The sequence below is a fragment of the Arvicanthis niloticus genome, chromosome 11 (genome assembly GCF_011762505.2).
Source record: "Arvicanthis niloticus isolate mArvNil1 chromosome 11, mArvNil1.pat.X, whole genome shotgun sequence".
NCBI classification, from domain to species: domain Eukaryota; kingdom Metazoa; phylum Chordata; class Mammalia; order Rodentia; family Muridae; genus Arvicanthis; species Arvicanthis niloticus.
This window is the reverse complement of record NC_047668.1, coordinates 31,380,901-31,669,258: the sequence shown is the minus strand read 5'-3', so window position 1 is coordinate 31,669,258 and position 288,358 is coordinate 31,380,901. Positions and strand designations below refer to the sequence as shown.

The window sequence follows — 288,358 nt, the reverse complement described above, 5'->3', positions numbered from 1 at the left end:
GACAAAGCCATACTTGTTCCTTTCACTAAAGCAGAAAAAGACAGTAAAACTTCTTATTCTAATAATGACATAATGGCATTTTATAAGAGTCCAATACCTATTTTTTAACAGACAGAAGAAATGCAAGGGTGAAAAATGTGAATTGCTGATGTGGAAGAGAAAGGGTGAGAAGCCCTTCAGAATTACTCATCATTATAGTTTACATTATCATTTAAGGGTACTGTTTAATTAGACCAAATTGAGACCCTTTTTGTAACATTTATTTTTGACAGCGCATGAGTGTAAGTGCATGTGTATGGGTGTGTATATCATAGTAGAGTGCACGTGTGTGGTTGTGCATGCTATGGTAGAGTACATATGTGTGGGTTTGCATACCATTCTATACATGTGGAAGTCAGTGGACAACTTAAAGGAGACAGTTCTCTTCTAATACAATATGGATTTCTGGGGTCAACCTCAAGGTCATCAGACTTGGTGACAATTGTCTTTATCTGCTGAGCCACCTTAATGGACCCCCAAATTAAGACACATCTAATATCTTCTGTATCTCTAAAAATGTTAACAGAAAGTGTAGAAATGGGGACATGATTAAAATATGAGCTTCAGATTCCCCAAGAATCCTATGAATAGCATAGGTTGGGGGACTAGAATTCAGCAGGAATGCTTGCTTGTCTTGTTTGCTTGTTTGTTTGTCTGCTTGCTTGTTTGTCTGCTTGCTTGCTTGCTTGCTTGCTTGCTTGCTTGCTTGCTTGCTTGCTTGCTTGCTTGTCTGCTTTCTTGCCTGCCTGCTTGCTTGGTTGCTTGGTTGCCTGCCTGCCTACCTGCCTGCTTGCCTGCCTGCCTGCCTGCCTGCCTGCCTGCCTGCCTGCCTGCCTGCCTGCCTACCTACCTACTTACTCACTTTACAGCTACCTAAGTTCCAGTAGGAAGTATTGACTGAATTAGGATTTAGGGAAAATGTCACAATGCAGTAAAGGATGAGAATCAACTCCATAAAGAATCAGAGATCTGTGTGTTGAAACTATGATTCCATGAACTCATGTGTAATGCTAGATCCCATGCAATGCTTCATGAATATTACAAGCAATACTTGATATATGTGCTAGACTTCACTTATTACATGATGCATGTACCAGACCCCACACAGTACTTGATGTGTATGCTACAATTCCTTGAATTAGTTAAAATGTGTGCACACAATATTTGATGCATATGCTAAACTCCATGCTAATTGATATGTGTGATAACTCTATGCATTATTTGAGGGGTGCTAGACTCCTCAAACACTTGCCCCCCGGTGTTCTGAACACATCTTACTAAGATATATAGGTATATAGGCAAATGATCCATTAAATAATATCTTGAAACAGGATGAAGACTGTGGTTCTTTCAGGTAGGTAAGAATACACATGCCACTAAAAGGGGGTAAAAAAAATGGAAATAGAAAAAAATGAATTCTATCCCTACCCTATGCTAGAGCTCCATCAGAACACACAAATGCATCAGCAGTTTCTCACATGCTGAACTAAACTGTCTTCTCAGCTACACAAATATCCTCATAAAAATCTGCCCCATTTATTCAGAGCTATTCAGTCTCCTCTGGACTTAGCATTCCTTTCTGAACACCTAAGTTTTGAACTGTTTGCTATGCAGAATTTCTTGCCCAAGCAGCAGCTCAGAGAACAGAGCGGTCTGTGGGCTCTGAGGGGTTTCTAGACTCCGTGCACCTGGGATCAAAGGCAGGATTTTCAGATAAATTTAAACCTTTTCTAAGATGCTCTCAAAATGTTTAAGATTTTTTTTAAATTTATCACCAAACATGGGGGGGTCTTTTTGAATAGATAATTTTTTGCCATCCTGAAAGTGCTTTTTTAGAAACCATAATCACCTCACTCTGAAGTACGGAAACTAGCAAGGGAACAATACAGTTTACTTTTGAAAGGACTCTGCAAAATACTCATTACCGAACAATAGAAGCTGTGCTGCAGCGGGGCCCTCAGTTCAATTTTAAAATGCCTGGAGCCTGGTGTGGCTTCCTTGCTAATCAGGGCACACTCTTCTCACCAGCTGAAGAGGCTTCTTTTCATAGTGGCTAGCAACGTCCAAACAAAACTGCTGTTCACCAAGAAGTTTAGCTTTATGAAGTGATAGAAAGTCAAATTCCAGTGTATCTACTCCATTAAAAAAAAAAATCAGTTGATTTCCCATTCAAAATGTGAGTGAAGTCTACTTCAAATGTTGTACCAAAAGACCTTTGCTTCTAGGTTGGTAGTTTACTACTAAAGAATCTTACAGAATGGACAGTGCATGTGTGTGTGTGTGTGTGTGTGTGTGTGTATTAATACATACACATCTAATTCTCAGTGGCAGAAGCATGTAGATTAAAATATTTTTTACTTGATAATGCATACCAAGAAATAACTCATATAACTATTATCATTAAAAAGATGTCATTATTGTCAAGGCTAAATAAAAATTCTCAAACATCAATTATCTAAACATAGCTACAAATAATTTACCCTATACATTGTTTCAATTTTCTAATTCTGGTTACTTAAGTTAAAATATGAGATGAAATTACATCTGAATTTAGTCCAGGAGCAACAGAAATGTTAAGTTCTGAAGAAACTGTTATAAGTTAGTGGACTCAAGGAGGAAATACATATACATTAATGTATATGATGTTAATTATATAATTTTTTTAAAAAAATACAAGAAAATTCACAACATTTGGTCTCTTCCCTAGGCAATTCTGGATTTCTTTAAAGGATGAAGGCCATGCCACTGATGTTGAGAATCTCTGAGCAGGAGGCTGGTTTCCCATCAAAGATTTTCTCTTCCCAGGTGAAGAGCTTACAGGTTGCATTTGCTGGCTTTTTCTAGGCAATGAGTGTAGCCTGGCTTTGGTGAAAAGAACTTTCACTCTGCCACTGATTCTCTTCAAAGCCTGGGCTGCTTGAGGCCTCAGGTTTCTACATGGGTTGTGCTGTTTTCCAGTGGGAACTATAATCAGTTACCATACATGTGCCCCCTTAAAACAGCCACATTTATGCTTTTACAGATATGGTGGCGAGAGGCCTAGCAGCAGTTGAACTAGGTAACTTTCTAAGAGTTAACAAAGCCATTCTCTCTAGGGAGCCTCAGGAAAACCCATCCTCCTTATAGAGCCCCAGGAAAACCCATCCTCCTTATAGAGCCCCAGGAAAACCCATCCTCCTTATAGAGCCCCAGGAAAACCCATCCATTGCATGACTTTCCTGGATGGACTTGAAGGAATATCTATTCACCACAGATAGGGCACTGACTCCAAAGAAAATATTCTACACATACCCAGCTTGGTCAATCTAAGGCATTAGGGTTTCTTAAAGGAATGTAGGTGACTCAAAGGCAACCACATCACTGGAAGGCCCCACCAGGCATGGGTGATTCATGAGTGCTCCATCACTGACATCTTTACTTGGTTAGTCTTCCACTTCCTGTAGACTCTAGCCCCTGCCCCAAGACCATGTGCAATGGGGCACAGTTATGTGAAACTGGGGGAGAGCATGAAACATGGTGGCTAGAATTTCAAGTGAGGTTCTGGTGATCCACCCCATCTCCTACATGCCACCTCTCCTTGAATGCTGATTCAAGATGGTCATGTGGTGCCTGGAAGTCAGCACTCCACTCTATTGTGTCAGTTTTTAACCCCATGGTCAAATTTGCCTCTTCTCTTCTGTATGTGTCAAATATCTCCTCACCTCTTCATAAGATAGATATGTGTGGTTGTGCTTACCCACTGGAATAATACAGAACAGTCAATCAAGGAACTCACCTGGAGTTGCTTAATTGAATCATATCTGTAAAATCATCTTTGGTCATAAAAAGATAACATTCATGCTTTCAAAGATTGGTATGTGGGTTCACATGAAGTGCCGTTGCTAAGCCCACTGTAGGTGTCTCATACAACTTAACATACCCTAAAACATTAACATAACCTTCCAATTTACTTCTGCTTGCCTCACACAAATAGTTAGATGGTCTGTGTGTGCATTATAAATAAAGCACCATACATCCCAGAGATGGTTTAGTGCTAAGGATAAAATCAATATTTAAAAATCCAGATTATAACAAAAGTGGTAAGAATATCCGGTGAAATAAAATATTTACTGGTTCCAATCAGATTCTCCATTCCCTAAAATGTGCCATTTAAAACAAGGTAACACACTTTGTAGCCACATTTAGAAGTGAACAGGCTAGAAGTCGCTAGTCAACAGGCATTATCCTGACATGTATTGACTGGCATGTTCTATTTCTCGGCCTAGAAATCACTATGCTAGGAGGTCAGCAGTAGATGATGCAGACAGTCAAGAGCTGTGTATTGAGAAACACCAGCCGTGTCCCTGGGTAAAGGGCTTCATGCAAGTATTGCTTTTCTCTTAGCTTTCCTCTCAATGTTTTTCAAAGATATTTTCATTTTTAATCCTGTGTGCATTGGTGTGGACATGTCCACATGAGTACAGATGCCTGAAGAGACCAGAAACTTTATATTGTTACAGGTAGTTGTAAGATATCTGTTGTGTGTACTGGTTAGTTTAGACACAGGCCTAACACAACCTTGAAAAATGACTCTCAGTTGAGGAATTGCCTCGATCAGATTATCCTGTGGGCATGTCTTGGGTGTTTTCTTTGTTGCTAACTGATGCAGAAGAGCCCATACCTCTGTAGGCAGATCAACCTTAAGTGGGTACCCTGAACTGTATCAGAAAAGTAGTTGAATGTGGCCTGGAAACAAGCCAGTACCTACCATTCCTCCATGGTCCCTGTCTAGGTTTCTGCCTCCAGTTTCCTGTTTGACATCCTAGCATGACTCCCTTGGTGATGATGTGTGACCCAGCAGTTGTAAAAGAAAGTTGTTTTGGGTCAGAAACAGGAATAGAAAACAAACTAGATTAATGCAGGTGCTAGGAACTGAACGTGGTTCTTCTGCAAGAGAAGTATGCCCTACTGAGCCAGGTTTTCCCACAATCCCTTACTCTATAATATGAAAACCTTTCCTGAGCATTTCCTGCCTGGCAAGATTCATAAAGAAATAGACTTGATTCCTTAATGCATTGCCTTTTGCCATTTTATCAGAGAGCTAGAACAGCTGCTTGACACAGCTCCAGTGGTGTTGAGCCGACGAATGCTGTTACCACTGTCATTCTGTCTCTTTCTTTTAGGACTTGGACTCTGAGTGTTGCATTCTTGGAGACTTTCTGCATTATGATTCATTTTAGGTCTTTCCCTGGGAAAATTAATCTGAGTCTTTTAGGAAAGTCCTAAACTTACTAGCCCTTCTGCTTTTAGGTAAATAATGTTATCTGGCCTATTTGGAAGTCTTCTTTATACACTGGAAATCTTGATAAGCATTAAACGAGGTCATGCCTCCATAATTCTTCTTGGGGTATCTTCCCCTAAGCAAACTCAAACAATATCATTGGAACAAAGTAAACTTAGAGATAATTGAAGAACTCCAAGTGGCCAGGACAAATGGTACAGATTCAAGGTCTCTTTTACAATACTCTTAGAGCTCTTTGAATATGAAGTATAAAGATAAGGGGTCATACATGGTATGCCATTGGAGGAATAGAACTCAGTAAATAAGATAGATTGGCTAAAATAGCCTATTCCTACTGTGTAGTATAAATGATGAAACATATAGTAAAATAAGTTAGGTATTCATATTTGCTATTCATAAAAAGACCTGTTCAGAAATTTTCTGTTTGTCTGGAGTGCTTTCAAAGGACAAATATTGCTAGCCTGAAAGCAGGCTGTCGTATAATAAATGTGTTTGCTTTGATAGAGACATTCTTTAGAGTCTCTGAGTTGTAATTATAAGATTAATAATGAAAATAAAATCTGTTCTATTTGTGCTTTCCAACTATGACTGAAGTTGTAACCCTGGATAGGTAATAAAAAATCAAATACATGTCCAGAGACAAAGGCTATAATCTGTACTTTTTGAATAATCATTACTCTTTGTCCTGTGAAACATGTATAAGTAAAGAAGCAACTTGATGGCGAGTCAGTCAGAGCTGCAAGATTCCCCTGATCACCATGCCTGACTCACTCCTCCTTTGCCAACTTGTTATCTTCTACGGAGCCACCAAGCAATCCTACCTTGTCTACTGTAAGTTTCTGAAAATGTTGCAGCCTGTCATATTCTCTGCTTGCTAGGCTCTCACTAATATCGTATGTTTGTGCCAAGTACCAAAATTTATGCATGCACACATGCATACACACACGCATACATATAAACTCACACCACACATTCACACAAACATACACAACACATACACACTCGCATCTGAAAGCTCAGGGACATCATTCTATGGGACTCCATTTCTCAGGGGCATCATTCTATGGGACCCATTTCTCAGGGGCATCATTCTATGGGACCCATTTCTCAGGGGCATCATTCTATGGGACCCATTTCTCAGGGGCATCGTTCTATGGGACTCCATTTCTCAGGGGCATCATTCTATGGGACCCATTTCTCAGGGGCATCGTTCTATGGGACCCATTTCTCAGGGGCATCATTCTATGGGACTCCATTTCTCAGGGGCATCATTCTATGGGACCCATTTCTCAGGGGCATCATTCTATGGGACTTCATTTCTCGGGGCATCGTTCTATGGGACCCATTTCTCTCCCTATCATCTCTCCATCAGAGAAAGTGAGGAGCCCTCAACCCTTTCTTACGCTACCTTCTTCATGCCATTCTCACTGTGAAGTCTTGACATCAACAAGAATGGGCCTTTCATTGGAATCAAAGATAGCTTAGCAAAGTATTAGCTCGTGGCATCCCAAGAATCCTCATCAAGAAAGTTTTCAAGGCGATACAAGTTTCTTCTCCCCCCAAAAAAATGATTTCTTATTTTTGTCAAATTGATAAGACTTTTTCTACTTTGTTGCACTTTAAATTCTATTAGTAGCTAGAATAACTTAAAGAAAATATACATGAAATAACAGCACAGATTCTAACATGCATTTTAAACTCAATATATTATCCTATCATTGACATTATTTCTACTACTATTAAGCTTCATGAACTGAAATTAGATCTGTTAAGATGTAAAAATAAAAATCTAGTCAATATTCTTACTCTGACTAAGAAAACTGTTGAAGTCAAAATCACAGTTTGATTCAATACTGTATTCTAAGGGGCTGTCATGCATAGAAACAAATGCCAATGAATTCCACTCTGAAAACAGTTTTGCATAGTTTTATTTTTAGCTTCTCAAAACTGGCCTGATTCTCCTTTCCCTGGATGAAAAGAATTCCCTCTGAAATGTCTAATGTAGCAAACAAAGTTAGAAGAATATTTCTGACTTCAGCAGGTGGTAACAGGCATGGGGTGAGGGTGAGAGCCAGCAGTGCATGGAACTCAGAATCCTGTCAAGGATCTAAGGATGGGATACTGTTTGCTGTGCTGATAACTCACAAGTCATCTTTTTTTCCTTCTGTGCAGTCCTTGTGGCTAATTTTTACCTCTAAAGATTCATACGCACTTTCTATTGCTTCAAATAGGGTGACACATGGGTATCCTATGCTGTGTTCAACCCATGAGTTTTGATAGTGACAGGCATAAGTGTAGTTTAAGTGGGAGTTAAGCCCTAGCTCCAATGATCTTGGTGTATCAGAGCCATAGACATGTTTTTATGGTCACCCAAAGGCTCATTCATTTCCCTAGAAGTCATTTAATAATGCGTTTTAATTAAAATATGCCATGACATTAATGAAAAATGATTTGCTATCCAACTGAATCACACATAAAGTAGGTAATACTCAGCCACCTAGCTGACTAAAATGTCAAGATTCTCAATAAAGAGACTTGGACGTTAGCACAGTCCCATACCATAGACACAAAGACGAATCTGATGCCCAAGAGCGAGCACGTCCACAGGAAATGTCCATGATGCTTATGATGGTCCAATGGTCCAGAATTAGGAAGGTGAACATCAAAATCAAAGCTAAATTTCACTCTGGGGCTCCTCAAGAAGCAGCACTCAAGCATTTAAAAAAGAAGAACTGGATGGAAGTAGCTATGCATATGTGCACCGATACACACATATGTAGATACAGCATCTCTCAAAGAATAACTTCAAGCAAGCAAACAAGAGCGTAAAATGTAATGCCACAAAAATTCAGTGTGCTTCCCATGGCAACTTCCAATAGTCAAATGGCTCTTCCCAGCATGAAAGTGACATGAAAGCATTTACAGAAACATGTTGCTTTCTATTTTCTCTATATAAAAAAAAAAATCATTTTTCCATTTTATGTTTTTGGTTATCTGTCTCAAGTGCCATTTTAAACTCAAAATAACCAACAAAAACTGTATCAGTTAAGTCATTTAACGGGTGTCCACATACTTGGCTAAAATAAAATATTCATATCCACTGAGTGATGTGTCTATCCTAAAAGAAAAAAAAACTAGGGATAATAACAAAACAACAGATACCATACACTTCTAAAAATAGGTTAATTCTGAATCTTCCAGACTTAGTTCCCAAGTGTCCCTCCACTGACAAGAAGTCATGCTGTTTCTCATCTCATAGATGTGTGACAATTCTTCTCGTATGTCACCCAGAATGACAGCAGTGTTTAACTAAGAGCTTAGGATTATTTTCTTATGGGGCTGATGTGAGGAATGGACTGCTCTGAAGTCTTGGCATTTTCAAAGATTATAATAGTTTCTGTCAGTAGTCCTGTTTCTACTCACATTCCCTGCACAATCTTGGGATATATGTTATGGTTTACATCACAGTTCACATCTCTGTGTTTCCCGTCATTAATTTCCAATACACTTTGTGTCAGAAACTAAAGATGGTAAATGAGAAAGATGAGAAGAATAAACCAAAATTTGTTTTCACTGGCAGACAACTGGCACAGCTGTTTCTATGGTGAGCAGTTCCATCTACATTGGAGCCCAGAGGACTCACACGTAAGCCAGTTGGGTTAATTCAGTTATTTTAAAATAGTGTTAATATTTTGTGTTACACACACAGACACTCACACATATACTCACACATACACTCGCATGGACACACACTCATATACTCACACACACACACAGTCTCACACACACAAACCCTCACATGTACACTCACAAACACACACATACATACATATACTCACACACACAAATCAACCAGAAAAACCAAGTCACCTTACTCAGTGGAGGGGAAAAAGGGACCTTGGGATGTTGACATACAGAAACAATCCCATTTGAGAAGGATGTGTCATTCCTCTCTGTCAGCCTTCCCTGGTCCTCAAAAGACCAACTTAGGACAAACGCTTTATTGTACAGATAATAAAACCAAGGCCAAATAAGTCCAAAGAACTTAGCCAACATCGCTTAATGTTTCCCGTTGAGCCTTTGAATGTTTCTTAAAAGAACATGTTGAATTTTTTTTTAAATGATTCATTTCTTCCTCTTAATTGATAGAACAATTCTTTTTCTGATCTCCATAAGGAATGGGCTAAAAACTTCAATCATAATTTTTGAATGTATTCAGAGATGACAAAATATTTTTCCTATTGTTCCTTCATATTGTCCCAATCTTCTGAGCATTTCTAAACACCTGAATGCAGTTCTTTTTTCACTTCTGCACTTAGTAATTTGTAGACCATTGTGGATTCGGAAGCTACTAATTGTCTAAAGAAAAAAAGAAATAACGCGTCAGTGGTACACGTTGGCACACTAAAGGCAAGAAAGAGCGCTTAATTGCTATGACTTGGGAGCAAAGAAAGAGAAGTAAATGAACACGTAATATAGTTTTACAAAGAAGCATATGAAGGTGCTCTTCACATGGAAAGGAATGTGAATGCATTCAACACTGAGTCCCCACGTCTGTAATTACTACCTGGCCCAAAGACCAAGCAGAGAGTCTCCATAACCTATCCACTGCCTTTAGCTAAAAGAGTTCTTCCATGCTTGATGCCAGCCACTTCTTTACATAAAGCAAAATGGAGAACGAGATTTCTTTACATTGTGACTCAAATCATCAACCATTACAACTATGATTTTTAAATGTTTCAACGGTCAGACTGTAGAGACCAAAGGTAAGTAAGCAAGGCCTCCTGGCTCTGACTAGAGAAACCTATCAGAAGTCCTTTTCGGGGTAAGTAATCTCCCTGCCTTGTATGGGCTGTTTGATTTTAGTACATTCCCTGGTTGTGACATTGGGCTGGTTCCTTCTTTGGTCAGAAGCAGGAGGTAATGACATTGGCCAAAGCTTTTACTAGAAATGACACTGAACCCTGAACTTACTTCAGGTTTGACCAAACAGTGCATGTGTGACTCCCACACAGATGATATCCCAAAGCTGTACCACCACTGCATTCTGATTCTTTCAGCCAGCAACCAAGTAGCTTTAATAGCTATCAATTAATCCACCAATACCTATTTGAGGCATGGATTGAGCAAATCATTACAGTTGCTTCATTTTTAAACTGTCCCACCTTCAAAAAAAAAAAAAAAAAAAAGCTTTGGTTTAGGTACTTGTCTTTAGACAAACCACTTCAAACTTCTAAATGCACTTTCTCTGCCTCAGTCAGCTTTTCATCACTATGAAAAGTATGTAAGATAAGCTTCTTTAAAAGAGAAAATGTTTATTTTGGCTCACTTTCAGGGATTTTTGGTCTGTGGTCTCTTAGCCCAGCCACTCTGAGCCAGTGGTAGGGCAAAAGGATCACAGTGGTGAACACACAATCACGGTAATCTGTTTCCTCATGTGGCCAGGAATCAAAGGCAGACACAGGAAGTGGGTGACAGCATATTATCCTCATCTAGGGGAAATCAACAGTCACAATTTCCTTCCTCGAGATTCACCTCTTAAGGCTCCACTACCTCCAAAGGATGCCACAGGCTGGTGGCCAAACTTCAACGTATGGCCTTTGAAAGATACTTAAGATCCAACAATAAACACTTTCCCAGTTGTCTTCTTCTTTGCATAGGCATGGACATTTCATATAAAATGTCTACTCTAGATTACAAAGGTTCCCTGGCCTTTCCTCTCAAAGGCGGAAGCAATTGGATTTCAATAATAAAGTAGATCAAATCACGATCAGTAAAGATTTCCAAACTCTGAACAGTGATAAGTGACAAGAAGGAAACTTTGTTATCTATCAGTTTTACCTCTTCATTTAGCAATTTGGAAACTGCTAGCATTTTGAAGATATGGATGGTATGGGCAAAGTCAGAGAAGTATCATTACTGGGGTAGGCAGGGGAGGGTGCCTCACCTGTGAGCCTGGTTGTGACAGGCCTCCTGGAAGTCAAGCTGTCTCTGGGTGCAGGAGGGTGTCTGGCCCCTGGAATAAACAATTCAATGAAAGAGAGAACAAATCCCTCATTTCAGTGACTGGAGCAAAGACTAAGAAGGAAATGAACATTATATGGCTCCATGTGTACAGAATGACAAAAACAGAACTTACTGTGCCAGAGAAAACTATAAACCCTGTACCCAGAAAGTGGAAACAAGAGGCCCAGCAAGCTGTCTAAGGCCAGCCTTAGCTACAGAGCAAGTTGAAACCACCCTGGGTACTTGAGACCCTGTCTTAAGAAAAATTAAATGTCATAACAGATCACTCTAAAAAAAAAGAATAGTTGAAAGATGTGAATGTTCAAATACCAAAATGTTCTTAGGTTGACTATGTTTACAGTGGCAGTTACACAACTCTGAGCATATACTATAGAAATGGTGGAGCTTAAATGGGTGAACTATATGATATGTGAATTATATCTCAGTAAGGCTATAGCAAAAGAACACAGACACATTTTGGTAAATAGAACAGCAAGAAAAGCATATGCAAGGGGTAATTTAGTAAAGTTTGTGAAGAATCACACACACACAAACACACTATTGTCCTTTATGCCTGTTCTTATAGCTCTGAGACATGGCCTTTCCCACCTTAGAGACTTGCTGTTCACCAAGTAATAAGGCCAATTGTTTTATTCATTCTGAAGAGATTGCTCAGCTTAATTCTACTTCCTCCAAGAGTTTAAACACATCAAGCTTACAGGGGGGCAACAAGTGGTTCCTCCTCTAGACTCTGATTTCCTCCTCCCAAACAGTTACATCAATGTTCAACTATATATTCAACTGTGTTTACTTTTTTAATTGCCTTCTCCTCCAGTGACTACATGTCTCATGATAGTAAGAGCAATACCTGTTTTACAACCTAGGAAAGTTCACAGAAACTGTATGGAGAAAGTGTCCACTGCATAAGTAAGAAGATTGATAATGCTCAACTAGTCAACACAAGGAGTTCACAGCATGGCTTCCAAGTTAGACATAACTTAATGTGCAAAATGGATAGGTGGGAGGTAAAACATTCTAGTCAACATTATAATGAAATCAAATGTCCAATTTTCTTCATGCTTAAGATTTCATTAAAACCAGACAGAATGTTAAGTCAAATTCAATCTGGTTGAATTTAAGTATACATGCTTTCAGGTATATTAGTATAATTAAAACCCACTAAAAGGCTACTCACTAATAGGACTATTAGTTGGTAATTTTTAAAAAGGACAAATTAAAAAGTTTCTTTTGGCACTGAACTTAGTATCTAGCATGAGATTAAAAGTCAGGCTATAGCAATGCTTAAACACTTGCTTAAAAAATAAACAAAAGAAAATCTAACGAGGCATGTGAAAAATGCTTCATGGAGTATATATGGGTTTAAAGTATTTCCAATGAAAAGTTCAGTGTTCAAAAAGAAAACCTAGGAGTTCAATCAAGCTTAAGCAGTATGGACTTTAGCTACAAAGTCTTCTGCAATTATCACACAAATAACAGACAGGAAGAAATCACAGGACTCAAATTCCCATTTTATCACAGGATAAATTTGTTCACCATGTATCAAAGACTGGGGACCTGATTTTTGTTGTTGTTGTTGTTGTTTTGTTAAAATGAAATTCAGAGAGAGGAATATAAACACATCATCTTTGGAAGATGATCTCCCTAGAATCTTGGTCCACCCTGGTAGATAGGTAAAGGGAAGAAGAGAAGGCAGGAAAGAAAAATGAAATGGCGCTTTAAGATGAAGAGGTGGGTACTGTAAGGGAAAGAGAAAGAGGAAGAATCAATTCTCCAATACATTAATTATAAAGAATAAGAAACAAGGCACTACCCCTTCCATCCCTCACTTGGTCCTTGTGGCTGGGGCAGACACCCAGCTGGTCTGGGTGAAGACACAATATCCTGAGACATCCTAGAGGAGCCACTGCACTCAGAGCAGCTGGAGATCAGGATCACAGGATCACAGAGACATCTGGACCCTGAGGAGTTCTGACTCAAGCAAGATAAATGGAAAGACAGACTCCAGTCAAAGACAGTGAGTGCAGGTAGCACTAGAGTTAACCAGATGGCAAAAGGCAATCGTAAGAACATAAGCAACAGAAACCAAAGTTACTTGGTATCATCAGAACCCAGTTCTCCCATCATAGCAAGCCCTGGACACCCCATCACACTGGAAAAGAAGGATTCAGAATTAAAAATCACTTCTCATGATGATGATAGAGGACTTTAGGAAGGACATAAATAACTCCCTTTAAGAAATACAGGAGAACACAAGTAAACAGATAGAAGCCCTTAAAGGGAAAACACAAAAATCCCTTAAAGAATTGCAAGAAATACAACCAAAAAGATGAAAAAATTAAACAAAACCATCCAGAATCTATAAACGGAAGTAGAAAAAATAAATAAATCTCATAGGGAGACTGCCCTGGATATAGAAAACCTAGGAAGGAGATCAAAAGTCATAGACACAAGCATCACCAACAGAATACAAGAGATAGAAGAGAGAATCCCATGTGCAGAAGATACCATGGAAAACATTGACACAACTGTCAAGGAAAATGCAAAATGCAAAAGCTCCTAACCCAAAACATCCAGGATATCCAAGACATAATGAGAAGGCCAAACCTAAGGATAATAGGTATAGATGAAGGTGAAGACTCCCAACTTAAAGGGCCAGTAAATATCTTCAACAAAATTATACAGGAAAACTTCCCTAATCTAAAGAAAGAGATGTCCATGAATATACAAGAAGTCTACAGAACTCCAAATAGACTAGACCAGAAAAAAAAATATTTCCTGTCACATAATAATCAAAACATCAAATGTACAAAACAAAACAAAAAAAATACTAAAAGCAGTAAGTGAAAAAGGTAAAGTAAAATATAAAGGCAGACCTATAAGAATTACACCAGACTTCTCACCAGAGACTATAAAAGCCAGAAGATCCTGGACTGACAACATACAGACCCTAAGAGAACACAAATGCCAGCCCAGACTACTATACCCAGCAAAACTATCAATCACTATTGATGGAAAAATCAAGATATTCCATGACAAAATGAAATTTACACAATATCTTCCCACCAATCCAGCACTTCAAAGGATAATAGATGGAAAACTCCAACATAAGGAGGGAAACTACAACCTAGAAAAGCAAGGAAGTAATCTTCCAACAACGCCAAAAGAAGAGAGTTACACAAACATAATTCCATCTCTAATAACAAAAATAACAATAAGCAACAATCATTTTTCCTTAGTATCTCTTAATATGAATGGACTTAATTCTCCAATAAAAAGACGTAGCCTATCAGACTGGATACATAAACAGAACCCAGAATTTTGCTGCATACAGGAAACACACACCTCAGTGAAAAAGACAGACACTACATCAGAGTAAAAGGATGGGAAACAAGCTTCCAAGCAAATGGTCCCAAGAAACAAGCTGGAGTAGCAATTCTAATATCAAATAGAATCGATTTTCAACCAAAAGTAATCAAAAAAAGATAAGAAAGGACACTTCATATTCATCAAAGGAAAAATGTACCAAGATGAACTCTCAATTCTGAACATCTATGCCCCAAATGCAAGGGCACCCACATATATAAAAGAAACTCTACTAAAGCTCAAAGCATACATTGCAGCTCACACAATAATACTGGGGGATTTCAACACCCCACTCTCAGCAATGGACAGATCATGAAAACAGAAACTAAACAAAGACACAATGAAACTAATAGAAGTTATGAACCAAATGGATTTAACTGGTATCTAGAACATTTCATCCTAAAACAAAAAAAAAATATACCTTTGTCTCAGCACCTCGTGGTACCTTCTTCAAAATAGATCATATAACTGGTCACAAAACAGGCCTCAACAGATACAAAAAGATTGAAATAATCCCTTGTACCTTATCAGACCACCATGGACTAAGACTCGTCTTTAACATGGACAAAAACAATGGAAAGCCCACATACACATGGAAACTGAACAACGCTCTGCTCAATGATGACTTGGTCAATAAAGAAACTAAAAACGTTTTAGAATCCAACGAAAATGAGGGCACATCATACCAAAACTTGTGGGACTCCTTGAAAGCAGTACTAAGAGGAAAACTCATAGCTCTAAGTGCCTACAAAAAGAAACTGGAGAGAGCATACACTAACAACTTGACAGCACACCTGAAAGCTTTAGAACAAAAAGAAGCAAGTACACACAAGAGGAGTAGACGGCAGGAAAAAATCAAACTCAGGGCTGAAATCAACCAAATAGAAACAATAAAAACTATACAAAGTATCAATGAAACCAGGAGCTGGTTCTTTGAGAAAATCAACAAGAGATAAACCCTTAGTCAGACTAACCAGGGAGCCCAGAGACAGTATCCAAATTAATAAAATTAGAACTGAAAAGGGAGACATAACAACAGAAACTGAGGAAATTCAAAAAATCATCAGATCCTACTACAAAAGACTCAACAAAACTAGAAAATCTGGATGAAATGACAACTTTCTAGACAGATACCAGGTACCAAAGTTAAATCAGGAGCATATAAACCATCTAAACACTCCCATAACCCTTATACAAATAGCAGCAGTCATTAAAAGTCTCCCCACCAAAAAAGCCCAGGACCAGATGGTTTTAGTGCAGAATTCTATCAGACCTTCAAGGAAAAACCTAATACCAATTCTCTTCAAATTATTCCACGAAATAGAAATAGAAGAAACACTACCCAATTCATTCTATGAAGCCACAATCACACTCATACCTAAACCCCACAAAGACCCAACAAAGAAAGATCACTTCAGACCGATCTCCCTTATGAATATTGATGCAAAAATATTCAATAAAATTCTGGCAAACCGAATCCAAGAACACATCAAAACAATCATCCATCATGACCAAGTAGGCTTTATCCCAGGAATGCAGAGATGGTTCAATATTCGGAAATCTATCAACATAATCCACTATGTAAACAAAATCAAAGAAAAAAACCACATGATCATCTCACTAGATGCTGAGAAACCATTTGACAAAATTCAACACCCCTTCATGATACAAGTCTTGGAAAAATTAGGAATTCTACGTCCATACCTAAACATAGTAAAAGCAATATACAGCAAGCCAGTAGCCAACATCAAACTAAATGGAGAGAACCTTGAAGCAATCCCACTAAAATCAGGGACTAGACAAGGCTGCCCACTCTCTCCCTACCTATTCAATATAGTACTGGAAGTCCTAGCCAGAGCAATTAGACAACAAAAGGAAGTCAAAGGGATACAAATAGGAAAGGAAGAAGTCAAATTTTCACTATTTGCAGATGATATGATAGTACACTTAAGTGACCCTAAAACTTCCACCACAGAACTCCTCAACCTGATAAACAACTTCAGTAAAGTGGCTGGATATAAAAACAACTCAAACAAATCAGTAGCCTCCCTCTACTAGAAGGATAAACAGGCTGAGAAAGAAATTAGGGAAATGACACCCTTCACAATAGTCACAAATAATATAAAATATCTTGGTGTGAATCTAACCAAGCAAATGAAAGATCTGTATGACAAGAACTTCAAGTCTCTGAAGAAAGAAATCGAAGAAGATCTCAGAAGATGGAACGATCTCCCATGCTCGTGGATTGGCAGGATTAATATAGTAAAAATGGCCATCTTGCCAAAATCAATCTACAGATTCAATACAATCTTCATCAACATTCCAAATCAATTCTTCATAGAGATAGAAAGAGCAATTTGCAAATTCATTTGAACTAACAAAAAACTCAGGATAACAAGAACTATTCTCAACAATAAAAGAATTTCTGGGAGAAATCACCATCCCTGACCTCAAGCTGTACTACAGAGCAATAGTGATGAAAATTGCATGGTGTTGATACAGAGACAGGCAGGAAGATTAATGGAATAGAATTGAAGACCCATAAATAAATACACACACCTATGGTCACTTGGTCTTTGACAAAGGAGCTAAAAAGGAAAAAGGACAGCATTTTCAACAAATGGTGCTGGCTCAACTGGAGGTCAGCATTTAGAAGAATGCAAATGGATCCATTCTTATCTCCTTGTACAAAGCTCAAGTCCAAGTGGATAAAGGACCTTCACATAAAACTAGGTACACTGAAACTAATAGAAGAGAAGGTGGGGAGGACCCTTGAATACCTAGGCACAGGAGAAAAGTTCCTGAACAGAACACCAATGGCTTATGCTCTAAGAGCAAGACTTGACAAATGGGACCTCATAAAATTGCAAAGCTTCTGTAAGGCAAAGGACACTGTCAATAGGACAAAACAGCAACCAACAGATTGGAAAAAGATCATTACCAATCCTACATCTGATAGAGGGCTAATATCCAATATATACAAAGAACTCAAGAAATTAGACTCCAGACAACCAAATAACCCTATTTAAAAATGGGGTACAGAACAAAACAAAGAATTCTTAATTGAGGAAACTTAAATGGCCGAGAAGCACCTTAAGAAATGCTCCACATCCTTAGTCATCAGGGAAATGCAAATCAAAACAACTCTGAGATACCACCTCACACCAGTCAGAATGGCTAAGATCAAAAACTCAGGTAGATGCTGGTGAGGATGTGGAGAAAGAGGAACACTACTCCATTGTTGGTGGGATTGCAAGCTGGTACAACCACTCTGGAAATCAGCCTGGTGGTTCCTCAGAAAATTGGACATAACATTACCTGAGGATCCAGCTATACCACTCCTGAGCATATACCCAGAAGATGCTCCAACATATGACAAGAACATATGGCCCACTATGTTCATAGCAGCCTTACTTATAATAGCCAGAAGCTGGAAAGAACCCAGATGTCCTTCAACAGAGGAATGGATACAGAAAATGTGGTAATTTACACAATGGAGTATTACTCAGCTATTAAAAATAATGAATTCGAGAAATTCTTAGGTAAATGGATGCAACTAGAAAATATCATCCTGTGTGAGGTAACCCAATCACAAAAGAACACGCATGGTATTTACTCTCTGATAAGTGGATATTAGCCCAAAAGTTTGAAATAGCCAAGATTCAACTCACAGACCACATGAAGCTCATGAAGAAAAAGACCAAGTGTGAGTGCCTTGGTCCTACTTAGGAGTAACAGAATACTCAAGGGAGCAAATATGAAGACAAAGTGTAGGACAGAAACTGAAGGAGGGGCTGTCTGGAGATCATTCCACCTGGGTATCCATCCCATGTGTAGTCACCAAACGTAGAAGCTGATGTGGATATCAGGAAGTGCGTGCTGACAAGAGCCTGATATAGCTGTCTCCTTAGAGGTCTGCCAGAGTCTGACATATTCAGAGGCGGATGCTCACAGCTAACCATTGATCTGATCAAGGGGTTCCCAATGGAGGAGTTAAAGAGAAGACTGAAGAAGCTGAAAGGTTTTGTGGCCCCATGAGGAGAACAACAATACCAACCAACCAGAGCTCCCCACGGTCTAAACCACCAGCCTGGGAGCACATAGGGAGGGTCCTATGACTCCAGCTGTATATGTAGGGGAGGATGGCCTTGTAGGGCATAGGTAGGAGAGGAGATCCTTGGTCCCATGAAGGCTGGACACCGAGGGGGGGAATTCGTGGGTGGGGAGGTGGGAGTCAGGGGGTGGGTGGGGGCAGGAGGAGAGGGATGGGAAAGAGGGTTCCTAGGGGGCAGGGAATGAGGTAATGGGATAAAATCTGAAATGTAAATATAATATCCAATTTTTAAAAAAGGAAAAAGAAAATAAATAAAGAAACAAGGCACTAATAGGTAGATCTCACACATAAACCTGTAATTTAGTTAAAATGTGATATCAAATCCTTTACTCCTGCTATGTATATTATGGAGTCTCAGAACACTGCAGACACCTTACAGACAGCCTTCCTGGACCTACTGTTTCTCTGTCAAGGGTCTGTCTAGGACTGACATGCTTCTAACAATCACTCACACATGCTATGGTCCTAAGGAAAAATTCTGAACAGAACAACCTACAGCTGAGTCTTCCCATTGCCACTGTAAGCTCAGAGACCATTCATTCTGGCTCTGTCTTGCTTCACACCTGGGAAAGCTGGGGTCCATAGTGTTTACATGTGCTGCATCCATAGCATCATGGGTAGCACACTGTTTCTGCTCGTTGGTCCAAAAAGTTTGGAACACCGATTAAATTCCATAGAGTAATCAATAATTGTCCTTATATTATTGCTAGTGTTTTCACCGCACAGGGTCCAAGATATTTGGGGTAAGGAATTATGTTTCCTACAGTTTGCCTCAGTAAGGTTATCACAGGGTCTGGATCCACCAATGATGGAGGCTCTGACACAGACAACTCTGATATCTGCAGCTGTATTCAGAATGTAGAAGGTATGACAAAATTAATGTAGAACATTTACACTTTGCTAAAACTGAAAACATAGCTCAAGAGTGACTGGATCTCAATTGTGCACTGGAGTTTTATGGATATTCTGAAAATTTGTGTTGTAAAATGCACAAAACTTGCCTGCAAAGCTTATATACAGGAATCAAAGAAAAAATAATAATAACAATCAAGTTTCAGGTGGAGTTTAAAATACAGTTAATTCACAAAATGGTTTCTTCAGAAAAAAGCACACTATCAAAATAAAAAAAAACTAAAAGAATGGCTGGAAAACATTTATTTACATGGGGTTTTAAATTGTGACTTTTGATACTTCTCTGAATTGAAGTATTAATTCCAGTAGTTCATTTTACATAAATATATAACTGGCAAAACTTAGTGCATAAAGCTATTAGCATTAACAAACAGGCTAATCCTAGTTATTGCACTATTAAATTAAACACTGGATGTTTTGAACATCAGAGGGATTAAGGTTCTCACTTACCAATCTTGAGCAACTAAATTTAAAATTCCAAAAGCAAAACCCGTGATTAGCCTAAAGCAAGAGGGAATCCCTGGACAGCCAATCGATTTAAGGTCTGTAAGTAGGGATACCAGATTCTGCAAGGAAACCTAATAATACAGGATGCTCACTATTGGCTTTGGTTTTGGTAGTGGTGGTGGTGGTGGTGGTGGTGGTGCTGGTGCTGGTGTGTTTTGTTTTGTTTTGCTTTGCTTTGCTTTGCTTTGCTTTGCTTTGCTTTGCTTTGCTTTGCTTTGCTTTGCTTTGCTTTGCTTTGCTTTGTTTTGTTGTTTGATACGATACGGGGTCTTTTCATATAGCTCTGGTTGTCTTGGAACTCACAAGTAGTAGACCAGATGGTCCTGAGATTCACAGAGTCTCTGCCTCTGGACAAAAGCAGTAACGGTATGCCCTACCACTCCCAGCAGGATTCTCACTTCATTTTTAATTTCTGAAGAAGAACAATAATAATTTTGTTGTTATAAATATCACATGGGACATAGTTCTACTTCACGATTACTTGTTCTTAGTATGGAACTTAAGTTTAACTAAGTTTCCTGAAACTCATCTGCCAACCAAGACAGAGGTAGGCAGTACCACCAAGTCATAAGTCACAAGTCACAGACTCTGATTCAAAGATCCATCAAGGATTTTTTATATGGTCTTCAAATGCTGAGTCAGCTGGAATCCAAAAGCCTTGCTACAAGACCAAAATTAGACAGTGTGCACTTGTAGATATTCACTTTATCTTGTTGTTATTTAATAATTCTATCTGGGTTCACTTGAACTGGGGAGTCACTTTTACAGTGAGATTGTTTATTTTAATCCCAATTGCTCTTCCCTGAACCCAGGAGATATAAACAGTACTTTAAAAAATCTTATATTTTTGGTTGTGAGCCTAGCCTTTAACGGCTGAGCCATCTTACATTATTAACCCAGACAGAAAACTCAGATTCACTTGGAGTAAATGTCTCCAGCTAACTGATGGCCATCACCAGTACACTCCTCACCCTCAGAAATCGGTGGTTTCCACAGAACGATGGGGTTTTCTGTGGCCAATAAACAAAATTGAAAAATCTTCAGCCAATTGTAATAAACACAGAATTGAAAGCTAATAAAACACCACGAGGCATTTCAAGGTAACTCAGCAGGAGAAAGCTCACCAGTATAGATGTGTTTACAGATGGTGACTAAAGATATAATAATAATTAATCTGCTTTTGAACTAATGAACAAATCACATGCTTCCTTAAAATACAAAGCGCAAAGCTCTTAGCTGCTAATTAAGTTCAGGAGTGGAATAAACACCTGACTAGAAGTAAAGAATAAGGGTCATAAACAATAATATACAGCTGTCTGCATCCTACCAGCCTGACTCAAAAGAAACAAGTGCCTTATTCAGAATACAAGAGCTGACCCAAAACTCCCATTCACCTGTGGCTTCTGCATCTTAACCAGACCCATGGCCATTTACTGCTGGATACATTTTACCTCCTTAACGAATTTTTGTAACGCAATTACCCTAAATTTGACACAAGAGTGCTAAATGTAGCATTTTAAAAATAATGATAATATTTAAAGCATGTTCACTTCAACGTAGAAAACAAAAGGGTAAATCCTCCGCAGTCTGGTAAAACAGCTATACTGCCTCCTTTGTAAGTTTTAGAGTTGGCTACATGAATAACCATTCCTTGTGCAGAACTGAACAGAAGCAGGTTGATTCTTGTTCGTAGATAACAGAAGGAAAGAAGGAAGATAGGCAGGTAGACAAAAAGATGAAAGACAGGCCAGCAATTGATATACTTCAGTACAGCCTACACCAACAAATTTCCTTGCTCTTTTTAATTTTTACAGGGAAAACTCAAAACATAAAGACTTTATGATGCAAGGAAACTAAGACACTAAATAAACTCTAAGGAAACTGTCCGTAGCCGAAGCCCTGTTAGAACGCAGCTGTGCTTCGCTTCACTGATGGCTAACCCTGTTTTCCTGCTCCAAGACCAAAGCCCTTGTAACCCAGAGCCCAAGTCATGGAAAATCTAAAATATTTACTATCTTGCTCAAAGAGAACGATGTGAGAATGAGGATTTCTAAGATGGATAAGAAAACAGATGCCACTTAATACAGCCTACTACAGTCTGCACGCCTCAAAGGGCTTCCAATGAATAACAACAAAAATCTCCATAGATTTGCTGACTATTTTTTTTTAAAAAATGAAGAAACAGTCTATGCCCTGAGCCTTTCCTCATCTTATTGCTTCACTTGGCTTCAATATATTCGTTCTCTTGAAAAAAATAGGCATTCAAAAGACTCCAAAACCTCGGCTTACTTCCCCTAAGCGGTGTAAGCTTCCTGTGCCAGCACCCCCTCCCAATTCCATCCTTCCTTGTGTCCTTGCAAACCTGTAGCATCACCTTCACAGGCCCATTTTCTCTAGTCCTTGGAGATCAGACAGAGTAGGAATATATTCCCAAGGGCAGGAATCGATATGGTGAAGACAGAAGATGGAAAATGAGCAGTGACTTCTTATCAGTATGCCTTGGCTATCCTAGTCTCCTCTAGTGCTTTTCCCTTCCTCCTCCATCTGACTGTATGCAGATATTCCTTCTGCATATTAGATGAAGATGCACTGCCTTTATGCACTGGTACCTTCCTCTACAAGTCTAAGAAATAACATGGAGAGTGGAAACCTCCTTCCAACCATCATCACCATCAATTCCCTTTGCTTCTAGTAATATATTTCAGCTAGGACTACTTAGTGATCTACCTCAAAAAAAACATACACCCTATTTTAAAAAGATAAGAAAACAGATTATCTGGGATTTTTTTTGAGAGGAACAGAAGTATTGAAGGAAAATGTTATGACACTGTCGGTTGTTCTAGAATAAGCAATGAAAATACAGAAATCTTGTGAGAAATAACAGTTGGGGGCAAGACAAAGAGAAACAGATCAAACTCTTTGATTCTCAAAGCTAAAATATATATATATAAAGAAAAATACCCACAAATGCTCCTAGAGTCACACTATCAGAAGATTTGACCATGTACACTATCCCTGCCTCCCTCATAGCTTCACCACGCCCACAATAGCTGGCAAGTCAGCTGAAAGGCCACTGTAACATCCTCTGTTCCTAAAATATGGCACTGCTTGTAATAAGGTAAGGCTTCATATAACTTCCAAATATTTCTCATCATTTTATAGGCTAGATTTCTGAAATGAAAAAAATATTTGAGATTGTCAAGACCATAGACCTGCAGAAAAGCTAAGGTAAAAGTAGATAGTATGACCATGTCTCAGTCCCAGGCCGTCACTGTCTGGTGACAAGAAAGTGAAAGACTTAGATAACATTCAGCAGACAGCATACCTTCTGCTTAGTCAATAGAATTGTAATTTCTTCTACCCACAATCAAGAAAGGTGGTCATCATCTCACAGAAGATAAACTATGCCTCTCGTAAAACTCATCCTCAAAACACCACCACCCTCGGACTGTCGGCCCTTCCCAAAATCTGACTCTGTGCCCAGTGATTTACTCTAGGCACGCTGTGAATGAGTTATTTCCAACATACACAAATGGAAATCTCCATTTGGAGAAATAGTTCCTAATGAACCCCACACACTCCATAATCTTTTAAAAATTCTTATATAAGGCTGTATTTGTGACTGTATTTATAACTCTTATAACAATAATATCATAAAGATTTCAAAGAGTCCAACAGAACACAAAGCCAAGGTCACTGAATCAAGTTGAGCCACCTCTTCTAGACATCTTAGATGAGAGAATAAACTCCTTACCAGGGTTTGTAGCCTTTTGCTTGCATGGTAACTCTGATGTCTACACTTGGAGAAACCCTACACACTGTCAGAGCCTTCGTCCTATTGCCATTTTCACCCAGATCCTGTGACTCCCACAGAGCATCTTGGAAGTAAAATATTGTCATCCTCACTTCGAAATAGGACGATGATCTCAAAGTGTCAGTTCAACTTACAGTCAAATTCCTTTCTGTTCGAAGGTAAAGTCTAGAAGCATTTTCCCAATAGAATTATCAAGATATATGTTGTGTGGGGCCCCATGATGATTTTAGAGCAGCAATTATACAATATGGCTTAAATAGGCTTTTGTGAGTTGGCCTGGAAACCTAACACTGTTACTATGGAAAATATTCAAACTCCACAAACAACTCTGTTCCCAGTGAACTTTTGAATGCAACCTATTTTAAATTGGGGGGTTGCATATTTACTTAGACTTAAAATATACAGAAATGAAGTTATTAGGTAGAAAATATGGTATTAGGATTCTAGACTTATATTGATAAATGTCTCTCTGCCATCTTGGATACGATAGATTTAAATGGAAGAGGTTGCATCCTCTTGCAGTAGCAAGCAATGATGCAAAATAAAGATGAAATATCTACCAAATTAAATTCATATTGAACTTTGGAATCACCTTACAAAGTAATTAGATATTAGGCTATGTATTGGAACATAAGTCACTGTACCAAAATCCTCCACTGTCATATCTTCAGGGTCATTGGGAAATGTCCAAAGCAGTGGTAATAGTGGGTATGGAGGAACCTCAACTAGCTAGCAAAAAATATTTGTAAAGTTGATGTAAAGTTGAATACAAATCTTTAAAATTTTGTGTTTAAAATCAACAAACATCTATACTGGTCTCATTCCTCCCCAACACAAAGGTCAATTTCTTCTTCTCCCTCCTGTTTCTCTTCCTGGTTGTTGTTGTTGTTGTTGTTGTTGTATTTTCAAAACAGAGTTTTTCTGGGCTGCTAAGACTCATTCAAGGGAATTTTAGCCCCCAGAACAGCTGAAATTGCAGGGTCTATAAAATCCAAGGCAGCTAGTGAACTTCTTGAGCCAATAGTAGCCATTTATTAGAATATATTAACAGAAAACTGGCTAGCTGATAGGGCAGAGGCTAGTGAAGTTTTGTTATGTGGTGATGGTGGTGGTGGTGGTGGTAGTAGTTTTTTCTTTATTATTCAAAATGTAAACAGTATCATCTAAGGGCCCATATATATTGCAACATTGTTATTGATTGTTTTTCTTTATTATTCAATGTAAAAAAGTATCATCTAAGGATCAAAACATATTGCAGCATCTTCTATCTTAGCATCAGCAAGAGCTGAGCCTGGAACCCAGGAAGTATCCAGAGTCAGTTCTTTTGCATTCCATCCTGTTCTCTACCACAAGCACACTGCCTTCACAGGGATCCATGTGGCAATTCTCACCAAGCTAGTCACCTGACAGCCAGAGTCTATTCTGATGACAAATGTATGTACCATCTCTAAAGAGTCAATTCTAGAATAATCTTTCAACTGCAAGTGAAAATGAATTAACTTATCTCTACCTTAAATAAAATATTATGATTGAATGCTGTGGGGGCTTTTCACTACTGTAATTACTATAACATATTTAAATTCTGATGAAATCATAGACCTTGAAGTTGGCTTCTGGGGAACTGGCATGTTGAAGAAACAGAAAAATAGCTTCACTTCATAAAAGGGTAAGAAAAAATAGCAATTCTCAATTGAAATCAGAGGCTAATATAGAAAATCTATTTTTGTTAAGATCTTTTCTTTGTGAACTGTTGGTTTTGAAAGTATCCTACAATTCTTTCCATAGTGCAATTTTTACCTTTGACATAGATTACAAAGGTCAGTAGATACCTATAAAAATAACATAAAATATAAACAGTTACAACATAAAACAGTAAGGCTTAGACCTAGGTGTTCATCATGCTTTGAAAACTATCGGTGAGATGCTGGTGCTTGTTCGACTGGTTAACTTGACTGCCCCTCTGAGCACATCTCTGTGTACTGCTCCCTGGAAATGCTGTCTCCCCTTGCTAATTAAAGAATGTTTTTAACTCCTCATAGATCAATGTTATACATGCACATCTTCATAATCACTTTTATTGTCTTAGTTATATCCACTGTCACCCTGTCCTTTCTCTCTTCATTAAGTCTATGAAGGGATAGAGGTGAATTATGGAAGAAGCCGTCACTACTTTCGGTGCTTGTCATTAGGCAAAACTGAAGCTGCAGTCTCAAAACTCCAGAAAGCACAGTTCTGCACAGGTGAGATCTGGGAAAACCAAAAGCCTGTACAGGGCAGCTCATTCATCTTTCTCAGTATATGGGTTCCAAAATACATGACTTTAAAAGGTGGCTTCGATGAAAAAAGCATTAACATTATAGAGGAAAGAGACTTGTCAATGTCCCTGAAGTATACTTTTCATTCACAAAATTTTCAAATGAAAAGTTTTCAAATGAAAGCATGTAAATAACCTTCCCCCCCCCCCAGCACCAGCGCTCCATTAAACACAGTTCTCTGTCAAGCCTTATTCCAATGTTGAGAGAAATCAGTGGCCAGAGATGTAAATGAAGCAGGTTCTCTATGAGGCTCTCCATGCCTTTCTCCCCGAAGTGCAATTTGGCCTTCTTCAATAACATCTCCATCTTCTGTTATACTTCAGATTCAAAATTCTCCAATCCCACCTCACTGCCAGCGGAAAAGCAAACTCACTTCCTCATGGACCCACGAGAAGCCTCCAATTTCTCAACAAGCAGAAAGCTCTACAAATTACTGCCATGCCCAAGAGAAGAGCAAATCAAATTGCTTCTGAAAGCTACAAAGAGAAGCAAAACCTAAAAGCTCTCATTCTTAATCTAAAAACAATGCATATGTATGAGCGACACTAAAGTCTAAATATATACTTTGTATTTCACCCACACTGCTTATGACTACAGATTTTTGCCAAAAATATTACATTTAAGCATAATACCTCAACTTTTTGAAAATCTCCAAATCCCTCATTTCCTCCCCACTGCCTACCCCCACCCAAATACACTACTACAAACTTCTGGTAAAAAGATAGGAAATCTTATCTGAACAATGAAGAAACTAATGTAACCTGACAGAAGAAGTCTGGGCTTGGGGACTGTCCCTTAGCTTATGAGGAAGAGGTTTATAGAGCCCCTGCCCCTAATGAAATCATAACAATGAAGAATTTATTTAATATCTGTGAAGCTCAGCTACATAATGAGAGAACCTATGAAGCTGGTACTCTCAAGTCCAGTACTATTGGCATTTGAGACCACATAATTCTTTTCTAGAGGTGTGTTCTGTGCATAGCTGGATATTTAACATACTGAATGCTAGCAGCACCTCCCTCCTGTTAGGATAAACCCTAAGTCTCTAGTCTTGGTCCCAAATGTTCTAAGATGAAATTTTGCATTTTGTAGCTTGTGAACATTTCTAATAGAAATGTTTAATAAATAGTAAGCACTATTATCATTGTCATTATCACTACACATATCCACTAGACACTGGTTATGAGTTAAAAAAATTGTGATATAACCCACATTTCAAAGTTTCTATATACTATCTTTGAAAATATCCAGTACTGACAGACATGATGTCCTAAGTTTCTTTTGGTTGCTGTGATAAAACAAGGACCAAAGCCAACCTGGGGAAGAAAGGGAATGTTGTTGTTGTTGTTGTTGTTGTTATTGTTGTTTATACTTCTATTTTGTAGTCCATCATCAATGAACTCCAGGATAGGAACTCAAGCAGAGACCAGGAGGATGGAAATGAAGTAGAGACTATAGAGGGACACTGCTTACATGCTCATCCTTTCTTCTACAGCATAGTCCTACCTGCCCAGCAATCACACTGCCCACAGAGCACTGGGCCCTCCCACATCAATTAGAAATCAAGAACATGCCCCCAAAGACATGCCCACAAGCCCATATGATAAAGACAATTCCACAGTTGAGGCCCCTACTCCTCAATGCATTGACAACCAAGATTAGCCATCAGCAAGGGCAGGAATGATTGCTGTACTGACTGGTTTTGTGTCAACTTGACACAAGCTGGAGTTATCACAGAGAAAGGACCCTCCCTTGAGGAAATGCCTCCATGAGATCCAGCTGTAAGGCATTTTCTCAATTAGTGATCAAGGGTAGGAGGGCCCATTGTGGGTGGTGCCATCCCTGGGCTGGTAGTCTTGGGTTCTATAAGAAAGCAAGCTGACTAAACCCAGGGAAGCAAGCCAATAAGTAACATCCCTCCATGGCCTCTGCATCAGCTCCTGCTTCCTACCTGCTTGAGTTCCAGTCCTGAGTTCCTTTGGTGATGAACAGCAATGTGGAAGTGTAAGCTGAATAAACCCTTTCCTCCCTAACTTGCTTCTTGGTCTTGATGTTTGTGCAGGAATAGAAACCCTGACTAAGACAATTGCTGACACTTGAATGAGATTCAATGTGATACCTATGATCTTACGAGCAAAAAGGGAATTTGAAAGAAACAAGAAGGAATGTAAAAGCCCACATGTTTGACAGGTGAAGAAAGGATGGCCACAAAAAGCACCACTTTCCAGTCATGTTAATTTGAAGCAGGGCTGTGACAGAAATACTGACACACTCCCAGTTAGGCTAATATTTCACTTCACCATGACAGGTATATTGGGAAATTCCATATTACACTGTCAGACTTTCCAGCGTCTACCTACTGTCCAGTGTGTTTTCACACTAAGTCCCTCTGGTTCTGGCTAAGCTCCTAAGGCTCTATTCCTGTTTCCATCAACCTTCTGCCCAGGTCTTCAGAAGACTGACAGTTCTCTGGTTAGACTACAGAAGACAAATTTAACAGAGGCAAGGTCTGGTAGCAAGAAACCAGCATCCTGTCTGTTTACTGTGCCATGACAAACATTTTCATGGCAGCCATCATCCACTGAGGTAAAACAGTCAGCCTTTCATAACCCCACTTAATCAACAGACATTGCTTGGCCAGATTGATTTCGTCTCTAGATTCCACACTAATACTACTTACTGCCTGTTGAATTTTCTAAGAATGGTTGATGTTAAAATGGTGTGACATAGTGACTACCTGTTTTGTAAACAGCATGGAATGGATTTATCAGCATTGTAATTAGAAACACATCATCTTTCCTCTTATAAATTTGTAACTTAGCATTTACTAAAAGGTCCATGGTAAAGATACAGTGTCAAGTGTGTTGCTATGTTCTTGAAATTAGAGAATAATCAACCAAAAAGTTAAACAAAATAAAAATAAAACCCTTGATTTTTGTCTAGTCACTAAGTACAGTGATTAAGGACACGAAGGTCATCTTTACATTTCCATGATCACGGCTGGGATCCTCATCTGACCTGTCTCTGTCACTGTTCTCTTTGAAGCATCAACCCAGATGCTTCAAGTTGATCAATTTACGTGACAAATGAATCCATATTGCTATAGTACAGGAATATACAAAAATTGCCTCATGAAGAAAAAAATGGTGGGGTGAAGGAGCTTGAAGGCTAGTAAATCTGACCTCCTCATTTTATCAAGCTTTGGTCATCAAGAGAGCAAATCATAATTTCACCCATTTCAATTCACTTTAAATAATGCTGGGACTGTTGCATAGTGAACACCAATAATGACAGCTAAAGCATCAGACTTCTCTATTACATTGTTTCAAAATGAGAAGCTCCCAAAACAAAGTTGTCAGGCAAGCTATTAAATACAGTTCACTTACATTGCGTTTTACGATGAACAGGTTGAAGTATAATTGAAACGAGATTTCAAATATTTTTAAATTTGTGTTTATGCATGCAGACCTGTGTGAGTTTATGTTCACTGCATGCATATAGGTACCCACAGGGGCCTGAAGAGGACACCCTGTGACTAGAATCACAAATGGTTGTAAAGCAACCTTTATGGTGCTGGACAAACAGTGAGTAATTTTAACTGCTAGGCCATCTCTCCAGCCCCATGAAGATAATTCTTAATGAAAACATGGACTGTCTTAAAAATAAAGAAACAGTGGCATCACCATCTATGTCAGCCTAACATGAACCATCCTACCCATATAAGTTAGGAACCTGTGACCTTCCCTTCTTAGAAGCATAAAGACTAATAGTGTTCCTGACCTATTTGTCAGCCTCAAAGTCTTGAAAGCACTAAAGCAAAGAAAAACTAAAAAGTCACAGAGGATTCCCTTATTTGGTGTTTCTTATTTGTGAAACTGGGATAATTAGACATCCCTCGAAGGCTTCTTATGAGCAGTAAACAGAAGAGCAAATGTGAAACCCAGAAGTTCAGTCCCAGAGCCTCCCTTCGCAGCCATGCTAAGCAAGTAAGGAAGAACCAGAGAGACTATCTTGTTGCCACATTAAATGATGAAGAACACAGTCCAGTTCCCAGAAGACAAAAATGTAAAAACATAGAGTAAATCCCTTCAGCTTTTCAGATGGGGTGGCAGCTATTGGTCACTGCCCATGCTTACTCCAGAATTCACTGCCTGGGGCTGCCATAGGGAAGGACCACACACCAGGTGGCTTAATTCTGCAGCCTTTATTTTCTCCAAACTCTAGGAGCTAGAAGTCTGGCATGAAGGTGCCCACAAGGCTGTGCTTCCTTTGAGATCATGGGTAGAATCCTCCCTTACTTCTCCCAGCCCTTGATGGTGGCTGTAAACATCAGCATCCCTGACCAAGCAGAAGCACAGCTCTGACCTCACTGCTTATGTGGCTCCCTCCCCTTGCATGTCAGTCTCTGTCCCTTCTTATATTTCAAGGATACCAAACATACTGAATCAACAGCATGTCCTACTTCAATGGGACCCCATTTTACTCTGATTATATCTGCAAACATCCTTTCTTATTTTAAATGAGGTCATAATACCTGGGATTAGAGCTGGTACACATTTCTTTGGGGGGTCTAAGGGGTAAGCCATTCGCCTACATCCCTCTAACCAGAAAACAGTTTATTTTACTGTGGTTTGGTTTGGCTTTTTTTTTTTTTTTTTTTTTTTTTTTTTTTTTTTTTTGGTCAATCTTGAATCTACAAAACGTGAAGTTCTTGAAATGTTATTCATGCTAACTGGTCAATTCAGAAGGATTGTAACAAAAAAGCAACTATGCCTACTTAACTATGTTTACTTCCCAAGCTCATTAGTGGTGCCATGTGGTGAGAAAAAATTTCCCACTCACTGTATCAAATTTAGCACATTTATTTAGTCTGAGTCAATGCCTGAAATATCCTTTCATACATTTAAGCCAATTTTCCCCAAGGTCATGTAGCAAGAGAGAAGTCACAGATCTTGCTCATGTGAGTCAATCACTATGAAATATAGAGCTGAATTTTATGAAAGGGAGTTGGGCTTTGAAACGTGCCCAGAATTGGGGAGAGCTCATTTTTTTTTTTTTATGTAATTCTTTATTATTCCATTTAATTCACATTTGAACTAAAATCCAACTAGGGCTGATGTGGAGTGGATTAAAACTTTGAAAGAATGTTGCTATAACAAGGTAGCATACATTCCAAGACAACAATCACAATCTCTCTCCAGCCACAGTTCAAGGTACAAACCGGGTGCATGGTTAACTTCAGTGATAGTTGAAGAATAACATTTCTCAGTTTACCCTTATCAGAAATATAAAACATGACTCTCTAGTTTCTGTGTAAGAGTTTCCCATCTGGGAATTTTTCTAGTAGATGTTTATTGAAGGAGATGAAAACTTAGCTCAGTCTGTGAACACTTGTTTGGCATGCATGAAGCCCTGGGTTGAATCCCCAACCCTGCCTAACACCAGGCATAATGGTGCATGCCTGGAACCCAAATACTGGCAAAGTGGAGGCACATGGATTCAAAGCCACCCTCTGTGACGTAGCATGTTTAAGGCCAGCCTAGGCAAGAGACTGTCTCAAAAAGGAAAATGGGTGAAATTTTAGTTAATTTTAATAAAGTAAGACTAAGAGCTAACCCAGTCTGTGGTAACAAAGCAATCTGTATCAAATGTTTATTAATATACTTTGGAAAAGTCACTATCAAGTTGAATCCAGTGAAGGAAACGTCTTTTTACAGCATGAAACTATTGAGCCATACACACAAGACTTTTGCAGAATTTCACAATTTGGATGGCATTTTCTTGTGAGAAATAAACCACATTTTATAGAAGTCTGTATGGAACCTTCTAGGTGATAAACTAAGTTAAAATTACAAGTAACTACATTTAGGCAGTATGAGACTGCCTGTGTTTGCTGCCACACATACATCCCAGAAATTACATGAACTTGGGACAGCCTAGAACAGCTCTCAGGTGCACAGCAGTAATGATGGTTGAACCAATGTTGAGGGCATTAGTGACAAGGTAAAATGACCATAATGTTCACACCTGGCAGGTACAGCAAGCTGCCTGGCCTCAGAGTAAGCTCTTATGAAATACTGCCCAGACAAATGATATATTTGAATCATCAGTGATAACATCATCAAGATGCATCTCTCCATATCTCTCTCTGTATCTCTCTCTCGCTGTATCTATCTATCTATGTATCCCTCTCTCTCTCACTCTCCCTCCCTCCTTCCCTCCCTGTCTCTCCCTCTCCTCCTTCTCCCTCCCTCCCTCCCTCCCTCCCTCCCTCTCTGTCTCTGTCTGTCTCTGACTCTGTCTCTCACTCTGTCTCTGTCTCTCTGTCTCTCTCTGTCTCTCTCTGTCTCTCTCTCTCTCTCTCTCTCTCACACACACACACACACACACACACTTAGATTTAATTTTTCTGTCGTTTGGTCCTTTAAAAGCCATTCCCATAAGCCTCTAGCAGTGCATGAACAGCAGAACTTCACTCCTTCCTAATATCTTTAACTACATAAAAGGCAAATAATATATTTAAAGCAAGAACCTTGATGAATGGTCCCACATATGTCAGAAAACTACTCAGCAATGTAGATAGTTAAATTTAAATTTTTATTTTAAATTTTTACTTAAAATTTTAGACACAGAGAAGAGAGTGTGCAGACATGGCTGGGTGTGCGCACATCATGATACATGTATGGAAAGTCTATGGAAAACCATTTTCTCCTTCCACCCTGTGGATTCTGGACATCAAATCCAGGGTCATCAGGCTTCTTGACAGGAGCCTTTACTCAGTAAACCATCTCACTGAGTCAGTTCCCCTGCCTTAAATCACTCAGATATAAATACCATCATCAAGCACAGTGAGGCTGCTTTCTTTACTGCTGATAATTTCTATAGGAGCTTTTGAATACTGCCCATGCTTCATAAGGAGACACAGATAATGTTGGTTCCTGTTCAGATCTTGGATTTTGTCTTTTCTGGACTGATCTATCTAGATTGACTCTAAAGAATGAAGTCCTTTGTCCAAAAAAAAAAAAAAAAAAAAAAATGTGTCAAGTCTTTTCTTACCAACCAAAAACGAAGTCTAGACAGACGTCAACAGAACCTGGAGATGCTTTCTAGTGAAGAGAGCTTTAAGTTGATCATAGAAATGCAAAGGTTAGGACTAGGGAGACTTTGAGATCATCATCTTTCAACTGGATGGTTCCCTACTAACTTCTTTGCTGTCTCTGATGGTAAAAGAAAAAGGTGGTTAGGTTGTACCAGACACTGTGTGTCCTGTGTAATACCAAATGCAAATTTGCTAGAAAACTTTTTCTTCAGCAGACTTCTGCTTATATCTCACTAATCACTATAATGACAAGAATCTTTGGGAAAATTAAAAAAATAAACCCTGACCCCCCCCCCCCATTTCCATCCTTAAACATGGCTTACACCAGCAGTGGCATCTTGAAGCCAAGAGTCAACCAACAACAACAACAGAAATGAATAGCTCCCTGAGTGGGGCACAAAATATTCTCATTATAAAATTATGTCTACAGAGAGAAAGATCATGATTCCAAAGTCTTCAGATCTTCAGCCAAAAATCTGAAACTCCATGAGACTGCTAGGGTGATGTCAGAAGGCCAAATAACCCCAACATAAGTCCCAAAAGTGATAGTTACAGAGACTGGGCTTCAAGGTAGCTCAGTCAGTACATGTCACACAAGCCTGAAGACCTGAGTTCACTCCATAGCATTCATGTGAAGAAGAAAAAAGAAATGGGTGTGTCACTCGAGAGGTGTATAGAAACTGAATCTCAGGGGGCTTTGTGGCCTGCACTCTATGTAATCAGTAAGCTTAATATTTACTCCCAGATTCTGTCCCAAAATGTAGGAGGAAGACTGACTGAGGAGGACACTGTTGTCAACTCCTAATCTCAACATACATGTGCCACACACACACAATGATAGCTACAATGACACACAAAAGGGAGGTTCCATATGCACATTCGATTATCAGTATTCATATTTGTCATCATCATGACAAGTATCGTTTTGTTTTCTTGGCTGTTTGAGACAAGGTATTAATGTATAGCCCATTCTGGCCTGAGATTGTGATCCCCCTGTCTCAGAATTTCAAAGGGTGGAATTACTGCTGTCCACCACAATGTCCAGTCTAATATGAATGTCTCTGAATACTGAGAGTGAATGTTTGATAGATATTTAGAGAAAATAGGTCTGAAAAGATGAGAAATGTCAGAGTGGTGTGCAAATTAAAAACAGCTTTATATCTTATAGTTTTCAGCCAAGCGAAAACAAAGACTGTAAATTCTAATAATGGAAAATAAACAGAATGTAACAGCATGAGCAAATCTTAATGTATTTTTCTCTGTGTGTGTTTCAGTGTGTGTATGAGTGTGTGTGTGTGTGTGTGTGTGTGTTAGAAGCAAGAGCCCAAGTGAAAAAGTCATAAATTATAATGCTGAAAAAAAAATTCATGTTCCAAAATAAGACTTGTTTTCTTCAGCAGTCTGGATAACATTTTACCTTGTGTTCAAACTATCCATGCATGCAACGAATGCAGCTTAGTCAACCTCAAATTATACCCCACTTCTGATCATCTTGTGGAACCTCAATCCGTGTCCATGGAAATGTAGCATCGTGCTGTAAACCTAAGTGAAAGAAATAATACTTGGCATTTAAATTCAGGAGGCACCTTTAAATTGTCTCTCATTTTTAGTTAAATATCTCAGCCTACAAAACAGGCTAAAAATATAATATTTCAGAGATTTCAATCAGCACGAAAACTGGCCCTGGTCATCACAGTGCTCACCTCTATTCTATGATTTATTCATAAATGACTGGTTTTTCCATCTGCCTGTTTCATAAATCACAACTCACTGAAGTAACTTCAGCCATTGTGCATGAAGGAATGGGGACTGATCACAGCTGAAGCTCATCATCCCTTATCCTTTAGCAAAGGCGTGGGGTGGGGGGGTCTTACTCCTTTGCAAGGTTATTTCCCGATGAGCATCTTCTAAATCTTTCCTCCCATCTCTTTTGCTACCACTCCCAACATTCACTGCACCACCTCCTCTAGTCTTCACTTAGCACTTGCTCCTCACTGGAGGACTATAAATCCATTGTATACAAACATAACAAATGATGCTCTTACATCAAAAATGTCTTCTAAATACAGGTATAGTATCTAAGGCTCAGACTCACCCCACCCCTCCACCCATACACATAGCTTTCTGATGGTAAATGTTTACCTCTGGCTTTGATAGAAAAATTGTGTGTGTGTGTGTGTGTGTGTGTGTGTGTGTGTGTGTTTGTAAAATACATATATTTGTATATATGTCTGTTATAAATTGTGCTTATATAAGAGACATGTGGCTCCCGACTCACAAATAATAAAATTGTCTCACTCATCATTAACAGGAACACTTCTTTCTCGAGTTTGGTAACAATTTACAAATACTAGAAGAACATTTCCACCATGGCATCCAAGGTCCTCTCTATCTGACACAACTTAATGGTACCCTACCATCTTAACTTTGTTACTTTTTTTCGTCTAGAACATAAGCAAAACAAAAGCTGTAATTTAGAGTAGGCATTTGTCAAGTGTTGTTGACATTTCTGCTGTGACCAACTGCAAGAGTCCAATGTAGCATCAGTGAACAGAGGTTAGGGAAGAAGCACACCCTGCCCTCAGACAGACCCAAAACATAGAAATCATAGCAAACTAGGGAGGGTGGGCTTTTAATGTTTAATTTAGTGCATTTAATCATAAGAGCACAGTTTTGTTTTTTTTTTTTTTTTTTTTTTTTGTTCATGTACATGATTTCTATAAGTTTAAGCAGTCTGGCTCCCACAAGCCTGCAAAATCCAGAGCCATCACAGACTGTCAGATAAGTCATTTGTACCCACCGGCTTCACTGTGCCTGCTCTTGCTGGTGCTGCCCACATAGATCTGCAGTTCTAAAGCAAGGGAGCATAAGATATCCTTTTTGTGACTACCTTGAAATATTCCAAGCCCTTTCCTGTTCCCTCTCTAACACTCTACCATTGTTTCCTAGTGTCCCATACTCACCCATCATCCTCCTGAAAGGCTTGTGTTATGTTCAGCCCCCTTCCCTGGTCATTTTGCAAACCCAGCCAGTAAGCAAGTACACTCCAGTAACCTCCAAATTTCTCTCACTCAGCAGGACACTCTGGTGTGCTGAGCTCCATAACGGATTGCAAGTTAGCTCCCCTTCTTATTTTCTTACTAATTAAGTAATTAGTTGGGTCATCATTTATTTATACCTATCTCTCCCATTAGGCTGTTTCACAGACACATGGGACATACTGATTCTTTCTCCCATATTCTCAGAACCCAGCACATTATCTGACAGAATAGATGTTCTGGGAACAGATGAAGTCACAATCAATAATTAGTAAGTCTTTCAAACACAGAAGTCCTAGAACACAAGTAAATGCTCACCAGGGTGTTTTTCTCCTAAGTCTTACAGTCCTGAAAGGCACCCGGATCCAAACCTCATCAATGGGAGAGAATCCCAGGCTCGCTTCCCTATACCACCTGTGACCAGTCACTTGGTACTACCTACCTCCTTATTTTCTAAGTATCCTTAAAATCTACCTCCTTGTTGCTATCACTGTACCTGCTACCTTAGCTCATACTCACATTTGGCTGGGCCATACACCAGCTTCCTGAGCCCCTCAGCTCCCGTCGCTCCTCACTACAAATCAACTGCACACTGCTACCAAAGCAAAGTTAGCAAGAACTATGTTTAATAATCTATTAAACCTTCTATTTAATAATCTACTAAGGCTGTTCCACCAATTATATAAATGCTGAAGTCTTCACTCCAGAATTTGCAAAGCCTTTGTAGTCAAGACCCATCCGGTTTCTCAGCCTTAAACGGTCTTTACTTGCCCACGAGAAGTCCGCACTCCCCGTGGTCACCTAGTCTCATTCACAGCTCAGGGACCCTGCCCATTCACTCTGCCATGCCTTGACTACTTTCCTCCATTCACATTGTTATCACAGTGCATTCTATAGCTTTGTGCTGTGGAGTGTATTTCTGAACCTGAAGCATGTCTGCCTCTGCATTCTCATATCACTTTGATCAATCCATCACTCTTCTTATTCCCTGCAAGGGTTGCTCCTTTGAACCTATGTCTTCCCCCACAGGATCATAAACTTCTGCCAAGCAGAGACAATGCATAGGAAGAAGCTGGAGCTCCTTTTACGGCTATGAAATGACAAACCATTTGTTCTGCAAAGAAAGCAAGCATCCAAGTAGCTGCTCTCCCTTTTAAAGCCACTCACCTTGAAAGTTATCCACTTATTTTAATGATGATGGCGTGAATCCAAGGAGAAAAATAAATTGAAACAAACTTTCTGAATTATCTGGGGGGAATGTTTTCATATGATCTCAAGTAATACATTTAAAAAAGAAAAACTTCTAAAGAGGTCTGAGATCTAAGAGGAAAAGATACAAAGGGTAACATAATTCTATGTAGAAAATGAAATGCATAAAAGATTGCACAATGGTGGACATGAAGATTCCTACTAAACTGTCTCACATGAGCGTCTAAAGGGAGACTCTAAAGTATAAAGAAAGTATTGTTTCAAAGGGAAGTGCTGCAATTTCAAGCATGGCACCAGCCCTTCTGAGATTAAGTGGCAATGCTGTTTCGTTTTGGTTTTTAGAACTAAAGATGGAAGCCAGGCCTTACACGTAGTAAGCAAGCATTCTGCCATTTAGCTACAACCTCAGCCCAATGGTACTACTTTTTAAAGACATTTACAATACTTCAAAAGGACTGCTGTGGTAGACCATCTTAAGGTTGACATATAATTATTAGTAAATCGTTTGGTCCACTAGAAAGAAGAATTCTTGAAAAGTAGTATGAATAGGTATTCTCTTAAAGAAGAAAGAGACTAGGAAATGAAACTACTGCAGAATATTAAACAAAGTAAATATTTATTGAGCACCTTCTCAGAGTGGCTGATATCTCATTGTAACTCTCCATGAAGTTGGTCTACAATACTAAGGTTCCTAAAATTCTTGTAATAACATAGTCCTTTTTTCTGGCTGACACTGGGAGACTAATATCCCATAAACCTTGGGAAAGCTTACTCGGGGCTAAAAGATTCTCAGGGAACCCTGACTTACAATCCCAATTAACAGCCGAAGGTGAGACCTTGACCTATTCTGATTCTTTCGTGAATGCTATGATTTAGATGTCGGTGTCACCCAGAGGCTTGGTCTTCAGTGAAATGAACTTGAGACATGGTGAATCTTTAAGGCACGGAGGTAGCAGAAGACACCTGAGTGATAAAGGCAATGTCTTGTGTAGGGAATTAATGAAGGAATGCATTAGTTCTTACCCACATGTGCTGACTGCTTGATAAGTAATTGGCCCTGTCTTTGAAGTACCATCCAGGCAGTAAGATTCACCCTGAAGGCTCACACCAGCACATATTATTTGGACTTTGCAATCGCAAGAACAGTCAACCCAATACTCTTTCCTCTATAAATCACAGTCTCAGGGATTTTGTTACAGCATTCCAAATGGAGTGAGACAGTGACTTACCTGAGTTATTCTTATACCATGTCCTTAAGACAACCTTACAGTATAAACAGAACTAGTAACTATGGACAGATCCGCAGCGTCTCCTCCAGACCCCCCATCAGTCCAAACACTTCACCTGAGAAGCATGGGTTCACATCACAGAGTGGTCTGCCACCAAGACTCTGCTCAGGCTCTCCCAGAATGCACTGTTTCTTCATAAGTCCTCCATTTCTACAAGGCTAATGCCTGCCTGTTACTTTAAGGTCCATTTCATCCACTTTCCCTGGGTTGTCTTCACTGCCGACTGGCTAAAAATAACCATCCCCGTGGTACCTTTCTTGCTTACATGGAACTTAGAAATTCACTGTTACATTACACAGAGACCAGATTCACATTGCCCAAAGCAGGAGTGGGCTTTGCAGAGGTTAATATCCCTGACAGAATAGTCTGGCTGATAGGTTTCTACATAGCAGTTTCAATGTATGTAAATTTGGGTAGCTATCTTAATAAGTTTGAAATAATTTTTTAAATCTTTGAAGTATTTTCAAAAGGGTATCTAATTTGACTCTCGCCTTCGAAAGAAATGAATTAAGTATCTATCTAAAAGAACCTGAACTCCACAAAGTCAAGTGCCTCTACAACGTAATTAGAGTGTCCTGCTGCTTAAAACAGCACTTTACACAGTAGGAGCTTATCTGGGCATAAATCATCATCGTCGTCATCATCATCATCATCATCATCATCATCATCATCATCATCATCCTGAGAAAAGCTAACTTTAATTTTGGTCTTTTTCATAATCTAGCCCTCTTCCTACAGGGATCACTACCTGTATTTACAGTGGATTCTGTTAATGCCACCCACACCCCATTACTGCTTGAACATATGCCCACAGGCTTCCAACTGCCAACACATTCATTTCTTTGCCCAAAGACTTTCTCTAGACCTGTACTGCAGAATAGAAGCTCAGGGGATTTGTGTCCTCTGGAAGCAGCTCTCATCTAAAGAATAACTGGTTTTATGGGGAAAAAAAAAAAAAACCTAGGTTGGTTACTTCTGAAGGAGACAGCTCCAAATTGTGGTTTCCATAGCATCCCTGGAATTCTTTTTCTCTTGTTCAGAACCATAGCTGAGCTGATTTAATGCAACCTCTTCTTGTCTTGTCCACTTTGACTACTACAATGTTACATTGCCTTTTGCCTCTAAGCAAATGACCTGTGCTCAAATCTTTGCCACAAACTCTAATGACTGGACCCCAAAAGAAATACCATATGATAGAAATGAAATGCCTCCCTTTAAGGAATATCAAAAGCAAAAACAGAAGGAATCCTTTCAAAGTAAGGATAATTGCATCTTTCCAAGAGAAAACGTCAGTTGCCCATTATTTACCAATGTACAGAAAACAAATACAAAGTAGAACTAGTGTTAACATAAGAATTTTGGTGTAATGATTGCTTGCTATAAGAAAAAAACATTGTTTGGGACAACAAAACACATATTTAAGAAATTGTTTGGGAGAGTGCTGTTTCAACATCCACTTTATGCCTTGAATCTAACCTTTCTCGGGTCCTTACATCATCGATTCTAACAGGGCCAAAGCAAAGTCTGTCCTACATGGCTGCATGGAGCATCATTGCAAAATCAACCAAGTGCTTTCCTCTGAGAAGTCACTGAGAAGTGAAAAAGAAGGGGGAGGAGAGGAAAGGCTATCTAGAAGAAGTCTCAGACTAGATGGCAATAGGAAGATACATAGTTACTATTTACCATCATGTCCTAGTTAGGGTTACCATTGCCATGATGAAGCACCATTACCCAAGAAACTTGGGGAGGAAAGGGTTTATTTGGCTTACACTTTCAAGCAGTCCATCACCATGGGAAGTCTGGGCAAGAACTCAAGTAGGGCAGAAACCTGGAGGCAAGAGCAGAATTAGGGGCCGCGGAGGGCTGCTGCTTACTGGCTTGCTCGGCCTGCTCTCTTACAGAGCCCAGGGCCACCATTCCAGGGGTGACACCACAGGCAATGCGCTGGGCCCTCCCCCATCAATCACTAAGTAAGAAAATACTCTACTTCGGGGTCTTGTGGAGGCATTTTCTTAATTGAGATTCCCTCCTTTAACTGACTCTAGTTTGTGTCAAGTCGACATAAAACTAGCAACAGAGGCAAGGGGTAGCCTCCTAACCAAGATGGGAGTGGGGAGAAGCCCTGAAGTTTCCCACAGAGTCACCTGGTTACCTAAGCTGAGCCAGCCAGCCATATTTTAATTATAACTTTAAAACTATGAGACATGGCATACACATAGATTCAAGTTAGAGGAGCTGCTTTCCAGATTCTCTAGCTGCAAGTTCTGAGCTAACACAGCTTAGCTAATCTCTTCACTTACAGGCTGTTTAGTTTGCTTTCTCTCTATTACCTAGTTTCTATTACCTAGTTTCTATTACCTAGTTTCTTCATCAGATATGGTTTACATGTTTAGAAATTTAGCTTTTAACCTATATAACCCAATGGTTAATAATGATCACAAAGCTAATGCCACCGTAAGTCCTATGTAATTTCATAGCCTTCCTATTGCTCACCAAAGAAATCGCATACCCATGTAACCCCAGCCTACTTCCCCACAGGGCCAGTCACACACATGGAATCATACAATATGTGCTCTGGGAAGCCTAGTCTATCTCACATGGTATAATGTTTGTTCAGGAGGCCCATTCAACCTCAGCACTTCATTTCTATCCATTATGTACAATAATATCTTAATATGTAGGTATACCACCTCTTAAGAAATCTTTACAAAGGTAGTAGATATTTGGATTATATCTACTGTTTACTATAACACATATCTACAAACATTCATACATACATTTCTATCTGAAAACCTATTCTCAATTCCTTCCTCCCTCCTCCTTCCTCTCCCCCTTCCGCCTCTCCTTACCTTTCTCTTTTCTCTCTTTCCCATCTCTCCTTCCTCACTCTCTCTCCCTCACTCATTTACTCCCTCACTCTCTCACTCTTGCTCTCGCTCTCCTAACCCTGGGAGTAGTTCAGAAGTTCAGAGAGGTCTACTGACTTTTAATACTGTTTCTCACAGGATTATGATAAACATTTTTTATATATATTAGACAAGTCTCTCTGTAAGTAGTATGAAAGTGGATTAAATAAGTCAGTTAGGACAAGGGGCATGGAGGTCAGAATTCTACCACAAGTCAGAAAGGTAACACAGAAGGTAACACAGAAGCAGACACAGGAAAGCAGAGCAGGAACTGAAATAAGGCAGGAACTGGAAGTGCCCTCAAAAGATGAGGGAGGGGGGAAAGTGATTGCTGGAGAAGATGAATGTGACAGACTTCAATTACATAAAATATAGGCAATTAGGAAAAACTAAAATATGCAAGATGTAAGATTGAGGCAAAGAACTAGAAACTAAAGGATGCAGCTGTAAGCACCGCCACCATAATGCACTGAGAAACGCAGGAATAGTGTTGTCAGATCTTCTCCCAGGTCACAGAAATAAGTCTTTACTCACCGTCTCCTGTTAATCAGTATTACCAATTTATTCAACATCCCTTTACATTTGAGCACAACCCTCAAAACACATGATAGATTCACACAAAGTAGATGAGAGAAGAGAGGCAGCAGAGGAAACTGCTGGCCTCTGGGCTATCTGAGTGACTGCAATGGCCGTCTTCAGAGAGGAGTGTCACTGACAGAGTGAAACAGCACATAGAAGCATTTAACACTGAAACTAAAAGAAGATTTTGCTATTTAACAGCTAAGAAATATGGAACACCAAAAATGGGGGAAATATTTAGTGTCTGTAAGAAAATAGAACGCTGGAATTAATAGCTTTGCCTTTCTTCCCAAACATACATACACACATGTGTGTGCGTGCGTGCGTGTGTGTGTGTGTGTGTGTGTGTGTGTGTGGTTTACATCTCTATGGTACATGGTAGTTTTAAATTTAGTTTAAAAAAATCAACTACTGGCATGGATTTTTAAATACAAAAAATGATAAAACAAGACATATAACTTTGTCTCCAAACGACAGAAAACCACAGTAACAATTTAGATAAGACTCCAATCTATTCTGGCAATTCTCCTTAAAGCAAAAAGTCATTATCCTAGGCCCAGACCTTTGTAAAAATCCCTGTTTTCCCACCATGCATTGGTCACTGGTCTCCACAGCATGGACTAAGTGTATATCCACCCTCTAGTAACAAATAAAGAAGAGGAGATGGCTTTGCATATCTCAGTCCTTTCAAGGCGGACCTGGAAATCCCGCATCATAACCACTTACTTCCTATGTACAGAATTCTGCCACGTGCTGAGATTCCTATCTACAAGGGAGGCTAAAAAGTATCATCCTTAGCCTATAGGAGGTGCTCTTTGCTGACCTAAGAGGCTCTGCATCTGAAGACAATAAAGAAAAAAACACTGAGAGACCTGTGGTCTCCCACCAGTGAGGTATTTTCCCATTTGAGAGTCTATGTTTAAAATTCTATAAATTATTTATATATTGCTTCAGTTTTACAGTAGTATATAAGTCTAACCTTTATGATCAAATATTGGAAGCAGCACTATAACATCGCCACAAGTTTTGGCATCGTGGTGCTGATATTTATTTCAGTGCTGAAGAAAGTTAAAGTTAATTTTAATTTCTTCTCACAAAATTATTTGCCTTAGCATTCTAAAGCAACTCTGGTCTTCTTGCCATGCCTAACAACTAGTTTTCAAACGACTACATTAAAAACTCGAACTACAGAATTAAAAAATCATTGACATATTCTCACAGCATATGGAACTATACCACCTCAAAGGGATTCTTTTACATTCTCCCAGTCAATTGTGCCCTTACTGCCAGAAAACTCTCAAAGTAGCAAGATGTGCTCGCCATGGCAAGACGTGCTCCCGAATTTTGTTACTTTGCTCTCGTATTAGTTCACAGTGCTATATTTTATCACTCAAACATGCAAGTAGGTTTAAAAATAATGTAATTCACTAGCACAGAGTTCATTACTGCTGAATGCATGAGCATTCTAGAGGCCGCTGCATGAACTGTAGAAGCCCCTAAACAAGATCCATAAAAGATGATCTGATTTAAAATACAGTGATGTATAAGCTGTTTTATTCTCATTCACATATATTCAAAGCGACTTGGCTTCCGTCATTTTTTAAATGACTTTTTTTTTTCTACACTACTATCTTTTCTTCATAATGGTGCTTTATTTTTTTATTCATTGCAGGGGTCATGTGTCATGGCATACAAGTGGCAGACAGAAGACAACATGTGGGAAACAGTTCTTGCTTCCTACCACATAGATCCTGGGGCCAAACTAAGGTGATTAGGCTTGGAGGCAAGACCATCACTGCAGAACTATCTCACCAGCCCCTAGAGTGGCATCTCATAAGTACTTGAAAATATATAAATTATTACTCTCAACAAACTTAATTTCCTAATCTCTGACTAGCTTAGGAATAATACCTTACTGACTACTGTGCATGGTACTGAAGGTACTCTGCTCACTATCAGAAGAAAAAGGTAGCCACCAACCCAACAATAAATCTAAAAGCGATGGACCAGTGTGACATGCATTAGTGGCACAAATGTTATGGATGTAACCACTGGTTCTCTGATTGTATTTAAAGCTCATTCTATAAGATGGAACCCATGCCCCGCCTGCTTGGGTAGCCAAAACCCTGAGACAAGATAGGCCATAGGCCTAGAGGAAAACCAAATTCTACCATTCTGCTAAAGGAACATAACAAGAGAACATGACTTCCAAGGACATGCCACTATACCCAGAGGTCAGTGCCTTCCTTACCTTTCATCAGATGTGCTTCCTCTTGTATTAGATGGAAACTAGAACAGAAACCCACAACTGGACAATGTGCAAAGGGTGAGAGACTTCTGGAACACTCAGTCATAAAGAAGATTTCATCATTAAAGCCCTCCCCTCAGAGCTCAGAGAACTATGCTGAAGAGAGACAGAAATATAGCAAGAACGAGAGGGGAGCGATGACATCAAGGACACAGTACTTGAAAAACTCTAACACAACGGGATTAATGTACATATGATCTCACAGAGACTGTGGCAGCATGCACAGGGCCTGCACAAATTCAAACTAGATAGTGACCTCAGTGCTGCGAGGGAGGACTAAGACATGAGCCTCTACTCATATTCCGAGACTATCTCCAATGACACCTGCTTGCAAAGAAAAAAATGGTTTTCTCTAATGACGCTTCACTGGGTATTTTAACCACACATAGGGGTTTGATCCATGCCCAGCAGAAGATTGCCAACACAATACTGACTCAGTTGTATTTCTGTAGATGTTCTGTCTCATGTTGGTTTGTTTGGGCTTTTATTTTTCATATTGGTCTTTTGCTTGCATTGCATTTATGACTTCCAATTGTGTGTGTGTGTGTGTGTGTGTGTGTGTGTGTGTGTGTGTGTTTCTTTGTGTTTTGTTTTTAATTCTTGTTTGTTTGGGTTACTTTTGCAGGGACAGTGCCTGTTTTCTAAAGAGAATGATAAAGAACAGGCATGGAGGTGGGTTAGTGGGGACATAAGGAAGATCTCGGAGAGGGGAACCACGATCAGATTGTGTCATATGAAACAAAGTAGTTTTTCAGTAAAATTAGAATTATTTTTTTGATTTCTGTTTGCTTGCCTTTTTATTGTTTGTTTGTTTGCTTGCCTTTTTATTGTTTGTTTGTTTGCTTGCTTGTTTGGAATTTGGGGGAGATTGTTGTGGAGTCTTTTGAGATTAGGTTCTTGTGATATATACCAGGCTGGCTCTGCACTCATGGTTCTCTCCCACCCCATTCTCCTCAGAAGTTAGGATTGCTACTTCTCATTTTTGGGGGTTCTTTTCCCATCTTCGTATAATTAATATCTCTCCCTCTTCTTCCTGCATTGGAGGGTATTGAACCCAGGACTCATGCATCTGAGGGAAGCACTGCGCTCTGAGTGACCTGAAGCTCCAGCCTTGTCTAGTAATGGTTCATGGATATCAGGCATTATGGCATTTGCTTTGTTTGTATTTTTATGCCTTCTAGATTTTCTTCAGCACTTGGGGGGGTGGGGGGAGGAAATGCATCTACCAACATTGTCCAGTTATTAAGAATAGTCTTGAATGGAAAAAACTGTGATAAAACCATCAAGCATGATATATGTTTATGCTTATAATCCAAAATATTCATTAAAGAAAACTTGGAAATAGCTAAAAATAGAAAATAGCACAAGCTGGGTGTGGTGGTGCACACCTTTAGTTACAGCACTTGGGAGGCAGAGGCAGGCAGATTTCTGAGTTCAAGGCCAGCCAGGGCTACAAAGTGAGTTCCAGGACAGCCAAAGCTATACAGAGAAACTCTGTCATGGAAAAAAAAAGAAAAGAAAAGAAAAGCACAACAAACTATGTTAAATTCAATATTAAACAAATATATTTTTGCAAGAGAGACTGGATCTGCCTTCTTGTTTGAGAAAAAATTAAGTTTTGGACAAATTACATAAAACATTGAATACCATAAAATAATCCTTCAAAATTACAAATATATGAGATAAACCCTAAGAAGGGGGAAATGGAGTATAGGAGAACCGTGACTTTGCCATCTTATGAATTCTAAACAACAAAAGGGAAATCTAGACTTTGCCTTCACCTGTCATGAGAGACAGGGTCTGGGAATCTAGGGAAACCAGAGAACCTGACATTCAACAAAAAGTATAATAGAAGAAAGAAAGCTGAGCAGAGAACTATGGAGAATTTCAGACAATCCTCACTAGATATTCAACACAGAGGTGATCAGGAAACACCCCTACCCCCAAAGACCAGGTAAAGACCCAGAGCAAAGAGTACAGGGCATGCAATATGCCAGGGAACTGTGCCTCTCCATACCAGACACACAGTGAGAAAAAATATCTCATAATTCATGCAGTGTTGGGGACAATGCTTAGAGATGAATCTTAAAACAAGACTGAAAAGGATCAGACTTTTTTTTCTAATCACTAATTGCACACACACACACACACACACACTGAAAAGTGCTGAAGAAAATCTAGAAGGGCATAAAAATACCAACAAAGCAAGTGCCATAATGCCTGATATCCATGAACCATTACTAGACAAGGCTGGAGCTTCAGGTCACTCAGAGCGCAGTGCTTCCCTCAGATGCATGAGTCCTGGGTTCAATACCCTCCATTGCAGGAAGAAGAGGGAGAGATACAAATTATACAAAGAGGGAAAAAGAACCCAAAAAAATTAGAAGTCAATCAAACAACATTGACCAAGAATTTAAAAAGATATTAGAACTTGCACTCACGCTCATCAAAGCAGTTATTATAAATCCATTAAATATGTTCATATGGTTTAACAGAGTGGTGAAGATTTTTAAAGTGTCCAAATAAAACTTTAACAGATGAAAATCTACAGTGCTGAAGAAAAGCAAAGTGCATATGATTACTGGAAGAAAACTTGAATACACCGCTATAGAAACTATCAAAATAAACCAGAGGAAATGAGAAGAAAAATAAACACAGTGCCAAGCTTGATGCAACTATAGTCCATGGAGACTCAGCAAACAAACCATGTCAAACTGGAAGAAGGAATGACATAAGGGTTTTTTTCCCCAAAATTTGACAGCAATTACAAACCCACATATCTAAGTGCAATCAACAAACATTTTTAAAAAATGAAAAGCAGCTATGATACAGCAAATAATTCACTCAAAGCCAGTTATTAAAAAAAAGTCTACAGGACACTTAAATATACTCACTGAAACCACATGTATTACATTTGTCATATGTACATACATACATAATGCATGCAAACATACACACATATATACATACATATGGTATATAAGTATGCATATAGACATGCATATGAACAAAGATAACTTCCAGTAAATACTATGCAAATGAGAAAACAGTGAAGTAGCATTTTTAAAAGGCTATTAGAAATTCTATATCAAACAAAATCAATGCAAAAAGAAGCAAGATATAGATGTTTCCAGACAAACTCTTCAAGTCTTCCTCACCATCAGACGTGTGCAACAATACATGTTTAAAAATAAGACTTTGAGGCAAAAATGGCAGAGTGAGGGAGTTAGGATACGCACTCCGTGAAGAACACTGCAAATCCAGTACCTGGGGAAGCGCAGAAGGTATTTTTACCATGGAAATGTCTTTAGAATAGTATGTATGCACTCTTTAAAGTAAGAAGGTAGGTTTTTAAATATTTACAGTTGAATCAATTGTGTATGTATGAGGTGCCTGTGTGGAGGGAACATTCCTGTATGCACACGCACATGGCTGTAGAGGTCAAAGGTTGACATTGAGTTTCTTTCCTTACTCACTTTACATCCAGATTGTCCCCTCCCCCTAGCATAGCCCCTCCCCCATCCCACTCTCCCTTTCTTTAAACCCCAGCATAACAAGGCACATTGTCTCACACGGAGGCCAGACAAGGCAGCTTAGTTAGGGGAACTAGATCTCCAGTTGTTGGAGAACCCACATAAAGACCAAGCTGCACACCTGCTACATATATCAAGGGAGGGGTTGATAGCTCTTCCTCCATATACTGAACAGGGTCTCATGTTTGAACCCAGAGCTTACCTGTTCTGATGGACTAGCTAACCTGCTTGTTCTGTCTCATCAGTGCTGAGATTACAGAAGCTACCATGTCTGCGTGGGATTTACGTGATGCTGGGGATCTGAACTATGTTCCTCATCCTTGTGAAACAAGTGTTTCACCCTCTGAGGCCATCTCTCTGGCCCCTGGGGATACGAACAGACTTTCATGGCCTTTCAGTCACTACTTCAATATTTTAGATCTGACAATTTATAAGAATTAAGACTGTGGCTCTTATTCCAAACTGCTATCATATTCGACTTTATTCTTTTGAGAATATAATAAAAGCTCGGTTTATTGCATTTGTTTCCATAGACAAAAAGTAGTAACTTCCAAGGAATATTATAGGTAACAGGCGAGTCAGCACAGGAGTTCAGGATGTGGCTTTTTCTGAACTTTGTAAATAGCAAACACTACTATTCTGTATAATACTAAACTCAAACATTTGTATTCGTGTGGGTAAATGTTAAAAATTAGGTCAGACAAGCAGACAAGAAATTTTTAAATACATTTATAGCAAGCCCTTCAATTCCTGACCACTGTAAATGAGCATAGGCCCAGAAGCATAGTGTCAGGGCTTTCAAGGGGAATTGTTTATCAGGGAGGTTTGGGAAAACGGTAACAAAGCAGGGCAAGATTTTCCATCTTCTGAGGCTGGTGAAAGAAACAACAGCATCAAATCTTGACTGTGGATGCAGGAGTCTAAAATTCTATAGACGGCCTCTGAGGTTTTCACTGGGTACATGAAACCTATTCCGAAGTACATCTGCAAGTTCTCTCAGTGAGCAGTGGTGCTGTAATGGGAAAGAAAATACAGAGGAATTGCATCTTTTGGGGATGAGGGAAAGGCGGATTTCAAGATGAAAATCCAGTACACACAAGACTGACTTGGGAGAGGGAGTGATTCATCCACGAAGCACGGTGTAGATAGAGGCTTTTGTGTGGATCATCATGAATAGAAATGCCGAGGGCCGATAAAGCCAGAGGGTGACTAAGTTGGGCTGAACAAAAAAGAAGTCTCTGTGCAGAAATCTGTACATTCACGCTTTTCCATGTAGGACGAGTATGAAAATGCCAACAGGAAATCAAAAGTAATAGAAATTTCTAATATGTCGCTACATGTCATCAGAATTTGCTTCAGTTAATCTGCATAGTTGGCCTCTATAACAGGTTCAGCCTATGTGTGGAATTAGATGAGACAGAATATCTGCATATTCAATACCAAGGCTAACATGTGCATGAAAGATGATAACCTAAATCTTGTTCTCACAGACCCACAAGTTGTATGAAAGATGCTGGTCATTTGAAAAAAGAAACCTCTTCCCTTCTCAACAAAACAGCCTATGGTACTGATTTCATGTTCATGGGAATATCTGTGAAGGTTATGATGGTGGAATTATTTATGTAGCAACTGAATTCTGATATGTTTAAATTCATTTACTGCTCCTCATTTTCCCCATTTAACAGAGAAAGGTCAAAGGGCACGATGGACAAAGAAATCAATGCTAGAGAAGGACTATCCAAAGATGGCGTTTTTAAATAACCGATTGTAAATGTGTTCAGAATAGCAGCAAACACAGTAGGTAATCTCAAATATGGGCTACCACAGCAGCAACAATGATGCAGGAGGTACGGACGGTGGTGGAAGTAGTGGTGTTGATGAAAGTAATGTAGACAATCCAAGTTTAATGGCTTATTAGGAAAGAAAAAGATTAAAATGTAGAGGCTAGCAAATATAAGAGAACCCAGCTCACTAGGGAGAGGGGTCACAGAGGGAGAGAGAGGGACAAAGAAAGGGGGAGAGAAGAGGGGGAGAGGAAAAGAAAAAGGGAGAGGCAGAGATGAGAGAGGAGAGGGAGAGAGGAAGGGAGGGAAAGGCAGAGAGACAGAGGGAGGAGACAGGAAAAGAAGAGGGGGGAGGAAGAAGTAGAGGGAGAGACAGAGAGGAGAGACAGACGGAGGGAGAAAGGGAGAGAAGTGCAGAGAAAGGGAGAAACAGACAGAGAGACAGAAGGGCAGACAGACAGACAGACAGACACAGGGACAAAGAGAGGCAGACAGGCAGACAGAGAAGGGAGTGATAAAGCCTGGTTTTGGTAAAGTGGTGAGGCTGGGCATCCATATTCATAAGGACATGATGAAAATCAGACAGGGCTGATAGAAAAGGTAACATGCAATATCGCTAGTCATTTGAGAAAGGATGAAAGCCACCTGAAGAAATATGTTGCAGTTTTCAAAGTAATATAGCAGAATGCATCCATCCAGTAACGACATACTCAAATAACAACAGCTGACCACTGCCAAAGAATAAGTCATAATATTGAATAATGAACAAATGATTCTGAGACAAGGCATTATCAAGACAAGGTATGACTGTCCACCAAAAACATGAGAGTAATAATTACATCAAATGAAGTAGACTCAAGTCTTTGTCCCCTAGTGGGTATATCGCTGCTTCTCAGACACATGTGGACACTAGCTGTGGTCTTGGGAAGCATGCACATCTTGATACGTACGTAAAGTCCTACAGAAGAGCATTGATGCCCATCCATCCCTGTTAGCAGGAGCATGCCGAGAGTGAAGAGATCTAAATAGCATGCACTAAGCCAGTTAGAATATTTACTAACAACATTTAATTGGTGAGTCAGTATAATAACCATTAAGATTAAACTGGGCCCTACCTCTGGAGGTATTGTAGGTGTGGTTGCTGTGTCACATGTGTGTCCTTAGGTGGCAGAGAGGGGAGAGGCTGTGTCTCTGCTCAGCGTTCTGATTTATGGACATCTGAATGATTCGTAGCCTAGCATTCCATGGAAAAGGGGAACTTGAGATGACCACTTGTCCAGGGTGCCTGGACAGTGAATTAACCTGATGACCACTAGTGTGGTGCCACACAGGCCCAGACAGGCTTCCAGCCAGAGACTAGAAGAACCAGAAGACTAGAAGTGAGCCTGAAACAAACAACCCTTGCATGGTGCCCCTCAGGCGAGCCTGGTGAGGAACAATCCAGGAATGTCCACCAGACTGGTGCCATGGGACCTGGACAGTGGGCTAGCCCACTAGTCCTGCGCCTGGAAGCTCTAGGTGGAGCAGATTATGTCTGAGATGACCTCTTCCCAGTGTCATAATATGCAAGGGGGACATAGCACTTCAGAAACCACTTCTGAGATGACCCCAGACACTTAGAGACGCCACATGCCACTGAAAAGAGCAAGACAAGTGGAAGAGGAAGAGAAACAGAAAGATGTGGGCACAATGAAGAGAGGCAGAACTGGAGACTCGAGGACAGGGAGGAACAGCCTTATGTGAGGAGCCGGTGAGGCCACCTGGGACAATAGTAAGATGCTGCCCTATGCTGCCATTGGGGGACCACCTCTGGGTCCATGGCCATGAAGCAGCAGGGGCCTATTACCATCAAAGGCCAAGTGGTCTGGGCTGCCTTCCAGGACATGTTGATGGCTAAGGGCTGTACAAAACTGGCCCCACCCTTCACCTAGGCATCATGGGAGAGCTGACCCCAGGGACCTGAGAGCAGGAGAGCTGACTCCCACCCCTAGCCAGCTACAGTACTCAGGAATAGCAGGCCCAGCACATTTCAGGAGTTGCAGGTGAACCGACCCCAAGGATATAAGCTTGGGAGCGGGCCCTACCATTCATCTCCTGTGAAGTGGCATAAACAGAGAGTGATACCTCCTTACCCCTCACCCTTCACCACCTGGGGCAGACAAGAGACCCAGTCCTGAGGTCATGGGAGCAGGAAAGCTGCCCTTAACCCTCACTAGCTGCAGCATTCACAAAAATGGGCCCTGCACCTTGCCTGGGCAGCACAGTAGAGCTGAGCCTGGTGGCAGGGGCCCACCCTCTTGGCAGAAATCAAAGAGAGCAGGGCTCACCTCTTGTGTGCTGGGTGGTGGTTCAGGTGAGGAAGAGATGCCTTCCTCCCCTAGGTAACCCCTCACCATCAATAGTAGGACAGGAAAGCCAGTTCCAAGGACATGGGAGCAGGAGAGCTGGCCCAAACCCTCATCAGCTGCAACCCTTGGGAGAACAGCTCTGCATCTCCCCTGGGCAGCAAGGTTACGTGGGGCAGGGGGTTGCTGATGAGCCAGCCCCAAAGGCTTGAGAGCAGAAAGCCACTGGTCTGACCAACTCAGATATCTCTCAGGCCCTGGGCTTTTAATTGATCCACCACAACATCTACTCCATCTATGAACTACTGGAGTCCATGAAGGGGCCAGTCCTGCTGATCCAAAGCTGCAGGATCTCCATGACACAGGGCAACCACAGGATACCTGAGAGGAGTCCCAGTGAGGATCCAGTATTGATGGAGTCATTGCCATGAACATTTGCAAACCAAGAAGTATAGACAAAAGAGTGTGGGACGCACTGTGACACACTACAGCTTCCACAGTGAGATTTTTTTTTCTCTGTTGTGGGAGGGAGGGTGGAAGGGTGGAGGGCTGGTAACAGGGAATGGGGAGAAGGAGATGAGTGCGACTGGGGTTCATGATGTCAAATTTACAAAGAACCAGCAAAAAGTCACACACACTAAAAATGTACTACGCCAAGCAGTGGTGGCACAGGCCTTTAATTCCAGCACTTCGGAGGCACAGGAGTGGATCTGTGTAAGTTCAAGGTTAGCCTGGTCTGTAGATCAAGTTCTAGGACAGCCAGGGCTACACAGAGAAACCCTGTCAAAAATAAAATAAAATAAAATCCTACCCTCATGGACTCACAGAGCAATAAAAAATAAAAACATATAAACAGCCGGTAGATCAAACAACATTATTTAGGCATCAACTGTAAGAAATACACTTCACGCTGTGAAAAGCAGTAAAGCTGGGCACTCTTTGGCCTAAAAAGTTTCAATCCAGTTGATGCCCACAAGAGAAAGAACATGATGTAAAATGTGTTCATCAGCAAATTAAGTGCAAATCCATGAGTCAAATATGGAATTCTTTCTCCATTGAGGGTTTTTATTGAGATGATAATCTACAGAGATACTGTAAATCTGCCTTCGCTGATTTCTGAATAAGTACTTAAAAGAAAGCAGTGCTGCAGAGCAGACATTCCACGTTTTCTATTTCTGTTTCAGTCATACCAGACAAAGGTCAAATAATAACTGGGGTGGCTCACAACTGAAATCTAAGCACAGAGGAGAATGGCTACAAGTTCATCACAGGCCACTTAGTGAGTCCCAGGTCAACCAGGGCGAGGTTGACCTGTATCAAACAAAACACAACACAAATGCCTGATCAGAGGAAAGATGAAGAAGAATTCCTCACCAAAGAGCGGGCGTGAATGTCAGCATCCAGCACACTGGTGACACATCATATTTCCGTGTACTTTATTCTCCAGCCATCTCTGAATACAGTTTGAATACAGTTTGCTCATTGACACAGAAGCCAGAATCTCCACAGAGATAATCACTTTAAAAAAAAAAAAAAAAAAAAGAACAACAAAAAAAAAGAACAAGAAAAACTACAGCATGTTCAGCGGATTGCTTACTGATGGAATTTTGGTCTCAGATGTGTATGGAGTCTGATTACCTTGTACCAGGGCCTTGAAGTTAATATTGCTTATTTGTTTTAAAACTGCTGCTCCAGGGGTATTCTCTGCACTTACACTGATATGAAAAGAGATGCAGAATCTGAGGCTCCATCCTGCACCCCAAACCCAACGCTGACCAGGTTGTTTCAACTGCCACATCACTCGGTCCCATTTCCTCTCATTCCATCCGTTCTGTTGTTCACATTTAGTGTTTCTTCACTGGGTTTGGGTTTTTTATAGCTAATAAAATCTATACGCAAAAAGCATTTACATGTTATACCACCACCTACTTAACAAAAAATACTTAATAGAGATAACAAGTTCACAGTGTACAGATTAGAAGCCTAAGCAAAATCAGCTCATTCTTCCTGTGGCATTTTGCTGGGAAAGCAAGTTCAACCTCTGTCCTTTCCATCAACGTGTGGTCAGGGAGGGGTCATAGAATGAGCAGTAAAAATGTACAGAGGCTACAAGGATGTGGGTAAATTGCCCAGTACATCAAATGCATCACTACATTTCAAAAGTGTGAAAATGCTGCACTTTGTTCAAAAAAAGACAAAAGGAGAGAGAAGAGAGGGAGGGAGGGAGGGAGGGAGGGAGGGAGGGAGGGAGGGAGGGAGGGACAAAAAGGGAGAGGGAGAGGGAAAGAGAGAAAGGGAGAGTTTCTTCATGCAGTAACTTCTACCATGGGCTTTAAACATCAACACAACTCAATTCCTAAGCCTTCAAGGACCTCAGCTATTATCACGGAGTACTACTAAGGATCTCTGGAGAAAAGATTGAAGTTTTCGGTGAGGAGAACCTACAGTGATCAGGGGCAGGCAGGGGAGATGGCACCTGCATGGAGCCCCCAGGGAAAGCAAACAGGAGCTCAGATTTCTAAGGGGCTCAGTGTCCCAACAAAGCAGCGGAGGAGCAAAAGTCTAACATGGCTACAAACCAAGAACTTGATCTCTCTGTGAATGCACTGTGAATGGAAGCAAAAAAAAAAAAAAAAAAAAAAATGAAAGTCCTCTCATTGCAAAGGGCGGAAACTCAGCTCATGGTGGTGTGCTGCTTGCATAACGTAATCCCAGGAAACTAAGTGGTAGCACTGGCCTTGGAAATGCCCGGCTCAGGAAACAAGACAGTTGGGTTTTTACAAGTTGATAACTCCCTCCGTCTGGCTGCTCCCAACTACCTAAAACACAAACGCCTTGCTAACAGCAACAGTCTAACATGCAAAGGCATTAGGTCTGGTCTGTGAACAAAACCGTGTCATGCAGGGTGCTTCAGCCTTTCACAGCTGTGTCTCTAAATGAAAATACTAAAACTTACATACAGAAACAAGTTCATTTCAAGGTTTTCTGAGTCCTATTTGGAGTAGGATATCGCTGTCCTCTCCAGATGAGCTGAGGGTAGCTCACAGCTCCTCTTTGTAAACTGCAATGCTTGAGAAGGATAGACGCCTGGACCTGGGTGAGACAGTCACCATGTTCCAAACAACCTGTCCTCCACAGAATAGTCCACTGGTATTCACCTGACCTAACACAGTCCAACTTGGGATATTCAGTTTTAAATGTTTGCAGATTGACTAAAGTATCCAGGAAAATCTGAAAGGCTTCTTGTTTGTATTGGGGTATATAGTACAACTCTGTAAAATTAATAGAAATTAGATGTGATTTCCAGGGACCTACACCAAGCTTGTATCTCATAGGAAAGCAGGAAAGGGATCTGGGCCAATGATTCTGATCAAGGGGACAAGAGCCATTTAAAGAAGAGATTTAAGTACATAAAATAGAAGAAAGGTGCAGAATGTCTATGAATAGAATTCGGAGGCACCACAGAGTAGAAAGGACGGCCGAGTAATAGAAGAACAAAGGAAGAGTATCTCAATAGACTTTTCAAGTAGATCAAAACAGTGGCATCTGAAAAAGCTATAGAAAGAACCCTATGGCCAGAGAGGCAGTGAGAATTCATAATGTCCCCCGATTTAACTTCATAGTAGAAATCTGCATACAGGAGGTGGGGGAATGGACTCGGTGCTTTTGATTTTAACTAAAATGGAAAGTTCAAATAAAAAAAATGAACAGCCTCCACCTATTCTTACTTTTAGATCTAAGAGAGACCTATAATCTGTGCTGCCTGCTGGGAAAATAAAAGAAAGCATGATGCAGCGCCTGCTCTCACTTGTATCTTTAACCAGCATCTTCCAGTGTGCAGTTCTCTCAAGGTGAATGGTGGACCCCAAGAGCAGTTACAGCAGAGGCACACTTCAATGTGTGCACGAACAGCTTCCCCCGGAGACTTCACTTACTGCTGTGAGTACAGAATGTGAGCTCAGACTACGGGCTCTGAAATCAGACCTGCATTCAATTTCTGATGCCACCCGTAGTTGAATGACCCTGGGCAAGGTAGTTAACCTTTCAAACTCTCCCCTTACCTGGAGGTGGGAAAGAAAGCAGAAGAAGAAAATGTGGGAGCAGGCTGCCAGAGCAGAGGTCTAGATTGGATAAAAATTGACCCAGAAAAGTGAATAGGCTGTGTTCCATAGGCCTGAAACTCCTACATAGCAAATGTATCCCCATTGTCTTTGGGCCACAGACAGTACAGTGAGTCCAAGTGGCTTTGGGATCTGTTTTCTCTAGAAAGAATTTAGAAGGCAATGCTGTAAGCTCCAAATCCCAGTGCTAGATCCTTGAAGACATTAGTGGACTCAATCCCTTAAAAGCCGTCTGCATCTGAAATAACACTCAGACTGAATAAAATCAGTTCCTAGGCTAACACATAATAGTGATTTATCTGTAAGAAGATTTTCATTCTCTTCTCACCACTATCATTCCATTGTGAGGCTCCACCACCATCACCATCCTAAGCCCCAGAAGAGTACTTCTTCAAGGGACAAGCAAAACTCCAGTCACATGGCCCAAGCCAGTCAAATTTAAATATACTATTAAACAACTGTTCTCTGGGATCTTCTTCTCCCTCCCCCTCCTCCTCCTCCTCATCCTCTTCTTCCTCCTTCCCTTCCTCCACCTCTTCTTTCCTTCAGCAGTGAACATGTCATTCTTTCTGGTCATGATAACCTCATTCTTCTGTATACACAGAGAATCCTGTCTTAAAAACATAACTTCCCATATAAAAGGTATGGGTGGTGACAGCAAAAAATCTCATAGGATCTGTTCTGAGAAGGTATTTCAAGTTTTGCTCCTGAGACAGCAGCTTGTCGGGCAGGTCCACTTATTATACTAGAGATTTTATGAGCCAGACAATGTAGTAGTCACATCTTAAGGTGACCTCCAATGAGTCATGCCTTTGTTCAATGGCCTCCTTTAAATACAAGTAGAACCAACAGAGTGTTGCAAAGTGATGATGTCACTCTGCTGACTGCATTATATTAGTATAGTGTGTGTGTGTGTGTGTGTGTGTGTGTGAGAGAGAGAGAGAGAGAGAGAGAGAGAGAGAGAGAGAGAGAGAGAAAGAGAGGGAGGGAGGGAGGGAGAGAGAGAGAGAGAGAGAGAGAGAGAGAGAGAGAGAGAGAGAGAGAGAGAGAAGTTAATAACAAGCTGTTTTTCTAGAGGACCCAGCTTCAGTCTCCAGTCAGAATTCATATAGCATGCTGACAACTGTCTGTAAGTCTGTAACTCTAGTTTCAGGGGATCCAAAACCTTCACACATGTAAGTGTGAAGCAAAAAAACAATGCACACATAATAAAAATATTACATATATATAGAGAGAGACGGGGGGGCAAAGTAGTTATGTCACTATATCATACCATACTATATCCCTTTTTTACCCAAGTAGAGAAATGGAGATTGTAAGGAAGTAAGCCGCCATGTTGTAAGGGTTCCTGTAAGGGGGTTCCCTGGCAAAGGAGGACTAGCAGTTTTCAAGAGCTAATTTAGCCTGGGGCTTACAGCCAAAAAGAAAATGGAAACCTCAGTCCTACAGTTATAGGACGATAATAATGCTAATAGAATAAGGAGAGTCAGAGGCTTATCATTCTCCATTTGAGCCCCTGATGAAACTGCAACCCTGACCAAGTCCTGGAAGGGGGCGGGGCTGGATAGGGCCTAGTTGAACTGTGTGGAATTCGGGTTATTTTAAGCTGATAAAATCACTGCAGCAGCAGCAAATGAAAACAATCAATATTCTCTAATAAATGTATTTAGTACTTAACTGACATGAGTCTTCATGACTTGCTACTAAATACCTTGGTATATAACCTATCCAAATCTTAACCTGTCTTGAAAATGCTGCCTATCACTAGTCTCTGGAGTCGGCATACTCACCTCCTTGCTATAACCGTGTTTGTACAAACTGGAAGCATCACATCGGCAGTATCAGCACCCATCAGTTTAGAACATCTGATATCCTCTGCCTGATGCATCATACAACAGGTAAGAGAATGTCTCTTTAAGGCTGTAAACCAAATCCATTTCAGTCAACAATACGTCATCAAATGTTGCCCTGTGCTTCATATTGGAAATCATTTAGATGAGTGTCTGTGAAGCATGCAATTAGGAGAAGGAGTAGTAAAAATATATTAACTTAATAGAAAGTGTCTGGCGCTGTCTTCTTAGATTTTTTAAAAAAGAAAAAAACTAGAATTGTTTTCAACAGATATGTGTGCGCTTACATGAGACTTCATTTTCTATGAAACTGTAATGCTTTCTTCTGTATCCTGGATAATACATTTCATTTCTGAATCTAACGGCACAACAGCACAAGTCTATCGCCTTGGCTGCTGCAAATCGTGTGCACAATTATGTTGAAAATTCTGCTGAGATTTGATAGAGGGAACACAGAATGAGGTAAAAGATGAACAAGTTGCTGTGTGTTTTCATTTAGTAACATCTATTTATTAAGGTTCAAAGTCTATACAGAATAAAAATGGTGAGATTTTTTTTCCCATTAAACATCTTGTTCACAGCCATCAGACTGTGAGTTATACCAAAGCATCAAACCTACAGACAGAGGGAGGAAGGGAGGAAGAGAGGGAGGGAGGGACGATGGGAAGAGGGAGAGAAGAAGGGAGAGAGGGAGGGAGGGAGGGAGAAAGAGAGGGGGAGGGAGGAAGAAAGAGAGGGGGAGAGAGGGAGGGAGGGAGGGAGGGAGGGAGGGAGGGAGGGAGGGAGGGAGAAAGAGAGGGGGAGGGAGGAAGAAAGAGAGGGGAGAGAGGGAGGGAGGGAGGGAAGGAGGGAGGGAGGGAGGGAGGGAGGAAAGAAGGAAGGGAGGGAGGGAGGGAGGGAGGAAGAAAACACAGGCCCTTGATACATATTGCATGATCCCTGACCAACATCTGGCTCTGGAGTAGGTGTTCCATTCCTGATTTCTGGAATATTCTTTCTTCTCAAAAACAACATCAAGAGTGTCCTCACTGCTGATTTTCCAGTTGGCAAGTGAACTGATAAACCCAAGGGTGCTTTGATCAAGAGAGGTTGAGGTTATGAGGTTGAGAAAGAAGGCAAATGAAGTCAGGGCAAGATGTAAGCTATAACAAGCCTGCAAGAACACACACCACTTAGAGAATACTGTGATGGCTTAGCTGTGTTCAAATTAGGAGCCAGAGTTAGACTTCTCGGACAGCAAGACCCTATCCATAGCAGCTGTAACAAATGACTCAAAATATGTTCTATACACCTGTAGAGATGAGGCTTGAAAATCTAGGGACATCAATGATATTGTCATAGTAGCTTGCTCTTTTAATTAAGAAGTGATAAATACATATCATTATCCTTAATGTCACAAATTCTCTAGTGTATCATCTTGGGTCTATTCATTTACCTGTCGTCCTCTTTCTACAATCTCTCTCTCTCTCTCTCTCTCTCTCTCTCTCTCTCTCTCTGTATGTGTGTGTGTGTGTGTCTGTGTGTCTGTGTGTCTGTGTGTCTGTGTGTCTGTGTGTCTGTGTGTGGGGTATAGAATTATCAAGAAATCTAAGAATAACAAGCCTGGAAACAACTACACATATCTATAAATGCTTATAATAAAATTAAGTATGCTATCCTTACTAGGAGAAAGGGATTTCAAGCAGTACAAATCCCTACCAACTTAAACATAAATATAAATTACATTTTAAAACAAAATAAATCAATTGAAGTAAAAATAAAAGAAGCCACATTCGGATATAGTCACAGAAAACATGTGCACAGCCTCACTATTCACTAATGAGAGGGTACAGATGCTGCATAGGGGAGGATTTTATCATGTCCATATGTTTCTCGGATGACTCTCCTTGTTAGCTATTTTTCCATATCTCTATTTAAGAATAACATACACATTCCCCTCTGAGAGGGTGTAAAGCATAATATGTTGTAATGCTTAAACAATTCAATAAAATCACCCTAATAAAAATGAAGATCATATAAACTTAATATACCCATAGATTAAAAATATTAACATACTATGAATTATGGGTCTCATTAATGTAGTTAACTTTTTATCTTGTAGTTAGCCTTATGATTTAAAGATTTAAAGATTAACCTTTAAAATTCCTTAAACCCTCAAAGAGAAGCTAATCTACAGCATGTGTGTGTGTGCACGTGTGTGTATGTGTGTATATGTGTGCATGTGTTTGTGTGTGTGCATGTGCACGAGCGTGTGTGTGCAGTAATTATGGACAGTTAGATGAACTTCATGAAGTCTAAATAAAATAGTCACAAGCAATCATAACCATATAAAAATGACCTTTCAGTTTTAGGAGCACTATCATTATGATAGTTTAGTACGACAATCCCAGGGCATGTTGAGTCTGACCTTCCAATAAAGGCAGCTCAATAGGCTGCACTTCAGAGGGACAGGAACAGGAAGACTGAAGTAAAAAAAAAAATCCGCCTCATTTCAAACTCTTAACTTCCTCCTGCATACCTTCTCTCCACCTATAATGTCCACCTATGATGTCCACCTATGATGTCCACCTATAATGTCCACCTATGATGTCCACCTATAATGTCCACCTATGATGTCCACCTATGATGTCCACCTATAATGTCCACCTATGATGTCCACCTATAATGTTCACCTATGATGTCCACCTGTAATGTCCACCTGTAATGTCCACCTGTAATGTCCACCTGTAATGCCCATCTGCAATGTCCACCTGTAATGTCCACTCTGCAGTAGAGATCATTAACTAAGGAGCAAACCAGGATGATAACTCTCTTCCTCTAGCTAGTAAGCCATCAAAGGTCAGGCTCAGGATCTCCACTGCAGATGCCTCTGTTTGTTAGGTGAAACATATCTAAAGGCCGGTGGCTTTTCCCCCCATGTGACATGTTAGCAGTAAATTCCTCTCCTCTTGAGATTTACTCCATTCAGCCAACATAAATGAGGGGAAATGGCAAACTGCACAACTAACTCACTTGTTCTTTCTGGAATACAATATTGTTTGTAAGCATTTTCAACATGAATAGTTTCCAGAAGGCACATTAATGACTTGATATCTGTGTAATTAAATTGGTCCAAACTGGAACAGTGGTTTAAAAAGATAAGAGAGACCATTTATTCTTAGTAAACAACAAATATATAAAACAACAAATTTTCAGCCACATTAATTTCATAATAAAACCCAAAGTACCAAAGAGTAGTTCAAAATGTATCTTTTTCCACACACAATTTTTAAATTGCCCTCATTTATTAACTGCAACTTCTGTGCTGTTACTAATTACAGAATTAAAAAGATTTCTGGGGCATCAGAAAATAACATCTAGACCTTTTCAAATGTCAAAAGACTCAGGTTGTTTTTTTTCTGTAACATGGATTCATGTGAACTTACTCGGTTTTCCTAGATTTCAGTAATTCCTACAAGGTTTGGAAACACGAACCTGGAACATGCTCCAAGGAGTCGGAGTTCCTAATCTCTACTCTCTAAACTGTTTCAGCCCACCGAGAATATTCAGTTGCATAAGCAGTAAACCATTGGGGGAGGTGTTTAGCTCTTCACTTCTTTTCTGGTATGAGTTAAACTTTTTAAGCCCGTTGTATCTCGTTTCCATAATAATACATGTAGTCGTGAGATACATATGTACATGTATCTATACTGTATTTCTCACAGATTTCAAAATGCTGCGGGGTTAATCTGAAAGTTCCTCTTAGAGGAAAACACACACCTTCCCGACGGAAAACAAACGTGACAGAATTTTCTGAAATGGGAGCCTAGGAAACTCACTCAGGAGAGACGTCTTCAAGACCACATCACATGAACTGCAAAGCCAGGGTGCCTTGTTTCTGCAGGGCGGCTCGGTCCCACTGTCTTCCACAGATACACAGGCCTCTGACACCAGCGCCTCTCACTGCCGACAAGTGGGTGATGTCCTCAGAGCCAAGCTACCAGCTAAGCAATCAGGGATCAGGGAACGCCCCCTTGTCCTCGCTGCATTCCATCCCCACTGCGACACCCCCAATTTACCTTAGTGAGCCTAAGATTCATCCACTGGGCACTGCACTGCTTCATCTCCCATCCTCCAACCTCCTGAACTTTTCTGAAAACCCAGTACTCTGCTGTACTGACTTGGAACTGAAGCGCCCCTCCAAACATCAAAGGTACCCCACTTAGTATTTCTCCCCTCAAGCAACACGTTGGCAGTACAAACTTTTCATTCATAGCTTGGTTCCGACAGAAATAGGGTGTGTGTTTGGGTAAGGGGGGGCGTAGGAGGACGAGGTAAAAATCTGGCCAGCGACCCTCGCCTCGGTTTGCCTAGCCAAAAGCCAAGGTCTTCACCAAAACCACCACCCAGCACCCAACTTCTGACAATGGTACCCACCAAGCTCCGGGCTGCAAGATGCAAAGCAAGTGGCGTGGAAGTCCCGGCAGAGATGCTGCCAACCCGGAGAGCCCGACAGGGAATGCCGCGGCGCGCCCGGAGCACGCGTGGCCCCCAATTCCCAGGGCTTTCCCGGGCAGCGCCAGCCCAGGCTGCGGTGCCACTCACCTCCGCCCGCTCCCGCCGAGGCTGCGCGCCCTCCTCCGCCCCGCGCCGGCGAGCCCCTAACTTCGCCCCTTTCTCCAAACAGCCATCTTCCGCAGCGCAGGAGGGAATGGCGAGGCAGGAGGCCGAGCGGGGAGGGAAAGTTGCCGGCGGGGCGCGGCGGGGCGCGGGCGGCGGGGGCGCGCGAGGCTGGGGCGCTGCGCGCCGTGCGGGAGGCGGGCGGCGGCGAGCTGCGCCGAGCGGGCGGCGCGCGGAGGACGGGCTAAAAATAGCGCGCGCTGGGGAGGGGCGCGAGGGGGGACGGGGGTGGGAGGGAGACCGCGGGGCCGGGCTCGAGCCCCGGAGCGGCGGAGCGGGGCGGGGCGGGGCAGGGCGGCCGGGGAGGTGGCGGGGCCGGGCTGCAGGGACACCTGGGGGCGCGGCGGGCGGGCGCGGAAAGGACGCGTGCAGGCAGAGGGGCAGGGGCCTGGGGGAAGATGGGGAGAGCCGGGACCGCCTGGTAAAGCTCGGGGACCTGGAAGACAGAGTGAGGCGGAAGGCGCCAGGTGACAGGGAGGGGGACCCGGCCGGTGCGGAGGAGGAGCGCGGCCCCGGCCTCGCCCTGCGCGCCCTCCAGTCCTGGCCGCTCAGGTGCGCGCCTGGCCGCGCAGACGGTAGGGAGCCGATCACCCGAGAACCGTGGGGCAGGACCTAGAGCATCCCTACACCAGCGTGGAGCTTCATCATCATCATCGGAGGGATTTTAAAGAAAATGCTGCTGCGTTTGGGTGTTGTTGTTGTTGTTGTTGTTGTTGTTGTTGTTGTTGTTGTTGTTGTTCCTAATGGGAAATGTGAAGAAACATGGTGATGGAAGTATGAGGTAGGTTTGCCGCGTTTGAAGGCTGCACAGAGGAGAGCAGCATTGCTCTGGAACCCGCCCTGGCAGAAAGGAGGCACTAGTGGGTTCTGGAATTGCCTAGAGGGCGTCTTCGGTGCTTAGTATTTTACCTTGGGGACTGGAAAAGAAATTACAGCTATAACTTGTCTATACTAACATTGCTAATGTCTGTAAATCGCTTTGTAAAGTAGGCGACGCTAAATATTTAATAAGAAAAAAAAGGCTAATCCTGAATATATTTTTCTAATGCTAAACAGCTGCTCACTCAAAGAAAGGCTAATAATAATTATAATTTAAATAAAACAACAGTGATCTGAAGACCAATAAAAGCAAGTGTCTACATGTGTATTTATGGTTTCCCTCTGTGCTGGCTAAAACACAACCAGCTCACAGATTACACACACCGAAAGAACCAGAGAGCCCTAACCCAGTACCCACATTTTCAGCTCAGGGACCCAAGACTATGAGATCAACATGATTTGTGCAAGGTCTGGTGGTGGCAATGTTCATCTCTAGAACGGAATTTCATAAGCCTGGGACAACTTGAGGGCTATACATTCTGTGTCATTTAAGATGATTCAGCATTTGTAGCAGATATAACTACCATAGCTATATGTACCCCCCCCCCCCCGCAGTTTACCCCACTCATAAATTTGTACCCCAGGAGTGGGAGTGGTCCGTTGGCTTTATATTTGTAAAAGAAAAGAAATCGGGATGAGCTCAGGAGCCTGTAGGGGATCCAGACTTGGGAAGAAGATAAAAGTCACTCTCTTAATGATGTCTTCAAGTAGTCCAGCAGCTTGGCTTCATGTCCACAGAAGAAAAGCTGTTAATGAATCTTGAGAGCGAACCCTCAATGGTGAAACTACTGGTGTTGGCTGAACCACTTTCAGATATGCTTTTCAGATTATTCAGATTTATTTATTCAGATAAATACCTAGTAACCTGCCACATCTTGCCTTTGAAAATGGAGTCTTTTGTCAAGTGTCCAGGGCTTCTACCTTTTCTTTCCGTTTCTGTTTGCCTACCACCAACTCCAAGAGAAACAATTCGCTCCATCATTTCTCAAAAAGGACTTTCTAGAAAAGTGTGACTGAAATTCATGGAAATATAAATTTCTAGGAGCTCAGTGGTCATATGAAATAGACACGCGTGTAACAGTGTGGACAGAATAACTTGAAATGGAGTTTGCTCTTATATTTTGGGAAGGCTGTTTTTAATTTACCATTATTTACCTCTACCACATAATGCATAGTTTATAGCAGACAACATTCTTCTTCATCATTCTAGTACACACTTCAGGATCAACGCAGTGAAAGAACTTGCTGGTTGCTACTGCTGATTCACATATTTTAAGTTATAATTTAACAAAAGTATTATAATTCCTTCTAACAATTCACACTCTCTGTTCAAGCCTATATTATACTCTTTATGATTCTGTATTATTATATTTTTTACTTCATTTTCTTCTCAACTGAGCTCTAGAAAGACTGGGTAATTCTTTTTTATTATCAGTGTATTTATTAGGCATTTTTTAAAAGAAAAGTTTTAGCTTTGAAGAGAAATAAAGATTACATTAAGTATTAGGTGTCCCTAATTTCCGAATCTGACATATCCCCAAGTCTCAATAGTTTTTAGCTGTCTCACCTGACCTCATATAACTAACTGGTTGTTGTGAAAACCCAGATAACCTAAAAATGTGGAGTGAAATTACCTTAGGCTACATGTCTGGAAATATGAGAAAAACGCATTTCATATTTAGACTCAGTCTCTTCCACCAAGAAATGTAATTATGTGAATATTTCAACATCTAAAAAAATATAAATAAAAAACTAAGCCAGTTCTGGTCAGGTCCATTTTGGATAAAGAATACTTAACCTGCATGTAGAATTCTAGTGTGGCCAATCACATGTAATAATACTATCATGATCTGCTCCCATTAGCTTAGTATGTTGCCTATAGTTAGCAAATGGTTAATCAGACAGAATGAACCTAAAGCCATGGCTTGCCATATTTCATCACTTTTTACATAAATTCCCTTTTCTATTTAGGATCCCAACTAGGATTCCAAGGTATACTTGTCATGTCTCTTTATGCTATTCTTGGACATGAGTGTGGGGAGCCGACAGAAGGCGGCTATCATCCTTGTAGCCATCTTGAGCCACATATCCTCACAAGAGACTTGTTTACAACAGCCTACAACAGCTGAGCACACTCTGATAACATCTTGTTTTAGATACCCAGGGTCTTCCCTTGGGTGTGTGAGACTTAAAGGTGTGAGACTTAAAGGCGTGACTTAGAAGTGAGACATATAAAAGGCGAGAGGCAGACAGAAGAAAGCAACTAGGAACTAGACACTTGGACTAGAGAGCTTGGAATAGAACTTGGAACTGGGAAAGAGACTAGCAACTTAGAACTAGGATTAGGACTTGAGACTTATTACAGCAGGAACTAGAATTAGAACTTGAGACTTCGTACTACTAGGATCTAGGGACCTGAGACTTGGTACTAGGAACTAGGGACTTGGAGAGAAGAAGAGAGACTGAAGAATAAACAGGATTGAATCACACTCTGTCTGGTCTCTATTCTTCACGTCTATTCTCAATCTCTCTCTTGCTGAACCCCAACCTGTGACCGGAGCAGCTTGGGGCAGTGAGGGCTCTAACAATTTAGTCCCCAAGGCTTTTGGTAGTGCGGGTTCCAACATTGATAGAGCAGTCCCCGACATTTTGGCCCCCAAGTGTGGGGCAGAGCAGCCCGCAACACATGAGTTTCTCAGATTTTTCTTATTTTGAAAACCAACTTTAAGAAGCATTGGCCAGCTATTTTATAGGTTATCTCTCTATTGAACTATACCTGTTTTTCTAACAAATCCTGAGTTGTAACTCCTAAAGTTCCATCCCTTGATATTAAGTAGCCAAGAGACGATAAGAGTGTCATAATGTATCTCTGCAGTGTTGACACTAATGTCTATCTATAATAGTATTTGTTCCTGTCTACATTGTAAACTTGCTCTCTTCCTCTTTATGTTCAGTGGTCCTCTACAGAAAGCCATACTGTACAGCTCATACTTCAGGAGTATGTAGAATGCAAAAATAGGATTACACTGATATTTTTCCTTTTAAAAAAGCTAATTGTATTCAGGCAAAAGAAAGATGACAGAAGAGGAATAGTTGATGCTTGTCCCCTATAGAAACATGAATGTGCCTAGCACTCAGTGAATCCCTAGACCAGCCTCTTACACACAAGTTCATAACAAGGCCTAAAGGCTCCAAAAGAAGGAAAGGGAATAAAACCATCTATGGGATTTATGCAATAGCATCGAAAGAGCAAATGCTTGATGTGTAGGAAAGAAGAAAGGAAGCAGAGAATGGGCCAGAAAGATTATTTAAAGAAACAACAGCAGAAAACTTGGCACACTTGAGGAAAGGTGTAAATATGAACATTCTGGAAGATGAAAATTCTCTAGTCAGATTCTATCAAAACAAGCCTATGCAATGATGCACTACAATCAAGCAGTAGAAAAGTAAAGGCTTTTTAGTTGGTTATTTTTTGAGTCAGGGTTTCACTCTGTAGCCATGGCTAGCCTTGAACTTTCTATGTAGATCAGATTGGTCTTGAACTCTTAGATCTGTGAGTCTCCTGAGTGCTGAGATTAAAAGCATGCTTATATGTGTTTGGCTTATATGTGTTCTTAAAGGTGAAGTGAGTCTTTCATAGGGCATATAGTTGGGCCCATCTATTCAATAACTAGAATTTTTATTAGATTATTTAACCAAGTTATAGTCAAATAAATTGACCACTTGTTTTGTCGTTCCTATGTTTGTCATCTTCTTTAGTGATTAGATTACTTCCTTTACTGGTGTGCTTTTATCATTTCTTATGCATTTTATGTATCTTCTATATAGTTTTTTCCCCTTGTGGCTATAATGACACTTGCCTAAATCACTCTATGTTCATGAAAGGATATTTTAAGCTGCTAACAACTTGTTGGTAATAAACAACACATTGACTTTACCCTTGCCACTTAGCACTTTGGTGTCACAGTTAAACATCATTTGATAAAGTGCTATGGTACATTTACTGGTTCCTCTTTGACATTCACATTAAAAATAAGTGACTTGTGACTTGTGTCCATTATTACAGTGGTACTTGTACCAGTGAGTTTCATAATTCCTTATGATATTCTGCTACTAACTGGAGTATAAATAAATAAATATTGTGTGTGCATGTGATTCAGTGATGCGTATTCTCATGTGAGGGGGTCTCATCTATGGAGAGACAAAAGAAGACATAATAACTAAAGAAGACATGAATGGCTGCATGCATGACATTCTACACTCCTGAGCTAGAGGAGTTACTCGATCACTTGGGGTTGTGCTATCTGAAGTAACCAACAGATACAGATTCAATGCCATCTCTACCAAAATTGAAAATTCTTCATATCAATCAAAGCAACATAAAACTTGTTTGGAACTGCAAATCCCCCAAATAACTAGAGTAATCCTACACAAAAAGAACAAATCCAGAGTGTCACAATTCCTGAACTGAAAATACATTATAAAGATTTTTTTGATCAAAACAGCATACTATTCTCTTACAAACATTGACGTTGAAAAGAGGATAAGAAGCATTAAATTAAACACAGTACTTACATTACTTTCTTTTTGACAAGACTCCCAAGAATGCATAACAGGAAAAAGACAGTTTTTCTAACCATCAATTGTATTTTAAAAACAAAACAAAACTGTATGCCTACTTACAGAAGAATTAAATCGTGGGGTTTTCTTTGTTTTGTTTTGTTTTGTTTTGTTTTTTGCACATCATACATAAAAATCATTACAGACTTCAACATTAGAACCTTCCCCCCGCCCCAAAAAAAGTCCCTACTAGAAATACAAGAGGGACTGAGGGAAAAGCTCATTTGCTAAGGTGCCCACCTTGCAAGCATGAGGCCCTGAATTTAGTCCCCAGAACCCATGTAGGAAAAGCCTGGAAGAGTGGTGCTTGATTGTAATCTCAATGCTGGAAAGGTCCAGAGAGGCAGATTTCTGGAGTCAATAACCTTGCCTATTGAGGAGTTCTAGGCCAGTGGGAGACTCTGTCTCAAGAAAGGCTGAATGACATCTGAGGAATGACATCCGAGGTTGTCCTCTGGCCTCTCCATCCATGAACACATCTATAGAAACATATGCACACATGTACACCCATGTAAAAAAAAAAAAAAAAAAAAAAAAAAAAGGAGAGCAAGCTCTGTGACCTTAGCCTAGATGATGGTTTCTTTGATGGAATCAAGAAATACAGAGTATTAAACACAGAGATAAATGGAATAATGCTAAGCTAAAATTCTCCAGCAAAGCCAGAGAAACCAACTAACAGAGTGAAGTTAGAGATCCATGTGTTGGGAGAAAATATTTTCAAAAGGTACATCCCATCTGTAGGCTCACATCCAAACGTATAAGGAACTCAAACAATCCAACAGCAAGAAACCAGCTCTGTCAAAATAGACAATGGCTGAAGCAGACATTTCTCCAAAGAAGACATGCAAACTCCCAGCAGAAGTATAAAGACATATTTAACCTCTCAAATTACCAGAGAAATAAGAATTTTAAAACAAAACAACGGATCACCTCCCATAAGTCAAAAGAATGCCTATTGAAGCAAAAATGGCAGTAGGTGTTTATGGTGGTGGTGGCTGGGGTAGTTGTTTTGTAGTTGTCTTTAGAGGAACAGTTCTGTAAACTGTATTTTGTGAAATATTGTGGCATGCCTAAGGGGCCATGTCTTATCAGCCTTGCTGTGGCTCACTGTTGCTCTGGGCTCTTTCCCACTCCGTCAGCAAGCAATCCTCCAGATGAGGACACACTCTTCTTCTTCTAGGGAAAGACACATCAAGAAGAGAAAGGTGAGCAAAAAGCACAACTGTGTGATTTTAGGGTTGTTAGCTATATCACAAAGCTGGAGTCTGGTGTTCTATGCCTTTATTTTTGGGGGTACAGCCTTACAGAGCCTGTTTGTGATTGTTTAGGATGCATGTGTTTCTTTTTAAAAAAAAAAACACTCTTATTTATTGAATGAAATAAATCTTTTGATTATGATGTCAACAAAATTAATTGTACACCCACTATGTGCTGAATAATATGACAGATACTCTAAATCACTTTTCAGATATTGAATTTGCATTGTGCCATGGAAAAGGTAGAGGCACTTTATTTAGGCGAAATAGAGTATGAAATTTAGCCAGAATATATTTCTAAAGATGGATGGCGGCTCTCCCTCCTCCTCTGCTCCAGTCCACCCACCACTTAGCCTTAACTGGCCAATCCTCCAGTCTCCGTCTCCTGAGTAGTAGGAATACAAGCATTGATCACTATCTTGAGCTCTCAGGAGTGGATTTTACTATGAATCTATTGTGACTTTGGCTTTGGGGACCCTCATTTTACAGCGTCTACTACAGCCATGGAATACTTTAGGATCATTTTGCTTACAATGACCCCAAGTATGAATGAGCATCAGTATTCCCCAAAACTGGCTTTTTCTCTAGGTATTACAATATATGAAAGGGTGAAAGTGGTGAGCCATAAGGACCCAAAATAAAGTACAGCACTCCCACAGAGCAAGAACAGAGAGAGCAGGTGCATCTGAATGCCTAGGGTGCTTTCTAAGGCAGCCCTCAACTTTGGGTTTCCTCAGTAGCTGGGAAACTGAGTCAGACCATACATCTATGACTCTTTGGAGAACACCCTGAGCAAAAAGGGCAGAGTTTCCTCAGCCAAGAGACAACCTGGCAAGCAAATTAGAGGATTCCAAAACCTCTTTTGGAACATTTCCCCATAGCTGCGCTTTCTTTTGTTATCCAGAAAAACATTTGGACACACTCATGGTCCATTTCATGAAAGTTCCAGTTCTCACAGAGCACATTTTATTTTTGTTGTTTGTTTGTTTGTTGTTTGTTGTTTTTTCTAGAACTCACCTCATTTTAAAAATAATTTTTTTTTCTCAAAGTTGCCACTAATACTTTCTCTGGGGAATTAATAGACACTTTCCCTCAATTTAATCTGCTCATGGGTCTGCAACAATGGGTTCCTACAGCTCAGGAATTTCCCACTGCAGGGAAAGTGCTGAGCGGTAATAGACACGGTAATGGAACCCATTAAGGATTTCATTCCTTTGGTAAACGTTCAATAAAAACTGGAAGATACACTGTCTCTATTCTAAACAACCTCTTTCTTTTAAAATTACATAATTACATTTACTTATCTATCTACCTTTTTAATTAAAAATTATTTAGAAAAGGGGGTACTTGCACCATGATACATATGTGGAAGCCACAAGAAAACTCAAGAGAGTTGGTTTTCCTCTTTCAGCAGTGAGTCCCTGGAATCAATCTCAGGTAACTATCTAGCTCACCCAGTAATCCCTTATGCAAAAGTATGTGGAACATGGTAATGTTTAGTCACAAGCCATTGCTCAGTTATGAAATACTCTGAACCCCATTAGGTCACATGACAAATGACATGCTGTAACTATGCTCATGTTAGCAGGCCATCAAACAAGATATTGATTCATGAAACAAGAGAAGAAAAGCCTTCACATATGTGCAGATATTTCAGGGTGCGTTTCAGTTAACTGAACAGCTTTAATATTCATTTTTATTAATATTTTATGTTACGATGATTTACATACCTTATATGTAATCTGCTAATATTACAAGATAATATTCTAAAATAAATATATGTTTAAATTTACTTACATGTTCTAAGTAGGTAAATTACAGTTTCTGACACAGCATATGTAAGTTTTATGACAATTAAATCAAAGGAAAAGCAGTGAAGCAATAAATATTATTTCTAAATTTTCACTTTGTTCTATATAATTGTGATAGTTTGTATATGCCAGGGAATTGCACTATTAGGAAGTAAAGCCTTGTTGGAGTGGGGGTGTCACTGTGGATGTGAGCTTTAAGACCCTCATCCTAGCTGCCTGGAAGCCAGTATTCTGCTAGCAGCCTTCAGATGAAGACGTAGAACTCTCAGCTCCTCCTGCACCATGCCTGCCTGGATGCTGCCATGCTCGTGCCTTTATTATTAGGGACTGAACCTCTGAACCTGCAAGGTAGCCTCAATTGAATGTTGTTCTTATAAGAGTTGCCTTGGTCATGGTATCTATTCACAGCAGTAAAACCCTAAGTAACTAAGATAATAATACTGAATTTTCTTTGATGTTTAAGTTGAACTCAGTGTTCATTTTTCTAACTTGAGATGTCTGAATTTGAAGTGCCTTTTCAAGGAAAACTATTTTCAGTACCTCTAAAATTTAATATTTACTAAGCTGTAAACAAAAAAATAAATAACAATAAACAGTAACTTGGCAAAATCATTTTTTTCTAGTTTAATCTTAGGTCTGGAGACTTTGGTATTGGTTTGGTGGCTCAACAGGTTTTTTGCGGAGCTTTTTTCTGTAGTAAAATGGCTGTTGCTCCAGCCCTTAAATCTACTTTCTAGACCAACAAAACAAACAAACAAAAATAAAGCAAAACAAAAAATCCTAGAAGTCAAGGACATATAAGATGGGCAGCACATGCATTCAGAAAGCCATTATGTCTTTAAAATATTAAATAGGCTTAAGCCTCGTCTAGCTAAACACTGAGGTAGGATGCTACCAGAGAAGACTGATCCTTTTTTGCAAGGAAAACTGAAACACTTGTTGCATTGTATCTATTATTTCTTATAGTGCTAAAAATTTGAACCTGAGACCTTCCTTGTAAGTTTTCTACCTCTGAGCACAGCAAATATTTTCAATTCATTATTTATTTTCCCAGCCTCTGTACCAGAGATAGACATGGGAAAGAGACTTGTAATGGATCAGAGAACCATCCTACAATACCTTCCATCATTCCTAAAGGTCAATTTTCCCAAAAGTGATGAATGTATTAGCAAGATTTTGTTACCAAATGCTTTTTTGGGAGTGTGTTTTGGCCTGAGGAGAGAGCTCACTTGGCAGAGTTCATGCCTGGCAGAAATGAAACCTGGTTTATGCCCCCCCTGGTTACTCACACCCCCCTCTATGAAGGCAGGAAAGGAAAAACCAAAGCCAGGCATAACTGCACACATTTGTCATTACTGTAATAGGGATACGGAGACAAGCAGGTCCATGGGACTCCCTGGCCAGCCAGTGACCATAGTCAGCAAGCCCCAAGCCAGAAGACACTTCCTCCAAGAACAAGGTAAATGACACCTGAGGAGTGACATTTGAGGTTGACTTCTGGCCTACACATACAGAGAGATAGGGGTATGAAGGACAGATGCAAGACAGAACATATTTTGTTACATATTTTGTTGTTTCACAGTGATTATTAATACAAAGTTGTTTTGCAACAGCTTTGATCATTAAGATTTTTAGACATGTATCTCTACATATCATTAAAAACACTATTTTTTTAAAAATTTTATGAAGAAATATTTGTAAAAATGTTAGTGTCCAGAGTTTACATAACATGAGTTCTGGTATTGTAGGATGGTTCTCTGATCCATTATAAGATTTTTAGACATGTATTTTTATATATCATTGAAAACATTATATTTTTTAAATTTTATGAAGAAATATTTGTAAAAATGTTAGTTTCCAGAGTTTACATATCGTGAGTTCTGGTTCTTTATTTATATTTGCATATAATTGCAAAATATTTTCAAAACACCAAGTGGCTTTATTTCTGTTATATCATTGTCTTTTTATGGTAAGTCATGATAACACTGGTTTATATTTAAAATATAAAAACATTGTTTCATCTAACCTGAATAATAGCAATAAAAAGCTTTTATATCGCTCATGACTGGCAAAACATTTTTAACAGGTAAAATGCCAGTCACTGCTGGTTAAATTTATACCGGCTTCAGGGATGTTCCAAATGAGGGCTCAAGGAACATGGAAATGGAAGAAGAACACAGTGTACAGTGTGTGGACATGTCATAAGAACAGCATTTCTCTAAAATCCATACTCAAAACGGTCAGGCGATAAATTTTACTAGCCTTGCTTTCCTAATATTTTTTTTGTAAATCTTTCTCTTTGTAAAAAAATAATGTATAATGCAAGGTTTGCAAATATCAGGACAATCAGTACTGGCAATAGACAAGCAAGTATCATAAAATCTGTACTCACTTTCTTTGTTATGCACAATTGCAGACACCCTTCCTCCTCTGAAAGGTTTCTTCTTCCCCAGTAAACTGGCCCTTAACAGCTGAAGCACCAGTCTATTTCATGGTGTCTTGCTTCCTGAACTCATAAGCACAGCTGTTCTGAAATATCTCTGGATAGATGCTCTGACTATAAAAGGTTGCCCTTCAAAGTCACATATATCACCCCCACACACACCCCCCAAACACACACTTATTTCATTAATAAGAGCAGGTCACTTTGCCATGCCTCTCTGGAAAGAAGGATAGAGAAGGAAGTGTGTTCTTCCCGTAGGAAGGAGGAACAAGTAATAACAATCCAATAGTCACTTTATTTATTTCTGTAAATGTAAATATGATAAGAAGTGGCCTTCCGGTCTGGGCCAGAACACTGAGCAGATCTTGGGTGGCAGCTCTGCCCCCAACCTCCAAGAACCCAGAGGAAGCAGGGATCCCAAGTGCTCGAACTCAGGCAGTATCCTAGGTAAGCAGACAGCAGGACCCGCCCTAAACAGGGAGTAACTGGGAACCAAAAGGACCCAGGAAGTTACTCCTGGCCCGGAACACTGGTTCCTTCCGGTCTGGGCCAGAGCACTGAGCAGATCTTGGGTGGCAGCTCTGTCCCCAACCTCCAAGAACCCAGAGGAAGCAGGGATCCCAGGCGCTCTAACTTGGACAGTGTCTTAGAAACTAGTTCTCAGATCTGAGGCCTAGATCAGACCTCTGCCAGGTCTGCTGTTGTGTGGACCCTGGATTCCACCTGAGACATACTGGAAGGCCCACTCAATCCAGATCCACAGAGGAACAAATGAACTCAGAGCTTCAGACAACATATCCTGAGATATTCTAGAGGAGACACTGCACCCAGAACAGCAGACACCTAGCTGGACTACTACCTTGGAGGCACCATATCCTGAGGCATCCTAGAGGTACCACTGTAATCAGTGCAGCTGGAAAAGATCACAGAGACATCTGGACCCCTAGGAGATCAGACACAAGCTAGATAACTAGAAAGACAGGCTTCAGTCAGAGACAGCAAGTACAGGCAGCACTAGAGTTAACCAGATGGCAAAAGGCAAGAGCAACAACTTGAGCAACAGAAACCAAAGTCACATGGCATCATCAGAACCCAGCTCCCCCATCAGAGCAAGCCCTGAACACCCCATCACACCAGAAAAGCAGGAATCAGAATTAAAATCACTTCTCATGATGATGATAGAGGGCTTTAAAAAAGACATAAATAATACTCTCAAAGAACTTAAGGAGAGCACTGGTAGACAGATAGAAACCCTTAAAGAGGAAACACAAAAATCCCTTAAGGAATTTCAAGAAAATGCAACCAAACGGGAAAAGGAATTAAACAGAACCATGCAGGATCTAAAAATGGAAGTAGAAACAATAAAGAAATCACAAAGGGACAATACCCTGGAGATAGAAAACCTAAAAAAAAGATCAGGAGTCATAGACACAAGTATCACCAACAGAATACAAGAGATGGAAGAGAGAATCTCATGTGCAGAAGATACCATGGAAAACATTGACACAACTGTCAAAGAAAATGCAAAATACAAAAAGCTACTAACCCAAAATATACAAGAAATCCAAGACACAATGAGAAGGCCAAACCTAAGGATAATAGGTATAGATGAGGGGGAAGACTCCCAACTAAAAGGACCAGTAAATAGCCTCAACAAAATTATAGAGGAAAACTTCCCTAACCTAAAGAAAGAGATGTCCATAAATATACAAGAAGCTTACAGAACTCCAAATAGTTTAGACCAGAAAAGAAATACTTCCCGCCATATAATAGTCAAAACATCAAATGTACAAAACAAAGAAAAAATACTAAAAGCAGTAAGGGAAAAAGGCAAAGTAACGTATAAAGGCAGACCTATAAGAATTACAACAGACTTCTCACCAGAGACCATAAAAGCCAGAAGATCCTGGACCGATATCATACAGACCCTAAGAGAACACAAATTCCAGCCCAGACTACTATACCCAGCAAAACTGTCAATCATTATTGATGGAGAAACCAAAATATTCCATGACAAATCCAAATTTACACAGTATCTCAACACAAATCCAGCACTTCAAAGAATAATTGGTGGAAAACTCCAACACAAGGAGGGAAACTACAACCTAGAAAAAGCAAGAAAGTAATCTTCCAAAAACCCCAAAAGAAGATAGTTACACAAACATATCTCCACGGATGTTAGCCCAAAAGCTTGGATTAGCGAAGACACAACCCACAGACCACATGAAACTCATGAAGAAGGAAGACCAAGAGGGGATGCCTCAGTTCTACTTAGAACGAGAAACAAAAATGCTCAAGGGAGCAAATAGGGAAACAAAACATGGAACAGAAACTGAAGGAGGGGCCAGCAGGAGACCATTCCACCTGGGTATTCACCCCATGTACAGCCACCTAATCTAAACACTGTTGTGGATGGCTGGAAGTGCATAATGTGAGGAACATGATATAGCTGTCTCCTTAGAGGTCAGCCAAAGACTAAAACACTCAGAGGACAATGTTCACAATTAACAACTGATATGATCAGGGGTTTCCCAACGGAGAACTTAGTGAGAGGACTGAAGGAGCAGAAAGGGTTATTGACCCCAGGTGGAAAGCAACAATACCAAACAACCAGAGCCCCCCAGGGTCTAAACCACCAGCCTGGGAACACATAGGGAGGGACCCAAGACTCCAGAGGTATATGTAGGGGAGGATGGCCCTGTCAGACATAGGTGGGAGAGGAGTTTCTTGGTCCCATAAAAAAATGAATGAAAAATGAATGAATGAACACACAGTGGGGGGGGGATGTGAGGGCGGGGAGGGGATAGTGAGGGGGGTAGGTATGGTCACTGCCTCATAGAAGCATGAGGAGGGGGATGGGATAGGTTTCTGGGTGGTGGGAGGAAGTAGGCTAAGGGGATAAAATCTGAAACATAAATACTACAACCAATTTTAAGAAGGGGGGGGGGAGTCCTCAGAACCAACATCTTTAAAAAAAAATGTCAGCCCCCTGGGGGTGGGAATTTTTTTTTCTTGATACTAAAACTTGTTCTGAGAATTGTATATTGCAGAATACACAGCCTTGGTGTATCTACTCATCAAGCATACTGAGCAGACCTGCCCAAACCTCTGATGTCCTGGAATTCCTTCCATCTGGATTCAGTGAAGACACAGCATCAGAGGCTTATCAACTTACTCTCCCCCCCCCCACCCCTCTTCTAAAATCTCAACGCCCTTAATCAGCTTGAAGAAGTTAAAGAAGAGTCAGCGCCCCTATTCCCTGAGCTTGGGGACTAATGTGGTTAATAATGGTCTGTCTTTCTAGGGACAAGTAGTGGTTTTGTTGGAACAGGGGGGATTAGCTAGGACTTACTGCATAGCCATAACCTACTGGTAGAAATCTGTATAATTATTATCAAGATGAAGTTATAAATTCTTAAATGGTACAAAATTTACTTTGATCTCAAATTTAAGGTTTTCATTGGTACGAGCCTCTTATTAATATAAAAATGAGATGAATATTGATACACTCATGGGCATTGTGCCTGTATAACACATTTAGGAATACAATGCCTAGACCCAGCCCTTTTTTAACTTTTTTAACTGATTTGGGACGGTTAACCTATGAGTTAAGGGACTATAGCAAATTCATATTTTTGAGTTTATTGTTAGGGTGCTTTCCATATTTTACTTAGAAATAGCTGAGAGGAGTTAACAGAAAACAGTCCAGGTTACCTTACATGGATAGTTGGTTTTCAAAACATCAGAAGTCCATAGAACTGACGCTACAAATATTTATATATTAATGTTCATATTGATTAGAGACCTGTCTGCTCCTGACAGCTTCCTGTCGTGGATTCTAAGAAGAAATTGAGCATCCTTGGAGTTACTCCAGTTGTGTTGTAACAGCCACTAGGCAAGAATTGCCTCTCTCCAACTACAGACAAATTACTGTCCAGAAAAGGACACACATGCAGAATAGTCGACTGATTATATCTGCCTAGACAGAGTAATCAGTCCTTAATAATCCTGCATCACTAAGGGCTGTCAGATGATTCTGGGCCAGAAGGCTGAAGATTTGATGCTCCAACGTTCGGTAGTATAGGGGCTTTTCAGGTGTTCAGAGGTCTCTATAAATTGGCTAAGTTTTAGAAGCTATGCTTTGTGCTTCCCACAATTATAGTTAACTCAGTCATTCTGGATTTCTGACGGGGTTGAAAACTTATAGCTATTTACCGTAAGAGAAAAGATTTGAGTGGATGGTCGTCAGCTGACATTCATCCTAAAGCCGGGTTCAGAAGTAAATGTTTTAGTTAGGATAGATGACAGAGGTGCTGGTTAGTCAACAAAATGATGGACTGGGTATTAGGACTATCTTGTACCTCACTGGTATAAATTGGCATAATTATGCTCTAATTGTATTTTGAGAGAAAAGTTTCATTTTAACAGGAAGGGTGATGTGTAGGAGGAGTACTGAGAGGAAGAAAAGGAGTAAGAAGAGGAGGAGAAGAAGGAGAGGAGAAGCTAGGTGATGAAAGAGAGAAAGAGGGGGGAGACAGGGAGGCAGATATTCATGTATCTCCACCAGTCAAAGATAGTTGTTATATCTAGGTCGGTCAGTGGGTTACACCTCTGATTGAACAATTCCAAACTTATAACGCTTATGATTAACATTATTTAAAAAAATGTATAAATGCAAAAAGGAAAAGGGGGCATGGGATGGGGTTTTCTAAGGGGGGGGAATGGGGAAAGGGGATGGCATCTGAAGTGTAAATAAAATATCTAATAAAAAAAGAAAAAAAAAGAAAAAAAAAAAAGTGGCTTAAGGCACAAAAAGTTTCTCTTGGCCTGTATGCTGTGAGTCCAGTCCATCACAGAGTGGTCAGCATGGCATGAGAAGCTGGGGCAGTTGTTCACATAGCAATTTTGGTCAGGAAGCAGAAAGACGTTAGCGCTGGTGTTCTGCTTAGACAATAGAATGGTACCACGCACATTCAGGACAAGTCTTCTCTCTTCAGTTCAACTTTCTGGAAATGCCCTTATAGACATACCTAGAGGAATACCTAGAGACATACCTTGTTTGCAATTTCGTCATTGACAAAAACAAAGGCATTCCACTATTTAAAAGTTTTGCTTTGGCTTCATAATGCAAAATACACTTGGTTCATCTCTGAAAAGTACCCATAGTCCTTAACAGTCCCACACTACTCAAAACTCTGAAATACAAGGCAATCAGCTAAAAATTTTAAAACAGCTAAAAATTTTAAAAACCAAATTACATACTTCTAATATATGATAACAACTCATATGTGCACGCATACACACACACACACACACACACACACACACACACACACACACACACCAGGGAAAAATAGGCCACAGAAAGAAAAGCTTTATCTATAGGAAGACCCATCCATACTCAGCAGGGCAAACTGTGGCTCCATATCCAGTATGTGTGGAGTTCTTGAGAGATTATTTTTGGCTCCAATGGCCTTGGCAGCCCCACCCCTTCAGGTCTGCTGCCTACAAAGCAAGAGACTTCTCTTCTAGGCTGGCTCCATTATGCCCCTTCAACTATCTTTGGCAGATGTCTGTCAGTCCTGCCTGCATCACCAAAACTGTACAGTCAACTGCAGCTTGAGCTTCATGGATCCAGCCTCGGGACTGGCCCTTAATGGCTTCCTCGCATCGAGTCTAACCCTGCAATGCATTGGCTAGCCACAAGCTGTTTTCTAGAAACTCATGGAAAACTTCCATGACCTCTTACTCTAGAATCTTTTATGCCTGCAAAACCAATACCACAAAGAACTACAAACAACTAAGGAACAGTCACATTGAGAGAAATAATCTTCACCAAGGGGGAACATAACAAATGTTTATTTAGCGGCCCAAATGATCAGCCCTGAAACATATACAAGCAAGATTATACAGTCTGAGCAGGTTATATGTAGAAGCATATATGTATATGTGTTTGTATATGTGTATAATATATAGTGCATGTAACAATGATCAATGGAAAAACGAGGCCGTAAATTTGAAAGAGAGCAAGAAGGGGTATATGGGAAGATTTGGAGAGAAGGCAGGGAAGAGGGTAATGATATGATTATATTATAATCTCAAAAAAGAAAAGGCGATAAAAGATACATTTTTTAAAATTAAAAAAAAATAAAAACAACACGTGAGTTACACCCACCATGTTCTGCTGCCAAGTTCGGATGCAGCCTGGTCCCTTGGAACACAGACTCAGAGGCCTTTGCATGACGGCCCTGAGAGAAGTCCCTGAGTGAGCAGATCTCTGAGTGGGGAGCCTCACTAGTAACATCCCCTGCTGAAGTTCTTTCCTTTCAGATGAAGATTCATTTTCCCAGGATGGCCTTTCACGGAGATTTTATCCTTGGAGAAAGTTTCCTACTGCCCCAGAAGAGTGTAAGGTTCTCTAATGTCTGAACTCTTCTCTTCCAAAACTTCACACTTGCCTACATCCATCTACCTGCCAAACTTCACATTGTCACTTAGTTCTGCTTTTTTTTTTTAAACTAGAGAGTTGTGTAAGTTCAGACAGTAATGGCAATAATAGTTCCAGCATGCTATGCTGTCTTGAAATTTTCTCCACTCAGAGAAATCAGACCACTACCTTTTAAGTCAGCCTCACTCAAAGTTTCAGGATACAGGAAGAAGGCATCCAGATTATCTGGATACAGGCAGAATGAGTCCAGATTCTTAGGATACAGGCAGAATGCATCCAGAGTCTCTGGATATAGGCAGAATGCATCCAGAGTCTCTGCCAGAATGTAACACAGATGCTCTCTAGCTTAGTTTTTGAAAGAGTTGTAAGTCAGCTCTCCACTGTTCACCTTTTTCCTGACAGTCTGGTCTTCTAAGTCCCCATAATCCATTTGGTTATGCTTACAGCTTCGAAGAGTTTCTTTAGTGTACAGGACTGGAATCTTCCACATGTCTAACATAAACTCATTCCAAAGGCCTGTGAACCACACATTCAGGTTCAAGTTGTCACAGCAACAGTCCCACCCCTTAGCACCAAGTGTCTATATTAGTTACTTAGTTAACTTTGCTAGTTACTGTACAAACTACCTGACTAGAAGCAATTTAATGGAAGAAAAGTTTACTTTGGTTAGTACTGTTTATAGGTATTGTCCATCCTGGCAGGAATACTATAGCAACAGCATGAGACTTATAATATTGTATCTACAATCAGGAGGCAAATAAGAATGAATCATCACATTTGCTTTCTCCTTTCTAGTCAGTCATGGATGCAAACACTGTGTAATGGGTGGATTTTCCTTCTTAACTTAAACCTTTCTGGAAATACACACCCATAGATAGATACACATACATGGCAATTCTAAATCCATACAAGATGACAATGAAGATTAATCATCATAATATTCTAATCATATTAATTAACATTTTCTTATATAATAGACACTAGAGATGATTCTATTATCTAGATTATTCGAGTCCATTTTTATAATAACCATGCAACTTAGGTACTTATAATTGTCACCACTGAAGAAGACTGAGTAAAGTTAATTACTACCTAAACCCCACAGCTAATGAATGAATAATGGAGCTTAATTCAGACACAGACAGTCAGACTCCAGGGCCCTGCTCCTAACCAAGGTGCTGAACTAGCAACATAGAGTCCTGTGCATAGTTTTGAATGCAGAAGACAAAAGATTTAGTGTGAAGAAATAATGAGAGAAACAAGGATGCTCATAACACTTTACCATAAAGTCAGCAAGTCCTGGGAAGACTCATATTTGGTAATCTTGATGACTTGTCATCTCTTGGTCCTTTGCAATAGCATAGAAGAGATAGAAAGAGCATGGAAAACAGCAGTCCTGGGCAGCAAGGCCAAGAGAACCCACGAGGATAGTTGGAGACAGATTATGTTTATACAAAGAGAGCAGAGATCAAGACCAAGGGGAACAAAGAAATTAACTGGGATGTAGATCTTTGGCCTTTCAGGACATGAACTACTTCTTCAGTGGGCGGCGTTTGTAGTCTAAACTACATCTACACATGTTTTTCTTTAAAGTATCTCTACTGAAGTAGGTAACTTAGTGATACTTTCCTGTGTGACCTACCTCCTGACTCACTCATCAGACACTATTTTACTAAATACAAGGCTTGGTAGGCATTTATTTTTCTTATCAATATCAATCAAGAACCACCTTGACATGGCGATATGATCACTGTGATCACCATCTTCATGCTAGATGGCTTTTTTTTTTACTTGTGTAATCTCAGTACAATGTTGCCCAGGTGAGAAATGCGCTGATCTCAAGCAGGAGGAAACAGAGGCTTGGAAAGCTTGAGTAACTCCTAGTACCAGGCATTGATAGCTGTTGAATCTTTGGTTCTACTCTTTCTCTGTAATCTAACCAATGGCCCTGCTCCCTCCCTCCTCCTGCCCTTCTCTACAGGCTCAGCTTCAGGAGCTCCTTTCTCGAGCTCTTCAACATAAAAGTGTCCTGGATATCTGTAATATGCCTTTTGAACATATCACACAAAATGTTGGCTATTTCTTTTATCCCTGGATTCTAATATTGGGCTCGTGATACATTGGAAAGTTTTGCATTTAATTAAAAATTAAGTTGTGGGCCTGGGGAGATGGCTGAGCAGGTAAAGTGCTTGCTACACAAACATGAATAGGGACCCTGCAGAATTCATGTAATGCCAGGCTCGGCAGTAGCAACTGGATTCCCAGTGCTGGAGCGAAGGAGGTTCAGAGATAAACCTGATTTATCTCTGAGGTTCAGAGAGTTTGATGCCCAGTCAGACTAGCCAAAATGGCGTACTTCTGTTTCATTGAGGGACCCTGCCTCAAAATGTAAAGGGATGGAGGCAGACACTCCACATCAAGCCCCAGCTTCTAGACTTGCAGGAATGCACATAATTACATATGTAGGATGCACATAGCACACTCACATGCAGAGGGACAACTTTTATTTACGCTTATAGCATGCATTACATTACATGGTAAAACAAACAACTCTCCCTGAGTAAACAAATGAGGACCAAGCACACTCTTAAATGTGTCACTTCTTCCTGGATTTTAGCCATAACTGTTTGTGCTAAACCTTCATTATTGAGACTTTGTGTTACTGGTAACCAGTAACCAGGTCACATTTCCACTTAATTTCAAGGTAATTTTAGTTGCATAGTAATCAGGTCACATCTTTCATTTAGAGAGAGTTCTATCTACCCACTCCAGGTCCTTTCTTTTCCTAGTTCAGCTCTGGGCCCAGGGCTATTGTCTGCATGGGTAAGGGTTCCTTGTCTATATGCTCATGGCGGAGTCTGCCCAACAAAGAGATCGCAGAGAAAGAAAAGTCAGGCCCTAATACTTAGAACCTCTCTGAGCTCTGGTTACTGGACCACTGTGTATGTTCCTCTTCAGCCTGAAATCCCAAGGCCACCATGTGCATGGGAGTTTGTTACCCTCCAGCCTCTAAACTTCAGACCTGGGGGTCTTAAGAACATGGTACCATTCCTGCAGAAATACCAGAAGTTCTCCATCCCTAGGCACTTTTCATTCAGGGTTGACCCCTTTCAGCCAGCCAGCACCTCCACTCTTCAGTACTCAAGCCCTCTCTGCTCCTAAGACAGTACCATAGGTTTTCCCGTCTAAACTGCTCTATACACTGGGTTCTACTGCAATAATCTTTATAACAGGCAACCACAAAGTGGCTGATTGAATGGTTGTTCCAGGGAACACTAGGAAGCTTCATCAAAGGCAGCAAGTCCAAGGCTTCCAGAGAACAAACACTGTATTATTCTCACTCAACTCAATTCAAGATAGCTAGGCCATGTTTGTGTTCTTAGAAGCTTTAATCTCACTGGTAAAAAAAAAATGTGCTCTCTCTCTCTCTCTCTCTTGCTCTCTCTCTCTCTCTCTCTCTCTCTCTCTCTCTCTCTCTCTCCTCTGCCCTCTCCTCTCCCCTCTACCCCATGTGTATGAGTGTGTGTTTCAACTTAAGATGTGATCCAGGTACTTAGCATGTGTTGTCATGTTGTCATATCTAACAATAATGCTACTGACATGGTAAGTACCAGCATGGTTTTGCTTGTCACAGAAAAAGTATTCCTTCCATTATAATTTGTTCCTGAAAGTCACATTAAAGAGTGAAATTCTGTAAGTCTTCAAAAGAAGGCAGTCAATACATCCAAACATTCAAGTTTGGAACAAATTAGGAGACCGCCAAAGGCATTCAGGTTTGAAGCTAATCAGTATATATAAAGGAAAGGAAAAGCATTTCATTAAATATTCAATTACTTCATTAGCACGGCAAAGTAACAAACAATTGAAAACTACAGTATAATTTTTAAAAAGGCCATTAATGACCACAAAATGTCAAAATCAACACAATACAGGCAGTGTAATGGTTGGAGATTAGAATAATAATTCAGGAAGGAGGTTTTTGAATTAGTTATTAATGTATCAGTTTGGCTTTATATATTTCCTCATTATTCTCTCAATCTTGCTGTGCATTTTTAAAATATTTAAAAATAATGCCAACCCTGTACTTCCTGTGAAGGCATTTATCTTCATACTTAAAAAAAAAAAAGTGTGACTAGAAAGTGAATCCAAGTTGTTGCCAATGCCCTGAGCTATTGACAGCGTCTTCCTACCCCTCAAAGAAAAGAGACTTTGAACTCTTGTTCTGAAACAAAAAGTTCCTAGTGCTCATTGGGTGCTCTTGGAAAATAGCTTCAATGGCCACATTTGAGCATAATATACTGCTTTACAGTTAAAGACAGTGCTATGCATTTACAACATGTCTGTCTGATAAATGTGCCTCCTCCAGTCTCTGCTGATGCATTGCTCAGGCTTGCCCATCAACACTCAAGAGTGAAATGTACTTTAGCTAACTCTTGGGCTTGCTGATAAGAAAGGCACATTTCATCATTTTTAAATATGAAATATATTCACGATTTTAAAAATAAGTTACTTTATCGCCTGACAAAGACTGAGGTTAAAAAAAAAAAAGACACAGAAGATATAAATTAATGTTAAGAAAAAGCTCACTGAGAAAAATATTCTTTTCTCCTTGTTTTTCCAACTTAGAAGGTTTGAAAGTAAGAAGCAACTATTTACCCAGAAAAGACTTTTTAAAAATTATAGGATAACATGCTATATTTTAAAATCCTTATAGTGAAAATGCTATTTTAATATATTTCATATGGAATTATAAAAATCCTCTTTCCTCTTATTTCAAACTGATTTAAATTCCAAGTAGCCAAAATATTAATGCTACCCAGAATACTCTTGGGAATTAGTTTCGATATTTCATAATTTTGACTTTTCTACAATTTTATGACAAAATTAGATCTGTTACAGAAAGTTTAACTGTTAGGACAACTCGGAGTTAAATATAGTGTACTGAAGATGTGTTTACTCGGCTTCTCTCTAAAACCCACTCAAACAAAGGAGCTTTTTCTTTAAAGCATAAGTCCACAAAAAACAAAAGGATGCAGGGAGATAACAACATCACAAGTTTAGAGGCAAAGAAGCAAGACAGATAAATGACAACTGACTTTGAAGATAAGCTAAAGCTAAAACCAGAAATAGATTCACAGGAGGCTTGAGAACTGAAGCGACACATATTGGTAAAGGTGAAAATGGGAAAGGGGAAAGGTCTCAGATAACAGGGCCACCCTCAACTGTTTGGTACGCTGCAATTTCTCCATAATAAATATGGCAACAGGCTATGCCAAGATCAGTATCACTGCCTGGGAATTTTCATTTGTCTTTTGGGGACAACTGAACATGAATCTCTGAATAACAGGAACACTAAGACAATGCATCTGCATATTGCGTTGCCGACTAACACAAGTTCAGGGCCAGTGCCCACTGGAATTGTGCTCAGGAGTTTGAAACTGCCTCAGCACCATCTTAGACATCATCTTGATTGACAGTAGGGTTTTCCTACACGAGAATGAAAAGCTACATTATAAAGTTTCAGAATGAAGAAGATACTTACAGGGTGGGGGAGATTTTGAAAACAAAAACATCCGGGCCTGAGGTGGACGGCACCTTTAATCCTAGCACTCTGGAGGCAAAGGCAGGCAAATCTTGGAGTTCAAGACCAGCCTAGTCTGCAGAGTGAGTTCCAGGTCAGCCAAGGGCTACATGGAGAAACCCTGTCTCCAAAACACAAAGAACAAAAAACAAACAACCAAACAAAAGCAGAGCTCCCAAGGACCATGGAGGGACCCATGGCTCCAGCTGCATATGTAGCAGAGGGTGGCCTTATCTGGCATCAAGGAGAGGGGAGGCCCTTGGTCCTGTGAAGGCTTATGTCCCAGCATAGGGGAATGCTAGGGCGGTGAGGCAGGAGTGAGTGGGTGAGTGGAAAAGCACCCTTGTGGAAAAGCAGGGGGTGGGGCAAATAGGATAGGGGGGTTGCAGAGAAGAAACCTGGAAGAGAGATAACATTTGAAATGTACACAAATAAAATAGCCAATAAAAAACAGAAAGAAAGAAAGAAAGAGAGAAATAGAGAGAGAGAGAAAGAGAGAGAGAGAGAAGAGAGGGGAGATGGAGGAAGGGAGAGAAAGGGCAGAAGGAAAGAAGGAAGGAAGGAAGGAAGGAAGGAAGGAAGGAAGGAAGGAAGGAAGGACGGACACCACTCTGGAAATGTGTCTCTCCTTTGGACGTTGAGTTCAAACATATTTAGCTGTAATATTGTTACTTGCCTAACAATCTTCAGTCTACGGCCATTAGAGTGGGTAACCCACAGGAAAGAAGGCTGTAAGGAGGCTCCTACTGGGAGAAAATGGTATCACCACAATCCAGAAAAATGGTGGGCAGCCAAGTGAGTCACGGAAGACTAGGACGAGAAGATCTGGGCAACTCCAGAAGTTGTGAGGGGAATACTTACTCTCCTAGAATCTTCCAGAGAAAGTTGAGAGGTTGTACTACAGATGATTTTCCTAGAGAAGTAGCTAAGACTGACATTGATGTGCAGGCAGCTAATCAAGCAAGACACTGGTGACTAAGTCCTCCAAGGGAAAATAAGCAGACAGCATTGGGCAGAGGAAAAACTGGGACTGGAGACCATCCTTGGCAATGCACCTGAGCCATGGAGCTCTGAAAATGGGGTGACCCTTCCCAGATAGCTAAGGATGCAAAGGCCTGAGCCACTGCAATCTTTAGTTTGACCATTTGGATTCAGGTTGCTCAGAAAAAGAGGCATAAATGTAGATAAAAAGGGAAAACTTTCTTTACTGAGGGTTTCCTGGCTGAGGGGATTTGGGCAGCACAGCCCATTATCCACAAGTGTTAAAAATTTAGAACTATCAAATTATCCAATGATGCAGATTTATATGGCAGGGAAAGAGAACTTGAGAATAATTATATTAGCATGAATAAGTAATCAGATGGTAAAGATGAGTGCAAAGTTTGTGAAGATATGATCAGAATTTTCTTGGCATTTTATATTGCTCTTTATGCAAATATGACCAAATAAAAATAATACTTTTTCAGCCTACGAATGAGAACAAATGTCTATTGACTTAGAAATCCGCTCTCTCTCTCCCTTTCTTTCTGTGTGTGTCTCTGTGTGTGTGTGTGTGTCTCTCTGTCTCTCTCTTTCACACACACACACACACACACACACACTTTAAAAGATTTTCTTTGTTGGGAAGATAATTAAAGAAGTATTTTTCTATGTATAGATGGTCACTTAAAGGCAGACAAATTATAAAAGGATGTTACTACTGACTTTGAGAAAAGTGAATTTAGTCAAACACATGGAAAGGTTTGTCTTTCAAAGGAAAGAGAGAAAGAATCATAGTATGTTTTCCATAGCTAGCATAGAATACATGAGACTAGGTGATCTGCAAAGCAAAAAAATGCAGAGCTATTTTGAATGACAGTTCAGAGACAGGGAAGGCACAACTCTCTACTTAGCCTCTTTTTATGACATCTCAGTGACTCAATTTTTGGCAGAAGACAAATGGGCAAACCAGCAACTGCCAGAGAAAAAATACAAAGGATGGGGTTGCTTAATAACAACTCACCCTTAGAATGAAGCCAGGCACTTCATTCTAAGAGCTGAAAGTCAATACAGGAGTAAAATCCACTCATGAGACCCCTGTCCTTCTAACCCAAGCACCTCCCACTAGACAACACTGCCCAACCCTGCCACACTGGGGACCAAAAGTTAATGTGAGCTTTGCTGGGAAGAAACAATATTTAAACCATAAAGTAAACAAGTCCAAACCATGAAATGAAGGCTTGTTTAGTAAGGAGAGCTCAGAAAAGTACAGAGCAGGTGAGAAAAAGAGGAAGAGATGTGACCTTTGGTAGAACTTGAGGAGATAAGGGTCAAGGGATGACCCTTTATTACATTCGGCTGTGTCTGATGTTGGTGTTATTTGTCAGACCATCAGATCTGCAGTGGATTTTCACTGATTCACAGTGGGCTGGGTGTTTTCTGGGTGCATTGTGTGGCTGTCGTTTTCTGTGCTTGACAATAGAGAACTGCAACAAATGCATCCGTGATGAGGATGGCAGCTGCAGACAGGACGGGAAATCCTAGGCTTACTGTGGTCACTGAACACATTTCTAGTATTTCAAAGCTGTTGAAACTGAAGTATTTGCATGACTGTCACGAGCACTTGGGCTGAGAATCTGAACTGAAGCAGAGGCCATGGAGGAGTGCTGCTTACTTGCTTCCTCCCCATGGCTTGCTTAGCTAGCTTTCTTATACAAGCCACCTGTACAGGATGGCACTACCTATAATGGGTTGAACTCTCCTGTATCAATCACTAATTGAGAAAATGCCCCTACAGACTTACCTAGAGGCTAGTCTTAAAGAAGCAGTTTCACAATTGTGGTTCTTTCTTTTTGGATAACTCTAGCCTGTGTCACGTGGATGGGGGGGAGGGGGTGGGGAGGACATCTCCCTTATTCTTGGTTTTGAGTCTGCTACCTCAAGTAGCCACCACATCATCAAAAACCAAATACAGTAACATTTAGCAATTCCCATCTAAGAATCCAAACTCCAATGACTCACTGCAAAACTTTGGATTTGCAAGTATTGTCTTTCTCTCACATCCTACATCCTGTTAGCTTCACCTTACAATATAACCAGAACTTGACCAGAGCTTACCACCTCTACCACGCACCCTTGGCTGTTGCTACCTCCCACCTACTTACTGTAATGACCTTTTAATTGGTTTTCCTGCATAGACCATGTCAGATTGCTTCTTCTGAAGATGTCCACAGAAATAAAAGTCATAGTTTTGGCAATGGTTTACATAAGCTTCCCCATCTTCTCTGATCTGTCTACAGTTTCCTGTGTCTCCTTTTCCGCTGGCTTCTTGGGGTTCCTTAAGCACTCGGGGACACTGCTGCCCAGACTCTCTTCACTGTTTTCTTAGAGTAATGAACCTCTCCCAAATATATGCACAGTACAGCCCTCCTAATACTTACCATCAGATCCTTAGAATTCTGAGGCAATACCCCCAAACTCTATCACTCTTTACTCCCTTCCCTGCATGTCTCCACAATGCTTCATCTGATGACGATGTTATTTATTTACTGGGACTCTTTGATCTACATTATGCCATTCCTCCATTTCCCTGCATCTGTATCTCTTTCAGTGTCACATGCCTCCCCTGGATCCTAGAACAACACTGACAATATAGTGACCATATGTTGAAACTGACTGAATGAATGAGTTTAATAAATTAACCTCACACTATGAATGTTTGAGGATATTGATATCTTCGTGTTGATCTTTATTTAAAAAATTTTTGTTATGTCTCAGTCTTTGTATATTATAATCTGCTTTGGCAAGCAGGATTGTTGATTTGTCTATTCTAGTGCTTTTAATCCAAGTTCCATGGAGCAGCTGTGAAGGCAAGCTACCTGCTGAGAATAATTTTACTGAGTATATGCAGGAGGCAATTATGAAAGACACTTGTGATGATACAAAGCCTCAAGTTCCAACCCTGCTTCTTCAGTGCATTCCTTGTGTAAATGCAGGGTTGCACAGAACATTTTTAACACAATGGGATTGTTTGGAAAAACGGAGAATGGAAAACTAAGTGGGTAGCTAGAGAAAAAAATACTGGAAGTCAAAATTTGCCTTTCATAAATTCACACAAGTGAGAAATTCATCTAAAAATGGAATTCTAAAACAATCAAAAATAAAATGTTACAAACTACATTTTTTGTTTTACTTTTTTTTTCTTTTGTGTAAGTACCTTCCATTTCCTCTGATTTTATCACCCAAAAGGGACCATCTGTATTGGTAAATATGTTCTTGGGACCCATTTATCTTCTCTTCTCCCATCAATCAGCAACATTCAGTGGCTGTCCACTGCCAAGACAGTTAAGACACTGCATTGCATTTAAGATGAATTATGCAATTATGCCTTTGCTCTCCTTATTTATCCAGTTACAACCAGGAACGGTGGAATAGCAACCATAATTCCTTAATTATGGTTAATTAATTAATTAATTCCTCCACTAAAACTGCATATGTAATCAGAAGGCCGTATCATTGTTTAGGTGCTTGTTAAAAATAAGTTTGTGGGCTGGGCAATGGTGGCGCACGCCTTTAACCCCAGCACTTGGGAGGCAGAGACAGGCGGATTTCTGAGTTCGAGGCCAGCCTGGTCTACAGAGTGAGTTCCAGGACAGCCAGGGATACACGGAGAAACCTTGTCTCAAAAAACCAAAACAATAATAATAATAAAATAAGTTTTTGGATTCTTCCTGGAAATATGGTAACTGGATATGCTGCTTTAGGTCAGTATTTTTAAATACCTCAAGCATTTGAGAACATTTGTTAGGATATAAATAATCGCCATGTCATTTAGAAGTCACTTTGATCTGTGCCCTAAGAACAACCAAAGATAACTAAATCAACACTTCTCTTAGACCTAGTTGTGGTACCTTCTTTAAAGAACTGTGATATTTTAAACTGATGCAAGCCACATCAGAGTATGCATATACATACATGTATGTGCATGGTGTATATATGGGTGGTCATGTATGCGCACATGCTGCTGTGGAGACCAAACATCAGTGTCAGGTGTCATTTCTCCATCACCATATTTCTGAGGCAGGATCTCTCACTGAGCCTCCAGCTCATCGGTTGGCTACACTAGCTAGCTAGCAAGCCTGAGAAATATTCTTGCCGCCACCTCCCAGTGTTGGGATCACAGAAGCACACCACACTGGATTATTAACATGGGTGCTGGGGATCTGAACTCATGTCCTTGTGAAGTAAACATTTTAACTGCCGAGCTCTTCCAGCTCTAGAGGTCTTTTTTCTGTACTTGCAACAGCATAATTATAACTGAAGCTATCCAAAAATGCAAATGCCGTATAGGTGCATGGTAAGAAATGGAGGAAAATAAAGATGGAGGATGGAAAAAAGGAAGAAAATAAGGAGTGGTGGAGGTAATAAAAAGACAAGAGGATGATAAACTTATAACTAATAACCAGCGTCTGTGGGGCACAGCTCAATGGTAGCGTAACTACATAACGTGTTTAAGGCCCTAGGTTTGATCCTCGCCAACATAAAATTAAAATAAAATGTTTGCACTGTATGCCAATTCAAAAACTTGATTCAGAAATTGGAATAGCTAAGACCTATGATTGGTTAGGTGATAAGCTCGGGAGAGAGCCTAATACTGTTACTCTGCTAAATGGACATAGTTGTAAACTTCCCAGGAAGCTCTTCCACTTATACCCATAGATTAGTCCATCTCTCAACCCTCATCAGAGAAGCTTCTTTTTTTTGAGTTGATGGTGATGACTACAGAAACCCATGACTGGTCAACTTTCAGAGAATAAAACAGTGTGGGGTGCTTATCTCTAAAAGGGACATCTATACCATATCATTCTTCCAAGGCTCAAGAATCCTCTCAGAAGAGGGGCAGAGAGGTTGTAAGAGCTAGAAGGAGTGGAAATCTGTAGCAAACAGTATTTGCTACACATAATAGGGTCACTGCATGCATGAACTCACACGGGGGGACTGCATGAACAAGACCTGCGTGAGCCTAGATCAAGCAAGACAAAATCTAAACTGAAGAGGGAAAGAGCTCGTGAAGTCCCAGCACTACCTGAGAGGCTATGGCAACTGATGGCTGCTGGGATGCAGACCTTGAAAGGCTACCTATGCTTCAGTAGTTGGCTCTAAACTGATTCACAAAAGAGAGAAGGGGGGATACTAGGAAGCTAGGAGAAAAAAGTAGTGGGGAGATAGTGGAGAAATTAGAGGGAAAGGAAATGGAAAGTAAATTTGATTGAAACACAGTATATATATAAAATTTCAAATTTCATATATGTGTGTGTGTGTGTGAAATTCTCAAACAACAAATTTAAACTTTTTAAAGTACAATAAATTACTATGTACAAAACACATGCATATTGATAAATAAAGTAAAAACTTTGTTCCTCCAGAGTCAAAGAAAGCGTTTAGCTTGACGGATGAGGTACATTGCCCTTCACAGTTGGTCATAAACTGATGAACATGGAGCAGAAGCTGGGCAGTATCAGGCACTGGATGAGAAACTGAAGAAATCAGTGGCTGAGAAATTTTTCTTTTTTTCTGGGGAGGTAAGAAACTGTGCAAGATGCACCCCCTTTGCTCTCCGACCTGTGAGATAAAAGAGCAAGAAAGTAGCAATGTCAGAAGACCGATTTATTTTCTTTTTCTTCAGAAAAACATTTCAGCATGCACATGGTACCTGCACTAGCATTAGTTAATCATCATTTTCTGAAGTGTTCCGTTCAATTTACATCTCTCGCCTCCTAGAAGGAAAAATGTGAGTGGCGAGGAAAGCTGTCAACTTCCTGATTACTGCCTACTAATGTTATCACTTGCTGCTGTTCGACAATGTTCTGGTGAAAATATTACTACTAATAGGACAACATGCATATGCTCTTAGGGTACAAATAGTGTTGCCACATTCTGTTTGCTTACAAGTAAATTAACATTGAACTGAGGTGGAAAGCAATCCCCCAAACAAAGATCCAGTAAAATGTGTGCTCTGAAAGCATGCACTTCACAGGTGAGTGTGAGAAGCTTCTGCTGGAGGGGATTCCAAGGTACGCTTCTCATGTGATGTGTTACTGCTCACTGAAGGTAGTCAATGAAGTTCTACGAGACCTGTCTCCTATTTCTCTATAAACCATGTTAAATGTCATAAATTCTCTGAAAAACTCAAGATAGAGCAGAAAACCACCATGAATTTTATCTAGGAGAAGCATTTACCTAGACATCAGCTCTCTAGCCAGCTGTCTTCCTTAAATATAAACGAACGTCTGGAAAAGCATGTCACCAGAGATGATGGAGTCACAAATTTACATTTTAAGAGACTTTTAGGATATTCTGGATGGGAAAAAAAAAGTAACAGATGAATAAATGCAAGAATTTTATAGGAAATACAAAATAGCAGAGAAAAGCCATAGACTGTGCATATAATGTTTATCAAAAGACTTAAGATGTTCATCACAGTATTGGGCTGAGTGTGACTAGCATTAAAAGTTTCGTAACGAAAAGGCAAGATGGTTCAGCGTTTAAGATGCCGGTTGCTCATCCAGAGAACCTAGGTTTCACTACCAGGCCCCCCCAAAACAGCTCATAACCATCTGTAAGCTCAGCCTCAGGATAACCAATGTCCACCCTTGGCCTCCACACACAGTGCACAAACATACATGACAACAAAACAACCACGCACATAAAAAAAAAATTAAATTAGATTTTAAAAAATATTAAAGCCAGTCTTTATTAATGGAGAAGTGGACTTAAGAACGTTTAAATACATCAGAACACTTACATTCAGTGTGGCTATTATGATTTTTTTTACTGATAAGTACCCTAGATAACTGTTCACGAGAGCAGAGAGTAAAGAGCGTAAAGCACAGTGAGATGTTAAAATGTATAATGCAAGAAATGTAGGTTGCCAAAACTGCATATAATATGCTATGCACCAGCATAGCATGTTTACATATAGATATTTATTTGTGTATGTGCATACAACTTTTGTTTAGATTCACAGGCCAAATTTTGGGTGGATATTCACTGAATTTCCCTGCAGTTATTTCTCTGTGGTGGGTAACGCTTGCTATGCATACGTAGAGAATACGTGAGATTTCTACAACTAGCATGAATTATTCATTTCATGAGAACAGAAAAAGAAAAAATATTCTTTTTGGTTTTGAAAACGTATTGTAGGTGTTTTAAAAGACTAGAGAAAATTCTTATTAAATGCAAGAACAGGCTGTGATGTTGCATATAAAATCAAGGATGTCAAAAATATGCAGAAGTGAACACTGGGACTTTGAATGACTAGTTTTACTCGTTCACATTTGTTTATATTTTTGAAATGTAATAACTAGTTTTTAACAAAACATTAATAAGAAATAAACAAACATAAACCTCCATATAAGTGTGAAACACCATGTAAAAGTACTAGAAACTAATGTCCATCATTGGAAAAATAGCCACTAAAACATCTAATATGTTCTATGACACAGCCATGTGATTTGCTGTGCACTGTATCATATTCATGTGATAGTTTATTCTATAACAGCCTCATAATGTGATATGCCTTATGACACAGCCCTACAATTTGCTGTTCATGTTGTTTGTGACAGGGGCTTTCTGCCAAGCACTAATTTATTTCCTTCTGCAAAGAATCTGGAAAACTTTGGCATAATCTAAAGCTTCCAAATGTCCTAATTCTAGATCTATTGTGTGTTTGTCTTAACCATAATTGAACGAATCAGTGGCAAAGGAGACTGAGCCTTGAATGAAAGGATAGCCAGTTATAAAATGTGCCATGGTCGTAGTGGTAAATATAAACAAAAGATACCTATGCATCGTGTTCAAAGATTAAAGGGATGATGGCAATGATGGCTCTAGGACTGCCAAGAAGAGAATGAGTGACAGAGAGAGCCGGGGAGTGATGGAGCAGAGTGGCGAGTGCTCTGTGGAGAGAGGCCAAACTGGTGGTGTGTGTGAGAGAGGGCTGAGGTAGGCAGTGAATCATGTCCTTGCCCAAAGCAGTTGAAGGGACAGAGCTCAGTAGCAGAGAGCCTAAGCAGATGCAGACTCATGCCCCCACCTGCTGCCTGCATGTAAGATCACCCTAGATCTTGACAATGATGGGGGCCCAAAATGAAGAATAGTTCTCTTTCACTTTTTTTTCAAAGTTTTTCCGCTTTCTAGATTAGACCTCCTCAATGGAGCATCGTGTCCTGTGATGCAGCTGAAGGCCATGTGTGGGTCAGTGGTCCTGATGTGGCTGAGGTTCAGGTTAATGTCTGAGAACTGTGTTGTTTCTTGACAACAAGAGGATGATATTCATGGGCCTATGTTGTGTCCTGAACCCACACTCATGTCTGTGGGCAGTGTTGCTACCATACTGATGTGAGCAGCCTGAGCTGCTCCAAAGACCTTAGTGAGGACTGGTCTGCGCTGCTGCTGATGGCCTGTCTGTGTCTGTGGTCTTACTAAAGCCTTGTCTGTGTTGATGTGCATGGCCCATGTTACCATCAAAGGTCTCACAGATGATGTTCTTGGTTCCTGGTTTGTGCCACTGCCTGAAGCCATGTTGATGTCCATGGGCAGTGCTACTAAGAGGGGCCACACCGATGTGAGTGGCTTCTATCGACACCTGGATTCTTGCTTATGCCCAGGCCTGGGCAGCTGCTGAACTATGTCTGTGCCCATAGTCTTACTGCAGGAGAGTCTGTATTGATGCCATGTCTATGCTCCCCCCAAAGGCCATGTAGATGTCTGTGGTCTGTAGTCCTGGCTGTTTCCAGAAACCATGTTCAAGTTTGGGGGCTGTGCTGCCACTGGGGGCCATACTGATCTGAGTGGCCTTTGCCACCACCCAAGGCCATGGTGATGTCCAGGTCTATGCTGTTGCTGAGGGCCACGTCTGGGCCCATAGTTTTAGTGTGACTTGGTCTGTGTTGATATCTGTAGCCCATGTTGCCACCAAATGCAGGGTGTGTGGACATGCTTTATGGCAGAAGCTATGCTGATGTCTATGATCCCAGCTGCATTCGAGGACCGTATCTACGTATCTAGGTCCATGGCCCTACTGCAACCAGGAGCCCTGTTTGTGGTCTGTGCTGAAGCCAGAAACCATGTGGAAGCCCATAAACCATAAAATGCAAACAAGCTACTTTTACAGTGCTATCAAGACTTAAAATATACATTTGAGAGTAAGGGACATGGAAGACTTCAGTGACAACCCCTACTTCCACCCAAAACTCACTCCTTTCAAAATTAGTAACTGCCTAGACAGGAAGCCTTCAGAGAGTATTCTTAAAAACTGAGAGGATGCTGCGGTGTTACCCTCCATAGGAGATGACTTAAAGCAGGGATTTGGGAAGGGAAGGACATTGCTCCATTTACAGGGTGAGCCACTGAGAGTTTGACCATGTCCCAGTGAATATATTAGACAACTCAAATTGGACCTTTGGGAGAGGGTTGTTTGTTTGTTTTCTTGGGGGAGGGGGGTAACAAGAGTGAGGGGAGGACTAAGAAACAAATGTGATAGGGGCATACGATGTGAAATCCTCAAAGAATTCATATAAATATTATAGTGGGAAAAAAGTATAATACACTGGGGCTGAAGATAAGATTCTAAGGACCATAGTATATGAAGCACTTGAATGATATTTGATTTGATTTGATTTGATTTGATTTGATTTGATAAAGATAGAATATTCCATGAAGTCACCGTGTACATTTACAGGATTAAAAATTAACACTTTACTCTCTCTGCAAGAAACATCTTTTGTGCTTTGTAATAAACATCATAGGTACCATGACCTTCATCCTGCACGGAGTTGGCAGGTAGAGTCCTATGGAAGAGTACACAGATTTACCAGGTTCTGGATTCTCAGCCTTGCTTCCTCTTGCTTAAGATCAATGTGTAACCTTTCAGTGACCTTATGGAGGCCCCCTCCCCCCCCCCCCGAGAGACTGATACTTTGTATGCAAAGGATCACTTGCTGTAAAGTCTCCTGATTAGATTTCCTTTTCCACAGATCCATCGAGTTATAAAGCTATAATAAAGCAGACGTAAAGCGGACGTGCTGCCACAAGCTTTCAAGAGTAGACTTACTGAGATTTGCTATGCTTATTTCAAGAGCCGATATTAGACGACAGAGAACGTTCTAAATCTAGATGAGCAATATGTTTTTTTTTTTTTTTCAGTTAGTGAGGAGCTTCTCCCTTCCCAGACTGCAAATGTCACAGTTCCTTCCATTTAAAAGACTTTATAGAAAAATAATTTCTTCTAAGAAATTATGAGACACTTTAAATGCTACTCCACTCTTTCTCCAAGAAAAGGTTCCGATTCCAGAAATTTCTTTAGGCTTGGTATTTTGGAGGAGTAAAATCAGGGAGACAAAGAGAAGAGGATTCTGCAACATTCTTATCACTCAGCTTTCAATCCACACTGCCCTAGCCACAGGACCTAAGATTCACCTTTTCAACACAGTTGCTTAAAAAAGGAGATTAATTTCACGCAACCTATATGATTGACTATTACTTCATAGCTTATTAGCTTCCCACTTAAGAGATTTGTTTCAAGACTCTGACTCAAGTCACCACAAAGAGGAGTTGGGGAAAGGAGAGATGAACTGGAAAACCAATGAAATCTTAGACCTCTGCATTCATTCAAAATTGACTTTCTGTTTCACCCTCTGCCTGTCTCCAAGAAATATAAGGAAGGTCCAGCCTCTCAGCCCCTCAACAAGAGCCCGTTCTCCTCAGCCAACATTTCTCTTTTTTTCCTACTATCAGGCAAATTTTATTTTATTAATCATTTTATTTGTTTATATTTCAAATGTCCACTTTCCTGGTCTCCCCTCCACAAACCCTCCACTCCTTCCCCCTCCCCTTTACCCCTAAAAGGGTGATTCCACCCACCTACCCACCCACTCCTGCCTCACCCCTCTAGCATCCCCCTTCTCTGGGGCATCAAGCCTCCAGAAGACCAAGCACCTCCCCTCCCAGTAACGCCAGATGAGGCAGTCCTCTGCTGTATATGTAGCTGGAGCCATGAATGGCCCATGTATAGTCTTTGGCTGGTTCTTTAGTCCCTGGAAGTTCTGAGATGTCTGGTTAGTTGATATTGTTGTTCTTCCTATGCGGCTGCAATCCCCTTCAGCTCCTTCAGCCCTTCCCCTAACTCTTCCATTGGGGTTTCAGGGCTCAGTCCAGTGGTTGGCTGTGAGTATCTGCATCTGACTTAGTCACGTGCTACCAGAGCCTCTCAGAAGACAGCCACATCAGGCTCCTGACTGCAAGCACATCTTGGCATCAGCAATAGTGTCTGGGTTTGGTGTATGTGGATGGAATGGATCACACAGTGAAGTAGTCTGTGGTTGGCCTTTCCTTCAGTTTCTGCTCCATTTTTTGTTCCTGCATTTTCTTTAGACAGGAACAATTTTGAGTCAACAATTTTGAAATGGGTGGGTGACTTCATCTCTCCACTGGGGGCCACGTCTATCTACTGGTTATGGTCTCTTCAGGTTCCATCTATCCACTGTTGGGCATTTCAGTTAATGCCATCCCCATTGGGTCCAGGAAGTCTCTCACATCTCTAGTGTCTGGGACTTTCTAGTGGTCCCAAGTTCCCCACACCCATCACTATTTATTTCTATTCATTCTGGCCCTCTGGGCTTCTCTCCTGTCTCTTCCCATGCCTGGTCCTGCCCCCTCTTTTTTCTTCCCCCTCCTCTCTCCCGTCTTCTCCTTCCTGTGACTATTTTGTTCCCCATTTTAAGTGAGATTGAAGCATCCACCCTTTGGTCTTCCTTCTTGTTAAGCTTCATGTGGTTTATGAGTTGTATGGTGAGTATTCTGAGCTTTCAGGCTAATATCCACTTATCACTGAGTACATGCCATGTATGTCCTTTTGGGTCTGGGTTACCTCGCTCAGGATGATATATCAGTTTCTAGAAACCACCCAATGTTTCCAGGAACTCTGCTATTGCCCTTTGTGTGAAGCTCACAGTTCACTTTGTGAAGGAGCAGGTCTATTTTCTCCCTATCTGCTCTAGTCGGACCTGTCAGAGTTAACCACCACTCAACAGATGAGCCCCACATATCCATGCATGCTGGACTATGAGCTTTGGCTTTAGTTGGAATAAAAGGACGTAGAACGGTATATTTTTGCCTTAGTTAGGATTTTACTTCCGCGAACAGTCACCATGACGAAGGCAACTCTTATAAGGACAACACATAATTGGGACTGGCTTACAAGTTCAAATGTTCAGTCCATTATCATCAAGACAAGAACATGGCGACATCTAGGTAGGCATGGTGCAGGAGGAACTGAGATTTTTACATCTTCATCTGAAAGCTGCTAGAAGATTGGCTTCCATGCAGCTAGCATGAGGGTCTTAAAGATATCATGCCCACAATGACACAATTCCTCTAACAAGGCCACACCTCCTAATAGTACCACTCCCTAGGCCAAACATATTCAAACCACCACAATTACTACCCTACAATATGATGGTGTAGAAGAGGAGGAGGAGGAGGAGGAGGAGGAGGAGGAGGAGGAAGGAGAAGGAGAAGGAGAAGGAGAAGGAGAAGGAGAAGGAGAAGGAGAAGGAGAAGGAGAAGGAGAAGGAGAAGGAGAAGGAGAAGGAGAAGGAGAAGGAGAAAAGAAGAAGAAGAAGAAGAAGAAGAAGAAGAAGAAGAAGAAGAAGAAGAAGAAGAAGAAGAAGAAGAAGAAGAAGAAGAAGAAGATAAAGTTGAAATAAAGAAGAAGATTCATCCTAAAATGAAGTGCACAGGTTCTGAGAAGAAGCTGGACACAGGAGACTTCAAGGCAAACTGGGGTGAGGTCACAGAGAACATTTGACTCTGAGTAAAACCGATGAAAAGATACAATCTTACTTCTTAAGCTGGAGTATTTTGGTGATTTATGTCAACAGTTTATTTTTTGAATCTTTTTTTAAAAGTTATTTTGGTCACTTTAAATATACCACAGGCACATTTTTAAACTCTTAGATTTTGTTAACACCTGCAGCTTTGTCATTGTACAAAATAAGTCACATGAAATGCTAAGTGGAAAGCTTAAATTAAGTGTTTCAAGAATAACCTCGACTGGAAGGCGGTCCTTGTGGTGAGCTCTGGCCCTCTACTGCTCCACTGTCCTGCTAATCATTCTCCAGCTTGACTCTGCCACAGATACTTAAGGAATTGTGAAAGACAGGTATACAGTTTGTTGATCATTCGTCAGAATCATTGCTACATAGAAGGAAGCTAACATGCTTCTCGCCTTCCATACTTATAACCCTAAACTATATTTAATTCTAAGAATGATGCCTGAAGTCAAGATCCCTACTGACTATGTTATTAGTATGGGGAATGGAAAAGGGGGCCTTGTCCAAGCTAGACAAGTGTTACCTAAGTCAGCTGCATCCTCTGCACTCATATTAATTTTGAACCCGCCGCCATAAATCGGTTATTCTATCTTTCCTTTTGCAGGAAGCCCTGATAATCTTAAATATATTGTAGAGAGTGAGTGCCTACCTACTCAGCTCTTTATTTACTGGCTATCAATTAAATGCCAAGCACTTACCTATGCTACTTACCTTAATCTCCATAACAACCCCACTTAAGGAAGACTCCGCTGTCTTCATTTCTAAACAAGTCAGCATGTAAAGTAACAGAGATGAGTTACATAGATCAGAAAGTGCTCAAGCAAGGGCCTAATTCAGTTCTGTCCAGTTTCAATACTTGAGTTTGTTCTCCATCACACATTTTATGGGCATCAAGAATACATAGGATATCATTGTGAGAATATAGACAGACTGCCAGGGTGGTAACAGTGGCATGCCTGGCTCTGCCTCATGTACTCAGTTGCACAAACAGTGGCAAAGAAATACCCCTGCAGAGAGGCATGGATGAAGGTCTAGTTTTCAAGGATCAACACTTTACTTGCTAAAGGGATGAGTGTGCTCAAAGACAAACGGGAGCAAGAGTGCAGGATGCTTTCAGAGACCTTCCAGTGATCTGGTAACGTTAAAGTACAGACTAAGTATGCAAAGGCACTGCAGAGTAAATCAGGTAGGTCATAAACCACAAACACCTTCCTCAACTTTGACATGATGAGAAGATCTTATTTCTAAATGCAGGAGCAATCTCTAGTTATTCTGAGCTTTAAAATTCCTAAATTTGGTCAGATAGCCGAATACAAACATGATTCAGAGACACATTCATTGCTGTGCCACCAGCCTCCACCAAACATTGTTTTATGCTTTACACTGTGCTCGCCAGAATGAGTAAAATATATTCCTATAGATGATACTCCTAAGATTGATACAGTGATCATCCATCCCAACAATGTAATTCTGAGGACTGACCCTATGTTAAAGTAAAGGCACCCACCTTAGAAGTAGTTGCTTTAGAAAGCTAGATTTAAATTGACCAGGCTTCCAAATGACCTTGACACAGCTTGCTCATGGGTGGACCCATCCAATGTTTAAGGAACTGACAGATGACTGGTATCCCATTATGTTCCTTATAAAGGTTTACAGCAACCTTCAGATACAAAGGCAAAATAGTGGGGTTTGAAGTGGAGGTTTCTGGTTATATCATGTAATATAGACTCAACGTGGTGTTTTGCTGAAGCAATATCCATGAGAGGACCCATGAAGTTTGGAGAGAGTATAAGTAGGACTCAATGGACAGTGATGGGGTACTTACGTAGCTGGCTGTGCAACTTTCTCATCTTTGCTGATCTTCACTTTGCTGAAAGAGGCACAGCAGAGATCTCCTGGCCTTCTCGCTGGCCCTGGTTGCACCTGCTGACTCCTGCAGATTCAGCGGAGGCCTGGAAGTTTCTTCTGGATAGTGCCACCACTATTGCTGATTCATGTTTGGTGACACTTTTGAACTGGACTATTGGAATACTGACACTACTGAACTGGACTGCAGGTATCCTGACAAACAGAGATTGAAATCGTCCTAAAACTAGATTTAATAAATATAATTAAGTAAAACTACTTCTAAACAGGTCCACATCCCCTTGTCCTATTTGCCATCTTTCCTCCCCTATCTTTGGATGGTGGGCTAGAAGTGGGACCAAAGTGTTTAAGAACACTTATTAAAGCAAGTTTTGAAAATTTTAAGCCTACAGGGGTTTTTTTTAAGGAAAATTAAATTATTTGAGCCTTATATAGAATGAGTGACAGTGTAAAGAAGCAACTAGGAAATATTCTAGCCTCACAAGGGGAAGCATGGCATTCCTCAGACACTATGGGGGGAAATGTATTTCCCAGAGATACTTACAAAGTTTTTATTTAGAGTCTGTGAGTATAGATTTTTACATCAGTTGCATAGAATTCCATGTGGTAAAAGTAAAAATGTTTTAAGTATAGTAGAAATTCATGAGGGATAAGGTTTAAAAGCAAATTCTAGATGCTCTGAAATTTCTTTGTAGCTTTTCTTTATAATATCTGTCTCTGCCAGATAAGTAAGGTTTCCTGTTTCAAAACCATCGGCTTAAACCATGAAATGAATCCTCAAAGAAGACTAGAAAAATCTATTTGCCTATCAAGTATCTTTCAAAGATATATCTGTGCATATCTTTATGTTATATCTGTATATATTCCCTAGATATAAACATTTGTGCTTATGTTTACCCACATATATACAAATAATACCCACATATATACAAATAATACACAAAAACAAAACTATGTACATATAAAATGAATTAAATACTCTAGCTAGCTTGTATAAAGACAAAATCCTTGTATTTCATTTACAGCTTGTAAGCCTAGCTTGGGCAGGTTTTGAGCTACTGTAACTTACATCTCAGCCATATGTCCCTATTGCTTGCTGTTTGATTCTCAACTAGGGTTATCTTCAGGGTCCACTTCTGGCCACATGCTCATGGCCCATCTCCTCTCCTGGTAGTCTCTCCATCTCTCAGTCTCCTCTCTGCTTCTTCCCCAAGCCCTCTCCTGAGACCCCTCACTTGATCCTCATGATCCACCTTTTTCTCTTTACTACCTAATCACAGACTCTAGACTTTTATTAACCAATTAACTTTAAGTTGGGGAGCAAGGTTTACATAACAAAGGCTGATATATAGAAGGATTCACTCATCTTTGGGCAACCAGATTTGGGGGTACAGAATTTAGCATTTGAATATATATCAGCACCAGACCAACCCCCAACATGTACATATATACAATATATACCTAGTCTGACACTTGGGAGTTTCCAGTACAATTTCTAATTTGATAAAAATAAAATAGCTTCTGCATTCCTTTATAGACAAAATAAAATTGAGAAAAAACTAAAAGCTGGGGCCAGTGAGGTGGCCTCGTGGGCAAAGGTGCCTCCTAGCATGCCTAATGACCCAAGTTCGATCCCCAGAATGCACAAGAGAAGTTGCCCCTTTCGAGTTATCCTCTGACCTCCACTTTCCCAAATAAATTGCTATAAAAGAATTAAAGCCTTGTGTATTCTTACAGTCAATATCTTTCCTGAGTTTCTTTGCTCATCTGTATTCTAGGTTGTTTTCTACCTGGACAATGATCCTGTCACCAAATTCATAAATCTGCAGTGCCTGTGAGCACAGAGACATAGTCTCCATGTTATAATCTCCCCTGCTCAACCTGAGTCAGTTGCTCTCTGTAGGCTTCCACTTCTCCTTTTCATCAATAGCTGTTATCAGGAAAGGCTCTGAGCAGCTCATTCCCACCACGGTTAAGTGCAGGGGAGACTTAATATCCACTTGCATTTCAACCATGTAGAGAACTGCCATACCTAGCATTTTAAAGAAACAATCCAAGCTAAGGGGAGGACTGGGGAGGAGGAAGGGGTAGAAATGAAGTGGAAAAGTTATAATTTATGTCTCAATCTTTTAATGTATTCTAAGGGAAATATTGTCTTTAAACAAGTGGTGTGTGTTTTCACTCTAAGGCTGTATTGCAGAGGTTGGGATACGTTTATTTTTGCGAAAGTATTTCAAACTTACAGAAATGAAAAATTGAAGTCAAACTTTCTTTTCAAGACAAGAACCACTTGATGTCTTGCTCACAGACTGGTACATCTCACAGCTTCTCTGGTCTCAGCTTATGGCCATTAGAAGCCTGAGGATTTCAAACCTACAAAGGATTCTAGAGCAGCTTGGAAAATATAATTTTATATCATGTAATAGAATGGCACGTAATAAAATAAATACTCTGTCATCTATTGTATGTCTTTTAAAAAAAACTTTTTAATCATTCTTTTTGAATTTTATATCATGCACCCCAGTCCCACTCATCTCTCTCTCCCTTTGTATCTACTGTTTGCCCTTGCAACCTACTCCATCCCCCCCCAAAAAAAATAAAAAAATAAAAAATAAAACAAAACAAACATCTTATCATGGAAGCTGCTGTGCGTCCCGGTGTGTCACACCCTATAGCCTTTTATCCGCACATTTTTACCTGCAAATGTCCATGACTGGATTCTCACAGGGACTTCTCTCAGCTATCCTGTTGTTGCCCTGTATCATGGAGAGTCTGCAGCTTGAGATCTGTGGGGCTGGCTTTCATATGTTACAGCGGTTTATAGATGGGGTAGATTTTAGGGTGGGCCAACTCGAAGCCCTGGCTCTGGGATTGGATGGTAGCTGAATTGGTCAGGCTGCCAGATCTCCTGCATCCATACCACCAGGGTGAGCTGTCTCTGGCACTCCCCGGCTAGTTCATCCAATGCTGCAGTTGGGAGGGGGCAGGATCAGCACCATTTAATAAGTTTACACCTGCTCTTTGATAGAGCAGAGGGCCTAGAATTTGGTGACACCTCCAACTTTGTGTCACAGAACAATGGCATAGCATCGGATACAACATGCGCTGCTAGCATGCCTAGTCTTCCCTGCTTCCTGAAACACAGGCTTCTTCCTTATCCTTTATGCTATGGTTGCCCATTCTGTGAGAGCGTGCTTGGTTCCCTATCCTCAGAGTTCCATTTTCTGAAATGAACTTGCCTCACGGCCATGTGAAGCCTTTGACCAATGGAAAAGGAGCGATGTCTGTAAATAGCCCATCTCAATATTTCTGCAGTTATCAGATACAGTCACCAAGTAGCAACCGAGTCTCTTCTGAGCTTGCTGGACCTGATGGTGAAGATAGACAGCACCAGGAAGGACACACCCCTTCTTCCCAGCCTCATTTTACTTTCCTCCCTTTCACGTTACCATGTGGTTGCATATATTCAGTAAAACATAAGCATGCAAATCTTGACCCCCCAGCTCTGACCTGCAGAGAACACAGGCTAATTAAAGTGAGTATACAACTTTCACCTGAGCAATTCCGCCCTAAGTTAGACATAACTTCTCACTCTCTTCTAATACAAATGACTGGGCATGCAAGGCTTTCAGGTACTTTTTGAGGAAAATTTCTATCAATCAAGCCTTTTAGTAAAACAGAAAACTATTTACACTCTTTTTGTGTGTAAGTGCACAACTGTGGATCAATATCTGATAAATATTAGTAAAAAACTAGATAACAAAAGATGAAATAAGTATCCATGGGTTGTCAGTGAGTAGCTGAGGTGCCATGGTTGGTGCTTCAATCCCCTGTGTGGCAATGTCCTGAGGGAGTGTGAAACCTTTAAGAGGTAGGCTATTGTGCAATATCAATAGGTAACAAGAGGCACTGCCTTGAAAGGGTTTTATGGTATATATCCATGGACCTTCAGTTAATGCTTGTTAAATTGTATTTATACATTTTTCCATCCTCTCTTACATGTTGTATCCCAACTGCAGTTTCCCACCACAATTTCCCTTCCCTCTCTTCTGCCCAGCCTCTTCTCCCCAGCTCCTGTATCCCCCAGATTTCCCTGTCCCAGTGCCCCACTCAGAGAAGAGTGGGCTTCCCAGGGACATCAATCAAACACAGTATAACAAGCTACAATATGACCAGGCACATGCGATTGCATCAAGTCTGGACAAGACAGCCCACTATACAAAAGCAAGTCTCGGGGTGGTGGTGGTGCACACCTTTAATCCCAGTACTTGGGAGGCAGAAACAGGTGGATTTCTGAGTTCAAGGCCATCCTGGTCTACAGAGTGAGTTCCAGGACAGCCATGGCTATACAGAGAAACCCTGTCTTGAAACAACAACAAACAAAACAAAACAACCATACACAAACAAAAACAGATCTCACAAATAGGCAGAAGAGTCTGGGACAGCCACAGCTACCACTGTTAGGATTTCCATAAGAATACCAAGCTACTCAATAATAACATATGTGTAGAAGAACTAGGTCAGACCCCTACAGGTTCCCTGAACTCTCAAGTTTCCATGAGTCCATTGATTCTGTGGGCCCTCTTCTACTGGTGTGTTCCTGACCCTTCTGCTTCCCTCCTCTCCATCCTCAGCATGACTCCCCAAGCTCTGCTTCTTGTTTGGCTGTGAAATTGTGCATGTGCTCCCATCAGTTTCCGGATGAAGTCTCTTTTCTCTGGTCACTTTGATAAGAATTCTACTATAGTTGTGGTCCCAAAACACTCTACAGGCAAGACAAATTGTGGGTTGAAGGTTTTGTGGCCAGGTTGGTGTCCTAATCCTTCCACTTGAAGCCTTGCCTGGTTAACAGGAGATGGCCGGTTCGGGTCCATGTCCCCCATTACTAGGAGTCTTTTCTAGGGTTATTCTTGTAGTGCAATGGAAACTCCATTGCACTAGGTTTCCACGGGCCCCTGATGCCTCCAATTCCAGTCATTTCTCCCAGCATATATCCCCACACACCAGATTCCTCCTGCTCTCAACCCCATCTACCCCAAGTCTACCTGCAAAATCTATTCTATTTCCCTTTCCAGTAAGATCCTTGTCTCCTCCCTTAAGCCCCTTGTTACTTAGCCTTGCTAGGTCTATGGACTAAAGCATGATTGTCTTTTACTGTACAGCTAATGATCACTCATGAGTGAGTACCTACCATGTTAGTCTTTCTGGGTCTGGGCTGCCTCACTCAAGATGACCTTTTCTAGTTACATCCATTTGACTGCAAATTTTATGAAATCATTGGTTTTTTTTTTTTTAACAGCTAAGTAGTATTCCATCGTGTGAATGTACCACATCTTCTTTAACCATTCTTTGGCTGAGGGATGTCTAGGTTATTTTGAGTTTCTGGCTATTATGAATAAAGCAGCAATGAACATGGTTTAGCACGTGTCCGTGTGATAGGATGAAGTATACTTTGAGTATGTTCAGAAATCATATACCTGGGTCTTGAGGTAGATCAATTTCCAATTTTCTAAGACCCTTCCATATTGATCTCCAAAGTGGCTGTATAAGTTTGCACTCCCACCAGCCATGAAGGAGTGTTCTCCTTAGCAGTGTAAGCTGTCACTCTTGGTTTTGATCTTAGCTATTCTGAGAGATGTAAGATGGAATCCCAAAGTACTTTTGATTTGTGATTTCTTGATGGCTTAGGATGTTGAAGATTTCTTTAAGTGTTTCTCAGCCATTTGATATTCCTCTGTTGAAAATTCTCTGCTTAACTCTGTACCCCATTTTCTAATTGAGTTATTTAGTTTGTTAATGTCTAATCTCTGGAGGTTTTATATATTTTGGATTTTAGCGTTCTCAGATGTGGAGTTGGTGAAGACCTTTCCCCCTTCTGTGGGCTGAGGTTTTGTCCTACTGATAGTATCCTTTGCCTTACAGAAGCTTTTTAGTTTCATAACATCCATTTATTAATTGTTAATCTTGATGCCTCTGCTATTGGTGTTCTTCTGTTCCAGAGGTTGTCTCCTGTGCCATTGCATTCACAGCTATTCCCTACTTTCTCTTCTATTAGGTTCAGTGAATCTGGTTTTATGTTAATGTTTCTTGATCCAATTGGACTTGAATTCTGTGCAGGATGATAGGTATGAGTCTACTAGGATTCTTCAGATAGCAAACACTCGTTGTTGTCCATTTGGTGCTGTAGAACAGCATCATTTGTTGAAGATGCTTTCTTTTATCCACTGTATATTTCTGGCTTCCTTATCAGAAATCAGGTGTCCATAGGTGGGTGGATTTACATCTGGGTCTTCCATTCAATTCCAACCTGTCTGTTTTTATGCCAATACCTTGTGTTGTTGTTGTTGTTATATTATTATTATTATTATTATTATTATTATTATTATTATCATCATCATCATCATCATCATCATCATCATCATCATTATCATTATTATTATTGCTCTGTAGTACAACTTAAAATCAGAGATAATGATACTTCCAGAAGTTTTTTATTGTATAGGAGTATTTTAGCTATCCTGGGTATTTTATTTTCTACATGACATTGAGTATTGTTCTCTAAAGTATTGTTTGTTTGTTTGTTTGTTTTTAAATTGTGTTCGATTTTCATGGGGATTGCATTGACTCTGTAGATTGCTTTTGGTAGGATGGTCATTTTTACTATGTTAATTCTGCCAATCCATCATTTTATGATTTGTATACAAGAGAACTACTGATTTTTTTTTTTTTTTAGTTAAGTTAATCTTGTGTCCAGCCACTTCACTGAAGGTGTTTATCAGCTATAGGAGTTCCCTGGTACAATTTTTGAAGTCACTTATGTATACCATCATAGCATCTGCAAATAGCAATACTTTGACTTCTTTCTTTCCAGTTTGTATCCCCTTGATCTCCTTTAGTTGTCTTATTTCTCCAGCTAGAACATCAAGTACTGTGTTGAATAGATATGAAGAGAATGAACAGCCTTGTCTTGTTCGTGATTTTAGTGAAATTGTTTTGAGTTTCTCTTCACTTAATTTGATGTTGGCTATAGACTTGCTGTAAGATGCCTTTAATATGTTTAGGTCCCTAATCTCTCCAATACTTTTATGACAAAGGGGTGTTGCACTGTGTCAAAAAGCACTTCAGCATGAATGAGACGATCATGTGTTATTTTTTCTTTCAGTTTGTTTATTTGGTGGATCATATTTACTGATTTTCATGTGTTGAACCATCTCTGGAATGAAAACTAATTGATCATGGTGGATGTTCTTTTTGATGTGTTCTTGGATTTACTTTGCAAGTATTTTATTGAGTATTTTTGCATCAGTGTTCCTGAGGGAAATCAATCTGACATTCTTTTTCTTTGTCGAATCCTCATGTGGTTTTGGTATCAGGGTGATTGTGGTCTCATAAAATAAATTTATCAATGATCCTTCTGTTTCTATTTTATGAAATAATTTGAGAAGTATTGGTATTAGGTCTTCTTTGAAAGTCTGGCAAAATTTTGCACTAAAATCATCTAACCCTGAGATGGTTTTGCTTGATAGACTTTTAATGACTGCTTCTATTTCCTTATAGTTCTATTTAAATTGTTTATCTGATTGTGACTTAACTTTGGTAAATAGTATCTATTGAGAAAATTATTCATTTCTTTTAGATTTTTCAATTTTGTAGAATATGGGTTTTTACAGTATGACCTAATAATTCTTTGTATTTTCTGTGTCTGTTATGTCCTTCTTTTTGTTTCTGTTTTTGTTCATTTGGATACTCTCTCTGTGTCTTTCAGTTAGTTTGGATAAGGATTTGTCCATCTTATTAAGTTTCTCAAAGAACCAACTCTTCACTAATTTTTCTTTCTGTGTTTCTTTGTTCTTTGTTTCCATTTTATTGATTTCAGTCTTGAGTTTGATTATCTCCTGCTACCCACTCCTCTTGTGTCTGTTTGCTTCTTTTTGTTCTAGAGCTTTCAGGTGTGCTGGTAAATTTCTAGTATAAAACTCTCCAATTTCCTTAGTACTATGGTCTCCACTCTTAGCACTGCCTTCATTGTGTCCCATGGGTTTGGGCATATTGTACATTCATTTTTGTTGAATTGTAGGAAGGCTTTAACTTTTTTTCCTCATCTCTGCCTTTACTGTGAAGTTGTTCGGTAGAGATTTGTTCAGTTTCCGTGATTTTGTAGAACTTCTGTTGTTGTTGATTTCCAGCTTTAATCTGTGGTGTCTAACAGGAGTCATTTCAATTATCTTGTATCTGTTGAGACTTGGTTTGTTACCAAGTATATGGTCAATTTTTGAGAATGTTCCATGACATGCTGAGAAGAAGGTATATTCTTTTGTGTTTAGAGATTTTTTCATTTCTTCTTTAAGGACCTCTTCTATCATCATAAAGTTAGTTTTAAGTTAATTTTCTCCTATATAGCCGAAGGATTGATCCTGTTTTTCTGTCCATTCTGCTAGCCTGTGTATTTTTATTGGAGAATTAAGTCCACTGATATTAAAATATATTATTGATCAATAATATCTATAGTAATTGTAAGTTTTGCTATGTATAGATAGAAGTCTGATCTGGCATCTAAGGTCTCTTAGAGTCTGCAAGATATCTATCAGTTCAGGCCCTTTGAACTTTTAAGAGTTCATTGAGAAGTCGGATATAATCCTAATAATAAGTCTGCCTTTATAAATTACTTTTCCTTTTTTCCTTGCCCTTTTAATATTTTCTTTGTTCTGTAATTTAATGTTTTGATTATTATGTGAAATGGGGGACTTCCTTTTCTTGTCTAATCTATTTGGTGTTCTGTAAGCTTCTTGTACTTTTATAGTCATTTCTTTCTTTAGGCTGGAAATTTTTCTATGATTTTGTTAAATATTTCTGGGTTTTTGAGCTGGAATTCCTCTCCTACTGTTCCTATTATTCTTACGTTTGATCTTTTCATGGTGCCCCAGATTTGCTGGATGTTTTGTATTGTTTTTTAGATTTAACATTTTCTTTGACCCATGAATCTATTTTTTCTGTCATATCTTCAACCCCTAAGATTCTTTCTTCTATCGCTTGATTTCTGTTGCTGATGTTTTCGTTGTGGTTTTTCTTCAATGACATAGATCTTCCACTTCCAGAATTCCCTCCATTTGTATTTTCTTTATTGTTTTTTTTTTTTTTTTCTATTTTAAGGTCTTGAACAGTCTCCCTCACCTGTTTGTTTGTTTGTTTTCTTTAAGGGATTTATTGATTTCTTCCTTTTTTTTCATTAGACATTTTATTAATTATTGAACAGCTGCTTTCTCTGTTTTCTTATTGAATGTGCATATGAATTCATCCCAACATCGCCGTGAGCACAACTTTTACCATGTGTAATTATTCCTTAGGAAATTTATCCAGAACGGTGATAGTGGATTTCCTCTAATTTTTTTCTCAATTCCTTTTAAATATTTGTTTCATTTCTTCTTTAAGGACCTCTATCATCTTCTTTAAGGTCATTTTCTTGTGCTTCAGTTGCATTGAAATATCCCATCTTGCTATCTTAGGATAACTAGGCTCTGGTGATGCCATATTGTCCTGGCTCTTGATGATTGTGTTATTACACTGGGCTTTAGGCATCTGGGTTTGGGGTGATTATAGGTATAGAAGCTGATTTCTAAGTTTGTCTTTTTTTGGATAGATGTTTTGTTTCTTGGTTTCTGTTTCCTCTTTGGTCTTTTGGGTTTGTTTGTTTGTTTGTTTGGGATTTTTTGTTTGTTGGTTTTTGTGGCCTGAATTTCTTGTGGCTGGCTTGGTCTCTGAACCACTTGGTGTTTTGTTTCTTGGTTTCTGTTTCCTCTTTGGTCTTTTGGGTTTGTTTGTTTGTTTGGGGTTGTTTGTTGGTTTTTGTGGCCTGAATTTCTTGTGGCTGGCTTGGTCTCTGAACCACTTGGGAGTCTCTGATCAGGTTGGGAACTGGACCTTTGGAGACTGGCTTGGCAGGAGTCTCTATTCTTCTGGTTGGTATGTGCTGCACCTGAGCTTCTGACTGGTGTGGCCTGTATCTGAGCAGCAGGAGTATGTCAGAATTGGGGGCGGGAGGGCTGGCCATAGGGCAAGTGTGTGTGTGTGTGTGTGTGTGTGTGTGTGTGTGTGTGTGCGCGCGCGCGCGTGCGAGCGCATGCTATAGAATGTGTCTTTGGTAACCAAGCCTAGGGGTGGTTCAGCTGGTAGACAGGTCACTCATCTGTTCTTCTGACTGTGTGGCCAGCATCTTGGCAGCAGGAGTCTGATAGAATGAGGGAGAAGGTGGAATGTGTCGTTGGAAAAGAGTCTAAGGAGTGGGGCAATTCAGCTGGCAGGTGGGTTGCTCACCTGTTCTTCTGTCCTACACCTGTGGCCTGCACCTCAGCAGAAGGAGTCTACCCTATTTATTTAACTTTTAAAAAGGGAATTGTTATACAGAGAAAAAGCTAGGCTACTGAGATGGTTCAGCAGGTAAAGGTTCTTGTTATGGTGCTGGAGACCTGAGTTCTATAGCTGGGATCCACATTGTACAAGGAGAGAACTGCCTCCCCTAGCTGGTCCTCTCATGTACATACATACATACATACATACATACATAAATACATACATGTAATTTCAATAAGAGGAACAGTAGGGTGCTGAATGAAATGGCTTAAAGGAAACAATATTTGCTGCTCAAGTATGAAAAGCAGAGTTTGGATCCCCAGTGCTCACATAGACGCCCCCACACCCACTTGTAATTCCAGTGCTCGGGTTGCAGAGACAGAGGATACTTGGAGAAACCAGAATAGTTAAACTAGCTGAATAGTGAGCTCCAGATTCAGTCTAGAGACTCTGCAACAATGAATGAGGTAGCAAGCAATCAAAAAAGACTCTTAATGTAAGCCTTGGACCTTCACAACATATCTGCACGTGCACCTGTGCACACTCATGCTCCCAAACTAGTGTAAACATCCATGAATATCACACACATAAATGCATGCAAAATGAAGGTTAAGTAAGTAAATAAAAATATAAACAACAAGGCTGAGCTGGGTCATAGCACAGTAATAGAGTGCCCATGTGCCATGTATAAAACCCTGAGTTCAATCCCCAACTTGGGGGCTTCTCCTATTCCAGCTTAGTGTTCTGCCACAGGCTATCGTATTCTTTCAGACAACCTCATTATGCAGATGCCATTTAGTCATGATGTACTGTATATAGGGGAATCCTTGCTCCAACTAGCACCACACCATTTGAACTTTCAGTTCTAAAAAGCAAGCTAAATTGATTTCATTTGTTTATAAGGTACCCAGCTCCTGGTATTTCATTATAGCAACTGAAAAATGCACTAATATCTGAAGGATGGCTAAGCATAGAAGCCATTGCAATCTAAGCAAATGGATGTTAACAGAGAGAGATTAATAGAATCCTAAAAAGTTAGAAATCACAGTATTCTACTTCTACATTTTGACAGATGAGCCCAGAATAAGGAAGAAATTGTTGGAACTAAAAAGATGAACGGGTGGGTGAGAAATGCAGTTCTCAGTATATGTACAGTTTACATATATAAATATACCCTTGTTGCTATTTTGTAATATCCAGAATCACACAATATTAGAGTGAGAAAAAACCGTTGCTATCACATAATATAGCATCTGAATTTGCATAGAAGATAACTAAAAACTCAAAAGGGTGAGTGACAAACGAGGTTTCCTAGCACTGAAGGAAGGACAGTATGGAAATGAGAGTTGAATATTCTAACTCTCCTGTCAGTAATTTCATGTGGCACTGTGGGGCGGGAGAGCTTGTATAATCCAGACACCAGAGTGATTACTGGAAAACCTTATAATAACTCAAGAAGAAAATATTGTTAGCCCATTTTACATATGGGATCATTAAAACTGAGAAAAATTATGCAAATGAGATGACATTCGGTCTACCTGAACATCACCTGTTTCTGACTATTATTTCACACTGCAATTTCATTAGTCAATGAATTGTCAATAGTCAATGAATTAGTCAATGAATTTCATTAGATGGCACAGGTGGCCCAGAAAGCACTGGAGTCAGACTAGTTTCAAGTCTAGCGTTGACAACATCCTAGCTATGTAATCCTCAGAAAACTACTTTTTCTCTTTGTCATGTATTCCATACCCATAGTCAGTATTGAAGTAGTCAACATTTGCTGTTATTACATAGTTGAGGAGCAAACTCAAGGTAAAATTAGACCTCTACCAAGTTGTCCTAAAAACATGAACATCAGCTTCTTCACTCTGGCCTCCCTACAGTCTCTATCTTTGGGTTCTCCTATGAAGAGAGGAAGATTTTATAGAACTTCAAAGACGTTCTCCTGCTGAGATAGACAGCCTTCATCATATCTCCACGCCAGAGCTTATTTGGATACGTCAGCCATTGCTTCTCCTAGGAGATCAGAAATTTTTGATAAATCTAAAAACATAAATATTTGAAAATTATTATAAAAAAAACCTTGAGCTGAAAGTAGAATCCATATTCATTATGAGACACTCTGAATGACACCTATAACCTAGAACTGTTAGCCTAGGTTGCTGATAGGCTAAGCATTAAGACTAGGGTTGGGATTATTGATATGGTTTCCCAGAATCAACACATTAAAATTTGTGGTTCAAGCTGACGTAGCTTTGGGAGCTGAAGGGGTTTGCAACCCTATAGGAAGATCAACAATATCAACCAACCAGACCCCCCCAAAGCTCACAGGGACTACCCCACTAACCAAAGAGTACACATGGAGGGACCCATGGCTCCAGCTGTTTATGTAGCACTGGGAGGGGAGCCCCTTGGTCCTGTGGAGGCTTGATGACCGAGGACAGGGAAACACTAGGCTGCTGGGGCAGGAATGGGTGGGTAGGTGGGGGAGCACCCTCATAGAGGCAGTGGGAGGGAGGAGGAGATAGGGAGTTGTGGAGGGGAAACTGGGAAGTGGGATAACATCTGACGTATAAATAAAATAACCAATAAAAATGAAAAGAAAACTATGAAGTGCAGAAAATGAGCAACTGAGACTGAGAAGCCTTGGTTGAACGTTACTGGGAGAGGAAAAAAAGAGGTCTATGGCTGAGTCTGTACATCTGCATTTCAAAAAGTGATTGACTGCACTAAAGATTGCTGGTCTAGAGCAAGTAACACCCCAGTAAAATTTCTGAGGTCCATGTTTAGGGTTTTGATGTCTAAAAGAGAAAGATCCACCAAGGGAGTTTTCAGGCAGTAATGTGTGATAATAGTTTGGATTCTAGTTCATGAAATTAAAAATAGCTTCTTGCACTTACTGGCCTATAAAATGATGCAGTAATTGGGGTAAGAGAAGAGCTTGAATTAATATTTCCCTCTTCTGTTTTACTTAAAGTATGATTGGTAGCATTGGTTTAAGGTGGTTTCCCTTTTACCTCTCAGGAATTATTTTTAAAGGCAAACTGTGTGGGACTCAAGCCCTATAATAATTCCAAAGAGATAGTACCAAAGTCACACAGCTATGCAGCATGGAGGGAAGCAGTATTGATTTAGGAGGCTTCACAGACTTAGAAACGGGTACTAAATATTCATGGAATCCCAACAGGGCTTGCACATAAGTTCTATCTCAGTGATCTGTAATTGGGTTATCGGCAAAATAATAACGTGAATACATCCAATCCTATGGAGCCTTGCAGGAGGTAAATCCCACCAGTTTGGATGTTCTTTTGCTTTGTACATTTTGCTAAGTAAGTTATGATTCATTGTTAATGGCCAGAGATAATTTGATGTTTCCCAAAGAAAAACGAGGATCTAATTAACAAAGCAAGGGGGTAAATACAGAAAGGAGAATCTCATGAAAATTTCTCATGACCTTTTTTTGTTTTTTGCTTTTTGCTTTTTTTTTTTTTTTTTTTTATTGGAGTTGGAGTTGGAGCAATGGCTCCGTGGTTAAGAGCACAGGCTGCTGTTGCAGAAGACCTGAGTTTGATAGCCTGTGCCCACACAGCAGCTCACAACTGTCTGTAACTCCAGTTCCAGGGGATTCAACGTCTCTTCAGACCTCTGTGAGCTCCTACACATACATGCACTCCAACATATATGTATACATAGGTTTTTGAAATTTTTTTTTAAAAGTGATATAAACAGGCTGGACAGATGGCTCAGTTCCTGATCTCTCACAGGACTGAATTGTGTTCCCAGCAAGCTTAAACAGCCTACAACTGTCTCTAACTCCAGCTCCAGTGGGTTTGATGCTGTCTTCTGGGCACCCACACTCATGTGCACATGTAGAGTCAGGGAAGGGTTGAACCCCCAAAAAATCAGACCAGCGCTGATCCAAGGCAATCACAGTAGGGTCTTTTTATTTGAGCTAGTTCAGGCCCCCCAGTGCACTGCTATCATGTAGGAAGGTTGTGGTGATGAGGAGTCCTGGATATCTATTGGGGCAAGGCTTTATAGTAAGCAGTAAGCAGGGAGTGCGTGTACAAGCATCTAATTGAGAAGTATCTATGGCCTTTATCATAATTGGCTGGTGCTGGGAGTCATATCATAAACTTAATTTCTGTTTCCCTCTGCACTGATAGTCCGTTAGGCAAAGGGTGGGCTTGTAACCTGGAGGTGCAAGTTTGTTAGGAGAATAACCTGGAAATGTTTCTCTTTTGGAGTATAACCTAGACACACAGGTCTTGATGGGGTAAGCCTAGAGACTGGAGCTAGGCTCAGGTTTTGTTTGGGGGGTGGGGGGTAACTTGGAAACTAATGCTAGGTACCAGCTTGTTAGTTTATCAAAGTTCAAACATAGGTCAGGTTCTCTAAAAACGGAAAATGGAGTCTGGATTGAAAAGATTTGGCCTCTCTCTCTCTCTCTCTCTCTCTCTCTCTCTCTCTCTGTTTCTCTCTGTCACACACACACACATACACACACACACACAAACACAAATTCAAAATTAGAAATAAAAAGAAATTACTTTTAAAAGTAGTTATTTTAAAAGAGACTCTAAGGACACAAAGAAACAAGTAAAAAGGAAAGTAAAATTCTGTCATTCAGCAGATGACAGAATGTTGTAATGAAAACAGAAAGTTAAAAAAAAAATACTTTAGGCCACACTTTAGATTAAATTATAAGTTCAAGAATGAGTCTGGTAGACTAATAATAATTTAGGGAATCTTAAATTTCATTGCATTATTGTACCAATTTTGGTCTCATTTCCATAATTATCCTAATTTTACTTAGCTAATGACAGATTGCAGACATCAAACCCAGACAATCCACTTTTAAAGTAGAAAGGTTAAAAGCACATCACTGGTGAAATCTAATGGTTCGATCTAAGAGCTGTTTGTTTCCTATACTCTGGCTTCTTAAGAGAAATACTATTCAGCTAGTCATGAGGACGCGTTCTTCTGGCACTGTGTGTGTGCTTGTGTTTCTTTCAATATGTAATAAACAGCCAATAGCCTCAGATAGTTCCAGAATATAGTGCTGCTGTTCTGTAGTGACTACTAATGAGTTATCACAGTTACACACTCTCTCTGTATCTCTCTCGGTTTCTGCCAGTCTCTCTCACCTTCTTTGTCTCTGTCTCTCTGGGTCTCTCTCTCTCTCTTTCTCTCTGTCTCTGTCTCTCTCTGTTCCTCTCCTCCCTTCCGTCTCTCTCTCAGATACTCTCTCTCTCTCTCTCTCTCTCTCTCTCTCTCTCTCTCACACACACACACACAGAGAGAGAGAGAGAGGTGTGTGTGTGTTCTTATGTTCATAGGGTATATAACTTCAAAAAGCTTTAATTTATTGGGAACTCAAGTGCTAGGAAATAACATACCAACTCCAATAAAACAGTTCTATAGTTTCTAAAATGGCAAGTGAGATAGTGAGATACTGAACAACAGCAGCACTAGGCGTGTGAGGTGACACATCCAGTACCTGCTATCCTGGTCACAGTTCTTTAGACACAGTTCTTTAAAAAATAAGAGCAGTAAAACTAATCAAAAGACTTAGAAATGGGATGAAAAGTGAAGGCCCTGATAAAATAGGGGTCTTTAAAATAATGGTACTCAGTGTTCAAACAGGGTCATATGATCTGCCCTCCATCTTCACCAAGGGTGTGCAGACAAGAAGAGAATTAAACTTTAGCAGAAAAACAAGATGCTGTTGCATGAAATATTTTAAAAGATCCCACACTAATGCTGGCTAAGCACCGGCCAGTGGCCTTGGTCTGGCTCCAGACTGGCAGACAGGCCAAGACCACATTCTTTCCTGTTAGCCAGGGCATGTCTCAAGCACGCTGGCTCTACCTCTCCGGAGCTCAAAAGTCACTTTCTCCACCTGGCTCTCTAAGTTCCCATGGCCACTACCACGCATGCCCATGCTTCCAAATTCCTGTGGCTGGCTGGAGTGTACTCTTGCACACCTTACTCTGCTGCCATTCCTTTCTCTGGAACCCAGTTGAGTCACTGCATGAAGGAAAACACCACACAATCTTAGTTTAGAATCATCAGGTAACACAATCATAGTTGCAGAACCTAGCATCCTAATTTCGTAAACTAATCTATGTTAAATTGGATCTGAGGCTCAAACTGACAGCCTCTGGCTTCCTACATTCTGTCTGCTTCCCTTGCTCCCACAGTCCAAAAAGGCCTTTCATTTCTCTTGCCTTCCCTCTTCCTCTTCCCGACCTACTCACCCAGTGATTGGTCCCTTGTAATCTTCATTCATTAGGGGAAGGTTCTGACACAAGACGCTAGAGAATTTCCTGTGTGGTCTACATATTTAAAAGAAAATTATCAAACAGGACATGGAATTTTCTTCTCCTAAACATAATAAATAAAGAACATATTTCTTGTTCTGAATATTAGTGATATTTTGCTGTGAGAAATAATGTACTATTATAGAATTATATCAAAAAAAGATGTTTGTGAGTCATTATTTGTTTCTATAAAACATACAAAAATGTAAGACAAAAAATAGTCTAAAGATTTTGTTATTGGTAATTTAAAGCATGCTTAACCCTTGACTGGGAAAGAGAAACACCACCTTCTGCTGCTTAACTGAAATCTCACAGTCTCATGAAGAAATGTTTTCTTGGGGGCTGGAGAGATGGCTCAGTGGTTAAGAGCACTAACTGCTCTTCCAGAGGTCCTAAGTTCAATTCCCAACAACCACATGGTGGCTCACAACCATCTGTAATGGAATCAGATGCCCTTTTCTGATGTGTCTGAAGACTAAATAAATAAAAATCTTTTTAAAAAGGAAATGTTTTCTTAGCTTGTTCTATGGAGAGAGCCTGTTACTATAAGGATGAATATAAATACACCCTGGGCTATAGAAAAAAATAAACTCCTGTTCAGCTGTAGACCTAGCATCCATGCTTACCTAGGAATACTCAGACACCCATTCCTAGAAAGACCAGTCTTGATTACACACCCCACTGCTCACGATCATCATGTTGTTACTCTTTGGGCCACACTTTCCTGCCTTCAGCTTCATAGAGCATAACCCTACCGACTGATGAAACACTCTAGCTCTACCTTGTACTTCAAATTGGGACAGATTACTGACTTTCCTACCCTTGCCTGACTGAGGAAATCCACTGGCAAAGCTTCCCTGTCTCAAGATGGCAATGGAGTATGCACTCCTCTCTTCTACTTCACTGAGTTTGGCCCTCCAGGAGGAAGACTGTAGGAGGAAAAGTAAACTCTGCAGAGATCCTCATGTAGACTAGGACTTTGATGTCATTTTTTGAAACTTTTGACATCTATTTATATTTTATATACGAAAATAGTGTTCACAGAGCAGCGAGATAGGTAAGTAGGAGGTAGCACTGGTCACCAAGCCTATTGACCTGAGTTTGATCCCTGGGACCCACATGGTAGAAGGAGAGAGATAACTCCCACAGCCTATCTAACCTCTGACCTCCCCATATATTCTGTGAAATGTCTGAGTATACACACACACACACACACACACACTATGCACAGAATAACTAAATAAATGCAAATAACTTACAAGACATGCTTCCAAAGTAGACATGATTTATGCATATAAAACTTGAAGTGGTTTACATTTAACTTATTTAATCCTCAGATTATTGCTGTCATTATCCATTTCATAAATGAGAAACTCATGTCAAAAGTTTGTGAGGAAATGTATGCAAAGTCATCAGATAAAAATCTACCTAGACAGGATTCAAGTTCTACTGGTCTGTTATGACCATGTGTTTGTCCACAACCTACCCCTCTTCAGGTCAATTAAACCTGAAGATCAGAAATCGAATATTTCTGTACTACTCATTCTTAGAAACACCATTTACTACTATCTTTCTAGGCCTCCAACCTGTAAGACACTCTAAATAGTGAGAGTAAAACACTGCTTTAAAAATACATAAATTTCAAGGCAGAAAATATTAGCGTATGCTCATGAATTCACTTAAGCACTCACAGACCCTCCTTTTATCATGTCTACAAAAAAGAATATAACAGATTGACACCAATAGCTTTTTCTTGTTTTTCATTGTAGTTTATTTGAAACAGGAGCTCATGAATTGAATTGATAAGAGATAAATTAACATAGAAGGATATGAAGCAGAATGTATTTACACAAAAAGTGACTGTTGGTAGAGTAAACTGTAAAGTCAACAACAATCACAAAGTGACATTTATTGTAAAGATGAATTTACAAGAAGGCAGTGTATACAGCGTACATTTATTATATGCATTCAGTATGTTAGTATAGGCCTGGAGTATAAATCTAAATGTAACTCTCATTTCCAAAGGGCTATCAGTCAGAGAGGCTAAGTTGAAACTTAGCTGTCCTTTTCATTATCACAGAACAAACTTATAATCCCTAATTATGATGTTTAGTTTTATGCCAACTTGACGTAAACTAGAGTCATCAGAGATGAAAGAGCACCAATGGAGACAATGCTTTCATAAGATCTGGCTGTAGACAAGCCTTTAGGGCATTTTTTTTTATTAGTAATTGATGGGAGAGGGCCCAGCCCATTGTGAGTGATGCCATACCTGGGTTGGTGGTCTTCCATTCTATAAGAAAGCAGACTGAGCAAGCCACGGTTGGCAGACCAATAAGCAGCATTCTTCCATGGCCTCTGTATCACCTGCTTCAAGGTTTCTGATCTGAGTGCCTGTCCTGACTTCCTTCTGTGATAAACAGAGAGGATAAATTAAATAGGCCCTTTTCTCCCTAGCTTGCTTTTGGTTCTGATATTTGATCACAGCAATAGTAACCCTAAGGAAGACACTACTCCTAAAACCTATCCTGTCACTGTGAGCACTTCCTAATAGTTTCTCAGACTATTAGTTTCTATTACTAATCAAGATTACTAAACAAGATCCCGAAGATTCATCCATTGACAGTCTCTACTGCCAATCATCACTCAAGATGGCATTTCACATCCAGAGACTGCCTGACCTGGGAATCCATTTCATATACAGTCGCCAAATCCCTACGCTATTGCAGATGCCAAATCCTGAGAAGTGCTTGCTGACTGGAGCCTGTTATGGCTGTCTCCTGAGAGGCTCTGCCAGAGCCTGACAAATACAGAGATCGATACTCACAGTCAACCATTGGTCTGAGTATGGGGTCCCCGATGGAGGAGTTGGAGAAGAGACTGAGGGAGCTGAGTGGGTTTGCAGCCCTATGCGGGGAGCAACAATGACAGACCCCCCTTCGGAGCTTCCCGGGGACTGGACCACCAACCAAACAGTACACATGGAGGACCCTTGACTCCAGCAGCATAAGTAGCTGAGGATGGCCTTGTTGGACATAAGTTGGAGGATCAGCCCTTGGGCCTGAGGAGGTTCGATGCCCCAGTATAGGTGAATGCCAGGGCGGGAAGGTGGGAATGGGTGGGTGGGTGGGTGGGTGGAGGAGCACCTTCATAGAGGAAGGGGGTGAGGGGATGATATAGGGGGTTCCAGAGGGGAGACCTGGAAAGGGAAAGACACTTGAAATGTAAATAAAGAAAATATCCAATAAAAGAAAAAAAAAAGATGGCCTTTGGCCCAGGCACTGGTATTCAAATCATACAGAGAGGAGATATGAGGGTTGGCTCCTGCTAACTGAGCTGTGGAAGTAAGTCATGGAAGTCAGTCTCAGAAGAACCACCAGCAGCTATAACCTCAGGTTTCATTTTTTAAAATGTCATTGGCCAAGCCAGGTAGAAGTTAAGGCTCAAGGGTCTTCCCGAGGTGAGATGCCTAGAAGAGGAATTTCTATTCATTAAATTAGGCCAGCAGAGCTGTGTATCTTCAGAGTCTTCAGAGGTATAGTGAGACAGAAAGAGATCCAATGCACAGGCTGCAGCAAGATGTGGTGACTAGTGAGCATGAGAGCAACAGATGATACAAGGAAGGAGATGACGGGGTCTCTGTAAGCTGTAGCCAGGGCCCTTTTTGGTAATTCTGAATCTAGGGGCATATCACACCTGGGGAAATTAGTGGCCCCAAACTAATAGCAACTCAGGTGAAAATAAGAAGCAAATTCTGGAAAGAGAAACTTACTTTTTTTTTTTTTTTTTTTTTGGATTTTGAACAATGTCCTCAAGTAAATTCTCATACCATGACAGTTCAAAGTTAAACATAAACAAGCAAAATAACCGGAGAGAAGTTATCATGAACAGAAAAATAAATATCAACTGCTTCTACGATACATAGATTCAAATGATTAGACACAGCTAGTTTTATTGTTTTCTGTAAAAACAAAACAAAAACCAAGCAAACAAAAAACATGTCAAGTAAGAGCAAGTTTGAAGACAACGGTGAAGAATGATGCCTTGTAAAGGATTCCCCCAGCAACACTGCAAAGGGACTCACTCAAGCGCCTTCCAAAAGAAAACTAACAAAAAGTAACTAGCATTTAAAAGTCAGTAAGCTAGGTTGATAACATAGGAGCCACAGGTGAGAGAAAATAAGAGACCAGTAAGATGGATCAGAAGAAAAAGGCACTTGCCACACAAGCCTGCGAACTTGAGTTTGATCCCAGGAACTAACTCTACAAAGTTGTCTTGTCACCGCCACTCACCTGCAATCATACACAAAACATACACACATACGCACACACACATATAATGATGAAGAGGGAGAGGAAGAGAAGAAAAGGGAAAGGTATAAGTAAACTTAATGCAGGCCTCAGAAGAGAGGATGCAGGATGCAGTGGGGAGAAAAATCAATGAGAAACAGATTGTTAGAAAATAGTCTATGTTTAGCTCTGTATACCATTTTTAATAGGGTTATTTGATTGTCTGGAGTCTAATTTTTTTAGTTCTTTGTATATATTGGATATTAGCCCTCTATTGGATGTAGGATTGGTAATGATTTTTTCCCAATCTGTTGGTTGCCATTTTGTCTTGTTGACAGTGTCCTTTGCCTTACAGAAGCTTTGCAATTTTATGAGGTCCCATTTGTCAATTCTTGATCTTAGAGCATAAGCCATTGGTGTTCTGTTCAGGAACTTTCCCCCTGTGCCTAAGTATTTGAGGCTCTTCCCACTTTCTCTTTTATTAGTTTCAGTGCATCTGGTTTTATTTAAACCACCACAGATATGTTTCTTCTTCGCCCTTCAAAGCATCACAAAAGTACACTTTTTTTGAGACAGGGTTTTATTATGTAATCTTGAGTGGCCTAAAACTTGCTCTGTTGACCAGGCCAGCCTTGAACTCACAGGGATCCACCTAACCCTGCCTCCTGAGTGAAAAAAAAAAAAAAAGTACATTTTAAAAAAGACTTGCATATCATAAATAGAAGTTGTGTGTTCTTAAATCTCATTAACATAGCTTTTTATTACTTGTGTGAAAGTACACAAATATTTTCTATTGTAAAGGATCTATGATTATACGAGAAAAAGCAATGGTCAGTTCAGAATCTGCTTTGAAACACTCTCAAATTATTTCCCAAAGCTATGAGAGACAGATTTTCTTATTTGCAATGTGGCAGTTCCAGAATCTCTCTACAGACTGCTTTGTCTGTCATTACAATGGTATATTTTTTAGCTCCTGGAATCTCATCCGTATTCCATGATTTCTACTTCATACTAAGATTGTCTGGTTTACTGGCCTTTTAAAAGAAACTCCAGTGTACAGTCCAAAAACACCTTCTTGAGTCTCAACGCAACACTTACAACCAAAGCCCTGTTTCTGAACCACGAAACTTCCTCCCGGGCTTCTATTTGTTTCTTTATGCCTTATTTACCTCCCTGTTACCTACACATCTATTATGTAAGATGACAGATTTCCAACAAAAGGCTTGATAAACACACACAGTCGTCAATTCCAATTGTAAACAATCACAGAACGAACTTTAGAGCATTTATAGAGAGCGTGAACCTCAGCGGGAGAGTGTTCTCTCCAGTTGATGGTTATGAATAAAATAGATGAGCTGAGGCAGTGGTAGAATAATGTTCTGGGACTGTGAGTCCATGAGGAAGATTGAAGGCACAAAGAGAGTCTTCCTAATCAACAAAGAAGATAACTGCTGGAAAGAAAAATATGTTCCTTGCTTGAAATTAACTGCCACACGTTCCCAACCTACACAAAGCTGTCAGAAAGGACATCTAAATCTGTCCTTGTTTGTAACATGTGTTGTGACAAGATTTGACAGTTTATCAAAGAACTATAATTGCCACCTAAACATCTCGCATTTTGTCAACTGTAAGTGTGTTTAGTGAAAGCATTTATTTAACTTAAAACACAACCATTTTCCTCGCTCTCTGAAATGACTGCCTGGATTTTCTTTGCTCCTTAGCTGATCAAGCTGCATCAGAACTGTCTTTGAATTATTTATGTTGGGATTGTGAAGGGTAAAGAAACAATCAGTAAAACAAGATATGATTACCAGGGAAATGTGTGTATTCTGGTTATTGACTCAAAAGACCTTCGAAGTGCAACAATTCTCACGGATCTGTGCACATGACACTTAAACACTCTTGTTTGGGGAAGGGGAAAGATGAGGCCCTTTCTTCCCTTCACCATTCTGAGTTCTAGGGCAATTTACTAAGAAGGAACACCCCAGCAGAGAGATGTGTTACACAATGTGTATCATCCCTATATGTATCTTTTTCCAGAAGCAGTCCACTACTGATAAGTTTTCTCCCTCAACCTATAGAACAAAGAGGACAAATGTGAAATCCCTGGATGATATATTCAAGTGAGAAACTGGTCAGAAGAACAATGTATCACACTAATGGTTTGTTTCATTCTGGAAATATTAGAGGTTGGTTTGAGCAACATGACATTCAGGCTCATATTTGTTGTTTGTTGTAGTTACTTGCTAAGTACGTGGTACATGTGCAAGTATTTCTGCATACTTTTCCCCCATCATTCTAATAAACTTGGGAGTGGGGAGGAGAGGGGCCTAATGAGACAGAACAGTAAAAGCCATGCTTGGAAATCTAGGAAGCCCACATCCTGGTACATACTGAGCTGTAGTGAGTCAGAAGGTCATGCGTAGGTGTTTCCTTGGTGACTCAGTTTCCTGGCTGTGAACTGGGTTCTTAATATGGCTGCATGGCTTCTGAGACCATTTCCATCCTTAACCTATTATGATTCTAGACAAATCCAAGGTACAGCAGCAGCCAGATCTTGGAACAAAAATAACAGCAAGACAAAAAAATGGCTTCTACTTAACAACCTGAGAAAAAAAATATAACCAACTATGGGTTTTAAATGTTTACATTAGTATTCAGCCCTATTTAGGTAATATTAAATCTATTTAAAAATCTGTTTTGTTTTTCATTAAAAACCGAAAATGTGTGTCATACTGAGAACACTAAAAGAAAAATCAATTTAATTGAGGCTGCAAGTACTTTTAGTGCTGCTAAATTAAGCCACAGGATTTTCTGTACAAATCACTGTATATAGCTCATTTGGGATGAATTACATGGCACAGGTGTCTCTGTTTGGTTTGTTTTGAAGAGAAGAACATGAATGAAGAGCTGTGAACAGAAAGCGGTTGGCACAGATTGTCAACCACAAAGAACATAAACTGAAGAGGAGAGAAAGGCATTTTCATGTCAAGAGGGATGTGCTCAGATCATCACCATGCTTTACTGATGTAACCTTTTTAACACAGACATTGTTGTTCATGTGACTTTATAATAATATCTCCTCCAACATGTAAAAATAAAAGTCTATAACCAAGCAGACTTTGTTGTGTATAGTAAATGTTTTAATAATTCACTTATTGATGACCACTTGCTGGGTTGGAGACTCAGTTTCTTTAAATATCAAGGTTAGTTGCTAGTTCTTACTTATGTCAAACCTCAGCAGAGATGTTACCATCTCCAAACATAGTGAGCTACATTTCCAGCTATGCCAGGATACATGTGGCCCGGGGGGGGGGGGGGGGGGGCATTCTGATACATTTGCAGGAAGTAAAACAACTGACACAAGGTAGTTGCTCAGGAAGCAACCCCTCCACTATGTATCCTTGGGGTACTTGCAAATACTCTGGAATAGAAGCCCTTCTACACCATTTTCCTGCCTTCTGTCTTTCCACTCTCTTGAAGAACTAGACTAAACAACACTGCACGTAACTCCTCCAGCTTCAAACTTTTAAACTTGTTTAGAGCCCTGTTTTGTTTTTTCATGTATTCACATTTAAAATTTCCAAAATGTTAATAATGATTAGCCATCCCTCTAATTCCAGCACTTGAGAGGAATTAAAGGATGCAAGGCCAGCCTAATCATAAAGCTAATTCTAGGAAAGCCAGGGCTGTACGGGAAATTTCTATCTGGGGGAAAAAAGGAAAACAAGAAAAATTAGTAACAATAACAATAAAAAGTTCCCATGGACTATAAAGTCTTCTTAATTTGAAAGTGTGTAGTAGATGCCAGTAAAACTTATTTTTGTTTCTCTCCTCTCCTCCTCTCCTCCTCTCCTCTCCTCTCCTCTCCTCTCCCCTCCCCTCCCCTCCCCTCCCCTCCCCTCCCCTCCCCTCCCCTCTCCTCTCCTCTCCTCTCCTCTCCTCCTCTCCCCTCTTCTCCTCTCTCTCTCTCTCTCTCTCTCTCTCTCTCTCTCTCTCCTCTCTTCTCTCTCTCTCCCCTCTCTCCCCTCTCTCCCCTCTCTCTTTCCTCTCTCTCTCTCTCCCCTCTCTCCTCTCTCCTCTCTCTCTCCTCTCTCTTCTCTCTCTCTTCTTCTCTCTCCCCTCTCTCCCCTCTCCCCCTCTCTCCCCTCTCTCTCTTCCTCTCTCTCTCCTCTCTCCCCTCTCTCTCTTCCTCTCTCTCTCCTCTCTCTCCTCTCTCTCTCCTCTCTCCCCTCTCTCTCTCCTCTCTCCCCTCTCTCTCTTCCTCTCTCTCTCCTCTCTCTCCTCTCTCTCTCTCTCTCTCTCTCTCTCTCTCTCTCTCTCTCTCTCTCTCTCTCTCTCTCTCTCTCTCAAAAGGCTTGAGGTCAAATCAGCACAACCGTTAGGGGAAGGGACAGGTAACGGCTTTGTAACCAACCGCTGTGCAATGCCAAGAAACTGTTAGTCTGTGGTCCAATTTCCCTTCCAAGACGGAAGTTTTGTGTCTAGGATCTCTGGCCAAGATGCCAAACATCAAAATCTTCAGTGGCAGCTCCCACCAGGACTTATCCCAGAAGATTACCGAGCGCCTGGGCCTCGAGCTCGGCAAGGTGGTAACTAAGAAATTCAGCAACCAGGAGACCTGCGTGGAAATTGGTGAGAGTGTGCGGGGAGAAGATGTCTACATCGTTCAGAGCGGTTGTGGTGAAATCAACGACAGTCTAATGGAACTTTTGATCATGATTAATGCCTGCAAGATCGCTTCAGCTAGCCGGGTGACTGCAGTCATCCCATGCTTCCCTTACGCTCGGCAGGATAAAAAGGATAAGAGCCGGGCTCCCATCTCTGCGAAGCTCGTGGCAAATATGCTGTCTATAGCAGGTGCAGATCACATTATCACCATGGACCTACATGCTTCTCAGATTCAGGGGTTTTTTGACATCCCGGTAGACAATTTGTATGCAGAGCCAGCTGTCCTAAAGTGGATAAAGGAAAATATTTCTGATTGGAGGAACTGCACAATTGTCTCTCCTGATGCTGGCGGAGCCAAGAGAGTCACTTCCATCGCTGACCATTTGAATGTGGATTTTGCCTTGATTCACAAAGAACGGAAGAAAGCCAATGAAGTGGACCGCATGGTGCTTGTGGGTGATGTAAGAGATCGGGTGGCTATCCTTGTAGATGACATGGCTGACACTTGTGGTACAATCTGTTATGCGGCCGACAAACTTCTCTCAGAGGGAGCTACCAGAGTTTATGCCATCTTGACTCATGGAATCTTTTCTGGCCCAGCCATTGCTCGTATCAATGGTGCATGCTTTGAAGCAGTGGTGGTCACTAACACCATACCTCAAGAAGACAAAATGAAGCAGTGTAGCAAAATCCAGGTGATTGACATCTCCATGATTCTTGCTGAAGCCATCCGGAGAACCCATAATGGAGAATCTGTTTCCTACTTGTTCAGTCATGTTCCCTTGTAACCGAATGGCATAATATTTAAATACAGTAAGATAAAATAAAAATAAATCCTGTTTTTTTTTTTTTTTTTTTTTTTTTTTTTTTTTTTTTTTTTTTTTTTTGCTTCTGTATTTGATGAAATGTTCTGTCAGAGACCCAGTTGGGTCCACAGTGGCCTCAGTAGATAGGAGATTGTGGGTTTCCTCACTTGGTCATTTCATTCTGGCTTCTTTGATTTTGTGAGCTTTGAAGTTTCACAAAGCCCCATTGCCACAAGGTTTCTGATCTTGCAACATATTGCATCATACTACCAAAAGACAAGCCAGCTACAAAGCCACTTGATCTAACACACAATCACATGTCCAAGTTCACCAGAGTCTATGATAAACTTCAGCAAGCACCCTGGGGTTCTTAACCGTTCTCCTCTATTCTAAACTCACTGGATGGCAATGGCAGCTTCCAGTTTAAGCCACCATTGAGCTCATCGAGCCTACACAGCAAAGTACAGCTAGTGTTCTTTGAGAAAGAAGACCGTGACTATCTATTTGGAGACTCATCTTAGATCCTTAATCCTAAATCCTTTCACTGTAGCTGTCCCAGGCATGCTCTTCCTGGGTAAATATGCAATTGGGTTCAAGTGTTCAACAGACCATAGTCTTATCGAAAACAATGTCTATCAATGATAGGTGATCTGTAATATTGTTTTGCTGTAGCCGCCTACGAGCATCATGGTAGACTCTAGGTGGCGCTGCAGAGCCTTCTGGCTAGTTTCAACATTCACTGTCAGAGACTGGCCTTCCCAAAGACCCTAGCTTTGTATTTTGAGACGGTGTTCTCCTTTCTTTTAAGGAAAGCCAATGTGTTGTGTGGGGGGGAGTGCATGGCTACAAAGATTGTGTGAAGTGTCTCATCGCCAGGAAAATAGAAAAAAAGCCCCAAGAATTTCTAAAGGATAAAACAAAACCAAGGCAGATTTAAAGAAGCAATCTTCAAAGTGTTACCTGACTTCTCATTTGAATTACCGGGTAATAAGTGGGATGGAAAAATGTCTTTGTACTTCTAAAAAATATATATATATTTCAAGCCTTAACTTCTGTGTTCAAATTTGAAGGCAGTATTAAAGCATTTACAAATCTTCTTTAGTATTAAAAGATTAAGAAATTTTGCCATTACAGTTCCTTTCAAAAAATATTGCTTGAGTTTACTAAAAACTCAGAATTTGGGAAGTCAAGGCAGGAGAACTGGGAGTTCAGGGTTGTCTTATTCTACATAGTGAGTTCCATGCAAGAGAGCCCAAGATACATAGTAAGACCCTATCACAATATACATACATACATACATACATACATACATACATACAAACATACATATTATATATATATATATATATATCCACAGCCTAAAGCAGTAAAACCTATCACTAGTAATAAACCCCATGCAAAATTACAAAACACTTGCTAAGAAAGACAGAAAATGCCTAAACTGAATGTACTAGAAACCTGAATAGTAAGAATGAAATTGCATTCTGACAGCTTCTTCAAATTATCTAGTTAGCACAAACCCAATTAAAATCCTTATAGGAATTTTTTTCATAACACAGACTTGACAGGCTTTTCTCAAAGTTCATCTGAAAAAAAGGTGAGCAAAATTCTTCAAGGACCTTTTGAGGTTGTATCTTGTTACAGTATTATAAATCAGAGCTACAGCAGTAGAATGAGGAATATACGCACAGTGCTGCAGGGGCTCAATTCTTGAAACACATCCATGTATACTTACAGGAATCTCAGACACCTGCCCCATTTGATGGATCAACTGGTCCTGTTAGGGGAAGGAGGCACATAACTGTATCAAGTTTTTAGGATAATCATTACCATGAGTCCCTGTGGAGATACTTTCCTCATCCCTTGCCTTGGCATCCACTCCTGCAGGCTACTCACATTCTCTGAAGTGGAGAGTGAGCCTCTTGCCATAATTTTTCATGGACTTTATGCATTCGTTCATCTATCTAGAGCATAGCAATGCATAAGGTGTCTTCATGTTGTATCAATTGCTTCATAATGCTCTAATCCTTCTGCATCCCTGAAGAAAATATGTAAATTCCTTGATTGTGCATATGTATATATGTATTATATACTACAATGTAACTTTAAGAATCTAACATTCATTTTAACATGATTCCTCTATTTAAAGGTAGTGTGTCAATTTCAAACAACCAAATATTTGAGACAAATTTCATCCAGAATACAAAGTAACTCCAGACCACTGTTCTTCTGGTCTCTGTGGGCACCTTGCAACACACCTGGTGCACAGACATACATGTAGGCAAAAAAGACAGAAAAATTCCCACACACAGGGTGTCCAGCCTTCATGGGACCAAGGATCGCTTATCCCACTTATGCCCGACAGGGCCATCCTCCCTTACATATACAGCTGGAGCCATGGGTCTCTCCCTAAGTGCTCCCAGGCTGGTGGTTTAGACCCTGGGTGCTCTGGTTGGTTGGTATGGTTGCTCTCCTCATGGGGCTGCAAACCCTTTCAGCTCCTTCAGTCTTCATTCTAATTCCTCCATTGGGAACCTCATGATCAGTTCAATGGTTAGCTGTGAGCATCCACCTCTGAATATATCAGACTCTGGCAGACCTCTAAGGACACAGCTATATCAGGCTCCTCTCAGCATGCACTTCCTGGCATCCACATCATCGTTTACCATTGATGACTGACTGCACATGGGATGGATACCCAGGTGGAATGGTCTCCAAACGGTCCCTCCTTCAATTTCTGTCCCATACTTTGTCTCCATATTTGCTCCCTTGAGTATTTTGTTACTCCTTCTAAGGACCGAAGCACCCACACTTGGTCTTCCTTCTTCATGAGCTTCATGTGATCTGTGATTTAAATCTTGGGTATTTCAAACTTCTGGAACGCCATGTGTGGGGGAATTCAAGGGTGGGGAGGTGGGAGTGTGGGGGTAGGTGGGGGCACATCCTCATTGAAGCAGGAGGAGGGGGGATGGAATAGGTGGTTCCTGGGTGGGGGTGGGGGAATGGGGAAAGGGGATAACATCTGAATTGTAAATAAAATATCCAATAAAAAATAAAAAAACACAATTATCATTCATATTATTATCCTTTAAAATGAAATATTTATAAATCTAATGAGATATGCCCTATATCTACTCCAGGAAAACTATAAAACTCTGATAAAGGAAAGCAAGAAAATAACAAAATATAAAGGTAGCTTATGTTCATGTATAGGCCATTCAATATCGGCATTATTTCATTCTTCAACTTGATCGATAAACTAATTGCAGTTAAAATAAAAATCTTACAAGTTAAAAAAAAGTAAGAAATGCCATACAATTAAAAAAAAAAGACAAGAAAAGAAAACTGCTAGATTGCTTTGAAGTGTGTGTGTATGTGTTTTGTGATGTGAATGTGTGAGTGAACATATGTGTGAGTGTGTGTGTGGTATGTATGAAAGTACATGAGTGGGTACGTATGAGTGCATGCATAGATATTGAATGCATATGTATTTGAGCGTGAGTGGGTGTATGTCTATGTTTAAGAGCATGTGTAGGTATACATGTCACCAGAAACAGATTACTAGCAAACCATGAATAGTAAATGTGTTCTTGGTGAGGCCACAAAACAAAATGGGCAATAGATTACTGTAAACTAGAAGAATGTCTATGCTTGTTATAAAGTGTCAGAAAACAGTTAAATTATGTTCTACTTTGAACAGAAAATACTCTGTAAGTGGTGAACTTGGACATCTTTTGGCTTAGGAGATTTCAGCCTAAATGCTGTAGAGACAGTTTTGATTCTCCTTCCTACTTACAATAGAACAAGAGAAAACACTGAAAACGTATGGAAGGGACGACCCAGGGAACAGAGCCAGGAGCCAGGACCCAATCACTCTGTAGGTTCTCAGCCTAGGTAGATTTGGGGGAAAAAAATGAAAAATGAAAAAAAAAAAAAAAAAAAACAAAAACAAAAAAAAAAAAAAAAAAAAAACAAAACCTCATTATTGGTTTTTGGGATCAAAAGCCCCAGGGCATGCCTGGATAACCTTTTGTAAAAGAAATTAGGTATGTGATTTGTGAATACAAGCAGCCATCTCAGAAGAGGCAGGAACAGACAATAAAAAGTCAATAGAACCTTAAATTCTCAGCTCCTTTGTTTCTGCTGATGTTTTTAAGTGGATAGAAAATTACCTAATGAAGGATAACTCGAACAATAATTTCTTAGATAACAATTTAATGCTTTTCATGTATTCAAAAAAGCAATGGGTCACTCTTGTAGGTTGTTTTTGTTTGTTTGCTTGCTTGCTTTTGCTTGCTTGTTTTATCTATTTCCAGTACGTGACTGATGAAACAGAAATTTAAATTTGGGGGCAACTGAGCTGCAATGGGCAAAGAAAATTGCCCTGGACAGCATCTACAACTGGCAACCAACAGCATCCTGGATAGGCTTTATTTTGAGAAATCAGAGTAAACAATATACATCTCCTATTCACAATAAAGATGCATAATCTCTAATGTGGGAAAGAGTGCTTACAGGAACCCTGTATGGGTATAAATGTCTAAGCACTCCTGATGCATCTCTTATCAGATGACATGATTAATGGTGTTTTCTTCTGAGTGGCTGCAGTTAGTATTTGTTAACATGCTTCCCAAATCCTAATGCTGTTTCAGAGATGCAGTCAGATGATTGTATTTGGAGGCATCCTGCAAGAATTAGAAAAGATAAGGCCATGATTGAATGGCTTTAAATAATGCATTTCACCCAGAGTAGTTGTTATGCAACTGGTGACTTCCTTGGTGGCTTTTGTGCTCACCATCCTGTTTTCTTCTTTTCCAGGAAATCTATTAATTATTAAGTTTGATTCAATTGTACATGCTATGTAATACCTGGGATAACTCATCATTTCATGCAAAAGAAAGAGACCTCTCTATTGCAACATTCGTTTCTGGTTTGGAAATAAGCGATGAATATTACGCATTTCTTCCTCCTTGTTTACTTGGCCTTTCTACTGAGCAGCTTTTCTTACAGAAAGATTAAGGAAACAGGTTCTGAGTACTTGGGAAACAGCATAAGATATAGAAGGGGCGGCAGCTGTAAAGACTTTGAGGTAGGGAACACACATAGTGTTGCCATCAACTTTTCTTTGCTATGACAAAATACCTGAGGCAACTTAGAGGAGGAAAGGCTCAGCTATGTTCACCTGGGTCACCAATGCTTTCACCTACAGTTGCTTAGATCCTTTGTTTTCGGACCTCGGCAAAATAGAATGTCATGACAAGGATGGGGAAAAAAGGCACCAAAGAAAGAGAGAAAGAAAAGAGAGAGAGAGAGCAAGAGAGTGAGATAAAAAGAGACAGCATTTTTGAAGCCTGCCCACCCCAAGCATAGATGTAGCCATTTTGTTCCATGCCTGGCAGCTATTTCATATTGCTGCTATAGTATGCCTGCCAGTCATTGACACAGAGAATAACTTGACTGCATCCCTTGCTATGTTCTGTATGTTCTGAGGTTTGTTAATCTTAATTCTACAAAGCTTTAAGTAGGACTCATTAAGTTAAAGGTCAATATAAACTGTTAGTCTAAAATGACTTGAGACAGAGCTGACCCCTGGGCGGCACTTCCTGCACCTGAGTAAGAGCTCATTGTGGGTTCTGTGGTTTGTTCTTTTATAAGCCTGCCCTGAGAAATGCTTGTTGTCGTAGTTCAAATGATTCTGAGCTATGTCTCTGATCCGATCAGTATTAGTGTATGAGTTCAATAAAGGATCCTTGTCTAACTGAGATTGGTTTGTGGAATGACTCTCAGACCCAACAAACAAGAGAGCTGCAGAGAGAGAGAGAGAGAGAGAGAGAGAGAGAGAGAGAGAGAGAGAGAGAGAGAGAGAAACAAGATTAACCTTTTAAGGCCATATCCCCAGAGACCCACCTCCTCCAAACAGGTCACACTTTCTAAAAGTCCATTCAGCTATGAATTCATCAAGGGGACCACTCCACTGTTGAATTTAGAACCCATGATCCATTCAGCTCTCAAAAAGTTTTTGGAACCATCCAAATTTTATACACACACACACACACACACATGCACATGCACGCACACACTAACGAGATGAAAACTGAAGAATAGTAGAATAAAATTAAGTCAGAAAAATAAACAAATAAGGTAAGGCAGACAAGCAACACACAATGTGTTCAGTTCCTCTAATTATTGATCACCATCAAAACACAAACATATATATATGTATATATATGTATATATATACATATATATACATACATACATATATACATATATATACATACATATATATATATATACACACATATATATTTATACACATATGCCTACAGATGACCATCACTATTAAGAAGATTCTATCCTAAGTACTACAGACTACAAAGTTAGTGTTTGTCCTTCATGGAGACTTTCTAAAGAACTCAGATATTCCAAAACGTGGTAACTATGAACGATTGGCCACTGTCATTTACCACTTGAACCTCTAAGAACTAGGCATGGTCAACAACTGCTATGAAGAATTCCTATGATTCATCAAGCTTATATGATCCTCAGCCTCAAAAGTGAGATTAATAGACAAAAGTGTGAGAGCAGAGATAGTGTTCATCATGATTATAGGATTCTAACTTGCTAAAACTTGAGGTATCTCTGGCCAGTACAATGCATAAGCTGCCTCTTCCTCCCCATGACCACAGCCTTCACCTCCAGTGAGCCTGAAGCCTCTTTACTGCTAACTATAGACTTAACCTCAGATTGCTTCTCCAACTTAAGGTTCCAGCATCCATTGTTCACTTATAAGACTGGCCAGAGAACATGACACTTAAATGCCATCTTTCTTGCAAGGCTATCCATAGACAATGGGTTCTTTTTCTGTAATTGTTATTTGGGAAATATTGATTTATTATTATTTTAAAATGTATTAATGTTTGGGATTAATCTATAGGATCAAATTTATTTTATTCATTCAGTATATGTATATGTATATGTATATATATTGATTATATATCAGAATGGGAATTTCTACAAAAGATTTCATTGGTTCTTACCTAAAAGTTTTTATACATAGATGCAATTCCAAAGAGTCAAGGAAAACCAAAATAAAATGGCCTTTAAAAAAATCAAATAGACTTTAACTTTGTTGTAGGCTTTTGGGTATAATGGGCTGTGTGTAGACACACAGTTCATAAGCTGTCTACCCAGTAGGGGAGAGTTGCAGCCCCTTCTGTCCATCTCTTGTGCTTTGTGACCCACTGACCCTGTCTTCTAGCTGTTAGTCACTGGCTAGTGTTGCATCCTCTTATACTAAACTATCTTTGTTCTCATATTGACATAACAGCTTGTGGTATTGCCCTGGTAGAGAGTTAACTCTCCCACAGACACCAATATGTAGCTGCAATCTTTCTTAATTACCTCATACTTAGCTCCATGCCTTTGGGATGGTCTGAGGTGGCTTCCTGAAACAGGTGGAAGCATTTGTTGATGATTTTTTTACTTAATCTGCCGTGACTAGATTATATTAGGAGCTGGAGAGATGGCTTGGCAGATAACAGCATTTGCTGCTCTTTCAGACGTCCCAGGTTCAGTTCCTCCAACCTGTACCAAGTGGCTTACAACTACTTATGATTATAGTTCCAGGGGATCTGTCAACCTCTTCTGGTCTCTACAACCACCTGATTGCATGTGGTACGTACAAAATACATACAAAATAAAATAAACAAATGAATGTTTAAAAAAAAAACAACTGAGAAGCCAGAAAGTCGACTCAGTGGTTTAAAGCACTGGCTGCTCTTAAAGCGGACTCATGTTTGATTCCCAGAACTCACATGGAGGCTCACAACAATTCCAGGGGATCCCAGTCCATTTTCTGGTCTCTATTGGTACTGCATGCATGTGGTCTATAGACACACCCACAGGTAAAATAAAAATATTCATACACATAAACTAAAAAAAATAAATAAATCTTTAAAAGTTAATTAAGTAAAATTCAAAATTGAAAGTAGCTGGCTGAGAAGGAAAAACATCTAAAAGGACAGTGATGGCTTACACATGCTCCTCCAAGGCTTGGGAAGGGCACACGCATGTCATTGGTCCAGAACCCTGTGCCTCTTCTTACCTGTCTAGCTTTGCCATGGCGTACCCAGTTACAAGACTTCTTATTCATCTTCCCCAGCACTTTATACTCTGCTATACTAAACCTTCATCCAGCCTCAATTCTCACTGCAATGTGTGAGCAATATGCAGTTTTCACAAAGGATACATTCCCCTAAGTAGCTACAGAGAGCTGGCTCCTGCACCTATATTAATCTCGATAACTAACTGTATTCCTAACCAGTTAAAATGTTTTTGAATCTCTAATTTTTTTGTGTCCAAACTAAGACACATTATTTGTTTAAATAAAGCTTTCTTCTCACTCTGAAGTTTAAAACTTCACTTTGTTTTTTTCATTAGTGTATACAAACTGTCCCAAGGCTAAGATGTCACTAAGATGTTCCCGTATCCATTTAGAAGATACTTTGGTCATAGTCAGTCCCCAAGTATCATGCTCTGTCCCTTTTGCCCTTCCATACACACAATATTCATTCTAATTTCAAGTCATTTCCTCTTAAGTTCTATATAAGCAAAACACTGATATTGGTCTTTCTGAATCTACTGTAGTTCTGTTAGCATAACGATATCCAGTCCTGACTAGTTTCCTGCAAATGATGTAATTGTATTCGTTATGGATACATAGAACTTCCATTGTGTGCATATTTCACAACTGTGCTTGTCTCTCATGTTGTTGGACACAGAGACTGATTGTCTGACACGATTATTGGGAGTGTGGCCATACGCAATGTGGCAGGGTAGCTATACAGTACCTGGTTTTGATTCTTCTGAACATACACCCAGAAATAATGTAGCCAAAATATAGGGCATTAAGAATATGATCATTAGTACAATATATGAGCTTATATGGCAAAAGTTTAGAAAATAACTGAAATTAGTACTTTGTGTGTGTGTGTGTGTGTGTGTGTGTGTGTGTGTGTGTGTGCATATATACATCCATGAGCTAAATAGAGGATTCCCTGAAACAAAGGTGCTAAGCCTTCAGTAAAGTACTGACTATGGGTTCTGTTTAATCCTCAACTGATGAAGAAATACCGACCTATATCAACTGCACCACTAATGAGGCAGGGATGGTAAGCCAGACTAAGAAAAGAACAAAAACAGCTTATGCCCCCCAAAGTCTCAAATAAATCACAGAACCATCTAAGTGGGTACGTAAGAATCGCATCCTGAAGCTTGACACTTATTCGAAGTGTACTGAAACTGAATATCATCCATCTGCTCTACTCCAAACTCAAAGGCACCACCAAGAGTAAAAGCCATATATCAGTAAGTTAAACGATCAGAAAGTTAAATAGTAAATTGACAATCCCTATTACTGTGGCTCCTCATTTCCCCTCTCCTCACTCTGTGTGTGTGTGTGTGTGTGTGTGTGTGTGTGTGTGTGTGTTCAGATGTTATTTGTTATTCCTTGGGTATTTTCACCTTTGTGTGTGTGTGTGTGTGTGTGTGTGTGTGTGTGTGTGTGTGTTCAGATGTTATTCCTCAGGTATTTTCACCTTTCTTAGAGACAAGGTCTCTCACTGGTCTGCAGCTTCTAACCACTTGCCCCTACCCACACCAGCACTGGGCTCACAGGTCTGCACTACCTTGTTCAGCTTTTCTTTTCTTTTTTTCCCCCCAGGGTTTCTGGGATCAAACTCAATTTCTCATGTCAAAAAGTGAGAATTATTTAGCCATGTAGTTGCCTCATCAGCTTCCTAGCTCCTGTTTTGTGTCTCCCACTTCCTCAGCTACTCTCATAGGAATTTGCTAGCTTCTTAGCCAATCCTAACAAGTTTGAGCCTGCAGACTTACATAAGCTTAAAGTTAATTACAAAACACCACAGCTATCCATGGTATCTGATCTTCTGCTCCTCCCTTACAACAATATGGCTCAACCTAAAGTCAACACTACAGATCAAGCTTCTGGTTTCTGGGCACCCCATAATACTCTGACATACCCCTTCATTAGCCATGAGTCCAGGGTTTTCCTCTGATTCCAGTATTTTCCATATTATTTTATCGGAGCTCCTGGGCTCATCCTTTTTTCCCTTATACCCCAGCCTCCACCTCAGTGACCAGCTCTCCACTAGTCTTTGGCCTATTTCCTGGTGAATTCCCATGTATTTTCTAACAAAACTTATCTATTACCTATATTTGTACCCCTAAAACCCTCATCCACTCCTAGCCCCCATATAAGTAACTTTTACTCACTGGTTGTAATTGTCATCTCAGAGGCTTACTGCTGAATAAGCTCACCCTTTAGTTTTTTCTGAACTCTGACTGGCTGGTTCAACTTAGCTGTTCTGACCCAAAGTCCTCTCCAAGATAACTGATCCAATCTGACTTGTCTCAGCTTCTCACTGAACTGTTCTGCTTGTCTTCAAACTAACTCTGCCAATCTGTTCTAATCTTCTGGCTTCTTCTTACTCTCTGGCTTCAATAGTCTCTATTGGCCTGCCCTGAACAACATGAACTCATGCTGAACTCAACTCCATTGCACTCACTGCAATGACTCCCAACTGGTTTAACTCTGAACTACACCAAGCTAAATGATTTAAACTCAAGTAACTGGACTGAACTGACTGAGTGTATTGTCTAAACTCAACCCAACTAAACTGGCTCCTGCTTTTTTCCTGAGTTGGTCTTAGCAGCCTCCCTTTCCTGTCTGTTCTCCTGAGAGCTGGGCATATCCTATCTCTGAATCATTCTGCTAAATCTTACTCTGATTCATCACTTTGTCTGCCTCTCAATTAAATATCACTTCCAAACATAGCTGCTTCCTTCTATGAACTAATCTTGCCAAATGTGAAATTGTTTGAGACTAGAGGTGTGCACTAAGACTGTGTCTATATTCCAGCCAGAGCAGCCATATTACTGGATTAAAATTCCTCTACATTATGATATAATACTGACAAGATAAATCTTCAAATAGACACTCTTTATCTATTTATTTTTAATTTTTGTTTTATATGCATGAGTGTATTTATGTGCCACATGTACATGCCTAGTTCCTGGGGATGATAGAAGTATCAGTTCTCTTGGAACTCGAATTACAGACTGTTTGAGCTACTATGTGGGAGCTTGGAACTGAACCTCAGTCCTCTCCAAGAGCAGCAAATACTCTTAAGCACTTAGCTATCTTTCTAGCCCCTCAAGAGCACCATTAAATATCTTTCTGATACTAGAATGTCCAAGGCAAGCTAAGTATCCATTATCTGAAATGTTTAATACCAGAAATATTTTTGAAGTATTTTCTTTCAGATTTTACAGTGGTTTTATACACACATATACAGAGAGAAAGAAGTGGAGGAAGGCATGGAACCAAGGTCTTAACATGAAATTTATGTGTGTTTCATCTGGATTTTTGAAATGTAATACTTTTTCTAAGAACATTCAAGCAATGTCTACTTATCCCAAATAGGGAAACAGTAACAGACCAAAGTAACACTATCACTAAAATTGTTAAGTGGAACTTTGAGCTTATTGATATTAGATATTACTTCCAGAACTATAGGTTAAAAGTCACTACAGAAGCAGTGATGAAGCAAAGGCTGTTGCACCACTGAGAAACCTACCACAGCACTGGGGACAGCTCATCAAAGCTATGATCCTGGAGCCCTCTGAGTAACATGTAGGCAACTCAACAAGTCAGAGAGTTTTCTTCAGGCCATGCAGCTGATAGGAGGGAGGGTCTCCTCTCACAGGAGTTCTTCATTGCTTCTGTAACCTAGGGGAGGAGCCTTATGAGTCTTGTTAGTTTCAGGAGCTTTCTGAGACTAGTGAATTGTTTATTTCCTGGATTTCATAAGCTTCACCCTTCCTTCCAGGAAAAAATTAGAGAATTGTTAAGCAACCACTATATAGAATTTTGTACAATAATTTTAGTGGACCTGAACTTTTGCTATTAAACATCACAAAAGTCAGGTGAAGATTTTCCACTTTTAACACTATGTTGGCAATAAAAGCTTTGGATTTGGGAATACTGGATTTTATATTTTTGTATCAAGGATACTCAGTCCGTAATAGGTACCTATTGTCTATTACATTTAAAAACTTCTGTTCTGCATTTAAGAAGCTCTCATATAATCTATCCAATAAAATTTCCTCATAGTTCCCAATTGGACATGATTTATTTACAGGACATGTTCTCTGCTCATCTGCTCATGTTGATGTTTCTGCACAACCCATCTCAGGCTAGGTCTTTTAAGACTGTCTAAGCATCAGACATGATGAGGTTGTAACTGAAACAGTGCTTGGTCTAGGTGAATTAAGGCTGCTCAATAACTGTTTCATGATATTTCACTCAGGAAGATTTTCTAAGTATTTATTTCTCCTTTCTTTCCATTTTTTTTTTATTTTCTTTTTGTTAGAGAGAATATCTCACTCTATAGCTTTGGCTGTACTGGAACTCACTATGTAGACCAGGCTGGGCTAAAATTCGCAGCAATCCTCCAGCCTCTGCCTCCCAAGTGCTGGGATTAAAGGCATGTACCAGTACACTCAACTTGGACATTTATTACAAAGATTAATGTCTATGGCTGGTATTTCAAACAGGCAGTGGTGACTGAGAGAGATTGAAAGAAAGAGCAAAACAGAGGAGGGTACAGACCTTTTGCTATGAACCAACTGAGAATTTGATGTGAGAGGCACTATAAAAGAGTTGTACTTAGCATCATATGGAATGCTGTGAATGTTTTAATAGCCAGCTGTCAAGAGCCAAAAGTCCTGATTTTAACAATGCAGATTTCTATGGAGAGAATGCTCTCACTGTCAAACAAGCTGCCAGTCAGTGTAAGTCCACTGGGAGAAACAAAGCATGACTAAAACAGGGAGAAGCCTACTCCAGCACAGCCTTTATATACAGCCCCCCCATATACAGTCCCTATATACAGCCCTTATATACAGCCCCCATATACAGCCCCCATATACCACCTCATATACAGGTCCCATATACAACATCTATATATATAGCCCTTATATACAGGGCTCATATACAACCCCATGTACATGTACCCATATACAGCCCCAATATATAGGTCCCATATACAGCCCAGTATACAAGGTAATGACAGCCATATAGGGAACTGCCTGCAATTAATTTGCAGACTTGTAACTGCTTAGATTATTCAGTTTTACTGCAGGTCTCTTCCTGAAAAGGGTTGAATTGCGTTCATCAAAATAAGGCCAATGAAACAGTATTCCAAGAAGGCTGAGTCATGCTCTACAAACTGTCTTTCGAAGCAACCAACCAGTGTTTCAGAATCCACACAACATTTCCTGACTGTCTTTCCTGATGATGAAATAGTAGGGGTTTTATAATTTATATTCATGCATATGGAATTTCTATGCAGATTTTTAACATTTACTGGGACCTACTACTACTATTCAAGGCTTTTTCAAAAATAGTGGCTGGAGATGTTTCAGTGGGTGAGAACCTGAGTCAAATACCCATTCCCACACAAAAGCAGGGTGTATTGGCACACATGTGTAATACCAGCGCTAGGAGGGCAGAGACAGGTGGATTCTGGAGGGTCCCTGGACAGCAGGCCTAGCCTCACAGAATGTCAACCTTTGGTCTCCATATGTGTCTAGGCAAGTATATGCACACTCACTCACATATGCCCAGAATGAAAACTAATCATTTTGTAAGAATTGTGCCTTGGTCCTGTCTTCAGGTAGACTTTTCTTTTGTTAGTAGCGTTCAAAGATTTTTTTTTCAAGAAACATTTTGGTTTTTGCAATAACACTCATTTTCACATGACCAATAAAAAGAGAGAATGAGGATCTGGAGCTAGGAATTGGGCAGAAGGGAGCTGAGAAAGAGAGGGCTAAAGCAGAGAACCTGTGGAATGTGTAACTAGAAAAGCCAAAACAACAGGCCAGCTGAGAGAGTTTCAGGCTGGAAGACATTTAAGAATTGGTTGGCCGAAAGGCACATAAAAAGAGTGCAAACTGACCCAGCTAAAGGTTACAAACCTAAATTGATATTAAAGCAGTCTACCCATAATAATTTTGGACAACTCTGATTTATTTAAATGAATAAAAACAAAATGTTAATTTATGGACATAATTCGGTCTGCTAATTAGTCATGCAGCACGGTGTCGCCCTTCGACAGTTTATTTCCATCAGCAGAATTAATCACAGCAGAGCAGATGCTGAGGGGACAACCCAAGGTTAAAACAAATGATACAAAATAATGAACTGGAGCCCAGGATGATAACCTGGAGAAAGCCATGATTTATTATTCTGCCAGAGTCCTCTGTGGATTGTGCAGCCACTTTAAGTGAGGCTGTTCCCATTTCGACCAGATATCTCTGATTATAGTGATCTTTTACTTTGCATTAATTTTATCTGCCTTTGAAGGTAATGTAACTGTGATAAGAGCCAATTAGTTTTGCACCATCGAGAAACACAATGGAAGAAAACAAAGATAAAATTAACTGCCTAAATGAGACTACAAGGCAATCTCATCTTTGCCATTCTCTTGTAAGCCAGAGCCCCATACGTTCAGCATCATAAACTGAAGGACGAATGTAAGGATGTCTGAGTTGGTTCAGATCCATGTTGTGATGAGCAGAGTTTTTCTGGAGTAACATTAGCCAGTAATTCAACGCTAACTTTCCACAGAACTTGAGAGCTATATCTATGGCTTACATTACCGACTGACACAGATGTTAGGTAACGGGTGGGAAACCAACTTGGTTCTTAACTGTTCAAATTTAGGAATTGATTATGGGAGTAAATGAGCAAGATGGTCATCTGATGTCTTCTGCCATGGTCATCTCCCTAAGTGTTAGTAAACACAGCAAGCTTCCTGTGTTTTGTTAACTTTGGTGCTGCCAAAGGGAAACTATATGGTGAGGTTAAACTCTTGCAGGCACTTCGTGCTCTTTAGCTTTACCTCTGGCAAGACTTGGGTGTAAAAGTGGACCGACTGCAGCGTTACATTGCTTAAGGTTTTATTTTTCTGTGAGACAGTGGCATACCACAATAGCTGATTTTCTCTTTCTACTAAAAAGATAGGCAATTAGAATCTTAATAATCTTTTCAACCTTTTGAAGGTTGAAAAATGATAGAAATGTTTATGTTTTTTGGCTGGTTTTTGATCATTTGTCCAGGCTTTTCTTTGTTCCGTAATAAAATGGCACCCCTCTCCCACAAAATAATAAAGGATGTTAAGGACTTGGCTCAGCTGTAGATCAAAGAATTTGAACTTCAGCACCAAAATAAATAAATAAATAAATAAATACTGAATTTAAAATATTGACTATTTTGACTTCATAAGAAATCTGCAAAAAAAAAAGTAAAATAAGAAAAGGCAAATGCTAAACTCGACTACATGTACAACATCTGATGAGGTCTCTGTAACCATAGCTTTAGTGGATGAAGAGAAATCAAACAGATGATTGCCATGGAGAAAGTAGAACAAACAAATGGTGTTAACGCATAGAAGAAGGAATAACGAGGCAAAATAAACTGAGCAGGGAAGAATCAGACTTAAGTAACACACAGCAGTATGTTAAAACATACTATTTGTTTATTTGTTCTCACCGAGGCAGGAAAGGGAAATCAATATGCAATGCTAGTTAGGAAGGGACAAACAGATTCTTAAGAGCTTGTTTGGAAGTTCTATCAGAGGTAGGTACTGATACACCCTTGACCATATAATGATCCTTTTGCACCAGAGAAGGTGGCCTTCTCTAACTAAGTATGCAGTGAGGAAAGAAATGAGGGAGGAAGGGACATTGGTTTGTCTATCCAGGCAAACCATATCAACCATGCCAATCAATGGGATGACAGATTTCAGCCAGATTGAAGTCTCTTATTATTGTTGGCACAAGTATAAACTATAGGGTTTTTTTTTTTTTTTTTTTAAAGCAGGTTGGGAAATATTCTCATTTCTTTTATTCAATCATTTTAGTACTAAAGACTTTGTCCTTTGCAAGTCACCAAAGTTATGATAAAAAAAATCTTACTAAAAAAATTCCTTTTTTAAAAGATTTATTTTATGCATATAAGTGCCCTATCTGCATATATGCCTACGTGCCAGAAGAGAACATCAGATCCCATTTTAGATGGTTGTGAGCCACCATGTTGTTGCTGAGAATTGAACTCACGACTTCGGGAAGAGAAGCCAGTGCTCTTAAACACTGAGCCATCTCTCCAGCCCTGAAAAGAAATTCATGATAATGTTGTTCATAATAGAGAAACTGTAACAACTGAAAATGTCAAGATACGTTAAATAAATTGCGTGTGTCTAGTCATTGCCACTGTGCAATAGTTTGTTATGGTTCCCAAATATGTCATCTGAAGAAAAACATTTCAAAGGCCAAGACACATTTTATACCAGTTAAATCATAATTTGGGGGATTAACTACAGGCACTGTAATTTTTTGAGCTAGTTGGGTACAACATGCAAAATCCTTTATTAATTTTTACATGAGAGAGATATAGAAGAATATGATTGTTGATGGATGGTCACAATATAATGCTTTATTTATTCATGGATGGGTTTGTTTGTGTTTAGCTTTTGTTGTTGTTTGCAACAGATTCTCAGGCTATAACCCACAGTTACCTCAAAATCATGATAACCCCTCTTCATCAGCTGAAATTGCAGACATGCCCAGTTATCATGCCCAGCTATGTCATGTTCTATAAACAACAAAATGACTCCAGATAGAAGACAGTATTAGTAAGGACACAGCAACATGCTACAAAAAGATGTGTCCTTATTGAGATCCTTACTAAGGAGACAATCTGAAGCTTCTAGTGACAGACTCATCTTCACTAAAGCTGGTTGGAACAAGAATGGCTTCTGAACTATGGGATGACTAGCAGCCACAGAAAGCTGGCCTAGCAGAAATTAAAGTAAGTAAATTAGAATTGTACTTGAGTAAAATCATAGTTGTGAGTATGGAAGGAGTCAGGAAGCCAAAGGGATGCAAGAGAAAAGGCTATAAGGAAATGGAGTTAATGAAAAACCAACCATTGGTGAAAGTGGTCAAGGAGTCCAAGAGACGAGTAGGTAAGGATGTAGCATAATGGGAGAGATGACTGAACAAGACACTCAAATTGAGGAAAGAACCAAGAGAGCTCCTAAAATGTGTCCTTGGTGAAGTTCTGTGACACCTTTCCAGGCTCTCCAGGACTTCCTTGGATCCATAACATTCACCCAGTTTCTGTGTGACACCATGGAAGACAGACTGCAGTATCAGGGCCTGCAAGGCCACAAAGGCCTCAGGCCAGGTTCTTGGGAAGGAGGAGATAATGATTGGCAAGACCAAGAGGGAAAACTACAAAGCCTGATAAATAGATGGGGTGAGTAGAGCACAGGACTGGAAGCACAGGGGACGTTCCTCCTAGTGGGGAGCTTGTTTGCAGAGAAGCTCCGACATCTGGTTTTCTACATAACAACGGAGATTTTTTTACATCTAGATTCAAGCTATATTATAAATGGACTTTCATTATTTAAATAGATTATTAAAAAGTCATTTGGATTTCAATCATAGGAACTCCGTTAGTACTCAATCTGTATGTGAATGGGCTTCAGTGTTCTGTATGTACCTATCTCGTGTTTATCAGCCATAAGTTTATCAATGAATGTTTAAGGTTTAGATAAGATAGAAGTAAGTCTAGAATTTTAGACTGTTCTTTCTGATTATATAAAGGGTATATAAGGGACTAGAGAGATGGTTCAGGAGCTCAATGTAGTGACTGTTTCTTCTTTCCAGAGATTTGCAGTTCTGTTCCCAACATGCACAACAGGTGGCTCACAGCCACCTAGAACTGGGTCCAGAGGATTCAATGCCCCAGAAGATCCAGTGCTTCAGAGGATCCAGTGCCCCAGAGGATCCAGTGCCCCAGAGGATCCAGTGCCCCAGAGGATCCAGTGCCCCAGAGGATCCAGTGCCCCAGAGGATCCAGTGCTTCAGAGGATCCAGTGCCCCAGAGGATCCAGTGCCCCAGAGGATCCAGTGCCCCAGAGGATCCAGTGCCTCAGAGGCGCCAGTGCGCCCTTTCAGCCTCCCCTAGTATCCACACAAATGTGCACAGACACAACAATATATAAGTAAATGTCCAAATAATAAATAAAAATTTAAAATAATAAATTTTAATACTCATCACATAAGTCAATATATTCAGATTAATGTTTAATTGCTAAATAATCAGCACACCAATGATACCCTACACAAAACTCAGTGTCTTTGAGGAAACTTGAACAGGCACCACAGGGAATACAAATATTGAGAGTTTTCAGAAAATCAATTTTCATATTTTTTTTTCAAAAATTAGTTTTCCTCCTAAAAACCAATGCACCTGTGAACATTTCTGCCTGTGTCCTGATGACGTGTGCCCTTTCCTGTCCTGCACCTTTGCCTAAAGCTTTTGTCCATATTACCAAACAGAAGCCACAGCTCTACTCAGCTTTCTAAGACTCCACTCCTGTGGGTGAATGCTAGCCAACAGGAGTTCAAATTTTTGGTATCTGTAAAATGTCTTTTAGTTAAGACAGTGTTAGTTGGTTGGTTGGTTGGTTAGTTTGTTAGTTAAGAAAATGGCTTCCAGGAAATATGAGGTAGTCAAAAAAATCTGTCTAATACCTCTTATCTCAAGTTTGAGTAGAAATATTAGAGGTAAGTTGGTGGGCTGTTAAGTTTTTTTTAATACAAGAAAAATATGTCCTCTAAAAATTGCTAAAAAAAAATCCTGCTAGTAACATAATCTTGCAATTTTCTTTGAAGAGGAATGCACCAGTAACAAAATTTCACCATCAGTGATTAATAGAACTTGTTAACAGAAGCAGAAGATGTTTAGAAAAAACATGACCAACTACTTCAAATGATCATGATGCTAAATTCCTTTAGCTATATTTAAAAGCACTGTTAACAGTTTTAATTTAAAATGTTAATATTTTAATATTGTGGAAATGACATGCTTTGTAACTATGAAACTCGTGATAAAAAATTTAAATCTTGACTTAAAATTAGTAAAGGTTATATACATTTTTCAAAACATTTTTTAGGGAGTAATAAAACAAAAAATGAAGATGCGTGTAAAGAAACAATTTCTGCTTGGTTGTTCAGAACTCTCAGACTAATGCTTGTTAAAAGCACAAAAAACATGAAAGATATACTGCTTACTAAATAAGTGACAGTGTGGTGCATCGCAGTTTAAAATCTAGGCAAAAGTGATAAATTTTAATACATTAATATCATCGTCATATCAATTATTTAAATGTACTAATGAGACCATATTATAAACATCAAAGACTGAAACATTAATGAGATTATCTGTAGGTGGTACAATTATGAGTGATTTTGACTTTAGTTTATTTCTTTTCTTATTTGTATGCCCAAAACATATGTTATTTATAGTCCAGAATAAATAAAATATAACTCTGAAGGTATTTTTTACCTAAGTATCAAAAACTTAGAAAAAAAATCAATGAAAATCCTGCAGAATTTAACTTTTGGTTATAATTTTGAAGGTTAAGCCATGACAAAAGCTACCAGAAAATCTTGCTTCTTGATCAGCTTTCTTTATCCAGAATCCTCGAGACATTGATTTTTGAACAAGGAGTGCAGAATCAGACCCCTAATAGCAACACTATTACATTGACAGAAATATGCTGTATAAGTCTTTCTTAAAAGGGCCAGCAGAAAACATATTTTACACAGACATCTCCTGCATGGCCCTGAATTATAACTTACCTTCCCCCCCCCCCCCAAAAAAAAAATAGAAGCTAAAGAATACAGAATGGGAGACAACTACCATCCTACATTAAGTCTGAATTATTATTCTTCAAGGAGTTCTGGGGCTGTTCAGTGTGTATTAAATCTTGAACAAGTTTCAGATTTTGAGAACCAAACAGTAATTGGTTTGTAAAATCGGCTTAAGCATTTCCATCTGCACACATAAAATGTTGATTAATTTTCTTTCTAGCTATGTGGTGAGGCATAGTGATGCATTTTGACACTGAGCTCTTATCTGCAGATATAGGACAGAAAGGCCATTATACTTCCTCTCTGTGGGAAGACATTGCTTGGTAATAATATACTACACAAAAATAGTGCCAGGTGATACTTGGCTAGCAGTCAAATGGACCTCTGCTTTGTCTATAATTGCAACTTTCAAAGGGTGCAGTTTCATAAACACTTGACTAAATATTCTGCTTATTCAAGTCCATCTTCCACAGTTTGAAAACATCCTGGCCAGAGGATTCTGATCAACTTGTGAGACTACACTTCTCGCTTCTCTTCATCTTACCCTCAGATCACTGCTTCCCTTTATCATTTGGGGGAGGGGGAGTTAGGAATGTAAGTAAAAAATTGCAATAAGCAAAAAGAAGATTTTATTTAGTGTACGTGGGGGTTAAGTGAACTTGAAATTCAAATGCAAACTGATATATAAGGTAAAACTGACCATCCTGTCTTGAATCAACACTTACTATAAATGGCAAATTCTTGTGCCTCATGGCTTTTATCTGAGTACTGAGGAAGCACACTAGTTGAGTTATATTTCATGTAGACACTATGTGGGACTTTTTTTTTTTTTTTGAAAAATTAGCAGCTTTTAAAAAGTAGTAATGAAGACTCCTGGGGCACTTTGAGAGGCAGTCTTTTGGAGAGGAGGAACCTGAACTTACCACTAAAACATATCCTATGTGCTTGGTTCGCTCTCCATTTAATATGTGACTTCTTTGCCTCGAATACTACAGAATGCTATCTATTAATATATAAAATTCTTCACAGGAATAGACTTTTGTGCTAGATTTTGGGGTTCTATCCTTTGTGGTTGTACACTAGGGTTGTTCGGAGAGTACCTGCACAACACTTCCCTGCTTTCTTTACAGACTTTCAATGACTACAAGGATTCCAGTACTCCTCCTGGTGGTGTGTCAGAGCAATAAGCTAGAATGTCTTCAGTGCTGATACTAATACCAACTGGCTGCATGACATCTGGTGAGCCACTTAATCTCAATATCCATGCCGTGTTGTTTCGAAGACTAAGTGAGGAGACACAGGAAATAGTTGACTGATGATTCTAATACATAGTAGTCACCCAAGGTGTGTCCAGATGTGTAATTCTGTTCCAGCTTTGTAGTAGTTTGAAGCAAAGTGGTCATGTAGGCTCATAGAAACTGATGCTGTGGAAGGTATGGCCTTGTTGGAGGAAGTGTGTCACTGGGTCAGGGCTCTGGGGTCTCAGATGCTCAAGCTAGGACAAATGTAGTGATGCCTCTTCCTGCTGCCTGACAATCCATATGTAGAACTCTCAGCTTCCTCTCCAGCACCATGTCTGCCTGGACACTACCATGTTTCCCAACATGACGATGTGCTGGGCTAAACCTTTGAAACTGTAAGCCAGTTCTGATTAAATGGTTTTCTTTAGTAGAGTTGCCTTGGTCCTGTCCTAACTGTTCACAGCAGTAAAACCCTAACTAAGACAGAAGTTGGTACCAGAACTTGGTATTGCTCTGATAGGCCTGACTGTGCTTTGGTTTGCAAGAATGTGGACTTTTGGACTTTGGATTAGAAAGACAGTTGAATACTTTAAGTCATGCTTAATGGTCTAAACTAGTAAGATCATGGAAGACAGTGGTGCTGAGGGTGATTTGAACTATAGGTGCCTAGCTCAAGATGTTTCAGAGGAGAAAAATATTAATATGTGGACTAGATATCATTTTAGTGATATTTTGGTTAAGAATATGGCTGCTTTTTGCCCTTATCCAAACAAACAAACAAACAAGCAAACAAAAAAACAAAAAAAAAAAATCTATCTGAGGCTAAATTGAGGGGTCTGTGATTAATGGCATAGGCACAGGAAATTTCAAACTAGCCTAGCATTGACTCTGTCAGGTGGTTATTAATATTAACTCTTAGGAAGATCTACAATGAAAATTAGCAAGCTGAGCAAGGAAATATACAAAATGTACAGTTCAAAGGTAAAAAGAAATATTAGGAAGTAGAATAGAGCTAAATTCTGTGTTCAAGGAGATTTAAGAAAGAAAGAAAGAAAAAAGAAAGAAAGAAAGAATGAAAGAAAGAAAGAAAACCTGATGTTAAATGAAATAAAGGGAATGATGACCACAGGACAAGACCCCACCCAACTAAGCTTCCAACTTGTGCAGAGGAATTAAAGAAAATCTTAGGGCCAGGTATAGTGGTGCATGCCTTTAATCCCAGCACTCCAGAGGCAGAGGCAGGCATATCTCTGAATCTGAGGCCAGCCTTGACTACAGATTGAGTTTCGAGATAGTAAAGCTTAGGCAGTGAAGGGAACCATTGAAAACAGAAAGCTAGTGACTATGCAATTGAATGAGGGGTTCATGTTTCTGCCCCAGCAAGCAACAGAACATGGCAGCTTCGGTCACATGATTCTGGCTTTAGAGTCAAGGATAGAAGAGATGGGTTATGGGATTTCCCTCAGTTACTAAGGAAAGCCACTGAGGCCAGGCATGTGACAAGGATTGTCCCTGCATGGAGGCCTCAAAAGGCCATTGTGTGAGGCTGTGAAGGTGAAGACTGGGTTGCCTTGGAGACCCCAAAATGTTGGAGATGCCAAGGAAAGCTGCTAAAAAGGATTGAAACCAGCTCAAGAGTAAGAAGTGGGTTGCAGTCCATAAAGCTGAAAGGAGTTGGAGGTCTGAAGAGCCCTTTGACAGGGAGATGCAGTTTGGAGTTTGTCCCACAGGGTTTCGGTCTTGCATTTCAGTATTTCCTCACTATGCTCCCTTTTGGAAAGGTAATATATATCCTGAGCCATTGTGTGTTGGAAGCATGTGACCTGCTTTTTTACATTTTGATTTTTTTCAGGGGGTTACAATTAAGAGATTGCATGTGTCTCAGAAGAGGCTTTGAACTTTTAAACAATGTTGAAACTGTGATAGACTATGGGGACTTATGAAGTCGAACGAAATGCATTTTGCCAGCGAACCGCTGGTGGCTCGGCCCTTAAGGCTCCCGCCCGCAGAGGGCGCCCCGTCTCTTGGTGCACCGGTTCGAGTCCCGCCCGTCAGTCTCTCCTGATTGTGTCTTTCACGTCATCTCGTGGGGGGAAAAAAAAAAAAAAAAGAAATGCATTTTGCACACAGATGCCAGAAGTAGAATTTGGTAGTTTGAGTGAAAATGTTTCCATAGGCTCATAGGGACTGAAACTGTTGGGAGGTGTGGCCTTGTTGGGGTAAGGGTGGCTTTGTTGGAGAAAGTATGTCACTGTGAGGTCTCCGAAGTTCAAACCAGGCCCAGTGTGGCAATGTCTCTTTCTTCTGACCACCTATCTGTATGTAGAACTCTAAGCTCCTTCTCCAACACCATGCGTGCCCATGCAGCACAACAGAGGCAAAGGCTTGCTTGGCTTATAATTCCAGCTTCTCCTCTGTTATTAGGGGAGTCAAGGCAGGAACGAAAGCAGCTAGTCACACGACATCCACAATCAAGAGCAGAGACTTAACTGCATCTATGCTGCCTGCTTGCTTACTGTTTTTGTTTTGGTTTGGTTTGGTTTGGTTTTGGTTTTGGTTTTCTCAGCTAGATTTCATCACTGGTATGGTTCAGGGCCCAGTCCATCAAATGGGGCTGCTCTCATTCGGCATGTTTCTTCCTACCTACCTCGATGAACACTAAAGACAATCCCCCTAGGGCCAACCTGATCTAGTTAATCCCCCATTTGAGACGTCCTGCTCAAGTAATTCTAGGTTATGGCAACTTGACATTTAAAACTAACCAGCACAGTAATCAAATACCTGACCTCCACGGTTGTAGGAGCCTGGGATAGCTGCTTGCCCACATCTCCACGGTCAAGAAGCAGAACAGGACAGGAGGTGGGGCAGGGTCCAAACCTTGGGGGCCATTCTCCTCCAAAGACATCGTTCCTCCACCTAGAGATCCTCCTCCAAAAGGTTTCACAGCCTCCCAGAACAGCATGGTCACCTGGGTACTGAGTGTTGAAACATGTGAGATAAATATTGAACATTTTACATCCAAATCATGGCATACTGAATTCCAAGCCATAGTTGATCTAATCATGGTGAGTGTATTTACCTTCCTTATTGATCCATCTGCTTAAAAGCATACTTAATAATTGTATAGTGTAAAATCTACTTATTTAAAAAAAATGTTACTTGCTGTTGAGTCTTAGGTAGTACAATGTTGTCATATCAAATAAATTTGCAAGTAAGTTCTTAAAGAACTTAAAGGTATTAAACAAATATAGTTTGCCTTGACTAAAAGTCTTAAAGTAAATGGTGAAAAAAAAAATCTGTCAGGGATAGATTTGCTTTCGGGGAAGATCAAATTAATGAAGGCTTACCGCCAGGGAAAATTTATTAACAAAATCCTCCTGCACATGCAGGATTAAACACAAAGCAATTAATGAAAATTGAGTATCATTCATTCATGAGTGGAGAAAGTATGATCTAATCACTTGAACGTTGTTATGACCTTCGTTTCCCTAGGCAATGACAACTTAGGAAGCCACCAGGCATAAGCAATAATTACATTAGTGGTTGGGCTAATTCCCATCCTGACTTTTTCCTGGGATGCAGTCTCTTTTTCTGGTGGAACTACTGTAAAAATCCCGTAGGTCCAGTAATTTTCCTACTCAATGTTAGTTTAGAAATTTCCATGTACATAGCAGAAGGTCAAATAAATATACAAAAAAACAACTATTGGCGTTCTTTATCATCTTCTATCTATGAAGAATTCATAATAACTGCATAGCTTCATTGAACAAAGCATAGACTCAGGAAACAGAAGGGAGATTTACAAGCTCTTTTCCTGTTGGAAAGGTTCTAGCCCAACTCCCTTCTAACTGCTACCCCAAGTAGATAAAATCTCAATGTAGTAAAATCTCTATTTATGCAGTTCAGCATCACCATGGAAACCTCTCCCCCTCAGTGACATAATGAGATGGTAATGAAAACAGCTGCCACATAATGAACCTAGGCACAAACAGAGGCTGAGTTACTCATGCCAAAAAGTGAATGGCAGGAGGGTCAAATAGATGGGGGCGGGCATGATCAGCGAGTAACAAGAAAGCCCATCAGTGGGTGTTAAGGAAAGAGGCGGACAGAACTGCCTAAAATTGTAATATTGAAACCCTCAAGAGTTTTATTATTGCAAATTTTGATACTGGATCTGTGACATTCCCCTGTAGAGATGATAGGATGTATAACCAGAGGTTTTATTATCTGAGCTCAGCTTAATATTTCACACATCTAATACTTTACACTCAAAATGCGTGGCTTGACATCTTAGGATTCTGTATTCTACTTGGTCTTAAGGAACATGTGTAAGATAAGAGCAGCATTAGGATGCCAGGAGGATAGTACCATTTTCAGAGAATGAGAGGATATGATGCCTTCCTTTAAAGCACTCCCAAGTGGGTGGAAATTGCACCCTTCCTTTCAAGGATGATCTGAGTCCACAGACTGGAACTGGCTGATAGACTTGCATGCACTGAGCAAGAGAGACAATTAAAAACTGTCTTGCAGAGAAATTCACATTAAAAGACATGAATTCAGAAAGACTGGGCCAAGAGAAAGAAACAAGGCTTGGTATGAGGGAATCTGAGAAATAACAAGGAAACTAGAATATGTCAACATGAAATTTATATATGCATATATGTGTATCAACTTTATATACCATTTATATGACAGTTGAATTTCACTGGGATATATTTATCATATGTGGATACAAACAGGTCATATACATACACACAAAATCGGTCTAAATTCTCTCAGTCTAAATTGATCTAAATGACTTTTGGACATTCCCCAGAGGCATACAAATTCAAGGATTGACAAGAAAGCCCATCAGCATTATGGGAAGGGGCAAAAAGAGCTGCCTAAAATTGTTGCTGCACCTGAGATGTTTGTGAAGTGTGGTGAAAGCTTAAGAGAGATGAGGCCTACAGGGATGAAACTGGACACAAGAAGTGTGCCCTAAGAGAGGACATTGGGACCCAGGGCCCTCCTTACTCTCTTTGCTTCCTAGTTACTGTGAGGTGGACAGTGGTCCTCTGCTTCGCGTTCCGCGCCGTGATAGTCTGCTTTGTCAAATCATAAAAACAGCAGAACCAGTGACTATGGGCTGAAATGTTTGAAAAGATGAGCCCAAATAAAGTCTCCTCCATTATGTGTATATAAAGCAGGAATTTTATCACTGTGCTGGAATGTGATACCCCCCCCACCCCCACTTTAAGAGAGAATCCTTTTTGTACAATGAAGGTTTTAGATGAGCTCAGGGAGAGCAGAAATGTGATAAAGCTAGTCACTAAAAATAAACAGAGATCTTACTTTACCCTAGATTTCATCCATAGGTAATGTGAACTTCTGTCCTAGAGGAAAAAGAGTAGATTACAAATGCTAATACTTGCTCACTGCATTTCATAAGCGATTCTTGCTTGATATGAACCTATTACCTCGTGATTGTTGTGCATATGTACATATCTCCTATGTGTGTACACACAAGTAGAATGCTACTACAGGAGAAATGATGTGAAGGAGTAGTGAGTGTTGGTTTATATGAAGCAGGACCACTGAAACTTACAAAGCATGTTGATCAAAATCATTCTTTTCTAAATAAATAATTTCTTTTTATTTTATATTCATAAGTGTTTTGCCTGCATGAATATCTGTGTGAGGATGTCAGAAGCTCTGGAACTGGAGTTACAGCCAGATGTGAGCAGCAATGTGAGTCCTGGGGATTGACCCCAGGTCCTCTGGATGAATAGCCCATGCTCTTAACTGCTGAGCCATCTCTCCAGCTCTATAAAAGTCTTTTTTATCCCACACACCTATGCATCTCTTCAGTAACTTAGGAAGACTATAACAAATGCCTGTTGCACTAGGCATTATGCCTAGTGTGGAAAGGTGAGTTGGTAGGGCATCAAACAGAACAGATATATATTCTAGCCTCCTGAACCTCATAATCACAAGGGCTGACAAGAGAGATCCTTAATACTCTTTCATGAAGCTTGGCTATGAAAGTGAATAGTGAAAGTAGTTGAAGATTTGATTGCCTTCAGAGCCTATGCAGGTAAGACAGAGAAGTCAAACATACAGAGGGTCTTATTGAGCACTGTTGCGGAGACTTCATGGATGTAGCCTCTGACATTCCTAAGAGACACAATCTCACAGCAAACCTTCTGCTACCCTGGATCTTAAAATATTTCCTGCCCCCTTTGACAATGAAACCTGAGCCTTAGGTGCAGGAATTGTGCTGTAGCTGTATCAATTGAAACAAAGCAGCCATGGTGACACCATTGAGAATGCTAACATGAAAGTGGGAAAGCTCTCCAGACCTCAATTCTAGAACCCACAGTCCTACAGACAACTGAGAATTGTCAAGAGTGGGTAGGTCAAATGGTTTCCCAATGTCAAGTGTTTAGAATTGAAGTCATATACATACAGGTAGCACATAGATATAACAGGTTTTATTTATATATTTAAGAATACATATGTATATGTTGTGTATGTATTTGTGTCTGTGTGTATGTGTGTGTGTGTGTGTGTGTGTACTTATAATGATAATTTAGAAAATGAGCCCATGAGTTTTAGAGTAGTTATATGTGTATGGGAAGAGTTGAAGGAAGAAGAGAGAAGGTGGAAGTGATAGAACTACATTAAAATTTTAAAAATTAAAGTGTGCTATTAGAAACCTATGGGAGAGGCAAGAGATATGGTTCAGAGACCAAACCATGTACTGATCTTGTAGGAGACCCAAGTTCAGTTCTTCCCACCTATAGCACACCAGCCACCTCATAACTACCTGTAAGCCCAGCTTCAGGGGAATCCTGTGCATCTGAACACACACACACACACACACACACACACACACACACACACACAGAGAGAGAGAGAGAGAGAGAGAGAGAGAGAGAGAGAGAGAGAGAGAGAGAGAGTTAGTTAAATTTAAACACAGAACAGTACTGACAGGCCAAATGAGACCGTTGAGTTTACATTTGGAATGGGCTCATGCTATATAGTTAGGAAATAATTTGCAGCTGTGGTTTAACTGGGGAAAAAAAAAAAAAAAAAAAAAAAAAAAAAAAAAAAAAAAAAAAAAACATCAACAGACAAATTGTGAAAATGGCCCAGAGTTGAGCGTCTGCAGACAGGAGTGATAGAAGACTTTTTAAAGGTGCTGCTGAGAGACCTGTCATTCACTGTGAGGTGCTTCATAGAGAACAATGGTGGTGGGCAGTTGAATAACAGTGAAGGTATTAAGAGACAACTGATGTCCTTGAAGAGGAAGAGAAGCAGAAAGAGAGCTAGAAAAAGTCCTCTAACAGTTGAAGAGAAGACTGCATAAGACAATGCATACATAGTAAATCCTCTTAAAAATCCCGGGACTGCTGTCTATCCAGAGGCAGTGTACCTCCGGCAACAGCTAAAACAAAACAGGCTGAAAATTTCAAATGTCCACAAAAGCGCCCTGATTGGGCCAAACTCCCAAGTATTCCTTAATACACCTCTGGTGCTCTGCCTGCCGGCTGGCTATTTTATAAGCTTCTTCTGATGGTTTCTGGGTTTTCTCCTTGGCCATTCAGCACTGAACTTCAGCCTTCTCCAGTTGTCCAAACTTCATACCCTAATGCACAGGTCCTATTCTAGAATTCTAGTGTCACTCTTGCCCTGCTTCGGGGTGCTGGTCTAACTCCTCAGTTTATTGTCTTCTCTTTTTTTAAATTAGTTCTTTGAGATTTTTGCACAATGAATATTCATCATATTCTCCTCTTCCTCCAACTCTGCCCCATCCACCCCTACTTCCCTACCCACCCAGCTTTGTACCCTTCTTTTCCCATCAGTACATTTGGTGCTGCCTATATCCCCCTGGAACTGTGTGGTCTTCCACTGGAATTGTTTTCCAACCACCAGGGTCACACCCTTAAGGAAAATTTGTCTTCATTTCCCAGCAGCTATCAGATGCCAATATCTCCTCAGAGTTGGGAACTGGTGCCCACGTCCTTGAGCCTGCTTTTAAAGGTCTTATGTCATCTGTCTGAAGTGCTTTGAATTCATAAAGCCAATTGACCTGCTGAGCCCAGAGAACACACCGGTTTCTTGTAACCCTCCTGTGTCTCCAGCTTTTAGAATGTTCCTGGACCTCCTTCTAAAATGATGCCTGAGCCTTTGAAAGAAAGGATGTGAGACTCAGTGGTGAGTTTCTGTGTTAATTGCCATTTTCTACCAAAAAAAGAAACTCTCTTCTGATGGGGTTTTATACATGCATTGATCTATGAGTCTAAATCATTGGAGTTGGCTTGGAACTGCCCATTTAGCAGAGTAAAATAATAGTAGGCTCTCCTCACAGCCTAGGGCCTGTCTAGTCATAGGTTCTTGGCTTCAAATTGGTACCAGATATAAGGTTCAACTTGTAGAGAGGGCCTTAAATCTAGTCAGTAAGTCGTTAGTTATTGCCACAACCTTCATGCCACTTTCACATCAGTGGGAATGTCTTGCCAGGCAGGTCATTGTTGTAGTTTGTAAGCTTCACAACTAGGCAAGAGTGGTGATTAGTTTTCTCCTCTGTAATATGCATAGCACCTTCGGACATAATGAAATCTAGCCAGTAGTTTCCAGGTGGGTATCAAGCTTGGTTTCTCTGTGTTCTGTGATATAAGTATGTGGTGTCTTCAACAATAGGGTCATAGCATCAAGTTCTGGAGGCTATAATTATAGCCTCTATAGGCTTCAATGGCATATATATATATATATATATATATATATATATATATATATTTGCGGAATCTAGAGACCTTAAATGGCCAACAACTCCAAAAGAGATAACCAAACCTTGGCATTGGCTTAGTTATTTGCTAGCCAGTTTTATCTAATGGGAGCATTTTTGCCTTATTTTAAGCTAACCCCGTTTAAGCTTTCTCTCTCATCATACATATTTTAGGAAGCTTTTACAGTAATATGTTTCCATATGACTTTTTAGAAATGCCCTCAGTGTTAATTATCCCTCCACATATTTCCTACTTTTTGCTGTGCTTCAAGGTTCCACCTGATTTCTCCTTTCTGTTCTATTATTCCCCTTTAACCTTTAATACTAGTGCTCTATCTCCCTTCATAAGAAGTCCCACATATACAGCCCCTTACTAATGTCTTGACCTCTATGAATATTCCAAATGGAATACACATCTGAAGTCAATACCCACAAATGAGAGAAAAACACATAATGTTTATCCTTCTGGGCCTAGATTACTTCACACAGAATGACGATTTCTAGCTCCATTAATTCACCTGTGACTTTCGTAATCCCATTTTTAATAGCTCAGTAATATTCCATTGTATAAGTGTACCACATTTTCTTGATGTATTTATCAGTTGATGGACATCTAGGTTATTTCCATCTTCTTCGTATTGTGAATTTCAGTGAGAATTTTGGTTTCTTTTAAAGGACCAGTTATGTTATGTGCATATGTTTTTGTTTTAATCCCAGGTGTGGGGTATGGGTCTGCTTCAGATTATCCACAGCAGCTACTTATGATTTGCCTGGTGCTCTGGCAAGGGTGTGATTATGTCAACTGGAGGCAGTTAATGTTTGGAATTTTGAGAACTCTTTAGAGGGTATAAAAATGCCAGAGTCCTGAGAGGCTGCTGCTCCCCCTGCTGCTGCTCATTCCTGTTGTGGTTTGTCAAGTGTGCATGACCCAAGGGCACAGAAAAGGAAGGTGGATATCCTGACGGTGAAGATTAGATTTGCCTCAAGGAACGGGACACTAATCAGCAGGAAGTAGTCTAACAAGATTGATGCCCCCTTTCCCCTCTGACCTTCTTTCTCTCCTATCTGGTGTTGGGGTGTTGGAAGGGATTGGAGTGGAGAAGGGTGGTAGGGAAAAGAACCCAATAGAGTAGCCAAAAGTACAGTTATACTGAATAAGGCAGCAGTGGACATGGGTAAAGAATCTTTTGGGTATATACCTAAGAGTGGTATAGCTTGGTCATATGATAGGTCTATTTTCAATTCTTTGAGAAATCTTCTCATTGATTTGCATAGTGACTACATCAACTTGTACTCCCACCGGTGGTGAACAAGTGTTCTCCTTTTCTACATCCATGACAGCATCCAGGTAGAGTGAGGCATAAGAATGTTAAACATTTTAAAAAGTGTTTCTTTTCCATTAGTGTTTCATCTTTTGAGAACTTTCCGTATCCTGCTTTTGAATTAGGCTGTTTGTTTTCTTGATGAATAGGACTTTTTTAGTTTTTTGTATATTCTAGGTACTAATCCTCTGACAGGCATCTTGCTTATAAATATTTGTTTCTAATTCTGTAGAATGTCTCTTCATTCAAATGGTGCCCCATAATGTACAGCTTCTTAGTGTTCCTAAAAATGGAGGAGGGCATAGGAATAGGACAAGCCCAAGCAGGCAAATTCCAAATAACAGCTTCTTAGGAAATTGACACATTAGCCAGGGTCTTTGAGGTTCTCATTGGACCATGTATAAAATGCACAACAGTCAGAACTGCAGGATGCCATGTACCAGGCACTGTGCACAAACATAATCTTGTTTCTCACTCAAAAAGACACAGGATTGTATTTTTAGCTTCTTTTTAAAGAAATCCTATCTTTAAGGCAAAGTTTAAATCCTTTATGCATTTTTTTCTTCTGCTGATACTAAAAATGAAAGAAGTCTGAAGTGAAAAGTCTTTGTGATAACTGCTTGCCAGCATTATTGGGGCTCCTGGGACCAGAGCACAATGCCCGTGGGTTGGTAAAAAGGCATGGAGATAAACCACTCCAGAGGCAGGTTTAGGGACCAGTGTCTGCTTAATGTCGTCATGTAAACGGCTACTTATGAAGTGGAAGCCTATGGACTGTGTTGGTTATCTGTCCTATTACCTTGCATTGGACAGGGAGCACTTATACCACCAGGGTCTCTCTGTGGACCAGCACATTAAAAGGAGACATGGAGAGTGCAAGCTCATCTGAGGGCCAGGTACAAGTTACTAGTGCTACTTCAAAATTCAGTGTTCTGATTTCTGGGCACACTCAGGAGCATTGTGTGCCGAGCCTGTATCTTCTCCTAAAGGTGCTAAAGAGTTATCTTCTTGCATAGCCCATTTTTAAGTCCCTTATAAAAATCAAATAGTATGTCCCATACTGGCGTGTTTAGGTGTTAAGTGCTATGAGGAAAGGCGTGGCACCGCTCTTTGAAATCTTCACCGCCTAAACTCCAACTTTGACTATGTATCTAAAAAAAGATGCAAAGAAACACAGGTATAAGTAATTTTCATTTTGGTTTCTCTGTTTGTAGACAATTAAGTCTATATCCTAAGCAGTCTCAGAACACTAAGAGTCCTGCATAACCTTGATATTTGTGAACATTACACATTCACAGAGGGATCATTCAGACTGAATTATCTTCTGCATGGTGGGAGCCCAACTTTGACAGAGAACTAACTATTGCCATGCTTAAGCGGATTACATTTTTAAAAAAAAGAAGAAGAAGAAGAAGAAAAGTAAAAAAAAAAAAAAAAAAAAAAAAAAAAAAAAAAAGATGGTTAAAACCTTCATCTCTATCTGTTCTTTTCTGCTTTATTCTATTCAGTTGATAAAATCAAGAATGGCAAGATACATGGAAAACCTGTACCTCGAGCCATGATTTTATTCTGAAAATCAGATCTATTTTTAACAGATCCCGGGAGCCAGGAACTAATTTTTACACAAAATTATGCATTCATGGAAAAAACTGTGAATGAATCTATTGCCAGTCTAAGTAGCTTAAGAAAGGATGGAGTAAACTGCCACCTAGAGGTGAGATCGGAATTCAGCTCAACCGGAAGTACCAAGGCCAGCCGATCAGCCTGAGGGGGCTCCGGCTCATCTGCCTCGTATATACTCAGAAGTCCTTTGCTCTGCAGTCGATCTGCCCTGTATCTATAGAGCCTATGTCTTTATAGATTTGAAGTTCTACTAAAAGGAGTACGGGACTATGAGAGCCGAAATGCTGTGATTTATTGGTTACATTTATAATAATAATCTCTGGGAGAATTGTTTAAATACTAGCAAATAAAGATACTCCACCAAGGGTGGTTAGTTGGAATGGTTCACAGTATAAATCCCTGGAATATTTTCAGCACACTCTGTTGTTGGTTTTGCTATTTCTTATATTTGCACACCAGGGCCAGAAGCTTCCAGGGCAGGATAGGTTCACTGTCGGAATCTGAATGAACTGGTCAGTTTTAATTAAGTGCTAAGGTCTCGACAGCTGATACCTCACTTCCCTTATCTAGGTTTCTCTAAAAACACACCCTTAGTTGAGCCTAGTGACCAGAAGAAAATACACATGACTTGACAAACTGTGAACAGCTTTGTTTCCACCCTCAAACTTTTACCTAGTCACAGTGTGGAAATCTTCCTGCGTCTTACCTCCCACGTGCCTCGTGTGGGTCCAGCATCACCTTTCTCTAGAAATAAGGTGCTTTGGTTTGGAGATCAAGCCAAGAGTGTCTGAGCTGAGAATATGGAAGTCAGCTACTTCCTCCCTCATTAATTACAGAATCCTGAGGTATGTGTGTCTGCCACCTGGGTAACCTTTTACTCTGCCTGTGCACCTGAATAAGGCTGCCAGGGAGAGGGAACCGAGTTGTTGACTTTTTATGCCTGGTGTGATGGCCTGTTTCCTTCTCCTACCTGACTACTTCCTCATTCCCATGCCCTCCACCCACCAGCTTATTAGACTCATTCACTCCCATAAAACTCTCTTCAACATTCCTTTCCCCTCTCTCCATTATCATCTCCATAGATCAGTGACCAATGGCTTGGGGGCAGAATTATGCCCAACCTGATTAGCCCCCCCCCACCCCCCGCACCTTAATTTTAGTTAGAATACAAAATAGTGGCTTAATTATAGGAATTTCATATGTGTAAATCAGCAGTGATTTACAGTATAATAAGCTTACACTTATTCACCCTCCTTATCCTCGATTGCCTCCCCTCACTCTCCCTCTGCTTCTCTCTTCTTTAATCCCAGCAGCATGCCGCCGCTCCACCCACTTGGCTTTCACGTCATATGTTTAAATCTATATTCTCTATTTGAGAAGACACATGCTATGTCTTTCCCTTACCCTTATTTCTCCTAAGTTTCCCCCCAGGCGTCCTTCCATAGTTTTCACCATCTGTAATAATACTCCTGTATTACAACGGCCTCAAAACTCAGCAGAACAGAAGCAAAACAGGCATCCCGTTTCTCCCCAGGTATTTCTACATGATTACACTGCCTTCACTCGTTCCATGTACTTTGATCTTGTACCTCATTCATTAAGTCAGGTAGCCTGCAAGCACCCTTCACTAAGCTGTTTTGTCTGTCTCATTGTTGTCACGTCATCTTAAAAAAACAAACAAAAAAAGTTTCCAGAGCAAGATATTATAATCTACATAAAGAAACCTGTGCACAGAGTTTGAGTCATTTCCCAAAGAAGCCTAGTCAGTGAGCACTGAGGTGGGAATCCGAGCTCCACAAATATTCCAGAGCAGACCACTTACCAGGCAAGGCTGCTTCCAGGCCTCTGTAGTCATCCTACTGTTTCTTCTCAGCCATAAATCTCAAAACAAAGCAAGGCAAAGCAAAACAAAACAAAATATTAAAACCATTGCAAGCTTAGGTCGAGGGTACACCATAAAGATTCTAGAAAGTCAGCCCAATCAGGGCTGGTAACAAAGCACTAAACATTCAGATTACATCACCGCAAAGCTGAAGGATGTCAAGAAGGCTGTGGATTAGGAAATCTGGGATTTCAGGGCTGGGGAGATACCATTAGTAAAGTGCTTGCCTTGCAGTAGCCCGCCAGCCTCCACTAATTGGTTGGCTCCAAAGCAATGAGAGACCTTGTCTCAAAACACAGGTGGATGGATGGCTCCTGAGGAATGTGACCTAAGGTTGTTTTGTTTTTGGTCCTCCACACATATGCATGTGAAATTACACACAAAGAAAAAAGAAAGAAAAGAGAAAAAATAAATCTGCGGATTTCATTAAAATCCTAGATTCTACAACTTGTGTGGGTCGGTGGTTACTGGTCACCTATATTCCCTTTTCTTCCTCTAACCAGTGTCACAATTCAAATGCAAGGTGAGTCTTTTTATTTTCTATGATTTCCTTTTCTTTCCTTTTCTTTTACTCCAAATTACTATGTCTTTTCTAATCCAATTACAACTTTGGCTGACTGCCATTTGAACTTGTAGAGTGAAAAATTATAAAGGCCATTTTATGAAATATGTGTAGATTTTTTGCCTTACAGAAGTCGGAACTGAAAACAAGATTTCAGGCCTTCACATTCCAGATGAAGGACTCTTGCTGGAGTACATTCCTCAAGCCTCTTCCACCTATGGGTGGGAGAGGCCCAAGGCAGGAAGGCATTCCTGACTACAGATAAAGATGCTGCCACCTAGGTGGGGCTATAGCCAGAAGATAGTTAATCTGAAATAGCTGGTAAATGACAGGATAGGACACAATGGCATGGTAAAAACCACATTTTTGAGAAGAATGAGTGTGTAGAGTGATTTCACATGACTCTAGATCATTTGGGCAAGATTCCTCTGAAATGTTCCACTGTTCTTGGTTACCCCTCCCTTGGTCTTCCCAGTGCTATGTTCAAAATTTGTAAAACAACCAATCATGTGTAACCTCGCGAAAATGCAGCCATTCATGTGTAAGCTCGCGAAAATGCCTTCCTCCTCCCACCCCATGCTATAAAAGACCCTTTAACCCACCACTCGGGGCCAAAACCCTGCTCTTGGAGCTAAAGAGCTGGTCGTTTTGACCACCAGCTTACTTCCCTAATAAAGCCTCTGTTGATTGCATCCAGGTATGATTTCTTGTGATCTTTGGGTGGTCGCGATTACCGGAGGCTTGAGGAAGGGTCTCCAGAGTTTGGAGCTCTTCAAACTGATAAAGGTGTTGTGCTCTGGGCCCTGCCTTTTCCCTGTTTAATCTTTCCCAATTTCTCATTCTGATAATTCCTGACTCTTTTTTTGTTTGTTTGGTTTGTTTTGTTTTTCGAGACAGGGTTTCTCTGTGTAGTCCTGGAACTCACTCTGTAGACCAGGCTGGCCTTGAACTCAGAAATCCGCCTGCCTCTGCCTCCCAAGTGCTGGGATTAAAGGCATGTGCCACCACCACCCGGCAGTTCCTGACTCTTGATAACATCTACTTACCATTAGACTAAATGTTTGTTAAGACTTATGAGAAGTAAGTTAATCTGTAGAGAACAAAGGCTGTTTTCTATTGGAAACAGGTGATAAGTATATCCATGTCAATACAGCATGATTAAATGAAATCTTCAGTCTTCATAAAATCATACCAATAAGACAACCGCCCAGTCTATATATAAGGAAAACATACACTTAACAATCTGCTGTCTTTCAATTAAGGAATCACTTAGCACATACGTGTATACATGGATTTATCATGACTCATACATTTGAAGATTCAATGAGATGATAAAAAGCAAAACCTTGTGATAGGCACATGGTAAATCCAGCATTCTCATGGCTGGCCCAGAGATGTGCTATAACTTCAGCATTCTCATGGCTGGCCCAGAGATGTGCTATGACCAGATTATTAAGAATGTGACTAGGAGGGCTAGAGAGTTGGGTCAGCAGTTAAGAGTGTGCTGCTCTTATAGAAAACCTGAGTTTGGCTTATACAGCCTATGACTGAAGGTCTAGGGGGTCTGACACCTTCTTCTGGACTGAATGCATAGACACAGACCCACACACATATACATATATTTATACATAATTAAAAGTAAAACTAAAATATTTTTAAATATGACTAGTATTAATAGGACATGTCCACTTAGGAAGCAGACAGGACTCTGTTTTCTAATGGATCTTTCCAGATACCACCACCACCATTACCATAGGCATTTAAATTCCAAAGAGTGAAATCGGATATCCTTATTTATTCCTTCCAGTGTTGTTAGCTTTCAATATTTTTGTGTCCTCTATGAAGTATCTCTTCTTCCCATGGAGCCATGATATCTTTTCCATTCCCTCCCCACTGAGGTCATTTAAAAGACATGTCAGCAGACATTCCTTCCTGATCTCAGGAGAGAACAGTCTCCTCTTCACACTGTTTCAGTCCTGAAGGTTTAAAAACCATGTTGTCTTTCATCAGCCTGGGTCACGAGAAAGTTGGGCTGCTGCTTCAGGCCTGCAAAGGGGATTACTTGGTGCTTCCAGAGCACTCTAAGTACCGGTTCGATGACATCTGTGTGAAACCAGGTCAGCGCTTTCATCTTTAAGAGTGGGTAAACAGGACACAGAGAAATAAAATGGTAATGTTGTTTACGTCATGAGCTCCCTTGTATTTGAACTGACTTCCTGCCTCACAGCCACAGCTACAACAAACAAAATATCAAAATACTAATCTGTATATTTTTATATGTCGGTGAGTCATTGGGGCATCCTGTGTTGCAAGAATATAAACTTTGCCTTTCATGTTCTGCCTGCCTGCCTGACCTGCCTTCCCCAGCCCCTTATTTTTCTAGCTAATTTGTACTTGTACGTTAGAAACCTTGCCTTAAGCTGCTTTTCTTTCTCATTTAGGCTTTCCTGTGTACTACTCACATTGCCTCCTGGATCTCACAACATATTGTGACACTAGGGCTCTATTGTAATATTGGGAAACATAGGATTATTTTTCTCTCCATATTCCCTAAAGCTGATGCCTAGCACAACATAGCGACTCCAGAAATATTTTTCAGCTTAGACTGTAAAAATGATACATCGGTCAAGAGAGAATATACTGTAATATTAAATAGTGTATACTTAATTGCTCAATGTGATGGTATCTTCATTGTCAAGGTGACTGGATATCACATAGGTGCCACCTCTAGGAGTCCCTGTGACGGCATTCCCACAGACAATTAAATGAGAAAGACCCACCCTGAAAGTGGGAGGGACCATTAAGGACCAATGTCCCAGATCAAAGGAAAGAAGAGATCAACCTGAGTGCCAATACTCCCCCCTCTCTGCTTCCTGACTACAGAAGAATGTGACCAGCCATCTCACGTTCCTATGCCTTGCCTTCACCATGATATACTGTATGCCCTCCAACCATGACCCCAAATAAGTCTTCCTTAAGTTGCTTCTGTCAGAAGTCTCACAGCTGTGAGTAAGGCAACAAAGTTCACACTTAATATAAACGCCCACACAGGTCAGGAGTGGCCCAGGGGTGCAGGCTAACAAGGTTTCACAGGTTGAAACAACTGTGAGCAATTTCTTTTCCTCTACAATTCTTCTATGAAACCATCTATGTGATCTGTAAATATACAATACTTTTGTGAATTTTTTTACCTAAGTAATATTGTGTTTGTGTGTATTTTACTCAACGTTGCTTTTACCCCTTTTCTCTTATAGTTTGGATTTAGAATATTTTCCAAAGGTCCACAGAGTAAACATATATTTCCCAGCTTAGCACTATTAGGACATGGTGCAAACTTAAGAAATGGAGCCTACTAGGAGGTTTTAGGACACTGTGGTATGCCCTGAAAGGGATTATGAGGCTGTAGTTTCTTCTCTTGCTTGTTTTTGATATCCAAACATTAGTGGAAATGGTTTTTCTCATAGATGGAAACCTCCAAGCCTGTGAGTGAAAACAAACCTTTTCTCTTCAAAAGGTTAATGATTAAAGGTATCTGTTACAATATCAGAAATTTGACTAACATGTTTCCTTTTCACTGTTCCTTAAGAATATGTCCTTAAGGCATCACTTGTTGACATATGTCTTTGAGAATACATGCAGAAACAATGTTATTGAACTAAATGCCAGGGAAGTATAATGCAGCATGTTTCTGGAAACAAAGACTTTATACTACATTATAGTGTCCACTACAATATCATCAAAAGCAACTGGGTGATTTAGACAAGGCAAGGGTTAGCATACAGTGGGTCCAGCTATCTAATTCTAGCAACAAGGACTACTTAAGGAAGAGGAGAAAGACAGTGTGTCATGGGCAAGGGCCACTGAGGGTAGAGAATTACCTGAGTCTGACACTGAGACTGAGTAAGCAAGACCAGTAGACCAAAGAGAAAGTTAAAAACAAAACACTGAAAAAAAACAACAAAAACAAAAAAAGCACCCCAAAACCAAAATCCAAACAAACAAACAAAAAACCCCACCCAAAACAACAACAACAAAAAAAACCAAAAACCTCAAACAACAACAACAAAAGACCCTTGGACTTGATTTGAAACAAAGTTATTATTTGAACAGAGTCAATTGTACAGTAATTATAGAGATGACAAACAAAACAAAGGCTCGTATAATGCCAGGATACACATAGAATCTAAAAAGAAATACAAATACCTGAAGAAACTAATTTGTTGATAATCAGGTTCTGGGTTATTTCACAACAGGTCTTAGTCAATAATTAATGGTGTGGGGAAATTAGGGCTAATACACAATGTGATTGCAGGAAGATTACAGAAAGAGCTACACAGGGTTTCTTAGTACTAGAAAAATATGCTAGATGCTCTAGTTTTGGAGGATGAGGTCTGAAAGCAAGGGCAGAATCCCAGTTGAACGAGATGAACAACACCATGAGGGTAGAGGTAAGCTGCACTCATGGACAGCTTTGCCCAGTCCTGGTGGACACTCTAGCTAGCTAGTTCAGTAGTTGACTTCATGGTTTGCTGTAGATACCTTTTACTGGCTTTTCTTGTTCTGGTAAGAACAGACCAAGGCTTCAGCAATAAGGACTACAAAGAGAAATATTTTCTGTGAATTATTAGAAATCTTAAGTCTTATTAGAAAAGCTTAACTTACATTCATGTTTCAAATAAATTTTACTCAAGTTTTCCTTGAGGTTTTTGTGTGATTTAATTTTTCACAGATAGCAGATGTATCTAGGGATCTCTCTTTTGTATGGATAAAGTATGAGTCTAATTTTGTCTTTTTTTCTAAAATTCTACATTTTAAATATATTTTGCTAAAAATCCATCATTTCTTCAACTTATTTAAGTTGGCATGGGTTTTCATTTCCTACATTCTATATGTACTTGGACCTATTTCTGGATTTGACATTCTGTTCCACTGGTCTCTCTATTCACGCATCCACATTGCACATTCTTTTAATTATAGAAATTTTATGGTATAATTATATCATATAAAGCTAGCCTCAACTCATTAGATTGTCTTTATTTAGAATATTTGTATTTTTCTATATGAACTTTATGATTAATCTATCTTTATCAAATAATAATGGCTCCAAATTATTTTAAACATATTAACTTTGAAGTAATTTGTTTTCTATCGTTATTTGAGTTTTTCTTTCCATAAACAAGGAATGTCTTTCAACTCTTTCAGGCATACTTTCAGAACATAAGAATGTTTCAAAGTTTTTTCTTAAGTAAATTAAGCACATTTTCCCCCTTAAGATTTCTAAATACTTCATCTCTGTCTTCATTAACTTTTTTTCTTAAATTATATAACCTAAGTGGTTATTGTTCCTATCTGTGCAAACTGTCCATTTTTAAGTGAATCTAATCTCTACTTTCTTTTTAGACTTTTTTTAAAACTAGCTTTAGTGCCATCTTGTATTCTAAATTACCAAAATAGTATTTGTAACTAGAGTTTCACTCTTTTCCAAGTCTTAAACTTCTTATTTTCTCTGTTTTGACTGGATTATCTAAAGACTCCAATTCTACTTGAGTAGCTGTGAAGCTAATTGCCATCCTGGCATTGCCAACATGGCTTCCAGGGACTCTTTACATCTCTATCCATCCATCCATCCATCTATCTATCTATCTATCTATCTATCTATCTATCTATCTATCTATACATTATATTATGGAAATGTTTCCCAATTTATAGAACTTTGAAAGTCTAGTCTTGCGTGTAGACTTGGGGTTGAGGATTGGGTATGCATCTTAAACAAACCTTCAGAAGTGATTCTCAGGTAAAATTTCACCTGAGAGCAGTTCCTTGTTGTGCAACAGTAAATTAATCAACTGCACAAATATTTATTGCCTCTCATTCTGTGTGGGACCTCTGCATATAAAGACAGGCCTTTCAGTTTGAGTTCAGCTTAACAGAGAGCAAGGCCCGCAAGGCAATGGCGCTCAGTGCTATTGCTATGGTGTGGCAAAGTACGTGATCAGTAGCATCTCTAGCTGAAGTTGAATGTTTCTAAAGCTCATTCACAATGTACTCATCCTATAAATTGTATCCTATACATCTATTATCTTTTGCTTTATAAATAATTCAAAACTGGCTTTCATTAATAGTCACTGTCTACATTAGTTTAAATCATTATGATATCTAAGTAAAATTACAAATTTACTGGGATAGGAGGGTAGCTTCTTTGGAAACATGCTTTACTGCCCAAGTGTGAGAATCTGAGTTTGATTCCTAGCTCTCAAATAAACCAAAGCCAGGCTTGATGGTATGGGATTGTAATCCCTGCGGTACGGAGTTGAATCCCACATCTCCATGAGAGTCCTCAGAAAGCAAGGGGACAGACCCTGTGGAATACTCAGGTTAGCCACTTGCCTTCTTACTCACATGCATACATGTGCACACACAGCCCACACAACCATACATGTGAAAATGTACACTAAAATATCAATCTAAGTCCCCTGTCCTGTCCCCTACCTAGCTTCTATGTATGGATTACAGCAAGCAAAATGACTCACTTGAAGATCTTTAGTGATTTTATGATCCAGAGCTAATCAGCCACGAACAAAACAGGTCCCCTCTACCCCCAAAAAATTGAAAGCAAGGTTTTTTAAATAAATAATTTCCATTTTAAACATTTTAAACTGACCTTGATGTGCATATTCACTTCTTAGTGCCCACTGACTTTCACTACTTTGTATTTGCCTTCATCCATTTTGAAGGTGATTGAAAGAAACTCAAATACCAGGGTTAGTGAGGAAAGATGTAGTTGATGCTTTTTCTTTTTCTATTTTTTTTTCTTTTTTCATTTTCTTTTCCTCTCCTCTCTTCTCCTCTTCTTTCCTTCTTTTTCCTTTCCCTTCCTTCCTTCTTTTCTTTTCTTTCCTGAAACAGGGATTTTCTGTGTAGCCCTGGCTGTCCTGGAACTCACTCTGTAGACCAGGCTGGCCTCAGACTCAGGGATCCACCTGTCTCTGCTTCCCCAGTACTGAGATTAAAGGTGTGTGCCACGACCAACCACTTGGAGAAAACAGGCTTTTCAATCTAAAGTGTAGTAGGCCTTTTTCCACTGGGCAAACACATCTCATCTGTACTTCAGCTTGAGATTGTATAGTTGCACATACAGTATGTGTGCCACACCCACACCATACCCTTGTGTTACTTGGGCGTGAGGCATGTTCAGTGTTCATCTAAGTTCACCTATGAACAAGAAAGGTAGACAGAACAAAACCAGAAATAGAAAGACTGAAGGTGGATGCTGCCCCCCAGGAGATACTGTAAGGAAGATTTCAAGGTATTTTTTTCCTGTTTATTGAGCCATTTAGCCACAAACAAGAAAGAAACCAGGGTTATTAAGATGGCTAAGTGGATACTGCACAGAAGCACAAGCTTGCCAGTGAAAATAAGGCAGGAGTCACTTGAGATAGAACAACTCAGCATGCTTCTAGCAGAAACCTTGCCAGCCAAGATGTCCTTCCTTCTCTATTAGGAAGATTAACTTCCTGATAGTTGGAGTGCTGTTGTTTGTGATGCCTTGTTTGTTTGTTATTGGTTTTGTTTTGCTTTATTCGGGATTTTTTTTTTTTTTTTTAAGTATTTCTGACTGGCCTGGAACAGGCTATGTAGACCAACTGGCCTTGAGCTCACAGAGACATTCTCTCAACTCTTCCCACCCAGTGAAGGGATTAAAGGCATGTTCCACTCTGCCTGGCCATACTTCCCTTTTTGTTGATATTTCCCTACACTTGGGCAACTGTACTAAGCCTGGCAAACTGTGCGTGTCATTCGCTCATAATTTTCTCTGCAGCAGTACAAAGGTGACAGCATTCTAACTCTTTCCTGGGTTATCTGTGCATGAATGACATGTTCACAGGCCCTTCAGTACTCATAAAGCCTTTGGTAATGAGTTGCCACACAGATCTGTTGATCATTTGCTCTCAAACTCCATCTGCATGTCACATAGAAAAATGACTTAACTGGTAATAAAGTCAGATTTTTTGTGTTTTTTGTTTTGTAACATTTGTTTTTATACCTCAACCACCGTTTCCCCTTCCTCTACTCTTCTTAGTCTCCCCCCTCCCTTAACTCTCCTCCAGATCCACACCCACCTCTGTTTCCTCTTCAGAAAAGAGCTGGTCTCTAAGAGATGACAGTCAAACAGGACAAAACAAACTAGAGTAAGACAAGGCAAAAGCCTTCCTATTGAGTCTGGACAATGGAACCCTATAGGAGAAAAGAGTCCCAAGAGCAAGCAAAAGAGTCAGAGATACACCCGCTCTCAATGTTAGGAATTCCACAAAAACATTAAATTAACAGCTATAACATGTATACAGAAGACCTGGTGTAGACCCATGTGGGTCCCAAGCTTGCAGCTTCTGTCTTTGTGAGCACGTGAGCCCTGCTTAGTTGATTCTGTGGGCTGCATCTTCCTGGTGTCCTCAATCCCTCTGACACCTACAGTCATTTTTTTATTGGATATTTTATTTACATTTCAGATGTGATCCCCTTTCACCACTTCCCCCACTCCCGACCCAGGAACCCCCATCCCATTCCCCCTCCACCTGCTTCTATGAGGATGTGACCCTCCCACCCACCCACTGCCATCTCCCCACCCACGAATTCCCCCACACTGGGGCATCCAGCCTTCACTGGACCAAGGACTTCCTCTCCTACCTATGCCTGACAATGTTATCCTCTCCTACATATACAGCTGGAGCCATGGGTCCCTCCCTATGTGCTCCCAGGCTGGTGGTTTAGACCCTGGGAGCTCTGGTTGGTTGGTATTGTTGAGGCAGATGCTCACAACTAACCATTGAACTGATCATGGGGTTCCCAATGGAGAAGAGAGAGAGAAGACTGAAGGAGCTGAAAGGGTTTGCGGCACCTACAGTCTTAAGCTCAGCTTTATACTTCATTGTTTAGGACAATACATAACATAACATAGTGACTTACATAACACTATTCCAATCTGTGTTTCTCGGGATCTAACTTTCCTTTCAAGAGCTGAACTCCTAATTGCATGCTAGTTATCAAATCTATCATAAGGACCTACGAGGAAGATTTGAGTAAAGAATGCTAAGGAACTAATTCCTTTTCATTGCCGTGCCCACAAACCTATGGACCTTATTCTCTCTCTGAGTCTTCTTCGTCTATGTTTCAATATGGTTTCCGTATTATGCGTTATCTATCAGCCTAGCCCAATATACACTTAAATTAAAGTAGCTACTAGAGTAAGAGAGATTCATGAAGACAACTATACTCCAAAAACGTAGAGCCTTAAAAGTCAGACTAGCTCAATCATTCATAAGAAGCTTCTGTCTTAGACTTGAAGATAGAATTTCTTCCTTTGTGGCATTAACGCTCATCAGATGGCAACTTAATGGCTTATTCGATCTTTTTAAAGGGGTGACACTAAGTTTCAACTAATCACACGCATTGAAAGTAGTAAATTTATTCATAAAATGGGCCAGTTGATTTACAAGCTTTAGCCTCCGTGTGGTTAGCAGGAGCTGTGCTTATTAGCCTGGTATTTTCATCTATTTGTCTTCGTGTGAAAGCCTTGAGTATGTCTGGCTCACTTGAGGATATTTATAATGTTGTCTCTTGGGTCTGAGGAGGTAGAGTTTTAATTCTAAAAAACTTAAATTCTAAACCAAATTTACTTTCAGTGAAAGCACTATATTATATACTATTGTGTGCATTATATTCCAAGGGAGATTCAAAGAATTCTTTTTAGTGCAGTAGATACAGTGAACCCAAACTACAAAGGCTGACATAATATTGCTCCAGTCAGGTGAGCAGGGCTCACAAAGCCCTGTGTGTCATGCTTACCCAAGCAATAAATTACTTTTCAGACAAAAATCGCCCTCTGAAATTGCTTTAGCTTTTCCTGAAGTAAAGGTATTGAATGTGTAGTATTGGGAGCACGTTACTTTGCTTTTTTCATCAAGTTCAATTATTTTTCTGCTTGATAGCTAGCATCACAAGAGAACAAGATAGGTTCTTATATTTTGCCAGTTTTTCACTCATACTGAGTCCGGTTTTAATTTTTCTTCAATAATGATTCTTCCTACTTCATAACTCGGCCTTTAAGCATAGAGAAGTCAGTTTTCAAGTAATATTAAAGTATCTGGAAAATCGGTGGGAGATCACTGAGACCTGTGTTACTGCATAGTACACACCATAGGCCAGCCCCAGGCTGCCATTCTCCTGTCTCCATTTTCAGTGTGCTAGGATAGTAGAGGTGTGTTACTGCATATGACTTCTAGTTGCACCTTAATACCTAATATCGATTCAAGTTATTTTTAAGGATACACAGAAGCTACTTTTTAAAGTTTTGATAAAGACACTGATTTCTTATTAGATGTTCATCTTCCTTAACTTCATAAATCCAGAGAATAGAAAGAAAATGCCTCCTATTTTAGAATCTCTTGAGAGATGTGCTAAAAATATTACACATACATACACAAATAGGCTAGGATGTGAAGAAAGCAAAGAAGATCAAATGAAAACCTAATGTTCCTCTGGGATTTAAAACTTTGAGGAAGGCCTCAAATCTAGGTTAAAAAATCAGGTGCCTGTAGTTACTGCTGGACAAGAACAAAAGATACCAAGCAAATTCTAGCACACGGAGCTATTTATTTGGTAATTTTGATTCACGTGAACTTTGGTGAGATTTTATGGATTCATAGTCCTTTCATGAATCTGATGATAGCCACAAACCCTGCTCCGGGGCAAAAATTCACTTAAAAACAATCATGCAAAGTTTTGTACAGTTTCAGAAAGTTTGCAGGCACACCGAGGCATGCTCCTGACTGCACAGGGCTTTGCACTAGTCAGAACTCACTGCAGATAGGAGAGAGTCGGTTCATGTTGTCATGGGGCAAAGATTCATCTTTGAGTATGAGAATAGGGTGGCTCTTCAGGCTAGGGAAATAGTGAGTAGTAACAGCGGGCTGCAGGGCAGAGAGAGCCCAGGAAACTATCTGCTGCTCATGTCTGCTCCTCTTGGTTGAGGGTAATGATCTCATTTCTTTTTCCCCACAGACATATTTTCATCTGATAGAAAACATACTTGCCAACAGATCCAGTTTCGCAAGGCCAGAAAGAACATCTATACATCAGACACAAAGATGGAGTCCTTCTCCATCTTTATAGATAGAGGCTATCCTCCATCTACTGGCCCCAACACCAATCCAGTTGGGAGTTTTATGACCTCTGTATCAGGAAGGTTAGGGAAGCAGAGTCTGTAACTGGAAAGAAAACTAAACTCTTCAAATTCTGTAGCCAACATCTCAGGGCTCCTGAATCAGGGCTCTAAAACAGCTGAGATAATTGGCAAGGAATTATCTTCCTTATCTTTAAGAGAAGTATTCGAAGGAGACAATGAAGAACCGGACATGTTGACAACCAGTGGATAAACTGATGCTGTGTGAAGGGAGAGGTTAGGGTATCAGCACTATGCAGATAGACCGGACTCCTGGGGGTACACAGAAAGTGTGCATAAGATGCATGTGACATGTACATGTGTGCATATAAATTTAAAATGTGTTTTATTTTTTATAACAAGTAGCAAACAAAATAAAACATTTTTCTGTGACTTCTAATGCTTTTGTTGAACTTCTGTATCCTTAATTGACAAAATGTATTTGACAAAGATGAATGCTGCCTGATACTTTCTTTTTCGTTAGCAAGTGAGCTGTCAGGACTTCTCTCGTTTGTCAATAGTGTGGGCAATATCTTTGCTGAATTGCAGAGTCGTTGCTGATATGTGAAGGCTAGTTCAATCTTTGATGACATTCACGATGTAAAAGCTAGTCATGGCACCTTTTAACTTTACTATGCATTTCCTGGTCTCTTAACTCTGAAAAATCAACAAAACAATGTTTTAATCTTTGTTTTTCCACTCCAGCTCACTTCTCTGAGTGCTTCCTCATGTAACAGCCACCAGTGAACTCTATCTAACCTCACAGAGCAATAAAATAATTTGAAGGTTTTTTCCAATGTTTGTTACATTTATATGTAACTTATTCATTGTAAGTTTATATACTTTGATATTTAATTATTCTTTCCCATTTTTTGTTTGAGGTTTTTAAAGAAAGGGTCTCTTGTAGCCCAGGTTGGTCTCCAACTTGCTAGTGTAGCCAAGGCTGGCTTTAAACTAACCTGTCATGTTCCTGACTTTACTTCCCATCTCCCAGATGACAGCTGTTCACTGCTACACCTGGCTTATATATTTTAACTTTTAATCATTGTATTAGAAAATCATCTAGAAAAAAATAAAAGTTGAATAATTGCTCTTGTGAGCCATTTCAACCTAGTCTTAGCAGATAGTTTGCATGATCCTAAAGAAGAAAGCCAGTGGAGAAACAATTTGAACAATTGTTCCTCAGTTAGAGAGCAGCCACAGAGGCTCTCTCTGCTGAGGGTTAGCTGGGAAAACAGAGTCCTCCAACCATATTTTTGTGGGTTTCTATGTTAAGAGTAACTCTCATTTGAATAATTTTACTTCAGGTTTTGATGGATTGTGGAGTATTCACTATTTGGGGATTTTTCAAATTCATTTTTTCTTTTATTAGTATGAATGATAAAAGAGCTTTTTGTATCACTTTTACAAAACATGTTATTTCTAGCCTTTTCTAGTTTAACTGAGAAAGGAGACAAAGAAGATTCTCTGAAAGCCTTTCTTGCTTTATGGTTGGTGTGTATGACTAAAAATGACTTCTGATTCTTCATTTTGTGATTTCACTCTGTCTTTTTTTTTTTTTTTGGTTTCTAGCAATCATCTGGACAACTGTGAGAGGCAAAGTGTCAGAAGACAGAAGACAGTTTGGACAAGTTGCTTAGCTCAGATGTACTTACTCCTTTTTTTTTTTTTTTTTTTAAAGACTAAGAAATTACACTGATAAACATTTGATATTTATTTTATTTTTATGTATTTAGCAAGGAAAACAAGTCTCTTCCTTGGTGGCTTTCTTGTAATTCAAATTCGTACAAGCTTTAAGAAACAAAAGAAACAGGCAATGAAATAATCTTACAATAAATGAATTCGGAAACTACATAGTATTACGCCACTTGGTAATTATTTTACCTGGTATTACATTGAGTGCAGACTTGCTGCCCTTAAGTCTGACAGCCAGGTACCGTCATTCTCCGTTTTCATTTCTTAAGATAATCAAAGAAAAACACAAGACCAAACTATTGAATTATAAGAGATACAAATGCATTCAAATGTTTCTGAGGCCAGTTAACACTTTTAATCTCAGCACTAGGAAGGCAGAGACAGGCAGATAGATCTCTGTGGGTTCAAGACCAACCTGATCTGCATAGCAAGTTCCAGGACAACCAGGGAAACATAGAGTAAACCTGTCCCAAAATAACAACAACAACGTTTCTAGGCATCTGGTTTAAAACTAAAAGTATTTAATAAACTAATAAGAGAAAATTAGCATGATCAGTTCATGTATATAATAAAATATACGTTCACGTGCTTTGTAACTTGTTCTTCCTCAAGAGTTCTCAGATCACTGGGTCATCTCTCTGTACTCTGATGGCGCCTGAGCTACAAGTTGTAGAGGATGGCTTAGGAGCTCAGGACTAGCTGAAAGTGAAAGAAATTGGGTTGGCCAAAGGATAGATTTATCAATATGGTTGATTATCGGGTGACTGGAGAGAAATGCCATTGGTTTGGGAAAGTAGAAAAGGCTAGGCTCCTATTAGAGCAAAGGTAAAGAAAATGCAGCTGATGCAACTCAAGTTTGGCGCACACGCACACACACACACACACACACACACATACACACATACTTTAAAATTCTAAAAATAGAAAAAGTCACAGTAACATACTTAAGACCACAATAATACAGAATTTAACTTTCCAAGCTGACCTCAAACCCAGAGATCTGTCTCTGCCTCTTAGTGTTGGGTTTAAAGGCATGTGCCACCACCAATGAACCTTAGGTTCTATCTCAAGCATTTACTTATTTATTTATTTATTTATTTATTTATTCTGAGAAGGGTCTCATTATGTCATTATGTAGCCCAGGCTGGCCTCTAATCCAAGGTTGTAACCCAGAACGTCTTCAGACTCCAGTGATCCACCAGTCTCAGCCTCCTTTCCTAGAGCTGAAATTATCATAGTGTACCACCATACATCTGCACCCAGCTTGTTGTGTATAAACACAGTTCCCGATGTGACTTTAGGCCTGCCTCTGACTATGTTTCCAAGTTGATCTCTAACTTGTAATCTTTCTACCTTGGTTTTCACTCTGACTCCAGTCTTGTACTACTGTCCCTAGTATGTTTTCAAACAGCCTGAAGCACTGGGTATAGGTACACATTGCATTCTATTGTTGGTAATGCTTCCTCCTGCAAGCTTTTCTTAAAAGAGTGTGGTTAGAATTGGTGATTAAATGACCAAACCTAGACTTATCTGGGAGATGAGCCTCTTGGTTTGCTTGTGGGGATCATCTTGACTGCATTAATTGAGGTGGGAAATCTGCCTGCTGTGGGTGGCACCATTCCCTTGACTGGGATCCTTGACTGTATAGAGAAAGGGGGCTGAGTAGCATATGCATCCGTCCCTTCCAGTCTGCTGATTGTGGATGGGATGTAACCAGTGATTCAAGCTCCGGATGCTGAGACTTCCTTGTTATGATGAACTGCACTTGCATCGTGAGCTACAAAAAATCCTTTCTCCTGTTAGTTGCTTTTGTCAGGATATCTTATCATAGCAACAGGAAAAGAAACTAAGACACAGAGAATCACACTGCATTTTAATTCTGTGACCATAGGATTTGATGGGAGAGCCAGATTCCATCTCTTTCCTCTTGTTCGAGGCTAAATTATGTCAAGCAAAAATGTAAAGGGTAGAAATGCCTTCTTTGAAACCCCTAATCACCAGACAGTGAGTGATATTAAGTGTTTCCAGAATGAATTCCACAGCCATCTGCAATCTTTACATTTGAATAGTCAGCCTATTGAGGTTAATCAGAAATAATGTGTAAACAGAGCAAATTCCATGATTCTATTAAAGAATTACCTTGTAACTACCAATCTTGCTTTAAAAAAAAAGTTATTAATCATTTTATTTTACATTTCAAATGTTATCCCCCTTCCTGATTTCCTCTCCATGAACCCCCCACTCATACCCCTCCCCTTTGCCTCTGAGAGGGTGCACCTCCACCCACCTACCTACTCCCTCTCACCCTCTAGCGTTCCCCTTTTCTGGGACATCAAGCCTCCACAGGACCAAGTGCCTCTCCTCCCACTGATGCCAGATAAGGCCATCCTCTGCTACATATGTAGTATATGTAGCAGGTGCTTTGGACTGGCCCATGTATACTCTGGGTTAGTCTCTGAAAGCTCTGAGACCTCTGGTTAATTGATTCTGTGAAGTTGCAATCCCCTTCTGCTCCTTCAGACCTTCCCCTAACTCTTCCATTGGATTCCCCAGGTACAGTCCAATGGTTGTCTGCTAGTATCTGCATCTGTCTTAGTCAGATGCTGGCAGAGCCTCTCAGAGGACAGCCACATCAGACTCCTGTCTGCAAGCACATCTTGGCATCAGCAATAGTGTTAGGGTTTAGTGTCTGCAGACGGAATGGACCCCAAGGTTGGGAAGCCTCTGGATGGTCTTTCCTTCAGCCTCTGCTCCATTTTTGTCTCTGCATTTCCTTTAGCAGGGACAATTCTGGGTTAAAAATTTTGAGATGGGTGCATGGTCTATCCCTCCACTGGGGCCCATGTCTAGATACTGGAGGTGGTCTCTTCAGGTTCTATCTCCCTGCTGTCAGTATTTTGGCTAATGTCATCCCCAATGGGTCCTAGGAGCCTCTTGCATTCTGGGCATCTGGGACTTTCTAGTGGTTCCTCAAGTTCCCCACCCCCCACTGCTACTTATTTCTATTCATTCTCCTGATCTTCTGAACTTTTGTCCTGTCTCCTTACATACCTGATCCTGCTTCCCTTTTTTCCTTCCCCCTCCCCTCTTTCATCTAGATCCCTTCCTCCCTCTGACTTCCATGATTATTTGCCCTCCCCTTCTCTAAATGGGGTTGAAGCATCCACACTTGGGCCTTCCTTCTGGTTAAGCTTCACATGGTCTATGAGTTTTATTGTGGGTATTCTGAGATTTTGGGCTAATATCCACTTATCACTGAGTACATGCCATGTATGTCCTTTGGGTCTGGGTTAACTCACTGAGGATGATATTTTCTAGTTCCATTTCCCTACAAAGTTCGTGACATTGTTGTTTTTGATAGCTGAGTAGTATTCCACTGTGTAAATGCATCACATTTTCTGTATCCATTCATCCATTGAGGGACATCTGGATTGCTTCCAGCTTCTGGCTATTATAAATGAGGCTAGTATAAATAAATATGAACATAGTGGAGCTCATGTCCTTGTTATACTTTGAAGCATCTTTTGGGTATATGCCCAGTAGTGGTATAGGTGGGTCTTCAGGTAAAACTATTTCCAATTTTCTGAGGAACTGCCAGAATGATTTACATAGTGTACCAATTTGCAATGCTACCAGCAATGGGGGAGTGTTTCTTTGTCTCTATATCCTTGCCAGCATCTGCTGTCACCTGAGTTTTTGATCTTAGCCATTCTTATTGGTGTAAGGTGGAATCTCAAAGTCTTTTTGATTTGTGTTTCCCTGATGACTAAGGATGTTGAGAATTTCTTTAGGTGATTCTCGGCCATTCAAGATTCCTCAGCTGAGAATTCTGTTTAGCTCTGTACCTCATTTTTAAATTGGGTTATTTGGTTTTTCTGGAGTCTAATTTCCAGAGTTCTTTGTATATTTCAGATATCAGCCCTCTATCAATCATGCATTCCAAAGCAGGTAATTTTCTTATAGAAACACACACACACACACACACACACACAGTCCTTCATTCATCCTTCCATATAGCATTTCTATCAATATAAGCAAACAGGTCCCATTCAAAGCAGAACATTTGGCTTTCAGTTAGCAACGGAAAGATCGCTTCCCCAGCAACAGGAAGGCCCGAAAGGGACATCTATTTTTAAAAATAAAATGTGAAACCCTCAGCATTTTGCTGATTTAACGAACAAGACAAATTATAAATCTTACCCATCCAAAAGAGGTGAAAGGTCCTTAGAGTCTCAAGAACAGACTGATTTCATACATTCCTTATTTAATGCCTTGCTTTGTTCTTATACGTCAGCAGGGCTTTTGTTGTTGTTTTGGTGTTCTGTTCTGTTTTGTTTTCCCTCCCCCATTTCTTCTGATTTCTGATCATTTGCACAGATGCTTTTCAAAGCAGGTGTCCTGCCCTCAGTGCAAAGGTGGCAGTGCAAGTTCATTATCATACGCAAAACAGTTCACAGCAGCCTGTGCTGCTGTTCAGCAATGAGGTTCTGTAAAAGGTGGTGGATGATGTATGTGCTTGCTGAAGAAAAGTGATAGGAAAGGAAACTGCAACTTGCTTCTTGTCAGCGAGTTTTAAAGCAGAAGGAACCCTGAGAGGCTTTTGATTTGCTGCACAGGCTTTGCCCAGTGATTAAGATAACCTGCTGTGTTCTGGGCCATATAGGAGGGCTAATCTAACTATACATTTCCATCTACCTTTACAGAAAAAAAGAAACTACAACTTAACTGGTGATTTTTCCCTTCAAGGATTTTGTTCTATTAATATCAAAAGGCAGGGCCATGCTGCAAACATTCTGTTCTCAGCTTTATTTTTATTCCATAGGCAATAATTATCCAGGGCACATGTGTAATTTCTCTCCCATTTAGCTGTTTATATATTTACTACAAGTAGTTTTCAGCTTAAAATTTTCACTGAAAACAAAATATCATTGATGAAAGGGTGAAGGCATTCCAGACTAACTTCAGGCCCACTAACACACTGCTATGGAAAAGTATGGCAGAGTTCTTAGAGCAAACAATTTAAAAAGCTAGCAACCTTAGTTGTTAGGCCAGTAAGACAGGAAGCAATATCATGGCAGCCTTTGATTTCACCCTTCCTCTGTAAACATGGAAGAAGCTGAGGTAAGCCTTATGTAAGGAGACATAGTAGGCTTGGTCGGAACTGATTCCGCTTCTCATTTCCTCCTTTGAGTACAAAAACAGGAGGCCAGAGTCCAATCACACTCGTGATTCGTGTCAAATCGAAGACACAGATGTGTGAAATAATTTTGTTTTAAGGTTTACCTTAATGCATCTGAATATAAATACAGACATAACAATCACTAACCATATAACTCTACATGATACACACACGTGTCTAAGACTATATATGTAGATATGTACATATGGTAAGATAAATGTACCTATGTATATATACATTTTAAAATATAGATTGTACTATTATATTTGTTGTATAGGTTGGGCAAAATATTTTTACTCTCTGGCTTTAGTTTTCTTCTTTGTAAGACAGGAATAACAACAGTTATTATCTTGACTTGTGAAAGCACTTAAAATCTGGCACACAGTAAAAACTTAGTAAACATTAGCTGGTTAGATATAATAGAGAATATGTTTATTCAATAAAAGCATTGGTTGTTCAGATCTACAGATGAACATGTGAAAGCAATTGTGTAATCTTCCCTTATCTTTTAGGGTCATGAGAGTATTCTGTCTGATACTATGAAGGTGATTACATGGCATTATGAATCTGTGAAAACTCGTGGAACTTCACAGCATAGGCAGCAAGTCAACATTCATGAATAAAAAGAAAACCAAGCCATTTAGATCACGTCGATCTCAGGAATGAAAGCCAGCGGCCACCAGGAATCCAACTGTATTATAAATACATGAAACAATCTCACTGAAGGTTATGGGTGAAGAGGTGCTATACCAAGTAACTTTGGAAAAGTTTGAGTCTGTAAAACTAAAGATTCTGCCTGCATAAGCTCTGTACTCTGAGTAATAAATGTTTCCCATGAGAGTAGATGCTAAGAATTCTTATATTGGCCTACATGCATTTATAAATGCTTGTGTGTGTGGGTGTTTGTATGTGCCTCTGGGTGTGTGTGGGCATGCACATGAGCTCATGTGGGTACTAGAAGGTAACTTCAGGTGTGGTGTAATCCTCAGGAATGTTGTCCACCTCCTTTCAGGGTTTTGCTTGCCCTGGAGTTCATCACTGGCTGGGGTGGCTAGCCAGTGACTGTGTCTATCTCCCCAAGGCCAGGATTACAAGTGTGCACCATAATGCTCAGAAATTGTACATGGGTTCTGAGGAGGATCAAACTTAAATAAGCACTTTACTGAGTGAACTCTTTCTTTGCTATCTATCTATCTATCTATCTATCTATCTATCTATCTATCTATCTATCTGAACAACTAAATAAATATATACATATACAGATGATAGAAAGCCAGTTTCTTACTATTGAAGTACGAATTGTACATAAGGAGAGAAGGCTAAAATGAGTTTTCTGATAACCTATTAGATTTGGAGAAATTTGTATACACTTTTATTTGTTTATAGATATTGATTCATATATCCCAGGCTGGCCTTGAATTCCTGCCTCAGCCTCTCAATCAGTGGGACTATAGACTATAGGGTTGAACTAGCATGATCGGCTATGTTTAGGTTAATATAGATAGTTATGTACAAACATACTTGTAGATGGGTGTATATACATGCATTTCTGTTCTGGTTTGAATGCAAAGTGTCTTCAATAGATGCACATGTTTGAACACTTGGTGACACTCAAGTGGCACTGTTTTGGAAGGTGGTGGAATCTTTGGGACTGTGTGAAATGGCTGATGGAACTTGGTTCTTGGGGCAGGTCTTAAAGGTGGTCTCTATCCTTGGTTGGTTGCACGGAACAAGCTGCAATCTGTTGCTGCCATAGACTGAGTCATGATGGGATGTATTTCTTGAACTTGATCCAAAATTAATCTCTCAATTACTCGGGCTTTTCTCACAGCAACAAGAAAAGTAACTCAGGCAGTTTCTTGGCTCTGTTAGTTCTAATGGACCAAAATGAAAAACAGTCCAAGCAGCAAACAGCACTTCTAGAGTCCAGGTCTTGTTTTTAAGATTATTTCTCAATGAATGGAACAGAGGTTTCATTGAGAAATGACAGATCTTAGGCCTGGCCAAGGAAGGGTCAGTTATAGCCTATGCAACCAGAAGTAGAGGAAATAGTCAAAAGGAAAACAAACAAACAAACAAACAAACAAAACAAAACAAAACAAAGAAGCAAAACAAACCAACAACCAAAAAACAACAACAACAAAAAAACCCAACTCCCATCATCCATCCCCAACAACAACAAAACTCATCCCACACTGATTGGAACATGTGAAGGGACAAAGAGCAACTAAAAGCACATCACTGGATAAAAAGCAAGAATTAGATCAATAAACTAGTGCTGGACTACAACTACCAGTACAGAAGAAGTACCTACGTGCCCACATCTGTATGAGTGATTTAATACTGCCTGTGTTTCAGTAGGTAACCTCCCAGATCGGGCAATGCACTTGGAGGGGTAGATACAAAAACCAGACATTCCAGTGAGAGAGGGCTTGATGGGGAGAAGGGAGGGGAGGGACAGAAGGAAAGTAAGAAAGAAGACGTTAAGTGACTAAAATGTATTACTGTTCGTATGAAACTGTCAAACAAGTTTTTCAAAATAGAGAAGTGACAAACCTCTCATTGAAAAGAATTCCAAGCAGTTTGCTAATGCACTGTCCCCAAAGGAGAGCAGCACACGTTTGCATCATTTCTAGGAGTAGACTGCCTTTTGTGACTTTCTTTCTAGGAGTAGAGCATGAAGGAGGGAAGCACCTCACAGTGACAAACAGCAGTACCAGTGAGGTCATAAGCAGGTGACCTGAGAGACCTGTCATGGATCTGTAAGGCTTCTTTCAAATGCCTGCTATGATGGCACACTAAAAAGCACTAAGTTTCTGTGATTAAGAATAAAATGTTTAAAAGTGGTCTAAATCTAGCTTTTGTGGTTTTAACTACTCAAAAGAAAAAAAAATCCTGTATTTATGTGTGTGTGTATGGGGCATGTACATGCTATGGCTTGTGTATGGTCTGAGGACCATAGGGGCCATAGGGGCCAGTCCTCACCTTCTGCTTTGGTTGAGGCAAGGTCTTTCTTGTTCTTTCTGTTGTATATACCAGGCAAACTGGCCTTCAAACATCTCCCTGGATGAGCAGCAGGGTTACCGATCTGAGGTATCTAGATCAGCTTTTCATGTGTTCTGGGGGGTCTGAACTCAGGTCCTCAGGTTTGTATAGTAAGCACTGACCCGTCTTCCAGCCCAAAGTATTTGTTTTAAAAACTGTTGATTGGGGCACTATTAACTTATTATACCACTAATATGCTACTACATATACTACTAATAGGCTACCACATATTTGTAATATATTCCTTCTGTAACGAGCGCCCCCAAAATCCCTTTTCGCCCGCGAATAAGGACAGGAGGCGATAGTCGGGTGTACTGCCACGAGGAACTTTACTACTCCACACGGTAACGCGGAAAGACGGAAGAAACTGGAAGAGGCTCCCTTAAATACACCCTAGAGTGACGTATTCACTTCTGAATACGTCGCTCACCACCCAATATTACGCCTCGGGATAGGCCAGTGATTTGGCGCTCTTTCTGCCTAGCAGCTGCGCAGAATGATTGTTTACTGCTGGGGAACCATGAGACCAGCGCCATCTTGGAAAATGCACGTGTGTAGCCACTGAAACAGCGGCTCACTACACCTTCTATATAGATCTTAGTGTAATTTTGTTTTAGAGCTATCATTGAAGAGCTATGTGAACATTATCATTTTGTGGCTCTATATGCTCTTAGCAGACGCCTCATAGTATTTGTCTTAGTGTTGAATTGGGTCAGTAGATCCTCGATAAAGCACCATGCAAGAGAAGAAAAGTATATGCTGGGCTATTGAAAGCTTGACTTTACAGCTCTGAGACTTGAATTATCCTACTAACTTCTAACAGAATGGGGGTACACTGCTGTCTGTTCTTAGAATGAATGTCTATGGTCAGTGTGTTATTTTCATCTTGTTTTACGGGGTTTGGCTCTGGACCTTGTTAATGAAAGTACGATGCTTAATGCTCACTGTAGGACAGTGTACAGCAAGCAGCAGATGGCTTGTCTCAAACTTGTTAGAAGTGAGGATTAGGAAGTTTTCATCATAAAGATAACTGCACAAAAATTTAAACATGAACATTGCTGGATCGATGCAATTTGGGGAGTTAAGGATACATATTTTTTTAGTTTCTCAAAATGAAATCAGACCCATTTTATGGAAAGATGAATCCATCAAAATTCTTTTTGTTGCAAAACCAATGAAATCAGCAATAGATATCCTGTCTTTGGAGGCTCAGGCATCAACATCATCAGTGGCCTGTTCGTAAGTACCTAGGGTTAATTTTCACCCATTATTCCTTCTGGGTCAGCCTGTCTGTGTTACTCAGGCTGATCCACACAGCTGTTAGGAGCAAACCCTTCGAAGTATCATGTGCTTTAAAGAAAGCTTGTTTTTGTTTTAAATTTCTCATCATCAGTCCAGCAACCTTGTATCTCAGGTTTCCCCTAATCCAGCGAGTAGGAATAGGACATCCTCAAGGCCACAGGGAATGAAGTTCCGACCCTTTCCAAATTGGGGGTTTACTTTGACTTTTAGAGTTACTTGTTTGTGTAAGCATTTTCTTCTCCAGCTACATAACTCAGTTTCTGTAACTTTCTGCAAAAGCATATTTTACTTTATTGCTTTAGCTAGTAAAGTGACATATATCCAACCTTGCAACACTTTTGTACATTGTAAGATGGTCAAGAGAAACTAGGCTTGGTGGCGCAGGCCAACAATCCTAGCTACTCAGGAGCTGAGGCAGGATTGAAAACTCAAGGCCCTCCTGGGTTACAGTGAGTTCACTGCCAGCTGGAGGAACACCTTGAGACACTATGTAATAACAGAGAGTAACAAGAAATCTAGAGATAGATTTCATTGCTACAGTTCTTTTCTAGGAGGCAATGAGGCCAGGTTCATTCCTAGTGCCACTAATAGAAAGCTCAGTCTGTCCTGATACCCTCTAGGTCTGCAGTGACCAAAGTGAGGGACCCATAATTATAAATAATACGTGACATTAATTTTTAAATATTTTAAAATTTTAATACAAATGATTTGTTTCTAGCTTTTATTAAGAGTATTTTCCTGAGGTCTCTTAGGAAGTGGCTCACTATTCATGTAAGAAACATTGAACATCTACTCGGTGGGTGCCACATACTGGCCCAGTATTTGGGGGCTGTAAGGTGACACAGCTGAACACATAAGAGAAAATCCTGATTTCACGAAGCTTTCATTCTACTAGAAGCCAGAAAATAAGAAGGAAAACCAGCAAGTAGTACTATGAAAAGGAGAACACAGCAAATAGGAAGATGGCAGGTGAGGAGCAACACAGAAATGGGAAGCGAGGGTAGGCTTCCTTACTGGTATTGGTAAGAATTCTTCTGAATAGAGGTAATTATGCTAATTATTACTATCTAGCTGTGCTAATTACTGTCTCAGGACAGTAGGATGTCCAGTTATTACAGGAGCAGAAAGTAGGGCCGTGTTGTTAGAATGAACTGTATAGTCGAAATAAGTTGTATGGAGGGTGTTGGGAGGTGTGTGTGTCTGTGTATGTGTGTGTCTGTGTGTTTGTGTGTAGCCAATCAGCACAGAAGTTTTCAGGTCATACTAAAAGATTCTGGCTGGAAAATTTGGTTGGAAGGGCTAGGAATCCTGATTTGTTCCCTGGCTTACAGAGTTCTGAATGCTAAAGGCATACCCACATCACAACTCAGGTTTGTGTGCAAATGAATTTCCACTCCTCTCCCCTTTCACACAGGGTCTCCCTTAACTAGGGGTGGCCTTGAACTTATTTTACTTACTTATTTCTAAACTGACAATAACCCTGAATTTCTAATTCTCCAGGCTTTATGGTGCAAGAGCTAGGATTACAGGCATTTGTAGTTACACCTGACTTATGTGGTACTGGGGATTTAACCTACATCTCTGTGCATGTTCAACCAGGACTCCTAATTTGTCACCTTTAAAAAAAGGGAAAACATCTTGCTTCTATAAAAGGAAAATGATGGAAAAAGTGGAACAGAATACCCAGGGAAGCCACCTAAATTACAGCTTTAATCCAACAGTCGGTGTTTTAAACATTGATGAACCTTCTGCATTCTTATTTACAGATGGAGCTGTATCCTCTTTCAGGTTCCTTGCTGTCTCTTCTCTTGGTTTCTCTTAGTATCCATGCAGTTTGTATTTTTCAATCTTTGTTCCTATTTATAGATTAATCTGACAACACTACAATTATATTTTGTCGTGTTGCAGAAGTTAGAATGCTCTTGTTCCAGTAACAGAGAAATTAGATGTAAGATTCCCAGTTTTTTTTTTTGTTTTTTTTTTTTTTTGTTTTGTTTTTACCCGACTTTGCTATAAACTCACTGAATGGAACAGTCAGGGTTTTTCTTCAAAGTCTGTATGGCATCTTAAATCAATTTTTCCTTGGGTGGACATGACAGAATAGAGATAACACAGGGTTTGTAATGCTTTTGCTTTATTCGCTGTTGTGAGAATTTATGAGTACCGCCTTAAATTACATTTAGCACAATAGTACCATTGTTAAGTACAAAGATTCCAGTACAGAGGAAGTAACTGCTGGCTTTAGCTTCCCACAATCCCTTTTATAATTTTTTTTTTTTGTAAGAATGCGATACAAGTGTCTTATTTTTCAAGTCCAATCACTTCTCAGTTTCCTTGTAAATTGGTTTGTAACAGTAGAGGCTTTTCAAGAAAACTACTTCACAGCGATTCAGAAAGAAGCGAGTGATTTTTTTTTTCCCTACCACTCCTGTAGAAGTGGTGTCATGGTATCAGCAGTTCTACTCACAGAATTTCAGAGTTCAGTCTGATTTCATTCGTAACTACTTACAGAGAGACGCACGTTGAAATGCGTTCACTCTGATATGTAAACATAAATATTAAAAAAAAAAAAAAAATCCCAACCAAGTTGTGGAAACTGCAGCCACCGGGCAAAAGCTGCTTGATTTTTAAGACTCTATGAAAGAAACACTAAGCCTTCAAGCTTGGGCAGGTTCTGGCCAATCAGCAAAGCAGTAGCCCTTAACTCTGCCAGGATCAGGGTGAAGGCGATCTGCCCTGATCATTTCTACAACCTGTCGCGCACCCAGCACAGGACTTACTGAGCGCTGGGAGCAACGGAGGCAAGTTTCGGCCAAAGTTTCAGAATGAGGCGCGGCGCGGGCGGCAGTTTCTGGTCACCGCGCGGCGGAGGGGACCGCAGCCGAGTGTCCCGAGCACTGTACGGTCTCCACAGGGTCGGGGAGACGCGCGACAGAAGTTTCTGCGCCGGTTCGCAGACTCCGCTGCGCCACCAGCCCGCACACCGGCCCCCAACATGGTCCGGGATCCAGGCAGCGGCGGAGGTCCCGGGTCGCGCGCGGCCCAGCCCCCGCCTCCGTCCCTGCGCGCGCCGGCGCCATGGAGACGGTCACAAGACGCTCGCGCCCGGCGCGCCAGCCAATGGGAGCGCACGTCGCGGGGAGACGCGGACGTCGCTCTTCCAAGATGGCGGCCCGTCCGTCGCGAGCAGCCGGGCCGGGGGGAAGCCAGCGAAGCCGAGTAAAGCCGCCGCCCGGGACAGGACTGAAGCAGCAGTTGCCGCCGTTGGCGGCGGCCCGGGCAGTTTCCGCTGCTGCTACGGCTGTTGCCATGCGGCGAGGCTAGGGAGGACCTCACTCCCCCGGGGTGTAATGATGTTAACAGAGGTAAGCGGCGCCCAGTGTTTACCTGAGAGGCGGGTGAGCGGCCGGCGCCAGCCCGTCACAGACGCCGCTCTCGGCGCTGGGCCCGACCTGAGCCGCAGCCCGGCCGGGCAGCCACCGGGTTCCCACAAGTGCCACCGAGTGGGCGCGGTGCTGACTCGGCAGAGTTCCACCTCCTCCTGCCGCCGCTCCCCTTCGCCCGAGCTGTCGCTCCTTCGTGGAGTCCGCGCCCGGCTGCCTGGGGGCGGTCGTGGTCCCCGCGTCCCGGTGCTGGCCCTCGTCTACATCCCCGGGCTGCGTGGCCCTTCCCCTCACGGCTCGGTCAACCTCCTGGCGGTGGCAGCCGGCCTGAGCGATTCTGCCTTTCACCCCTGCTCTGGCTGCTCCGCGAAGTGAGCCAGGTTCCTCCAGCCACACTGGCTGGCCTCGTGCCCTCCTCCCCTGCCCCCACATCCCGTCACGTTCCTTCAGTCCCCTGATCCCAAAGTTCAGTTTGGCATCCACCTTCCTGACCTGAGGATGGTCCCCTTGCTTCTCTCTCCCTCTCTCTCTCTCCGTGGAACAGTTTTTCTCATTTGACCTGAAATGGAAGTAGGGCAACAACGATGAACCAATCAGTTTCCCTTTCCTTAGTGTCCACTGTCCAGTGCAAAAACCAGACTTTTGAAGAAGTAGAGTTTGCCTGCACTAGCAGTTCTTTAGGGGGAAGAACTTAATCGGCGCAACTAGTTTAATGACCAGAGGTGACATAGCTGTGCCAATGGTCTCTTGCAGGTGTGGATGCCTGACGCTTGTAGATTTGATAAAATCCCAAAAGCTGGTCTCTTAGGTTCTGTGAGGATCCTGATGTCAGGGACTGGTTTGGACATATTTGTGAGCTGTAATATTTGTGAGGGTAATAACGTTGATGGTGATTGGGAAGTCCTAAACGGGCCAAAAAGGACATAAAACATTCGAGACAAATGGATTTTACTGTGTGAAAAGCGACTGTACACTGGACTTCCCAAGTTTTGGGAACTTGTCTAGCTAAGAAGCCTTGTACTTTAGTGTTTGTTTTCATCTGTGTCTAGAATCTGACTTACACGAGTTGCCTGGGAAATCCCTATTGGTTGATTGTTAACTTATGAACCACACATTTCTAAGAGTTAGACGTTCACTTTAAGGTTTTCTAATTCTACATATTCCTGAATTACTTGCATTGTCACAGACTATGGTTATAAGTTGTCATTAGCTGTAGATTTAAAAAGCAAATAGCATTTCAGTTTATTTTACTCTGATATTTTAGTGAGAAGCTGTTCTTATATCAGTATTAATAACTTTTCAGTGATGTCTATAATATATGGCATGAAATGTCCTTTTGATAAAACTTTTTAGAGTTTTCATCTTTTCACATGAAAATAGTGTGCTGATACAAGGATACCCCCAGGATTCTAAATGTCTGTATTTTAATGTGACTTAATATTTCGGTGAAGTATTTTAAACAGGTCAGAGATGGTAGCAAGCACTCTCTCTCTCTCTCTCTCTCTCTCTCTCTCTCTCTCTCTCTCTCTGTGTGTGTGTGTGTGTGTGTATGTGTATACACATCACACAGTCTTGTTAGTGGCAGAGCCAGTGTTCCAATGCTGGCAGGTTCCTGTAGAGCTATTTTATCAAGCAGTACTTGGGGCTGCTGCTCTAAAGTAAAACTAAGATTAGATTGAACTTTGATCTCATATCTGATTTTCAGTAGACATTTTATAGATAAATCGGACTGAAGCCCAGAGACTTGTCGAAGGTCAAACAGTTACTAGTGAAATAGTTGACACTAGAAATCGCATCTCCTGACTCAGCTCAGAAACTAACCACTTTGCTCAGCTGCCTTTCAGTGAGTAGTTTTCAGCTTTCTTGACCAATTTCAAAACATCTTACTTCCTCGTCTGAATATTGTTATCAGTTGAACAGAAAAGAATTCATCATTTGAGATTTTTCCTGAACTTAGCTTGTCATTTTCTTTTAAAAGATCCCATAAACTGTCCTATTTTGAAATATTGTAGATACAAATGACTTTGTGTGTCTGCAAGTGATAACTTACACCATTCAGCAGGTCTTAGGATTTAGGGGATGTGATTTAATTGTTAGATCTCAAAATCTAATGTGATGAGCTGCATCGTGAAAGGTTTTCTTACTTTTTACTAGTCAGTGTTCAGCAGGCATTTTCCCTGGTCAGAAGGCAGTGAGCTAGGGTAGGTGATATTCTCACCATTAGCTGTGTGACAAAACGGATTGAGAAGGTGAAAATAACTTGATTAAAAAACACAGAAGAGTCACACGTAAGCCTTCTTATTTACAGTTCTGCGACCTCCCACACAATGTAGAATCCCTCCTCCTCCCTCTCCTCTTTCCCTTCTTCCTTTCTCCTCCTTTCTTCCATTCCTGTCCTTTTTATTTTGTTTCCACTTTGATACTGTCACTATGCTAGTCTTAATAAAGACAGTAAAGTGGGGGTACATAGATGATCATAATATCAATAATAATAATTCATATAAAATATTCACTTTTGCTTTTGTCAAATTATGTATTTAATTGAAACTTCAGGAATGAGATAACATGAGTTATTCATTAAGAGCTGTTTTATATAAGGTAAAAGGGAAAATTACTCAATTAAGTAAAGTAATATCTACATTGAACTTTGAAGCCTGTAAAAGATAATAGTGTGAATGAAAGTATAGGCTTAGTTAGGCAGTTCTCATTTTTAACTTTTTGGCTTTATTTTTTGCCTTAAAGTATTTTTTAGTGCAGTTGAATTATTTGGAAGACTCTCTATCTATTTTGTGTATTTGTCTATCTTTATGTTTTTCATCATGAATGAGATAGGTACTTTTAATATCCAGTTTTCTTCCTCTGATTTTGTCACTATAAGACTTACTGTTTTTAATGTTTCTCCTACAACATTTGCAGAAAATTATCTGAAATATTTGAAAATTATTTGCTTAATACTTTCTGGCTTTCTGCTTTTGAATAGTAAATGTTACATCTCAAAATTGGGACTTTTTAAACGTCAGAGTTTGATTTAATTAGTGTGAATTTTCTTAGTATTAAAATACTGTTAAATATCACTGAATTTCATTAGTAAACTATTAAAGTTTTCTTGATATTTCAGAAGCTATATTGATTCAGAGGTATTAGAATTCTAGAAATAGTTTATGACAGCTAAGTAGAAGTACTAGGAGATGGAGGAACACGTGCTAAGTTGATTGTGGTAATCCGGCATAAGACTGTTTTGTGTAATCAGTTGTCAGTCATTTGGCATTTCTGTGCCTGGACAAACAATGAACAGACAAGATGGTTCAGACCTGCAGGTTCTAGCACTTGAGAAGTAGGAGCAAGAGGAGCTAAGCCAACATCTGGCTGTTAAAGCCAGTCTGGGCTACTTGAGACCCTGCCTCAGAAATAGACAACAGCCAAAAAAGAGAATGAGAGATGCAGTGAGAGATAGAGATAGAAAGTGCCTAGACGTGTGCATAGGGAGCATTAAGTGAATTTTAAATAGTTTATATCTGTGTTAAAGCACTTCATCCAGCTTTATTGATTTTTAGATATGAACACCTGGTTTTTTATTTCAAGGTTAACAGATATGAAACAGATGGAAAAGACCTTAATGGTAGGACTTGTAGCAGTCCCAGCTTGTTAAGAAATTAAAAGGCTTTGTGGTTCAGATGAATTAGGAGGATACTTGTTCAATGAAAATGAAATCAGTTTCCTCTCTGGAGGACTGCTCATTGCTTTCTATGGGTGATTGACTCAGAAAGAAAGTGATACAGTTATAGCTTATTGCAAAGTTATGTGACCATGGAGACTTCCAGAAATGTTTGTGCTTTATGTGGTGAAGCTTTGAGACTTAGTGCATCAAGGAAAGGGCTGAGCTTCTAGGGACCGCTTAGTACATAACTGTACACACATACACTTGCCTGTAAGTACTATGTAAAATAGTACGGCAGGATTTTATTGATTAGTGTATTTATGGTGGAAATACTCTTGGGATCGATTACTCCTTAAACTATATGAGCTGCTTCTTTAATTATTTATTAATGGCACTGTGAAGGCTGCTAACCAGAACAATAACTTTGGAGGCTTACTGGTATTCAAGGCATGTGAAGAGGTGTTTAAAGGACTCTACAAAAGGGGTGGAAGGTTCTCACTGGAATGACCCTGGCTTGCTAGTGTACACTTTCCTTGTTTGGCATGATTAGAAGAGCTAAGCTGAATAGTTGTTTGTTTTGTTTTGTTGAGACAGGGTCTCATGTAGCCCTCACTGTCCTTGAACTCTATATAGACCAGGCTGGTCTTGAACGCATGGAGATCTGTCTGCCTGTCTCTGCCTCTCCAGTGCTAGGGTTAAAGGGGTGTGTTACCACACATGGCTGAATGTTACTATTTTATTAATTTTTTTTTCCTTGAGGAATGGTTTCTCTGTATATCCCTGACTAACCTGGAACTTGCTCCATAGACCAGCTGACCCTGAACTCACTTCAATCCCCCTGCCTCTGGCTTCCAAGAGCTGGGATCAAAAGCATTCATCACTACTACCCCACAAGATTTAATTTTTAAATGAATGTTTTATTTTCACAATCTTGTATGTTTAATAGAGTACAGTGTGGTATTTTGAACTAATGTATAGTTTGAAATGATTAAGTGAAGCTAAATAACATATCAATCACTTCACTTTTCTTTCATTAATATTTAGAGAATTCTTGATTCCTTTCTGTAATCAAATTCTTATAGGCAGACTTTACATACTAAATACCATGCATTACCTCTGTGCAAGTGGAAAAATTGTTTACTATTTCTAGCCCAATGTGACTGTTAATTTCTGTGTAGTGTCATTTTACCATATTAAATTGGAATATGTTTTCCCTAAGTTGATAGCACAGTTTAAGCCTCTAAAAGCTCAAATTTTATCAATATAATTTGACACACACATACCTCAATAATAGCAGCATGTTGTTGAGTATTGATAGCAGTTACAGCCTTTCCAGGTTCTACAGTCATCCTTTTTAAAATGAACTTTACTTAGCTTTTAAATAAATACATTGGTACTAATCCCTCTGTTTAGTTTATCTGAAAAATTTCTCCCTATTTGGAACTTTGTAGCCTTTGGCCAACCATTGCCATCTCTACCAGATGAATCCTGATAATACCCATTCATCCTTCATATGTGAGTTCATTTTGCTGTCTGTATGTGAGATTGTGAAGTGTTTCTCCCTTTGCTTGGTTTATTTCATGCTCACCCATCTTGTAGTAAATGCTCCCTCTATTCATCCTGATGGACCCTTTAAATTGATTAGCTGTTTGGATGTTGTGAAGAGTGTTGTAATGTACAATGCACATATCCCTTTGACATATAGTTCAAGTCTTTAGATGTGTATCAAAAGTTTGTACTATGGGATCATATAGCTTTTTCTACTTCAGTTATTTGAAGAATGGCCATGGATCCAATGCCATGACAGCTGTACCAATTTCCACGCTTTCTGTTGTTATCTTTAATCTTTTTGGTAATAGTTACTCTAACAGATAGATATAAAGTAATATCTCATTGTAGCTTTAATTTGCATTTTCCTATGTTGGCCTTTTTTTTTTGTTCATCATTAAAATAGGTTATTGGTTTTCTTAAAATGTTAGAATCCCTTACATGCTATGAACAGTAAACCCTACCAAGGTTGCAAGTATTTTCTACTATTCTATGAGTTTTTTTATCTTTAAACTTTACATATCTTGTGTGTGTGTGTGTGTGTGTGTGTGTGTGTGTATAGTGTGTATGTGTGGTCTGTGTGTGTAGAAGCCAGGAGTTTTGGTAGGGTGTCTTTCTCTAGTGCTCTCTACCTCAATTTTGAGATAGGATCTCTGATTGAACCTGGACCCAACTGATTCTGCTAGTCTTGCTGACCAGCAAGCCCCCTGTATTCACCTTGTGTCTGGCACCCCTACCAGAGTTGTAATAGACACCAGATTTTTGCTGCTAAGTACATATGATGGTACAGGGGATTTGAACTTTCCATCCCAGAACTTTAATATGGGGCCCCAATAACATGGTCTAGCACATAAAGCCATTTGCTTATAAGCTTGGTGACCTGAGTTTAATCTCTAGACTTCACATGAAGGTGGACAGACAAAACTAATTTCAAAAGGTTGTCCTCGGATCCAGACTGTAAGTGTTAACTTTTGCAGATAATAAAACTTTTGCAGATGATTAAAGGCTCTATGTTTTAATGTAATCATATTGCTAAGTGTGTAGTACTCACACTTACTGAGGATGTGTTATTTCTACTTTACATTGCAAGGTTTGAAGGGATATTTGAAGTAGATTGAGATAGATGAAATCAACGAAGCTGAATAACCAAGTAGCAGTGAAAAATAGGGAACATGAACTAGAGACAAGGGATTGGTTTCTGTCCTGAAAGTCCCCAGTGCTGGCTGATGAAGAGGCATTTGATGGGAAAGATCAGTGATTTCACGGATTTCTTTTCCTGAGCAAGCGTCTCAGATTATGGCTTTTAAATGTTGTGATTTCACAGACTGTTATGTATTTCTCACCTGGTAGTACTTTAGAATTTAAGTTTCTATTTTAGAGTCAGGTTTTATTTTCATAATATAATGTCACAAATATTCAGTAGAGAGAACTTTGAATTACAGCAAATGATAGCATTTAAATTGCTTTAAATATTTTTAAAAATATTGTAATTGAGCAAATGCAGATGTTTGAATAATAGTGGTGTATACTTAAGTCTGTTGCTAATATTATTACAGGAGTGAGACAACATACAAATTAGCTTATACGATGAGCATTATAAGGAGTGAATCACAATTCCTATTTAATGATGGGATTGTGAAATAGTTGTTTGAACTTTGTAACCATTACTTTCCTTGTGAGTAAAAATGAGATAATAACAACCTTGGAAATTTTTTGAAAAGAAAATTGAAACATGTTATTATAAATAATATTTATAAGGCTTTAGTTAAAATTGTACTGGAGAGAGATTTGTTTATCAGATGAGCCTGTGGTGACTTTGTGTTAGACGCATGCTAATAAGATCTGGTGATGTGGTGAGTCAGACTAAGAAACCTGTGCTCAGATGCTTCACTGTCACAGCTAAATTTAGTTCTTTGCCATACTTTGGCCATTAAAACTGAGGTCTTATATTCTTTTGCCAGCATGAAACAAATTATCTGATTAAAGGGTAAAATTAAGAGGAAAAGACGGTTGGGGAATGTGGTTCAAAGTTGAGTCTGACTTGGCTTAGCCATACAACTCCAGGTAAAGCTGTTACTGCCTTTGAATGAGTTGGCAGTCCTGATTCAGCTTCTAACTGCAGCACTGTCCTCACTTCCTGACCACCTGCAGCTGCTCTAGAAAAGAATCCAGAAGGCTAGGTAGAGGAAGTCTGTGAATTCTTGTTTTTTTCTCTTCCATGGGTGTTAGGAGTCTGTGTCATAGGCAGGTGCTCTGTCACTAAACAAAACCTGTAAGACCTTTGAGTCTGTTCTTTGTTTTTTGAAAGATTTACATATTCTTAGGGTAGTATTTCACATTTTACTGACAGACTTCCAAATCCCATTAGCCTAGTGAAAATAATACTTGTACCCTGGTCTGATTGCTGCATACTTTATATTTACTTACTGTATTTTTTTTCTACCAGTGTGAGTACTTGAGATTGATGATTAAAATTGCATTCCCACAGTCTGAAACATTACTTTAAACTGGGTACTTCACACTAAAGTATGTGTTGATAAAAGGAATCTTAACAGTCCCTGAAGAAAAATTAAGACAAGTGAAAAATAATTTAATACAGTTGCTTATAATAGTACAAAATGGCTGATTTTCATGGTACTTTGTTGAATGTTTCAGTTTGATGATTTTTAATGTTCCTGTGAAAGTTTACAAGTATGTATGAATAAAAATGTTATCATTGATTTCAGAGTTGGAAAATTTGGGGCAGTTGGAAAATTTTCTACCAGATTCTCTGGATTAAAATACTTCTTAGTTACACAGACTACTAACTACTAGGTCATTTTGTCCATCTAACCATCCATTGTTTACAGAAATAGTATGTATCAGGAGAGTTTGCTGTTAATAACCCATTTCTACCCTGTTCAGATGTTTATAAACTAGTGTGTTGATGTACATAGCATATTCTGTAGCATGAGAAGCTAGTATGTGTCAACTGAGATAGTTCATTGTTAACTTTGTAGCACCGTTTTCTTTAGTTTTCTGAGACACTGTCAAGTCTCATGCCTTTCTGAAAATCCTAAAGTGAATATTGACTCCTTGAGCCTAATCCTTGACCTGAACCTCATATTTGAAAAGTTCTTAGATATTGCTTTGTTTAATCTTGAATTGATTTTATTCCTGAAACATTGAGACTGTTTTAGCCTGCTTATGGTTTGGAACAAGATAGATATGTAATCCTTTGCATTGTGAGTTTTTAAGTTTTTTTTCATTGTTATTTGACAACCAATATATGCAAAAAATAGCCTTTTAGGTCCACATTTCTTGAGGTTTGGAGGTTATAAAATGGACTGAAGTGGTACTGTTCCAATGGAAGAAATAACTATGAAACAGAAGTTTCAGCATGTTTCAGTTATTATGTAAATTTTATAAGGTAATGATATGATTTCAAGATATGTTGATCCGTGTTACCCAGTGTTTCTTCAAGCTATAAGATACTTTATAATTCATTCTTGATTTCTGCTTCTGAATTTAAAATAAATCTTTTTCTTTTTTTAATGACAAACAGCATTGGTGTTTAATCAGGCTGCAACTGTTTTAGAATTATCAGTGTTTTTATGTGTTACATTTATATATATATTTTTTCTTCCTTCCTTCCTTTCTTTTTTCTCTGTGTAGTTCTGGCTGTCCTGGAACTCACTCTGTAGACCAAGCTGGCCTCGAACTCAGAAATCTACCTGCCTCTGCCTTCCAAGTGCTGGGATTAAAGGCGTGTGCCACCACTGCCTGGCCCCTTCCTTTCTTTTTTTCTTTCTTTTCTTCTTTCTTTCTTTCTTTCTTTCTTACTATCTTTCTAATCTAAAGCCTAAGTGTTCAACTCAAAATACTGCAGTAGTCTGAGCCTGTTTGAAAGAATCTTGGCTAGAGGGAGGTTGGAGAAAACATAAAAAATAGTATATATAAAATATACAGAACTAAATAATTGACTTTAGAAATTAGTGGATATTAATTACATACAGGTTTTAGAAAAATGGGCTTTGAGATTATTTTTATGGTTTATTAAATTTCGTTTTACAATCAAAAAATCCTCCAGAATGAATGTCCAGTACCAAAAAATGTTAAATAATAAAATTAAGATAAAGCTTATATGTAAATGGCTGTTATTATGTTTATATGGGGACTCTAATATTTTGTGGTAGTCTGAATAAGAATGGGTCCCATAGGCTCATATGTTTGAATACTTGGTTCCCAGTTAATAGAACAGTTTGGGAAGAATTAGCAGGGTTGGCCTTGTTGGAGGAGGTGTGTCACTGGGGTAGGCATTAATGTTTTAAGAAAGCCTGCACCATTCCGTTGTGCTCTCTGACTCTGCTCTTAGTTCCAGATATAAGTTCCTGACACCTTGCCTTAGTTTTGCCATCATGGACTCTCACCCTCTGAAACCATAAGCCCAATTACACACTTTCTACTATAAGCTGCCTTGACTGTGGTGGGTTTTTTTCTTTTTCTTTCTTTCTTTTTTTTTTTAGATAGAAAGTAGCTAAGATACTCTCTACATATCACAGACTGACTTACTCTCTCAAGGATATCAACTAAACTTGGCATGTCAAGTTGCAGTAAGACTAGGTCCATCTTCTGCTGAGGCTAGACAAGGTAACCCAGGTAGGGGAAAGGGATTCAAAGGCAGGCAATGTAGTCAGAGACAGATCCTGCACCCACTTTAGGAGTCCCATATGAAGACCCAGCTGCACAACTGTTACATATGTGCAGAGGGCCTAGGTCAGACCCATGCATGCTCTCTGGTTGACAGTTCAGTCTCTAAGTCTCTGTGGGCCTAGGTTAGTTGATTCTGTAGGTTTTCTTGTGGTATCCTTGACCCCTCTGGCTCTTTCCTGCCCCTCTCCCACAGGATTCCCTAAGCTCTGCCTACTGTTTGGCTGTGGGTCTATGCATCTGTTTGCATCAGTTGCAGGGTGAAGCCTCTCTGATGCTGGGCATGCTGGGCTTCTGTCTGCAAGTGTAGAAGAATATTATTAATAGTGTCAAGGCTGGGCTCCCTCTTATGACACAGATATCAAACTGGGCCAAGCATTGTTTGGGCGTTCGCTCAAAATCTGTTCCATCCTTTAATTCTGTACATCTTGAAGGCAGGACAAATTATGTGTCTAAAGTTTTGTGTTTGGGTTGGAACTGGAAAGCTTCTGTAAGGCAAAGGACATAGTCAGTAGGACAAATCGGCAACCTACAGATTGGGAAAAAATCTTCACTAACCCCACATCTGATAGAGGGCTAATATCCAAAATATATAAAGATCTCAAGAAGCTAATCACCAAGAAACCAAACAACCCAATTTAAAAAAAAATGGGGTATAGAACTAAACAGAGAATCTACAACAGAGGAATCTTGAATGGCTGAGAAGCACTTAAAGAAATGTTCAGAGTTCTTAGTGATTAGGGAAATACAAATCAAAACGACTCTGAGATTCCACCTTACACCAGTCAGAATGGCTAAGATCAAAACCTCAGGTATTGGTGTGGATGTAGAGATAGAGGAACACTTCTCTGTTGCTTATGAGATTGCAAACTGGTACAGCCACTCTGGAAATCAATCTGGAGATTCTTCAGAAAATTGGAAATAAATCTACCTGAAGACCCAGCTATATTACTCCTAGACATAGACCCTTAAGATGCCCCACCATGCCACAGGGGTGTGTGTTCCACTATGTTTATAGCAGCCTTGTTTGTGATAGCCAGAAGCTGGAAACAACCCAGATGTCCCAGAACAGAAATAGATACTGAAAATATGGTTCATTAACACAATGGAATACTACTCAGCTATTAAAAATGAGGTTATCATGAGTTTTGCAGGCAAATGGATGGAACTAGAAAATATCATCCTGAGTGAGGTAACTCAGACCTAAAAGGACATGCATGGTATGTACTCACTAATAAGTAGGTATTAGCCATAAAAATACAGAATACCCAGGATACAATCTACAAAACTCAAGAAGGTTAACAAGCTGAAGGGCACAAGTGATGTCTCAATCCCACTTGGGAGGGAGAAGAAAGCAGTGGGGGGGGGGGGGTTAGGAGGAAGAGGGAGGGACCTGGATGGGAAAGGGGACTGGGAGGGGAAGAGGGGAACATGATCAGGTATTGGGTGAGGGGGAGCAGGAATGAAGCTCCAAGAGCCAGAAGAAAGAATGGAAACAGGCAACCTCAGGAAGTAGGAGATGGGGGTTGGGAGGACTCTAGAATGTACCAGAGGTACACCTCCCAGGTCTCTGGTATACTGATGCTATTGTGTGCTTACAAACAAGCCTATCATGACTGCCCAACAAACAGCTGAAAGAGTTAGATAAAGATATTTATATCCAACCAGTGGACAGAAGAAGCTGGTGACTCCTGTGGTTGAATTAGGGAAAAGCTGGAAGAAGTTGAGGAGGAGGGTAACCCTATAGGAAGACCAGCAGTTTCCACTAATCTGGGGTCCCAGAACATTCAGACACTAAGCCACCAATCAGGTGACCTACATCATCTGATATGAGGCTCCCAACACATATTCAGCAGAGGACTGCCGGGTCTGGACTCAGTCAGAGAAGATGCACCTAACCTTCAAGAGACTTGAGACTCTAGAGAGTGGGGAGGTCTAGTGGGGTGGTTGGTGGTGGTGGGGATGGGCACATCTCTTGGAGATGGGGGCAGGGGTGTGATGGGATGTAGAACAGTTAGAGGGTGGACCGTGATGGGGATAAAATCTGGACTGTAAAAAAACATTTAAGAATAAATAAATTAAAAATCAACAACAAAAACCAAATTTTGATTTAAAGGTTTTCTATTTTATCACAGAACTGAAAATTTATATACTTGCTGTAGTCTTGAGTTTTTTCTCATTAAAAATTAGTTGTTAATTGAAGATACAAAATATGATTTAAGATGATTTTTTAAGTTGGGAAGATGACTTGTTCACTGGAAAATAATATTTATTACAGTGTTTTTTGTTTGTTATTGTTTGTTTTCAAAATTACATGCTACTTGATGAGTAAAGAGGTATAGAAATGTTTTTCCATGTTTTGTTTTTGTTTTTTTGTGTATGGTGTGTGTGTGTGTGTGTGTGTGCGTGTGTGTGTGTGTGCATGATGATGGAAGCATGTGTGTGCACTTGTGGATACAAGGGTTCAACAGAGAGTTATAGTTCCCTATAATTCTGCACCTTAAGTTTTTATTTTGTAGTGCTCAGGATTCAACTCAGGGCTAATTCATACAAGGCAAGCACTCTACCACTAAGCCAAATTCTATCCTTTCTTCCTCTCTTTTGAGACCAGATGTTTCACTGAATCTACAGCATACTTTTTGGCTACACTGGCTGTGCATTAAGCCAACCGATCTGCCTGACTCTGCTTTCTGAAACTGGAAACAGATACATCTGCCATGCCCAGCTTTTTCTGTGGTTACTGGGGATTTGAATTCAAGTTCTTATGCTTGTATAGCAAGCAGCTTACCTGGGCCATCCCCTTTGTTTCTATTTTAAACAATCTCCTTTTATATTATTTCTTGTGTATATGCATATGAAAGACCTCATTACATTTAGAAAAATGACTATATAATGCTGTGAATTATCTTCTTTGATAATTATCATTTAATTTCTAAGTAATTTTTGTTTATTGTTACACTCCTGCTCAGTAAAAAGTAGTTTCTTAGTAAACTGATTTAACACAGAATTCAAGGGCAAATGGAACAATAATATACAGAAGTCAGGAAATCCTCAGAATGGGAAGTCATTGGTGAGGGTGTATCCCTGCGAGTGGCTTATCATATCTGTCTTTAGTTCTGCTTTACTCAGTCATAGTTTTAGGAGTCTACTCTGTCTGTGTGCCACACCAGGCATATAATAGCTGAGCAAACACAGTTGTAGGTCCACATAAAACATAATGCATGTGGTAACCATGGGCAGTAAAAAGTAATTCTAGCGTACAGTGATAAATGAGGATACTGGCAAGAGAGTCTTTGAAATGGTCAACATTGGAGTTCAGTCTAGAAAGCAAAAGCTATACAAGTGGGCTAAACAGGAAAAAGTAGGGTAACCAACTGTTGGAAACTCTTAACAACAATGAACTATATGTGCAGTCTCCACAACTAACTTAAAGCTAGAGGGCTTAGAGAATGAAATAGGCATTTTTTGTATTTCCTAGTCAGAAGACAAGGTGAAAGGGTGGGTGGTCTTATAGTGATTAAGTGGAGTTGCTGTGAGTGTTGAACACTGAGCTGAAAGGCTTTTAAGAAGAGTGTGAGGTGGATTGTCCATGTTTCTTTTGAGATGACTCAGGATATCCAGTATGTGGGATAAAGAGTGTTGGATTCCGTGTGTCCATATGCACTGAAAACCTAGCTTTGCTTTGGGAATTAGTACATTTTAATGTGATTGCAGATTGCAATCAGTGAAGAATTTTATAAATTGCAGTGTCCTTCACTGTGCTGCACATTTTGAAATTGCGATGCTAAGGTTTTCATTCTTAGTTCTTCTGATGCAGTTTGTAAGTGGCATATCCTGGAAGTAAAATGTTCATGACTTCTTACCACTCCGTTTCTGAACTATTCCCTAATGTACAAGACTTGTTCAGGAGCAGCAATATTACCAATATTTGTTGTTGTAGAAAATTGCTCATGGCTTGTGACTAGAAATGATAGTAATGATAAACACAAAATATGATAATAATGAGAAATGAAAGAATAATTGGTCTTGGAGAAGGCTGCAGGGGAAGCAGCTTTTCCTTATACAAGACAGTGAAGTTTTTGGTTTTATGGGAGTGTTTGTTTTTTTTTTTTTACAAAGGAATAGAGTGAACCTAAAGGGAAGCTTTAGGAAGGAGGAAAAATTGGAAACTCAATAAAGAGAAGAACTATGGTTAGAGTATGGGACAGGACTAATAATAAATGTATTGCTTTATGGTAACAGGGCTCAAAGGTTCAGAACCAATCCTATGGCGGGTTATAATTGGACATTGGATGAAGAGTCTTCAGGTAGCAGTTTAACTAAACCTTTGATATATTGAATATCTTAGAAAGTTGTAGGGTTGTATCCTCTTTAGAGGGTTCGGATTGGTTCTGTGGGATACAAAGAGAGACCCAAAGTCTGTGCTGTTGCTCTGTAGCTTCCTTACTGCAATGGTTATAGATGCTTGTTTGACACGGACCAGCAAGGCTCCAGAACCTCTTGGCCTAGCATACTAGTTTTGCCCATTTGTGCTGCTTTGGGTAGGGCTGTATGTTCTATATGTGCCTGACAGTGAACTACAAAGGTTAGAGTATGCTTTTGCTTTTATATATGCTGCCTTTCAGGAATAATTTACATTGCACAATCCCAGATTTGATAGATTTTACTTGTTTCAATGTATAACAGTAAGGACTTAAGACAGAATGAAAAGCAATCTTATTTTGGCCACTTTCTCTTACTTCTGCATTAGAATTTTATGGATAGTGGTTTGAAAAAAACTACCTATTTTAGTCTCGAGAAAAACCTATGTGGGACTGAAAGTTTGTGATTGGTACTGATTCATATTGCTAAAAGAAAATCAGCTTCCCTGTAAGTCATTTATGTATTTGGCAAAGCCTCCTATGCTGGCTTGCTACTCCATGCAGCCCAGGCTAGGTTTAGAATTTGACCATGCTCTGGAGTGCATGAATTACAGGCACGTACCACCAAACCTGTCAGCCAACACATGTTGCTAATTTTACATGTAATTTTTGTTTTTTCCATTGAACTTGAAAATGCAAGACTTCAGACATGACTGTCGGTAGGTTGCTTCAATTTCTTTTAAAAATGAAAACTTTTAGAAGTTCATTACTTCCAGGGTTTAAGAATAGACCTGGGTAAATATGGTGAGAATGAATAAAGACTTTACTGAAAATATTTTCATACAATTTCAATAAGTTTTTAGTCAGAATTAGGTGAACTGTAAAACAAATTTGCTGATAGCTTATAGGAAAAATAAGAAAATAGAACTCTTTGAGAATACAACTTGCACATAATTATAGTATTACCATGTTAACTAGTAATTAAAACCCATTTACTAAGCAGAACACATGTCATATTTCAAAATTTAAAATTTTTATTACAGTTATCTTGTGTGTGTGCACATGTACATGCTATGTGTTGGAGCGTAGAGGAATTTGGCAGTCAGTTTTTCTTTTTTTACAGTGTGTGTCCAGAAAGCAAACTCAGCTCGGTAAGCTTGGTGGCAAGTGCTTTAGCTCACCGAACCATTTAACTGGCCCTACTTTTTACAGTTTAAATGATCTTGTATATATTTACTTAATTTCACATGTATTTGAATTATGAAACTCAGAATATCTTGCTAAGGTTGTAATTCCAAGTAGATGAAGCTTTAGTTGTGTTATGGGGTTTAAGCTATGTCAAAAGTATACTGTTATAGGTGGGCTGTGACGTGTTTGTATGTGATTTTTGTATTCATAGTTTTATATATACTTACATATAAGATGGAAACTGAGGAACAATTATGCTTGTTTTCCTTTACTTGAATTACTTTCATTTATCTGATGCTTAGGTGGAAATGGATTTTCCTCACTTTTTAAAAACTTGGTGGTTATTTGTTAGAGAACTCTGGCTAGCAAGTCATTTCCCTTAAGTCTCTGGGGGTTCATTGTACGGTTTTACTTTTATAGCTATAGATTCAGAATGTTTGTAGAATACTAAGATTTTTCTTTGGTTGTGACAGGTGATGTCATTTGCTAAAAATTTCTAAGCTCCAAATCTTTTATGTTATATTGCGTAGTGTTGGTTTTTGGTAACTCAGGTCATCATTTGCAATATTGGAATACATCCAAAGGTGGATTTGTTGTAGTCTTTAACCTTAGGAAAACAGGATGGTGAGGCCCTCACAGTCTTGCACCCCAGCTGAGCTTTAGGTGCAGATTTATCAGCTCTGATGGGATGAATACTAAGTGCCTCACCAAGCACAGCATGCCAGGAATCAGTGAGTCTAGGCCCCTCAAAGCCTAGAAAGTTGGTAATGGGAAAAATGCCTGTGAATAACTTAATCCAACCTTTCTTTTAGAGTCTCTATTTTAAAATAAATATTAATTTATTTTTAGTAGTGGTTAGATTTTCTGATTTTTGTCTTTGTATATAGTTTGACTAATAGACTAACTTTAGCACATGATTTGCATTATTCATATTGGCTAAATGGACTATTCATGGTCAGATATTTAGTGTATATTGTATGATCCCATTACTAAAAAGTATATATAAATTTAGAAATAAAAGAGAAATAGATTTATATTGCATCATTTCTAAGTTCTATATAAGAATTTGGGCTTGTTTGAATAATTTGTTTTTTAAAAAATATGTAAGAGTTATTATACCACTTAGTAGGATCTTCATGCTGTGGTCACTGAAAGTAATAGGGTCTTTTCCATATAATATAGGAAAGAATTGGAATAGAGACTTTGAACGAAAGTTTTTCAATTTGGTCTTAAAAAGTAGAGATCTACAGACCAGTTTGAATGCGTTCTTGCCTTAATTTTTTTTAAATTTTTTGAGATCTTAATATAATTACATCATTCCCCTTCCCTTTTCTCTCTCCAGATCCTCCTATATACCCTTCCTTGCTTTCTTTAAAAGTCATGCCTTCTGGTTTTCATTACTTGTTATATGTTTCTTCCCCTCTTGGCTTAGGTGATACGACATTAAAGAAAAAACAGACATACAGATGTGCACATTGAAACTGAGATCAGGTGGAGTGCTCCAAGGCTATTTGGAATCTCAACAGGTTTATTAGGTACAGGATGTGGGAGGCTTGGCTAGTTTCGGTAGAATGGCTTTGTAGGCTAGCAGTCTCAGGCTGTGGACATCAGGGAGGAAGACCCCGCAGTTGTTAGTCATTCATAAACACTCATACTGGACTCTGGAGAACAGCTTTGTTTTTTTCACTTCAGCCTAGCCATGTGGGTAATGACTTGGCCAATTTCCCATGGGCCAATTGGTCTTGGAGTCTTTAACAGGCCATGCCCATGTCAAACTACACATCATCCAGGACTTCACTCTCTTGGAACTTCCTACACACACACTACATTATGAGAAATAATTGACTCTTAAAATTAAGGATGTAAGAATGCACAGTGGCTGTCTTACTTTGAGTTACTACTGCTTTAATGAAACTCCACATGACCAGAGCGACTTGGAGAGAAAGGGTTTATTTGGTTTACACTTCCATATCATCATCAATGGAAGTCAGGACAGGAAACCAAACAGGTCAAGAACCTGGAAGCAGGAGCTGATGGAGAGGTGCTAATTACTGGCTTGTTTCCCATGCCTTGCTCAGCCTGTGTTATTAGAGAACCTAGACCACCATCCCAAGGATAGCATCATGCACAGTGGGATGGGCTCTTCCCCATCAGTGCTAATTGAGAAAATTGGAGTTGTATCTTATGAAGGCATTTTCTCAATTGAGATTTTCTCCTTTCAGATAACTTATATCAAGTTGACATAAAACTCTACAAAACAGATATCTAAAAGGCAAGGTTTGCTTCATGAAAGAAAATACTTCTGGGTCATGGAAAGAACTTGCTAGAGAGAGAATCTTTCTGGAGTGGAAAAGTATTTTATCCTAGCAGACAGAAGCAAGAGAATTAACTGGTTTTACTCGTGGAAAAGGATTTTTTAATCTTTATCGAAGATTGTATTGACACTAAGGAGAATATAGGAGACTCATTGTATTAGTTGCTGTTCTATTTCTCTGAAGAGACTCATGTCCAAGGCAATTTATAAAAGAAAGCATTTAATTGGGGGCTTCCAAACAGTTTCAGAAGGCTACTTCATGATGACCATGGCAGAAGCATGGGTGGCAAGCAAGCATGCATAGCATCAGCGTGGTAGCTGAGAGCTTACATTGGATCCCCAAGATGGAGGCAGAGAGACATCTTGAGACTGAGCCTGGTGTGGGCTTTTGAAACCTCAAGACCTACCACCCATGGCACACTGCCAACAAAGTCACATATCCTAATCTTAACCCTACCTACTACAGTCCACTAAACTGTGAGTCAAGCATTCAAATATATGAGCACATGGGCCCATTTTTATCCAGACCACCAGTCAGGTAGCTACAGTGAAGGATTTGCCTAAGGCTTTTGACAGTAAAGAGGACAGGTTCCAGGAAATAAAGGGCAAAACATGAACAGGCTTTGCTCGCTGGTAGGAGGAGCAAGTTCCAAGAGGATGGTTTAACATAGTTCTAATGTTTTGTTTTTATAACTGAGTAGACATTATTAGTCTCTTTAAGGGAGAGAATAAAGGAGATATTTGGTGAATGCAGTAAATTTAATTTTGAGCATGATGAGTTTGTATTACCCATGAAAAGTTCAGGCATAAATAGAACATAAATTTCTGAAACTTGGTGTTACATGTTCAGAGAAAGTGATGGATTAGAAAACCAAGAATATTTGAGGATTGTATGCATAATTGTAAGGCTAATCCCGAGGATTATATGTTTTCTTGTGTTTAGAAATAATCACAGGTACACTTGCAAAGTAATTTTTATTTTTCTTGGTTCTTTTCTCACTCTTATCAGATTACAAACATTTTCTGAGTGCAACCCCCCTTTTGTAATTTCTGATTTTTTATTCCCTTACTTTACTGAGTTATTCCTGAGGTAATTGGGTTTGTTCTAAATTTAAACTAGGGTAGAAGAATGCTTAAGTCAGATTCCTTTGTGAAATGGCCATGTGTTTATGCCTTAACCTTCACTAAGAAATGAGCTGTCTGCAGTTTCAAAATGTAGTCGTCTCTTGTTTTCTCACTTTGATAATGACTTAGGTATAGACAATTGTCATTTATCTTTAATTAAAACAGGAGTAAAATTTTATTTTTGCATCATGACTGCTACTCCTGAGACTGATGAGGAGGTTAACTTGAGACTAGGATTCAAGACCAGAAAGGGTAACCTAGTGAGAGACCATTTTTCAAACAAAATTAGACTGAGCATCAAGTACCCCTGTATAGCTTGTGTGGGGAACATGGCTGTAGTGCAGATCATGTTCCTTTTCAGGGTTGATATCACTATTGGATGTTCTTTGTCTGATTACAGCTTTGTTAAGGTCCAAAGTTTGTTAATCCCAGCCAGAATTTTCTGAGTTTTAAAAAAAGTCAGAAATCTCAATTCATAGTGATTTTAAAGTGTTTATTTATAACCTAGATTATTAGAGAAGAAAAACATACATGTTGGACAAATGAAATGGGCTGACTTTCTGAACCCTTTTTCAGTTTTTAAATTCTTTGTAATAAGCACAGGGAAGCAGCATCTATTACAACATTTTGGAGTATTCTTGACAGTAGTGGAAAAGGAGTTGGGCTGAATTCCCAGAAGAGATGATTTTTCTTTCATATCTTTTGTTTATTCTTTGATATATTTTGATAATCCCATCTTCAATTCTCTTTTCTACTCTCTCATATAGTCCCCAGCATCTCTTCCTTTCACCTTTATATTTTGTCCTCTCTTCATCTTTTTTTTGTAATCCCGAGGATTCATGAGTTCAGCCTGCTCTAATGCTGACTGACCAAGCTGACTTGATCCTGTGTGGTGAGTGTTTGAATGTGATGGCTGCCTCATATCTAGCAGACAACATTTCAGGACATCCTCTGGATCTTACATATTTGTGTCCCCCTTCTGTGATCTTCTCTGAGCCTCGATTGGGTGAGTAGGATTCTGTTGGAGATATCCTGGTTAGGGCTGAACCCTGAGCATTAACTTACAGTCAGCACTTTGACTGCTTGTGAGTCACTGCTTTAACTGCTGCCCACTGCACAAAGCAGAGTCTCTGGCTAAGACTGAAGGCAGAACTACCCTATGTGGAGAAGCATAAATGTTTAGAAGGCAGTGTGACAACATGTCCATTTAGCAAAAGGGCACTAATATATATATATATAATCTATCTATCTATCTATCTATCTATCTATCTATCTATCTATCTATCTATCTATCTGTCAGATTGCAAAAGTGTCATTTGTGTTGGTGTTAGCTTTATTTTTTATACTGAGAACTAAGGCTATGGCTTTTTCTGAGTTTTTCTTGTGTAGACTAGGTATGCACTCCATTCTGAAATATTATCTCAGGTCATAAGACTACCATTTGAAGACAGTTTAAAAGGAGTTTGAGAACTGCTTCAGGTCTGGAAGCACTAACTTATATTTAAAAACTACTTCTCATTCAATTTATGGCACTTTTTATGTTGCTACATGTGTAATTTATCTTTTAAAAATTTATTGTAATATGTGTGTGTATGTGTGTCACCATGCATGTGTGGGGAGGTTAGAGGATGACTGGGGAGTACAGTCTCACCTGTGCATCGGTTGCCAAGTGTGTGTAGAAGTCTTTAGCCTGCTGAGCCATGTGGCTGCCTTCCCCATCCTCTTTTTTACTCTAGGAGATGCAGGCCACAGACTGGATCCTTCTGCATCCACATCCAGCTCCTTAATGTTGGGATTCTGGCACAAACCAGCTTGCCGAGTTTATATTATCCCCTTTCCCTTGGAAGCAGAAGCTATTTGATTTATACTTTGAACATTAAAGCTTAACACTTACCTATCATACAATCAGTCTGAAATGTCCAGAACAGTCTTTGAAGGACAGTGTTTTATATCAAGTGTTTACTTTCTCCTGTATATAAAATGTATTAGAGCTCAGTACTTATCATCGTCATCCTCGCCATCATCATTACTAATTTGTTTTTTTGAGACAGGATTTGTTTGTGTGGCTCTTATTGTCCTGGAACCTGACCAGGCTGGCCTCAAACTTACAAGATCCACCTGCTTCTGCCTCTTGAGTGATGGGACTAAAGGTATATTCCATTATGCCCAGTAGTTCTGTATTTAAAACAATATTTTTCTTAGTGGAATACTTCATGTGTGTTGCACCACAGTTAACTAATCATAGGAAATGACTAACTCAAATTGAGTTTCCTGGTCTGTAAACATGTAGCATGTTTAGGCATTAATTATCTCCCTGCAGTGTACTTAAGAGTAAGTGTACGACTGTCCAACTGAGCATTATGATTGTTGTGTTTTAAAAATATTCCAGCGAAAGATTTCAAGTGTAAAAGTAGGGAACATAATATACAAACAGAGAAGCAGGAAGAACTATGTACCAAGCCCCCTGTGCTCATGCCAGCTTAAGTGCTTGTCAGCCCACAGCCTATTGTAGGTCCATGCTTTGTACTTTCTCTCCATTAAGAACTCTGAAGATAATCGTGAAGAAAATCAAATCAGGTGCTTGATTTCATCTTCAAACTATATTTAAAAAATTCCTTTTTGTTTAAAAACTATAATATCATTATGCCAGCTAAAAATTAAATAGCAACCTATTAATATCATCATTCTAACAATGCTTGGAACTACCAAATTTCTTGTTTTCCTCCTGCTTTCTTTTTTCTGCCATACTTTGTTTAAAATCAGTTTGAGAAATTTCAGTACATGCTGTTTTAATCTACAGATTGCTTCCTGCTCTTATTCCACATCATTCTTTTTTTTTTCTTTTGAATTTCACTTCTTGAAGAAACTTTGTTTCCTTCTGTTTTTACCCTCTGGTGTTTCCCACCATATGAATTTTGCTTAATTCATTTCCATGGCATTTGTAACTTTTTTACATTTTTAAAAAAGGTTCACATTTAATTTTATTTTTCCTAGTAGCACAATCCATAGATAGTGGTGTTTGTATAGCATTATTCCATGAGGCATCTGTTTCTGTTACTTTCTTATTCAAGGATTACCAGATAGATTATGTAGACATGTAATTCATTAAGAATTGAAGTACATCCATCATGGTATGAAATATTTCTTAACAACCTTTATTTTTAACACTGATGACCTTGGTGGTTGTTTAATTCTCTCTTAACCTTTAAGAAGAACGATAGGATTGTTGTCAGTCTTAGAAGAGATCACTGGGACATTTTGCAGAGTCAGTCAGTTCATCACAGGCACTGCTCTGACCTTGGCACGGGTGGGAGAGGTGGGTGTCTCTGGGATCCTCCTAATGTAAGTGGGCCACTTTCTGGTGCTTGAGGGTTCATCCTAAGAACATTTGTTAGTTTTGATGCATCTTATTGCCAGCATTGCATTTTACAGAAAGATAAAATACTTAAGGCTCTTTAAAGTGATAAAAGTATTTTGGCTGCTATTCTTAGGTTATTTTCCAGTAAAGATCCACTGTTAGTTTGCCATGCTGTGAATATACTGGAAGGAGTTTCTCTATATGTGGTTAGTCTCACTGAGTGCAGTTTTCATAATTATGTAAAATATTTGTACTGTTTGAAGGTCAGATATACGACAAGGTATTTTTAGAAATATATAGCTCTCACCCCGTGCCCTGTATCCCACTGCCTGACAGAACCTGTCTATCATTTCCTTTAAAAAGGGAACATTATAATTTTCTCTGACAGCTGTGCATATTTTAACAGTATGTAATTTTATTTAGTGAAAATAATTAGAATAAATATGCTGATAGAAAAAGCTTATTCAAAATAAATAGGATTGATATTTTTTGGTGTAATGCATTTTTTTAATTCATAATTAACTCACAGTGGAAATTTAAGTGTCTTAATCTTTGGCATATTTAAATTTTTGCTTTCAATTAAATTTTTTTTTGATTTCAGTTATTTTTAAGAGAATTTTTGGATAAGAAATATATCAATGTTATTGCTAAAGAATTTAAATTCGACCTTAATCTGGCAAAGGGAAATGGTTGTAAATACCAACATGTTTTCTAAATAGTGAAAATTCTGACAGAGATTACCATCCTCCCCTCTCTGAAGTAAGCATTAATAGCATGTACTAAGTAACGTTTGTGGCATAATGTATAGGTGAAGGCATCGTCACTTTGTATATATATGTGTGTGTGTGTGTGCATGTGTGTGTGTGTGTGTGTGTTTTGTTTTTAGGTGGGCATTAAAAATTTTATTTTTTTAAAAAATTTGGAGCTGGAGAGATGTCTCAGCAGTTCGGAGCACTGGCTGCTCTTCCATAGGACCTATGTTCAATTCCCAGCACCCACATAGCAGCTCACACCTGTCATTCCAATTTCAGGTCATCTGACACCCTCACACAGACATATGTATAGGCAAAACACTGTTGTACATTAAATAAAAATAAATTATTTAAAAATTAGGACTTATTTACTTTTTATGTGTGTGCATATTTTGCCTGTATTTATGTCTGCTGCATTTGCATGCCTGGTGTTCAGAGAAGCCAGAAGGTGTCAGAATCCGTGAAGTTGGAGTTATATATGGTATGAGTCACTTTGTGGGTGCTGGGAATCAGACCAGTGTCTCTGGAAGAGCAGTCAGTGAGTGCCTTAAACTTCTGAGCTATCTCTCCAGCCCTCAAGTTCATTAAAACAAAAACCAAAACAACAACAACAACAACAACAAAACCCAAATACCTTTGAGTGTTAGAATTTTATTGTTTTTAAACAACTTATTGACAGTTATTATAATCAGTAGTTTTCTAGTAGTTTCTTGATTAATCTGTTTCTTACCTCTCCGTGTGCTAAACCTCTTGGCAGAAATCCAGAAAATTGTAGCAAACCAGTTGTGCATTTTTTTTCTTGACTTTGAGTATTTGTGGGAAGTTTGGTGGGGTTGCTTAAGTCTATATACTCCATCGGCATTCTGTGTAGTCTTCATGTTCTTTCCGCATCAGAGAAAGCATTCAGGAAATAATGATTTTTAATTTAATTTTAACACTAATTGTTTCTGGTTCCTAATTCACTGATTCCACTGTTTGCATTATGGGAGCAAGGAGGAAGAATGCTGTTTAATTTAGTTTGTATTTTGAATAAATACTGTATATTATTATTATTTTGCCTGCTATTACTTTATTATACTTTGTGTGGGTATTCCCGAATTGACAAACTCTTGTTACAAAACACAGACTTTGAGCATACAAGATGGCTCTCTGGGTCAAGGTACTGCTGTACAAACTTGAGTTTATCATCAGAACTTAAGCAAAAGTGGAAGGAAAGTGTCCCTTCCACAGGATTGTCCTCTGACCCTGTGTATGTGCACATCAGGTGTACACACAATAATAACAAATACACTCTTAAAACCCACTGAGTTCATAGCAGCTTGTTTTCACATACTTTCTATATTATTAGATTCTTGGGGTCCTCTTGGCTTGTGAGAGATAAGTTATTACCATTACTTTAATACAAATCTTAAGGATTTCTTTGGAAGTCATCTACATGTATGCAAATAATTATCTTAGAAAGTATGAAGGAGAAAGTTCTATTACCAAAGAACCAATATGTATGTATATAATATACTTACTGTGGTCACCTTCTAGTTGTAACAGAAAGGAAAAATCTGAGGGTATTTCCTTGTAATCAGGTTCTCCTGCTGGTCAGTTAGCTTGAATCCAAGTGCCTGACTGAAATGTCTGGCCTCACAAGTTCTCTGTCCCTGTCTACTGAACAGCTGTATTGAAAACTTACACCATGTCACCATCTCTGGGCATCCTCCCAAAGGTACTTAGAGACCTTGAAATGAGTGAAGGATTCTTCTGTTGTTCTGTTACTGGGCAGAAACTGTGACGGTTGGGCCCTTACCTCAGCATTGATACTTCAGATGCTTGTGTGGCTGCTCCTGTGAATCATGTTAGTTAGGTAGATGGTGCCAGAGGATGTGCAGTTAGCCAAGAGGTTGCTACTATTTTTATGTGTTATTCCCTGGGGAGAAGGAGGATGGAGCTCTGGATTGGTTTTGTTTTGGAGAGTGAGATGTTGGCATGGGTTGTATTGGCACGACCACATGATGCTTGAAGCCATATGGTCAGGTGGAGAGGTGCACTTCCATTTAGCATCGCTTTTTACACCCTTCCCCTCATCCTGCCCTTTATTTCTCTCTCCTCTGTTCCTTTTCTATTTTCCCTTTTAGCTACTAAATGGATTAATATTTAGTAAATTGGCGTGTTTATACCAGTCCTTGATTATATTATAATTTTAATAAGGCTTGGGTCTCTTGTCAAGATAACACTCAGTTGAAATTCCTAGAGAATAGCTTCCAGCTTAGTATAGAAAGAATCAGGTGGGAGGAAGACAGGCTAGACTTGTGATAATGCCACTTTTAGGGCTGTTTTGGTTGTTGAACTATTTATCATTTCTTAGGTTGGCATTACATTTGTATAAACTTTGATTCTGGGCCCCATTTGTCTGGTTACCCTCTGCCATGTAATGTATTAAAATGTACTTGGGGATTGGCAAGATGAGTCAGAGGTAAAGGGCACTGTCTGCTCTTGCAGAAGGTCTGGATTTGATTCGTAGCACCTACATAGCAGCTCATAACTGTCTGTAACTCCAGTTTTAGGGAATCTGACACCCTCATCTGATCTCTGTGAACCTGATGCCCATGAAGGCAAAACACCCATAAAATAAATAAATAAAAAAATTAAAGCGTGTACTTGGTTTTTATAGTTCTGTGTGTAGTTTATCCCATCCAGTAACTCAAATCAGAACCCAGGTACTTCATCTGGGAATTCTGACAGCTTGTTCACCTGCTGATCAAAAATAGCTGTTTTCACTTGGCCCTGCTTCTTACATGCCAGGATGTTCTAGGACTGACTAAAATGAAATATGCAGTGCATTTATGGACAGTGCTGCTTAGTTACAATCGGCTATGGTCAGACTGACTTGAGAGATGATCTCTTTGAAAATTTTATATTAAAAGATACATGCTAATTTTGTAGAAATACATAGTTTCTAGTATCAGCTGTAGGTGTGAACTTCAAATTTTGAACATAAGTATGTTTTGATAGACATAAAGCTTCAGAAGATGAATTATTTCTATTTGCTGTGACCTTTTTTATTTTATTTCTTGATAATGAGACCTTTGAAGAATTTTTTTCTTTCTTTTCTTATTATTCTTGAACCTTTTTTACAGTCCAGTAAAAAAGATTATTCCCCCTTGGTCCGCGATCTGACAGTTCCTCATCCTATTCCTCCTCCTCCTTCTCCAAGAGGATGCCCCCATCCCACCTCCACCCAACCAGACCTCCCTACTCCCTGGAGCCTCAAGTCTCTTGAGGGGTTAGCTGCATCTTCTCTCACTGAGGCCAGATCAGGCAGTCCTCTGTTGTATATGTGTTTTGGGTCTCATATCAGCTGTTGTATGCTGCCTGGTTGACTGCCCAGTGTCTGAGAGATCTGGGGGTCCAGGTTAATTGAGACTGCTAGTCTTCCTATGGGGTCATGGGGTCACCCTACTCCTCAGCTTCTTTCAGTCTTTCCCTAATTCAACCATAGGGGTCCAGGCTTCTGTCCATTGGTTGGGTGTAAGTATCTGCAACTGACTCTATCAGCTGCCTTTTGGGCCTCTTGGAGGGCAACTTCTGTGTGTAAGCATACCACAGCATCAGTAGTAGTGTCAGGTCTTGGGGCCTCCCCTTGAGCTGGATCCCAATTTGGGCCTGTAACTGGACCTCCTATCCCTTAGTCTCTTCTCCATTATTGTCCCTGCAGTTCTTTTATTAGACAGGAACAGTTGTGGGTCAGAGTTTTTGACTGTGGGATGACAACCCCATCCCTCTCTACTTGAAACCCTGTCTTTCTACTGGAGGTAGACTCTACAAGTTCCCTCTCCTCACTGTAGGGCATTTCATCTAAGGCCCCTCCCTTTGTGTCCTGGGTTTCTCTCGCCTCCCAGGCCTCTGGTAGATTCTAGAGGGTCTCCCCATCTCCTACTTCCTGAGGTTGCCTGTTTCCATTCTTTCTTCTGGCTCTTGGAGCTTCATTCCTGTTCCCCCCACCCAATACCTGATCATGTTCCCCTCTTTTCCTCCCTGTTCCCTTTCCGACCCAGGTCCCTCCCTGCCTACCCCCCAACCCCGCCCCTTCCTGGGATTGCTTTCTTTTCCCTCCAAGGCATCCTCACTTGGACCCTTTCGCTAACTGTTATCCTTCTTGAGTTTTGTTGATTGTCCTGGGTATTCTGTACTTTTTTGGCTAATACCTACTTATTAGTGAGTATATACCATGCATGTCCTTTTAGGTCTGAGTTACCTCACTCAGGATGATATTTTCTAGTTCCATCCATTTGCTTGAAAAACTCATGGTGTCCTCATTCTTAGTAGGCGAATAGTATTCCATTGTCTAAATGTGAACTACATTTTCTGTATCCGTTCTTCTGTTGTGGGACATCTAGGTTGTTTCCAGCTTCTGACTATCACAAATAAGGTTGCTATGAATATAGTGGAGCATGGAACAGCTGAGCATTCAGTGATGGTGCATGCCTTTAATGTCAGTATTTCAGAGGTGGAAACAGGTGGTTCTTTATGAATTTTAGTCCAGCCTGCCTGGTCTACAGAGTGAGTTCTAGACAGTCAGAACTGTACAGACAAACCCTGTCTTGAACAATTTTTTTTTTTGACCATCTCATGCATGTATATAGGACTTTTAGTCTTTAAAAAACTTTTGAGCCGGGCGGTGGTGGCACATGCCTTTAATCCCAGCATTTGGGAGGCAGAGGCAGGCAGATTTCTGAGTTCAAGGCCAGCCTGGTCTACAGAGTGAGTTCCAGGACAGCCCAGGGCTACACAGAGAAACCCTGTCTCAAAAAACAAAACAAAACAAAACAAAAAACAAAAACAAAAAAAAAAGAAGAAAAAAAAAAAGAAAAAAAAAACCAATTTTTCTTCCATGTTTTATCTTATTTTGCCCAGTAACAACTTCTTAACAACCTGTCTCTACCTTCAAGCTTCTTTTCTGTGTGTACCCCACTGAGTTTAATTAGAGTTGCTTGCAGGAATGTGGGTTGGAGTTTATTTAATACTGGAGTATGAATAAAGTATCAGGCTACTCCACTGAAGAAAAGGACAGTTTTTCTTCTAGTAACTGTTATCTGTCAGTAGATCCTGGGGGGTGGGGTCTCAGGAGTTTCTTCCCCATGTATGGTAAAGTATTTAGAGGTTCTGTTTCATGCATGTAACCACAGCTGCAGTGAAGGCATGAGTGTTATGGTTGTGTCATGTTTAGAACATATTTTTGTTACAGGGTTCTGCCATCCTCATGGTTATCTCATTGTTCCCTCTTCCATTATGTATGTACCCTGAAACTTTGGAGCGTTGGTAATAATGTCCCATTTATCACCAAACACTTATTCTTGGCATTTTGGCCAGTTAGAGTTTTCGGTATTAACTGTCATCCACTGCAGTATTAGGTGTGTGACCTTGAAAATTGAAACAAATCCTTATGTCTTAATTTCTTTAGTGTGTGTGTATGTGTGTGTCTGTCTGCCTCTCCCTCCCCCTCCCCCTCTCCCCCTTTTCTTTCTCTCTCTCTCTCTCTCTCTCTCTCTCTCTCTCTCTCTCTCTCTCTCTCTTTCTTTCTGAATCAAGGTCTCATGTAGCCCAGATTTTCCTTGAACTCACTGTAGCTGAGGATGATGAGCTTTCTGATCTTCCTGCCTTCACCACTGAAGTTCTGATCTTCCTGCCTTCACCACTGAAGTGCTGGATTACAGGGTGTAACACTTCACCTGGCTGTACACTGTGCTGAGGACTGTATCCAGAATTTCCTGTGTGCTGGGAAAAAATTTACCAGTGGAGCTACATACATCTCCAGCTGCTCTTTACCTACTGTTAAAATAGAAATGATAATAATGATTGAATTAAAGTTGGCCAATGGGGCATGTGCGAATTTGTTCCTCACAGTAACACATAACCTGGGTGAGGAAATGAAAGCATGTAATGATTACACAGCTAATCAATACTACAGTTGAAATTTAACTCCAGAGCCCATGAAACATTTTGTATCAGTGCACACCTCTACTTCACTATTTTCTAAGTTATTCCAAGGAATACATTAAGTAGTATGTACAGTGCTTTGTACAGTTTTGATTTTTAGAACCTTTTAGAGTTTAGATTTGTATATAATGTTTTCTGGATCTAGATTTAGGAAGATTTATAACTATATAATGGGCTAAAGTATAAGCCATCTACCAATGCTGTGAGTCTGCAGCTTAGGTACTTGAAGCTTGAGAAGCCTTGTGATAGCCTTAAAGGTTTGCAGCTTTGAGTTGTGAGTGATTCGAGGATAAACCAGCATGGATATTTTAGTGTTGATATGTTTATTTAGCAAAGAAAATGGTAATATATGAAGGATTATTTAATGTAATGTGGATTTCTTTATTTTTTGGCATCCTTTTTATGTGATATCTGTCTGAGTTTGTGAAGATTTTTGACATAGTCAAAATTATCCTAAATTTCATCATCCTTGATCATTTTAGGAAATTATTAATTACAGTTACAACTGTTTAACTAGATTAACTAGCATTAGATAAAATTTTTTAATGAAAAAAATCCTTTTTTTGATAATGCATTGTTCTGATGTTTCAATAAGGAATTTTTAATTTGAAACTAGTAGATAGTTGTTAGAGATTAACACTCAAAACAAATGGTTTCTTGACTTAATTGGACATGCTTAATTTTTTTACTCTGTAGGATTTTAAATTTTTCCCTGGTCTGTAGACACAGTTCTGAACAAACAGCACTTGCCTAGCATGTAAGAAGCTCAGGTTCCAGGGTTAGCTCCTTGGCATTGCAGAATATGACCAAGGCATGCACACATACACCTGATAAAATTGCAAAAGAATACATAACAAAACAAGCCAGCATACCCAAAGAAATCAAACCAAAACAAAATTTCTCTCCTTAATTAAGAAAAACATTGTAGACTTATGTGTAAGAAGTATTGTTAATTCACTGTTAGACTTGGAAGAATCTGAAAACTTTGGGGTGTAGTGATGCACACTTAGTAGGAGTCTAAACAGGAGGATTGCTTAGCATTTGAGCTAGTCTAGACTGGTTTGAGGCCAGTCTTGAGTATAGTCTGAGCATTTTCCTTCCCTACCCCCATTACATAAAACTTGAGATTTAAGACAAATTTTGGGTCTTCCTTGGTAACTAATTGTTTTTTTTAATTAATCTTAGTAATTAATACCAATTAATTGTGATTACTTTGAAGTTTTATTTTTAAAATCAAATATTACATATTTATGCTTTTTAAAATTTTTTTTTTTGTGTGTACACATCTCACTGTGTGTCTGAAGAGTTCATGCAGGAGTTAGTTTTTTCTTCTCGTATAGATCCCAGATGGGAACTCAGGTTTGCAGGCTTGGCAGCAGGAATGTTTATCACTGAGCCATCTTGCCAGCCCCTTGAAAATGTTTAATTGAGAAAGATATAATTCAAACATAAGACTAAATAGAAGATTTGTACAATTAGAACTAAATAGCCTGGTGAATAAGTATGTGAGAAAGCTCTCTTGTTCTTCAAGCTGGAATAGCTGTTTTACTGTTTTAAAAACTTATGAATATATCACTAATCAACACGTTATTTCGTTCTGAAACCAACAAGCACCAATCTGTATACATAAAGGGTATTAATGCTAATATTAAGTATTAATCTAATATTAATATTAGATTGCACTAGAGAAGGTGGGCTGAATAATACCTGTACCATGTCTAGTTTCACCTCTCTAAGGAGTTTACCAGAATTCTTGGAGGAAGTTGGTAAACAGTTTGGGTGAACCACAGGAGACAATGTTTCTTGTTGCTGGGCATCTGGCAATGCTGTGCTGAGATCTAGGAGCTGTGTGTTGAGTTCGGTGATGATCAGTGCTTTCTGCTTTACTTCCAATGTCCCACTTTAACTTAACGATCATTCTGGCCCTGGCTAAAAGATACCAGTGGCCAGGATGCAGAAAAATGATAATAAAAATAAAAATGAACAATAGTTGTGCTACTCCTGGAATCAGGAAGGTGGTGATGGTAAAGAGACTCTGATGAAGAACATAGAAGAGAATATGAATAAATAAAAATCCATTTTTTCATAGGAAGACTCAATGTTATAAACAAATTCTTCCTAAGTCAGTTGGGGAAGAGCCTTCTGTTTCTGTGTTCTTTAATCAGTCTTACCTGCTTGTTTTCTCTGGAGGAGCTGTCCTGATGAACTATTTTCACCAGTTTGTGTTTACTCTCTCAAGAATGTAATCATGTGGAACCATATAAACGTGTATGCCTGTGCTTCTTTACAAGGTTGTGCTTTGCTACTTAGAATATCAGCACCTTGAACTGTGCTTAACTACATACAAAAGAGTCAGTGACTGGTGAATGACTACATAAAACCCGTTCATTCATAATCGACAGTATATATTGTCTGTGGAATAGTTTTTTGGCATCAATTTTGTTTAGTATAACATCTTGTAATTGTTCCTCTTCCTTCCTTCCTTCCTTCCTTCCTTCCTTCCTTCCTTCCTTCCTTCCTTCCTCCCTCCCTCCCTCCCTCCCTCCCTCCCTCCCTCCCTCCCTTCTTTCCTTTCTTTTCTTTTCTTTCTTCTCTCTCTCTCTCTCTCTTTCTTGTTCAGTGTCTTAGACAGTTTTCTCTGTTCTTGATAACAGGAGATACCATCTTTGTATACATCATAATGCATAGCAGATGTATATTGAATATCTTTATTCATTAAGACTTAAATTGCTGAAATCCAGTTTGCCTTTAACAAAGGAATACTTTACTGTATAAAACAGTGTGTTTCTCTATAACTAGGTTTTTTTGTTTTGTTTTGTTTAAAAGATGGAGATTTTGGACATTCTTTGTTAAACTTGTGGCTAGTTTTGGTGATGGAAATTGGAGTTTTCTCAAGTATATTTTCTTGAGTTTCAGTGTAATAATTGCCTACAATAAAAATGTAATTTTCAGTAAAATAATGTACATTGAAATTTTAATTAAAAATGATTATGTTATAGTTGAGATTTCATTTTAAAGTATTATAAATAATAACTTTGTAAACTAGTTATCCTAATACTTTTCTGTATGCTTTTACAAATGTAAATATCCAATTATCTTATAAATACTTTATTTCTTATGCAGGTTTTAATTCAGTAATTTGCATAACTGTCTTATTGCAACTTTGTATTACCACTTTTTCCCTCAGTATTTATTGATGATCTTTCTTAATTTCTTAAGTACTATTTCTTGGAAATGAATGTCCAAGGATATATTACATTTCCAAAAGTAAATACTTTAATGCTTACTAAAATATACCATAAATATATAAAATGAAAAATTTTAAATCATTGGTGTTTAAAAGGAGAAATTAAAAACTACTGAAATTTTTTTTTCTAATTTCTATGAAGAATTCTTTCTTCTGTTTTTATTTACGTTTCCCCCTTTTGTTCCTTTGCTTTATTTCAGGCCAGTCTATCCATATGGGGATGGGGAAGCCTTGGCATTGTCCTTTTTCTAATAACCTTTGGACCCTTTGTAATATTTTATTTGGCATTTTATATCCTCTGCTTTGTGGGAGGGTAAGTATGTGCAATGAAAATTTTATAATTTTATGTGTGATATTTTGTTAAAGTAGAAACAAATTGACTATGAGAACTAAGAGTATGATTTATTTGTGAATGCTATTTTTCAAATTTCATAAATTTCAAAGTTTATAAAAAATTAAGTAAAATTAAGATACCTTTTTGTATGTGGTGGTTATTTTTTGAAATGAAGTTTTAATTGCTAAATATGAAAATATCTTTTGTAATATAAAAATTAATATTCTTGGTTTAAAGTTAGAATTTTATTACCTATTAGGAAACTATGATTAGCTGAGATAATACATCTAGTTTTATATTAAAGGAAATACTATTGCATTGATTAGATGTCAAATAATCATTGTGTCTTCAGATAAATGTTATTACTTTGGTCCAGACAGTTCAGATAAATATTTGCTTATATAGTTTTCTCTTTATGGTTAGTTGATTTATAGTATTATAATTTCCTTTATGTTATAAATGTTTACAAAGAAGGTTCTAGTCAAACTGTATTATAGCTTTGTGCACATAACAGTTGGTATTAGGCATAGTATTATAAAGAAAGTCTAGATGGTGGAATCACTGTGAAACTGTCCAGTGTAGCTTGGCTAGAATGCGTCTTGTTGACTTGTGCTTGTGTTTATCAAGTCCATTTTATGTAATTCGTATACAGTGTACACTTCCTTATACTTTTTGAAAATATTTTTGAAACCTTCATTTAGATGCATTTTTGAACATAGAGTTTCAGGTGGCTTTAGCTGATTGAGCACGTAAACTAGGACATAGAGTGCGAGGCATGGAAGGGATGGTTTCTGTGCATATCTACTGCCCATCCTCTCCTCGAGGTGGACTTGCAGTGTGTATATATGTGTACATTGAAAGTTGTCTATGGCCATTTTCTAGGGAGCACACCATTGCTTACTAAGCAGTTCTGCCACAAAACTATATTTCTGTTAGATTCACTACTTTTTTTAGTAATTACCTAGATGCCATATCTTAAACTGAAATATTTAAATCTATTTCAGCCACAAGAGTCAGGTGACACAGAGTTCAGAATATCTTTAATGAAAACATTGGTACAGGATGTCTGAAAACAAATATTTCCCGTCCAAAGCCAGAAGAGATCTTTAACTACACTGAGTCGCAAGGTTGCACTTCACACCACAGGGCCAAGGCTGCTTTTACTCACTGGAAAGATTATTTTTCACAAAGAGATGCTTTTCTAAACTTTAAGAGTCTAAAAGGAGAGATTCTACTAATTTCATAATTAAAATAAGCCCTTTTTCAAGATCGAAGGAAAAGTATTTAAAAATCTTGCCCCCTCTTTGGAAAGAGAGGAAATTGTAGCCTTAGAGACAAGGTGAGAACTCTAGACAATAAGCAAGAAATTCATTCATTCATATTCATTCTCTCTCTCTCTCTCTCTCTCTCTCTCTCTCTCTCTCTCTCTCTCTCTCTCTCTCTCCATCCTCTATCCCTCCCTCTCTTCCTTCTGTCTTCTCTTCCCTCTCTTCCCTTCTCTCTCCTTTCTCTCTCTCTGAGACAGGGTTTCTCTGTAGCCCTGCTTGTCCTGGAACTCAAGCAGACTGGCCTCGAGCTCAGAGATCTGTCTGTCTCTGCCTCTGGAATGCTAGAATAAGTCTGTGCCACCACTGCCCCATTTGAGAAGTATTTCTTTCTCAACAGTAAATTACATACAGAATTTGATAAATGGAAGAGATACTAGAAGTTTTATTGACTTTTTTTTTATTTTGCTAATTTATCAAGGAATAATTATCAAAAATGGTTTGGATACTTAAATTCTATAAAGGTTTTAGGTAAAGATAGATTATTGGAAGGTGTGGTGAAGTTAGTAAAACTTTTAAAAATAATGTTTATAGTTATAAGATGGAGTGTGAGATTCCAAACTAATGCTATATTGTGAATCAGTGTGATTCTGTACTAGCCCACTGACCATATTGGGGCTCCCTGACATAACAAGGGTCTTTTGTTTCCCCTGTCACCCAGTTGAAGAGAATTATCTAATTAGACATTCTCTGAATGCTCTCTATGGCCAACAAGGTCATTCTCTTTTTGTGACCTTGATTATGTGGACTGACTGTCCCTTCAGTGAAACTTTGTATCATTTAATGTATTGTAAATTTGAGTAACAAAATAGATTTTTTTGAGAGTCAAGTGATTATATTTTATAAATTTAAAGTCATTTGCTAGTTTAGCTTTGCTTTTTCTTAACATTTTAAAGATGCGATGCTATTTAGTTAAAGTGCACATTTGAAAGGAATATACTTTCCTGTGAACAACCCATCTAGGTCTTTGATAAAAGAGCTTAAAGTTAAAGTGTTCTGTAGTGTATTCATCTAAAATGATGATGATATAGACATTTTTTTTTTCTTACAGTTAAAGCTAATCACTTATTTGCAGTCTTAGAAAAACACTGACAGGGCAAGCACAAGGGTGGTTCTTGTTAAATCATGGGACAATGTCAGCATTACAGTATTATTTCAGGGCATTTGCTGTATTTATTGCATGGGTTATTTGTTTATTCATTTACCTGTTTTTGTTTTGTTTTGTTTTGTTTTTTGTTTTTTTTCCCCCCTGAGACACGGTTTCTCTTTGTAGCCTTGGCTATCCTGGAATTTGCTTGTAGATCAGGCTGGTCTTAAACCTGCTTCAAGTGCTTGGGATTAAAGGCATGCACCACCATGCCCAGCTAGATGGATTATTTAGTAATTTGTAGCCCCTAGATTTTGATTGTGAGTCAAACACTTAGTGCTTTAGCCATCCTCTAGCCAATTGTAGCTTCTAGTTGTATTTAAGCATCAGCTAAAAGAATTAAGTAGTTGTTTATAATTACAAGTGTTCTTTGAACTTGCTTTCTTACTGTTGCGTCATAGGCTAAGATTAGTGTTTTATCTGTCATGATCTTAAGAGTACAAGTTTAAATAATTACTTTATTGTATTTTTAAATGCTCCTAATTATCAAATTAAACTGATACATAGGAACAAAACACAAGGGTATATCATCTACAGACAATATATATCACAAATTCTGAAGACATACACACACAGAGAGAGAGAGACAGAAACAGAGACAGACAGAGAGAGAGGGAGAGAGAGAGATTTTTTATGTATTATATATAGTTTTAGGTAAATAAATAATAATATGATTCCTTATGACTTTCTTATACATCATCAGTGTTATTTTAACCTTCCCTCTTCCCTTCTTTGTTGGCCTTCCTCACCTTCCCCCCTTGTTTTGCTTTGGTTTTGGCTTTTGACACAGGGTCTCTACATTACCCTGGCTGTCCTCAAATGCACAGAGATCTCTTACCCTTCTCTTTTCTGAGTGCTAGGATTAAAGGCATACTCCATTATTCTTGGGACTGAAGGTTTTAAAAATAAAAGTTATTTGAGTAAAGCTTTGGAAAACACTTTGTAAGGAATACATCTAGTTCTTCTAAGTTTCAGAGCCTAACAAAAAAATCTGTCAGTCTTAATTTTCAAAATTTCAAGACTTAAGTTTTAAGAAATGCTAAGCCATAAAGCCTGAGAAGTATATTTAGTAATAAATATGATAAAGTATAGAAATACTTTGTTTTTTAATCTATAATTACTTTCCCCCCCTCCCATAGGGGTTTAGTGGTTACTCTTCTGTATGGGAAAACTAACTCAGAAAAATACCTAGAGCAGTGTGAACACTCATTTCTTCCTCCAACATCATCTGGGGTTCCTAAGGTAGGTCATGTAATGGAATGCAAAGCCCACAGTGTACTTCTTTGCAGTGATCAGTGTAACCATCTGGATGGCCAAACAAGGCTGTCAGTCACAAGTGTGTGTATATATTAATGGGAGCTACTTGATCTTACTGAGAACTTACTGAGATCTTAAACATCATCTTGAAATCTTTCTTAGTATTATATGTAAACAAATGGGAATGCAAATGCAAGGAAAAGATAGAAATTTGTTAGCTTACTTTTTTTTTCTGTTTTAATATGAAACTCATTTATAGAATTTGTAATAATGCCAATGACTGTTAGGTTTGAGTGAAATAAATTGAATAGGAATCACAGAAAAATGTACATTTTTTGTTTAATTACTTTGAAAAGTGTAGTTTGCAGTTAAGCTATCATTCTGAATAGTGGTATTTTTCTATTAAAGTATCAGGTTTTATAAATGAAGTAGATATTGGGTTCTGTGGGTATATAGATTTCATAGTTGCTATACCTTCAAGTTTTGTGTGATTTGGGTTTCATTTTATGTAGAGACACAAATGATTTGAAATTGATACCAGTAATTTAACCTTACAGTCACGTTAATACTAAAATGTAGATGAATAAATAAATAATGTACAGAATTAGATTGTATTATAGAAATGAAAGGATCCCACACCATTCTGTTTTACGTTCATCAGGTGATGTTTCATTTATACATTTTACAACTGTTTTCTTCATACTGTTTATTGTAATTATTAGTGCATATTAATTATGCACATTAGTGAGTTCAGTACAAGATTTCTGTATAAACATGCTTTGTTCACATCCACCCTTTAGCCTGTTTTCCTTGTGTTTCCCTCCTCCCCAGTTCTGTCCTTATCCTCAGAGTCTGTCAACACTCTCAGATTGTCTGTTGCTTTCTAGGTATGAGAGAAACCACAAAACCTTTGTTGTTTGGCTTATTTTGTTTAATACATTGTCTTCAAGATATGTCCATTTTTCTGCAAGTGCCCTGATTTCATTCTTTATGGCACAGTAATACTTGGTTGCATGCCTATACTGACTTATTCATCTTTGGGATGACTGTGTCTTAGATCTTGTGAGTAGTGTAGCAGTAAACATGGCTGTGCACCTATCTCTGAATTCTGATTTCACTTTCCACAGATGAGTACCTTGGGATGCTACAGCTGTATGGAATACTTAAAACTTTCTTAATTATCTGAACTTGTTGTTTTCTGTTCCTTTAGAAATGTTAACACTGTCTATCCTTTGATTTTGTTTCCAATACTCTATGGAATCAAGCCTTGGCTTTCTAAGCTGTCTATAGTTTTCATTCAGTTAGATGGTTCTTAACAAAGAATAGGAAACATTTTAAGAATTAAGATTTTACACAGTGGTAAAGTCAAGATATTTATATTTTTATAATCAATTTTATAAGTTTTAACTTGTTTAAATATGTGATTTGTAAATATAGTCTATGAAAAAAATTTTTTATTGGTTTATAGTATACTTAACAATGCGTTTTAAATATAGTTGTGAATTCTTTAACAATACGTTTGCATTCTAAGCAGTACATTATTAAGGGATTTTATTAGTATGAGTATCATAGAATGTGCAGAAGCAAACCTAATGCCTACCTAGGGTATGTGATCTTCTTCTAGACAACACATTGCTTAGTATGTTTGTATACTAAATACTCTGATCACCCTAGTGTAATGGTAAGTATTGTCATTATATAAACTGAAAAGAAGCAGAGAAATTGTGGTCTAACCTTTTTGTGGTGAGACACTCCTTTACTTGCTTTTAACCTCAGTATTTGGGAGGCAGGCTGGATCTCTGTGTTTGAGGACAGTTTGATCTACATGGTGAGTTCTAGGCTAGGTAGGATTATATAGTGAGATCCTATCTCAAACAAAACAAAACAACAAAGCAAGAAAGAAGTGGTTTAATAAAACCATGTAAGTGTTTAGGGTTTTTGCTTTCAAGGTTTTAAGGGAGCTTGTAGAAGTCTATAAAAACTGCTAAACCTTAGGCTGTAAATTGTTTCTCCTTTGTGTGTGTGTTTCACTTTCATGTCATTTGTAGTTTTCCTTTATTTATTTATTTATTTTTGCTTCTTCACTGGTAATAGGAATTTCTCAGTTGCTTGGCCCATAGTTGCTGAAGTGTTACTTGGTGTATGACTATATGTTGATCCTTAGATTTATTTGAGAGACTCCTAGTTCATTTTTCTATATGCCCAGCATAATGATGACTGCTAAAAAATAGAGAACTATGTTTTCCTTGTTGTTTAAAATTGTCTATCATTAAAATCAACTTTAAAATAAATTAGATTGTATGCTCTTGGTAGCTAGAAAAGGAAGGAAAACTTACAGTATCAGTAAAGATAGTAAAATGACAAATCATAAATATTAATTGCATAGTTTGAAGGTTTGGTTGAACAGTGGCAATTACTATTCTTTTCTGTTTCCACATCTTTTTGTTTTAAATCACCTTTGCTAATGTAACAAAAAAAAAATAGTGTTTTCCCCCTGGATATCTAATTCTATTCCTCCGAGAAATCAAATTTGGCTTATACTTATTTTATTAAATTATTTAATGGCTGGAAAATATGGGAAGGTATTAATAACCAATCAATTTGAAGCAAATTGGAGAGATCTGAAATCAAGGAGATATTCAGTAATGGATCATGGTTTCCCTTAAGTGCTTAGAAGAAATGAAACGAGAAGCCAGGACTATTAAGATTGACAGAAGATTGACGGGTGCCAATATAATTGATGAGCCTCTCCAGCAAGTGAGTTTCAGTATGTGGGATTTCAATTCCATCTATTGTATTTGATGTATGTTTCTTTTGCAGATGGTAAGGTACACTTTTTAGGTATTTAAGCAATGTCTTGAAATTATATGATAATGCTATTTTTGAATTGTGTATTTAATAATTCTACTTACTAGGTACCTATAATGAGGTAGTTTATTTAACAAGATAGCTGTTATGGGTTAGCTCTAGATTAGAAAAAAGTTTGCTACCATCTAATAATAATCTAGTAATTTTATAATTTAAAATATTAATGTGTTAGTCTTGTTGAGCAATCCCATTGGTTAGGTAAATTAGACTTTTCAGTTATTTATATTTCTTAAAATTGCATATCTCTTATTTGGTTAAAAATGTTAATTAGAATTAGATAATGATATCCCCCTCACAGATATTTTTGATAATGTTTTGATTATGTAATTATTTTAAATAATCTATACTTTTACTTTTAATATTTTATAAATGAACCTGCCATTAACTTACATGACTTGTAGAAATCATGATCTTGATGTTATGGACTAATGGCACTGGCTACATTAAAGGTATTAATAGAATTAAGTTAGCTTTTGTAGTTAGATTTTATAATGGATCTGATGAGGGCATCTTCGAAACATTTGTTTCTATTAATGTCTGTTAGCATTATTTACATCTTATCCTGTTGAACTGAGTTGAACTCTTCAGCATATTACAGGACTGAAAATGTTTTCCAGACTCTTTCCAAACTCTAAAACCTTTCCAAACTCAGTCTGAATGTAGGTCGTCTTAGATGATGTTCTAGTTTGCTTAAAAATTAGAAGTGAATGAGTTGGGGTTTCAAAACATTTTTTATGATGGCTTTTAATATAAAGTTAAATAAATTCCTATAAAGATAGGAATTTATTATCACGATTTAAGATGTATAGAAGAATATGAGAAGATACAAGTTTTAGTTTTTGTTTGGTTTTGCTCCTGTTAGTTTTTCAATCCTAACAAGTTGTTTTCCTTTAATGTTCTGCGGTAGGTTATCCAGTTTTCCTTGAGGGATTATGTCCAGTACTGGTATTACACATTAAGCGATGACGAGTCATTTCTTCTGGAAATTAGGCAAACTCTGCAGAATGCACTCATTCAGTTTGCTACTAGGTAAGTTGCTGCTTATAGTTATATAGAAAAAATTCAGATGTCATATTATAGCAGGAAAACAACTTCCAAATGAAAGGGAATTTTTAACTATAAGTAGAAAAGTAGACTTATGGACTATAATGATCACATTATTTACATGAATAATTTTCATTTCTCTTGTGCATCTATCTAAAATATATATAGTGCTTCAGTTTTATTTAGTATCTTGAGTAAATGCAAATTTCTTCGAATTGTTTACATTGTGTTCCTTATTATTAGCAGTATGCAAAAGTTCATATTTTTCTCTCTTTGTTAACAGCTGTGTGCCCATCAATTTTGATTGTAGCTACCTAGTAGGAGTGAGATTTCAATTCATTTTGATTTTGCCTTGCATTTCTCTGAAAGTTGACATTGGGCATCCTCTCATATGCTTACTAGTCATTGTATATCAACACTAAGGAGGTATCTAGGCTTATCCTTGCTCTGTTTTAAACTAAGGTTACTTGTACTTTATTATTGGCCATACTTTCCCATGGGACATGCTAGGGCACATCTATAATCCCAGTAGTCAGGAGGCCGAGGCAGAGAGATCTCTGTGAGTTCAAGGCCAATCTGGTTTACCTAGCAAGTTCCAGTACTGCAGAATAGCCAGGTAGACCTACAGAGCCTGTCTCCATTTGGATAGTTAATGCTCACTTGTCTCTGTACTTCTCTCAGTCTTTGTAGTCTTCTGGTAAAATTACCTGGCTGTGATAAAGGTGAAGGACATTCAATAAAATGCTTTTTATATGTCTCATTAGAAAGGGAAGTTTACTTGTCTAGGAATAGACACCATTGTCATCATTTAAAAATTTTAAAAATTATTGGTTTATATTTATGGGTATTCTGCCTGCATTTATGTATGTGTACCATGTGCTTGATGCCCAGCAAGGCTAAAAAAGAGTGTCAAGTCTGTTTAAAACTGGGATTCCAGTCCATTGGGCTCTGCTGTGTAGGTGCTAGGAATTGAACTTTGGTCCTCCAAAAGAGCTGAACTGTCTCTCTAGCTCTATCATTAGGTCTTTTAAGAAACATTAAATATATATGAAATATATCAAAGTAGTATATGCTGTATCATTTTACCTACTTTTGTAAATATACATGACAATGACATAAGTACAGCAACTACTAGCAGTGATTTTTGGATTTTTAGTTTATGGCTGAGTATAGTTAATTCCAGAGTTTTAAAGAAAAAATGCATTTTATAAATTGTGTATTTTGCTTTATAGCCACAGATTAGATAGGCAATGAAAAACATACAATAATCAGTAATAAAGTTTCCAAGATGACGACTTTTTATGTTCTCTTATCCTCTTGTAAAATTAAAAACAAAGTTGTGGCTGGCCTGATCTCGGCGTGTCCTGTATGTGCAGTTCCTGCGGTTCTCTGACAGTGTGTGCTGCTACTTTGTCATGCCTGGCAAATAGTGTTGCTGCAGACTCTCCCTTTCTTCTTGATCTTAGGATTGTTCTGCTTCCTGTTTGATGTTCCCCAAGTTTTGGAGCAAGAGGGTATGAGACAGATGTCTCATTTAGGTTGCATTTTTATTTAGTGTATGAGCATGTGTACACGTGTGCATGTTTGTGTTTGTGTGTGTGTGTGTGTGTGTGTGTTACAGAGATTGAACTCAAGTCTAGTCTTGGCAAAAGGTGCTTTTATCTACCAGGCCACTTGGTCCCAGAGTGGTTTCAGACTCCCTGTGTAATTGAGGATGATGCTGACCTTTGATCCCCTCGTCTTTACCACTCAAGTGCTGGTGCAGCAGGAGTGTACCACCACACTTGACCCTCTTTGAAAAGAAATTCATTTGCTTCCAGTATTGATTGGTAAGTGTTCTTGAAACTAATATGCAATATTTTGCCTTGTATGTGATAGAATGGTAAATATTCAGAAATTGTATTTTTATAGAATTTCCAGTTGTGAATATATATGTTGACACTGAATGTTTTGCTTTACAAGTAAATTTTAGTAAGACTCTTGTTTATTGAAATGATTAACATCCTGAGCTCAGTTTCTTATACTTCCTACCATGGACCTTGATATATATATATTTTAACCTAAGGTTTCATTTATTGCTTTTATTAGAACTTGATTAAGGCTTTCCACTCTTGCTCTTCATATCAGTCCCTAAAAGGGTGCTGCTGCTTTGTGTGTGCTCATCTAAGGACTGTGCTCATTGTGTGTGGAGATCCAAGTTCTTTGGAAAACCTGGAACCTTGGCATCTATGCAATTTGGAACCCAGCATAGAACTGGGTTCCGTATCTGATGTTACAGTGCATTAAATAGCCATTTTGGTCAACAGGGCTATTGTTAGGTTGGCATGATTATACTAACAAAGCTATAAGTATTCTTAGAGAAGACAGATTCTGAGATGTTCTCTGATGTGCATAATTTTGTAGCTAATGGACTGATGAGTTTTAATAAAGGTTATATGTGCCAGTCTAATACTTTTCCAGGAATACTTAGTTGTGGTGGTGTTTTATGTTACTAGTAAGGAGCTATACACTGCCTAGAGTTGATGGAACAAGCACAGTGATTGATCATTGCAATCTCAGCCCACAGAGTAGTGATACTCATTGCCTTTTAAAGGCATGTAACTTGGGAACAAAAAGCTTCTCAGTATGTGTGCTGCTTAAACCTCCAAGAAGAAAGAGCCAAGTATTCATGGGTTACATGTGCCCATTCTTCAGGACCTGTTAACAGTGTTTTGGCTCAGAGAGAGTGATCAGTAAGCCATTATGTATTTTGGACCAGTGCTGGGCATGTTACTTAGGCACTGAGGGATCCAACTATAAGTAAAGTAGAGAGACATTAAAAGAAAATTTGCTTTCCTGAGATTTGTTTTTGAATTAACAATGAAAATATCTAATTCTGAGTTGTACAATAAGCAGTGTAAAGTGTGGCGATAGGAGAACATGTAACTAGAGAACCTGACCTAATCAGAGGCAGTAGTGATGTGGGCAAGAGTAGGTAAAGCGTACCATAGAAGGACTGCCTATGCCCAACAAGGACATCCTCCCCTACATACACAGCTGGAGCCATGGGTCCCTCCCTGTGTGCTCCCAGGCTGGTGGTTTAGACCCTGGTATCTCTGGTTAGTTGGTATTATTGCTCTTCCCATGGGGCCGCAAACCCTTTCAGCTCCTTCAGTCTTGTCTCTAACTCCTCCATTGGGAACCTCATGATCAGTTCAATGGTTAGCTGTGAGCATCCACCTCTGAATATGTCAGACTCTTGCAGACCTCTAAGGGGACAGTGCAAAGCGGAAATTGGACTTTTGAAGTATACGTGGGAGAGCAAAGGGAAATATGTGGAGAGTGGAGAGGGGCTTGTTTGTTCGGTGGCACCTAGACACATTTGAAGAGTTAGTCCATTTAAGCTTGAGAATTACAGCAAAAGCCTTCCAGTCTACATAGCTGACAGGAGGAAAACTGAACAAGTGAAGATTAGCAAGGGCTTAGGTATGCAAGATTGGAGAGAATATATTTATGTGTGACCATAACAATAAAGGGTATGTGTTGGAGAGCTTGTAAAGCTTCCATTTTGTATTATTTTTTAGTATATCTGTATTTAAAAAGTTGAGAGACCTAGAAACAAGGATGTGCTGAGGAATAAGACTGTTAGACTAGACAGAGATGAGGGCACACAGAGCTTAGGCTTGAAGAAAACAATGTGTAATGTTTTGGCCTTGTGCTAATGAAAAATACAATCACCTTGTTTCAAGAGTAGCTAATTTTCTTGTTTCTGCAGTCATTTTGTCAAAGCATATAAGCTGCTGGGGGCATATGTACTTGTTTCTTTAGGTTAGGGCCTATTATTTTCCTTTTTACTTTTTTGGTGACATATGCTCTCAAGTTTAAGGAGTATTACCTCATAAATAATGAGAAGATGGAAGTATTAGTTGTCAGACTCCTTGTGCAATAACCCACATGCTTTTACTACAGTAGGTATCATTGGGAGTAGTATTGTAAACAGCGTGAACAAAGAGACAAGCATTGGTTATAATTTTTTTTTTTTAAGATTTTTTTAAGGTTCATTTATTTATTTTTTAAAATTTATATATGTGAGTGCACTGTAGCTGTCTTCAGATACACCAGAAGAGGGCATCAGATCTTATTATGGATGAGCCACCATGTGGTTGCTAGGAATTGAACTCAGGATCTCTGGAAGAACAGTCAGTGCTCTTAACCACTGAACCATCTCTCCAGCCCTGGTTATAACTTGAGAGCGATTGATCTTAAGAGTCTCATAGGAAGCTGTGTTGAGAATGTGTACTTGAGTGATTTCTATTCATATTCATCACATTTCTTAGATATTTATCATGCACCATTTTATAAAGTGCTTCATTATTTAACTTTTCTGCTTTTGTCAAGAAAGATATTAAGCATTTTTTGTGTATTCTAGTATAAATGAAAAACAATAGTGTGGTTGTTGTTCTTAGTGTAGGAAATTCTTTAGAGTTCAAATTTCTGTTAGATTTGCATGTAATTGTAAGAAAGTCAAAATAGAGGGAGTGTACTGTTTTTTACCCTTTTATTTCTTGTTTTTAAATTGGGTATTTTATTTACATTTCCCTTACCCTATTCCCCCACCCCCAGGAACCCCCTATCCTGTTTCCCCTCCTCCTGCTTCTATGAGGATGTGCCCCCACCTACCCCCCCCAACTTCTACCTCCCCACCCTCGAATTTCCCCACATTGGGACATCCAGCCTTTATGGTGCCAAGGACTTCCTCTCCCACCTATGCCCAACAAGGACATCCTCCCCTACATACACAGCTGGAGCCATGGGTCCCTCCCTGTGTGCTCCCAGGCTGGTGGTTTAGACCCTGGTATCTCTGGTTAGTTGGTATTGTTGCTCTTCCCATGGGGCCGCAAACCCTTTCAGCTCCTTCAGTCTTGTCTCTAACTCCTCCATTGGGAACCTCATGATCAGTTCAATGGTTAGCTGTGAGCATCCACCTCTGAATATGTCAGACTCTTGCAGACCTCTAAGGGGACAGCTATATCAGGCTCCTGTCAGCATGCACTTCCTGACATCCACATCAGCGTCTACCTTTGGTGCCAGCACATGGGATGGATACCCAGGTGAAATGGTCTCCAGACAGCCCCTCCAGTTTCTGTCCCACACTTCGTCTCCATATTTGCTCCCATGAGTATTTTGTTACTCCTTCTAAGAAGGAAGGACCCCTTCTTCATGAGCTTCATGTGGTCTGTGAGTTGCATCTTATGTATTGTGAGCTTCTGGGCTAATATCCAATTATCAGTGAGTGAATATCATGTGTGTTCTTTTGTAATTGGGTTACCTCATTCAGGATGCAATTTTTCAGTTCACCCTTTTATTTCTATTTCGAGAAATAGAAATCTAGATTAGTATTGAATCATCTATATTAAATAATAGCATTATTTGATGGTTTTTATTAATCTTAAATGTCAGATGTTCTAATGAATTGAGATTGGTTTAAAATGCCTTTTGTTTTTGTTTTTTCAAGACAGGGTTTCTCTGTGTAGCCCTGGCTGTCCTGGAACTCACTCTGTAGACCAGGCTGGCCTTGAACTCAGAAATCTGCCTGCCTCTGCCTCCCAAGTGCTGGGATTAAAGGTGTGCGCCACCACCGCCCAGCTAAAATGCCTTTTAATTTTGGCAAATTTTATGCTATTTGAAAAATTCAGTAATGAATGGCATTGTTCTACAAAGAAAAACAAATATGGAATGGTGAATTATTTTTGCTTCCAAACTTGTGAGATGGAAACTTTTATGGAATAATTTACCTAATGGCCTGTAGTAAGTACACTGTACATTATAAAACTGAAAGTTTTATAAAAACTGAAAGTTGCTTACATAAACTATGACTTAAATGGTTCTTAAGACCAGAGTATCACTGTGTAGCCAAGACTCGTCTCTGGTTCAGTGTGTATCCCTAGACAACTCTGATTTGAGATCCTTCAGCTGCTGCTTGCTTTGAGTGCACGTGTGTGTCAACATGACAGACTGGGTTTTGTTTTTTCTTTTTTAATAAAACATAGGGGGAGGTTTACATTTTTATTTCGTAATTTATATTGAGTGATAACATTGCTGCCCAGTGTCTTTGTCGGCTTTAACATGTGTTTATATTTTGAGACTGTTGATTTTTCATCAGCTCCTAAAGATCTAAACAATGTGATGTTTAATTTCTACCATCTCATGTAAGTCAAAGTATAACTGCTTTTTACAATTACTAGATAAGGTTTGTTTATCAAACTGTAAATGTGCCTTTATCATTAATAGACAAGATTTGTTTTGGAAAATAATTTATAATTTTTTCAATGTCATCACTACTCTTCAATGTTTCCTCATAGCAGTAGTGTTTTGATTTGAGTTTTATAGACATTTCCTTGTGAGCTACCTACTGATAGGCCTGCCAGCCTGATTGACAGTAGCCACAGTAAAGGCAGAATGCTCATCTTGTCTCTGCCTCCTGTCTGACTCTTCAATCAGTGTCTTGTCTTTCTTATTAAAACTGGTTTATTTGCTAGACTGCAAAGCCTCTAACTGAGAAGAAACACAGTGCCAGCCATCAAGTAAACATCTCCATGAGTTGTTCATTTTATATGTGTTGTCAGTGGTCACAATGAGTGTGTTGTTTCCTGGTCCCATTGGCCATGTTCTCTCATTGACCAACATCTTCATGAGCATATATTACTTATTTTTGCCATAGGTGTGACCCTGAAAGTTTATCAGAGTTATATGCTGTTTTTATTTGTATGACTAGTTACTAACATGTTTCTTGAGGTTAGTTGCTGTTGAAATATAGTACTAGATAATTTTATAGGATCAGTATTCAACATTTTGTATTTTAAACTGTTTTGTACAAGCCATGTTTACCATTATCTTTTAACTAAGCAGTTCTGTGTGTCTTGTTATTTAGTGGCTGTAGTTTTAAGTGCTGGTATATACAAAAAGAAGTAAGTTACCATAGACATTTGGTTTCAGAAGATAGTTTGAATGAGTGAAAAATTTATAATGGATTCAGAAGAAATAAGAAATGTCTGAAATACTCTCAAGCAAGTAGACATTTTGAATCTCTCAGGTGCTTTTATGTCTGGGCTGAGAAATTATATGATATACCTATGGGAAGGCTTATATCAGATTAAACTGAAACCATTTTACTATATTTGCAAATTTTAAGAATTTAAATTGAACTTTTATGCCCTTGAACGTTAAAATATGTTGTCAGAAGACAAAGTGAAATAAGAGCTGATGTACTTAAGACTCTTATGTAATAAACTCTGAGATAGAAAAGTAATTAAGGAACAAAATCTCAACATGAGGGGCTTAAGGGATACTTTGTGGTTCTCAGGACGTTCGGCTCTTGCAGAGGACCAAAGTTTGCTTCTTGACTGGCTGCTTGCAACTGTTGTGGCACCTGCTCCAGAGGGTCTGACACTTAACTTCATTAAAGTAGACATAATTTTTTGTAAAGCATTTATATAATGATTTAATTTTTTTTTCTACAAGGTCAAAAGAAATCGACTGGCAGCCTTATTTTACTACACGCATTGTAGATGATTTTGGCACTCACCTACGAGTATTCAGAAAGGCTCAACAGAAAGTAACAGAGAAAGATGATCAAGTCAAAGGTACTTGCTTTATTTCATTTGAAAGTCAGGATTTTAAAATCTCTTATTTCTTTGTGTATTTTCAGTTATTCCTTGTTGTTCTAGGTACAGCAGAAGATCTGGTAGAAACCTTTTTTGAAGTTGAAGTTGAAATGGAGAAGGATGTTTGCCGAGATCTAGTGTGCACTTCTCCCAAAGATGAAGAAGGTTTTACTTTTACTATAACCCTTTTGAGTCCAGTCACAGGATAGAGACAAATTGACAGAGCAATTCTAAGGTGGCATTTTTCTTGCACAGGATAGCTTTGTATAGAAAACACTATTTTATTGTAATCCTTTCAAGTAGCTTCTGCATTCTTTTCCCTCCTGAAGGTTATCTTTAAATAACTGAACACTTACATTTTAAGAACAATAGTAGTTTCAAGTTATTATTTCTACCCTAAGAGTATACCTGTTATCCTAAAATCATTTCTAATTAATTTCAAGTAAAATGTTTAGATTGTTATATGCTGTTTTATTTATTTGACTAGATACTGGAATATGTGTTTCTTGATGTTCAAATAAAAATTCTCTTGATGAGAAAGACCAATTTTGGTAGAGATTTTTTTTTTTTAATTTAAGTTTAGTCTCACGATTAGGCATCTCCTATTTTTATTTTTACCAATGGGATTAGCTGTTGAATTGTTTCCCAGGAAATTTCCATGTGGGAACAACAATAAGGAAGAATTGTTAGTTCTGGAAGTGATTTTCTTCACATTTGAGAATATGCTAAACTTTTTTTGCCTTACTATTATTTTAATCTTTCCCATTTTTCGTTTTTTTCCTTTTTATACTTGTTATTAAGTTCAGTTTTTTACTGCCAGTTCATAAACATTGTGTGAAATAGTAGTTAAGTAACAAGCACTTACAGCGGAATGAGGTATGCATATGAAGTGAGCTTTCTTAAACTGGTGTACTAGCAGAGCATATGGCTACATTGTTTTCACATGCAGAAGTTGTAGAAGTGCTGTTTTCTGGAAATAATTACTAGGTTTTCTTTACTTGCACAAATAACTTCTAAGTATGGAAGGATAATTAATACATAATAGAAGTGAAAAGTACATTGTGCACTTAAAATGGTCTTTGAGAAAAACAATTTTGTGATTAAAATTTCTCATGCTTAATAAGACTGGTTCACACTGATAGGACTTTCATTAATGCACAGTCATATTTGGAGAACACTGAAGACAGTTTAGTAACACATGTGTAAATAGCAAAGTAGGAAGCTGTTATAAACATGAACCGTCTTAAAAAATGTTTTTTATATTAAGAATAGATAGAGAATCTAGATTTTCTAATGTTATTATAGCTACTTTTTCTGTTTTTAGGATTCCTAAGGGATTTGTGTGAGGTTTTATTATATTTATTGCTACCTCCTGGAGATTTCCAGAGCAAGATCATGCGATACTTTGTCAGGGTAAGCCTAAATTCATAACAAATAATGACATAAAGGAACTTACAGCAATAGTTCTCAAAATCTTTGGCTGCAAGACCCAGTTAAACTTCATAATTACTGAAATATCAAGGAGCTTTTTAAAACGTGATTCTTCATCTATACTATATATGTATTATAAAATACAAAACCAAAATTTTAAACCATGAGTATGCAAGTATATGCTCCATTAGCTGATAGATCACTGACATGCCACCTTGTTCCTTTTAAATTCTTACTATATGCTTGTTAGAGACTGAGAATAAAAAGTAAATAATGTGTCATTCTTTGAGAAAAACATTTGGATCTATGGCTATATTACCAATCTTGTCTGATCTCATAAGCTAAGCAGGGTTGGGCCTGGTTAGTATTTGAATGGGAGAAATGACCTTGGGGACCTTGTTTGAATTCTCCAGAGGTCATTGGCCAATACTTTTGAGAACTGCCTTAGCGTTAGGTGCTTTAATCTTTGGTTATAATACAAAGACCTTTTTTGTTTAATTGAAAAAATATCCATACAAACAGTATCTCTTTATCAAGTTTCCTCCCTGAGATCTCCCTACCCTCCCTACTTCATGTTCCTTTTTGTGTCTCTCTCAAAAATAAAACAAAACAGAAATCAAGAAACACAGAAAAATCTCACAACAAACTAACAGAAATACAGTAAGACAAAATAAAACAACATGCAGTCCACAAAATATCATTGGCTTTGTTTTGTGTTGGCCAACTACTCCTGGGCTTGGATCTTCCCTGAAGTGTGGCTGATATACCTAGTGGGACTCCATGAGAGAAAGTTGATTTTCCTCTTTGCCAAGGGCATCAATTGTAGAGAGCTTCTTTGTTAGAGGTGGGACTCTGTGTATACTTCCCCCTCTCAGTGCTGGGATTCTGTCTTGATCCTGTACAGGTTTTGTGTATGTGGCCACAGTTTTCATGAATCTCTTTGTGACTGGATGATAATGTTTCCTTGAAGTCATCCATTACCTTTGGCTCTTAAAATCCTTTTGCTTCCTCCTTTACTTAGCTCCTTGAATCCTGAGAGGAGGGTTTTGTGAAAATATCATATCACTTTTCAGACTGAGTGCGCCAAAGACTCACACTCTCTGCATATTATCCAGTTGTGTGTCTCTGTGCTAATTCCGTTCTACTGCAACAAGAATCTTCTCTTGTTTGTGTAGTAAAGTTCCAAAAAGGGATTATATTCAGGAATGGTTCAAGTGGGGGAACTACAAATAAATCTTGAGTATAGGAAAAAGAAATGGAAATTGAGGGGGGCATCAGTGGGTTGAACATAACATTTTTATTATTTATTCTTTTTTTGGTGGGTATCTAGTCTGTTCGTTTCTGGCTATTTTGAAAAGAGTAGCAGTGAACATGGATGAGCTAGTGTCTTTGTAGTAGGATGTAGGGTCCTTTGGGTGTATGCCCAAGAGTGATATAGTTGGCTCTTGAGGTAAATCTATTCTCAGCTTCCCGAGGAGCCACCACACTGATTTACTTAGTGACTGTACAAATCTGTACTCTCCCCAGCAGTGTGTGAATGTTCCCTTTACCCTACATCCTCACCAGCATGCCAACTCACTTCATTTTTAATAAGTCAGGGCAACCTGTGTACTGATGGCCCTGACTGTGGTGGCTGTGTCCTCCCAAATCAATTAGCAATTAAGAAATGCCCTACAGATGTGGCCACAGGCCAATCTGATTTGGATAGTTTTTCACTTGAGTTTCCCTGTTGATTCTTAAGTTATATCAAGTTGATAGCTGAAGCTATGATAGATGAAAGATAAGGGGTGGCCATAGGTTACACATCCTCATTAGTATTCTTGCTAGAGGTAGACCAGGATGATCAGATAGCAAAGTGAGGATGAGAAATTTCATCAGAGATTGAGGGTGGAGACATTCTAGCTAAACACCTTTGTTGGATTATTGCTAAAATGTTTGCTACAGTGATGAAAACAGGTTGAGGTCTAATTTAGAAGAGGCTGTAAGTAACTAACTAGAGTTTGGTTGAGGATAAAGCTGTCACCAGTCAACTATAGTTATACCTGTTTTCTCCCACCCCCCTGAAGTATCATTTTCTTTTTCACTCACTGACAGTTGTCTCATGCTTCTCTGTTCTCATTCAGAATGATTTTTGTTACTCTCTTAGCTAGATCATGTTCAGTTTTTCCCAAAAATAACCACTGAAGACAGTGCCAAGTCTTTTCCTTCACAGTATTTACTGTACTTAAAGTGATAATTTTGTTTTGTGTTTACAAATTGGTGTTTTTCTCCATAATGAACTGGGAACTGAGTCCATACCAACCAGTATCTACATTGTCGTAAGTCTAATGGTTAGCTCACAGTGTGATATATAACCCATGCCAAACCAGTGATTCTCTTGTGTTGAAAGATGAAGCCCCGTTTGTCTTCTTGGTGGTTGTGGCATATATGCTATTGCAGAGCCAAGCATGAAGATGGACTTTGTGAAGTGATGTTATTGTTTAAAAATAACAAAAAGGTAGTCAACATATTTGTCTTGTAGATTGCTTTAGGACATATTTCATTCTTTTTGGTCAAATCTATGTTAGTACAACACTGATTTCAACAAGTCAGTTTTGTTCTTTTCACTTATGGGCCCTTTAATCAGTTTTCTTTGTTTAAATTCAAACATTCACAAGAGTCATTTTCTTTAGATTAAATAATAAAGAGGTCTTTCTGTATGGATTTGTTCTTGCTGATGCATAGATTGTACAAATACAGTAATTGTCCAGGGTAATTACTATTTAACTACTTCCACATTTTTTCAATTATTATGGTTTATTCACTGAATGATTCATGGATTTAGTAACTTATATTGGCGTTTTCAGTCTTTTAGAAATTTGAGGTCTTGGACTAGCAAGAAGGCGCAGTGGGTAAAGGCATCAGCACCAAGGCCTGATGACCTGAGTTCAGTTTTCAGAACCCACATAATGGAAGAGGGCCATGCAAGTTTTCCTCTGACCACATGAGCTGAGTTGTGTCTCCCCCAACCACCATGTAATGAAAAGTGTGAAAGGGTTAGGGGTCATACACTAAGAATTGCAAGCCAGATGCACATTGTTGGGCATCTCTGGAACTACAGGGATGTTATCTAATCCTGTGACAAACTTTTGTCTAGCCAGACATTTAATGAGGAGAATTAATTAATTAATTAAATCAGTGTGGTGGCTCCTCGGGAAGCTGAGAATAGATTTACCTCAAGAGCCAACTATATCACTCTTGGGCATACACCCAAAGGACCCTACATCCTACTACAAAGACACTAGCTCATCCATGTTCACTGCTACTCTTTTCAAAATAGCCAGAAACGAACAGACTAGATACCCACCAAAAAAAGAATAAATAATAAAAATGTTATGTTCAACCCACTGATGCCCCCCTCAATTTCCATTTCTTTTTCCTATACTCAGAGTAATTTTCTAAGAGAGATTCACTGATTATATTAAATAATGAACATAAAATGGCATTTATTTCCAATCTGTTGTTCTTTTATCTTGAAAAGAAACTAGAAAATCTTTTGGGGGATTGATTTTTTTTTTTCCTTTTAAAGTACATTTTAAATTTTGAACATGTGAGTCAGAAACAGAATTTGAAGAAAGGAATTTCATATATAAATTTATTTTTGAAAACATTAGAAAGCCTGGCGTAGTGGCTTGTGCCTATAATCCCAAAAGTTAGGAAAGTGAGGCAGAAGTGCTAGGTATTCAGAGTCATCCTCAGATACGTAGAAAGTTTGAGGTCAGTTTCTGTTACCTGAGACCCTGTGTCAGGAGTAAAACAAAGAAGTAAAAAGTTAGAAGCTACAGCTTACTTTGAAAGGATCTCAAATATCCTCTGTAAAGAATCGCAGCATTAATGTCTAGAAGTTACTGGTGCCTATATTACTGCTTGTTAAAAATACTAACTCAGTACGAGGTAATGGTTGTTGGTGACAATATTTGCTCATGCAGGATTTATACAATATTTCTTTAAACAAAAAAAGACTGCTGAATTCATATGTATACACACACACACACACACAAACACACAAAAGCAAATGGTCTTTTAAGAAAATCAGTCTTTTACTTAGTTATGTAAATAGTTTTTGTTAGCATTATGAATGTTCTCAAGAATGAATTTTTAATAATTTCAGATATCACAGCATTAAAGTATGACTAAAACTTGTTCTAAAAGTCTATGTTAGTAGTGTCATTATGTCTTTATTTCTATTTGTGTAATAAATGCCCATGTTGGACTTAAATAGCTTAGAGGAGTGGGTAAATATACTTAAAGATAAATGAATAATAGGTTAGTTGAAGAATTGTATTTATACATGGAGGTTCCTAGGCAGTGCTACTGTATCAGAGAAATGTAAGATGTAAAATAAGAATAATACTAAGACAAATACTGAAAATACAGGCACAGCTGTGTTTTAAACTTGCAAGTGAAAAAAGTTCAGCTGAAAGGCTCAGGGCACACTTAATGGGATCATTGGTTCTTAGAGAGAGGGATAAAAACTGCAAGGCATGGGACTGTAGACAATGTGGGTAGATTTTATTATTTATTTCTCACATTTTTTTTATTGTGAAAATACTCAGGTAGAGGAGACACTTGTGTTCCAGGTATGCAGATGTATCTAATGTTGATAGTACACTTATTCCATTTCATCACTTGAAGTAAACATAGTCTCAAGTTGATGTATATCTTCTTTTTATTTTTAAATATCTGATGTAGGTTCTTGAGTCTATAAATACCTTTATTGTAATATTTTGTCTTTTAAAAATTCACGTAAATACTAATATACCAGAGGTGTCATTTAATTGTGTTTTTATAAATAATTCTCTTCTAATTGTCATAGAGATATGTTTAAGTTTATATGGGTAATTTTGTGTTGGGGTCCACACGAGCCCCACGTTGGGGTGGCCAAAATAATGTCTCGGCCTGAGCAAAATGTTGAGGCCCGGGCCGACCCACGTTTGGGCGGTCACTGTATCCCGGCCCAAGCTGCCGCTCCGGTCTTCAGGTCGGGGGTTCAGCAAGAGCGAGGGTGACGGCAGATTCTACCTAATGTCTGAGATTCGTCTCTGATGATCCCTCTATAGTCTCTGATCTCCGTCTATATTCTCTGATCTCTGGTTCTGTCTTCTATTGTCTCAATTCTGATCTGTTCTGTCTCTGCCTTTTATATGTCTCACTTCTAAGCCACGCCTCTAAGTTACACCTTTAATCATGCCCTTAGGTCTTGTCTCTAACTCTGATCTCTATACTTCTAAGTATACTATTAAGTCACACACCTTTAATCTCACACACCTTTAATCTCACACACCTTTAATCTCAAGGTATCTAAACCAAGATTATCCGAGTGTTCTCAGCTGTTGTAGGCTATTGTAATTTAAATCTCATGTCAGGGTATATGGCTCAAGATGACTGCAAAGCTGATAGCCGCTTTCTGCTAAAAGTCGGCCCCCAACAATTTTGTCTAATTTATTTTGATGTGGAGGTGGTAGCTCACCTTTTATATTTTGGTTGTGAGCCTATCCTTTAATGGCTGCACCATCTCTCCAGCTTGGTAGCTCACCTTTTTATAAGGCTGCAGTGATTCCATGTTCCATGTGTATTACAGCTCATACTGTTGTTTCAGGAAACCACTGTTAGATTTGAGACAATGCTAAATTCAGCTCTGTATTTTTAAATTTAATTTTTAGGAAATCCTTGCACGAGGAATTCTTCTTCCATTAATAAATCAACTCAGTGATCCTGATTATATTAATCAATATGTCATATGGATGGTAAGTACCTTTTAATATTGTGACTTATATTTGAGTGTTTAAAATAGGTTTTAGCAGTAAAAATATTGTTTGAAGATCAGAGTGATTAACCCAACAGTATATGAAAGAAATGAAATAAAAAGAATTTTTTAAATTAGTCTCCATATTTTCTAGTACCTTCCTCACTATTATGGTGTTGCTTCTATTTATTTTAAAGTAATGGCTTTTACTGACTGTGTTATCTAGAAATAATTTTAACAATGTTCCTACATGTTACTTATTACCTATCTGAAATATTTAGGACCTGTCTTGCTGGCCCCAAAGTATGAGGCTTATGCTTTTAATAATCTGGTCTTCAGGCTTCAGTTTTTTTCTTTTTTTTCTTTTTTAGTTAATTGTATAATATTTAGTATTTCATTTTACTAGGTCAGGTGGGTTCTTTTGTAAACTATTACAATTTAGTGGTTGTGATAAAAATGAATGAGCTGCTTCAACAGCGTGTGCATAGAACAGCGTTTCAGTGTCTCATATCCAATCTGAGCCTTGCCAATAGGATCATCCAACTCCTTGTTCTGTGGCTCCTGTCACAGAGACATTACATAGCTATACATGTAAGTAATTTATTCAGCAGTGCCACTTAGGCCTTTTATATCATAAGGTTCTTAAAAAAACTAAGGAAAAATATAACCTTTTTTTGTGTCTACATGTATCATATTTAATGATCCACATTTTTTCTTATAATTTTATATTCTTATTTTCTTTTATTCTGAAATATTTCTTTTGTAGGATTTGTATGGTTTTTAAGCTTGATGGCAACACTGGCATCAAACTCACTGAGCCTTTGCTTATTGGAGAATATGTTTGCTATAAGGTTCCATAATATTTTCGTTTTCTCTAGAGTGTTTTACTGTTTTATATTAGTACTTTTAAAGATGTTTGATTGAAACAGTAAGTTGGTGTTCTTGCTTTTCTTGTTTCTAATGAAAAGTAAGCTTCAGTATCATAACTGTGTCTGTTTTTATGGTTCTGAACCTTTGCAGTCTCCAGTTCTTTGGCTTTCTGCTGAGAGTCACAGACATTTTGCTACCTTTCCATAGCTCTGTTATTTTTGCCTAGTGGGAAAGTGTTTTATCCAATACAGTAATTAAAATAGAGATTATTGTGTAGATATTAAATGCTCAGTTACTCACCATGTGATAACAAAGCCACAATTAAATCTAACATAATCCTCTCCTGTAGTTGTGGACTGTGCCTGTGATAGGGAGATCTTCCCTCATTATTAGCTCGTAATGAGTATTCATCCTATCTGTACTCTTACTCTGGGTTGACTTCTGGTATTCTCGTTTTTATGTTTCCATTACTTCCACCTTAAACAAAAACAAAACCCACTGCCTTAGTGCTATGTGAGAAACTTTTCCTGGACACCCATGATGTATGTCTACTCACTCCAGAAAAAGAGCCTATGGCAGAATGAAGTAGTAATTCCTCCAAATAAACAAATGAATTATTACTGGGACTACTTACTAATGACTAACCCAGACCAAGAAACTTCGTAAACTTGCAGAGCTACCTCTAATACCTGCAGCTTTTCTAACTCTTTATCCATGTTGGGGTGGTTATTCAGTAATGTAGCTGTTTTTAAATCACCCAGGCCCCATGAAAGAAACCTCTTGTCCACATCCCCATTAATAGTCCAATAATAATTCATTGGTTTGTTTGACTTTGTTCTGCCTTTCTGGAGTGAGTAGATATACATGTATTGCGGTCCCAGGAATTTTCGCATACGCTGCGAATTACACAATGTATTTTTAAAGGTAGAAGTAATGGAAATATAAAATCAAGAAGAATACCAATAGTACAAGGCAGAGTAAGACTATAGATGGGTGTCTGACCCTAGTTGACTTGATTTCTCTTACAGTGAGAGCTCAACCGCTTACAGTACTAAAGAATTTTTACTCTATTCCTGTTGATCTCATCTTCTGGTTTTGAGGTCTTTTTGATTTAACTTCAGCCACCTCAATGATTTCCTTCCTGCCATCAGTCATTCTGAGCATGATCCTGTGCTTTTCAGTATATACTGTGTGGCTTCTGTTTTGTTTATAGTGTATGACCCATTTTAACGTAAGCACATGCACACAGCTTTTTCCTTTTGGTATATACCCACTTGGTTTGTAGCAAGTGGTACATGCCCATGGTTTCATATTGAATTTTTCTCTTAGTAAACAATCTCTTCTCTACCTGTTTTTTTAAAACTTTATTTTCAGATCCGTGATTCAAATTGCAACTATGAGGCCTTTATGAACATTATTAAATTAAGTGACAATATTGGAGAGTTAGAAGCAGTCAGAGATAAGGCGGCAGAAGAGCTACAGTACCTTAGATCTTTAGATACAGCCGGTGATGGTAAGTGGTTTTCTTCAAGGATTGCCCAGCCTTAATAAAACTTAATTTATATAATGGAATCATAAACTTATTTTTAAATGTTCAAATTAAGCATTACTTGCTGTATTAACACGTTCTTAGAATAAAAACATTGTTTTCTAAATGTGAGGGTGATGGTATTGCAGTTTTCCCTAACATACAGATAATAGGTATGATTAAATTAAAGTAAATAAATGATTTTATGAAACAATTATATTGTTTTTTATTGGAACAAAATTGCTGTATTATTTTGTTGAATCACAATAAATATAGTGTATTTCTGAAATACCTTAACCATTTTTAGCTTATAATAACTGTGTTTTTTCTTTCAGATATTAACACTATCAAAAATCAAATAAATAGCTTATTATTTGTAAAGAAAGTATGTGACTCAAGAATACAGCGGTTACAGTCAGGCAAAGTAAGTATAAAATACTTGTAAAATAATGCCTAGTTGTAAATACTTCATTGGGATTAAAATGCTCAGTTTGTGCAGAATATAGGATATTAATTAATGGAGCTATTTACAATAGGACTTAAACAAATGGGGCACATGCGTGTGTTCATAGTCTGAAAAATATATAGTTTAATAGTAACAGAGGTTTCACTCTGTAAAAAGCAGCATTGCTTTTTGGATATATTTCTTCCTGTTAGATAAATCCTAATCAAAATGAAAAGTTAATGAGCTTCATTATAGATTTAGGATACATGAAACATTCAAACATAGTCTTTCACTTTTATGTCCTGTAATGTTTGTTTTATTGTAGAATATATAGAGATAGAGAATACATGAAAATACAATGATATAGATTATTTGATATTGGGGAAAATGAATGTTTGTTATATTTTAAATGATTATTTGCTATTTCTTAAAATGAATAGGCCTTTAGAGTTACTGAGCAGAGTATTTCATTGGGAAATTTTATTATACATGAGGGGAATCTTTGTTTTATCACATTTTGACATAGAATATTGCATTTTCTTATATTCATATAAACATTCTACCCTAATGATTGATGAGTGAAATCCTTACTTGTATTCATTTGTGTTTGTAGGAAATAAATACTGTGAAGCTAGCAGCAAACTTTGGGAAACTTTGTACAGTCCCCTTGGACAGCATTCTTGTAGATAACGTTGCACTACAATTTTTTATGGGTAGGTAAAACTTTATTTAAATAATAGAGACACTAAATGTTTATGGATTTTAAACTTGTGGTAAAAATACAAGTAACAGAAAAATTCCAGAACTTAATAGTTTTAAGTGAATAGTTGAGTGATATTAAATACATTGTTGAGGTACAAGCATCCTGTGTCTGTCCCTCTAAACTGCTTCTTCTGTCATAAGGTAGACTTCCTGCTTATGAAAGTGATTGACTTACTTCCTTAGTGTATCCTCAGGATTCTTCCATGTTGTAGCATATGTCAGAATTTTTCTCCTTTCAAAAGCCGTCACATACATTGACACACATGTGTGTATGTTCACCTTCCCTATCCCCTAGTAACCTTTGCATGTCCACATATTCTCTAAGGAATCATAGGTTGCTTCTCTAGTTTAGTTAGTATAAGTCAGGTTGCAGTGTGTATAGTTGTATAGTAGCTGTTTAATATATGATGCCCAGCTCTGTTAGGTATGTAATAGTAAGTGGACTTAGTGGATCATGATAAGGTTTTGTACTATTGTTTTGAAGACCTGCCATCCTTTTTTTCAGTGACTGTCCCGTTTGACATTTTAGCTAGTTCACTCTCCCAGGCCTTTATTCAGGCTTCCTTTAGAGTTCTGTCAGGCCCTGCCAGTACTTCATGCAGTTGGCTTCCTGTTCTGGTACCTTGCATGTAGTTTAATAATTTAAAGTATTAATATGAATTTTAGATGATTATTTTGCATTCCAATATGAGCTCATTTTTTCTTTTTCTTTAGAAACTATGGAGATAGATTTTTTTTCTTGGAAATAAAAATTGCTTTTCATAACTAATAAACATTTGGGAAACTATTTTTAATTTGATTTAAATTTAATTTAATTTTTAATTTAATTTAATTTATGATTTTTAATCATAGAAGATTCTAGTATGCTTTAAAATTCATTGAGAAACATTACTTTATTGGCCCAGTCCTTGGTAAATGGAGGCAAAAGGATTAGGAGAACAAGGTTGTTAGCTCTATAGCAATTCCACGGCCAGCCTGAGATACATGAGTTCCTGTCTTAAAACAAACATACAAAGATATTATTTTATTGGGAATAAATAATGTAAAATTATATTTATTTGTAAATGAAAAACACAAATTTGTTTAATATCGCATGAAAATTATTTTATATGGTAGACATTTCTAGTAAAAATCCTCAAGTCATCTTTTGTTTGATCAAAGTATATGTGGTTTCATACAATGCTAATCTTAATTTTAATATATCTAGAAAATTTCATGTTATTACTGATTTTATTCTGATTAGTTATTAAATATTAATGAAGAAGTAATGTAAAGTCTCATGAAACATGTTCTCTAGAAATTTTATTATCAAAACATGATACTAAAAAGCTTCAAGTTGAGCATAGTGATTTATGCCTGTGCTCATAAGGGTTAACTAGAAGTTGCAAGCCAGCCTGGACTACTAGTGAAGTTTTTTTTTTTTTTTCTCAGAAACAAATAGAAAAGGCGTTCTCCTGTTTCCTGTGTAACTGTTATTTAACTTAACCAATTTAAAATTACATTTTAACATTACCTATTGACATTAGAGACTTACTAAACCTCTTGCCTTTAATTGTTTTTTATTTTTGAGATTAATATAATTCTATCATTTTCCTTCTTCTCATGTACCCCACCTTGCTACCTTGCTCTTCAAATAAGTGACCTTTTTCTTTAACTGTTGTTACATACATATTTGTATGTACATATACATATACATATACATATACATATATATATTCCTTAATATATAATACAGCCTGATCTTTCTGTATGATGTTACTTGTAGGTGTTTTCAGGGCTGACCATTTGTTATTGGATGACTAGGTGATGTTCTCTTCCCTGGGGAAGACTATTTCCCAATCTCAGCTTTTCTTAGTTGCCTATCGTTCTTTGTGTAGGCTTGAGGACGCATGGGCTTTCTGTAGTGCACTTCAGTATGTGAAATGTAGAGTGCTAGATACTTGAAATTTTACCTTTCTTATTTGTCATGCAATATTGTGAACCTAAAAGTATGGCATTAGTAACTATCTTGCTGTGGCCTCTGTGTGGTAGATTATATGCAGCAAACTGGAGGCCAAGCACATCTCTTCTTTTGGATGACAGTGGAAGGGTACCGGGTCACAGCCCAGCAGCAGCTAGAGGTTCTCTCTAGTCGTCAGAGAGATGGCAAACAGCAGACTAACCAAACCAAAGGTCTTTTAAGAGCAGCAGCTGTTGGAATTTATGAACAGTATTTATCTGAAAAGGTAAGGATTCATTATGGACACCATTTTCTACCTTAGGCAGTCTCACTCATAATAATTTTGTGTGATCCTAAACTGGGCATGACAGCTTCCTGAGGATAATCTTCCTGTGTATTTTTATTCTCATTGTTCAAGAGAGGAATCCAATGTTTATAAAATCAAATAAATATGTCCAAGGTCATGGAAATACTAAACGAGTAAGTCCAAACTGGTAGTCACTTTAGATTCAAGAACATGATGGATGGAAATGAGGACACAGAGATAAAATATGTGAAAGTAAGCAGAAGAGAGCTGCAGACGGACCTTAGCGTACAGCACCAGTCTAGCTTGCACAGGCCTTCATTTCAGTCCCAGTACCATATAAAAAGAAAGACAAGATTCTGTATCTGCATTTGTAGCATATGTTTAGAAAGTTCTAGTAACAGATTCGTCTTTCAGATTTAGTTTGTTCCCATATCATATTGGCACTTGGTACAACATTGGTTACTAGAATAAATTTCAGGTAATGTTAATTATTCAGAAGGATTACCTGGTGACAAATCAGTGAGTCATACAATACTTAACATTCTTAACTGCTCATTGCTTGACTGATTTAACTCCTGATGACTGACAGTGCATCCTGTGTGCCAAACTCTACCAGTATGTCTTATGTAAATCTTTATTAATCCTTAATAGAGATCTTGAATAACCTTATGTAGAATTATCTCCATTTTTCCAGTTGGGGAATAAGGCCTAGCAAGAGGAAATTTGCTCAATAAAAATCAATAATTAAATCTACCTGCCAGGGCTGGAGAAAGGCTTAGGGTATAGAAGCACTAGCTTCTTTTCCAGGGAACCTAGATCTGTCTACAGCACCCACAGGGCGGCCCTCAATTGCCTGTCAGTCCAGTTTTAAGGGGTACAACACCGTCTTCTGAACTCTTTGGGCACCAGGAACACCTGTGATACACAGAACAACAACAAAAAAAATACTTAGACATTTAAAGTAAATAACTCTTAAAAAAGGAAAAAAAAATCTTTGTTCATCTTCTGCATTCTATAGAATGGACAAAACGCTACAGCTGTCTTTTAGCTTTCTTAAACATTGAAGTTTCATTTAGAAACCAGTGATCTGATCTGGTTACTTAAAGTGATATGATTTCCTTATTAGCTCCTGTTAGTACTTACTTATATTTAGAAATTACAAAGAACATTTTTTTCTTTTAGGCATCTCCAAGAGTTATTGTTGATGACTATTTAGTAGCAAAATTAGCAGATACTTTGAATCATGAAGATCCAACTCCAGAAATCTTTGATGACATACAAAGAAAGGTACTAACAGATTGTTTCTTGAAAAAATATTTCTGTTTGCATACACATTTTTTTTGAAAAGTAGAATAGTTACTAACATGATGTTAGGGTAGTAATAACTTAATTACAGAAATGTGGATGACTTTTCTATTTCCTTAAATGGTCAATGAGAAACATTTCTATTTTGAGTTGCTTTGTTTGAGTCTGAAGTAAGAGCCAGATAGTGAGTAGTCTTAGAATTCAGTAATTAGTAGGGTGTGTCTGTGTGCATGTGCGTGTGTGTGCATATATATTTGTGTGTATATATATATGTATATATACATATATATGTATACATATGCCTTAAACCTCATCTTAATATAAGTCTTCAAAATACGTATTTGTTTCTTAGAAAGTACTTCCTAGAGCATAAAAATGGTGTAATTTTATATAGCATATTAAGGTAGGACCCTTTTTGTCATTGGAAGGTACAGAATATTATATCATTAGTTGTTATACCATCTTATTATTGATACTTTTTAAATGTGTATTGTAGAAAAAAGTCATTGAAGCTTTTGGAATACTGTAGTAAAAACATTAAGTAACGTGCGTTAACTTTGAATACCTAAATTATTCTAACAGGTATATGAATTGATGCTACGAGATGAAAGATTTTATCCTTCCTTCAGGCAGAATGCGCTTTATGTGCGGATGCTAGCTGAGCTTGATATGTTAAAAGATCCTAGTTTCAGAGGATCAGATGATGGGGACGGAGGTAAGGTAGAAAGTGCTCGTATTATGTCTCAGTGTACATTCTGATTACCAATGACCTTTGAAACATCATGAAAGATGAATGTTTTTAAACCCTAAATATAAATTGTAGTATATTTTAAAATATATAAATGAATGTAGGAGTAACAGTGTTTTCTTAATGTAAGTCAGCCAAAATATTTTTGTGATGATTTCTCTTTTGCTAATAATTGATCCTGTTGTATGACAGGTAGTGTAATTGAGAGTGATAACTGAGAAGAGAAGAAGTGCCTCTGAGAGTGTGCCAGGCTGGAGAGGCATGGACAGGGTTAGAGCTGCTTCTCTTCAATTGTGTCATTTTCTATTGCTCACTCAGTATGGGTGAGGCTTTACTTGAAGTGTCCAGGTCAGCTGTTTCTAGCTTTTATTTTTTTTCCAAATGATGATCCTGAGAATGCAGTGGACTCGTGTGACATGTTCTACTGAGACGTTAAAGGCAGGGCCTTTAGGCTCACCCTCCTTCCACTCATCACCACTGTGTGAGCAACTTATTTGCTGCCAGCCTCCTTTTTGTCAGTTGTCAGTCCAGAGTGATAGCCATCATCAATTCTGTTTGTTAAAATGCCCTATGAGTTAAAGCACCGCCATAGTTATGTAAGTGAAAAGGAATGGATTCTGGTGGAGCAAGAGGCCTTCAAACACAAACTCCTAAATCCAGTGGTCACTTTACTGTGATTCCATTCATAGACTATGCTAAGGACCAATTAGCTATCTGATTTTGAACTTTCTAGTATGTTTTAAATAAGTAAGCAGTGTAAAGATAAAGGAAGTTGGAATATTTAAATGGACTAATTATTGTAAGAAAGTCTTTTGAGTATGAATGTTTACTTTTCCATAAGCTTTTTGGACAAGATCATTCAAAAACAGAGATAAAGTGGTACGCAAGCTTTAATTATGATTGTATAGTTAAGGAAGTTTATTTTTTGAAATGTAATTTGTTTTGCAGGGTGAGGTTTAGTAAATCTGTACAGTTTACCTGTATTTCTTATCACTGCTGGAAAATGTTAGATGTTTTATGAAGTTTGCAAAAGCATCTGTCAAGTTACCATATTAAAATAACTATTGTAAAGTATTTATTTGTATTCATTTCATCCATTTGGAATTTTTGTTGTTGTTGTTAATTTTGAAGTGAATTTTTTGTGTAATCCTGAATGGAATGAGATAAATTGAGTCATGGTCAAGTAATCTAAGTGCTATGTGAGGCTGCTAGTAGTACCTGTACATTCTATGTGAATAGAACTGGCTTACTGGTTCAGTTCATTTTTCTAGCCTTTGAATCCAAATATTATACTTTAAAACATAAATTAGGTTAAGATACTTTGAATTGGCTTTGTTCTGAAGTATATGCTCTTCTCTCATGTGTCACTTATTGAGTGACTTCACATTAAATCACTGATTGTAGTTTGTAATTACAGTGTGTGTGTGTGTGTGTGTGTGTGTGTGTGTATGCGCTTGTGAGAGACACATGTTAAGGTCAGGGTACTACTTGGCAGATCAGTTCTCTCCTTTCAACTTGTACCCATCAATGTTAATCTGCTAAGGCATCTAGTTGTCCACATTTTAGGATGTTTTATTGCTTTCTAACACTTTCCTATCTTAACTGGTAGATTTTTCTACATTTTACACATAAAAAATATTCAGTTGTGAAAGCCAAATTATATTAGAGAAATAGTATGGTATGAAATGATTTTAAATGTCTGTCAGCTTTATTGTTTTTTATAGTTAGATTCTAGACCCCCAGGTCTAGCATCTCAAGTTGTCTTCTTTCTGTTTAGTTTTCTCTATACTACTACTTATTTTTAAAACTTTACTTTGCTGGCAAGGATTAGGAGGTTGCCAGACCACAGAATGGGTAGGAAACATTTAATTCCGTAAGGAGGACAGCAACATATTTATTTACCTTAAGAATTATGTGATTATAAACCAAAGATGACATTCCTAGATGAAATTTTCTGTATTTTTTTTTGGGGGGGTGGGGGGAGGGTCAAAGGTTTGAGGAACTAAGAAGTGTTCTTTTATAACATTATCTAGAATAGAGGGCTATACCAGCTACCCCTTTCAGAATTGTACCAGTAATTCAGTCTTTTTGAAGATTCATTTAAAAAAATTAAATTTATAAATTTAATAAGATCTGGAAAAGGTACATTAACTTTAAACTGTATGTGAATAGTGTTTTAGCATAGCCTTTTCTTTTGTTTTTTAGCAGAGACATCTTAATTGAAAGTTTAATTTGCTTAGATATATAATAAAACCCAAGGAGAAAGAATAGCAGATTTCTGCTTGTTAATAATCTTTGACTGCTTTGCTTTTGTTCATTTATGTATTTTTTGTTCTTATTCTAACATTTACATTTTCTTCCAAGGTGTAAAACATGCGTCCATATAATTTCCAAGTCAGCTTACAAAGCAGTGAGGCTCCTGGCACCTGTGCTTGCTTCTCCTTTACTATCTCTGACTGTGCCTCTGCCTCTTTACAGGCACCCAGCTTCAGGCCCAGCTAGTTTCCTAACATTTTTTACAAAACAAAACCAACAGAACTGTTTTCTCATCATCACTACTTACTTAAATATCATTGCATACAAAGAACTTCAGAGTCTAGGCTTCAGTGTCTTTATGCCAAATCTATGAGGAAACAATGGACTATTAGAGTCTTTAAAAACCAGTGTATCTGTATCTCACACTGAAGACTGATACTATTTATATCATTTCTTAGTCTCTGTAATTACCTAATGGCTTCCCCTCTGAGTTCTCGCCATATGCTTGCCTTGCATTAAACAATATCATACTGATCCATGAGAAGAAGTGTAAAAAATGATTACTAATTGTTACTTGGTACTTGAATGTGAGTTTGTTTGTTTGCACCTGTCAGGTATATATTTTTTATTTAAATGCCTGATTGGCTTGGAGATTGAAGAGGTTAGATATTTAATTTTGTTACTCTGATTATATATGACCTGTGTTATTGATATTTAAACTTTATATAAACAACAGTTTTATAAATTTTTGTTAGGGTTTTTTTTTTGCTTCTATGTATTAAGTTGTAGTTTTCTTTTATAGAATCTTTTAATGGATCTCCTACAGGAAGCATAAATTTGGTAAGTACTAATTATGGATATTTTAATTAGTAAAGTAACTCAAAAATAATGTGACAGGTTTCTGATATATGTAAATAAATGGCATTAGAAGTCTCAATTTACTCCTTAGAATAAAAAGACATTGTGGCTACAAACTTTAAAAGGCTTATGTGACTTTGAATTTTCATTTTTAAGAAATGTGATTAGGTCATACCTGCCTAGCTGCAGTTACATTTTATAGAGGAATTGATTTGTTTACCCCAGCACTTTGGAGGCAGAGGCAGGCATCTCTGTGATCTGGAGGCCCGCCTGATCTACATAGTGAGTTCCTGCTAGCTAGGGACCAAAGATAGTGAGACCGTATCTTTAAAAGAAAAAATGGCAATTAAATTTCATCATTTTTAAATACTATATTCATATATTCATTATCTTTAAAACTTTAAATCACTTCTCTTTCTTTTTTTTTTTTTTTAAGATTTATTTATTTATTACATATATGTGGATATATTGTCACTGTCTTTAGACACATCAGAAGGTGGCATCGGATACCCATTACAGATGGTTGTGAGCCACCGTGTGGTTGTTGGGAATTGAACTCAGGACTTCTGGAAGAGCAGTCAGTGCTCTTAACAGCTGAGCCATCTTTCCAGCCCCTCTTACTTTCAAAAGAAATACTAAGTTGTTGGGATAGCCTACAACTTAGCTGCTGTTGTGTTGCTATGAAGAGACACCATGATCAAGTTAACTCTTAGAAGAAAACATTTGAGGGCTTGGTTCTAGCTGGCTTCATAGGCTTAGTCCATTATCATTATGAGGGGAATTGGGGCATCAAAAAGGCAGACATAGTGCTGGAGGAGTAGCTGAGAGCTACAACTTGATCTTCAGACAAAGAGACTGACTGCTGTGGGCTCTGAAACCTCGGAGCCTACCCCACAGACACACATCCTCTAGTAAAGCCACACCTCCTGCTCCTTCCCAAACAGTTGACCATCTGGGAACTAAGCTTGCAAACATATGTCTATGGGGGACATTCTCATTTAAACTACCACATATCTATTCAAGTGTGCATCAAAACAATTTGGTCATTCCAAAAAAACCATTTTTTATTCAGAATTTTATAGCAATAATATCTTATTATTTAGATTAAGAATGTTAGGTTTTTAGCCTATAAACTCCAATGGTAATATTTGATGTTCCTTTCAATAATGAACACATTCTTTCTCTCATACATCTGCTCTTGCCATTGGATAACTTATTTCATAAAATACTGTTAGAGGAAGAAATACTATGTACTCTGAACTATTCAGTTCATAGTTAAGCTGGGTTGGGGAGATAGAGAAGGCAGAGACATAAAGGATGGCTTTTCAAAATTACTTTTCTCTCCCTTTCTCCTAATTTTTCTTTAATAATTTCAGAGGTTTATTGTGACTTGTACTGTGTTTAGAGATTTATTGTCTTGTTCTGGCAACTGTATGGTTTCTTATTTGAAAATAACCCCAGTAAGTAAATGGCTTTCTCTTATGTACAGGATAACTCTTACAAAACAACTAAAGCAAGTCAGCAGCCATAGGCATGCGAGAGTCTGTGTAATTGTTAAATACTTCCCTAAATCATTTATATTTATTTGTTATAATCTCAAAATGTCATATGAAAGGGAATTTCTTTTAGAGCCTTCAGTGTTAGCAATAATTTTCATTTTATGTATATAAACTTTGTAAATATTAGAATATTCATATTTATAGTGTTTATACACATGTTTAAACCGTTAAAATATGATGTTTGCTCCATCTCTGAAGTAGGAGGTTTTACAAGAGAGATCCAGAAATCGCTAGATCAAAAATCATATTGGAAATCAATGATTTGAAGTGTGTGAAACTGTTTTTAATGCCATATAATCTTGAAAACGGGAATCAAAGAATGAGTAGTTGTTATGGCTGACATCTGTTAAGGTTTCACCTGGGCTAGACTTAATTATCTGATTCTGTTACGAAACATGACCAGAGAAGTACTGAAGACCACCATCGTGGAATTACATTTTGTTTTTCTTAAACATTAGTTGTCAGTAAAAACTTGTTTTAGTTTTCTTTGTGGAATGTATTTGCTGTATACAATGACTTTGTGTCGAATGGATGACTGCATTTAACTCATTTACATTATACTCACTAATAACTTGCAGTATTGTATTAGGGGTCTGAGACAAGATAATGAGATATGTGCATCTAAAGTAGATAGATAGTATCTATGTGCTAAGGTTCCCAAGTGCCAGGAGCACAGGAATATAGCTTTCTTATGTAGCTCCTTCATTGTAAATGAGAGCATGATAGTAAAAGATGGGGTGGTGGAGCACATACTATAAAAGGTATGTGAGGAGATATGAATGGTGGACATGTAGTTTACAATTCTTAATATTTTTCCTGTAATATTTTGTTCCCTAATTGTTTCTTGAAGTCTTTAGATGACCTTTCAAGTGTGACTTCTGATGATTCTGTACAACTTCATGCCTACATTTCAGACACTGGTAAGAGACTTTGTAGAAACCACTACTTTTAAATATGGGTTGTTGTTATATCCCTGTTATTTTTACATTCATTATTGCATTCAGTTTGATTTATGATTATAGTTTCTATTTTTTTTCTTGAGGCACATTCTTCATTAAGTCCTGTAATGTTTGGTTGCTTGTATATTTGGATATTTTTTTTTCTGAGGTGGCCCCTGCCCTGTTCGCATTTGAAAATGCTTCTATAAGCCACTCTTTTCTTTTTTGTGCTTGAATGTTGCTGATAATTTCCTAATTTCCATGTGTTTTTTTTTTTTTAATGGAGATCTCTGATCTGTGTTTGCTTTCATGCACTCAAGTGTTAGCATCGATACCAAGGGCAGATAGAATAGGCCACATTCTTCACAGAATTTCACCTATATTTTAATGGATTGAGTAACCTAGGACTCTGCACTAGGCAAAGACAGACAGACAGACAGACAGACAGACAGACAGACCATCAAAAATAAATACATAAAATAAAATCTTTATCATGATCATCAGCTTAAAAATGTTAACCAGTATTAGAAATTACAGTTTTCTTCCCTGGCCTCTCACAGTTCCCAGAGTATAGAAGTGTTTTTGCTATACCTACATGCAGAATTATACAGCTACATGCATTAAATTTTACTTAGTTTACATTTTAAATAGTGAAAAGAGACTTTGATATATAAGTCTAGTTTTAAAATAATGTACATTTTTTAAAGTGGCTTTGCTTTCTTGTAAGTTTTAATGGCGCTAGAGATGCATTTTATACTTTTTTGTCTGCTAGACTTCTTGACTAAGTTATTTGTCAGTTGTTCTATACCTTTTATATATAGTGAATATATCTATTACTGTCCTTTCAGAAGTCACATTGTTAATTAAATTTCAGAGCACATTGTTAATTAAAGTAGAGGTCTTGTTATTTTTTTCTTTAATTTTTGGCGTAATTCTTTATTTTTTTCCTCCATAAATTTTTAAAGATTTGAAAGTCTCCACATTCTTTGGCGGCTTTTCTTCTAATTTTAAGGATGTCTATTTATATATTAATCTTAATTTCTTAAGAATATTAAATTTTATATCATATAAGAAAATATTCCTGTCCATATCTCTGGTGTTAATATTTCTCTTTTTAGGCTGTTCTGATTTTCTAGTTGTTTTATTTTTCAACAGTATACTATTTTTTATGACATAAAAGCATAAGTCAAAATGGTTTTTAATAAATTGCTTTTTCTCTCATTCAAACATATAGAAATTCTGGGGAAGCAACATTATATAGTAAAGTTAAAACACAGTTGCCTGAGCTCAAACTGCTCATTCTTTAACTTCAGTTACATGAACTCCTGTGAGGTTTCTATGGGAATTTCTTCATTTGTCAAGAGGAACCTGTATAAAAATGCCTATCTTGTGGGATAGCTATAGGTCTGTCTAATTACACTAGCAATTGCTTATGTATGGCAGGCATCATATATGGGTGCTAATTAAAGAATTTTTCCAATTGGACACTGATTCATGGTCTCGTGTCTTTAACATTTTTGTTACTGAAGATGAAAACTACAATCCAGTGCCTTGCTGGTCCAAGATTGGTCAATGACCTCTAGTGTCTACTTTCGTCAAGAAATCGTTATTTAAAAATACCAACTAGCTACATGTGATTAACAGGATGAAGTTGATTTAAATTTGGTAAATTAATTTTTTGCATAGTCATGTGTATATGGCTTCTGTGAGTAACATTGGCCTTATTAAAACAAAATATTCTAGTTCTGTCTCCATCTTCTTAAAATTTATAAAATACTATAGCTTCTTCTTTTCCTTTAAAATCAAATTATTTGTTATCTGTATTTGAAAACATTGACTTCATTTTTCTTCTTGTTGTACATGTCCCTGGGTAGGCTCTTCTCCTCACAGCTTGTGACAGATCTGGATGATCCTTTTCAAAAGTACTTCAATACATATTCTCTCTCTCTTCTCCATTCCTTGGCATTCTTCTTGTCCTTATTAATTAGTAGTGATGGTGAGCTACTCAATTGGCTTCTATATTACCTTTTCCAAACATGTCCTGATCAAAATTGATAAAACCATTTCTTTATTGATCTGTCAACAGTACTTAGAACAGCTAAACTTTTAACTTGATGAAAAATGTGTCTATGATTCTATCTGCTTGAATCTGTATGAAAAAGTTGACAGTAAAATGTTAGCAGTGAATAGAGCTAAAATATGTGTGTAAAATGTGATGACCAAAGTATTTTTATTATTAATATTATCATCAGTATAGTTATCATTAACCAAACAAAAATATTGGTAATATATATGAGGAAGAAAAGCAAATTTTAAGTAGGAAGGGAAATTTTTGAAAAGTTACTGTGAATAGTTAGAATGAGTTCATGTGTATTTGCTAATATAGATATCTACTTTTTATGTTATTGAAATAATTTACTAAGAAAGTACAGAGAAACTGCTCTGCTGGTTGATTAGAAGACAGAAGAACATTTACCTCTAAAACCTCTCCTCTTTTTTTTTGTATTCACAATTATAGGTCACTGCAATCTATCATTATATCATTCTTAGACTTTTGGCTAATATAATAGTCTAAGCAGCCACAATGCCTCCCACACATGGCAGTGTTATAAAATAGCTGAAGCAGTCAGTATCCAGGCACGACAAGTCATGAGGAAAACTAAGTTCTGGGAAGTGAAGGAGCAGAGACGCCTAGAGGAGATAGAAACAGGAGACTATCTTGGTTTTGATGACATTTTTATGCCCTCAGGTTTAGAAAAAGCAGAACTGTGTTCTTAAAACTTAGTATCATAAAGGACAGGTTGACATGAAGCAAGAACTAGGAAACTTGTTACAAATTCAGGCGTGAAGACTGAAGACTGTGAGGACTCCAGTAGGGAACTGTATTTGATATCCACAGAAAGGCGAAGCCTCAGTTTGCTCTAACCTGAGTGCAACTGCAGTTTACTGTCTCTAGTTATCATGTACCCCATGGTCTCAACTCAGACAGGTAATACAGTTTCTCTTCAGAAGTCATGGCTATGAATTTGCAGACCTCTTCAGGTAGCAGAAACGCCCTGTTGTTTTACATAAAGTTCTAGAGTATTTATATGTGACCTATGCATATCCTCCCGTTTACATTGAACCATCTCTAGAATGGTATATAACCCATTGCAGTGAAATGCTGTGTAAACAATTGATGACTAGAGAATATATATTGACTAGAGAATAAGAGAAAGAAAAAAAAAAAGGTTGTACATATTAGTACAAGCACATTTAAAACTATTTTCGAAGATCAGTTGGCTGATTCTAGGAGGGCCGACTGTGTGAAAACTGCATACAGTGGTACCAGCGGTCCTGCTGTGTCTTTTTATAAGTACACAACACTCAGATGGCTAAGGTGGAAAGTGCAATTTACAAAATAGCTCCAGGAAGAAATGAGAGTCACAGTAAGGGAAAGTACTGTTTTTGAGAAATCAGAAATGACAGTTTTAATAGTACTTAAATATGTTGAAAATTATGCAGAAAAAGAAATTCTAAGACAAACACAAAAAGGACCATAAAAATGTAAAATAAAAAATACAGTGATTGAAATTAAGATGAATGCCTAGTTTAAGACCTGGAGCAGGGTAAACGCCGTGATGTCTGCCACACAAGGCAATAGGATAGAGTAGCTGGCGGAAGGACGAAGTGTAGAGATGCCATCCATAGGCTTTGAGGAGACGTGATGACTCGGTTGGTAAAGTGTGGGATCCATGTGCGATCCCAGCACTGCAGCCTGCCCCCATGGACCTAGTGTTGGGCAGATAGAGACAGGAGTGTCCCTGAGGCTTGTCGGTTAACTAGTCTAGTCAATTCTGTGGACAACTCCAAGTTCTGTGAGACACTGAGAAAGATCCTGATGTTGATATATTGTATTATTCTGCATGCATATCCACACATGCCTATTACATGCTTGCTCATCTACATTCATATGCACACCTGATAGATAGGAAAAGGAAGCAACAAGGTTTTGGAGACCGAGAGCAGTAATTCTCAACCTGTGGGTCACAGTGCCCATAGGATTCTCATGTCAGATATTCTGCATATCACAAATTTACATTATGCTTCATAACAGTACCAGAGTTTCAGTTATAAAGTAGCAACAAAATAATTTTATGTTTGGTGTTAACACAACTTGAGGAATCATACAATAAAGGGTTACAGCTTTGAAAGTTGAAAACCACTAACCCTATTATGAAATGGAAAACAAGCATAGAAAGACAAGAACATAATTCAGAGCTTCTTTATCTAAGAGTAGCAAGATCAGAAACAAAAAATATTTCGCTTTTAAAGGCTCCCTGGCTTGTTTGGTATGTGGAAAAATTCTGTGGAATTTTTTTGTCCTGCTGTTGCTAAATTGCCAGTGTAAAGTACATTTGTGAATTGCTCAATGTTATCTGAGAACAGAATTACCAGGAGATAAGCTTTACCCTGTGGTTGTTTTGTTGTTGTTTAGTTGAACAGGTTTTAGTTAAGTATAAAGGAACGGTAAAAGCTTGTTGTTTGGTTTCTGGGTTTCCTGATGTATGAAATTTAGGAGACTATACTATTTCATTCTGAGCAGTGCTGTGGTAACATTCCTGATAAGGAATAAAAGCTCTTGGAAAGAGAATTCAATGTAGACACCAATTCATGGTTAGTGCCTTCATAAAACTTTGAGCATGCTTTATGTTGTAGTCATTATTTATAATACCATAAGCATGTGCACATAGAGGATAGGAATCTGTTTTATCCTTTGCTGCCGTTCTTTTGTCTCAGTCTGTCATTTCAAATTCTTCATTTCATGTTGTCTTTTTTGTTTGTTTTTGTTCTTCATCTCCCTCCTTTTTGTGTCTTGTTCCTCTTCATTTTGTTTGAAATGACTAGTATATGCTGACTATGACCCATATGCTGTGGCAGGCGTTTGTAATGATCATGGCAAGACATATGCACTATATGCCATCACTGTACACCGGCGCAACCTCAACACTGAGGAGATGTGGAAAACCTATCGGCGTTATAGTGACTTCCATGACTTCCACATGAGAATCACTGAGCAGGTAATGAGGTTTGTAAAGCTTGTGGCCAAGCTTGTGGCCTTTACACTATTTCTTGGTTCAGCTTTGATTCTACATTTCTCTAAGGATGTTCATATTATATAAAGATATTGATATTTTATATACTTGGCATAATTGGGGACATGGTTTTGAGCAGTGAACCACTAAATGAGATGTGGAAACTCGAACCAATCTAATTCATTGTGGAGTAACAACAAAGCACTGGTGATAAGTTAAATGAAGGTATATCTCTGGTCTGTGAGAAAAAGGCAAGTGGGTGGAGGGAAGGGAGGAAGGGTCTATGCTTTGAGAGGAGTTGCCTTGCAGCAGGGAAGGAGACTGCTCTATCTCATTTGAACACAGTGGTGGCTTTCGGAGGCTTAATTCAGAGCTATCTTTATTTTGAATGGTACGTTCATCCAACAATGTTCCTAAGCCTGGATCCTTTGCTTAAATTATTTTGAACCACAGTCTAAAATGAACCTGACATTAACCAAATACTGTTTTAAATTCTTACTAATTTTAATCTTGTTTTATAGAAGTAAATATAAAGATTTTTAAAGTTAAATGAAAAGAAACTGTTTCTTCCTATTTTTGATAAGGATTTTTTTTCCCTTAACTTAGAAGAAAACAATAGCAGATGGAAAAGATAATCTGTGGAGCTTGGTTTACTCCTGAAAGTCTTGATTGATTCAAAATTTTAGTTGTATGAGTAGTATCAAGTCAATAAGAAAAGATAGCACATAGTTAGATTTCAAATGACATACTGTAGAAATCAGAAAATATTCTTTTCACTTAATATATTCAGAAAAATATGGTTGGTATCATGATAATCTCATTAAAATATTCTGCAGCCTGTGTAAGATAGACTAACAGCCTTAAAATGATTAAAAACAAGAGGTCTTGATGGACTTCTGCCCCACTAACAGCATTCTTTTAAGGATACTGTCTTTGGTGTGTCCTTTCATTTATACGTTTTAGTGTTCATGGATCTTTTCTTTATGCTTAGCTTGGTTTCTCTGTAGATAATGAGTTTCCCGCTCACATTGGAGGAAAAGTACTTAGTTTATCGTGCCTAAAAGCACAAAGCCCATTTTGCTCCTCTTTCAACACTCACCCAATCATGAGTTCTTAAAAATTATATATGGCCAAGAATTGTTTCACTAAGTACAAATTAATAGGAATTTGAATTTATAGGACATTTTCTCTGTATAAATACTTGTAATTTTTTCTCTTAACACAAATAAATGTTAACTAAGCAGTATTTAAAGATGAAATGATTTTAAAATTGGCTTCATTTTGTTTAATTTAGTAATGTTCTTTTTATCAATCTAAATAAATGAGTATAAAAATCATTTGTTTTCTTTAAAGACCTTAATAGTCTTATATTTATAGACAAGGTAAATAAACTAAAAGTTAAGAATTTAATGTTACATGCATTTTAAAATGGCCTGAACTGCCCATTCATTTATTTGAGAAGTTTTTATTAAGTTTTTCCTGTGTGCCTGACTCTTCTTAGTTCTAGGAAAATAACAGTGTACCAGACAGGCAGACTCTATATATGTTTGTGTAGATACTGCGCATTTCTGTTTCCCCTTGTAAAATCTGTGTACGTGCACAAACACACTGATGCCAATGATGATATTAAATGGTCATTATTCAAATGAGTAAGAAATTTATGTGTTTGAGTATCAACACATTTTGAATTTTTCTTAACATAATTTCAAACCTATTTCATCAAACTTTTAGTGGTTTATTAAGAATCTAAACTTGATGCAATTCCAAAAGCTGAAAGTCTTAAGATCAGGTGTTAAAAAGTTTGGTGTCTCCTAAGGCTTCTCAGTTGTTTCAGGCAAGAAAATGGCCTCTTACCTTTATGTGTGCATTCCTGGTGTGAGCTGTGAGTATAGCACAGAGTCAGGCTAACTGACAGCCTAAGCCAGAAGCCTTGGATTAACTTAATTACCTTAATTAATTTAAGACCCTGTCTTAGAAAATGTAATTACAGTATGAGGTAAGGCCTTCCACATGTAAATGTGGGGAAATGTAGTTCAGACCCCTGTTCTTGGTAAGAAAGGATATACTATGCACTCAGAAAAAATGAGTGGGTAATTTAGAGTCATATGCATAAGTAATATTTTAGGAAATTGTCTATCTTTGGAAACAACATAGGATGTTGACTTCCACAAAGTATAATTTTTTTTAAGGCTTTCATAAATAAACCAGAAACTATTTTACATACTGCATTCAAGGAAGACTGTTTCGATTGGCTTTATTTATATGCAAATTTTGAGTTGTCACTACTACTCCATAATTTCATGTACTGCTCCTATCTGCTTTTTCTTCTTGATAATAACTGAACCAAGATTATTATTTACATATATGCTGTACAATGAACTTGTTCACATTTTCATTCTGAATAACCATTAAATTTTTCATTGCATTTAATTGTCGGAATCTTCTAGTTTGGGATGGAAATGATTCTGAACCTCATATATTCTCTCCCTCTTTCTCCTTCTCCCCCCATCTCTCTCTTAATGTCTGCAGCAGGAATTGTTCTTCTTCATAGAGATAATGTATTTTCAACAAAGGATTTAAAAAAAAAAAAAGTTGCTTGTCTCAGTATATGTAATATGGAAAGAGGGAAGAGACTGCCTAAAGTTTCAGGTACTGGCTGTTGGCCAGGCCTTACCCTAGGTCATTCTAGCAATAGTTATAGTAACACCTTGTGCTTGAGAAGGTTGTACCTAATGTTAAGTCTGCAAAGCCTAGACTGCTATATTGCTCTGTATATTTATATTAGAAAGAAAAAAATGTCAGTGACTATTGGGTCTTTTTCATAGTGTAATTTATGAACTTACTTTTTATATGATGATAAGGAAAGGTTATTAATATTTATGCCGAGTTGTAATACAGTTCCTGCCTATAATTGGTAATTTGTTCTTTCTGCTTTTTAAAGATACATATTACAGTGACTATCTTATAGTCACTAATATTAAAATAGTCCCTTAAATTTTAACAAGCTATAATGTCATAACTTTGATTCAAATTTTAATTTCTCAATACTCTTTTCATGAGTCAAATGGTTGCTAAGAAAAGTATTAGTGCTTTACTATGAAATTTTGACTAATCTGAAAATTAGAACACCGAAATGAAACTTGATATGGCTGAATGCCCATTTTCACCAGTTACCTATCTTTATTCTCCATGGCCAAGTTCTTATGATAAAAAGGGTAACTGTGTTTTGGGCTTTGTGGACAATGTGATTGTGATGTTTTGTTTAATGTAAGAAAATATGGCCCCAAATTTTCTGAAGATACTTTGACATGTGTGGAAATTGTTTCTCTTAAAAAGAGAAGTATTGAATGTATTTTGTCTTCTAGTTTGAAAATCTGTCAAGCATATTGAAGCTTCCTGGTAAAAAGACTTTTAACAATATGGATAGAGATTTCTTAGAAAAGAGGAAAAAGGATTTAAATGCCTATTTGCAGGTAAGACCATTTTAGTGTTTTTACAGCACACAGGTAGAGTAGATCTTTACTGAGTTGTTTGGTGCATCATGTGTGTGGCACGCCTGTGATCCTGTGCCCCCATATCCAGTCTGATTAGCAGTGAGAACAACACAACTGAATATTGTAGCTCGTTGTAACTGTGGACGAGTAACTAATTTTAGTAATGTATCTTATTTGACATGTAGTCTTTTAAGTAGTGTATTTATTGTTTCCGTATTTAATGTTAAACTTAGACATTTTCTTTTAAGCACTCAAGACTTATGCTTATTTGTGTTTAGATGAGTATGTGTAACTATGTTTCAGGTTATTATAACTAGATATATAGTATGGTGACCCAACAGTTAAATGCTTATAATTTAATACATAAGAACTTTTTAGGTTACCACAAAACCTAGTGCATTTTTGTTCCCAGAATAGTTCAAAAGAGAAATGGAGCTGAAGATGTTTCCTGGGTCCATCGTCTTAGTCATAACATGCTTTCATAGAAATAACATAAGTTACATGTTGTGTAGGCTGCTCAAATGCCTAGAGGTACATTTTACACCTGAATACCCAAAACCCAGGTAGAGTAGTGAAGCTTTTCCATTCATCCTAGTAAGTGGGTTGTAATGTCTTTGCATATCTTAGAAAGGTATCCTCCCAGTTGACAGTGCTCCATTCTTTAGCTTCCTGTATTCTACAAAAGGACTCAGCTGACTGCAGCAGGAAACCACCTATGTGAGACCATGGATTTATATCTGTGGCCTGTAGCTGCTATTTGTTGGTTTGTTTGTTTGTTTGTTTGTTTTTTTCACAAGCACCAGATTTAACTAGTTTTAATAGTTGTAATTCGCTGCTGTGTATTGAAAGGCCAGGAGGAGAAGAAAGAGCAGCTGGCTGTCACTCCATTCTTTCTCAGCTGGACACTGCAGTGCATAAGTGCTACATTTATAAAACTTGTTAACCACTTTATTTCAAAAATACTGCAATTTTATTTTATTAAGATCCCTAAAAGTTAATGTTTGTACAGTTGATAAACTGGTGTTTCCCAATTGTGGCACTATAAGTTTATTTTTAAGGGTGGCTGGCTCTCTTGTACTTTTAGCTCCTGCACTCAGTATGTCACCACTTTTGACTTAGAAGCAGCTAAGCTAGATTAGTAAATTCATTTGCATTTGTGAAAGCAGTATGTTTTGGACTTTTTTTTTAACAACACGTGAAAGTTTCTATGTATGTATATCATAAAATCCTATTTTCATTACTCTTAAACTTTAGCAGTATTATATCAACAGCACAGTTTCTAATATGGATAAGCGGTAGAGCCAGAATAATAGAATAAAATTAAAGTATTTTATAAAGTAGAATTATATTCAATGCTATCGTACCATCTTAAGATTTCTTCTTTTCCTTATTAGTTACTCTTGGCTCCTGAAATGATGAAGGCATCCCCGGCGTTGGCCCACTGTGTCTATGATTTCCTTGAGAACAAAGCCTACAGTAAAGGGAAGGGTGATTTTGCTCGAAAGGTAATCATATTATTGAATTTCCTTTAAGAGCTTTCTTGCTTTTTTTTTAATAAAGGAAAATATAGATTTACATATATTTTAAAATGATATGTTAAGTATATCTTGTCATGTTGGCTTAGTTAGTGTATTGATGCCTGGTGTATCCGTAAACACCAAATATGCAAATGAAAGACCACTGACCCAAATCATCATGGCCACATTAATTCGTGCAAGCGATTAAGTAAAGCATGTTTTTTAAAAATTTGTGTACACGGGCTGCTTCTGTCTAAAAGTGGGGTTCAGGAGGTCAACATTGGATGCAGTTTATTGCTGAGGGGTAGGGGATTTCCAAATGGAAGATTTAGCAGACAAAATAGGCAAGTTACAAGGAGCAGAACAGGCATAACAAGTTAGCTATAAGGAAGGACCTTCTGAAACAAGATCATGACTGCAAGGTACTTCTAAGGTAGTCATAGCAATATAACAACAGGGAGTCATAAAAACCTTTCAAAACAAAGATACAGTTGCAAGATGGTTGTAACAGGGTTTTGAAACAAAGACATGGCTGTCTTTTCCTGGAATAGCAGTGCAAACCATTTGCAGTTAAGGTTACAGCAAGATAATAGCCCAATCCTTGAGAAACAGATTTAATCACAAGCAAGAATGAACCTAATTTGTCTTTAGTATAAGATAGCTTTCAAGGCAAACATGGGTACAGGCTGATTCATCATATCTTACATGCAAGCTTACATTATAATCTAGGGGAGCTTAAAAGAAAGAAAACAAGCAATCAGACTTCTAACGTAGTCCATTAAGAAAAGTTTGCCTGAAGTAGGTTACAAGCTATTTATTTATTTATTTATTTATTTATGAGTAGGTAATGTATTTTACTGGGAGGAAATGTGTTTCAGTTGAATTAAAGACAAGAAAAGTGTTAAATAGGATGTTTTCTGAAAGTATTGTTACCTCTTGGGTGAAGTGTTTGTTATTTAAACTGTTTAAGTTAATTTCAAATATGGTTCCAGGCCTGGCTTGGAGTTAAGTGCTGTGTTATCAATAGAAGCCTTATAAACAGTCCTCAGAATCCTGCTTCCTTCTCTGCTGGGGACCGTTAGTGTATTTTTCTTTTTGTTACGTTAGTTTTCTACTTTACTTTAGAATAGTAAAATGTGTGTGTGTGTGTGTGTGTGTGTGTGTACACATATATGCATGCACATATTTTCATGCTTTATTTCTTGAGTAGTTGTATTCAGGTTGCAATCTTCCATGTCAGTAGAGATGTATTACAGTTTTCTATCTTGAAGATATTTGCCTTATTTTCTATTTTATAATTATATTAATTTAAACCATAGAATTGTTAACAGTCTTTGAAGATAAAATAAAATTTTTATGAAATATGCACCATCATTTTAAATAATCAGCAGGAGCACTAGTTGCATATTACATTCTAAATTATTCTAAAGACTCCTCTAAGTAGTCACTAGATTAAATAATTTGCAAACATTTTATGAGAGGCTTTTCTCAGCTTGGCAAATGTCTTAGAAACCATTAAATTTGTCAATTTCTTTTTTAAAAAAAAATCTGTAGAACAAAATAATAGATGGTATAAGTTATAAGCATCCTTTCTCTTCTTGAAGTAACTTTTTACGTAAGGTTATATTAGGGTTTGAAATCATTCTTAGCCATAGTTAGAAGTGTTAAGTTAAAATTCAAAATTGAATGTTATGTTACTAGGTCAGAGAACTGAGTAGAGCTGGTAACTTATATAGACAGCACCTCTATAAATTATGCTGAGGGTGTACTTGTGATAGCCCTCCATGATTTACTCCTGTACCTCATAGTTTTAAAGTTTGTTTCTTTCCTGTCTGTTTTCAGAAACAAATCCTGTTTTAGGGATTTGTTTTAGGTCTGTTTTAAAACAAATTCTGTATTTGTATAAATAATGTAGAATGAACTCTCATACTTGTGAACTTCTGTTTAGTGAATATTATCTTATATTTGAGAGTTGCAATTTCACTATAGTTGCATGTTTTAAATGTGATAGATATTTCATGGATATTCTCATAAGGCATCTCTTAGAATTCTGCATGCCGAGCTGGGCATAGTGGTGCAGGCCCTTAATCCCCACATTCAAGAGGCAGAGACAGGCAGATCTCTGAATTCTAGGCCCAGAGTGGTCTACTGAGAGAGTTCCAGGAAAGCCAGGACTACACAAAGAAACTTATTCTTGAAAAACAAAACAAACAAACAAACAAATGAATTCTCTTTGTGTGTTCTTGACTAACATCGACTATTGCATAAAGCATATCTGCTTTATTGGTTGGCTGTCTCAGTTACTTTTCTATTGTGACAAAACACCATGACCAAGGCAACTTTTATATGAAAGAGTTTATTTGTGGCATGTGGTTTCAGGGGGCTAGAATTCATGGCATCAGGAGCTGAGAGCTTATATCCTGATCTGCAAGTAAGTGATAGCACACTTAATGGTGTAACTCTTTTTAAACCTCAAAACATGTCCCTCTGCTTGTGGAGTCCTCCTTAGTGAATATTATGTTATATTTGAGAGTTGCAGTTTTCTCTATCCTCCAGTCCATAGTTCCTAATCCTTCCCAAACATTTCCAGCAACTGGTGACCAAGTATTCAAAAGTATAGCCCATTCTCTTTCAGGCCACTGGCTCCCATAGGCTTGTGGCCATACATAATGCAGAATGCATTTAGTCTGCTTAATAATCCCCATAGCCTTGCAACACAAAGTCCAAAGTCTATTCTGAGTCTCCAATCTCTTAACTGTAATCCTCTGTAAAAATCAAAAGCAAGTAACATACTTCCAACATACAGTTTCACAGAATATACATTGCCATTCCAAAAGAGAGGATTAGTGGCATAGTGAGGAAAAATAGTAGATCAAAGCACATGTACAACCCAGAGGAAAACTGCCTTTTGTAACTCTAGTTCTATGTCTGTTGTCAAAGGCTTATGGCTCCAGGCTTCAGCTTTGCTGACTGAAGTTTGTAGCAAGCTTCTCTCTCTTTGTTAGTACCATTGTCTTCTGTAGCTTTTTGACCTATGTCTGTCTCATGTTCTGGCAAATGTCTCACCATTTCTTTGGATTATGGTGAAAGTATAGAATAGTTAATTCTATTTGTATCCAGTTCTGTTTGGGAATATATTCAGAATTAAATAAGCAAACAGTGAAGGCTTATATTCCTAACCTAATAGTATCTTCCTCAATCAAATTTTGAAATCATCTATGTGTGTATTAAGATGTGTTTTTAAGGTATACCATGTCAACAGTTTTTTGCTTTTTTTTTTTTTTAAGGGATGACATATTATTGAGTGGAAAATCATTTCATCTTCTCATGGTTGCACTCTCTATTTTCTTAGGCTTCTGAGTTCTGTAACTGGTCTGAGTATAACTTCTTTTTCGCTTTAGATGGACACTTTTGTAAATCCGCTTCGCAACTCTATGAGGAACGTTTCAAATGCAGTCAAATCCCTTCCTGATAGCTTGGCAGAAGGAGTGACAAAAATGTCGGACAACGTGGGCAGAATGTCAGAGAGATTAGGGCAAGACATAAAGCAGTCATTTTTTAAGGTAAAAAGACATTTCCAGTGGCAATTTCCTCTAAAGCAAATTGTTTTTATGTCACTTAAGATATAGTGAGCTTCTCCAAAATTTTCAGACTTATATTCATAAAAAAGAAAAGTTTAAAAGGACAAATTTATGTCAGAAACTGATACTAAAAATCCTTTTATTCATCAGTCTTTGTTGTAGAATTTTAAGAATTCATTTACAATACATATTTAAAATTAGCAAGGTTAATATTTTTTGTCAATTTATTACACTAGGCTATTTTGATTCTTTAATGGTATAGATTCTTTTGCAAATAAATAAGTTATATTTGCAAATAAGTTATAATTAACATATACTGAAATATGACGTCTAATTTCTCCTTATTCAAACAGTAGGGGCTGATGACATCAAAGTAAGAAGTCTTTCACGTGATCAGTGTCTCCACCTTTTCTTAATGTGCATACCTCTGGGTGGTGTAGAAGTTTCCAGAAAGCATTTTTATTTGATTTCTTGATGATGAGATTAGACTAAGTATGTTTGTTTTCAACTTACACTTGTAAAAGAATTTTGACATAGTTTTTTTTCTTTGCAAGGATGCCTTCAAAGCTGTAAATGATAAACCATGAACCTAAAACTTGAGTTGTAGAAGAGTGTCATAGCTGACTCCATCTGAATCTGAATGGCACAGACAGATTTCCTGAAGGCAGATTTTCTTGTGTTTAGAGGCAGTTCCTTTTTTGTTCACCATTATCCTTTCAGGGATGCTTGTTCTTAGCTGCAACTGTGAAAGTGAAACATTGATGTGAGTGTCAGCACTGACGGTCACTCATGTGACCCTGCCCAAAGACGACATTGACCTTCCCAGGCCATACCTGGCCATAGCAGCTTTTCCTGTGTTGCAGGGGGCTTCAGCTGATTCTAGTTTTTCATTCCTTCTTCCTCTTTTCGAATAATGGTTAATTGCTCAAACCTATTAACCTACTTTCAAGAGATCTTAAAAGAAGATTGGAGGTCTGTTTCCTGGGTGTGCTAAGTTCAGAATATAGATCGTTAAGTTTTGTTAATACATTGCATCAATAATCAAATCAAATTCTGATGTTTGTTTTGGGTTATGATGGTGTTAGGATATTTTGCTGTGTTACTGTGTTCACTTTTTTTTTTAAATGTCTAGGTACCTCCTTTAATTACGAAGACTGATTCAGATCCTGAACATTGTCGAGTCTCAGCTCAGCTTGATGATAATGTGAGTTAGTGTTATTCTATAACTTTATTTATGCTGTAATTCAAATCATTTTTGGCAGATTATTTTAATAAATGAGTATATGTTTTATTCATTCAGATTTCCATATTATGTTACCCATGGTAAATTCTTACACACTGCACATGTTCCTGACTTCAACATTTTAATTTAAACAAACATACAAACAAACAGTTAGCAGGGCCCTAGAAACCACCATCCTTCCTGGCTATAATAGCCTTCACCTCCACCATGGATTTACTGCTCTTCTAATTTTTATCCCGGTTTTATAGTTTCTACTTTTAAATAAAACTATAAAGTATATACTCCTTACTTCTGTTGTTTTGTTATTATTTAATGTTATGGTAGTCTTTTATGCTGTTATTTAGTAGTTCTTTCTCAATTCTTGTGTCTTTGCCATATTTGTATTTAGTCTTATAAATTTGTATATTGGATTATGCACAGACTCTGAATATTTTTATTCATATTTTTAAAATGAAAAGATAAATATATGTTTCTACTTAAGAGTCAGAATATGTATACACACATGTATGTGTGTGTATGTATATATATACATATATGTGTGTGTGTGTGTGTATATATATATATATATATATAAATTGAGTTGTAGTATGTGCTCCTAAATAATTTTCCAAAACTGTTTGTACCATTTTTATTATTACTAGCACGATATGCTACATCCTGGCTAGAGTCAATATTTATATCTCTGTAGATTCATGTATGATGGCCGTTCAGTGTCATGTCTTGTGGGTATCTAAGTTTTTTCCACATTTTTCTATTGACTCACCTGTGTTTGTTTTTTGTGTGTTTTCTTAATTTGAGTGCTGAATATAATGTGAGCTTGAGGTATCACATATATGGTATATATTATGTATTTCTGAAATACATCCCTCCCTCTGCTGTCTGTTGATTTTGTAACTCTATATGTTGCCCTGTGTTTTTCTTTACAATGCTTCTTGCTTTGCCATGGCAACATTTAAATTTGCACTTCATCTGTGATTAATTATATATATATAAACTGAGGAAGCGTTCAGCTCTATTTACTAAAAGTCTGTCTTTCCCCATTTGCTGGTTTTTTTCCTTACCATATATGTATGCTTCTGTTCTTGAATGCTTTTGAATCTGATTTGGGGCTCTGAGCTCTTATGCAGATTTATCTTAAATTTATAATTTTCTGTTTTCAGTTTTCAGATAGATTTGTTAATAATAAAGTTGTGTGTGTGTGTGTGTGTGTGTGTGTGTGTGTGTGCCTTCTTCAAGATCATTTTAGGATACTTCTTGAGTTTAATGTATAATATCTGTAACATCTTTCACTCTGGATTTTATAGTTATTTTTCTTTTAATGTCTTGTATCATTAAACTGATGTTATTTTATCAGATAATTGAGCAGTATTCATTTTATCACAGTAATGAAATGAGTCCCTCTTCCCTCTGGACTGTTTAAGTTATAAACTGTCTATTCATGGCATAAATATTAATCAAATGTTTAGAACACAGTTGTGAAAAACTAAAAACCCACACCTTTTCTCATCCTTTCAGTTATAGCATTAATTAGGAAGTGAGCATTAAACTATCGAAAGTCATAAAATGATCAGTTTATATATAGTTCTAAATCAGTAACTATTGTTTATTGGCATGCATAATTTTTCACATAAAAGCATTGTAGCTGGTTTTTTTTTTTTATTTTGTATATCGACTGAAGGCTTTCACAGTTAAAGTATTTTAATTTATTTTTTCTTTTTTAATTGATAAAAACCTTGCGTATAATATATTATGATCATGCATTTTTCTCCCCTAACTTGTCCCAGGTCCTCAAATCCCTACTCACCCAACTCCACAACCTACTTCCCTGTTCATTAGAAAACAAACAAACAAACAAACCATTTTTAAAACAAGAAAATACTCAAAAAAGATACACATGCACAAAACCCCCAAATCATAAAAACACAGAATTGGAAACCACAAAAGACCAGTAAGACAAAAAGTGCCCAAACAGCAATATGCGATGAAAAGTCTATATAAAGTATATGAGTTTATTAGTGTGTGTGCTGAATATAATTAGGTGTACTAATTAAATTAGTACTAATTAAACTAGTGTAAGTTTCTAGTCAGTTAGTAACTCTACCAACATGTCAAGTATGCTAACATTAATAACATAATATTAATTATACCAATTAAAGCATAATATTTTCATACAAATACATGCTTTATAATGTTAGTTTAATTATTTACTGGGTTGTAGTTCAGCTTATTTTTCTGAAAAGTTTTATATATATATATTATATTTTATATATATAAATATATATATTTTAAATATTATATATATATAAAATATAATATACATAAACATCTTAAGCAAATCATTTTTTATTGTTTCATCTGTTAAATATAGATAATAAGGATATTTTTATTCTTTTTTTTTTTTTTTTTTTTTTTTTTTTTTTTTTTTTTTTTTTGAGGCAGAGTTTCTCTGTGTATTTCTGGCTGCCCTGGTGCTTGCTTTGTAGATCAGGGTAGCTTTGAACTCTGCCTCTGCCTCCTGAGTGGAGGGAATAAAGACATGCACCTCCACCACCCAGCCAAATAATTTTATTCTAATGAAAAATATTACCAGAAAATAATTCTCATTTTTAGCATTTTACTACCAGACTGCTGAGTTAGACCTAATTCATGTTTTGGTAAGACTTTAGCATTTCATTACCAGACTGCTAAGTTAGACCTAAGTCATATTTCTGTAAGACTCATCATCAGGAATCTGCTTGAGAAGCTTTTTAAACTACAGCCTAAGAGCTTACTTAACACTGGAGGATTGTAACATTTTAGATCCCTAAAAACAGCTACGAGCTGTTAGAGATACTCTTTATTGAATAACTATGTATGTGAGCTTTTGGAGGCTTTGAGGTCACATCCTGTCTTTTTTCTTTTTTTCTCAGGTGGATGACAATATTCCACTTAGGGTAATGCTGCTTCTAATGGATGAGGTGTTCGACTTAAAAGAGAGAAACCAGTGGTTGAGAAGGAATATCAAGAATTTACTCCAGCAACTTATTAGAGCTACATATGGTGATACTATTAACAGGTAACTGTGTCTCCTGTTCTTCTGCTTCAAGCCCACTGATGAGTAGAGTTTAATTCTGTAAATGACTTGCTAGGCCTTTATTATGGACTTTTTTCTCCAGGCTTTTAAAGACCATTAGATCTCTTCTCAGAAGCAGCTTATCTTCAAATGAAAGTGTTACTCTGTGAAACTTGTGTCAGTTTTATTTGCCTTACAGACTTTAAGCTTACTCATTCAAAATCATATTACTTTCAGAAAAATAGTTGACCATGTTGACTGGATGACCTCACCGGAACAAGTAGCTGACTCGGTGAAGCGTTTCAGGTATGTCTGCAGGCAGTCACTTCTTCCATGTAGTGCAGACTTCAGCATTGCTGTGCCCAGTCGACTATTACTTAATGGCCTTTGTTGATTAACATTTGGTGTGATGAGCAAAGGCTTATGAGACATTATGAGAATCATAATGATTTGGGGCTGTTGACAAACTTCAGATGGTAAAGTCGCTTAGCACAACCTTGCAACCTGAGTTTGATACCAGAATCCACCTAAAGATAGAAGGAGAGAATCAACTCCTATGCAGTTGTCCTCTGACCTCCATGCATACCCTGTGGCCCATGTACCACCCCCCCCCCACATACAGATATATACACTGTGCATGTACACACATGTAATTACAAATACATACCTATATTCTATAGGGCTATAGGGCTATAGTTCCATAGTTCTATAGTGCAATTCTATAGGGCTATACCTATAGTTCTGTAGGGCTATTCTCTCTCTCTCTCTCTCTCTCTCTCTCTCTCTCTTTCTCTTTTAACTAGCAAAGGCACAAAGGAAACACTTCTAAAATGATAGGCTAGATTTTTATCCCATAGAATATCTTTGAAATTATTGACAGTATTAGAAAGCTGGGCATGGTGGGGCTTGGGATTGAGGCAAGAAGATCAGAAGTTGAAGCACAGCTAGTCAACAGAGAAGAAAACCCCATCTTTAAATGTGAAGATAAGCATGCAGAGGACCCCTGACGTCCTCTGGCTGCCAGGGAGGGGTGAGAAGGTGCTGTGAGTGCTGTGCTGAGGTGCTGCTCCCCGAGCCCGCGGGCTCTCTAGTCTCCTATCCTTTCCCTCAGGTAAGCACTTGGCTGTGTGGCAGCAGAGGGTGACAGAAGAAAAGCAGTTTGCCCAAAGGCTCTGGTGACAGGAAGAGGGGAATCTGGTTTCTGCTCAGAAGCAAAGTTTCTCCCTTTTAGACTCCATTGTTTCCAAAAGTTGGACGGGCTGCTTTGTCCTGTTCATTCCAGTTAGAGCAGTTGAATTCTTTTTCAGTGATTCTCAGCCTTGACTGTAGGTTGGACTCAACTGAAAAGTTTAACCCCCCCAAAAAAAGAAGAAATAAAAAAAAAAATACACCTCTGATTGAGCAATACAAACTTATAAAGCCTATGATTAACATTTAAAAAAAATGTATAAATGCAAAAAGGAAAAGGGGGCATGGGATAGGGGTTTTCTAAGGGGGGGAATGGGGAAAGGGGATGGCATCTGAAGTGTAAATAAAATAATGAAAAAAAAAATAGAAGAAGAAAAGTTTAACCCCATGTGGATCCTTTCTCCAGAGATGATTGGGTTGGTTTAACAGGTAGAAAGTCTGCACAATAGGTGGTTTTATTTCCTGATACCCAAAGTGTTTCTAGGGCATGTTAAGATGATTTCTCTGCAATCATGTCCAGCCAGTGGCCCAGATAGCAATGGAAGGGGCTTAGAACATCTGATGTCCCTGTCAAAAGGCTGAACACCTCTGGTGGCCGATAGAGTCGCATTCCTCCAAACCTGTTCAGTATAGGTACCTGTGAACCAACCCATAAGAAACAGGATGGGAGTTCAGGAGAATGAATTGATTGTGTGGGGTACACTGTAGACATCAACTAGAGATTCTTGCTGGCTGAGTTAGATAGGATGAGAATGGAATGGCATAGCCAAGAGAGAAGAGCTGTTAAGATGCTAGGCTGTTCACCTTCAGGGTGCTATGAGTAGATTTGGGTAAGTTATTCACTTAACAGGTCCCCAGTTTTGATTTTAAATGCCCATCATGTGCCTAAATTGAACCCTGCTGTTGGATGCTGTTTGTTACTTGTCTAAATGAAATTTTAGAAATGTTTTCTCTGGTTTAATATTTTATTTTTTTAGCAGTTTTTCATCAACTAGTATCATTAGGCAAATAAAACTGCTCACAAACATCATTTTATTTTCTTAGAGATGCATTTTGGCCCAATGGCATTTTAGCAGAGACAGTTCCATGCAGAGATAAGGCTATTCGAATGAGAACAAGAATTGCAGGAAAAACAAAATTATTTGCAATTATGCCAGGTGAGTGAACACATTTGATTAAAGTTTAATTTATTTGTATTTCTTCTGACTTTTGACATTGATAGTATGCTAATTTAGCTCATTTTTATTATTATAATGACCAGATGGTTTATTATCTACCAAGGGCTATGTAGGTGTTTCTCATATATTCTAACAAATCCTCCTAACAAGTCATTTGAAACAAGTCACTATTTTAACTTTATAATTTTGTGTGTGAGGAAACAGGCTCAAAGTCACCTACCCAGGATTTGTAGTTAGTGAATAGCAGGATTCTGATTCATCTTTGAATGATTAAAAGCTACTCTACTGCCTTAAAATATTTTTTGAGAATTATGTAAAGAAAACATGACAGATGATTGAGCTAATAGAAATATGAATATGACCTGGAACTACATAGGTCATGCTTTAGGGGACAACCTTATTTTCTTCTTTCTCTTCCTTCATTTCTTTCTCTATCTCTATCTCTCTCTCTCTCTCTCTCTCTCCCTCTCTCTCTCTCCCTCCCTCCCTCCCTCCCTCCCTTCCTTTCTTCCTTCCTTCCTTCCCTCCCATCATTAATATAGACTTATTTGTCTTTGTTTTTTCCTCTGAGAAAAAGAGCCTGTGACTAGTGGGCTTTTCTGGCTAGGAGATGGTGAGGATACTTTGTCACTGGATCACAAGCATCTTTAAGAGTGCATAACTATTAACCAATGCCTAGAAATACTCCTCTGTGTTCATTGTGGATGTAGAGAGTGGATAAGATGAATTTATAAGCTCTTTTATCTGTTGTTATCCATTTTCTTACAATTTTACTTTGTTTCTTTTCTGCTTTTTCTTATTATTTTTGAGATGATATCTCATGCTGTAGCTTAGGCTGCCCTGATACTTATGTGTAGCCCATGCTGGTCTAAACTCAGCCTCCCAATTTCTGGGATTATAGACATGAGCATAAGCCAATATGCCTGACTTCTCTTATAACTTAACATTAGATTTTCAGTGTTTAGTTTTCCATCTTTTTTTTTTTTTTTTTGCTTCTTTTTTTTTTTTTTTTTTTTTTAATTTTTTTATTGGACATTTTATTTACATTTCAGGTGTTATCCCCTTACCCCATTTCCCCCCACCCAGGAACCCCTATCCCATCCCCCCTCCTCTTGCTTCCATGAGGATGTGCGCACCCCCCCCCACACACACACACACACTTCCACCTCTACCCTCTAATTCCCCCATACTCAGCGTCCAGCCTTCATGGGACCAAGGATCTCCTTTCCCACCTATGCCTGACAAGGCCATCCTCGCCTACATATACGGCTGGAGCCATGGGTTCCTCCCTATGTGCTCCCAGGCTGGTGGTTGGTATTGTTGCTCTTCTCATGGGGCCCCACAAACCCCTCCAGCTCCTTCAGTCTTCTCTCGCACTCCTCCATTGGGAACCCTTGATCAGTTCAGTGGTTAGCTGTGAGCATTAGAAATCTGCCACATTGCTTTTACTTTCTCCCCATATGTGGTTAAATTTGGAGCCATAAAGAAATGACACTTTAGAAACTTAACAAACCATGACTTAGACTGTTTTCTCATACACCTTTGTAATAAAGGAGATTGCTCTGTGGCCCAGCACAGCTGCAGGAACACTGGAGTCAATGGGTGCTGCTTACTTGAAAAGTATGGAACTGTGTGCTAGGCATTCCTGCACATTGGTTTACTTTCCTAAAGCTTATATTATTTTAGAGGGAACAGCAAACAAAACAAGCAAATGAAATTTAACATGATAGTGATCAGTTCTAAAGAAAGAAGTCACACAGTAGGAGAGAAGACATTGTGGTGCAGTCACAAGAGTTCCAGCTACAGAGAGAATTGCCAGAGGAGCTCTTGCTGGGAAGAAGGCCTGCAGAGGTTGATGGGGAATGAAAGCTGTGATTGTATATACTTATATACTTAATCCTGTGCTTTGTAGTAGGGTCATACATTTTTGTTAAATTATAGTGCATTGCTGCTTAAGTGATAACTTTTTGGAAGTTGCAAGTTTTTAACATTTTTAAAATTTTTTATTATTAAAAATTTGCAAATAAACATAATACACTAAAATTAACCAGATCCAGAGTCTACACTTCAGTGAATTTCTATACAATTAGAATAATTGTTCTTTTACTATTGAATATATTTTTGTGTATTTATTTACCACCAAAAAATAAAAACTCCACAACAGAATTAGAACTAGAAAAACAATTAGCTGTATATAATCTTTCATAACTTATGTACATTACTTGCTTTCAGCTGTTCCTCATCTAGGATTTAGCCTTTATTGTTTTACATGTTGTGCAGTATAGATATGTTCCTTTGTTTACATTATTGAGTCAATTCCAGATATGAGGGAGAACAAGATTTTTCTCTCTCTGAGATTGTGTGGCCTTGCTTACTATACATTTTACATCTGTAAACATAAATTTTGCTCTTTCTTTCTAACACAACAAAATAGTTCTCTCTATGATAATTTGGTTTGTCAATGTAAGTGCCACACTAGCTTGCCCTCACAGTCTGGACAGCGTCTCTATCTTTTACTTTCTCTAATAGGCATTCTAAACTTCAGCCAGGTTTCTCTACCTCACTTCTACCACTTTTTCTGTACTTCCCATTTGGTTATTGATGTTCTGGTGACTGGGGATAATCCTTAATTTCCTTGTATCTATACTCAGCCTGCCCACATAACAAAATCAGCTACAGTCATTGCTTCTGCATCTTACTAAAGTCTTACAAATCTGTGCAACTATAAAGACATTGGTAATTAGAAATCTTCATCAAATAGTGGGGAAAAGAAAGTGGGGATTTAAGAGAGAGAATTATGACTGTAATCTGTAACCTATGAGTATGGCTTCTATTTTCTTGTGCTGTATTCTCTCTATATATCGTTTAGGTAGGCTTTAAGACCCAGTTATACACAGCTTGTTAACTGTATATCTACTATTTATGAGTTACTCTGCTGTATGCTTTAGATTCTTTATTTATGAACATAATTGAGGTATTTATTTCCTTCTTCTGAGGAATGAATATTTGTATTTTTCTCTACTTCATTCAGATGAACTGAAGCACATTATTGGAGCTGAGACAACACGGAAAGGTATTCTTCGTGTTTTTGAAATGTTTCAGCACAACCAACTAAATAGGAGAATGGTGTATGTCTTCTTAGAAGGCTTTTTAGAAACCTTATTTCCACAATATAAATTTCGTGAACTTTTCAACAAACTTCATTCAAGGTCAAAGCAAATGCAGAAATATAAGCAAAAACTTCAAAGTACTCAAGCGCCTTCTTTACAAAAAAGGTGACACTCCATCTTGTGAAGCTGGTGTTCATTTTGTCCAGGACTAATGGTGTGGACAGATCTTCTGGGGTGTAACTCACATACTGTTGTGTCTACACCAGTCTCTCCATGTCTCAAAACAGATTACTAGTACATCCGTAAGACTGGTTCTTCTCATTCTCATCTGTAATCCAGCCACTACCAAGAGAGATCCCTGTGTCTTACATGATTTGGTGCATAATTTGCAACACTGAGAGGATACTGCCCTGTCTCATTCAAGACTGGAGTTGCTCTCTTCTGTTCCAAACTAATCAGCATTCTCTCCCAGTGCCAGAGTGCCAGAGAGTGTGTGTGCGAGAGTGAGGGAAGCACAAAACAACGGGTTATGGGTAACTTAACTAACTACTGTAGCAGCTGCAGACTGCAGTGGATAATTGGAGAGATTTGTTTCACTCAAGGATCTTGTGGGTCGTCAGCATTTTGCTATCATGTGGGTTAGCAGGTGAGTGATCTTTAGAACAATTGTTCAATTGTTTTAAGGCGGCCTGGGCAAAGTGAGAGAAAGAATGCCCTTAATGTAGGAAATAGCCCTTTCCAAATTACAGTCTTGTGTAAAGTAAAGCACTATAAAATAAAACCAATCAAAATCAGAATTTGGTTGGATTTATTATTCATTGATAGAAGTGTTCATTGATTTTCTTTTTTATGTGCTGTAAGGGCTGGGCTTTGCTCTTACGGTTCTCAACTCTCCACTTCTCCTTTGGCATTCTGTGCAGAAGAAGCATGTGGTAGCTCTCTTATGAGTTCAATTTTTTTTTAATCTTTTAACAGATTACTGATTATATAGAAGGGAAATTATTTACTGTAAGAACTGCCAAATACATTGTCCTTCTAAAAATTGGAAATTAAAACAGTACTCTATTGAAAGTTACCATATGATAACTTTAAATCGTATGATCTAGACATGCCTTAGGTAACTACCAATATAGCAAATCAAAGAGTTAATGAGCTTATAGTCCTATGTAAACATACAATGCCTAATTCTACTATGTGTACATATATGAAAATAAATAATGAAAACAGAACTGTACTATTTTTAAAAATATGCTTTTATTTATATTTCGCATAATGTAAAATTCTAAATAAAGCTAGTACACAAAACCCTTTGGTGTATACATTTAACGCCCTAATATTTTATATCAGTGAAACAAAATACCTTTTCCAGTTGTGAAGCCTTTGCATTTCCTAGTGTTCTCTCCATTTTGTCCATTAGGAAGTCTTCATATCCCATATATGCAGGATTTCTGTACTTTTAAATACTTCCAATGACTAAGGGTTTAGATATATTAGCTCTTTTTGTTTTAAAAATATTTAACACTAAAACCTTAAAATAGTGAAACTACTTTTCAGACCACTGAGCCAGTATCCTGATATTTAAAGAATGTTTGGGTGCTTATTGTAAAGGGACAGAGTATTGATAATCCAGAAGATTGGAATAGGACTTTGTCTTGCTGTCACTCAGATTCTTCTTACCCAGTGAAGCCTAGTAGTAAGAGGGAAGCCTTCCTGTAAAGCTTCGTGATGCTTATCAGTGCTGTGTGCATACGTGTAGTATGCACATATTCACCTGAAAGCTTCGTGATGCCTGTCAGTGCTGTGCATACGTGTAGTATGTACATATTCACCTGTAAAGCTTCATGATGCTTATCAGTGCTGTGTGCATACGTGTAGTATGTACATATTCACCTGTAAAGCTTCGTGATGCCTGTCAGTGCTGTGCATACGTGTAGTATGTACATATTCAGCATGTGTTGCATGTCTTTCAGAATTACATAAGTAAAACCCCTTTTTGAAACTTGCAAGTGAGGAAAGATTGTTTCTCTGGCAGAAGAACTTTTTCCTGTACTCCTGCCCTGCCCTGCTGGCCCTTCATTGGCCCCAGACTTACAATTGGATGCATCAAGTGAGTAGACAGCATCAGCATGGCCACAAGTGCAATAATCTCATACATAGCCTCCCGTTTCAATGTTTCAATATTGTTACATAAGTACATTTAAGTGGATACAGAAGGATTCTTGCAAGAGCCTAGTGTGTACATGTGAAAAGTGTTTCTATATAAAGTGAGAAAACTGTCAACCAGGGGAAAAAGAGGTCGTATAAACTGCAGATCTTCTCACAGCCCTGCAAGACAACTGCAATCACACAACACCAAACAAAGAGCAAAAACAAAACTATGTGTTTTTAAGGGGATTTTTGTTGAGAAGCATTTATATTTCAGGAGCAGAAATGTCAAATGGCCATGTGTCTGTGCACGGCTGTGTTTTACAACGAAGAGTGTGGCCGTGCTATAGCTACAGATAACCTAGGCTTGGTCCAGCTGTGTAGAGTATTTAACCCATAAGCAAAGGACAGTGTTCTACGTTTAATAAAGTTACTATATTTTGTGCACTTGTTGCACATATGAACATATACACAAAAAGGTTTTATGTCTTCTGCTGAATGCTTTTAAGTCAGTGGTGCCTTTAGGCAAGAATCATCAAAATTCATCATTTTTTTGGGTTTTCTGATATTTTTTTCAGGTAGTGTAAAACTGCAAAGAAACCATCATAGCTTATTCACCTACAATTTGATTGTGTGACTTAAACGTAGCACTTAGATGAGTATTTCCTATAATTCGAGTGTTCCATGTAGTTGCTGGAAACAGTTGTGCCATTGACCAGTGGATGCACTTTGTTAGCCTTAATTTAAAACAAAAAAAAAATTATTGAATATATCAGTTTGATCACTATAAGTTTGCTGCAGGTGTTTGGGGAAAAAATAGTTAAGTGCAATGAAAGTGTACCAGTTTTTAAAAAGAGAAATTAAGAACAACATAAATTTCACAATCTACAGTTTTAATTTTGTGCAATATTTTCATTTAATGCATGTTTATTTGAGTAATTGTACAATAACTACATTTTTAATGTTTTGAAATCTAATTTAACTGTCTTCTTAACCCAACAACTTCATTCTGTTGTTGCTGCACCTTAATTAAGGACTTGTTTTAAAAGTCTTTTTGTCACTCCTTGTATAATTCTTTTCTTAGTAGAATACTTTTGCTTATGGGAGCATGGCTCCTGTGTTATAAGGGAAAACTAAAGAGCACATTTTAGGATTTGAATTGTTACAAATTACCTTGTGCATATCATTGTACATACGTGTCAGTCGTGCCTAACCGCGCTCTATCAGTGCTCTCCTCCTGTAACCAAGGGGAAAGAATCAGAATGTCAGTTATTTTTATTAACTACAGAAATTAAAATTTTTATTTGGTTTGTGTTATGTTCTGTCTGTTAGAAAATACTAATAAAGTATTAAATGATTCTGTTGAGTTTACTTGGCAATATGTATTATTTTTAAAAATGCTTGCTCAAAGTCTTGTTTTTATAGTCTCTGAGTACTTTCATTTCAATTTAGAATTTGAGCAGTCAAGTTCCAAGATTGTAGATGAGCTACAGAATAATTAAAACTAGCTTTTTTTTTTTTTTTTTTTTTTTTTTTTTTCCTTTATGGGGTAAAACCACTGGCTATCACCATCTTAAAGAAACTTTATATTTTATTGTCACATAAAATTATATGGTGATTTTCTGAAAGACAAAGATCTAGAACTTAGCAAGTTTTATTTGATATCATTTGCGGTTCACATTTCGGCTGTTATTTTAGACATGTTCTGTTCTAAAAGACAGTTGATTGACATTCAGTAATATGCTTGGTTGGTCAAAATATGTATAGCTTTCTTGGTCTACCTCCAGAAACTGCTTAGACATCAAATCAATACCTGTTACCTTACTAAGAACTGGCATCATATTTCTTAGAATACTACTGTAAGTGTCAGTCCCTTTAAGATGAGTCGTTGTGCTTTAAGATGTCCTTTACGATGTGCTTTGACACACTGTCAGTAGTATTATCCAGAATGCCACAATGGTAACGGTCCAAAACATTGTACCATAGTCTTTGAAACAGCTTACCCACTTCCTAAACTTCATTGATAATAGACTCGTTGACATCCCTCTTCCCTGGCTTCTTGGCTTTTACTAAAAGTCCAGACTCAGAGGACACATACACTTTGTATGAACCATGGTTTTAAGCAGGTTTACTGACCTATCCTACTAGTTGGAACACTAAGTTCTCAAGACAGCTGAGAGCTGGGCCAAGCTGGCCAGCAGCCCTACTTTCAAGGGCAACGGCCAGGCCAGCTCTCCCACTTCTTTAGCCCAGTTGTTCCAAGGAAGGGATAAGAAGCTGTACAGTGTTGAAACATCTACACCCTCAAGTAGAAACATGGCAGAAAAGATTGACATGAATGTGAAGAGTTAATGTTCAGTAGTTAATGTTGGTTGCAATCCAAGCACTGGGAAGAATGATATGCATTTCTAATAAAGATGACCAGAGGGAACAGTTCAGTTATGGTCTCAGCAGCCTCAAGAGCTTTCAGTCCCATTTAGCCTACTCCAGTTGATAGATGGGACTTGGTTCTCCAAAGTTTCACAACGGGAAAGTACTAAAACAACCAGCCCCAGATGGTCTGGCTTCTCAACACACATTTGTGCTCTTTTATTCATGTGGCAGCCATCCTGACAACAAAACAGAGTGTCTTTGCTCAAAGAGAAAAGACCTGCAGGCTTGTGGTTTCCCTAAGAGAGGTAAGTGAATTCCAGCCTGCTTTAAGTAGGGTGCAGTGAAGGCAGAAAAACCAAGCATTTTTCCTTACCTTCAGGTGATAACCATTCCACAGGCATAAAGAAAATAGGTTTTTCAAGGCACATGTGCTGTGAGACAAATAATTATATGAGAAAATTGATGATTTGTTTCCTAGGTTACCTGCTTATTTAACAGGGTATCAGTGGCATTTACAAAGGGCATCTTCCTTTCAAATATCTAGTATCCTTTTTGTTTTGAGTCCTTCTAAAGCCTGAAAATTACTTTGCTGTAATTTTCAATGTTGGAGCATCTACACCCTCAAGTAGAGAAGCATGGCAGAAAAGATTTACATGAAGGTAAATTTAGAAACACATTTCCCAAAAGTTTTCTTTTGGCAGGTGGAAGTCCTACTGAGATGCCACGTGATGGTACTGCTAAATGCCCCTCATTGGCCCCCAGGCACACCTGACCTTCCCAGTGATGAATCCTGTGCCATGCTGGCTCTGGCTTCTATCCCCTCAGTCCCTAGGTCTTGGTAAACTTAGTTCTGGTTTTGATTAATGCAAAGCTGCTTTTTTTTTTTTTTTTTTTTTTTTTTCCTAATTGATAGAAGCAGTATTTAGAAGCTATTTTTTGGATCTTGATCCGCCAACAAGCACTCATATCTATGCTGTTCCTCTGCCTGCTTTGAGCACTCAGATATCTCAGGCAACAGCTGCTCTCACTTGCAGGATTCAGTGTTCGTCTTTCAGCCTTTATCAGTTTCATCTATAAGTGGTAAAATGGTCTGTTTGTCTTATTTACAAAGTATTGTGAGCTTTTAAATCTGATCAAGAAAAGTATTCTTTGTGCTTGCTGGGAAGAAACCTGTCACCTACAACAAATTGGTAAGTTTGTTCTTCTATTTTTGATTTATGAGTACAGTTGTAAAAGCACAGTCGAGAGTACACGCACGTGCGTGTGCTTGCATGCATGTGTGCATGTGTGTGTGTTTGTGAATGCAAATGAAAAGCTGTTTTTTCTTGGAAGTGTAGTCTTTACACGTGTAATTTTAGTCCTTGTATTTGCAGTTGGCATAGACTCTCTTCATCATCTCTCGGCCTCAATGAGGTGTAAAATCTGATCCGAAAAGATAGAGTGATGGGGGGAAAAGCATATAGTGATTTATGGAAGCAATGAGATTTGTTTCCTGTAGTTTTGAAGACTTCAGACAGTTTTCTTTGGTTTTATGTTTATTCTCCAGTGAGAATGAATATGTGATCTGGAATGAGCTGGCTCAGTTGAGAGACTGCTTTCAGCTTATGTGGAACTTGGGGACTTTGTAGTAATCTGTAGCACATTGAGAAGTTTGACTTTAGTTTTGAAAAAAAGTTCCATTTAAAAGACGACCAGATTATGGGCAGATGCTTAGTGTTAACCAGCAAAATATACGTAAATACTGAAATACAGAAGCAGTCCATCATGAAACGCACCAGCGTCTAGGCAGAACTAGGATAGGAAGAACTATCAGATGAGCATGAAATATTTGAGATGGACTCACTATGACTCAGACAGCCTCTCTCTCCCCCCTCCAGCCCCTGAGCACTCCTACAGGTGTGTACCACCACAATCAGTAGGCCGTCTTAAATTTTGTGGAGACAAATTGACATAAACAAATTACTTTAAGTAGGATTGCTGTAATATTAAGAGAACCAAAAATTTTTAGTACTCAACAAAAACAGGAGTGGGAAAGTTTTTCTAGCTCAAGTGTTTATGGCAGCTCAACTCTGGCAAAGAAAAGTAGGTGGGGAAGAGGTGTAAAGTAATGGCCTCAATGACTGCATTATAAGAAGTCAAGATACACATATTATCACATAACTGCAAGAAGAATGCCAGTACCATTTGGTTTTAAATTAAAATGCAAAGTGTTTGTAATTTGATATGTGTATATTGAAGAAGCTTAGGTAATAATAAACAGAATATTTGGATAAATTATATGGTTGATAATTTTTATTTAAAATAACCATAGACAGTTTTTCTAAAGTGAATAGCAATATTAAACTTTCTAATCATGTAAAACTTGGTTTTATTTTCCTATGGAAAAGCCCAATTTGAGTACTAACTTTAAAGTCGTTCAGAGAGAATGCCCCACCGTGAGATCCATCCCATATACAGTCAACCAAACCCAGACACTATTGCGAATGCC

The 288,358-nt window shown here is 38.7% G+C and overlaps 4 protein-coding genes and 1 non-coding gene across 22 annotated transcripts in view; 3 read left to right on the top strand and 2 right to left on the bottom strand.

The window, feature by feature from the left end:
- Hdac9 (histone deacetylase 9) overlaps positions 1-63,146 on the bottom strand; it is an 824,691-nt gene extending 761,545 nt beyond the window's left edge. For 5 of the 16 annotated variants that reach the window (XM_076941988.1, XM_076941983.1, XM_076941987.1 and 2 more), the window contains exon 1: positions 62,850-63,011. Coding sequence is in view for 1 of the 16 variants with exons in the window: in XM_076941981.1 (XP_076798096.1) it covers positions 34,889-34,908 (20 nt within the window). In the remaining 15 variants the exon portion in view is untranslated. The other 11 variants (XM_076941984.1, XM_076941979.1, XM_076941978.1 and 8 more) reach the window with 6 other exon arrangements.
- On the top strand, positions 51,228-51,359 carry LOC117717406 (small nucleolar RNA SNORA17). The gene has a single exon (XR_004607900.1). It is a non-coding gene; the product is annotated as a small nucleolar RNA SNORA17 (small nucleolar RNA).
- A 64,074-nt stretch (positions 63,147-127,220) lies between the features above and the next one.
- On the top strand, positions 127,221-128,381 carry Prps1l1 (phosphoribosyl pyrophosphate synthetase 1 like 1). The gene has a single exon (XM_034514377.2). The coding sequence runs from the start codon at positions 127,332-127,334 to the stop codon at positions 128,286-128,288; it is 957 nt and encodes a 318-aa protein (XP_034370268.1). The 5' UTR covers positions 127,221-127,331; the 3' UTR covers positions 128,289-128,381.
- Positions 128,382-140,010: 11,629 nt separating this feature from the next.
- On the bottom strand, positions 140,011-189,967 carry LOC143443862 (uncharacterized). 2 transcript variants are annotated; one of them, XM_076941973.1, is made up of 3 exons: positions 189,342-189,967; positions 162,894-162,952; positions 152,203-152,331 (listed from the first exon to the last, which is right to left on the bottom strand). In XM_076941973.1, the coding sequence occupies exons 1-2, from the start codon at positions 189,767-189,769 to the stop codon at positions 162,928-162,930; spliced, it is 453 nt and encodes a 150-aa protein (XP_076798088.1). In that variant the 5' UTR covers positions 189,770-189,967; the 3' UTR covers positions 152,203-152,331; positions 162,894-162,927. The 2 variants fall into 2 exon arrangements, with proteins under 2 accessions (XP_076798087.1, XP_076798088.1); XM_076941972.1 differs by lacking the exons at positions 152,203-152,331; positions 162,894-162,952 and adding an exon at positions 140,011-140,118 and having other exon boundaries at positions 189,342-189,882.
- Snx13 (sorting nexin 13) lies at positions 187,960-284,863 on the top strand. 2 transcript variants are annotated; one of them, XM_034513866.2, is made up of 26 exons: positions 187,960-189,319; positions 221,766-221,878; positions 225,511-225,613; positions 228,296-228,385; positions 229,404-229,525; positions 237,041-237,162; positions 237,247-237,348; positions 238,508-238,596; positions 244,317-244,400; positions 246,644-246,782; positions 247,133-247,221; positions 247,856-247,955; positions 250,036-250,229; positions 251,433-251,537; positions 252,138-252,270; positions 255,362-255,399; positions 257,827-257,896; positions 262,835-262,974; positions 266,355-266,462; positions 267,878-267,988; positions 271,402-271,563; positions 272,714-272,785; positions 275,734-275,879; positions 276,114-276,182; positions 278,109-278,221; positions 281,274-284,863. In XM_034513866.2, the coding sequence occupies exons 1-26, from the start codon at positions 188,780-188,782 to the stop codon at positions 281,519-281,521; spliced, it is 3,402 nt and encodes a 1,133-aa protein (XP_034369757.2). In that variant the 5' UTR covers positions 187,960-188,779; the 3' UTR covers positions 281,522-284,863. The 2 variants fall into 2 exon arrangements, with proteins under 2 accessions (XP_034369757.2, XP_034369756.2); XM_034513865.2 differs by having other exon boundaries at positions 262,802-262,974.
- The last annotated feature ends 3,495 nt before the right edge of the window (positions 284,864-288,358 follow it).

Excerpts from the sequence above, each read along its gene's own strand:
- Prps1l1 (XM_034514377.2), top strand. The coding sequence starts at position 127,332 with ATGCCAAACATCAAAATCTTCAGTGGCAGCTCCCACCAGGACTTATCC.
- Snx13 (XM_034513865.2), top strand. The coding sequence starts at position 188,780 with ATGAGGCGCGGCGCGGGCGGCAGTTTCTGGTCACCGCGCGGCGGAGGG. Across the intron at positions 246,783-247,132 it reads TTTAGATACAGCCGGTGATG|ATATTAACACTATCAAAAAT; the intron begins GTAAGTGGTTTT and ends TTTTTCTTTCAG. Across the intron at positions 251,538-252,137 it reads TTGATGACATACAAAGAAAG|GTATATGAATTGATGCTACG; the intron begins GTACTAACAGAT and ends TTATTCTAACAG.
- LOC143443862 (XM_076941973.1), bottom strand. The coding sequence starts at position 189,769 with ATGTGGGGGCAGGGGAGGAGGGCACGAGGCCAGCCAGTGTGGCTGGAG. Across the intron at positions 162,953-189,341 it reads GCCGCTCACCCGCCTCTCAG|ATTTATGGCTGAGAAGAAAC; the intron begins GTAAACACTGGG and ends CTTTGTTTTGAG.